This window comes from Rhamphochromis longiceps, linkage group LG18, assembly GCF_057381845.1.
Source record: "Rhamphochromis longiceps isolate RC_006_pf linkage group LG18, R_longiceps_female_GT1.1, whole genome shotgun sequence".
NCBI classification, from domain to species: domain Eukaryota; kingdom Metazoa; phylum Chordata; class Actinopteri; order Cichliformes; family Cichlidae; genus Rhamphochromis; species Rhamphochromis longiceps.
In genome coordinates this window covers 22,285,410-22,569,797 of record NC_140574.1, presented here as the reverse complement: position 1 = coordinate 22,569,797, position 284,388 = coordinate 22,285,410, and the positions used below count along the sequence as shown (strand labels likewise).

The 284,388-nt window shown below is 41.8% G+C and overlaps 17 protein-coding genes across 33 annotated transcripts; 9 read left to right on the top strand and 8 right to left on the bottom strand.

Moving 5' to 3' along the window:
- The first annotated feature begins 14,721 nt into the window (after positions 1–14,721).
- On the top strand, positions 14,722–17,634 carry LOC146648257 (uncharacterized). Of its 2 annotated transcripts, none has more exons than XM_085389717.1 (7): positions 14,722–14,848; positions 15,413–15,513; positions 16,428–16,456; positions 16,557–16,632; positions 16,705–16,839; positions 16,930–17,024; positions 17,102–17,634. In XM_085389717.1, the coding sequence occupies exons 2-7, from the start codon at positions 15,420–15,422 to the stop codon at positions 17,444–17,446; spliced, it is 774 nt and encodes a 257-aa protein (XP_085245843.1). In that variant the 5' UTR covers positions 14,722–14,848; positions 15,413–15,419; the 3' UTR covers positions 17,447–17,634. The 2 variants fall into 2 exon arrangements, with proteins under 2 accessions (XP_085245843.1, XP_085245842.1); XM_085389716.1 differs by having other exon boundaries at positions 14,769–14,844.
- Positions 17,635–17,898: 264 nt separating this feature from the next.
- Positions 17,899–22,118, bottom strand: sf3a2 (splicing factor 3a, subunit 2). Its single transcript, XM_085389715.1, has 8 exons — positions 21,984–22,118; positions 20,290–20,558; positions 20,131–20,177; positions 19,847–19,956; positions 19,673–19,722; positions 19,279–19,419; positions 19,117–19,185; positions 17,899–18,552 (listed from the first exon to the last, which is right to left on the bottom strand). Exons 2-8 carry the CDS (start codon positions 20,485–20,487, stop codon positions 18,283–18,285), a joined length of 885 nt encoding a protein of 294 aa, XP_085245841.1. The 5' UTR covers positions 20,488–20,558; positions 21,984–22,118; the 3' UTR covers positions 17,899–18,282.
- Positions 22,119–25,064: 2,946 nt separating this feature from the next.
- Positions 25,065–31,603, top strand: plekhj1 (pleckstrin homology domain containing J1). Its single transcript, XM_085389829.1, has 6 exons — positions 25,065–25,469; positions 25,644–25,711; positions 25,806–25,872; positions 27,569–27,659; positions 29,709–29,772; positions 30,381–31,603. Exons 1-6 carry the CDS (start codon positions 25,376–25,378, stop codon positions 30,471–30,473), a joined length of 477 nt encoding a protein of 158 aa, XP_085245955.1. The 5' UTR covers positions 25,065–25,375; the 3' UTR covers positions 30,474–31,603.
- A 2,005-nt stretch (positions 31,604–33,608) lies between these two features.
- Positions 33,609–40,657, top strand: LOC146648254 (fizzy-related protein homolog). 2 transcript variants are annotated; one of them, XM_085389506.1, is made up of 14 exons: positions 33,609–33,679; positions 34,453–34,525; positions 34,994–35,122; positions 35,285–35,348; positions 36,079–36,209; positions 36,310–36,395; positions 36,489–36,672; positions 36,804–36,869; positions 37,370–37,472; positions 37,607–37,791; positions 37,910–38,143; positions 38,429–38,533; positions 39,113–39,205; positions 39,324–40,657. In XM_085389506.1, the coding sequence occupies exons 1-14, from the start codon at positions 33,609–33,611 to the stop codon at positions 39,363–39,365; spliced, it is 1,566 nt and encodes a 521-aa protein (XP_085245632.1). In that variant the 3' UTR covers positions 39,366–40,657. The 2 variants fall into 2 exon arrangements, with proteins under 2 accessions (XP_085245632.1, XP_085245631.1); XM_085389505.1 differs by having other exon boundaries at positions 33,637–33,776.
- A 14,469-nt stretch (positions 40,658–55,126) lies between these two features.
- LOC146648253 (spindlin-W-like) lies at positions 55,127–59,716 on the bottom strand. Of its 3 annotated transcripts, none has more exons than XM_085389902.1 (5): positions 59,610–59,716; positions 58,945–58,986; positions 57,943–58,202; positions 55,767–56,000; positions 55,127–55,394 (listed from the first exon to the last, which is right to left on the bottom strand). In XM_085389902.1, the coding sequence occupies exons 2-5, from the start codon at positions 58,962–58,964 to the stop codon at positions 55,189–55,191; spliced, it is 720 nt and encodes a 239-aa protein (XP_085246028.1). In that variant the 5' UTR covers positions 58,965–58,986; positions 59,610–59,716; the 3' UTR covers positions 55,127–55,188. The 3 variants fall into 3 exon arrangements, with proteins under 3 accessions (XP_085246028.1, XP_085246029.1, XP_085246030.1); XM_085389903.1 differs by lacking the exon at positions 59,610–59,716 and adding an exon at positions 59,112–59,586; XM_085389904.1 differs by lacking the exon at positions 58,945–58,986 and having other exon boundaries at positions 59,610–59,687.
- A 41,831-nt stretch (positions 59,717–101,547) lies between these two features.
- On the bottom strand, positions 101,548–139,050 carry LOC146648252 (potassium/sodium hyperpolarization-activated cyclic nucleotide-gated channel 2). The gene is made up of 8 exons (XM_085389647.1): positions 137,879–139,050; positions 134,517–134,940; positions 131,465–131,626; positions 122,157–122,375; positions 104,312–104,458; positions 103,965–104,205; positions 103,722–103,886; positions 101,548–103,235 (listed from the first exon to the last, which is right to left on the bottom strand). The coding sequence occupies exons 1-8, from the start codon at positions 139,048–139,050 to the stop codon at positions 102,286–102,288; spliced, it is 3,480 nt and encodes a 1,159-aa protein (XP_085245773.1). The 3' UTR covers positions 101,548–102,285.
- A 4,172-nt stretch (positions 139,051–143,222) lies between these two features.
- On the bottom strand, positions 143,223–154,916 carry rnf126 (ring finger protein 126). 2 transcript variants are annotated; one of them, XM_085389747.1, is made up of 10 exons: positions 154,760–154,916; positions 153,924–153,982; positions 153,623–153,683; positions 152,974–153,212; positions 152,711–152,779; positions 152,560–152,629; positions 151,139–151,232; positions 150,694–150,809; positions 148,404–148,513; positions 143,223–144,371 (listed from the first exon to the last, which is right to left on the bottom strand). In XM_085389747.1, the coding sequence occupies exons 1-10, from the start codon at positions 154,832–154,834 to the stop codon at positions 144,302–144,304; spliced, it is 963 nt and encodes a 320-aa protein (XP_085245873.1). In that variant the 5' UTR covers positions 154,835–154,916; the 3' UTR covers positions 143,223–144,301. The 2 variants fall into 2 exon arrangements, with proteins under 2 accessions (XP_085245873.1, XP_085245872.1); XM_085389746.1 differs by lacking the exon at positions 143,223–144,371 and having other exon boundaries at positions 147,069–148,513; positions 154,760–154,915.
- A 968-nt stretch (positions 154,917–155,884) lies between these two features.
- On the top strand, positions 155,885–163,453 carry sugp1 (SURP and G patch domain containing 1). Its single transcript, XM_085389501.1, has 14 exons — positions 155,885–156,153; positions 156,609–156,783; positions 156,929–157,029; positions 157,193–157,441; positions 157,599–157,722; positions 157,825–157,925; positions 158,833–158,956; positions 159,048–159,376; positions 159,664–159,770; positions 159,919–160,096; positions 160,201–160,307; positions 161,271–161,416; positions 162,558–162,687; positions 162,908–163,453. The coding sequence occupies exons 1-14, from the start codon at positions 156,135–156,137 to the stop codon at positions 162,932–162,934; spliced, it is 1,917 nt and encodes a 638-aa protein (XP_085245627.1). The 5' UTR covers positions 155,885–156,134; the 3' UTR covers positions 162,935–163,453.
- A 913-nt stretch (positions 163,454–164,366) lies between these two features.
- stk11 (serine/threonine kinase 11) lies at positions 164,367–186,301 on the top strand. The gene is made up of 11 exons (XM_085389259.1): positions 164,367–164,538; positions 165,296–166,224; positions 174,754–174,837; positions 175,030–175,119; positions 175,424–175,556; positions 175,783–175,919; positions 176,015–176,142; positions 179,121–179,178; positions 179,326–179,519; positions 184,973–185,219; positions 185,995–186,301. The coding sequence occupies exons 2-10, from the start codon at positions 165,938–165,940 to the stop codon at positions 185,179–185,181; spliced, it is 1,320 nt and encodes a 439-aa protein (XP_085245385.1). The 5' UTR covers positions 164,367–164,538; positions 165,296–165,937; the 3' UTR covers positions 185,182–185,219; positions 185,995–186,301.
- A 2,195-nt stretch (positions 186,302–188,496) lies between these two features.
- cbarpa (CACN subunit beta associated regulatory protein a) lies at positions 188,497–200,711 on the bottom strand. The gene is made up of 11 exons (XM_085389855.1): positions 200,594–200,711; positions 200,142–200,331; positions 196,727–196,798; positions 193,550–193,695; positions 193,287–193,348; positions 193,013–193,175; positions 192,746–192,926; positions 192,521–192,664; positions 191,978–192,158; positions 191,358–191,562; positions 188,497–191,279 (listed from the first exon to the last, which is right to left on the bottom strand). Exons 3-11 carry the CDS (start codon positions 196,772–196,774, stop codon positions 189,389–189,391), a joined length of 3,021 nt encoding a protein of 1,006 aa, XP_085245981.1. The 5' UTR covers positions 196,775–196,798; positions 200,142–200,331; positions 200,594–200,711; the 3' UTR covers positions 188,497–189,388.
- A 4,102-nt stretch (positions 200,712–204,813) lies between these two features.
- On the top strand, positions 204,814–210,649 carry LOC146648247 (midnolin-A-like). The gene is made up of 7 exons (XM_085389799.1): positions 204,814–205,356; positions 205,500–205,587; positions 205,678–205,740; positions 208,091–208,633; positions 208,780–208,885; positions 209,061–209,294; positions 210,078–210,649. Exons 1-7 carry the CDS (start codon positions 205,127–205,129, stop codon positions 210,257–210,259), a joined length of 1,446 nt encoding a protein of 481 aa, XP_085245925.1. The 5' UTR covers positions 204,814–205,126; the 3' UTR covers positions 210,260–210,649.
- A 2,126-nt stretch (positions 210,650–212,775) lies between these two features.
- cirbpa (cold inducible RNA binding protein a) lies at positions 212,776–217,301 on the top strand. 5 transcript variants are annotated; one of them, XR_014908429.1, is made up of 8 exons: positions 212,776–212,931; positions 213,643–213,753; positions 213,857–213,963; positions 214,056–214,188; positions 214,274–214,406; positions 214,485–214,549; positions 216,909–217,000; positions 217,117–217,301. XR_014908429.1 is itself a non-coding variant. In XM_085388667.1 (7 exons), the coding sequence occupies exons 2-7, from the start codon at positions 213,654–213,656 to the stop codon at positions 215,058–215,060; spliced, it is 531 nt and encodes a 176-aa protein (XP_085244793.1). In that variant the 5' UTR covers positions 212,776–212,931; positions 213,643–213,653; the 3' UTR covers positions 215,061–215,963. The 5 variants fall into 5 exon arrangements, 4 of the variants coding, with proteins under 4 accessions (XP_085244793.1, XP_085244792.1, XP_085244790.1 ...); XM_085388667.1 differs by lacking the exons at positions 216,909–217,000; positions 217,117–217,301 and adding an exon at positions 215,047–215,963 and having other exon boundaries at positions 214,056–214,167; XM_085388666.1 differs by lacking the exons at positions 216,909–217,000; positions 217,117–217,301 and adding an exon at positions 215,660–215,963.
- A 1,265-nt stretch (positions 217,302–218,566) lies between these two features.
- On the bottom strand, positions 218,567–223,221 carry ndufa13 (NADH:ubiquinone oxidoreductase subunit A13). Its single transcript, XM_085388018.1, has 5 exons — positions 223,078–223,221; positions 220,152–220,230; positions 219,982–220,053; positions 219,427–219,496; positions 218,567–218,794 (listed from the first exon to the last, which is right to left on the bottom strand). Exons 1-5 carry the CDS (start codon positions 223,169–223,171, stop codon positions 218,675–218,677), a joined length of 435 nt encoding a protein of 144 aa, XP_085244144.1. The 5' UTR covers positions 223,172–223,221; the 3' UTR covers positions 218,567–218,674.
- A 1,510-nt stretch (positions 223,222–224,731) lies between these two features.
- Positions 224,732–245,916, bottom strand: LOC146648244 (transcriptional repressor p66-alpha). 6 transcript variants are annotated; one of them, XM_085388013.1, is made up of 11 exons: positions 245,745–245,916; positions 234,794–235,308; positions 233,055–233,187; positions 232,680–232,808; positions 230,867–230,944; positions 230,634–230,753; positions 230,216–230,395; positions 228,077–228,335; positions 226,959–227,380; positions 226,606–226,864; positions 224,732–226,100 (listed from the first exon to the last, which is right to left on the bottom strand). In XM_085388013.1, exons 2-11 carry the CDS (start codon positions 235,303–235,305, stop codon positions 225,961–225,963), a joined length of 2,232 nt encoding a protein of 743 aa, XP_085244139.1. In that variant the 5' UTR covers positions 235,306–235,308; positions 245,745–245,916; the 3' UTR covers positions 224,732–225,960. The 6 variants fall into 6 exon arrangements, with proteins under 6 accessions (XP_085244139.1, XP_085244140.1, XP_085244143.1 ...); XM_085388014.1 differs by lacking the exon at positions 245,745–245,916 and adding an exon at positions 245,452–245,722; XM_085388017.1 differs by lacking the exon at positions 245,745–245,916 and adding an exon at positions 244,482–244,796 and having other exon boundaries at positions 226,741–226,864.
- A 6,923-nt stretch (positions 245,917–252,839) lies between these two features.
- Positions 252,840–264,763, bottom strand: mau2 (MAU2 sister chromatid cohesion factor). 3 transcript variants are annotated; one of them, XM_085389328.1, is made up of 19 exons: positions 264,400–264,763; positions 264,268–264,282; positions 264,066–264,134; positions 263,493–263,588; positions 263,301–263,395; positions 263,176–263,203; positions 262,919–263,074; positions 261,483–261,629; positions 261,287–261,377; positions 261,100–261,203; positions 260,877–260,954; positions 259,688–259,753; positions 259,313–259,396; positions 259,135–259,184; positions 258,959–259,036; positions 258,772–258,883; positions 258,576–258,666; positions 255,400–255,530; positions 252,840–255,310 (listed from the first exon to the last, which is right to left on the bottom strand). In XM_085389328.1, exons 1-19 carry the CDS (start codon positions 264,631–264,633, stop codon positions 255,236–255,238), a joined length of 1,800 nt encoding a protein of 599 aa, XP_085245454.1. In that variant the 5' UTR covers positions 264,634–264,763; the 3' UTR covers positions 252,840–255,235. The 3 variants fall into 3 exon arrangements, 2 of the variants coding, with proteins under 2 accessions (XP_085245454.1, XP_085245455.1); XM_085389329.1 differs by having other exon boundaries at positions 255,400–255,527; XR_014908478.1 differs by lacking the exon at positions 252,840–255,310 and adding an exon at positions 256,851–256,949 and having other exon boundaries at positions 255,395–255,527.
- A 410-nt stretch (positions 264,764–265,173) lies between these two features.
- Positions 265,174–271,674, top strand: armc6 (armadillo repeat containing 6). The gene is made up of 8 exons (XM_085388550.1): positions 265,174–265,308; positions 265,556–265,697; positions 268,215–268,300; positions 268,387–268,948; positions 269,059–269,204; positions 269,286–269,417; positions 269,561–269,698; positions 269,788–271,674. Exons 2-8 carry the CDS (start codon positions 265,577–265,579, stop codon positions 269,998–270,000), a joined length of 1,398 nt encoding a protein of 465 aa, XP_085244676.1. The 5' UTR covers positions 265,174–265,308; positions 265,556–265,576; the 3' UTR covers positions 270,001–271,674.
- A 146-nt stretch (positions 271,675–271,820) lies between these two features.
- slc25a42 (solute carrier family 25 member 42) lies at positions 271,821–282,364 on the top strand. Its single transcript, XM_085388551.1, has 8 exons — positions 271,821–272,232; positions 274,518–274,684; positions 275,534–275,645; positions 275,951–275,976; positions 276,138–276,304; positions 276,403–276,519; positions 277,082–277,233; positions 277,347–282,364. Exons 2-8 carry the CDS (start codon positions 274,604–274,606, stop codon positions 277,670–277,672), a joined length of 981 nt encoding a protein of 326 aa, XP_085244677.1. The 5' UTR covers positions 271,821–272,232; positions 274,518–274,603; the 3' UTR covers positions 277,673–282,364.
- The last annotated feature ends 2,024 nt before the right edge of the window (positions 282,365–284,388 follow it).

Sequence of the window (284,388 nt, the reverse complement as noted above, 5' to 3'; positions counted from 1 at the left end):
GCAAGCAATTTCACTAGGGAACGTGCAGGCGGCAGTTGATACATTTCACACGCTAAACAGACGTAAAGCTGCTACAGAATTACAGAACACACCCATTTGAACCACATTTGAGGTCAAGGACAAATCAGTTAGTTTCTAACACAAGTCTGTGCACATTTAATTTTATTTAAAGCTTACTTTGGATCAAGTGTTTGGGGACTGCACCTGCAAGCATGCTTTTGTATACTAATCTTCAATATATAAATACAGTATTTATGCCTATTGCAAATATTTCATAAGCAGGCTACTTCACCTCTGATAGACTGGTGTCCTGTATATTGTGCTCCACCCGCTCACCTTATCTCTATGCCTATGACAATTGGGACGAGCGTGGATGGAAGAGCTACTTCACAATTCATAAGTATTTAATTATTTTATTTCTGCTTTCTACTACACATGAAACATGTTTCTGTGTTTTAAATGTAATACCTGTACTGATTTTCCAAATTTTTACCTCTAACGTGTGCCCTTTATTCAATAATGCTTAAAAAGATTAAAACTAAGACTGAATGTAATTTAAAACTAAAGTAAAACTAAACATTTTCAAATAATACGAAATAAGCTGAAGTCCACTCTGGAAACTAAACTGAAACTACATTATAAAAATAAAAACTAGTCATAAAAAGCAAAACTACTATAACTCTGCTGACTTTCCTTTACAAACGTGCAGGCTCAAAGTCCACGTTAAGCTACCCCTGATAATAACATCATTTATTCTTCACCCCGAGGCTTTAGAAAGCTACCCCAGAGCCACTGAAGACATTTTTTTCGAGCTAACCATGACTTGTAAACTGCCTTTGACATGTAATATTGGTCTTTAATGTGAGTTACTGTCAAGGCACCTAATGGAACTATGACAATAAACATGTTTTGTGTTGAAGCATTAGCACAGGCATTTTTTATTATCTGTGAAATTCTCACTCTGTCGTGTGAACAACGCCATGTACTCACATATAAGTGTGCCATGCCAGGTTAGCATATCTGACAGAAACAAAAAAGGCGCGCGTGCAGACACACATATCAAAAACTACAAAAGACGGGCGCCTTTTTTTCTGTGTGTGTGTGTGTGTGTGTGTGTGTGTGTGTGTGTGTGTGTGTGTGTGTGTGTGTGTGTGTGTGTGTACAAATCTTCATAAGAGTGTTTGGAAGTAGCGATAGGTGCAGTGATGCATAGCTCATTCTTTCTCTGTGCAGGACATCTGATAATAAGCCAATCACTGCGGCTGATGGAGAAAGGTAAGTGATGAGAGCACTGTCTCACAGCGGCAAATGAGACTGAGAGGAATAGATGATGTGTGTTGCTGTAGACCAGGCTGCTTTCTGCCTGGCAAGACCACCTACCACCTGAGACCAGGGCCAAAGCAGCACAGCCAGTCACAGCTGAGACAGCCCTCATTGTTACAGAGAGCACATACGCAGTAAATGATTGCCTCAACACAGGTCTCGGCAAAGCATTGGCATGAAAATATGGACAGTTTGTGTTTGTTTCATAATTCATCATATCTGAAGAAAGATGTATAGTTCTGTCACAAGTGGAGGTAATTGTGGGCTCTGTTTCACACAGGCACTAATTATCTTATGATATATTTACAAATTAACAAGTGCTCTGTCAAGCCTCGTGACATTTCATGCATACAGAAAAGAAAACACTGATAAATGAGGCTCAGGTTCGCATTAATTACTGCACTCTAACTGCACTGAGAAAAATAAATGGTAATCTTATTTTATTTTGGTACCTGCCGTGGGACTCCTACGCAGAGCTGAAATGGAAACAGTGCTGGACTACTATTACGAGGCATACATTGATCACCCGCTTATCGCCAGCTGCAGGTCCACACTGCAGAAATACACAAGCAAGCGCACGTCCCAATATACATTTGGTACAGAGCCGTCACATATCCCCCCTCCTGTATTGGTCTCGCATTACTTTTTTACTGCAACTTGAAATGCCCAGTGCACATAAACAAAGAGAACCAGAGAAGTAAAAACATCATAAGATAGGTGTGAATAATTGCAATATTTTTGGTTGGTTACTGCGTTACAAGGTCACCCTAAAGGCATAACAACACATGATCAGCTGTAAAGGCAATAAAACTTGGCATCACTAAAGCGTTGTTGGTGTGTGTGTGTGTGTGTGTGTGTGTGTGTGTGTGTGTGTGTGTGTGTGTGTGTGTGTGTGTGTGTGTTCATCTGAAACGCAAACTTGCAGGACAATACAAGCCTGAAGGAGACCAGGAGCACATTGCAGTTCACTAATCACATACTTACTGCCATCTTTCCCTCTGCAGTTCATCTATTTCCTGCTTTTTTCTTTCGGCTGCCTCATTTCACAGCCTTTAAGTATAAACCGAGACCAGTGATAGAGGAGCAAGACAGAGAAAAAGATCCTGTCAGGGTACAAAAAGTGTATGTATTCAGTATTCTTGCCATCCTGCAAGTCCTGGCTGTAAAACAACTAAATAACCAAAGAACTGGAAGTACTCAACAAGCTGTTTCAGTTGCATACATGATACTGACTTTCATGGGGTTTATGTAGAGGGAACAACATTATCGTGTCAGTGAAAGAGAAATCCTTTAATCCTTGCTTGTGTATGGATTCATATTCTTTCCAAGCATGTCTTAAAGCAGCTCTCACCTGCTCATATGAACAAAATGTTTGCAGCTGCTCTGTGCTCAATGTCCTCATTATACTGATTAGAAGAGATTTGGGATTTTGGTCTCATCACCTGCATCGGAGGCATACTAGAAACTTTTCTGCCAGAATCGACACGATGAGTGATTAAAGCAATAAGTATTTGAATTTAGTCGATGAGAACACAAGAACCAAATTAGAACAGATTTTAAAAAACACCCAAACATTTATTGGGCAGAAACCAAAATGATGTGGATATGCCAACGTTTGCTATCAAGTTCAAATACAAATCAACAGGCGAAGGAATGTCAGTAATGTGTCGTTGCTCGTTTCTGATGCCACGAATAAGCATAAGCAGCCAACATGTCAAACTAACAAACAAACTTTACCAATTTGGTGATCTATTTAAGCAGCAGAAGCTTTTTTTCCTCTGTCAGTGTCATGTCAGTGTCACTGCTGCTCTGTAATTAGAACAAGACTGAGCAAATATGGCTTGTTTGGAAATGTTGGCAGGAGAAAACCTGTTTTCTCAAAAAAGAACATGACAGCAAAAAAAAAAACCCCAAAAAACCCACAAGATCGCTGGAACAATTTCATTTGGACAGAATGAACCAAAGTGGAGATGTTGTACAACACTACATGTGGAGAAAACTAAACAAAGGATGTCAGCACAAACACCTCAAGCATGGTGTTGGAGGAGTGCTGATTTGTGCTTGTTTTGCAGGCACAGGCCCTGAGCACCTTTCAGTCACTGAGTCAACCACAAACTCCTCTTTATACCAAAGTATTCTTGAGTCAAATGTCCAACAATCTATCAGAACAATGATCCCAAGCACAGCAGGAAATCTACAACAGGGTGCCTCGAAAAGAAAAGAAAAGAAAAGAAAAGAAAAGAAAAGAAAAGAAAAGAAAAGAAAAGAAAGTGTTGTAATGGCCCAGCAACAGTCCAGACCTGAACCTCACTGAAATGCTGGAATCCTCACAAAGCTGTGCATAAACAAATGAACTGAAGCAACACTGTAAAGAAGACTGGGCCAAAATTCCTCCACAGCAAAATGAGAAGCCATACAAAAAACAATTAATTGAAGTTAATGCTGCCAAAGCTGATTCTACAAGCAGTTGAATCATGAGCTGCACTTAGTTTTACACAGAACTACATAGACTACTAAATCTAATTATAATATATTAACAAGATATAATAAGAGAAATGTTACAGAAGAGATGAATGTTTTCCTCTTGCGATTTGTTGCCATTGTAGTCAGTGACCAAAGTTACTTTATATGTACAAAAATGAGGTGAGACTGAGAAACATTTTTTTTTAATGATGAAAAGAAGAGGCATGATACTTCTCAATAACACAGTTAGTATATAAGTTCTTTTCTTTTTCTTTAACTAAGCAGTAGTCTTGATTTGGTGATGATGATTTATACCATTTGCGCTGTTTAAACACAGGAAACTCGGCTAAATGAATGTTAGAAGATACAATAATATCTAACACTGGATTTAACTGTTATCATTTTGTGACAAATCCTTTTTCCATCTCTGTTTTTCTGGTAGATTCATAGAAGAGTGTGGATGTCCTTGTACCCCTAGTGCTTTCAACCTTTTAGAGACCCTGTATCTCCTTTCATCCTTTCATCATGGGGACAATGTCTGACAGTCTAATAAATCATACATTGAATAAAATCCAAACATTAAAAGAACAAGTTTTTGCTTTGAACTTTTGGTCGCACTTTGAAACTAATGTACCTCATGTATGTCAAGTGCGAGTCAGAGAGAAGAAGTTTATGTTAGAGAGGGATGCAGAGGAGACAAAAAAAAATTGCATGGGTCTGTGTTAGCTTTTCTGCTTTGATCTCTCTTGCTATTATCTACTTTCGCCCGCGGTCAAGTGTGCAGCTGTCATTGCTCCCCATGAAACAAGGAGACAGACAGAAGGGGTGTTCCTGTTGAGTGAGGACTGTTATGAGTTCTCAAGTCTGTGCTGTCGCTGCGCACAACGGAGCTTATGTAAGCAGGAGAACGAACGAGGGAGGGAGGATGCGGAAGACAAAGAGCAAAGATGAAAAAGAACAGCAAGAGAGAAAAGTGTCAGAGAAAGAGAGGGAGAAGGAGAAAGATGAGGAGAGCTGTCATCATAAAGAGTCTGACTCATTCCTACTGCTCTGGATATAGCAGTCGAGCTGAGAGGCATGTTGCTAATGTACGACAGCTCGAGAACAATTACATTCCTTCAAACCAGGATTAGGTTCATAATGTGGAAGAGAATGGGGCAGACTCCTCAAAACTAGGCTGTGAAAGGACTCAATTTCCATTGAAGCCACCTCCAAATTATGCCTGGTTGAGAGTCTTCAATATTAAATCAAGACATTCATTTAAAGGGTGGATACCATAAAGAAGTATTTCTGTCTCAAATATGCCTGAAAAAAGGAGTATTCAATGAGTTGTAGCACTGAGCTACACACTTAATGTTCAGGAGGTAAATACTGCATTTTTTAATGTAAACCTTTGGTGTTTTAATACTGAGGTGTCCACTGGGTCCATGCTGGACAGCTTTATGTGTGAATGCCTGATAGCACCCACATAAGTCAAATATATGATTTTCATTTTGTCATATTCACTGTGCCATTGTGTCTGCAGTTATCCCCAGAGGCAGTTAAGGGTCTGATTGGCATGTTCTCCCTCTGTAAGTGCCTCCAGAAAGGACTGGCTGTGAATGCTGCAGTCAAATAGCTGTAATTATCTGCAATCAGTTGACAACCGGGGGCCGACTAAAAGGCTGCTCACACACAAACATGGTGGAGGGAGAGACGTATCAAGGAGCATGGAGGGTAAAATATCTCAAAGGAAGAAGAGAAAAATGGTGGCCATGTTAGTTTTGGGGGGGGGAGAGAAAAAAAAAGATCAAATCATGAAGCAGCAGCAGATGTGTACACAAATCAGACAAGAAAAGCGCAACAGCAAAGAATCCTGTATCTAAAGCCTTATGTTGCCTAAACATCCTCATGCTTCTCCATTCAAAAATGTCCTTTTTCCACCCGAGACATTCTGGCTCTATACATTTTATTTATAAATTATTTATAAAGTGGCTTTATGAATCATATATAGAAGGTTTGTTTTGAAGTTAAAAACTCAGTATTGACAGGCAATATGTGATATGGCTGAACGCTTTCTGCTGCCAGTTGCAATGTCGAGAATTGGCCTACTTTTCACATTTACTTGAACATACAGTACTGTGCAAAGACTTGAGTCACTCCTCATGTCTATATATTTAGCTAGGAAAATGGGAGAAAGGTGCAGTGATTGACTGAAACGTGTGGAAACATACATTGAAATAAAAAAAAAAAGTCTGTGCAAATCTGACAAGCTTGAAATCAAAATTTGGTGTGACAGCCTTTATTCTTCAACCCAGCCTGAACTCTCTTAGGTACAGTTTCTCATGATTTCTTTAAAAAGACTTCAAGAGTAGTTCTAGAGATTTCTTCTGCTGAGATCATTTCTGATGAGGCTTCAGTAAACAGTAGATGGATCGACTGAAGCGCCAGATTCATCTCTCAGCTCCTGTTGTCAGATTTTTGAAGGTTTTTTTTCCCCCGTTTCTTAGATCATGACTTACAGTTTCTGTGCTATCTATCTGTAAATTGTTTTTTAGACCTTTTAGACCTTCTGAAGGTTGAATCTGTTTTTCAATAGATTCGACACCACAGTGTCTGCTCCCACCCCCACAACCTCACCTGCAGTCAGCCTGGAATCCAGAGCCACACCACTGTGCCAGCCTCTCTCTTCACATGTTGCCTCCTGTGAGATTCCTGACACCCCTCCCCCACCCATCACCTTCACTCAATACCAGGTTGAGATGCAAATGAGGAGACTTCACTCAGGCAAGTCTGCTGGACCAGACGGAGTGAGTCCCCTTGTCCTCAAGACCTGTGCCCCCCAGCTGTGTGGAGTCTTTCATAAACTGTTTATGCTGAGTCTGAGTCTGCAGAGGGTCCCGGTGATGTGGAAGACATCATGCCTCGTCCCTGTACCAAAGACGCCTCGTCCCAGTGGCCCCCAGGATTACAGGCCCGTGGCACTGACCTCCCACATCATGAAGACCCTGGAAAGGCTCATCCTGGACCAGCTGCGACCCATAGTAAGACCACATCTGGATCCCCTTCAGTTCGCTTATCAGCCTCGTCTCGGAACAGAGGACGCCATCATCTACCTGCTCAATCGTGTCTACACCCATCTGGACCAGCCGGCGAGCACTGTGAGGGTCATGTTTTTTGACTTTTCCAGTGCTTTCAACACCATCAGGCCGAACCTCCTGGGTGATAAGTTAGCAGCGATGCAGGTGGATGCTTCTCTGGTGTCCTGGATTGTTGATTACCTGACAGGAAGACCACAATATGTACGTCTCCCACAGTGTGTGTCTGACAAGGTGACTAGCAACACAGGGGCACCACAGGGGACTGTCCTCTCCCCCTTCCTCTTCACCCTCTACACCACAGACTTCAGCCACTGCACAGAGACCTGCCATCTTCAGAAGTTTTCTGATGACTCTGCGGTGGTTGGATGCATCAGCAGGGATGATGAGACAGAGTACCGGGCTGTGGTCGACTCCTTTGTCACGTGGTGTGAGCAGAATCATCTGCAGCTCAACGTGGCAAAGACCAAGGAACTGATCGTGGACTTCAGGAAGACCAGGAAACACTTGACCCCTGTTTCAATCCAGGGGGTCAGTGTTGACATTGTGGAGGACTATAAATACCTTGGAGTACACATTGACAATAAACTGGACTGGGCTAAAAACACCACAGCACTTTACAGGAAGGGCCAGAGTCGTCTCTATTTTTTGAGGCGACTGAGGTCCTTCAACATCTGCCAGAAAATGCTGAGGATTTTCTATGAGTCTGTTGTGGCCAGTGCGATCCTCTATGCTGTTGCATGCTGGGGGAGCAGGCTGAGGGTCGCAGATGCCAACAGACTTAATAAACTGATCCGTAAGGCCAGCAATGTTGTGGGGATGGAGCTGGACTCCCTCAAGGTGGTGTCGGAGAGGCGGATGCTGTCCAAGATAAAGACAATGTTGGATAACACCTCCCACCCACTCCATGACATGCTGGTCAGTCACAGGAGCACGTTCAGTGAGAGACTGAGATTACCGAAAAGCACCACTGAACGACACAGGAAATCATTCCTGCCTGTGGCCATCTCCCTGTACAACGCATCCACTTAACACACTGTTTGCTGCTACAGCTACACATGTTTCTTTTCCAACTATTTATCTATGAGTGACTTATGTATGTATGTATGTATATATATGTATATATTGTACTATTCTTAGTTAGCGTATTGTCTGTCTTGTCTTAATGTTGGTTTAAAATGGAGCACTGTAACAAAAAATAATTTCCCCCAGGGATCAATAAAGTATTCTGATTCTGATTCTGATTCTTTTCTCTCATTTCTTAAGGAGACACTGCACACCAAGTTTTTGGCCTTTAGGAGTCACCTTGTTGGTGAAAAATAAGGATTTTTTCCCTGACAAATTGTATTATTCAACTAAAGAAATTGGAACAAATGATATGTTTTTGGAATGGGTTCTGCTAGTAACAATTGGTTGTTACTAGCATTGTTTTTTGTTTTCTGTTATGTGTAGACTCAACACTAATTCATCCCATGAGTTAGGTACCTTTGTTATGCTTGACAGATTCATAGGTCAGTGTTAAGTGGCTTAAAAAAAGAAATAATTTCTCTGAAAATGCCACAAGGAGCGGATGGAAAATAAACGGAAAAGCACCCATTGTACAGAGAAGACCCTCAAAAATCCTGGATAAGTACTGCTGAAGGCCACTTAGAAAAATTTTACAAGAAACCCTCCTTTGAAGCAAAGTATAAAGAAATAAGTGGTGGCGCAAGCTCATTGTGCAGCACTGTGTTTTAGAGGATTGAAGAAGAGCAACAAGCCTGCCTTGTTTGCAAGATATTTTGTAACCCTCGCAAGCCTGCAAAATCCAAAATCTTAGAAGGTCTCGAAGATTACATCCCTAATAGCACAGACTGAGCACTGCCACTGATGACTAAGACGGGCAGAAAGAAACCTTGATTAGAAGAAGGATGACACGTGAGTAAGAGGGGGTTTATGATGTTGTCAGGCAGCACTCATTTCTCTTAACAGCTGTAACATAAGACTGACATATGAGTGGAGGATTAAGGCCACAGTTTTTAGGAATGTGTTTGTGAGGAACCTTGAGCTTGTCTTTCATATGAAATATACACATTTCTAAGCCCTTGTGTGCATAGAGTAGACATAAGGGTAGTGGAAATCAGACAGCATATTGCTTCTCTTTCAGCATGAGCCTCAAGCAGTCTTACCCATAAGTAAATTAACACCAATCAGTCCAAACCACACCTCCTGCCTCTTTCTTCATGTGCCTGTGATTGGTTTATTATTGCCACAAAACAAAAACTCCCTGCAGTCATTTGAAATCTCCAAGTGAAATCTCCTTTGGAACTTAGTGAGACCTTCGCAAATTCATTCTAAAGTTAAAGTCATTGCCTGTATGCACAAAATTATAATTTGCCTATTCAGTTGTGAGAGATTTGGGATCTTGCAAGTTTTGTTGCGTTTTCTTCTGCCGATTTTAGCAACTGCAGAGCAGTAATAGTCAATCACACGCTTCCTCAGTGCATGAGGTTTCACATTACTCGTATCCCGTGGGCGCATGCAGCATTAGGGCTGTGACAGAAGCTGTGAAGCACTGGCCTGGAATCGCTGCTTTGGAGCATGCTCAAAGGCTAAACAGTCTCAAATGAATAGATGGTAATTAATACACAAAGCACCCGGGAGAGTGAAGTACAATCTCAGGGCAAATTAGTCCATCAATAAAATGGCCCACAGACACAATTTGAAACAGGGACTGGGGTGAGGGGTGGGGTCAGTATGATAGGCAGTGAAAAGCATCAAAGTTACATAAAAATAGACAATGAGGTCTGTAGAAAGGGGGAGGCATATTATAATCAAACATTAGTAATTAGATTTCTATCGTCTCTAAAGAAATCCAACAACTCTAACAAATTACTCTTCCATCTTCTTCACTTTTCTCTTCCCTCACAATCCATCGATCTCCGATAATGATGAAATATGGCTTTGAGATATTTGAAGAAAAGTGATCGCAAATAACCTGCACAAAATGAAAATTTCAACTGTGCTATTCTTCTTAAACCGCCCCAGTCAGAGTCATCATCTTGCATATTCCAGCGTTCCTGTGCGTCAAACTCCTTTTTCAGGCATCTCTCTCTGTGGATGTTACACCTCTGCTTCCATCTCCGAGGATGTGAAAATGATGGGCAGATTATCACATTGTCTGGACATCTGTGCATTTATCTGCCTGAGGGTGAGGTCTGAATTACAGAAAAATGCCCCCCCAAGGTGCAGAACTCACAGTCACGATCTGGGCAGCTCCTTGTTGTGGTCTCTGAAAGATCAAAGGCTGAGGAGGGCTGCATGAAGAGATACAGAGTGGCAGAGAGGCACACGAGTCCCACGGTGGCTCCAGGAGAACATGAAGGCTTTGGTTTGAGATTTAAAGTGAAAGGCAAGCAGCACCGAGACATGTGACTGAATCCTTGCTGATCCAGTGTCATTCATCTTCAAATGCTAGTTTTACACTGTCAGCACATCTAAGAAACATGATGTCTAACACACAGGCAGATATCTGCGCTGGAAGGCGGGCAGGTTGTCCTATGAGGCTGCCTGCTAAATGAGGGCTCCTCAGTCAGTGCTGTTGACTTACTCTGAGGCTGGTAACCGCTGGTACGGTATGGCTGTAACCATATAGACATTTAAGGAATTAGCAGCTATATATAAAACTGCAAATGGACACTTAAGTTAATGAGAGAATAATAAAGTGTAATTAGTAAAGAGATTGAGTTTAATAAGCGACATATTATGGATTCACTTTGTTCTGTACATATATTATTAAGTCTGTATGGAGAGCTGCATTGCTACATCAGCAACACTGCATCCACAGAGTGCCTTGTTAGTGCTTGTAAACTGAAAATGATTCAGCCTCACAGACAACACAAGGTCACCACTTATGCTCAGGTCTTTTTAAGCATGTGTATTTCAAACTTTCAACCTCCATATGTGAACAAACCCAATTAGGAGTGCTGAGACTGAGACAGAGGTTTCATTCAAAGAAGCACAAGCATTTGAATAAAACAGTCTATAAGATTTCTGGTGGATCTATGCAGGATAAATCATGCTCTGCTTCTGTTAGGAAGCCCTACCCACTAATCAAACATTGTCTTAATTCTCCATCTCCAGGATCCAGCATCATATTGTCTCAACAAACTGTAAATCGTCCACATCCCTTAAATTTAAGACCAAATCAGGTCTTTTGCAAGTTTCTTAATCTCTCTTTTTATTCCACATCTCAGTGCTTGGTATTAAAATATTTGAATATTCTTCTTTCAAATTAGTGTTAATACTTTTATTAGTACAAGTATTGGCTGTAGAGTTTCCTTCCCACCGTCGCCAAGTGCTTACTCTTAGTTTGATTGTTGGGATTTTGTCTCTATTATCGTAGGATGTTTACTTACAATATAAAGCACTATGAGGTGACTGTTGTTGTGATTTGGGACGAGATGAATTGAATTGAATTGAATTGAATTGAATTGAATTGAATTGAATTGAATTGAATTGAATTGAATTGAATTGAGGATGACACCAGCCACTGAGCTCACGTGTCAACATAACCACATGACAGGAAATTAAAATCCATTTACTGATAAGGACTAAGACTGAAAGCCCTGGTAAAGTCTATCAAGTCCACCCTGAGTTGTTCAGTGAGGCTCTGTTCAGAGTGTTGTCATTCTTTTTTACTGAATAGACACGATGCCTAAAATCCCTTCAGCTGTTATTTTTCTCCTATAATACATTTTCATTGGGAATATTATGTTTAGAATGAATTTAAGCTATTAAAAAAGAAAGGAAAACCTACTCATTGAGCGCACTACAGCGTCAGGCTCACCTTCTGGACTCGCTACAGAATTGAAACACTCTGTATGCATGGTACATAAGGCAGTCAAGCAATCATTTTACAATCCTGTACTTCACTGACTGGCACTCAGTGTGTACTCACCTAAAACACTTTTGAAGGACATGGACAGCACTGTTGTATTTATAAACTCACAGACCACTTCATATGGCAGCGACTCAGTGTATCTAGGCATTAAGACATCATTATGACAACCTACTGAAGTTGAAATTGAGCATCTGAATGGGGAAGAAAGATGATTTAAGTGACGGTGAACATGGTTGTTTGTCCCAGACATGCTGATCTAAGTATTTCAGAAACTGCTGCTTTACTGGGATTTTTCTACACAACCATCTCCAGGGTTTACAGAGGATGGTCCAAAAAACTCCAAGGAGACTGGCCAGACTACTTGAAGTTGATAGGAAAGTAACATTAACTAATATAATTACCCATTACACCCAAGGTATCTAGAAGAGCATCTCTTAATACACTGAAACTTGAAGCAGATCTGATACAGCAGGAGACTTTGCCGGTGAATTATGACCTCAGTTTCCTGAGAGTGCAGTTCACTGATGTGGTCTTCTGCTGATGAGCAATTGAACATTGTTTAAATGCCACAACCTGCCTTAGTATCAGCTTCATGTATCCTCTTTTTTGCGTGGATGCCTCGACACTACAGGCACCCACCTGTTACACGAAGAGAACACCTACAGTGGTCCCCTGTAGAAACCTGGATTCCACTTCATAGCATGAGTCTGGGATTACATGAAGACTCAGAGACAGCCTACCTACACAGAAGAAATGTGGCGTGTTCTCCACGATGCTTGGAGCCATCTGTGTACCAAGCACCTTAAAAAGTGTGCAAATGTGCTGAGAACAACATTTTAAAAAGGTCACACTAATTCCTGATTTGAATACTTATTAGTTTACTTCACTTTGCATGAAGTTTATTGAAAAAAAAAATACACGGTCAGTGATATGACCAACACATTACTGTATATGGTTATGCACAGTAAAATAATATTCCAAAATATTCCATCTGGAAAAAAATAAATGGATAAAAATACATTTGGAGTAGAGGGAAAGTTTAGATATGCAGGGGGTTTTTCAGGAGTGTGTTTGTATTTTTAATAAGCCAAGCCTTTAGGGAGTTGAGACTCTAATATATCAAGTCTCTGAGCGGTCACGTATTCTGGTTTGTGACGTCTTGAGGCTACAGCACCAGAAAAACTACTTTAATTGTAAGGTTTGCCATATCAGGTCTTTTTTTCCCCAGTGATTTCAAACTAAAGCGATGTAACAGTGTAATTAAAAGCAATTAAAATAATCAAAGACTGAAACAATATTCAAGGCGTCATAGCCTTTATGTTCCAGACAGACTACAACTAATGCTGCTTCACGCTTCTTCGTGCTACTCAGTGAGAGAGGGCACAGAGCAGCTCCCACTGTGTGCTGGACAGGCAGCTTGTTCTCTGAGCACAGTCCTCATTATGTAAGGACAAAAGGGGACAGAAAGCTTCACCCAGCTAAGATCTCTCTAGTGCCCGAATCTGGAACGTACATGTCCGTGAGCAATGTTTGCTCGTTTATATTGGATAAAATGTGTCCACAGGAGGGTTAGAGTTGCCCTTGAAACATTCTTTAAGGTTTTGTCCCAAACTTGCAAAGTTTCACTTTATTACCTTGACGTGTGCTCAATAAAGGATGAAAGGAGAACCCCAGATTACAGAGTGCTGAGAAAGAAAAAAATTTAAATCTCTATGTTCATTTTGAAACTTGGTGGAATTATTTTTATCCAGATCAAATGAGCTTTCAATCAGTGATAATAGAAAGAACTCTTCACACAGATGACGCACTCTAGCATGCGGTGAAGGAGCATCCTTGGGACTAATAAGTACCGACAAATCAGCGGGGTGAGAGTGTGCATTTGGTCAATTAAGGCCACAGACAAGCTCATTATAAGCAAGCATGCCGAGTGTTTTGAATTTAAAAAAAAAAGAATGCAATAAAAAGCTGAAAATCAGCTAAATGCTGGTCGGAGTTCTGCGGATTAGATCGACAAACAATTAACACATTTTTGGGGAATGAAGTATATGTGGAGGTCTGCTAGAGGCTGCTTGCATTACATTGGAAAACAAAGAGTATATCCCCGGTTTGTTTAGGTCAGTCTCTTCACTTCAAAGGCTACAGAGCAAACATCCAATTTTAATAACTGACAGCTAAAGCAGTGTGCGATTCAACTGGAATTGGGCACAGTACCAGCAAAGGTATGACTCATCAGCATCGCCACAAGTCTGTTTATCAACACTTCCTCTCCCCTCCCACATAAAGGTGGCCTGCAACCACCTAACCCTGATATAACCTAATCAGATTTACATCTGTTCGCGTGGCTTCTTGTTAGTGGCCTCCATATCACATAGAAGGATGAGTTTGCCTCCAGGCTTCACATCACACACAGAATGACAATACCTACTTGTCTTATTAATTTAACAAGGGGAAAAAAGAGGAAATATGCTGCAAAGCATCTGCATGAATATAATCTGCTCAGACAAAATGGCCTAATGTGTCTGAAGTGCTGGCATCGCAGATGTAGCTTCATAAAAAGAAATTTGGCAGACCCTCTGTCTGTTTGACGGCTAATATGGCTGACAGACCACAGGCCTCATCTGCAGAGCAAAGTGCCACAGACTCTATCTCCCTAATAGCGCAGCAGCGCTCTCTGCTGGTGAGTAATAATACAAAATTCAAACCCCACTCACCTCTCTTTTGCAGCATTTTTGACCATTTGCTTAAAAATATCAAAATCACTGTTTGCAGCACGTTGCTGTTCAAAAACTTTGACATTTTTCCTCCTTGACTCCTTGGACACAAAGTGATATTTATCCAAAATGGGTCAGAGTTTTTCAGAACTGGTTATTTCCACCCACCCTCATCACTCTGTGATCTAGTGGTTGCATAAAGCATGTTAATGTCAGCCCTCCCTCAGTTAGCGCCTGACACCTAATACCTTTTTGTTTTTTCATTCTCCGCCACCTGTTCTTGGCTATCAGACAGTTCAGAGTGAAACTCAGCTGCCATCTTTGTGGAGGAACAACAGCTCTGTGACAAAGGCTTCCCAGCACTGCCCAGGGGACCCCAAATGTTGAGGCAGGTAGGTATTCTTTCAATTGGGGTTTGACTTTACAGCTGAAACACAGAAAAGATTGATCAAGAATATAAGAGAAACATTAGGGCTTTAATTTTTTTGTGTATTAATATAGTGTGTATCCATTTGTCTGCTGGTACCATTGCTTTATCTATTTATAGGCCTGGAAGGGCATTACCTCAGTGTCTGTTGAGAAATGTCATGCAACACATAAGGCCCTTACTGTATTCATTTGTAAATGTTAAGGTCAGCAAACTGCTTTAATTTAATGCAAAAGTGGCAAAGTTGACCTTTTACTAGTATCGTTTTATGCAGTCAAAACTGAATCCCAATGAGACATCAGGATTTTTTTTTTTTTATGGGGGAAGGAATAGTGATAAGAACAACTGTGATAAGAGTGCGATCCAATGAATTATCTCGCATTCAGAACTTAAGAAAAAGCAAGAACATCCCTTAAAAAAGCTGAACTGGCCTCTGCAGCTTTTGTGATCTTTTTGTGATTGTCTGCTAAAACATGAAAAATTTAAATGATTTGCTACTCCCATGTTCCTTCTCCTCCATCTCTCTCAGGGAAGAAATGGAAGAAAGCTATGAAACATTTGAAGAGGAGTTATGGCCACCAAGAGCAGATCCTCCTCCACAGAAACCTGTTAGGCAGATCCGCAAACCAGGTGGCGACACACACACACACGCACTGAATTGTTAATGACTATGCATAAATGATTTCTTCCATTGCAAATACAGGATATGCGTACAACTCTATAAATACTAGGGAACAGCAGCACAAGGAGCCACCGAAATCTGACTCCTGGTGGAAAGCAACACAGTGATAATGAGCCACAGCCATGCTGGATGGATCATTTCTCAGTGCAGTGGGGTGCACTGCGCTTATTTCCACAAAAATAACATCTTCTGAAACATAAATCTAAACAAAAAAAGGAAAGTATCATATTTTCATGTCATATGTTTATGAGGCCTCTACAGCAGGAGTTTCTGGAAACTTTTTTTTTTGGAGAAACATTTTTCAGACTCATTGTCACAGTTTATTGCACAGTTTAGCTGGTTTGGTCTTGACAGTGTAGAAGTCGAATTGTTCTCTGCGCGGCTAACAAGCTAGGCTATCAAATAGCACCAATGGCTGTAGAAAACAATAGCACCAACAGCTTCATGACAGTTTTGCTTCTCACACTCATATCTGACTTTGCGCTGGGCATAAAAATCTGGGCTTTTGTTCTTTTATTGGTTAATGATCAAGTGCATCAACCTCACCCTGAACTTTGTGCTAAGTGCATGTTGAGATGGGGAAACATAGCATTTAACATTCAGCTCAAAGCCAGCCGGAGCTCCCAGCATGCCTGCAGTCTTTTCAACCAGAACAGTATTTTTCACTGATGACTTGTAGTTTATCTACAGAGGAGTTAATAAAATTGAAAAACATGTGTTCAGCCAGCACAAGTATATGAATATATGTTAATAGATGTAAACAAACCAGTTCCAGATTGAGTGCATGGCTGTTTGGGGTTTTGTTTTTTTGTTAATGGTGTATGATATCACCCTTCATTAAATCTCCATCTGTCCCTTCCAGAAATGTACGCTACCAGAAAAATCAGGGAGGTAGGTTGGAAAACAACCAGCATTAACAATTTCTCACTCAGCTGCCAGCCCTCACAGCTCACAGACGTTTTTTATTAACCTTCACATTGTTCTTAAATAGGAAATGGCTCCAGCTCCACAGCAGCCAGCACCAGAACCCAAGACTATAACCAGAGAAGTCAGTTTCCCCAAACCAAGTGAGTCCCATCTTTCTCCCCTACCCTTGTCTCCCTGATCCGTGCATCCTGTTAACTTCTTTTTTCTTTCAGCATCCTTGCACAAAACCTTGTCCATTCAGAATCCGACTCAGATCGAAACCCCGTGGGAGAACGTCACCCTGAACCGCTGTTTGCTTGTGGCCATTACCATCCTGGTGCTCACCTCAGGTTTTCAGAGGCTCAATGGCAAGTAAACCAGTGAACTAAAGTGAAAACTCAGGTATGAAAATAGCACATCTACTGTGAGTGAGTGATCCTTTCTTGTAACCAAAACAGAAACCTTACGTGGTCACAAAGCAGTTGAAGAGGAAGAAACTGGACTGACCATGAGGCGATCAGGCTCACTGCGACACAGAAGACCACTGCCGGAGGTAAATTGGCGATTAAAAATGATCGCTGATCAACATAGGTGGCGTGAACATTTTGTTTGATTGTTCTCCCCCGGCAGCCTGAAACATCTCTGTGGGAAGTCGTGTTTTGGTGGCTGCCTGACTTTGATGACGAGGAAGAAGAGGACGATGATGATGGAGAGGTTAAAAGGGGAAAATCAAAGAGAGGAGCAACAGCACGAGGATTAAGAGCTCTGAGAAACAAACCACTTCCAGATAAGAAACTCATAAAGCAAAGAGATAAGAACTTAAAGGGCAGGAGAGCCACGAAAGCCAGAAATGAAGAAATCAAAGTAAAGAAAGGTAGAGACAAAAAAGGTGATCCTGAAGATGCAGGAGATGAGGAGGCTGTTGCTCAGGAAAATAAGAGGTCAGAGGCAAAGAAAAAGAGTCCAGAAGAATAATTTCACTCTAGTAGAAGCTATTTTCTCATCAGCTGGTATGATTTATTCATTATTAAAAGGTGGCAATTTTGTCAAAATCTGAGCCTTAAAGTGTGCTTGCAATTAAATCTTCTGACATGACTTTGTGCTGTGTTATAGATTTGGATGCTTTCTGGTGGTTTGGTGTATTAAATCCTTTATTTCAAACCGAGGCATCTTGTTAACAAATTTGTTTTTCTGGTTCTGAAAGGTGGCACTGAATAAATTATGCCCATCCATTCAAATGCAGTTAAAATGTCAACAGTGTGTTGCTAGAAGTGACTTCAAGTGTCAAGTGACTTCATTTGTCCAGTTTAGCTTGTTGTAGAGCCACTAAAGAGAGCCCAGTTAAATAAAACTGTCCTCTCAGTAAATTCAGGTTTTCACACTGATAAGCAAAGCTGAGATTCAGTATTTAAAGAACACTCAAGAAATCTTTTGGTGGAATATCTTTATAAAATCAAAGACTCTTATGACACAAACATTTTCTGTTTGTCCACAGCATTTAATTACAAAACCATAATCCTAAAATACGAACTTCCAATCACACCTCCATATCCAGAATGTGGATATTATTACAAAAGAGTGTGGTCATATTTATGATGCTGCAGTAAGAGACTGCCCTGCACATTTACATAAACCAAACAAAGACTGAAAACTCCAATAAACATGAACTTTAACCCTTTGCAGAAATAATAAAACTAAACATAACTGCAGTATCTACAAGGAGATGGACATTGTAAACAGGCAGGGCAGTGCGACTACACACCATTACAGAAATCAAGGTAAATCACTAAAAACAGATCACTGGCCAGAGATCAGTTATTAGCTAATGTAAGGCCCTCCGGAGGGGGTGGCCTCATTGGCATGGGGGGCATGGGCATCTGTGGGGGCATCTGAGGGGCTCCTGGGGCACCAGGCGGAAGAGGAGGGATGGACATTCCCCCTGGAGGGGGAGGGGGCAGAGAGTCGTTTGATGGGTGATCTCCACTCATAAGGGGAGGAGGACGCTTCACAGTGGCAGCAGGTGCTGGGCCGCTCGACTGGGTAACAGGTTTCTCCATTTTGAAGTGGAACTGTAGGAAAAACTGGATAGAACAACAAAAAAGAACAATTAAAGACATGTTTCCACTATTAGAAACAATTTAGGAAAACTAATATACGAGTTCCACTAGTTCAAACTAGTGTATCACAGAAACTTTTTACAAGGATTTTTAAGATGAAGAGGTAAACATATAGAACAAATATTAAGGTCACTTTATTGACTCACTGTTCCCATCAACTGCTATTTGTGCATAACAGCTTGAAAAAATTTGAAATATAAACAAGTTCAAGCGACCGTTTTACCTTCATTCACCCACGGGCTGACATTCACCCACGTTTGTTTACTAATTAGATCAGGTTTGCATGTAAATGAGGTAAACAATGATTCAGAGCTCTCTCACTCTGCGGCACATTATTGACTTCTCATACGGAAAGACAGGGAAAATTCCCCAAGGTGCGCATCTTATCAGACAGCTAGAAGCTAAATCTACACCTCAGCTGTTCCGTTTTTGACACACAGTGTGTCCACTTTGCTTCACCCCTCCCATTGGTTCTGGCTGCTGGACCCAATAACTCTACTGGCAGACACTCTGTAACATACATGGTACCTGTTTAGTTTCTTTGTTCCAGTGGGTCCAGAAGCGGTTTTCTGCTTTATCAATTTCTCTGCTGGGTACCTAAAACAGCAAACATCTTGTTATTACACGAGTGAAGGAAAAAATGACAAAGAAAAAAAAAACATAAGGGGAAGAGAAAAGTGCAGGTCTCACCTTGAAAGCAATGGTCTCATATGGTTCAGCAGCAAAAAGCAGGTACTGCCAGCGACGATCGGGAGGCTCAATGCGCTGTTCGTAAGCAGACATGAAGCGATGCCTGGGTCCAATTCCTTCAGCGATCTCTGGATAGTCAATCTGATGGGCCAAGAAAAGAAGGTCAGTAACACATGGCCTTTACTGTTGTGGTGTTGTGAAACTTTGCAGGTTAGAGCATGAGGTTATGATTTGTTCCTGTGACCCAGTTTCAGTGTAAAGCCCCTTTACACTCACCAGATTATCCAAAGAATAAGTGAGCATTTTGCTTTGGTTTGAAGCACACAAATAATAACTTATTTACGTGGCCTCAAAAGGATACTGGATTATGTGCATTCTTTCAAAATATACAAACCTGGAAAAGTAAAGATTGCTGTCCCATCTCTGGATCCCTCTGTTTGGTCACTGTGAATAATTAAAAAAAGAAAAGAAAAAGAAAACGTTAATTTTTTTAACAATACATTTTTTAAAGAAACTAGTATTATAAACCAAACTGTGACTACCATATAAAATGCCAGAGCTTGCCTACCTTTGTATCCTGGTCGACCAATTTTGACAAACTTCTTGACCTCAACTTTCACTTTGGCTGGAGCTGGTTGAGCAGGAGCTTCTTTTGCTTCTTTGGCTGCCCTCCGTGCTCTGAAAAATGTATGTAAAAGGTTTTCCTCAAAATTACATTTCTTTAAATTTAAATTTCTCCAGAAGTTTTAAATTGGGACTCATTTGTGTTAAACAGCCACTTTAATTAAATCAGAACATAAAGTTACAGCTATTGCACTTCTGTGTTGTAGCACAGATAATGTATGGACTTACAGATTGGTCTGGTGTTTCTTTCCTTGTGTGTGAGCTAAGTAGCTTCCCTGAAATACAGAGAGACATTTTTTAATTTTTCTTTTCAAATAAGACACCCCGATGACAAGAAATAAAAGCAAATTCAGTTAACAGAGAAATGTCTCATTATGCGTCTCTCACCTCATTGTTGTGAAGTGTCAGACAAAGTTTGCACTCGTATGATCCTAAATGGTTCTTCATAAAGTAGGGGTCTTTGTTGATATCAATGGTCTCCAAGGCCAACTGACGTAACCGTTCTCGCCTGTCACGGTTACTCTCAGAGGCAGATGCCACCCCTCCGCTCCCCGTCTTCCCTCCAGCTCGATGCTGGAAATCCATTTTTGTAAGGTTTTGGACTTAAACAGTCACACGAACGTTGACAGTTACTCCAAATAGATTCCCCCGATTACCTGGTGAAAAACAAAACAATAAGTACTAGGGCTGGGCCATATCATACCATTCATAATACCGGTATAATGTTAGGCAATGATAAGAAAATGAAATATCGCAAAAGAATATGGGTAAAACGCGCATGTGCAGTGCCTTTGTTTTCATACATACATGGCGGAAAAAGCATGGTGGTGACGGAGAATGAGAAGGGCGAAAGCGAATCGTTGAATGAAACAGATGAACCAGAATTGGTTTGTAAAAATGGTGCAACTTCAGTGGTGTGGAACTGGTTTGGCTTTCATCCGTCAGATACACACCAAAGCACATTTTTTGGTAGAGAATGCAAGTGGGCCGTCGTTATTACCGTACCGATTTTATGCAGTACGCGGCGCTCAAAAATCTGTCAAAAAATTTTTTAGTACGACTTTACGAAGCCGCACCACTTGATGGATTGTCGGAGCAGGTACCGTAGTCAGGAGCCTCGCAGAGTAATATGTACTGTGCTTCAACATAATATTACCGCATTGTGTGTATAACCTCTTTTTTAAGTTTTATGGATATTATACATGGTTATGCTCAGGATATGTCGGCAAATTTCCACTGGTAATGCCTTTTGGTTAAACTGTCAGGAAGGAATTTGCATTTGCACTGTTAAATTTTTATATAGCTTTAATTAACATAAAAAACAGCTGCTTGTTTAAGTGAAAATACATTGATTTTTTTTTTTTGCACTGATAAAGTTGTGGAGTTCTAAAATATTTTGTCTCGCGTCAATTATATCGTCAGTTATATTGTTATCGCAAATTTTCAAATATATATCGTGATAAATGTTTTTGGCCATATTACATTGCCCTAACAAGTACTGCCAGTGAAGGTCCACATTAATAACCCTGCACTCCAGGGCTGTAGCACAACAACAGCATCATGTGTAGATTTGCATTATTACTTGTGTTTTAGCTAAGGCTCTAACCTGGACACATTTTTATTGCTCAAACCTATATGGGTCATATAACCTGTTTTAAAAGCAACTCGTCATTACAATCCCCTCTATACGAAGATTCCCAATGCTAACGTCCTTACAAAGAGTCAACATGAACACTGCGGAGTAAGGCCCAAACAGCGGTTTTTAGAGGACCAAGTTAAGTTATCGGTGGCAATTTACCAGCGAGCAAAAAAAGATTCTTCCCGTTATTAAAAAAGAAATCCATTCTTCTGAATGATCCCAACAACATCTAGCTAGCTGTAGCATTTTAGCATACAAAAGCCGCTAAATGCGCTAGCAATTTTAATGCTAAGCTAATGGTGCTACCAAATAAAAATGAAAAGCTTTTAACAAATACAGATGATTAAAGTGAATATTAAAAATGCAAAATGACCACATCCGTTAGCCACAAAATTAAACATTTTAGGAGACTACAAACAGATTACTTTATCAAAACACTCACCAGTTTCACAACGACAGCGACACGCTCATCTGATTTGTTGCGCGCATGCGCTTCAGTAGATTCTTTTTCCCGGGTTTTGGTGGTTTGTAAAAATCCCTCTGGTGTGTTACTGCCACCTGCTGGGCTGGATCTCCAGCCAACACGACGGCTGGACCTATGAGGGGGGCCTTCGTGTTCTTAAATTTCTGATTGTTTCACAGCAGCAGACACAGGAGGTAAAAAATAATTAATTAAAAAAGATAAACTGCTCAGTGGTTCATTTAGAAATTCTGGCCTTTTTCCTATTTCATTTTCAGTAGAAACACAATTCTAAAACACAATTTTTAAAGTTTTGCATTTTTTTTTAAGTTTTTTTTCTTAATTTCTTAATTTTTTTTCATTGTACTTGACAGTTTTTTTTAGTTTCGATTTCATTTTCAGGTAAGCTGTAGTGCTAAGAGGCCTAAAAGTTCTGCTAGCCACCACTAGCCTGAAGCATTTAAGGCAGGATGGAACAATAATTTCATGTTCTTTACCCCAAATTCTGACACTATCATTCAAATGTGGCAGCACCAATAAATATGCTTATTTAATTTTATTTAATTTATTTAATTTTCATAAGCTTGTGTGAATTGTAGCCTCAGCTTCCCTTTCGTAACTGACACGAGTGGCACCAGATGTGGTCTTCTGCTGCTATATCCTATCAGCTTCAGTGTTCAATGTGTTGCCCATTCAGAGACACTCTTCTGCATATTTTGGTAGTAATCACTGGTTATTTGAGTTACCGTTGCCTTCCTGACAGTTTGAACCAGCTTGGCCATTCTCCGCTGACCTCTAGTATTAGAAAGACATTACAAATACATTTGTATGTGGCAGGGACTAAACACGATCACAGACTTTAGAGGGAAAACCAGCACACCGCAGACCACGGCCTCTCTATGTGAGGATCTAAACGTATTCTACGCTAGATTCGACACAGCGAACACCATGAGACCGGACAGTGTGCGCACCGCGGATGACGTCAGTGCGCACACTGTGTCTGAGGAGGATGTGCGGAAGTGCTTCAGGAAGGTGAACGCACGCAAAGCTACTGGTCCGGACGGGATTCCCGGCCGCGTCCTCAGGTCATGCGCGGCTCAGCTGGCTGGAGTGTTCACGCACATCTTCAACCTTTCCCTCTCTCTGTCTGTAGTCCCAGCCTGCTTCAAAATGGCCACCATCGTCCCTGTACCCAAATCCTCCACCATCTCCTCATTGAACGACTGGCGACCTGTAGCCCTGACCCCCATCGTAAGCAAATGCTTCGAGAAGCTGGTCAGGGACTTCATCTGCTCTGCACTACCCGACTCACTGGACCCTCTACAGTTTGCATACCGCCACAACAGGTCCACTGATGATGCCATAGCCCTGACACTACACACTGCCCTGTCACACCTGGAGAAGAGAGACACGTATGTGAGGATGCTGTTTGTAGATTACAGCTCAGCATTCAATACCATCGTTCCCTCGAAGCTGGACAGGAAACTGCAGGATCTAGGACTGAGCAGCTCCCTCTGCAGCTGGATCCTTAGCTTCCTGTCTGACAGACGCCAGGTGGTCAGACTGGGCAGCATCACCTCATCCCCCATCACACTGAACACTGGTGCTCCACAGGGGTGTGTACTGAGCCCTCTCCTGTACTCACTCTACACCTACAACTGCACAGCCACTAACAGCTCCAACATCATTGTGAAGTTTGCGGACGACACTACAGTGGTGGGTCTTATCACCAACGGTGATGAGACGGCTTACAGGGAGGAGGTCAGCGCCCTGACCCACTGGTGTCAAGACAACCATCTCACCCTCAACGTCGCAAAGACAAAGGAGTTGATAGTGGACTTCCGGAGGTGCAGAGAAGTACACACCCCCATCACCATCAACGGCGCTGCTGTGGAGAGAGTGAGCAGCTTCCGGTTCCTTGGAGTACATCTGGCTGAGGATCTTACGTGGTCAGTACACACAAACAAAACAGTGAAGAAGGCGCAGCAGCGCCTCTTCTTTCTCAGGAGACTAAAAAGATTCGGCATGAGCCCCCGCATCCTCAGGACCTTCTATCACTGTGCCATTGAGAGCATCCTCACTGGATGCATCACCACCTGGTATGGCAACAGCACCGCCTACAACTGCAAAGCTCTCCAGCGAGTAGTGCGGTGCTCTGAACGGATAATTGGAGGTGAGCTTCCCTCCCTCCAAGACATCTACAGGAAGCGGTGCCTGAGGAAAGCGGGGAGGATCATCAAGGACTCCAGTCACCCCAGCCATAAACTGTTCAGACTGCTTCCATCAGGAAGGAGGTTCTGCAGCATCCGGTCCCGTACCAGCAGACTGAGAGACAGCTTTTTCCATCAGGCCATCAGACTGCTGAACAAGTCATAGACACCTCAGCTTCACTACTGGAACTTCAACATTATGCACTCCACACTGTATATAAATGCCACTTGTTTTGCACATATTCAACTCTGTATATTTTATATATTTTATTATTATTATTATTATTATTATTTTATTTTTTTTTACTATTTAATTTGTAAAAATGTGTATACACACACACACACACACACACACACGTAGGAAAATATTTAGTATACACATCCAGAAATGCATACACTATTATATATTGTACATATATTTATTAGTTTCAGGTTGGCCATTCTTGTATTTTGCTCGTTTGTGTTGTTGTGTTTGCACATCTCTGTTGCTTGTGGGGCTCGCACACAAGAATTTCACTCGCATGTGCTGTGCCAGTGTGCCTGCACATGTGATGTGACAATAAAAGTGATTTGATTTGATTTGATTTGATTTGATTTGTAATACCAGCAGAGAATCAGAATCAGAATACTTTAATAATCCTTAACGAAATTATATGGGTTTCAGTTGCTCCAAGACAATAACAGTAACAGACTAAAGTAATGAAATAATATAATACATTACAAAGTTTACAAATGTAAGAAATAGCACTAATATATACACATGTTCAATTGTAAATATCAAGAAGAAAGGGCACAGAGCAAAGGAGCCATTTTTGACCTGCAGAGGGCAGTAACGCGCCTGACGAAGAAGAGGAAGAAGACAACCTTAGCAGAGAGGAGTGTCATTACTACTAGAGGTGTGGGTGTGTGACATGAAGTCCAGAGCTGTTGTTTTCAGTTGACCCTCAGAAATGATCAAACGCAGTCCGACAGGTTTCGGGGACGTTAGATAACGAAGCAGCGACGTGGACTCAGCGGTGTATACAGTATAGTTTTTGCACCGTACTACCGTTAGCTAACTCCTGTGTTATGCTTTCGACTGGGGGTACGGGTCCTCTTTAGCATCCGTGTACCTGCGTGTGTCCGTCTGTTTGTCAAGCCTGTGAGTGTTTGTGTGTGTCCGCGATGCGTTTCAACGAGAAGGAGCTGGTGTTACTGAGCCGCCAGCCCTCGGAGAGAGCAGCTGAACTGGGGATGAGAGGTCCCAAGAAAGGAGACGGTAAGGACAATCATTCAGACGCACTTCCGTTTCGTGTATTTGGGCACAGCAGCTAATGTCAGCATCAGATATTAGACATATCTCTCTCTGTGTACTTCATGCGACAGCTGGGCTGCTTTGTGTTTGTTGTAGAGACGAGTTTGTCTGTCTAACTTCCCTTTTGTGGCCTTGCAGTTGTAAAGAAGAGGCTAGTGAAACTTGTCGTCAACTTCCTCTTTTATTTCCGGACTGATGAGGAAGAGGTCAGTATGCTTGTTGTCACAGCATTTTCTGTGATAAATTGAATACATTTTTTTCAAAAGTGGGGTCAAAATTAACTGAGTGTTTATTTGGCAGCCAATTGGAGCTTTGCTGCTGGAGCAGTGTAGGGTGGAGAGGGAGGACAGCCAGACTTTCTCTATTGGTAAGCTTCAGCATCCTTTAGAGGTACAGTTAGGAGTGACTGTAAGTCTATAAGTGACCGATTTGTTTTTGGTAGTTCTGCCTCTGTACACAACCCCAGTGGTTTTTACATCAAACAATGAACATGCCTTTGAAGCGCAGACTCCCAGCTTTTATTCAAGGGCTATAACAACAATATCACATTACCTCTTTAGGAGTTACAACCATTTTTATAAACTGTAACCCTCTGTGCTGGTCTTTGTTGCAGCCACCTTTAGTTACTAGTTTTGGGTTGAGATCGGGTGACCAACTTCAGTTGAAGACGATCCCATTTCTTTGGTTTAAAAAACTCTTGAGTTGCTTTTGCTCATATTTCTATCAGCAGTCACAGAGTGCAACTCCCGCCGAAGAGCAAGGGCTGTGCTAAAACTGTTATATTTTATGATGTCTTTATTACAACATGCTGACATCAACCTGTTAATGGCATCATTGTGACATCATCGGGTGTCGTATTGAGAAAATTGAAAGTGTGTTGTACTGGTCTCTCCATGTGCTTTCATATGATATATTACTCAATATAATTTCTTTAAAATGGTTTTCAAGGTCAACTTTGACCTTGGGTGCTAGAAATGAAGATAAAGGTCAAATGCTTAGCCAACCTAGTTTTAATTTACCCCATGGTCTAGTTTCTTGTTGTGAAATTTGAAGACAATCCATTAAAAAAATTGTGGATGATATAAAGTTTACAGCTTTATTTTTCATATTCTGTGTGACTTTAACATTGACACAATTCTCACTAAAATGAAATCACCTCGAGCTGTATTGGTATCTACCATCACACCAAATGTGAAAATTATATCATGAAAACTGTGGACACTAAGCTGCTAACAAGCAGACAGACAAATGGTACCGATTACATACTTCGTCGCTTTGGAGGGAAAATAAATATTAGTGATCCGGTTCCACTGGCAGCCATATAATGCCCATGTATGACAGATAATGTGTGATGCCTCCGATCATGAGCTGTGTCTTTCCTTCTCTGTACTTTTCTCCTTCCATCATCCTGGTACAAGTTCATCTTGGTTTGATCTGTCCAGACTCTGTTAGATGTTTTCTGAAAAAGTCTAATCTGGCCTTCCTTTTCTTGAATGTAACCAGTGGTTTGCACCTTGTTGTAAACTCTCAGCATTTCCATTCATGAAGGTGTCTCTTCATTCTAGACTTTGATGTTGTTGAGTTGGCCAGTGCATTTCTTCTTCCTTTTTAAGAATGCACCAGATTGCTCATTTGGCTGTTCCTACAGTTGTTGTTGTTGTCTCTCATTTAGGTTTATTTTGGTTATTCGGCCTCCTGCGCCTTCATCAACATCATCTGGAATCAACTCCATACTTTTTATCTGCTTATCTTGTCATTGAACAAGGAAACAGGAAACACCTGGTCATGAAACTGGCAGTCAGGTGTTTGACTGTGTAAGAAATGGTTGTAATACCTAAACAGTCAGTTCATTACTTTTGTTAACTACATTGAGTTAAAGCTAAAGTCTGCACTTCTGTAATATTGTAATAGTTTGATGCAGAATGAACCGTGGTGGTATATAGAAGCAAAACTACAAAACCATATTGAACTAACTGTATATTTCACTTTCTCACTGGTGCTCTGCTGTTTCTGCTTGTTTCCTTCATGTGTTTCTGATCTCTAATGGCCTCTGTTTGCTGTAGCATTTCTGGATGAAGCAGAGAGGAAATATGTGTTTGAATGTGATACTGAAGAGCAGTGTGCCGAGTGGATAGACTCCATTATCAAAGCAAGGTAGGACTGACTTTTCTGCTTTCTTTTTCCAGGAAGCACAGAAGCTTACAGACACTTACAGCCGTCAATAAGTGATTAATAAATGGAGAAAAACGTAACTTTTAAACCAAATGTATTTTTTTGACCGGGTATCAAATAATATCCCATAAAGGTCAGAACACACTCACTGCATACTCCAATAGTTACACCTGTTAAACTGATCTTTAAAGCAAATATTTAATCAGCCAATCACGTGATAGAAACTCATTGGAGTTAGCCAAGTAAACACAGTCATGATGATCTGCTGAAGTTCAAACTAAGCATGGTGCAGGTGGTGATGGTCAAGACAAAAAAAGTAAAACCCTTAACCCCCCACAGTGAGTAGTTTTGTTTTTTGTATTTGTTTAATTTTCTATATTACGTATTTAAAAACACAGAGCTGTACTGACTACATATGCTCATAAAGTCTAAAAGAAGAGCATTTTGTATGTGTTTTCTAACTTAATAACCAAATAATGAAAAGCTGTGTTCTGTACAGCTGAATATGCTTACACATCTATGCCATTTGAACAGTGTGGGTAGAGCAAGTGACACCTCACATAGTAACAGAGTAACAGACTCACATGGGTGAAACTGTCACAAATGAATGATTTTGCTGTTTTCAGAGGCACAGTGTTAGAAATGTGAGTGTTAAACGGCTTCAGTCTGATCCATAACAGCTCTGACATATTGTTTTAAAGCTTACTGGGAATGCATAATACTCCCAAACAGCAGAGGATATCTGAGGAGGATCATAGCGCTCTAACTTCTCCTTTGGGCTTCAGTGAGTCTGCCGGAAAAATTGTCAGACCTGGCAGCTGTGGCGTCGGGCACATTTAATATTGTGCTTGATTAATGTATCTGCTAACTGCTAATTGAGTGGTAGCTCAGACAGACCTGCTGGGCTTCATGTGAGCAGACAGGCGGAGAGAAGATGGGAGACAGAGAGACCCGCAGAGTCCATTTCTCACAAATAATAATCATCATAATAACAGTAATACACTATATTTTTATAGTGTATTGTTATTTTAATATAACACAGTTTACAAAGTGCATTGACAGCCAGGGGTACACAGCCATTAAAGTCACATAAATATACACATATATATTCAAAAAAGACTAAAAATGTGAATAAAATGAATGAACTACTGGAGCAAGGATTGACTTAGAAGCAAGTCTATAAAAAGAAAGAGGAAGTGATTCTGTAAGCCTGCTGTCTTCAAGAAGGTCATTACAGGATCTAAGGCTGTGAGCAAGCTTATACGGGGTCAGTAGTTCTGCTATGAACCCAGACAAGGATGAGCTAATCAGTAAAATCCTAAAATCAGATTTAAACCATAGAGAAAGCAAGCAGAAAGAAGCCAGGATAGGGGTCATATGATGCTGTCTGCTAAAATCAGTAAGAAGCCTAGCAAAAGAGCACCCATTCATATTTTAGCTTGTTTACATAAACCAATAAGAGATTTTATTAGTGGACAAGAAGTAGACACAGATCAGCTGAACAGGTAAATGGTATGAAACAAAAACATTTGTTCTTTATTCCACTTTTAACTTTTATTTAACTTTTTTATTTAAGCATTTTTTATAGTAACAGTAATAATAATAATAGTAACTATATTAATAAGATGAGCTATAAAAATACTACAAAATCAGCTATGAAAAACTGTGTCTCTGCAAGACAGATGTATTGAAAATAAATAGTTGTCCATCTTGGTAGCGGAGTGTAAAATTCATTGTGCTTAGAGCTGACAGGAGGTCAGCCGAGGCCAGGCAGACTGCCGGGTTTGTAACGCACTGGTGGAAACCCTGAGCTTGCGTAACGTAGCTAGCATGGCCCAGCTACCTGTCAACGAGCAACAAACAATTAAAATGTTCCTGTACAGAACATTTTAAGTCGATCCTTGCTCCAGAGGAAGTTCCTGTGACTGTGTTTAATGTTACAAGCTGAGTTGCAGCTCTGATCTTTACTGTATTTGTCTAACATTATTTCTCCCTAAATGTCAAGTTCATTTGTTGTCTAATCTCTTGCAGTTACGAGTTCATGAGGAAGAATCTTATATTCTATCGAACAGAAATCCACAGGCTCACAGGGAAGGTGAGACCCCTCGCAGCAGCACGCCAGTGCGCTAAATGCCACACAGATGGTGCTTCTAATCAGCAGCGTTCATACTGTGGGATGGTTACAGTGCGGTTTGGAGTTCATATTATCATCATCAATAGCAGACAGACTGGTAGATTAATGAAGGGGGATGGTTTTGGTTTTGCTCGGCAATGCTGAGCTCTCTCGGCTGCTAAGATTCATGTAAACAACACTGTGGAATTTCATGATGACTCTCAAAGCGCACAACGAAACATGCCAGAGAAAGCTCAATTAGCAATGTGTCTCTCTAGAAACAATTTCCTAGTTACTCGGGATGAGACAGGCTGCAAAAGCTTTTCTCCTCGTGTTGTACATTTGATTGTGCATATAATTATTCATTGCAGTGTGAGCCGCAGCTGAAATCCCACTAACCTCTGGAGATCTCAAAAATCTCTAAGTAAAAGCCAGGCTTTCTGACCTCTAGGTTTGAGTGCTTTTCTATTTGTTTGGTTCTTTGAGTCTGATTTTGCTGAAGTAAACATTTCATATAAACTCTGCTTCTGCTTCAGTAACAGCTAATTTTCCCTGTACACTGTTTTACTCACTGCCTGCTTTCTCCACAGGACCCCTTGGAGCAGTATGGTATATCCGATGAAGCTCGTTTCCAGGTCAGCAACGGTCGGCCGCTTGTGGCTAGAGATACCTCCTCCCTGTAGACCAGTGTCCTGTGTTCACATTCTATGTTTTATTTTGATTAGTTCACTCTGCCATTCCAGCATCACTCCACACTGGTTTGAAAACCACAGCGTTATCGCCCACAATCTTGCTCCTTAGAGCTCTACTGCGCTGCATTTATTATATCTCGGGTTGCCTCAGACCTATGCAGGTGTCTTAGGTAATGTAAAGCCATCCTCAGTTTAGTCCTGCTGCGTCTTTGTCAGTCATTACAAGCAACGCAATGCTTTGGTTAAGTCAACACTATCATATTTGTGATTTCGGGGCATTCTCATTTGCCTTTTCTGTGTCATTTTTAGACTTCTGGCCCAGTTAATCAGTTCCCTGTATAAACATTTTATGTTTTCTACTGTTGATGCTATACATTCAGACAATGTGATTTCAAGAGCGACTTTCATTCAGGACTATTAGTAATGTGAGTAGAACTATGTTCAAAATATCTAATTTGAGGACATATTAACACGTAAACCATTGTTTTAATGGAGCCTTTTAAAAGAAGCTTACAGTTGATAGCGTGCCTGATTTAGAAAACCTTTGGCAGTATTCCTGCTCTGATTTGAACTGTTTTTGAGTCTTTTGAGCTGCTGAGTTGAGCCACATATTTTACTTAGTGTCTGTGAAAAAGGCAAAGCTGTCCAGATGTGTATTTATCATGTTATGCCTCATTGTTAGATTCCTTTAGTGTTTGAGACAATACTTTTGCACAGTTATTGGGTGTTGAGGGTTGTTTCTTTTATTACAACTATCGTACTTGATCAGCCTACTGTACCTTTTCTGTGGCACTTTGATTCAGATCCCTTTATGTAAGCTGTTGAACCATGTGTTTAAAAACCAGGCTCTTGGCATGATTCAGGAAATAAAAATAAACAAATCACGTGAATATTTGTGAAAACGAGAGCTGACATTTTGCTCTCAACTCAAGTTTCCTGTAAGACTTTTTTGCATCTTTCAAATTAGCGAAATCTTTGTTTTTCAAGAGTCTCTCTGTAATTGCATGTCATTGAATGTATCTTCATTTTAAATGTTTTGCACATAGAACTTTTGTTTTTAGTTAACAACATCTGCTTCACTGGCATCTCTTTTTTATACTAATAAAGCCATTTGAAAGAAATTTTAAATTCATCCAGTGTGTCATCTGTCAACCAAAAGTGAAAGCATTTGATAACACACATACACGCACACACGCGCACACACACACAAAATGTAATGTGTGTCGGTGGCTACATCCAGCTCTTGTAAATAGTCTGTAGCTTAGGTTCTATAGGTTCTTAATACATTTTGGCCTGCCAGGGTGCAGCTGGAGCCCCTGTGCACACACTAAACTAAACAGACAGGCACACCTCCACTGCTACTACAAATACACAAAATGAAACAAAAAGGAAAGTTGATGCTGAAGGCAAATAATTTCAGCTAAGGCGAGAGACTGAGCTTTCGTATTTCCCTGGTGTAAAGAAGTGCCTGTGTATCAATTTTCCATAAGCCAATTTCTGTTATCAAACGACACAATTTCCTTTGTCATTTTGATGTTTGAATCCACACACCAGCAAAGGAGGAGTTGTGAACAGGGAGCTGAGGCTTCAAAAAGTCAATGAAGTGAGAAGAGGCATGCAACATCAGCACAGCAGACGGGTTGGTTTTTTTATTTTTGTTGTTGTTGTTTTTAGCAGAGTCTCAAAGCAAGTTTTCATTTTTATGTGATTTTCACTGGACTCTGCAAAACTTGTGCCAGTAATGTCCTTTGTGGGTACAAAACAACGCTAAATCATCATCAGCCCTCCACCACCATGCCTGACAGTTGTCAGGATATGGAAATATTTGAAATATTTTATTTTTAATTAAATAATAAATTACTTTAGTAATGTTTAAACAAATAAAATAATTAAAAATACATTTGTAAATAAATTTACAAATGCATAATTATCACACAACTCATTATTTAGGCACAGAATTCTTTATTTTTGATGCGCGTGACTGTTCTTGTCCTTCACAGTCAGAGGTCTGCATGAATTTATTCTTTAGTAAGAGACCACAGAGGCCACGCCTGAAAGAATGAAATCTAAAACTGTCCTTCAAGCATTACTATATTGAAATACTCATTCATAATTATAATCCTGATTGTACCATCCCTTAAATGGTGATATTGATTAGTCTGTCAACTTACACAGTCGGGATTATTAGACAGTCAAGAACTGCCAGAAAGTGATTTCTGATGTTTCTGTGTTTTGTTGTGTGTGTGTGTGTGTGTGTGTGTGTGTGTGTGTGTGTGTGTGTGTGTGTGTGTGTGTGTGTAATGGTTTATACTTGTAAACAGACAGTAGTCAACAGCATTTATGAAAGAGTTATGAATAAAAAAAGAGAATATGGTTTTTGCTGGTATCTTTATGACTGCATTATACATTGTAATTAATGCAGTCCCTTTTCAACCACTGAAAATATTTTTATACAACTGTGTTATATTTGTTTTAATTTCTGCTGCCCTCTTGGCCAGATCTCTCTTACAAAAAAGTATATTTTTAATGCCAATGGGACGTTTTATCTGGATAGATAAAGGTTATATAAGCTTCACTTTGCCAGTCTAAACTTTACAAATATATCATCTCTTTTGTTGTTAAGGTGAGTAAAAACCAGACAATGGAAAGATACTGGCTTTGTAGTACAGGCCTCTGGAAACACACACATTATATAAATAATTATTTATTGAGTATATTGAATTAAACCTTTTTGTTCACTAAATGGTGTTTGATGTTTTGTCATATTGTTTTTTTAACTATCGTGCAAATACATCACCGTTGAAAGTGGAAATAAAATAAATTTTAGTATCAACGCTGATGCTCAAACATGAATCCACAATGTAAGAAAGTAAAATGTATGTTTTTTAATCGCATTTTTGTTGCATTTGAGATTCTGTTCTCTGTGGCATGACCTGAACTGCTATTCATTTTGAAACCTGTGCTAAATCTTTGACTATAAACTGGTGAGACTATAATCTTGTTTAGCCTCGGTTGCCGGTTAAACCCAGAGGTCAGGTTTTACCGACAGCGTTCAGTCGAGTCGGACACGTTTCCTTAACAACGGAAAATGTGTTTCAAAAACAGCGACGTCACGCACTTCCCGTGATGCTTAGCGAGCCTAAATTGAATGCTCGGCAAAAGAAAACATTTGTATTCTGTGTGTGTCGATTTTACGGGTAAAAAGCACAAAACAACACATTTGAACTGAGTTAGAAAACACTACGAGAACCAAATTAACAGTGCATACGGGGGGAAGCGTTTACTGGGGGAAAGGTAGGTGCTAATACGATAAATTGTCTTACACAGCTGAGCTAGCGTTAGCATTAGCCTAGCTTTCTGTGCTGGGTCGTTGGATTATTTAGATTTTCTTTATTCGTATTTCAGCGATAATCACCAGAGATAGCAGTATTTCGCTTTGTGGGATATGCAAGTAAATGACTGCTGTTGGGTTGCGTTTCAAAGTTACAAGACTAAGGTTTTCATAAAGATAATTTAAGTGCTGTTAGCATGTCAGAGTCCACAGTCGCAGCTGATCATAGGTACTGGTATGTCATTTAATTACACGTCGGTGGTTGGTTGGTTAGTTAGTTAGTTGGAGATGGAATGAAACCAAAAAACTCTACATTTTAACTATTGATTGGTTTATCTTTGTAATTCTTCCGGAGGGTTTTAATGTAGCTTTATTGCCTCATTGATCAATACAAAGCAGTTCCTCTGGGGATTACTGCTCCATGTCGATGACTCTTAGCATTGTCGTTTGATAAACGGTAAGTTCAAAGCGTTTTAAATCAGTTGAATAACGGGTTTATTTATCTAACAACAAATACACCGTGTATGCCGATGTTTGACAGGTAGCTTATACACGGTGCCATTTCCTATATAGAATAAACACATCGTCAATGAACGCATCTTGTGAATGAACTTTATTGTGGTCTTGTCCTGTTCTCAGGATCATGGATCAGGACTATGAGTGCAGGCTCCTCAGACAGATCAATATCCAAAATGAGAATGCAAGTCCCATTGTAAGTAAAAACAAGTTTTTTTTGTCTATTCTGTCTGATTCCTTGTATGTAAAGTAATGTTCATCCTCTGAACAAAAGCTAATTCTGCTGTCTAATTAAGACTAGTCAAATCTGCAAGTAATCTTGAATAAGGTCATTGTCTTAATTTTTAAATGATGATATCCCCTCCCAGGAGGGACATGAGGGCAGTGCTTTCCATGTATTATAAGGGAAAAATGGTTTCACATGGCAGTCTATTGACACTGTCACCACTGTTGAGTAAAAACAAGACCTTACTGGCCAAAAGACTGGCTTTTGTGAATGTTGCCTCCTGTTGTTATCACCTCAAAAAAACACACCATCTGCCATCTAAATTATGTTCCTGTTCCGTTATTGAGTTTTCAAATCCACTCCGAGGCCTGTTTGTTTGCCGTAGAGTTAAAAAAAAAAAAACCCCCACAATGCTGTCTTCTCTTTTCCCTTGTGCAGAAAGCTCTAGGAGCAGTGCGATCTCTGACACCCACCAGCTCCCCCCTGTCCTCTCCTAGCAAGCATGGTGATCGCTTCATTCCCTCCCGGGCTGGAGCCAACTGGAGTGTCAACTTCCATCGCATTAATGTGAGTCTGCCACAACAGCAAATACACCAAGCACTCTTCTGCCTGTCCTACCAAAAGAACAATGCTCTCAAGATTAAAGTGTTTGCTTTGTTTTTTCTAATACTTAAGTTTACAGAATTGGTTGAGAGTGATCATTTATTGATTATGATTATTTTAACACAGGAAATTGAAAAGTCGCACAATCAAAATAGGAAAACCAAAGATGGCACCACTGACAGCAACAAAGGTAATCCATTGCTTTTCTCTTGAATGATGACAAACTGTGTTTCCACCTGCACCTCTCTTGTCACAAGCATTTAAATTGTGAATGAGACAAAATCTGTTTTTGCATTTTCTTTGTGTTCAGTTTTCTTTACTTTAGCTTCTGTCTGAATGTTTGTGTAGTTGGAATTTAGTTTCACCCCTGTGTTTGTTCATTCAGACTTTAGTATTAGAGTGAAAGCTCTTAATGGTGCTGTAAATTTGCTCAAAATAAGGTTGGTTATATGTCACACTTAGGTGTGTGTTTTTGTTTTTTGTTTTTCAAGGCTATCGTAATGGATAAAAGATGATGAAAAAAAACTTTAGCCTATATTTTATCATGATATTTAGTTACTGAATAATTATCATGATAGTCATGTATTATGAGTTACTCGCTTTCCCATCCCCAAGTGAAATATGTTTTTCTGTGTTGTAGATGTGCTTTAGGTGTGAGTTTTATCCATTTTCAGTTCATTTCCACAGGTATCTCTTTCTGCTCCAGTCAAACTTGATAATTTGACCTTCTCTTGTTTACCAAGCCTGGGCAGGCTTATGGAGACTGCAGATAAGGGCTAAACAAAGCTTAGTGGAAAATTCTCCCTGATCTTCAGAGATGTGAGCGAGAGCTGAGAAACTGCAAAGGGAGCACAGGGTTTGAAGTTAATCATTTTGACAGCCTGGTTTGATTTCCCCTCTGTCTGTTCCTTTGTCTTCAGCGGACGGTCTGGCTTACTCAGCTCTGCTGAAAAATGAGCTACTAGGAGCAGGCATTGAGAAAGTCCAGGACCCCCAGTCAGAAGATCGTCGCTTGCAGCCATCTACGCCTGCCAAGAGGAGCCTTTTTAGTGTAAAAAATAATAATAATAATGTTTTTGTAACTGGCTAAGTGTTTTTTGTTTTACGGTGGGTTTTGTCTGCGTTAGAAATAATCTGTTTGATTGTTGTAGTATTCTGTAAGTACCAAGAGAGCTCTTCCCGACGAGGATGGAAACACAGTCTCTCCCTATTCACTATCACCCGTCAGTAGTAACAGGTAATTAAATTTTCCAGCTAAACGTGAAAGTGCCATTTCTTAATATGGGGAGAAAAATTGACTGTGTTGCTTACATGTTATTGGGCTTTACAGTCAGAAACTTCTTCGATCGCCACGAAAACCAACACGCAAGATTTCTAAAATACCTTTCAAAGTTCTGGACGCTCCAGAGCTTCAAGATGATTTCTACCTTAACCTAGTGGACTGGTCCTCTCTGAATGTGCTCAGTGTGGGACTGGGTACCTGTGTCTACTTGTGGAGTGCCTGTACCAGCCAGGTGTGTGTGACATGTTAGCTGAGAAAACCTGTGATAGTGTGTCATACTTAATGAAAAAGACATAATTGAACTACCTCCTGGTACATTCGTATTAATCTGTCTCCTTTGTCTGGCACTTTTCGAAACTTTAGGTGACTCGTCTTTGTGACCTTTCTGTAGAAGGAGACTCTGTGACGTCAGTGGGCTGGTCAGAGAGGGTGTGTTTTTCTTTCATTGATTCTTGTCTTTGCAAGCTCTCGTCCAGGACTTTAAACAATGCTGTAATAAAGCCTGCACAGCTGGCCTTTTTTTACAGTTTCTGAAAGCAGAAAAACTGCCAGAAACTGAGTGTTCAGAGCACTCTACAGCCTGAGGTTTGGGCTCATAGTTATTGTTTTTTAAAAATATGACTTTAATTATCGATTCTTTGGATATGTTTATGCAAGGTTGAGAATTCACCATCACAACGGTATATATGAAATATATGACAGAAAGTAAGGAAAAGCATTATTGGTTCACTTTGAAGGTCTGCCATGAAACAAGAGTATGTCTGGATATTTCAAAGAAATTCAAGCTTATTTATGATTTCAGGCTTTTAACCTGTGCTGTAACTAAGAAAAGGCTTGAGGGTATTTGCACTTGCTCCTGTTTTTGTGCCATTGTAAGATTAGACTCCTACTTGCCAGTGTCATCTTCAAAGTGTGCTGTCTGTTTTTAGGGTAACCTGGTAGCTGTAGGCACCCACAAAGGCTATGTACAAATCTGGGATGCAGCAGCAGGGAAGAAGCTCTCTGTGCTAGAAGGACACACAGCCAGAGTGGGTAAGTTGAAAGTCTATGGAAATGAAGGCAGAGACAGTCATTCAAGCTTCACCTATTTTCAAACAGTTGTTTAGCAACATCTCTCATTCATGATCGGTGAATCATCTCCCCTGGTCGTCATTCCCTGCTTCTAGGTGCTCTAGCATGGAATGCCGACCAGCTGTCGTCTGGGAGTCGTGATCGGGTGATCCTGCAGCGGGACATCAGGGCACCGCCTCTCCAGTCAGAACGTCGGCTCCAAGGACACAGACAGGAAGTCTGCGGGCTCAAGTGGAGCACAGACCACCAGCTTCTAGCCTCGGGTGGAAATGATAACAAGGTATGCAGAGAATCTCGCCCAATGCCTTTGTCTGTGCCACATTTTTATTGGGGTCCCTTTTTTATAAAAAACGCCAAAAATTTTCTGTCCTCTTGTTATTGCAACCTGCTGTCTGCAGTTACTCGTGTGGAACCACTCAAGTGTCCTCCCAGTGCAGCAGTACACGGAGCACTTAGCTGCAGTGAAGGCCATCGCCTGGTCTCCTCACCAACACGGCCTGTTGGCCTCTGGAGGAGGCACAGCCGATCGCTGCATCCGCTTTTGGAACACTCTGACTGGCCAGCCTCTGCAGTGCACAGACACCGGCTCTCAGGTCTGCAACCTGGCCTGGTCCAAGCACACTAATGAACTGGTGAGACACCCCATGTCTTTGACTGCACTCTGCTCCTGTGAAATAGAATACATGCATCTGCTCTTAAATACGGACATACACCAAGGTTAATTTTAGGGCTGTTGGTGAGGAGTTTTTTTGCTATTCAGTAGCATTCAACTCAGTTTTTATTTATTTTTCTCTTTTGTGCGTGTGTTTTTGGCTGGAAAATACGATGGAAGCAGTGATGTGGAATTGTTGATTTTTATCCGATGGTAGACAAACCTGCCAGCTAAATAAGTGGAAAAAACTGTTCCTCCTCTGCAGGTCAGCACGCACGGTTATTCCCAGAACCAGATCCTCGTGTGGAAGTATCCGTCTCTAACTCAAGTGGCCAAGCTTACGGGGCATTCCTATAGAGTACTTTACCTGGTCAGTATATTTTTTTCCTTTATAACTAAATTAAAGATAATCTTAACTTAAAATAAAACTGTAAAGCAGAAATAAATAGTCACAGAAAAAAAAGTGTAAGGAAATGATCCTATAAAACTAGACTCACTGACTGACCCTTTAAGAAGTGTCGCTATTAGATATCCCAGGGTAAAAGGGTGACACTGACACAGAGCTTCTCAAAAATAAAAAAATGAGTCAAACTGACATTTTCTACCTCTTTCTGATGTTTTGTGTAAGTGCTGTTGTGAGTGATTTCTGTGCATCACTTTGGCTTTACACCAACAATTAATACATAGGAATGCACATGTAAACTTAAGAAGGATGTTAATTAATATTTTATGTGCTGAAAGCAAATATAGTGAACTTTAGATAGGAGTATAAAAATTATATTTTAATAAATAATTACACTTAAAGCAAACTAAAATGATAAAATCCTTCCTGTGCCCACTTCAGATTCCTGTAATTACATCAGAATCAGAATACTTTATTAATCCCAGAGCAAATGATGTAGCTGTTATAGTGGTGCATATTCAGTGTTTAATAATAACTTGCATGCAGGCTATGTCACCTGATGGGGAGGCCATCGTGACGGGGGCTGGAGATGAAACTCTGAGGTTCTGGAACGTCTTTAGCAAGATGAGATCCACCAAGGCATGTTTTCTTCCCATTTCTCACTTTCTCTGTGTTGGGCTTCCTTGAATGCAGTTTTCATCACCTGCGTGTTATTTTTGTAGTGGTCTCTGTCTAACGTCCACCTTCCTTCTTTCAGGAATCAGTCTCTGTGTTAAACCTCTTCACCAGGATCCGGTAGTCTGCACTGTACGGGGAATAAAAACAGGAAGGGAATTTGTCTTTGCATGTCTCCTGGTGTAAATGGGGCCTCTTTGAACACTCTCCTCAGTACTCTGCAGAGGTCCTCCTCGACTGGCCTTAGTTAAGTTGTAGCAGAAGATGAGATGAGAGGAGACACATAGACCGAGTATCGAGGGTAGAAGAGATGCACACAGTATTCCACTTCCTCCTGAATGATGGAGCCACTGCCGCCTCCAGTTTCGGGGCCTTTATCTCCCCGTGTCTGCAAACAGACGTTGTGCATACCTGCCAAATATTGAGTTTATCCTTGTGATCGTTTATTTATTTTCTGTTTTTGTTTAGTTTCTTTGTTGTTTGTATGTTTTTTTGCTCCTCCTTTTTTTTTTTTTTTTACATTTTTAACATATGTTATCGACGTATTTGCTGCAAAGGCTGGTTGACTTAATTTCATGTGCATAACTGCAGTTTTTTGGTCTGATCTGTGGAGCAAGTTTGATTTTGTTCAGGTTTGCAGAAAAAAATTCCAAGCTTGCGTTACCTTTTCCTGAGGGGCAATAATGTTTCGTGTACACTGATGAAAAGATTCATAATCTTGTGCCATTTTGCTAATAGTTAACAAGGATTCAGTGAAAGAGCCTGATCTCTCTTGTTTTTGTTTTTTAAGAAAAATGACATTTTTATTTTAGTTATTGAAAATAATAATCAAACATGGCAAGCATTACTTCATTATCTCCCCAAAACAATTTGTTTTTGGGAGATTATCTTTTCCTAATTGAAAAGCAAGCCAAGGAAAATTAAAAGGAAATAGCTTTGGCTTATCATTGTAGTTTACAGCAACCGCTAGCGCACAGTAAAAACATTTGTGATTAAACCAGATGGTGAAATGCTGCTGTGTAAAGAACTTCTGCTTTGTGCTATGTCTGTAACATATTCAAGCTTGGGGCGCTCATTTTTTTGCTACTTCAAACTTCTTCTGTGTCAGGCAGTCATGCTGTTGAACTTTGTTTTTTAATCTGGAGAAATATTTCATATCCTCTGCCACGTTTTCTTTGAATGTTTCAGTCACCTACCTTTGAACAAGCGCTATTTATTTGTCTTGTGAAAGTTTAGAGTACAGAGTGAAAAGGTTTGCTTAGCGAGGTTGTCTGAAGGGAGCTGACGGTCAACTCTAAATTTTAATGTCACTTAAAGACAACGCTGGCAACTTCAGTTATTGAAAGAATGTTTAAAAAAGAAAAAAATATTTCTGTACTGGAACATGAACAACAATTAAATTGCCATATCTTGTAACTTAGTGCTGTTTTATTGGACTGTAACTACTCCTCAAGTTGTTAGTAATACTTTACGTTCCTGCTTTGTGCTCCAACCAAACATTCATCTGTTTAAACTAAAGGGTGTCTTTAGTTTGCAGGTATTCTCAGTTATTACACGTTTGGTTACATTTGGAGAAGAATCCTTTATATGAATTTATTTATCATATAATTTTTAGAGAACAAAATATTTTGATTCTGGTTTCTAAACTGAGATGTGAACATTTTCAAACCGTTTTACAGTTAAAACAGATAAATTAAACCTTTTTAGTCCCACATGTGGGAAATTTTTTGGTCATGGCACAAAGTACAAGAGCAGTAAAAATAGAATAAAATACTTTCTTATATTGGGAAGGTTGCACTTGGTACTATTGCACATCGGAGAGACAGAGTGAAATTTACAATTGTGTATGGGATGTGTGTGTGTGTGGGGTCATCTGCAAAGACCATGTTGTAGAGTCCGACAGTAGCAGCAAGGAAATGCCTGCGAAATCTTTCCGTCCCACGTCGTGGGTGCCGCAGTCTGCCACTGAAGGAGCTTCTCAGTGCTATCAGAGTCTCCTGCATGGGGTGGGAGATGTTGTCCAACAGGGATGACCGCTTAGCCACCATTCTCCTGTTACTCACCACCTCCACTGGGTCCAGAGGGCATCCTAGAACAGAGTTGGCCCGTTGCTACTCCAGCAGACCACACCGTAAAAGATGGCTGAGGCCACCACAGAGTCATAGAAGGTCCGGGCCTTCACTCCAAAAGACCTCTGCAGCAGGTACAGCCTGCTCTGCCCTTTTCTGTAGAGAGCATCTGAATTGTGAGTCCAGTCCAGTTTATTGTTCAGATGAACACCAAGGTACCTGTAGCTGTCCACAGCCTCAATGTCCATACCTTGGATGTTTAGTGGTTGCAGTGGAGGATGTTTGTGCCTGTGGAAGTCTACCACCAGCTCCTTGGTTTTACTAGTGTTGATCTGGAGGTAGTTCTGCTGGCACCAGTCCACAAAGCCTTGGGCCAGCACTCTGTATTCCTTGTCGACCCCATCAGTGATGAGGCCATCTATTGCAGAGTCATCAGGGAACTTCTGCAGGAAGCACTGAGTGGAGTTGTGAGAGGAGTCTGCAGTGTAGATGGTGAAGAGGAATGGAGCCAGAACTGTTCCCTGTGGGGCCCCATACTGCAGACAACCCTGTCAGACCCCGAGTTGTCACATACTGTGGTCGATTGGTGAGGTATTCCAGTATCCATGTTTTGAGGTGATGGTCCACTCCTGTGTTCTCCAGCTTGTCCTTCAGAACTGAGGGAAGAATGGTCTTAAACGCACTGGAGAAATCAAAAAACATAATCCTCACAGTGCTTCCAGTGGTCTCCAGGTGAGAGATTAAATGATGTAGGAGGTGAATGACAGCATCATCCACTCCAGTGCCAGGCTGGTAGGCAAACTGAATTCGGTCCAGTGATGAGCTCATCAGGGGGCGAAGCTGAGCTAGGACCAGCCGCTCCAGGTTCTTCATCAGGTGGGATGTCAGAGCCTATAGCTGTTGAGGTCCTCGGGACAGTTAAAACTTTAATAGAGCTATAGCAATATAATCTCAGTTTCCTGTTCTTAGATGAGAAGAGTGCCACCACTGTGGTCTTCTCCTGCTGACCAGAAATCCCAGCAGATTAGCAGTTTCTGAAATACTCACATTAACCTGTCTGGCACCAACAACCACGCCACAGTCACTTAAATCACCTGAAATGTTGTACCTAACAAAGTGTCTGTGGATTTTGTGTTTTGATTCAGTGTTTTTCTCTCTTATTTTGGGTTTTCACTTATTTTGTCACTTATCCAAACACCTCCCAACATATTTGTCTTGTAGTTATGTCAGAACTAAAAGTGAACACCAGAGGGAGCCATCCTATGAGCTGGTCCAAACTGAGTGATTCAGTGACGCTACCATACAGCAGAATCTACCTGAACAAAGCTACCTCAAAGGTAAGGATCAGATCTTACATTCAAAAGAGGAATAATTTGATATTAACAGCATTGGTTGTTTTTATAACAAGCTTCTGGAAAGGGTAAAAATCTGACCAGACAAACCCCACGGGGCATGTGGTTTCATTTTACCCTCAGTTTAAAACCATATTTGTTCAAACGGGAGCTTTTAACAGCCAGAAAACATCCCGCGGCCTCACCTGGTTTCCAGGAAGTGTGCAAATTTTCATCATATTACCAGCCCAGCCCACACAAGCATAGTTTTGACCCAGAGCATGAAAAATAATGAATGTTCACTGCCTCCCAAAGCTCCCACACCTCTGCTTGTGCCCTGTTGCTTATCCAAACTCCCTCTTACACATTCAAACAGCAAATGGATTTTATCAGTGTAAACAACAGCTGAAGGGTCCAAATGCATGAATAATGATGGCTGATGTTGAATAATTATGTTGCTCTGGTTTTATTTTAATTTGAAAAAACTGAAATGATCCACAGCTTTGTTGGAATTTGACTATTAATAAGTAGGGCTTAACAAACAAAGATAAAAAAAAAGAAAGAAAGAAAGAAAAATATCACTGCTAATTGAGTAGCTTCAAAAATTAAAGGTCTTTTTCGTGAAGTGGTTGCTTTTTTTCTGTGATGAAAATCAAGTAGTGTAGGCCTAAGTGACTCAGCTCTATCAACACCAAAGAGCCCAAGCCTCTCTCCCTTTCAGACTCCATTAAAATGTCATCGAAATAACATGCATAGTTCATTATAGTGATCAGATAAATCATCTGAATGGAAGACTTTCAGCACAGTCTTCCAGCTCATCTGTGGCTCTTGCTCACTGTGCAGATGTTAACATTAAGCCCTGAAAGCAGAGGGGAGAACAGAGGGAGATCGCTAATATGCATAATCCTACCTCCTGATGTTTCTATCAAGAGGCACCGAGCGCGTGGTTCGTTATACAACCAAAGCCTCACAAGACAGCGAACATGATATTCCCCTAGGTTCCTCCCTAAGCTTGACTCTTGAGTTTCATTGATAAGCAGTCTTTACAGGGATATCAAAGGAACAAAGCTCGTGTGATAGCTGCAGCCACCCAGGTTTCTTCTTTGGTCATTTTGTTAGAAGGAAAAGAGCACAGAGAGTCACTCATGTGACTCATGTCCCACTGACACTCGTCAGTCACCCCAGCAGAACTTTGGTATCCATAAAATGATGGTGGATGGGTAAGGATGGTTTTCTTCAGCCTGTAAAGTGTGACCAGCTGTCAGATGGTGAGCGTCAGATAAAATGCTATTATTTCAGTATCTCACTGGGGGGGGGGGGGGAGAGCTTAATCGAGCAACCTAAAAACTTTGATGAAATGTTTTTCAGGGGACTCAGGAAACATCCTCGGACTGGCGTTCGAGATTTCTTTAATGGAAAATATTAATCAAATAATGAATGAGTGAAATTGTTTAAAATAAGCAAGTGCCAGTTTTAAACATCTTTATTTCTTAACAGTTTAAATTAGGACAATAACAGCAAGAAAGTCCTGGATTTGAAACCTTTCTGTGTGGAGTTTACATGCTCCCCCACGTGTCTGTGATGGTTCTCTCTCCGTCCTCCCACAGTCCATAGACACGCGTGGCGTTACCATAACTGGTGATTCAAAAGTGACCATGGGTGAGACGGTGAGCATGAATGTGTTTGTCCTGCAATAGACCTTATGCTATGACAGCTGGGATAGGCTTCTGCTCTGCATCAGACTGGTGACCAGCGGAGGGAGTATGACAGCTGACAGTTGGGATAGGCTCTCGCCTCATGTGGTCTTAACTTGGATAAAGGAAGTAAAAGAAAAGATGGATTGATGATAAACTGCTCCTCAGTAAGTAAAGTTTCTTCCTTTTCCCTGCATGTCACTGTAAATATCACATTTTAGGCGGGGGTTTTGGCAAAACACTGACAAGATAATTTCCAGACATCACTGTGCTTTGGGAACCTGAAATGAGAATTTGTGCTCATTTTTGGTATTTTATAGTTCATGTGAAAGTAGAGCGAGAAACTTAACTTGTCAACGTGATTTGATAACATGCAAACTTATGAGCAGGGCTCAAGATTTTTTGCAGTTTTTAAATCATTCTTGTTGCACGATAATAGTTCTCCCTTTTCTCATAAAAAGGTAATAGTGTCTAATTACAGTCAAAGCTTCTTAATAGCCTACGCTGAGGTTTACTAACAGTTATTAATTATAAAATATAATTCACAGTGGGTATAATGGAATCTTTTACGCAGATCAAAATTATGGATGCTCCAATGTATTTATTTAATAGCTTCAGTGAGGAGCGTTGCAGTTTTTCTCTGGTCCAGATAAGGTGCGCGAGGAGGCATGAAGACAAACGGGACCATTGCTGCTTGATGCTGACTCAGAGAGCTGCTCAATTTTGGAATCATTACAGCGGCAAAACCAAACAATATTACATCAAAACTTAAAAAAAGATTGCAAACTGAAATCACGTTCGACCCCTACAAGCCTATTCACTGACACTGAACTATTAAGTAGGTCAAAAACTGTGAGTAATTGGATAATTTGACTCTTATGCCATTTGCATTTACTGTTGCTCTAATGCAGAAATGACTGTCAAGCATTCTGCTGTGTCTCTAAGATGATAAACATGTTATGTTTAGGTGGGTTGGGTGTGTTTTACAGTATGGACTATGAGAGGTCTTCTGGGAACCTGTGTTTGATTTGGTTGTCCTCAAAGACGGATACAAGACTCCTTTTTTGTTTCATCCTGCTAACCTTGACATCTTCTTTTCTTTTAAGAAACTATTAGGATGCAAAGGTTGAAAAGAGCATTTCCCATAGACTACATCTTTTATTAAAAGTGTAGCTCAGGAGGTTAGCGCAGGTGATTGTAAGGTTGGTGGTTCGATCACTGGATTGTCTAGTCTGCATGCCAAATATCCTTCGGCAAGATACTAACCCCACGTTGCTCTGTGATGCATCGATTGGAGTGTGAATGTTTGTGAATGTAAGATAGAAAACAAAGTGAAACGTGCCTGTGTGAATGGGTAACTGAGGCAAGTTGCATGAAGCGCTTTGAGTGTTCAGGTAGAGTAGAAAAGCACTGTATACGAACCTGTTCATTTACCATCTACATCACCAATTCTGTAATCTTAAAACTTTTATGCATATTGTTCTCTGCGGGCATTTCTCGTTTTTGCTAATTGTTTCACATCACAGGGTTTACTTACTTTATGTTTATTAATACATACCATATGCAAAATCCCATCAGCTATTGTATGAGAATTTCAGCATTACAGAAAAACAGAGTACATTGTGGCAACACCGTTATTTTACAGTATGCCTACCATAAAGCACAACAGCACTAAAACATGCCATGGGACTGTAGCTTAATCCTAATGTTTAGTTGTTATTATACTCCTTTACTTAGTGTTTCTATTCAAATCACAACTAGCAGCTCATTACTGTAAAATCTAACTGCATGTCCTCAAACATGTACCCCGATTCCAGTTTTGTTTCTTTCTTGAACTATGACAAGATTTCAGCTTTGTTATAATTCCCCATACTCCTCACAGCACATAATTACAGGAACTGTATCAACATTTTAACAACTAGCCTGAAGGTGAACGCTGCTCATGCCCCACTGCAAGCTGAACCTTAACACCGTTGTCAGCCACACAAACACTGGAAACAACATCACACATCCACAACAATCAAAGCCGAAACACCAGTGAGTTAAAACTGCCTAACGATCACAACACTCACACATTAAGATTTGAACATTTTCATTTCCATCAGTCTTTAAGCTTGTCAACGAAAGAAAAACACTATTATACAATGAAAAACATTAGCATTTGTACAGTTGTTGAAAAAGAAAATTGCACCTAATCCAGTTTCTTTATTAAAATTAAAAAAACAAAAAACAAATCTGGTCCTTAGCAGGTCTTAAAATTAAGTAAATGCAGGACATATTGTTTCTAATATGTTTCTAAGTTTCTAATTGGCAGTATAATTAGAAAAGGACATACAAAGTATGATTTGTTTGGATGGGTTGCCAGGAGAAAGCCTTTCCTCTCTCTAAAATGAACCTGGCAGCAGACTTAGGTTTGCAAAGTTGTATCCGAACAAAGTCTATTGGACAGATAATACCAAAATGGAAGTATGTGGTCATAATGGACCACGTTTGGAGAAAACTAAACACAGCACAAACATCTCATGCCAAGTGCCAAGCACAGTGGTGGATTGCTGATGATTCGGGTTTGTTTTATAGCCACAGGACCTCTGCACCTTACAGTCACTGAATTGAGCATAAACCCTTCCGCATACCAAAGTATTCTAGAGTCAAATCAAGGAATAGAGGTGCTGCAATGGACTGAAATGTGCACAAACTTTGATTAACTGAAGCAACATTGTATTAAAAAAAAGGTCCAATATGTCATATATAGCTGTTCATTTGAAGTTGTATTAAAAAAATGTTAGAACCTCATGAGGGCTACATTTTTTTCATCATACCCCAAAATGTAAAACTTTAGAATTGAAAGCTGTATTTTCTTTATTATATTCATAAAAAAATGCCACTTAATTGGTCACAGTTTTCTGTATTTTCACATAAATTTCTCAAAATTTAAACCGGATTGAGCTTTGTTCCCCTAAGCACACCACTTGAGCTTCGAGGCATGTAATCTCCACAGCCCTCCCCACGACCACTAACTCACCTTTCCAAATTAAGTAAATGTTAATCTCGAGCTCACCGTTCAGATTTAATTTCATTACATCTGTGCTCTCCACCAAAGCCCGGCTCAGGTGAAGTTTATTGCACCGTTTGGGTTTTTAGAATTACGCGCTGACATCAGGCCACAAAATTGCACCGACTCACAGCAAATCAAGCAAAAGCGTTCCCTTAAATAAAAATAGTAGCAGCAATAATACTATTTTCCACCGACATACATCTCCACCCGCCATATGTTTTATTCATATGGTTCTCTAACCTTCACATAATGTAATTTGGCTGCTGGTTTAAGCCGCACCCTTAACAAGGTCTGAAAAAACAGAAAAGAAAAAAAAAATCACGTCAATTGGTCTCCACTCGCAGTCGTCACTCGTCATCGTCCCACCTCCCCCTTGTCTTCTCCAGGCAGCAGACGTATATAAACACACTGATCCATCTTCCTCGAGCTTACCCAGTAACATCACGATAACCATTACGTGGCGCTCAGATGGGAGGGCGCACAGGCTCCGATTGTGGCCGATTTCAATAGAAAAGCCAACAGTGAAAGAGGTGCAGCCTCGGCTACTCATCCAGAACACGCTGCACGAATGTTATGTCGGCATCACCTGTTGTTCCCGTCGATGAACGGTGAGTGGATTTCTTAAACCAATGCTTATTAGCTGGGTATTAATTAATGTGCTGTTTGCTATCGTTTATTTAAGCTGCCTGTCTTTTTTTTTTCTCTCTCTCTCCACCTTCAGTTGGAAGGATTGAAAAGCAAATGAGATGATGTGAAATCCTATAAGTCGTAGCTTACAAGGGAAACAAACAAAAGACAAAAAGAAAAAGAAAAAATAGCGACTGCGTTTAAGGGAAATTAAATGACAACCCCTTCCTCCTCTTCCTGCCTCGCCTGAGGGAAAATGTTTATCATGCCGTCATGTTGCCGTGATTTGAGAGGTGGGGGGAAGACAAGTGACCTTACTACACTTCAAAACTGGGATCGCTGGCGATTATATGAGTCAGATATCAGAGGTCTTTTGGCTTTATAACCTCCAGAGAGAAAACTTCGGTGCAGCAACAGGTGGCATGTTTTTCCCGGGCCGGAATCGAGGCGAGATGCTGAGGAAGAGATGGACGTGGGAAAAAAAGAAGAAGAAAAAAAGTAGGGCGTCATTCAGCACCGAGACACTGGACAGCTCCCACGTCGAGGGCTAATCGTTTCCATTTAGCTGCGATCTGGAAGGAAGAGCAGGTTTATTTGTGGCTTTTAGAGCTAATTTTAAACCGTGTCGGCACATTCGCTGAATATTAACGCAACCTGACGGCGTGCATTCAATTAAGTCGCTGTTTAGAAACTAAATACATGATTATTTTTTTTTTAATGGTTTGAACGCCAGGGCAACAAAGAGCAACAGCAAATGAAGTGATTTAGTGCCATGAACATTATTGACAATCTCTTCCAGGGTCTCCTCTGGGTATAAATGGAGGGCTGTCTCCGCTCAGCACTCCTCTTTTCTCTAGTTTGCACTTAAGGAGCCCCCTTTCTCTCCTCCCGTGCTTCCTTCCTCTCACTAACTGTCCCCATCTTCCCATCCCCCTCCTCCACTGACTCCCAGTCTTGTTGCATAGCTACCAGCTCAAAAACATACTGGGGATGCAGGACAATCTGTATGTCTCTCTCTCTCTCGCTCCTATTCTTCCACCCCAAATATGACCTATTAGAAAGGGGGAAAACACGCACACATACACACAAATCACTGAGTTGATGCCCTGCGTTCACATTTCCATTGAACAGCGTTTATTCTAAGTGCTGTGCTCTTCTCCTCCCTCTCTCTCTGTGCCCCCCACCCACCCTTCTCCTGTCTCCCTCTTTTGAGAGGAGCTGAAAGGTTGGCATTACAACAACAAAGGAAGGATGGAATGTCAACAGGCTTCAGAGAGAAATGGGTTGGGGGGGAAACACAGAGATGGGAAATGCATGTTGTGTTTCTATCTCCGACATCTAAAGTTCGCAACCTACCAGCACGCCACTCGCCGGTGTCCTGCAACACCTGTGACACATGCATGTCCTGAAACCTTCTTCAGCTCTGAAGCCCGTGTCACTAATGGTGCCAAATCAATACCTCATGTTAAACAATTGTAGAGTGAAGGGGAAGTTTTTTAAGCATCTAAAGGCCCCCTCTGTTTCTTTTTCTTCTTTTACAGGCGGAAGCAGGGGATGTGGATGTGACCAAAAAAAAAAAAAAGAGTCGAAGGTGCTGGTGGTGCTGAGTGGAAGACTAGTGATTTTGTTGTGACGCTGATCAAAGAACAACAAGTCCCAGTCTGCCTCTCAGCACAAGCAGTGAACTTCAGTTTCACGTCAATGTGAACCTGCTCTTCAGCTCAGGAGCCGTTCACGTTTCATTGTTGGCACTGTTGATGAAATTTCCTGTTTATTCAGCAGGCAACAATATGAAGCCTGCCCTTTAAACATCACGTAAAATGTTCTGATTCACGCTCCGTGTGAAGGAGTTTCGCTGCACAGTAATGTTAATTACCAGCAGAATTGCAATCAAAAGCATCATTTAAGCGAGTGAATCACACACTATAAAAGCCACGTAGGGAAATGCTGTAATAACAATGCTATAAAGCCCTTTGTACAAGAAACAAAATAAAAATAAAAAAAATTGCCCAGTATTATTTTTCTACGTCTATTTTCGGGCTTGCTCATTCTCGTTGTGCTTTGTTCAAACTGTTTATTGATCATTAATCTGTACACATGGGAATAAATGGCACTTCTTTTATTTACACCGCAAAATAAAACCTGTTTTTTAAAAAAAGATCCTTGTATTTCTGTATTTTGTCACATCAGCACCACTGAACAGGTTGGCTCTCACTCTTTCTCTCACACACACTAAGATCAGAGGAGATCCCTGAGGAATCACTGTGTCCAATTAACTACAGTGTCTTCAGCTGAGACAGAGGAATGAATATAAGCCAATCAATCAACAAGGAGGCTCTAAATCCTTCTGTGAACAGGCTGTTACTTCCTGTAGTTTTTTTTAGTATGTATCAAAGTTGTGAGTGACCCACTGAATAAAATACGAGCTCCTACTTAGTGACCAGACAGTGAATCCACCAGAAGAGGTCGTTACAGTCGTGTAGCCTTTTGTGTGCTTTCTAATGCACTCCAGAGGGTAAAAGCGCCACAAAACCAATTCTAATAGTTATCACACATCAAATATTATAACAAGTGTCGGTAGGCTGACTTGTGAACGTACTCGCAGTTCTTTGGGCCCAGTAGGTCCAAAATAATTATAGAATAAGATTTTTCTTTTCTTTTTTTTGTCTGCCAGTATTTGGTCTGTATATGAGGTGGACTCTGATCCTTTTCTGAGCTTGGATTAATATCAGCAAACAGACCTGAGGAAATGTAAGATATCTACAGTCACTAAGAAAACTGAGAGGCGTGTTCACACAGCACGGAAGACACCAGACCTGCTCTGTGCTCCACTGCACTTTGGTCTTTTTGTCATATTCAGACACATGGGAGAATTGAACTAATGCAGAGGGGAGAAAATAAGAGACAGAGACATAATCAAGTCACACTAATCACAATAACCAGCACACATTATGTAAAATTCTAACATGAGAAGCTGCATACAGTTGCTGAATAAAAGCAGAGAGGGGCAAGAGCAGACAAATCTATACTAAATAAATTGTAAAAACAATTAAGACAAGACAGACATGAAAACGTAGAGACAGACTTATCTTTTTTTGTTGTTGTTGTTGTTCTCTTTACCTGCACGGTTGACCTGAATAATCCCCATCTTTGCCATTCGTTGCTAACAAAGTGCTTATGACAGAAAGGTCAAGCCCACCTAAAATGAATTAAAACTCACTTTATTTGAATCAGATCAGTACAAAGTAAGGACTGCTTAAAATCCAAAGCTGACATGTAACCGTCATGCAGATTACATTCATCTTTGTCTCTGAAACTGAAATTAGTCACCATGTCACCATGCTTTGATAATCTTGACCACAGACAATGCCTTCCACCCTTTTCACTCATAAATGCTTGCAATGGTTTAATTAAAAATGCACCATGGCTGGTCTCCATCACTCTGCACCCTGTAGTCTCCAGATTGGCTGAATCCTGCTTTTTCATATATAAAATCAGGGTCTGGCTTGTGTTGCTAAGCAACACAAAAGAGTCAAGTGCATTTGTTTATTGGCCAATAAGAATGCAGACAAAGTTTCAAGGTTTTTGAGGAAGGTACTGCAATAATGATAAAAGGAAGAAAAAAATAGATCGGAGGATTCTCTCACAACAGCCTTTCATATAATTCACTGAGTGTATGGATAGTGCTATGCAACCTCATGTAGCTCATTTCAGCCTCTTAATTTTAGGCCCATGATGAAAAAGAAAAATATTTATTAATCTAATGGAAGAGGCAGCTTTCAGCAGCAACTGTGGCTATTTTAAATGCTTTTTAGCTGTATTTCTGGTGTGATCGCTATTGTAGGTTACATGAGACAGAGAAATAAAAAAGTCTGATTCCTACTGATTAAAAAATAACAACAACATTTAAAGGTCTTTCTCGTTGATTGAGCCCATGAACCCCTCAAAAACATCTCACACCTACAGCACAGACAGAAACTGGCACAGCAGCGATACCACGACACTTCATGCTTTCTCATTCTCCTGAGTTAAGACTGAAAGCACTTAGTGCACACTGTAGCAGAGAAAAGTCAGAGTCACGATCTAAGATACTTGAGAGTAATCATTATGTCTAAACAGTAAAAACTGTTGCCAACAACTAAGGCAGATGGTTTCACGAGGAAAGAAAATGGTCAAAAATAGTGATGGATGTGTAAAAGGAAGTGCACAACAGGTGACAAATTGCATTAGACACATTCTCAAGAGCACAGACCTTGCGCAATGCATGTACTCCCTCCTCGTTGTTATTACTATCTGGGCACCAAGCCTGGCGTGATGGTATGCCAACTGTTCCCCGATGTCTGTGCTGGCACCCATCACCACAGAACTGGCACCTCGGAGAGACTCCGGGGGAGGAAGAGTGAGCTACATGTGTGGTCAAGAAGATCAGGGCCCGACGACTGATCAGCAGACACAGAACAATTGTGTCTGGCAATTAAATAAGTGCAAATATTTGTGCAGGGTCTTCTCTAATGCTCTTGTTGTTGGTGGTGATGAAAAATTTACAAGCATGATATACATTTAAGTAACGAAACACAAGCAGCAAAAGATGATTAACTGATAAGTTGTAAGTAATCTTCTAGTCATGTAGTCTTAACAATGTTTGCATTTAAAACATGCAGAAGGGACTGTGTGTGAATGTCTGCTGACAGTTATTCCCAGTATATTCACAGAAAATCAGAGGAAGCTTTAAAAGTCCAATTTATGGGGAAAAAAACTAACATTTTTAAGATAAACACTAGGGATTATAATAACATTTAGCTGTAAGATAAATGAATATTTACATTCTATTCATCCTAAATGATCAGCTGTGTAGGTCAATAACTGTTCCCTGATTTCCTGACCTTTAAATAGAAGCTAATTAGGAATTTGGCTCAGGAGAACTAAACTTTATCCACAGATATTTGTTATTTCAGCCATGGTAACCACGTGACTCAATGGATAAAGTACAGCTGATTCACCAGTGTGTAGTAGCTACTGAGTCTGTTTTTCCAATAAACAGGATGGGAGTGAACTGTGGGTTAAAGAGAGGCTTCTCCTTATGAATAAAGCTAAAATCTGGCTACCTGCAAAGTCAACCGCTCCATCTATAAGCTCTGGTGTCTCGGGTTATTTAACCAGAGTTTTCATCTCTAAAATCTCAAGTCTGACTTGTTTTATGAGTGAGTAGTGAGTGTTTTCTGTTTGGCTAAACTCATGCATCATGCTCCCTGGACATAAATATTACAGTTTTTACCGAATGCCTAAACCCTAACTGTGATTCCTGTAGCACAATCTCTAAAACTATTCAGACTTATAGCAAAACCACTCACTGAGTGTGCAAAACTAAAAGCACAAAAACTGCTTTGCACTCAGTTTGCAATTTTGTAACACACACTTTGCAAAACTGTAGGCACAATTCACTGCACAACACTCAATTTCCAAATTTCCAACACACTCCTAGCAAAAGTATACACATGTATGGCTATCATTAACACTAATTTGCCAACTGTCTGGCACACTTTCACATGTGAAAACTTTCTTAGATAATTCGTTCACTTTGCAATCAGCCTAAGCACTATAATACAGGTAAGCTGTGTGTGCGGAGTACAATGGAGGGAGCAGAAAGAGTGAGAAGTAGAGGAGGCCGAGGAAGAGGACGTGGAGGTGAAGAAGTAGGATGAAGAGGACGACAAGGACAAGGAGGAGCAAGAGGAAGACGAGGAGGGGGCAGAGGAAGCATGTTCACTGCAGATCACGTAACCCATATAGTCATTATGGCGATTGCAAATAATCCTATACTTGGAAATAAACACTTGTGTTTGTTTTGATGTGTTTGACTAAACACCAGTACTTGAAGTTTGGATCCCTCCATGCTTATGGATCTATGACAGAAGTATGAGCTCAAACTGACATAGCCTACCTTGTGCACAGGGAAAGCAAACGCCAGATGTGTTTTGTATTCATACCATCGGTGTGCAGTTGGCGCATTGTGTGCTTAGTAGATGATGGCTTGTGTGTACTGTTTGATACGGAAACACCATTTTTACAAAGGTGTGAAGAGTTAATCTAGCTGTGTTTGCTTTTGCAAGAGAACTAAAATGTTTGGATAATTGGGTGACAGGTTGTTTTATTTGTGTGTAGAGTTTTGCTAAATTAGCCAATAGTTACATAACATGTGCTTAAGCAATCAGAAAAAACTGTAACAGCGCTCAAGATGAACGTGTTAATAGGAAACATCTGGAAAAGAAAATACAACCAGCTTTGTTGTACGTTCATAAAAATGTCTTTTTTATTTACAGAACAAAACATATTTAGGGTCACAATGAACAGTATTTCATTCATTTTTGGCAACTAATGAAGACTTTCAGTCCAAAATACTAAACATTGTTGGTCGCCAATTTGAACTACATAAATAGTGCGTAGCACAAACACCGTCTCAAACAACTTGACATCAACATCAGTGTTTCTGATATATTTTAATGTAGAAAAACTGACAGTTTGAATGATCAAACGGAACAGAAATATCATACATGGATTTTTCACTTATTCTGTTTTTATATTCACGTGAGACACCAGTCTCATTAATGCTTATACAAGTCAACAGAAATCTGAGTTCACTGCAATGGGAAATCAGCACACATGGTTTTCTATATTCAACAAACTGAGGCCTACCAAGTGACACACATGAAACACAGCAGACACAGTTTTCTTTGTTGTTTTTTGTTTCCTTACCAGCAGCAGAGCCAGATATTCCAGATTCAAATAAATAACACAAGCAGAAAGAGAAAAGAAAAACATTAGTTTGATGTGTTGTATGAACTTTTGTTGAGTTTGGGAGTCGCACCATACAGCAACGCCTACGATTTCACCTGCTGGGCTACACAGCTGATCTCAGATCTGCTTTATTTACACGGAAGAGGACTTTAAGTGCCATATTTTAAGTTCAACTTAAAATTCAGAATCAAAACAAAGATGTGTTGTTATCATAGAATGACGCAGGCCCATATGGGACAAGATGAGAAAAAAAATGGCCTTTTCGGCATGTTGCCTCCCACTGGAGGAAAGCTGAAACCTTTAACACTTTAACAGGTAACGACTTGTTGGGGTACAACTTGAGCCAACAGCTGAAGATGAAACCAGACAGTCAGTACTAGGTGGTCTTCACCAGGTCGTAGACGTGGATGTGAACATCGTCGTCATACTTTATGTAGTAGACGGTGGGCTTTGCCGGGACCTGGTAGATGACTAAACCCGTCCTCTTCAGACCGTTATCTGTGACGTACTCTACCTGCTTCCCGACGAGGCTCTCTGGCTCCTCACCTGGCTTCCTGTCCGCTGGCAGCAGGTGTTTGTTCTCTGGATGGCAAACAGAAAAACCACATGATGCCGTGCTGGACAGCATTTACTCAGCCACATACGTTTATTTGCAACAGGCTTCCAAGCCTGTTACCTGTCGTTTGAACATGACCTTTAACCCACCACCTGTGCTTGCCACAGTTCATTCATGAATAAATTCCTCTAAAGCAGCAGATCATACTCTCCTAACTAAGCAGAAATTCTGAACAAAATGTTCAGGAGGAGAAGAACGAGCCAGAGATGCTGGAGTGTTTTGCAATGCAGACTATGTAAATTTGTCCTGTTCTCTTCCTCCCACTTTTCCAGGAGGATCGGAAATATAAAACACTGACAGTTTTATGCACACTGACAGCGAAGCTCACATTACCATACCTGACTCCGGCAGGACGTGCAGGTCCCCGTCCTTATAGTCGTCCCACAGCTGGTACATGTAGAGCACCGGGTCCTTCTCGTAGGTGATGTAATACCAGTGGGTCATGATTGGGGCCCGGGACAACACCATGCCTCGCCACTCATTTTTCTCCCCGTCCTCCTTCTCGAACAGATGCTCCACTGCTCGACCCACCAGCTCCTCCGCCCCAGGAGGCACCTTGATCTTATTGTTCACTGTGGAAATGAGAAGACACTTCAATGAGTCCATCAATCCAAAACATTTACAGACCCAAGACGACAGGATAAATGAAAACACTAAAATCTATTTTATATGACATTATAATTCCCCCAATGCTTTATTCTGATGCTGCCAGCTTTACATTTTCAATTAGATAATAAAAGACTATTTCTTAGTAAAGGACGACAAAGATTGTCATCATGTTCAGCCGGGGTGTCAAAAATAAGGCCCCGGGTGCCCAAGATGCCAATCTGGTTCACTGGACGTATTTTTGTACGTTTTACAGGTTTTCTTGCAGATAAAGACTCCCCGGTGGGCATTCATAATACACCAAAGTAATTTATTAATGGATAAACAATGAAAAGACAGAAAAAAATGTTCACACTAACAATTGGTGAAATTTCTGTTTTCTCTATGGTCAGATTTCTGTGAATTAACAGAAAGTTTCTGTTTTATATTTATAGGACAGTCTGGGTAATGAGCAACCAGAACTTTTACACAATTATTTCTTACAATTTAAGCCCAGAGTCATGCTCGCAGACTTCTTTCAGCAGCATTTCTTATTTCATGTATAAAAACTGAGATGTACTGCAGAAATTTTACTGTTTTTTTTCTTGTGTTAAAATATCTCAGGGGTTAAATGTGCAGTTATAACATATTAACATCTCACCATGTAAAATAAGGTATCCTGATATAAACCAATAAGCCACTGAAATTTAAATCATTTTATATGCTGGTAAATTATTATGCTGTTTAATACGGTCCTCAAGTAAAAAGAGAGAGGTGTATTTTGTGTAACCAGCAGTAGTTATGTTGCTATTAAATACACAAAGTTCGTCACCACACCTGAGGGTGTGCTATGAATAGAGATTAGCGAGTCATGTAGAGCCTAAAGCCAGAGTTTTCAACATTACAAAGGTGGCTCTTTTTTTTCTTTTTTACCTGACTAGATCACCAGGCTAATTAACGGCTCCTACGCAGAGCCTATGCACAGCTTTACAGACGGTCATCTGCATGCTGTGGCTATGTAATGTCACCAGAGGGCAGTGCCACTAAAACCCACGAGTGGGCTACTCTTGCTCGTGTTCAGGCAGCAAAGAAAAGCACTAAATTATAACACATACACACGGAGCCAGCCGAGTGTTTTTTTTTTCAACCAATAAGCCTTCTACAGCTTCATAGCTATGCCCTGCTGGTTTTTTGGAAGGCTGCACACAAACAAGCCTGCATTTAGCAAGGCAAATATCGGTGCAAACAGACAAAAACGTGGCACCATAAAATGTTGAAAGCATACTCTTGGCAGGAGTGGATCATGTAGCTTTCTCCTGTCATAGCAGCACATGTTCTCAGCAACCTGTTACGTTAGAGGTGCACTGAATGATGTATCGTGTTTAAATTAATCACGTTTAATGGCTCAAATGTGCATCCGCCACATCAGAAACAAAGAGCCTCAGTAAGTGTACGACTGGCAAAATAAATACATGGATTTTAACCATTAAAGGTTTTCTTCCAGTATTCCTCTCTACTCTTTCTTGCTATTTATTTTTAAGCATTCGATGATGCCTATTTCTCTGACTGAAGCAGAAGTGGAGTCAAATGATGCGTCAATCCACACCCTTAGTGAGAATGTGCAATAAACCTCAGAGGGGAAACAAAGTTCGTGTCTACCAGCGTGATGCGCATTATCCTCGACTGGGATTTTAGGTTTAATCGAGGCGGCTAATGCACAGCTATGGCAAATTTGCTTCACAGCGTATCCCCTCAGACCTAAATGAGATAAACACCAACACGAGATTCAACAGGGAATCATACAAAAACGTGACATGCAGCGTGATGCACTGCAGACATGACAAAGTTCATTTAAATTTCAATAATTGACTATAAAACATTTAAATTCAAGCAAAGTATCAGTGATTAGAGCTTCATCATGACACTCACCAACTTTCTCTGCCAGGACCTGCAGGTTGGATACCCGGCTGTCTTTGAAGAGCTCGATTCCGTAGACGCAATCAAAGCCGTCATATTTGACCATGTAGAGGGAGGTGTTCACAGACAGGCGCTCCAAAACTGTGCCCTTCCATTTGGTTACGTTGCCCTTCTCCCTCCAGGTGTGCTGAATCCTGCGGCCCAGTAGGTTGTCAGGGTCCGGACTCAGGGTCGACGCCGAGCTCTCACTCAGCTCTCCACTGCTGCGCTTCCTGTAAACAGGAATGGAGCAAGCGCCACGTTAGCATTCATACGTTAGTGCGGGTATGATGAACTTAAGCTGTTCCATCAGTATATTGTTTGCGTTACCTCTAATGACAGAGAGTTCAGTCAACCCAAACAATGAGAACTATCAAAATGTTACATAAACAAATGAGTGTGAAACTATTTTAAATTTAATATTCAAAGCCATCACTTCAAAGTCGAGCTTCAAAGTAAAATCTGCCATGGGCTGTCGTCTTTTACACTACTGAATCTTTAAAGCCTTTAACTTCACAGATATTGTGTGAAAATAATGTAGAGGGTTGGCTGTTGTATCTATACCATAAACAGACAGCAAAAACATTTAAAAAAAAATTAAGTGGCCCATATGCTTTCTTATCAAGATTACAATATGCCAGGTTAATAGTTAAAAGCTCCTGCTATGCTGATAAACAAGCTCAAATAACAATATTTATAATTAGCATCTAAGCACTCTGGATGGACTGGTTACAGACAACTGGTCACCACTGGCCATCTTTTCCAGGTCAGTAAACGTTTAAGCTTATATTTAAGTGCTGACTGATGATCTGACCATATGTTACTACAGTGTCATTCAAAGGGAAGTATAAAGTGAAATCTGTGTGTGTGTGTGTGTGTGTGTGTGTGTGTGTGTGTGTGTGTGTGTGTGTGTACTGTGTCACATTGTAACAGCAGGGTCAAAGGTGTTAAATCTGACTTGCTTAATGAGCCTACCTGCCCCGTTTCTTTGACATGTTTCCATAAATTCACACAACCCTGTGAGAAACAAGACAAGTCATTTGATGAGTGTAACAGGACCTGATGAAATGTGATCATATAATCAGAATATTTCTGGCAAAGAGGAGCAAACTCAAGTTCCCCGGTAGGTTTACAGCCCTCACCTCAATCAACCACATCCATGCGAACAAGCATTACCGGATGTAAACAACATTACTGCGACAAGCCCGCTACTAACGCTAAGAATGCTAACACGACTACGGGTTACATATTTACAAAGCTAAGTTTTTATGGCTAATAAATGTGTAACTTCGCCGAGGCTAGCTGAATAAACGCCGCCGTTCGGAGTGCCGTCGGAAATGCCAAGCAACAGTGTGTCTAAAATTGGACCACGTAGGTGGTTAACGCCAGGAAATCCCCTCAGTCACCTTTCATTTTTTTAAACGAGAAACATTTGTAAGATTTTGGCTTCTGTATTTCTGCACGTAAGCTAGCTGAACAAAAGGAAATGCATCGCCATGTAAGCGCTGATTTCGCACCCTGTCTGCAGCTTCTGGATTACCGGAAAAAATAAGGGCTGAACATGAAAAAATAGCTTATATTACATCTGTGGTCGACTAGTTCACTAGGCGAGAGCCAGCAAAATAAGCTGTTTGCCCTACCTGATCAATAATTTCACGTGTTTGTCTTTGCAGAGCAGATTCCTCCACCTAAAGCAAGACACACGGAAACGAGACGGATTTGCTGACTACAACTACCAAGAGGAACGCATAGCGCGCAAAGGACTATGGGTTTCGTAGTAAACTGTAAATTTTTCCTTTTGATTTTATCCAACTTTACAAACATGCAAGGTTTCCATATTTTTTATGGAAGCCCCTTTCCGCCACTAAAAAAGTATCCATAACTCGAAATTTCGAGTCATATTTGTGGAAATTTCAACTTATTAACTCGAATTTTTTTTTTAAAGTAGCTCAAAATTTTGACGTTTTAAAGAAAAGAAACTCGAAATTTCGAGTTAGCACTTTTTTTTCTCAAACTTTATTAAAATTACAAAGTGAACAGCCAGTCATTCCAGTTCAGCCTGAACAGTAGACATACAAGGCAAATAAAAGTACAATATACAGTACAATGAAATAAGGACAAATAAATAAAGGGGGGGGGGGAATGTGACAGACTTCATAATTTAGTACTTGAAAGTCGTGACAGCTCATTTGTTAAACATTTCAGAATGAATTTCAATCAATGATAAACCTTTTTTATTGGAAGTTAATTTAAGAGAGTTTAAATAATATTCAATTTCAATCAAAAACAAATTAAATGATAGGATTGAGTTTTGAAATTTACATTTATGTATATGGAATTTCCCTAATAAGATATAAAGAATGACAATGGCACATTTTTTTTCTTTAGTTTCAAAATAAGTGATAATGTTCTTCCCTTCAATTTTGATTTCGTATGTTGTCTTGCACAGTATATAATTTTCAAGCTATCTCCAAAATGTAGCACTATATGAACAGCCATAAAACAAATGAGTAACACTTTCAAGTTCAGTTTTACAAAAGGTACATTTTCTATCAATGTCACAGAATCTTGAAATGTACATGTTGGATGGATATATGTTATGTAATAATTTCAAATGTAATTCTCTAACTTTGTTTGTAATACAAAATCTAAAAGGAACAAGCCACGCTTTAGCAGTTGATATTATCAAAAATACAGTAGCATTCCAAAAAAACTTCCCTCTTGGAGTTATTTTCTTCGCATTATACAAACATTCTCTAATATGTTTATTGGTGCATTTCTTGCTTAAGAAATCAATACCATTTATATAAAGAGTGTTAACGGATGCATGTGGTGTGTTCTGTTTTTTGTAACTTTTCATCAACTCAGTCAGTCCGCTGGGAACGGACTTTATTACAGAGCTAAAATCTTTAAATTTGATAGGGAATGTTTTTTCTGTAATAAAGTCATTGTAACTAAGTAGCTGGCCTTCAGAGTCAAATAAGTCTTTTAAATAGATTATATTTTTATCAATCCAATTCTGCTAATATAGTGATTTGTTCCTCTTAGTAATACATTCGTTATTCCAGATAATAGATCTATGTGGAGAAAAGTTATGTGAATAACATAATTTCCAAGCCAACAATGCCTGTTGATAAAATGCAGACATTTTAACTGGTAACTTTTATATACTGTAACTACAAGACAATAGGAACTGTAAACCTCCAACATTTCTAAAAATGTTATGTGGAATGAAATGCCATAATGATCCAGGAGATTTTAAGCATTCTTTTAGCCATTTCACCTTAAATGTATAGTTCAGGTCCATGAAGTCCAGAAGGTCAAAACCACCTTTATCTTTAGGTCCACAAAGCAATGATTTTTTTAGATGATGGTGCTTATTCTTCCATACAAAGTTAACAAATAAGTTATTAACATTTTTACATGTGGAATCATACACATTAAGGGAAAGGGCTGGATACACAAATCTGGAAACACCTTCAGCTTTAGTCAAAAGGATTCTACCAAAAATTGATAGGTCTCTTTGGAGCCATAAGTTCAGTATAGTTTTAGTTTTTTCCATCCTGGGAGAAAAGTTGAGTTGTTGACGCTCTGTGTCATTCTTACAGACATGAATACCAAGGTATCTAACACAGTTTTTGACAGGAATATTGTGTAAGGATTTGACATTTGATTGGTACAAACATAAAATTTCACATTTAGATTTATTTAGTTTTAATCCAGAGGCAATTGAGAAATCATTTATTAATGAAATAGCATTTTCAATCTGATCTTTGTTTTTTAAGAATAAAACGGTGTCATCTGCTAGTTGAGTCACTCTGATTTCTTTACCAAAAATAGATAAACCTTTAATGACTGGGCTATTTAAAATGTGTAATGAAAGTAGTTCAGCCACAATCAAAAATAAAAAGGGTGAAATTGGGCAACCCTGGCGAACAGATCTCATGACTGGCAATCTTTTAGTAGTATTTGGATATAGTATAACACAACTGTCAATATTTTTATAAAACATTTCGATAGTTGACACAAAGTTTGGACCAAAACCAAAGGTTTTGAGTGCTTTAAATAAGAAATAATGTTCTACCGTATCGAAAGCTTTATTTTAAAGCTTTAATTTCGAGTTAGCACTGACAATCAGTAATCAACGTGAATTGCGTCATTTCCTTGTTACCCGGAAGCTGAAGTCCTCAGCTACAAGCGCTAAGCTACCAGTATTACAGCCAGTCATGAATGCACAAATTGCTGAGTATTTTCAGCTTGGTTTCACAAATAATGAAATCCTTGTGTTATTAGCTGAATCACGTGGTGTTACCACCAGCAAAGGTACTCTCGAAAGCGCCAATTTGTTGCTATACATTGGTAGCTCGCCATCCGGTTTTGCGTGCGCGTTCCTCTGAGTCATATCCTTCCGGGTAACAGGAAAATTACGTCATTCACGTAGATTACTGATTGACAGAGCTAACTCGAAATTTTGAATTACTGTTCGAGTTAATAGGTCGAAATGTCGAGAAAATAAGTCGAAATCTGGAGTTATGGATACTTTTTTTTTTTTTTTTTTTACTGAATCTGGTACTCTTTTCCACACGGCTTCCAGGATGTATGACCCAAAAAACTGAATTTAAGAACTGAAATTGAATGGTGCAAAGTGAAACTGAAAGCATTCAAGAGCTAAATTTAAAGAAGGATGGAATACAATTTCAAATTCAATTAATTCATTTTCAAAATAAAAAATTCAGTTTCAATTTAGTGACAATCATTTTCAAACCAATACATTGGATTTTAAATTAGGCTAATTCAAATTCAGTTTTAGAAGCTTTTATTTAAGTTGAGCAATTCAGATTTGAATTTAACTTATTCAAATTCAGTTTCTGATGGCACAAAGGCATAGTTTTACATTCCTGTTTTGAGACACACGTCTGAGTATATCGGGTATTTTAGTGGATAAAATAAATTATTATGTATAATAGATGTAATTTTTTCATTTTTAGTTTATATTTTACCATAACAGTATTTATTTGATATTTATTGCTTTAATAATTCAACTGTTGCAACTAATGGTTTGGTAATTGATCAAAAGATATTTGTAACATTTGAGAGAAATTTCAAGCCATGTCCAAGAATTTGAAACAATCTAAAACACGTTAACTTTTAACCAAAAGAGCTGCAGTTTTTATTTGTGAATGTAGTAAGTGCTACACGAAAGGCATGATTGGTCGTTTTTGTAGGTGAAGTGTTTAATTCCACCACAAGATGTCAGACTAAACATAAACTCTCTGCCACTGTGTCTGGGCTTTTAACAGACTTCAGCGATGGACTCGTTGCTCTGCAGAGAGAACGATAGAGTACCTCTCTCTCTCCCTCTCTCTCTCACTCGCTGTGTGTGTGTGTGTGTGTGTGTGTGTGTGTGTGTGTGTGTGTGTGTGTGAGAGAGAGAGAGAGAGAGAGAGAGAGAGAGAGAGAGAGAGAGAGAGAGAGTGTGTGTGCGTGCGTGCGTACATTTTCAGGGTGAAAGCTCTTGGTTTTATCTTGTGCCAAACCACCTGTATGCGCATGACTCATGTGATCAGAAGGTGAATAAAAACAGTGCACAAACTAATGACCATTTATTATTCACAAAATGTAATACACGCTAAGGTTGTCATACTTATATTAAATTACAGAAAAACAAACGTAGCAGGGGAGAGCCAATCACATGGCAGATACAAAGGATTAAACAGCCATAATTGCCATAACTGTTATTGTGGACAGAAAATGAGTACATATGTGTAACATTGTTCTGTTTGTGTGTAGGCGGAGTACTCACCACTGCTTATTCTGGGATTATTTTAGCTTTCTTTTAAAGTATTGTTTGTCTCTATCTATTTAATAGTATTTCACACGGTTGTTCTGTTCTCTTTGTTTCTACAGTTGCTGTGAATGGCTGCCTCCGGTCAGCATGCTGGGAGTTCACTCGTTGTTTATGGTAAAATCTGCTTGTATGTATATTTAGTGTATGTCTAGTGGTGGTTGGCTGTCTCCCAGTAGCTGATGTATCGCTGTCTTCTTATCCTTCTTCGTTCTTATATCATTTCATTAAAATTCTTAATAATTAGCCAGATGTGGCACCTAACCAAATACGAACTGTTTTGGCATCTTAATTGAAGCCTCTGCATCCTTTTACTAAAACTTAAAAAAAAAAAGAAGTTTTTTTGTAAACTTACAAAAGCAATTACATTAAAAAAGGGGGAGAGAGGAGGGTGTGTGTGTAAATGTCCTCCACCTCATCACCCACAACCAGCCACAGAAATAAAGCACCTTGAGGTGACTGCCTTTGTGATTTGGATCTTTGTAATGAAAACTGAACTTAGTTTTATTCTTTAGTTTGATCAAATTTCTCACGCAGGCTACCTGATGCTTTGCTTCAAATGTGGGTGACACTGCTTTCAGTTGACTGCTATCAAAGTGTTTTTGTGGTTATATACCTGTTCTAGACCTTTAAAATCTCAAACAGAAAGAAATTTAAAATGCACACATCAACAATATAATTAACAGCACTAGCAACATTTCTTTATTTTTCCTGCATGACAAATGAAACCAAATTTAATCTGAATTGAACTGAATCTAACTTAGAGTGAGGTTTCCCCCCAACAGGACACAGAAGTAACCAACCAACTGGGAATGTTAAAAAAAAAAAAGAGGATTTGTAATGCTCACCTGTTACTGGCACTGTCAAAGCTTTACAGCATTGCCAGCATTAATGATCCTAATATTGGCAGGGTAACCTTAGTGCTTCTGCTTCTTAAAGAAATGGATAAACATATGTTTAACTTCATCTGCACTCCTTGGACTTGCACTATATGGACAAAAGCACCAGCCCACCTCCACATTACCCCTACAGGCCTGCTCTGCTGTGGAAACCCATGAAGCTCTTGGTGCACACTTTTTGTGCTGATGTTAATACTAGAGGAGGTTTGTAACTCTGCAGTAACCAAATCAGCAGAGCATTGGAGACTTCTCCGCACCCTGCTTCTCAGCACTCTCTAAATACGTGTTCTGCTGCTGCCTGGCTGAGTTGTTGTAGCTCCTAAACACTTAATAATGCCATTTACAGCTGATCATGGAGTAACTAGGAGGGAAGAAATTTTGCAAACTAAATTGTTGCAACATCCTGCATCTTATTACAGCAGCATGCACAAATTCAGTGAGAATGACCCCTTCTTTCACAAATGTTTGCAAAGGCAGACCGCATGGCTAGGTGCTTCATTTTATAAATCTGTGGGACTGGAAGCATCTGAATTTAAAGATTATGAGGTGTGGTCCAGTACTTTTGTCTATTCAGTCACCCACTCGGATGCAAACTCCACAGTGGCTTTTTAAAAACCATAAGCTCTCAACTGGATTTGCTGATTTGATGGAAGTCATTATCTATCCTCCATTAGCAGCTATTGTTGTGATCTGAGTGAGCTCCTTAATCTAATTATGAAATTCCTGTTCTAGATTAAAACACTCTGACCGCATATATTCCAGATCATTTCACCGCAGACGAGAACACTGTGCAGTCTGAGTCAGAAACGGTGAACCATAAAGCTGACAGCATTTGTGAGAAAGCCAGTGTTGTATAGACACAAAAGCTGTCCAGCATCCAAGGATGCCTCCTCTGGTCCTTGCTGTTGTCACAGCAACAGAAAATGCCCGCATGTTGGAGAAGTGGTCCGGCTTCTTTTTCAACAAGGCCTTCAGTTCATCAGTGCAACGCACACAGTTTTCTGGGCAAAATTAAGTTTGGAGTGAGTGTAAATTATTTCCAAAACCAGTTTCAGTATCTCTTCCACGTGATTTTGTTGATTTCTGCTGAAAGTTGTGTGATTACAAAGCTCCAAAATACAAATCCCCATGTTTACTTGTCTGACTGACTGACACGTTGTGCTCCTTGGAGGTTTCACCAGCGCTGCCATCACAGGAGGGGAGCCCACAGCGGCTCTCTCCCCTGGGACGCCATGAGAATACAGACTCCAAAAATAGAGGTATCCTCCTCTCCTTCCAACTTTTCAGCTCTTCTGTGTGCTCCTTTATCGGACTGAGGAGACACTCACAGATCAAGCACGCTCTCCTGAGCAGAAATTATCTGCATCCTGCTGAGAAATACTTTGGATGGTTTTTGTCAATTCTTGCAGGGAGATTGCATAGTGTAGTTACAAAGTCAGCTCAAGGTTAGTGTGTGTGTGCATTGATTAGATATCACTATTATTAGCACCATCTCTATGCAACCTGAGCTAAGGCAGAGCTAAAGGTATATCATGGCTGTGTCATGCATGTCTGAAATTAAACCTGTGTGTGTGTGTGTGTGTGTGTGTGTGTGTGTGTGTGTGTGTGTGTGTGTGTGTGTGTGTGTGTGTGTGTGTGTGTGTGTGTGTGTGTGTGTGTGTGAGAGAGAGAGAGAGAGAGAGCAGAGTATTGGGCTAAAAGAGACGTGCTGCTGATCAGCAGCTTTAATTAGATGGGCTCTCTTCCTATCTGGATCACAGTTTGCCTTTTTCTCTGAGGATAAAATTGCAAATATGCTTGGTACAACCCCGTGAGACATATCAAGACCAAACATGATGATACAGTGTCTCGAGTATTATGAACTGGATTTCAAAGGGTTTTGAGAGACTGTAAGGTCACAAGATACAGAACTACACATGGGTGTGTTTATACAGCAGGCTGCTGACTGTTCCTGTGCTTTCTTTCATGTTAAGATGAAAGCTAATTCCCCTTCAGAGAGACAGTTTCACAGGTCTGATAGAGTTTTCAAACAGCGTCTTTGGTCACATTTATCTAAGGAGAAATTTCATTCATATAGAACTGTGGAAAGAGGGTTTTTTTCAGCAGGTTCACTGCAGGCCACACCTGTCTTTAGCTTTGAGTGGCTCACTTTTAAACAAATAGTTTAGTAAATTCAAATATCAAAAGTCGAAGTTTGCACTTTTCTAGTGAGAGAAAAATTACCTTTTAAATCCATGTGTATAATTTCATCTGTTGATATAGGAGATGATCAAGAGCTGCGTCATCTTTTCTTTACTGCATTTCCTGTAATCCAGACAGAAACATGAAAAATGCCCCCCCCCATTATAGATTTTTTAAAGAAATTATTCTCTGACTTTTATCACGGTGTCACCATTCATAAATACATCCAAACTCCAATATAAAAGAAAGGAGCACACATCTGCTTTTTCTCCAACAAACTTATTTAACTGTTGTTCAAGTCTGTGGGACCCATTTTCAATAAAATTGTGTAATTAATTATTTTTATTGGCCTCGGCTAACTTTGCCTGTCTTTTCCCACACTCCCACGTATTTCAGCTTCTGTCTCACAGAAACAATTCTATATTATTTCACACTCTCAAATTGCAGAGAAATATGGCTCTCAAAAATGATCAGACTGAATTATCCTGTTGCCAAAGAATGATTGTTGTGTTGTAACCATGTCCAACACAAATGGTGGTTACTCCTGTGAAGAACTTCTTATCCCCATCCAGAAAATTATCCGGATCAGAACAGAAATGTTCGTGGTGAACAGACTTCAGTTCAGTGGGGCGTGATGTGTCGTACAGGTTACTGTAAGATAAAAAAACAACAACACATCATCCCACAGTCTAAAGAAACTGTTGAGAAACAAAGTCATCAGTCTGGAAAGCGTTACAAAGCCATTTCTAAGTCATCGGGATTTCAGTGAACCACAGTCAGAGCTATCAGCCACAAATGAAGAAAACTTGGAACAGTGATGAACCTCCCCAACAGCGTCCGGCCTACCAAAGTTACTCCAACAGCGCATTGACGACACATACAGGAGGTCACAAAAGAACCCAGAGGAGAAAGCAAAGCATTCAGTTTGTGTTCCAAAGCTCAAGCACACTCAGGTTATACAGCAGAACAATGACCTGAAACACACAAACAAGTCTACCTCTGAATGCCTAAAACAACACACAAAAAAACAAACAAAAAAACCCAAATGAAGGGTTTGGAGTGGCCTAGTAAAAGTCTTGCCTGAAATCAGACTGAGATCCTTTGGCATGACGTCAAACAGGCCGTTCATTCTTGAAAACCCTCCAGTGTGGCTGAATCAAAACAATTCTGCAAAGAAGGGCGGGCCAAAATCCATCCGCAGTGATGCGATCACAATTTCAGTTCTTGGTGCCAAAGGTGGCACAACAAGTTATTATTTTTAAGAGGCAATTACTTTTCCTCATAGACCGAGGAAGGTTTGGATAACTTGTCCATAAATAAATAAAATCATCATTTGAAAACTGCATTTCATTTCTTTCCATTTAGATTTGCTCAGGTTAGCTCTGTCTAATATTAAAATTTGATGATCTGAAACATTCAAGTTTGACAAATATGCAAAAAAACTAAGATTGGCGGCCCACTCCACCTTGTCTTTCTTTTTGCCTGTTTGTGTGTCAGGTCACTGGAAGGCTGGTGTGGTGCACGTTCAATCAGTGACACAGGCAACACCTGGCTAATTTCATTAAAAAACACTTATTTTTAAACTAACTAACAAATAAACAAAAATATCTAAGCTACTTTAAGTAATATTTAATGTCATAAATAGTGAAAAAAGTTCCACAGAAATAATCACATAATTAACAGCGGTCACTACTACGAGGTAGTCATAGCATCTGCCAAACAAAACTCACCCATAACACTAAATGTTTCAGTGTAATTATATCCAGCCTGTGTGATAGAAAGTAAATCCTCTCATTAATTGGGTCTTAGGACTTTGCAGCCTTCTGCTGTCACAGCTAATTGACCCCAAGAATGAGGTGGAACACATCTGCCTTATTTTATCCACAGCTCTAATTAACACGACCACCGGAACCAGAAAGGAATGCATGAGTGTGTGTATACTGTACATCTGCGTGTGTGAGCATATGTGCGTGTGTGAGAGAGAGAGAGAGAGAGTGAGACATGAGATCTCATGACCCCAATCAAGCCAGCCAGATCATATTATGAAACAAAGCATTCATGTACAGTTTAAAAATACTGCATATGAAGACAGACTGTATCCCTGTACAAGTCACAGTGATTATTGATATTAGGTGCCTTTTGTCCTATTAATATCTGAGGAAACAGGGTGTATGTATAAGCTTTTCTGCTCACTTGCTAATTATTTTTCTGCTCACTCTCAGTTTCATCATCTGCTATGAAAGTGTCACAACTGATTCAGGTCAGGGGGAAAACTGAGGCCTGTCATGTGCAGCCATGTGGCCTGCCTAGACTGCTTCTACAAGCATTTGTAAAAGAACAGGTCAGTCTCAGGAGCTCAGTAAATTCCACAGTGGTACCATGATAGGATGCAACCTGTGCAACAAGTCCAGTCATGATATTTCCTCACTACTAAATATTCCACAGTCAACTGTTAGCGGTATTATAAGATAATGGAAGCGATTGGGAACAACAGCCACGAAGTGGTAGGCAACTTGAAATCTGAGGCGCATAGTGCACAAAAGTTGCCAACTTTCTGCAGTTAATCGTGTCAGACCTCCAAACTTAATGTGGCCTTCAGATTAGCTGAAGAACAGTGCGTAGAGAGCTTCAGTGAATGGGTTTCTATGGTCAAGTAGCTGCATCCAAGCCCTACATCACCAAGTGCAATGCAAAGCGTTTGGCACAGTGATGTAAAGCACAACGCAAATGGACTGCAGAGCAGTGAAGACAGCAGTTGCTCTCTTGAGTGACAAATCATGCTTCTCATCAGACAATCTGATGGTCAGGTCTGGGTTTGGCAGTTGCCAGGACAATAGTGCTTGTGTTACTGCATTGTGCCAAGTGTAAAGATTGGTGGAGAGGTGATTATGATGTGGGATTGTTTTTCAAAAGTTGCGCTCGGCCCCTTAGTCCCAGTGAAAGAAACTCTTATCACTTTAGCATATCAAGACATTTTGGACAATTTCATGCTCCCAACTTTGCGCAAACTGTTCGGGATGGCCTTTTCCTGTTCCAACATGACAGTGCACCAGTGCACAAAGCACGGTTCATAAAGACATGGATTAGTTTGGTGTGGAAAAACTTGAGTGTCCTGACCTCAACCAGACAGAATAATTTGGGATGAATTGGAGCAGAGACTGCAAGCCAGGCTTTCTGAGCCAACATCACTGTCTGACATCGAAAATGCACTTCAGGAAGAATGATCAGAAATTCCCATAAACACTCCTAAACCTTGTGGAAAGTCTTCTCAGACCAGTTAAAGTTGTTATAGCTGCAATGGGTGGCCTGACATCATACAGTATTAAACCCAGTGGATTAAGAGTAGGATGTCACTCAAGTTCATATGTGAAGGCAGACTAGCGAATACTTTTATCAAAGTAGCGTACCTCTCGACACACCAGAAACCTGCTTGTTTGTCTGTTTGTTGTGAGCCAGGTAGTCAGGTGTGGGGCTTATTTGTTTTTACTGAAAACAACTTCCTGTCACACAAAAAACAACAACAGCAACAAAACAACAAGATCAGTGTGAGAGAACCAAAATGTATAATATATGTTTAAAGTCATTAAAGTGAAGTAATGACATAAAAGGACTTTTGACAGAGTGCAAATTTTCAGTGCATTCAACACTATGAGTAACATCTTCATTTACATGTATTTATGCAATCTGTTTAAAATATCAATTAAAAAGAATGCAACAATTTGCAAATCTAATAAAGCCATATTTTAATCACAACAGAACACAGTGAACATATCAAATGTTAAAAGTGACAAAATGTACAATTTTAAGACAAAACAAGGTAATTTTGAATTTGATGGCAGCAATATTTCTCAAGAAAGTTGGGCCAGAGCAATGTTTACCACTGTGTCCATAAACATCTGGCAGCTGAGCAGACCAGCTGCTGGACTTTTGTCCTTTTATTGTCTAATATAGGACTCAAGCTGCTTAACAGTCCTGGGTCTTCTTTGTTGTTTCTTTAGTGTTTTTGCTCTATCATGCTGGGTGGTCCATCTACTCTTTTGCTCAGATGACACAGCATTTGTGTTTTTCTAAAAATACATAGTTGTATTTCTTTTAGGAACAAATTTAGCTATTTTATATCATTTCAATAGCTGTCCACTTCCTATGAATGGGAAGGTTCCAGTGTCTTGCTCAAGGACGCTTTGACAAAAACTCTGTGTTAGTGGTGGTCAGTAGCTTTGGTGGAGATGCCACCTGACACTGTCTGCTTACTGGGCAGTTTGACATGTGGCAACCACCTCACACGAATGATCTGATCTGCACTTTATATCCCCTCACAGAGAAAATAAACAGCGCTGAATGTATTGATCAGACCACTTCACAGACGTACTATTGAGTCTGCAGTTTATTTTGATGAGTAACTGTTCTGTGTTACTCTCTGCAGTCTCTCCAGGAGGCTTTTGGACTCTTATGGACTCTCTGTCTGCCTGCCTACACTTTCTCTCCCTTGTTCTTCAATCCTTTAATCTCTGCATAAACCCACTTTGACTTCATAGCCCTGAGTCATACTGTATCACATCTGTCTCCTCTCCTCTCTTCCGCTCTCCTCTCCTCCTATCACTGTGACACAAACAACAGGGGGTGCTGGTCTGTCGATCGATTCCTGATGTTGCTTACCGATGCCATATAAGCTTAAATGATAGCCTATCTCTTGTCTGTGTACTTAGGGTTGTGTGTGTGTGTACAAATGTATTTTTTTCCCATTGATGAGGTAATGGATAGACAATAATGACACCAGAAAACACAGAAAACAACAAAGGAAAAAATGTTTTTCCAAGATTTCAATTAGCAGGAGCATTTATTTCAATAAGGAGAGATCATTTGGAAGAATTGAACATGATTAATTGCTACAGAATTCGATTAATAAGCTAGTTGGTGATTAGACTGCTATGATGAACCATTACAGCAGAAAATAGTCCCAGCAATGGTAGGAATTAGGACAGGGCCCCCTACCCCCTCCCACCAATCCTGGAGTCTAAGCGCTGGTGAAGATGAAGATGGAGGCTCGCATGGGGCTCTGAGAGATCAAGGTGAGGCGGAGATAGGGAGGTTGCACGAATGTCTGACTCTGAAAAGCAGAACAAAAGAGGAGCAGAGTGGGGGCTGATTGGCTCGAAGAAGGTATGCAAGAAAATGATTGGGTCGGAGTAATGATGTCGGCACTCAGTGTGACAGCGTGGGAAACAGGAAGTGATGTAAAAAAGGATGAGCGATTACAGATCTTCCTCGTTGCACTTACACATGAGCTGCATTCATATAATCAGCTGATCTCTTCTTAAGTAATTCAAAGTAGATTAAGTGTTTTTCTAAAGTATTAATTAATTAAAACAGCATTTTTATTTAATTTTATTTTTTACTATGAGCCTCATTCATCCAGTCACACAGCTACACCTACATCTACTCCTTTAAGCCCTTTCTAGCCGTCATGTACACCGGATGCACTGGGAACAATTTGGAGTTCAGCATCTTGCCTCAGGACACTATGGCCAGAGAAGCTTGTGATTGAACCACCAACCTTCCAATTAGAAGATGACGCTTTCTTTTCTAAGCTATAGTCACTTTAACAGGTGGTTTGTACGAGGAGTGTTGCTGTAACCCAGCAGGAGCTGTTGCTCTGCAGCCATGGGTGGGCATATTTGCTGTAAAAATCTGTACTGTCTAAGGAGTGGAAAACTAGAAGCATATTTCACTCATTAACTATGCCCATAATGTGGAACCATGAATGTTTTCACCAGCTGCTGATACTGCCTCTATGCCAAATGTACTACTTCTCTTCTGCCACAACATGAAAAGACAATGGGTATGTTATTTGTCAGTATGTTATTTTGCACTAGAACCGATATTGTAGAGATGATATTGAAATGTGTTGCAGCTTCCCAAATAACTTAGGGTTATTTGGGAAGCTGCAACACATTTCCCTAGAAAAACACATCAACATGGACATAATATACAGGAAAATCAAAAGAATTGAGATTTATAGTAACATTTTTCAAAAACATAAACCTTGCTAATAGCTGTATATTTAATCACTGTATGTCACACATGCTGTGATTAGTAGCCTTTATGTTTTTGAAAATTTTTATCATAAATCCCAGTTCTTTTAATGTTTGTACAAAGTTTTGTTCCAATTGGTCACCCATTAAGGAGGAGAGTACTATAATGATTATACACTATGTTCTTCATAGTAAGACTGGTATCTTTCCAGTCTCAAATGGTATTTCTGTCTTCCTGTTAGTCATTTAGCAATCAGCCTAGTGTGGATAAAATGTCCAATTCAATTCAATTTTATTTATATAGCGCCAAATCACAACAAAAGTCGCCTCAAGGCTTTGTCCTTGTAACATCATTTGTTAATACTTTCTGTTCTATTGCTGAATTTTAGACCCATAGTTTCGAGGTTTTATTTTTTCTTTCCTTTTATATTCTGATTTTTATTGAATATTTAATTTTTATTTATTAATTTTGTTATATTTTGTAATCTTTTTTTACTGGTTGTTTCCTTTGTCTGGTATTTAGCTTAATTTCCTGTGTGGATTCTGTTCACCTGTGCCTCATTTCCACCCAGCTGTTTTTACTTTCTCTCTTTCCTTTTTATGGACTTTGTTTATTATTGAATTTTCATCAGCTAATAAATGGCTCATTTAGCTTTATGTGTTCTGCATTTCTCACTAATTACCATAAAGAAAAAAAAGAGTCACAGCAGCAGTCCTCCGCTACACACTCCACCTCTTAATGTCTTCTTTTATTTTGCACTGCACAGAGTTTGGTTATTTTTATAATTTGCTGTATAAATGCATGTTTAGAATGTGACAGAATGACAATGGGATATGGCAGACACCTGACAGACAACTGGTCCTAGCTTTATTCCCCAAACAGGATGCCAGGTATAAAAGCAAGAAATAAGCAGGATGAAGTTAAGAAAACATTGTATAGATTACCCAAAAAAGAATTACCCAAAAATTACCCAAAAAATATAACACAAAAAATACACAAAAAAATGAAAAAAGGGGAGGAGGGTGTTCTTGTTTGTGATGTGTGTTAGAGTGAATTGTTAGATGTTGTCATTTTTGTGCTTACCATACATTGTTTCAAACTGTGTGATCAAAGACATTCCTTTGGTTGTGACCCCCTCCCCAGCCTGTCAAATGGTGGGGGAGGCTGTAGTGTTTTATTATAGGCACATCCTACGTGAGAGTTCTGTTTTCTTGTTTAGTGAGGATGTTTTACTTCCTGCCATTTATGACCTCACCTGTGCTTGTGTATGGTGAGACCGTTAGAGGGGTTAAGCCATATACAGGGTGGGGGAGATGATCCTTTTGTGAGCACGAGGTCACACAAACGCACCCCCAAACACAAACACACACACACATTCTCGCACATGCATACACACACATACAGTGAGTGACACCATAGGGGGGTTTACAATGGGTGTTTGTGTAAACTGTGTCACAGGATAAAAGGCTGCAGGGGAAGCTCTTTCTTCGAAGTGGTCTGAGACCGAGGGCAGAAGGGCTGCTCTGAGATCCTTCCCGTGCTAGCATGTGAAAAACCGGTTAAAGCTGTTCATCTTGCTTCGTTAACGGGAATAAGTCTCTAAACCAGCGGGACCTGTGGAAGCGCAGACCCAACAATGTGGTTCTGTTGCCTTCATCAGTTGGTGACCTCCACCTCACACTGGAGTGGTTTCCAGCCCAGTGTGAAGCAGCGGGAATGAGAATCAGCACCTCCAAGTCAGCAGGAAAAGGGTGGAGTGACAATTTGAGTCAGAGACGAGTTACTGCCCCAAGTGGAGAAGTTCAAGTTCGGGGTCTTGTTCATGAGTGAGGGTAGAGTTGAACATGAGATTGACAGATGGATTGGGGTGGTGTTTGCAGTGATATGGATGCTATACTGATTTGTTGTGGTGAAGAGAGAGTTGAGCATAAAAGTGAAGCCACCTGACAGGGATTCTTCCTCAATGCCTCCTAGGTGAAGTATTCTAGCCATGTCCGACCTGGAGGAGGCCCTGGGGCAGACCTAAGAATCACTAAGGATTTATATTTCTTGGCTTGATGAGCTTGAGGCTGGGGTGAGAGAAGTCAGGGACTCTCTGGACAGACTGCTGCCCGTGACCCAATACCGGATAAGTGTCAGAAAATGGATGGATGGATAGGTGGTGATTATAAAACAATGAGATAACAAAAGAACAAAAGACTGAGAAAAAAATAGTTTTTAAGTTTTTAAAAAATGTGTTTTTAGATTTTGCCTGGCATCTCCTCAGGCAGGTCATTCAAGAGCTGAAGGGCCCTGATGGCAAAAATCGTGGGATTTAAGCCTTGGCTTTAGAGCAGACAGGAGGGCCCCAGCTGAGGATCTGAGCTGACAAACTGGCTCATCTGGGGTCAACAGTTCTGCCATGTAGCTTGAAGCTAGTCTGCAGCATGTTTTAAAAGTCCCTATTCTTAAAAGTGCGGGGAGCCTATGCAGAGAAGCCAGGATGTGGCTGATGTGATGAAGTCTGCTAATATAAGTAAGAAGCTGCTTTCAGGGGCATTTTGAACAAGCAGAAAACAAGACAGTAATTTTTCATTTATACCAGAAAAAAGAAATTTGTTGCAATCAAAGCTTTTTTCTTTTCTTTTTTTTTAAAGGCTTCCAGATCCGATTTTGAGAGCATTGGTTTAATGCAGCATCTTATTTGGAGGAAGAATGACTGATATGTGACTCAATGGCTATGGCCCTAGATTAAAAAGATCATGATCATACACAAACACCAAGCAGGGACACACACACACACACACACACATATATATATATATATATATATATATATATATATATATATATATATATATATATATATATATATATATATATATATACACAACACACCCAGCACGCCCCTGCGGGCGGTTTATCCTTCAAGCTCGGGTCCTCTACCAGAGGCCTGGGAGCTTGAGGGTCCTGCGCAGTATCTTAGCTGTTCCCAGGACTGCGCTCTTCTGGACAGAGATCTCCGATGTTGTTCCCGGGATCTGCTGGAGCCACTCGCCTAGCTTGGGAGTCACCGCACCTAGTGCTCCGATTACCACGGGGACCACCGTTACCTTCACCCTCCACATCCTCTCGAGCTCTTCTCTGAGCCCTTGGTATTTCTCCAGCTTCTCGTGTTCCTTCTTCCTGATATTGCTGTCATTCGGAACCGCTACATCGATCACTACGGCCGTCTTCTTCTGTTTGTCTACCACCACTATGTCCGGTTGGTTAGCCACCACCATTTTGTCCGTCTGTATCTGGAAGTCCCACAGGATCTTAGCTCGGTCATTCTCCACCACCCTTGGGGGCATCTCCCATTTTGACCTCGGGACTTCCAGGTTATACTCGGCACAGATGTTCCTGTACACTATGCCGGCCACTTGGTTATGGCGTTCCATGTATGCCTTGCCTGCTAGCATCTTGCACCCTGCTGTTATGTGCTGGATTGTCTCTGGGGCATCTTTACACAGCCTGCACCTGGGGTCTTGCCTGGTGTGATAGACCCCAGCCTCTATGGATCTTGTGCTCAGAGCTTGTTCTTGTGCTGCCATGATTAGTGCCTCTGTGCTGTCTTTCAGTCCAGCTTTGTCCAGCCACTGGTAGGATTTCTGGATATCAGCCACCTCCTCTATCTGCCGGTGGTACATACCGTGCAGGGGCCTGTCCTTCCATGATGGTTCCTCGTCTCCCTCCTCTTTCTTGGGTTTCTGCTGCCTGAGGTATTCACTGAGCACTCGGTCAGTTGGGGCCATCTTCCCAATGTATTCTTGGATGTTCGTTGTCTCATCCTGGACTGTGGTGCTGACACTCACCAGTCCCCGGCCCCCTTCCTTCCGCTTAGCGTACAGCCTCAGGGTGCTGGACTTGGGGTGAAACCCTCCATGCATGGGAAGGAGCTTTCTTGTCTTTATGTCAGTGGCTTCTATCTCCTCCTTTGGCCAGCCTATTACCCCAGCAGGGTACCTGATCACGGGCAGGGCATACGTGTTGATGGCCCGGATCTTGTTCTTACCATTCAGCTGACTCCTCAGGACTTGCCTGACCCTCTGCAGGTACTTGGTGGTTGCAGCTTTTCTAGCGGCCTCTTCATGGTTCCCATTCGCCTGCGGGATCCCCAAGTACTTGTAACTGTCCTCTATGTCTGCAATGTTGCCTTCTGGTAGTTCAATCCCCTCAGTTCTGACTACCTTCCCTCTCTTTGTTACCATCCGACTACACTTCTCCAGTCCGAACGACATTCCAATGTCATTGCTGTATAGCCTGGTAGTTTGGATCAGTGAATCGATGTCTCGTTCACTCTTGGCATACAGCTTGATGTCATCCATGTACAGGAGGTGGCTGACAACTGCTCCGTTCCGTAGTCGGTATCCGTAGCCAGTCTTGTTAATGATCTCACTGAGGGGGTTCAGGCCTATGCAGAACAGCAGTGGGGACAGAGCATCTCCTTGGTAGATCCCGCACTTGATGGTGACTTGTGCTATGGGCTTGGAGTTGGCCTCTAGTGTTGTACGCCACATCCCCATTGAGTTCCTGATGAAGGCTCTTAGGGTCCCGTTGATCTTGTACAATTCTAGGCATTCCAGTATCCAGCTGTGGGGCATTGAGTCATAGGCCTTCTTGTAATCAATCCAGGCAGTGCACAGGTTGGTCAGTCTGGTCTTGCAGTCTCTGCTGACTGTTCTGTCTACCAGTAGCTGGTGTTTTGCGCCTCTGGTATTCTTGCCAATTCCTGTCTGTGTCCCGCTCATGTATTGACCCATGTGCCTGTTCATCTTAGCCGATATGATGCCTGACAGGAGCTTCCATGTAGTACTGAGGCAGGTTATTGGTCGGTAGTTGGAGGGGACCGGTCCCTTCTTGGGGTCCTTGGGGATCAGGACCGTCCGGCCTTCAGTTAGCCATTTCGGGTGTCTCTCGTTAACTAGCAGCTGGTTCATTTGTGCTGCCAGACGCTCGTGGAGTGCAGTCAGCTTCTTCAGCCAGTAGGCGTGAACCATGTCGGGCCCTGGTGCTATCCAACTCTTCATACTGGAGACCCTTTCTTGGATATCTGCCACTGTGATGGTTACTGGACCCTGTTCAGGGAGGTCGCTGTGGTCTGCCCTCAGATCCTCTAGCCACTGAGCATTGCCGTTATGGGTTGCATCCTTCTCCCATATGCTCTTCCAGTATTGCTCCGTCTCCAGCCTTGGTGGTGCTGTTCTCTTATTGTTCCCTTGCCACTGAGAGTACACCTTTGCTGGTTCTGTGGAGAACAGCTGGTTTATTCTCCTGCCTTCTATCTCTCTGGTGTACCTCCTCAAGCGGCTGGCCAAGGCTGTGAGTCTTTGCTTGGCAGTTTCCAAGGCCTCAGGTATGGACAGCTTGCTGTATTTCTTAGGCACCTTCTTTGTCGCACCTTTCTGCAATTCCGTTAGTTGGCTAACCTCCCTCCGTGCTACTTTGATCTTGCCCTCTAGCCTCCTTCTCCATGGAGGGTACTGCCCCTTGTCGCTGTTCAACTTGTAGCCAAACATCTCACTGATCACTGCTGCCGTATTGTAGATCAGCTTGTTAGTGTCGGTAATCGTGGTTGTAGGTATTGCCCGTAGTGCTGCATTAACATCATCTAGCAGACCTTCTGAGGGTACTTCACGTAATCTTGGTAACCGGCTACGGGGGATCCAGGTTTCAAGCTTGGCCATGATCCTATTTTTCAGGTCAGTTCCTCTCGCACTCAACAATCCTTCTCCTATCGCACTTGGGGCTATGTACCCAATCTCGGGTGGGGGTGATGATATCGCCCCCCTGACCTGGCGTCCTGACTCTTCCTTGCCGTAGCATTTGTGTTGTACCTCGTCAATCTCTAGCTGTGAGAGCAGTCCCTTCTTTCGAATGTTGGAACACTGAGCTACTAGTTGTTTCGCCGTCATTGTGGATGTTGGGTATCGAAGAATCCATAGGTCCCTCATCCTATTCATGTAGCCCCTTCCGCCGGGGTTACTTGCGTAGTAGCATTCCAACAACGCCCTGTTTTCGTCTCTTGCCCACCGATGCCTTCTTGTTCCAGTAGCCCACTTTTCGTCAGGGTGCCCTGGTTCCTCAACACCTGACACGGACCTTGTTGATCCGGGCGACGTCCGAGCCGGCATGCCTTCATATTTATCTGTCTCACTCATGTCTGCGGTAGGCTTGCTTAGCATAGGGGGTCTAGCCTTAGGACCCTTACTGGATACAGACGCCCCAGGCAGGAATCGAACTTGCGATCCTCTGTTCCAAAGGCGTGTAGTCTAACCACTACGCTATCCAGGGCAGGGCAAGCTAGCGAGACAGAAGTTAAGCTCTCCTGGCAACATGGCAAATTGAACCTCCCCCACCCTCATTCAGATCTGGCGTTTGGAATTATTTTGGTTTTCATGTGAGGTATGACCCTGAAGGTAAGCGCGTCAGAGACTAAAGTAAAACAGTATGTTGGATGTGCCACGCAATGCTCAATTACATGGGTGGGAACTAGTGTGTTAGCACAGTTAGCTCGTTAACGTGTTGGCCGTCTAGCCCCACGCAGGGGTAGCCGTTAACGGAGATTTGCCGTGTTGTGGCGTTAACGTCATTTCAACGAGATTAACGCTGACAGCACTAGTGGGAACACAACGAATATGACTGCACATTTACGCCGACATCATCCTAGTGCAAAGACAAGTGGAAGCAGACAAAAACAACAAGCATGCTTGCTACAAACTTTACCCGAGTCATTTAGACAGCCGTTAGCACATGATTCTCCTTATGGGGACCTGATATGTTTAATATTGTGGCAAGCTCAGACAAGGAGGAGACGGAGGTATCGTTTGGTCTCGCTTCCCGTGAGCTAGCCAGGGAGCACAGCCGTTTATTGACATCTGCAGAAGAACACTGCCGCTAGCTAACTGCTCAGCGCGGCAACCGCACAGCAACAACAACAACAACAACAACACACAGGGCGCCCTCTGACCCCGGAAGGACACACCGTCGCAGCGAGAAGGCGTCACCCGTCACTATGGCAACATAAACAAAACATAATTGTTCAAACAGAACCCCGAACAGCCCTGACCCGCTACATAGCCCCCCACCTAAGGGGTCAGTCGTCCCCGACGACCCCATTGCCCCACACAAAGTCCTGCAAATGTCCAGGTGCCTTCTTTTGGCGCACCGGCCGGTCACGACCGGCGGGGGAAAAGTCACTCGGGTCAGAACATGGGGTGCCACCATCATCCCACTTCTGACACCAATGTGACGAGCTCAGACAACGAGGAGACGGAGGTGTCGTTTGGTCTTGCTTCCCGTGAGCTAGCCAGGGAGCACAGCCGTTTATTGACATCTGCAGAAGAACACTGCCGCTAGCTAACTGCTCAGCGCGGCAACCGCACAGCAACAACAACAACACACAGGGCGCCCTCTGACCCCGGAAGGACACACCGTCGCAGCGAGAGGGCGTCACCCGTCACTATGGCAACATAAACAAAACATAACTGTACAAACAGAACCCCGAACAGCCCTGACCCGCTACAATATGCTGCTGAGAATATAGCCCAGAAGAAGCGTATAGTATAACTTTTATTTTGGAAAGAGACATTTCTCTGTAATAAACTCTCTTTTCCAAAGATGAGTGATTCCTCAATCAGATACAGGTGTTACCGCGCCAGATCCACGGCCCCGAACCGTAGTAAGGAAACCTCTGGCAGTTACTTGAAGGCTCCGTAACTGACTCGTAGCCGGCAACAGCTTACTATACAGGTCAACTCCGCTAGCAAAAAGATCGAAGGAGGCGTAGGAAACTGCTTCACCGAACTTTATTTCTTCTCTAAGGCACGAACACCGCGTACAGTGGGCTGAAACAGTTTACTCACAGCGAGCATCGCCGACACAACTCTGGCTGTCGAGGGAGTTATTATATTCCTTTTATTTATTTTCTTGTCGTCTCTTCTGTAGCTAACCGTTACTTTTTCCCCTTCTCCGCTCTCTCTCTTCACACACACACCAGGCAGTCCCGCTACACACATCCCGAATACATTTCCCATCAGGCTTCATCCTTAAAGGGCCATGCCTGTAACACAGGGCTTGCAAATTTTTCCAGTCGGGCTACCAAAATCTATCTCTGCCCTGCCCGTCGGGCTATTGTAGGAAGGAAAAATATATGTCAATGCTTTTGCATTCTTTCGGAAATGTAGCTGGGTAATTATGTCATTGGCATCGGTGAGCCACTGTCAATATGTGACATATTGAAATCGCGTTTGAATTTGCGCATGTTTTTTGCTTTCACTTTGCAATCGCGCGAACTGTGTATAGAGAGCGACAGTACTGATTGGTGAGTGATGATAATTTGCTCACCAATTTCTCTGACATCGTCTTATCAATCGTTAGCTTACTATGCAAACATGACAAGTGAAATCTCCCGCAGCAAGCTTAAACATATGAGAGGTTGATCGCGCAGAGAATCGCTGACCGTTATGTGTGTGTGTGTAAAAGCAGCAGGATTTATATTTTAGTTCTGCTGAGCCAAATAAGAGAGGTCAGGGTGAAGAAGTGACAGCCAAAGAAAAGCTTACCACAAAACGGAAAAGTTATGACAAATCAGACTATAAGGCAAAAAGAAAGTGCAGCTTTATGGTTTCATGGACAAAAGAATTTCTGTGGCTGCAATATGACGAGCTATATAACCGCGGCTGCACATAAGTGGTCCGCAGGTGTGCATTCGCTGTCAAACCCCCCCAAAAAACTGCGCACAAGATATGAAGTTGCAACGCGTGTTTGCATACATAAGATTTTCTGGAGGAGGACAGACATTTGTTTAAGACTCTTAAAGATGTCGAAGAAGCTCCTTTAAGCAATTACTTTGGTGTTCCTCTACCTCCAAAGAAATGTCAGAAGGAGTCCGAACCACAAAAGAAGCGCGTATTCTCGGAAAAGTGGTTGCAGGAGGTGAGCTGGCTTCAAACAAATGATGAACGCACAGAGATGTGGTGCGGAATGTGCCGTGAAAATCCCACTCTAGCGGACAAAAACAGTGCTTTTTATATGGACGCAAACGCGCGTTGCAACTTCTTATCTGGTGCGCGTCTTTTATTTTGACAGCGAATGCGCACATGCGGACCACTTATGTGCACCCGTGTAAATAACATAATGTTCTGCCGGGTGTGTTGTTGGTTTTCTCTCGATTTCTGAGTCGACAAGGGCCTTTGTTACTGGGACCAGTCATTTTAAGAAATGCCCCCATTAGAACCCATGAGAAATGCAAGAAATGCATTATTGCTCAGTCTGCAATATCTTTCCCAGAACAAACACCAATTGCAAATAACATACTAAAAATAAACCTGAAAAATCTGTTTAGAACAGCGTACTATGTTGCAAAGAGTGAACTACCACTGGCAAAATTTAGCAGTCTTTGCAAACTTCAAAAAGCAAATGGCCTAGATCTTGGTTCCACTTGTCTCTTACCCGTGACTTCAGTGGAAATTTCAAATTCAGGATCTGACACAGACGGATTCATGTCCTACACAGTTCTTACAAGTTCATAGAAATTTCTGTTCAATTAGAACCAAGTATTTGAGTTGATGATTGTAATTTTTATACAATGTTGTAATTTGTTTTTCAACAAATTTTTGATTAATGTTTTGTTTCCTTTACAATATTATACTTTAATGTATAATATTGTAAAGGAAACAAAACATCAATCAAAAAATTGCTCTCTTTTTTATTCGGGCTACTTACATTTATTTTGGGCTACCAAAAACTGAAGAGTCCCTGCCCGAAGGGCTACCAGGGATTTTGAAATTTTGAGAGCCCTGAGATATATTTATTTTTTTAATTACTTTTGTTTCAGCAACATTAAATTTAAAAACTGTAATTTTGAGTTAAAATATATATTTATAATTTTAATAAATGACAAATTAAAAAGGCATGAACATTTTTTTTGTATCGAAAAAATATCGAACCGTGACACCAAAGTATCGAACCGAACTGTGAATTTTGTGTATCGTTGCACCCCTAATATATATATATATATATTCCTTCTTGTATCTTTTCCAAGATTTGAATTTACTGCAGTCGTTATATTGTCACTTGGTAAGAAGTACTACTATAAATATAATCCATCCTGACCAATCAAATAAATGCACTCTGCCCACTGAACAGTGTAATAGATAGGATTATCAAGCTTTGCCAATCACAGATTTTCACACGCTCACTTCTGCTCCGGAGCTCTGAGCCTTTCCAGTAAGTGGAGCATATGACTGAATTTATGCAAAGTCAGAGGTTTTATGCCTCTCAGCACAACATATGGCAAGACATGTCAGTCAGGGCAAATGTCATAGCATCCTGCTCACAATGCAGAAACAAAATGAAAATGCATGCAATGGAAATGTGGTAAACTCAACAAAATGCCATCTATGACCAGAGGCTGTGGCTGTTTAAAATGGCATTTAATCTTCAGCATGCATTTTTATGAGTGAATACTGGAACTTGCAACAATGCAGAGCCCGTTTTCGACGTCACATCAAGCACACGTCATCTAGCCACCAGGCCCCCAATCTGTTGCTATAGTTTTTAATCAATGGATGTTTTTTTTTTGTTCTTTTTTCCACATGTACTGTGATCTGGTTTGTTGTAACAAATCTGGATGACGACAGCACCATTGATACCGGGGGGCTAGCTCTGCAGTAACAATATGCCTCATCCTCCTTCCTCTTGAGTTTTGTGCGTGTGTGTGTGACTGTTTTGCAGTGGGGTGGGGACATGCTGTGTGTCTTGGTGTGGAGCTTGTGGGTGAGGAAGAGACAGAAGGAGAAAGAGAGCTGGTCTGCAGCTTTACCCTTCCAGTGACTCAGCACTTTCAGAGACAATTTTTTTTCTTTTTTTTTTGTAAATAATCCCCTCATCCCATTTATGATTCTTCACCCCTTATCCCCTCTGCCCTTTTCACACTCCATCACCTCCCCTTGCCTCCTCGCTTCCAATAATCATTTATGTCTCATTACTTAATTGCTTTCGTACATAAAAATAACATCTCATTGTTATAATGACTCTCAATTAGGGAAAAAAGGGAGAGGAGATTTGAAAAGTCATCATCACCAGACATCCGTTGCTCTATTATTGCTCCTCTACTAGAAAAGTGAGGCTCTTGTTCTACATGATTCAGTAAAATGTAAAATATTTTTTTAAAAAGTGGTGGCGGGGGGTGGGAGGCATTACTTAAATTGTTTTGGTTTGCTGTGCGATCTTCAGCTACCCATCACTGACAGCCCTCATCTGTTTGTTGCAGAGGGAGACGTCAGAGGCACTTTGCTGAAAGCAGAGAGATGCAGGGACAGAAATAGACCATACTGGGATATCTGAGGAGTGGAGGAGAAGGGAGAGGCCCTGGGTATTCTGCCATCCTAGATAACACCGACTCTTGAGCCTGATGGGGTGGAGAATTAACGCCAGCAGAGACAATGGAGAGTATGAGCGTGTAGCGGGTCATGCTTTGAACTTGTGTGTGTGTGTGTGTGTTTCTAAGCCATGGGGTGGTCACAACACCAGCAGCAGCATCAGTGGTCTGATAGACAACAGAGGCAGGAGAAAGGAAATGAGGTTTCATGTTAACCTTATTAGTTTAGGAAGATAGTCTGCAAGGACTACGGGGATGCAGGAGGACATTTGTAATGCGAGAGCACATGTCAGGGGGTGTAAAATGTGAAGCCAGCAGTGTTCATTTTCCTAAGATGTATCAATTACAAACACATACTGTTTTTAACGATTGACCTCAGCTTATACTGCGATTTTACTTTCCTTCATTATTTGCCTGATATCATGTTCAGTTTGGCTGATTTCTGCTTGTGAATACTGTGACTGAAGTATTTGCACACTTGACCTTCAATGAATGACCAACGCATATGTTGGTCATAAATTGAAGATGGATCAGATGTTAATGGAGAAATAAAATCTAGCAGGAATCACAAATTTGGGTTTGGTGGTTGTCAGGTTGTCTGACTACACTGTACCAAGTGTAAAGTTTGGAGGGGATTATGGTGTTATTTTTCAGAAGTTGTGCTTGGCCCCTTAGTGAAAGGAACTCTAAATGTTCAGCATACCAAAACATTTTGGACAATTTCACGCTCCCAACTTTGTGGGAAAAGTTTGGGGATGGCTCCTTCCTGTTCCAACATGGCTGCGCAAGAGTGCACAAAGCAACCTCCTTAAAGACGTGGATGAGCAAGTTTGGTGTGGAAAAACTTGAGTGGCCTGCAAACTCAACCAGACAAAATCATTGGGATGAATTAAAGTTGGGACTGCAAGCCAGGCCTCCTCACCCAAGATCATCAAAAATTCCCATAAACACTTCTTAACCTTATGGAAAGCCTTCACAGAAGAGTTGAAGCTGTTATAGCTGCAAAGGTTGGGCTGGCATCATATTAAACCCATAACCCTAATCCTTTTTTCCTCTCTTTAAGGAGCCTTAACTCTGCAGACATAATATCAATTCCAAGATTATGTTTCAGTTTGGTGTGGAATCTGAGACTTTTGAATACAATCATGCAAAAACCCCTGTTTGCTGCCTCTTTAGGCTTTATCGGTCCCTACAGGAGTTTTTTCCTGAAGAAAACACAAACATAATCCATAACTACCAGTGATTAATCCAACATGGAAATTACAGACATTGATGACATTGTTGTCTTTGCTAGCAGCTGAGGTGAGCTGTTCAGGACTGGTTGATGCAACGCGATGTTGGTGTCTTCCAACATAGGATTGGATAACAGCAATGATCCAGGTTTTAAACAAATTTTCTGACCCATTAGGAGTCTATCCAGAAAGCAAACATGTTTCCAAGCACCGATCGGTAAAAGACAGCGAGCTATGGTGGCCAGTATTAGGCAAAGAATGTCTGCACCAATAAACTATTGGTTGCTAGCAGACTGTCTCATTTGCGTGTAGTTTTTCATGTTTGTCTGCAAATACTTGCTAACTACTAGCCAAGCGGTAGTACAAATTCTCCAGAAATGGAAAATGTTCACCTTCAAAACTTAAGTTGTTCTTCAGCACTGCAACCAACATCTTTCAAAGGGCCAAACGATCTGCGTTTCCAGGTTGTGTTGCACATTTCAGAGTTTCACAGCTCGGAAAGTAGCGGGACAGTGTTTGCAGACAAGTTCATTACTTCCATTCAAACTGAGACAGCAATATGTAGCTTTGAATTGGAAACCTCACTTGTATGGAGCAAGATCCACCTTGAAGGAAAAATAGTTTTAACAATTTAACTGGCTTGTTCTGTTTTTCTAAAATAATATAGTTTTCCTTATCGGACCGAGGATCTATTTTCACCTAGAGTTCATGTGTTGTATTTACCACCTTTTAGGAACCTGTGTGTTCAAGTAGTCTAAAGAAAGAAAAGTTATATCTTTAATTAAGAGGTGGCCACCCTGATGTTAGCAAAATTTTGTCATGCAAAGAATTGCACTATGAGAAAATTCACGCCCCACTAGTGGAAATTCACTCCCTCATGCAAGACCTCCTGGTCACTGCTAGAAGAAATATTCTTTTTGTATCTTAGGCAGTGTTTCTTTTTAACAAATGGACCAACGGAGTCCAGAATCACCCAGAATCAGACGCCTTTAAATAGCAGGAGGAAAAAAAGGCTAACCTTCGTAACTCTGTGGGAATTAGGTTAAGGGGGTGAAGGAACTATTTTTTACCTCAGCTGTGACCTGTGATGACAACACCAGTAAGCTGATCAGACCCACTCAGCATCCTCAGTTTTAAAAATTACATCTCTAAACATTGCAGTTCAAAGTCAGTGGGAGCCCTGCACCAGACACATTACACTGAACAAAGGTTTGTCATTGCTACTTTGACTTTTCCTCTCTAAGCTGACTGTGCCCAGAGCTCACTCCCACTCATTCCCATTACTCACATCTTATTTTTACTGGTTTATCTTGCAATGAAGGTCAGATATGATGCAGATACAATGCAAAACAACAACAACACTGAGCGTGCGTACATGATATGAGATCCCAAAAAGAGTATTAACAGTAATTTAAGCAAAGTCATTTATGGTTTTCACAGCTCTATGTCCCGTTCATAATGCTTGCCGATATGGAAAAAACAATCTAAACTGTGGTTCCTCCTGAGCACAGTAATGTTTTGTTTCTTTCTACCTAGCTATTGCACCATCTTTTGTGTTTGCAAGTCCTGGTATAGCTGCCTGGGTTGAACAGGTAACTCTTGTGCCAGAAGGCTACTGTAAAGGCCTGGGCCATTTGTTGTGTGTTTCCCTCTGCTCTCTTTCTCCCACCTTTCCTGTCCACTCTCAAACTGTCCTCTCATAACAAAGACTAAAAAGCCCCCCAAATCTCCTCAAATGTTTCACAGCCCCTGTAATCTGTTTCATAATGCGCATTTTCATATTTTCTCTAGTCAAACTCATTTTTTTGTGATCACTGGGGTGAAACAGATGACCACAGTTTTGTCTTTTTGACCTCTCTCTGTTCCCACTTTCATATGCTTCCAGATTTGCTGGAAGCTGTAGATCCAGAACTCTCAAAGTGTGAGCGACCAGTCAACTAAACATTTAAACACAGCTTGTCTGCTCGAGAAATACTGGTCAGATCAACATATTATTCTGGTGCTGCCAGTCACTCACACTGGCTGCAGTCCTGTCAGATGGCTGCACCCACTCCCACGCGCCCTCCCCTGTCTGAAAGGAACATGTTAATACATGCAGGGGAAAGTAAACAGATGACAGCCATGGTGCTGACGTTAAAAAAAACAAAAACAAGAAAAAATAGTTGCGTGTCAGCTTTGTCAGAATAAAGGTGTAGCCGCTGCACAGGGATGCAGATGGTGCATTGAAGAAATGGCTACTGCTGTTAGCACTGCTAAGGCTAGCCAAACTCTGAAAACTAACATGTGCAAACTAATACAAACTAATGTGTATTTGCAAAATTATACACAATTATACAGTTATACACAAACTGGTGATAAGAAAATCCACCTCAGCAATAAAGATTAAAGGGTGCCAGGTTGTCTCTTTGGAGTGCTCATTTCTATAAAATACCAAATGAAGTGGAAAGCTATCAAGAATTACTGAAGCTAATGTAGCGAGTAAAATGTTATACTGCGGTGCAAAGTGACTGCCTAACATCACTTTATACACACTAAGAACAGATCACCAGACTTGTAAAGTCTCACAAGAATAATAAAGAGTAGCTTAAAGTGTAGCTTAGCTACACTTTGAACATCCCCATCGTCTTCACTAAGGCTGTCGTCACAAGCCATTCAGCTCAGTTGTCAGTACAACAAAAAGCATTTCAGTTATATCATGTTACTTACAGTCTGCAGCTTTGATTTCTCAACAATGGCCTTTATAGATGGAACAGCATCGTCTGTTGGCATTAGCATTGCCAACTCCATCCTGGGCTCTGTTGATGAAAGAAACGCTCACAAAACACTGAGGTTTGCCTCTTTATGGGAAACATTTTAAAAATGCTTATCAGTAACTCTAATAGTATACTAAAGTGTATTATATACTTCAGAAAAAGGGGGGGGAATAGGATGAAAATTAGGATGTAGAAAAAGATCAATAGCTGCACTTGCATGACTGCAGCCTACATTCCTGCTGTTAGACGCCCTGCATTTATGCTTAAATTTTAGTTTTGTCACTTTGCTCTGTAATTCTGTAATTCTGCTTGGGCAATCAAACCGCTACCCTTTGCATGCCGATTGTCCCAGAAGAGCCTTTGAGATGGGGAACAAACCGAACTCTGCAGCTGCAGCTACCTCAAAGAACAGAGAGGACAGTGATCCATACACTCACTCACTACTGGCCAACTACTCTCAGTGAATCAGAATATAATGTGAACAGAAAGGATTAAATGACATAAAAAGCATTGTTTCCTTCAATCGTTGTGTAAATCTTTACACATCAACAACAAAACAGAGTATCTGAATTCCCAGAAACTGGTAGCTTGAACAAAACCAAATAGCAACGCGTCTTGAAATCTTAAGAAAACCAAACAACCTTTGGCTCATGAGATACTATCCTGAACACAGACCCTTGAATATATTTATATTGCATTAGTTTGAATCACTGAAGGTCTGTTTGTTCCCAGGTGAGAGGGAGAAACGAGGGACCCAGGGGTGTTCTGTGTGAAGGTGATGGATGCTTTAGAGTTTCTATATCCTCATGACAATTAGAGCATCGTTGTTGTTCTCCCTTTCACCCAGAAACATATGCCTGCTTGAGATGCTGCGGCACACCGTCATCATTCTTTGCTAAGGCCACTTAAAAATCACTACTAGAGATTATGTTACTGAATGCTGGATTCCACTAGAGAGTGCAAGACCCCACAACAGTTCATTAGTGATTATGGTCACATAGCCAAACGCAGTGACAGAGCAGAACAGACTGGCCCCTGAGCTAATGCTCAACAACAACAGAAAGGCCTACACAGACAGAATTAAATAGCTCTGTTAAAGGGTCACAGTGACAAATAGTTTATTGTGTTCATAGTTTTCTCAGTTTTTCTGTCACTGTCTCTCGGCCTCCAGTCACCCCCAGCATCTGAATTGGCTGCTTTTAACACACACTGTTTCAGAGCTGTATTTCGCTCAGTAAAGTAATTTTTTGCATTGTATTTCCTAAAAAAGCTGCATCAAGATCTGAGAACTGTTTACTATAGTTGAGGGGCACATATTATTTATATTCATAAGATATTTTATTTCTAAGGGAACACATATAGTATAGTATTAAAAATAAACGTAGTCATTTGACTCTATGTTTCTGTCTCTTTTTATAACTAAAGCATACAAAACATGAAATCTACAAACAGCAAAAAAGCCACGTAATTCAAAATTACACACAGCAGTACAACACATACAACATCAGCAGCAAAATGTGAACTCTGACCCCTACAATGAGTGTGATCTGTTATGCTGTGGGGGTCACGTTGCTGGTGTGTTCCGACCTAGAGGGAAAGGTCACTGCGAGTCAATACAGAGCAATTCTGAGTGATCACCTTTGTCTTATGACAAAACATTTCTGTCCCAAAGGGAGTGCTCTCTTCCAACACAGCAATGCTTCCATTTAAAGGGCCTGAGGGGGGTGGGGGTCACCGAATGAGTATGAAGATGTGTGAATCATGTGCTATGGACTTCGCAGTCACCAGTTCAACAGTCGAACGCCTATGTAAAAACCTGTCACTGATATTTGGATGCATTTGCAGAAAAAAAAGAAGCTTATGCGCAAGTTATAAGGAAGCTCTGTAGTCACACATCTGTCTGCTTCCCAGGTATTAGCAGCTAATCTAAGCTTTATATCACTTCCACTTTCCCATGCTGTCAAGCTGCTTGTGACATCAGGGGTCTAGTCCAATCATATTTCCGCCAGCCTTCTTCAGGCCAACCAGCTTCCACTCCATGTACTTTAAATCTCACTGCGCAGCTATCATTTTTTCTTGCAGACACCTTTGTCCGACCCACCTCTTCCTCACCACTGACTCTGGGGGGTCCTGCCCTAATCCCCATCACCGCTGCTTTCTGCTGTGCTGGGCCATCGGAGTCTAACCGCCAAATACCTCAAATTGAATTCTGTACATCAATAAATCGCACTCAGTTCCTTCTAAGGATCTCTCTTTATTGAAATACATGTACAAAAAGGATGCTTGGAGTAGATGGATTGCTTTTTTAGGATCAGAAAGCACTCTTTTGGCTGGAAACAGGCCTGTTGGCAAGTGTGACAATAAATCCCAGAAAAAACAGCTCTTTGTGATTACTGTATTGTAGAACATTTTCACAACATCAGACAGCGCTTTTTACCACTGTCATCAAAACAATTCTGTTTTGATGACAGTCCTTTCATCAGAGATCCAGGCTTGCAGAATCAATGGTAAGGCGTTTTGAAGTGAAGAGGCCCAAAAACCTTACTAAGTCTCTTCATGTTGGTTTCTCCTTTGATTTTTGACACTTTGCTGCATACATTAACGACAAATGCCTATTAACACAAAGAGAATTGTTAGAATCTTAATGTGCATAATCTGATCAGTCAATAGAAGCGCTGCAATCATACGGTGGATATTTTTGTCTTTCGCTCTGTGTGTGACAATGTGTGAAAGTGTGAGTGTGTCTACTCTGATGAATAGCCCACAGTGTCACTGAGTACAGACCTTGACAGAGCAGAACAGATGAGATGATTCAGAAGCAAAGCATTGTTCTGGCTCTCATCACTTCAGATGGCGGCCCAGAGCTAATATTATTGGTGGAAGTGGATGATGGAGTAAAATTACTGAGCGGGGGCCTCCTTTTCCTTTTGCAAAACAATCACAGCTGAAAGAGAGTAAAGACCTGGAGGCTTTTTCACATAACACAGATAGTAGATTAAAGTGGAATTTTCCAGGTATCCTGGCTGAATTTAGTCGTGACTCGGTTTCACGAGAGCAGTGGCACATAAATTACCATGGAGACATATTCTGTGCACCTAGCCTGCTTTAGACCACGCAAACAGCCAGACTTGATTTATCCTGAAGTATTACCTATACATCAGCAGCAGCAACATAGAATCGACAGCTACTACCTGAACAAAAGCATGCATACGCAGAAATAAATTACATTATCCAGAAGAAGCAAATCTCTAATGTAAAAATCCAGAACACTCTGCAGCCTGCCAGAAATGGATTTACTAATTTGACTTAAGATTTGCTGTGAGCAGGGGTGCCTCCAGAATTTTTTCACAGTGGTGGCCATATGGCACCCACTAAAAATATTGCAGTGGCACAACAACAACAGAACTTCCAGTTTTATTGTGCTGTTGTCACACACATGTTACAAAAAAAGAGTGAAAGAAAACAATTATATGCTTAGTTATTTCCCTGGTATTAAAATTGATATCACTGAAAACAGGTAGATATGAAAACTAAATAAAATTTTAAAACTCATAATAATCTGTTTGGATTGATTGATTGATTGATTGATTGATTGATTGATTGATTGATTGATTGATTGATTGATTGATTGATTGATTGATTGATTGATTGATTGATTGTCCCAACCATTACTTTGTAAGAGTGAGAACGGATGCCTGTGTCTATGTTGGTCCTGATATGCACCAGAGATCTGTCCAGGGATTGGCACCAGGTTTTCTGCAAGCTTATTACATTATTACCAACATAGGACAGTCCTGCCAGGGGGGGCAGCAAATGTTGCCATTGTGAAATTACCTCAAATCTGCATTATTTTTAACAGCAACAAATTGAAGGTACCTTCTTCTTCTTCTTCCTTTGGTTTCTGCTTTTAAGAGTCTCAACAGAAGATCCTCTGCCGCTAGCTCACCTAAGCTCTACCATCCTCCTCTGTCACACCAACCCTCTGCCTGTCCTCCTTCACTACGATTAATCTTCTCTGCGGTCTTCCTCTTACCTTCCTCTTTAACCTCTGCCTGGCAGCTCCATCTCTCTTCTGCACATGTCCAAATAATTTCAGCCTTGCTTTGCTAATTTTGTCTCCATAAGGGAGGAAATACCCATGGCTCCAGAAAGACCCATAGATCTAAGAACAGCCTTCTGGTCTGACCTGGTCTTAAGCATTAGTTTTAGGTCATATTTAATGAAATAGTAAGTGAATTGTTGCCACTATTGGTGTTTAAAAGGAGTATCTCAAGGCTTCAAAACCATTTTTATACTGTCTGTGAGTTACACACAACATTCACCTGGAAGATAATGTGGTCTGGTTGCATTTATAACTACTTACTGGAGGTGAGCCACCACTGACACACTTTTGGAGATTACTGTACAGACACTCATATTAATGTGTGTGGGAATTAGTAGGAGAGGGTGAGAAAGGGTGGAGCTGACTTCTATACCACACATGCATATCACCGGGAGGGCCTGTCCGTTCCTTAAACACACCGGCTTTGCAGTCATGACAAATATATTCCTCATTTTGCATATTTATATTGTTAAATATATGACATCTAATAGGAAATAATAAACTAAGTAAATTTATCAATATACAGAGCATGACCTAACACCAAAGCAGAAAGTGCGGGGGTTTGCTATTCTTATACGAACAAAAGGAAAAAGTGCTTATCAAAACTGATAGTTATTACATCTACCTAGAGAAAAAGTTTTTCATTTTCATTTCATGAATCGTGTCCTGCTCTTCCCAGTTCTAAAATGTCAGCAACAAGCTCTCCAAATCTCCCCCATTTGTAACCCCATCTGTATTTTTCTTCTGTTCTTTTAGCCAGGGGCTTCATGGATGTTCCTGTAACAGGAAGAGTTTAGCAGAGCAGATGATACTGAGTGCTGCTGAGGTCAACTGCTCCCAGCACGTACTCTTTCTGCTCTGCTTTATCTCTCTCTCTCTTTTGTTGGTTTGTTTCTATTTTGTTTGTTTGTTTTTATGCAAAACCAGACTGACTTTAAGTACTTTTGTGTCTATGTGGGGTACTATGACCACATAATTAATAAAGTATTCTGAGTCTTGAAATGTAAAATGATTATAACTACTATGGAAGCAGTTTTCAGGGACTTTAGTCTGAAAACTACAATAATAAAACCAGTACTTAATTTACATGAAAGATTATATAAAATGTTACATAAAACCTTGTATATATGTGTAGACTGTGCCCTTATGACTGCTGTTGTCCTCCTCCTCATCCTCCTTCTCTTCCCCAACAGGCACATTGCTCATTATATAATTTGCTGTTTAAAGCAAATATACACTACTTGATGGGAAACACTGTTGAATACTCAAGTGCAAAGGGCAACTTATCCAGTTGAGCTGTTTTCCTTTGTGAGCTTTTTCAATTCTGATCCCACTATTCAAATAATGCATCGTATATGTATCACATTTTAAACGTTTGTTTTCTTCACAGTTCATGCATTTATTACTTCTAGGCTGGACTGTTATAACTTATTATTATCAGGCTGGCCTAAAAACTCCCTGAAAGGCCTTCACTTGATCCAAAATGCTGCAGTGAGAGTACTGAAAGGGACTAAAAAGAGAGAGGGCATGTGTCTCCCACATTGGCTTCTCTTTATTGGCGCCCTGTTAAATACAAAATCAAATTTAAAATCCTGCTCCTCACATACAAGGTCTTGGATAATCAGGCCCCATATTATTTGAAAGGCCTCATAGTATCGCATTGACCCATTAGAGCACATTACTCTCAGAATGCAGGCTTACTTGTGGTTCCTAGAGTATTTAAAGTAGAATGGGAGGCAAACCAGGAATCTGAGGAATCCAGTTTGGATTTGGGAGACAGGCAGACTCTTTACTTTTAAGATTAGGCTTAAAACTTTCCTTTTTGATGAAGCATATAGTGAGAACTGGATCAGGTGACCCTGATTCCTCCCTTAGCTAAGCTGCATAGGTTTAGGATGCTGGGGTCTTCCCACTCAGCATTTCTGCTTCACTCACTATGTGTTTATACACCTCTTTGCATTTAATCCTTAGTTATTATTCATCTCTGGCTCTCTTCTACAACATCTTTGCCCTGTCTCACTCCCATCTCCCCAGACTGGACACAGTGGATGTCAGTCCCCCTAAGCCTGGCTCTGCCTGAGCTGTCTTCCTGTTAAAAGGTTGTTTTTCCTTCCCAGTGTCACCAAGTGCTTGCTCATGCTGATGGTCGTCTGTTGGGGTTTCTCCGTATTATTGTAGCATCTTTACCTTATAATATAAAGTGCCAACCAGTGACTGTTGTTATCATTTGGTGCTATATTAATAAAATTGAATTGATGGACTAAAATAACATTAGCATATAGCAGAATTTTGTGAGTAAATTAGCAACATTCATGTAAACAAGACATAGAAGTGTCATGGAGTCATTTCAATGGTTTCCTGAGAAGTAAAGCAAATGCTTCAAGATTTTTTAAACCAGGGGTGTCAAACTCAAATACACAGTGGGCCAAAATTCTAAACTGGAACAAAGTCGCCGGCTAACATTAATATTTACTGAAATATATTTATTCCTCCAGATATAAGAATGAATCTTTTCTTATGGACTCAAACACGTTTTGCTGAAAAACTGAATATGGAACAAGCAAAGCTTAATACTAAACAATATATATATTAGCTGTATAATACCAGTAGGCCAGCTCTAATAGTAATTTGGTATGGCTTCGCGGGCCAAATGTAATTAGGCTGCGGGCCAAATTTGGCCCACGGGCCAGAGTTTGACACCTATGTTTTAAACTATTATTTTAATGAATGGCATAGCTTGTAGAAGATCACATGATCCTTTCTTCCTGTTTCTCTCTCTGCTTTATTTTTTATTGATCATTTCAGTTTGACGCACTTCTCACTTCCAACCAACCCGCTGTCCAGCAAACTGTGATGTTACTGAAGCTGCCAGCAGCTGTAAGATGATTTACTGTATCCCCCTCTCTTTCTCTCTGCCTAGCTCACTGACTCGCTCACAGAGTCAGAGCTTGGACCAAATGCTAATCCTGGTATTCAGATTTGAGCTGTGCTCTCTAGATGTTCCCCTTAGCAGAGAGACAAGGCTGAAGCAGGTGCGGCAGCATCAGAGGATAGGGAATTTGGGGGCAGAGGGGTGCACTGTTGTGCCTGTCTGTTTGTATCTGCTTTTAATACACACACAGCTGTCTATGCATAACACTAGAACACCTGCAAATGTTTAAGCAATACCCAGCTACACCTGTTACTGCAGACTGAAAAAGCTGAAATGTAGATTTTGCTTACTTGGAAGATCCCGGGAGAGACGTGAACGAAGACGTGGGTGCGGAGCAGTAAGGCAAACTGGAAGGAGATGGATGGGAAGGGGCGAGGATACCGGTAAGGAGCTAAATAAGCAAATTGCCCTCTGGAGGTAAACGGCTAGGGTGGGTAGTGCGGGTGATGCTGATATGATTAATTGAAGTAGGACAGCCAGGGACAAAGTAGAGGACCAGCGCTGCAGAGGAAACAAAGTAGAGGACAGTCCTCGGCCATATAAGGCTGAAACTATATACTCACATAGCTTCACAACTTGGTGTAGTATCAGCCGGCAGCCACTACCAGTACATTGCTTGTTCATTGAATTACAATGAAACAGAAAGAGGGAGTGTGTGTGTGTGTGTGTGTGTGTGTGTGTGTGTGTGTGTGTGTGTGTGTGTGTGTGTGTGTGTGTGTGTGTGTGTGTGTGTGTGTGTGTGTGTGTGTGTCAACAGAGCGGAAGAGAGAGGACATTATGTCACGTCAAGGTAAAAGTGCGGACACGCAGTGCGGATGGCCTCTCCCGCATTTGTACCACCTGCATGTAGAGCTGGGGAGGCAAGATGAACAGTGTAGAGCACTGTGGTGAAATCTCACCTTGCATGTAATTTTAATCTTTCTATCTCACTGTGCCATGCATAATCACTGAGGAGACAGACAGCAGTGTGTTTGTGTGTGTGCATACATAGAAAGGAAAAGAAACAGACAGAGAGGGAATGGGTGGATGCGCTCCCAGGCTGCCAGAGGAGTGTGTCCTTGGACTGCCCTCTTCCGTGACGCACCCACCCACCCTTTCAGACACGCGCATCGAAACACGCGCGCACACTCCTAGCACCGGTTCATTTACTCTCTCTCTCTCTTTCCCTCAGACAAATACAGAACTAGGGCTTGCATGTGCATGCACACCTTCTTAGGTACCAGAGAAATTGAACTTAATGCTGTGCAATGCTGTGTGCGTGTGTTCACTCGTATACACACACACAGACAGAGCAGAAAGCTCTCAGACTGAGCGCAGACACCTCATCAGGGATGCAGCAGAGCCCCTGTCTGCAGAAAGAGGGAGAGAGAGAGATCTCATCTGATGTGGGATAGAATGAGGTGGAAAGGTCTGGTTGTCTGATTAAGGTTGAGCGTGTGTGTGTTCACATATGCGAGTGTGTGTGTGTCTGTGTGTTTGGGGTGGGGGGTGGGGCGGGTAGTAACTAGTGTAACTCCAGCAGTTTGGTTCATGCACGCACACAGAACACCAACCAACAGAGACAGATGACAAATAAAAGTCCACACCCAGAGATAAGTATGCCAATGCGCTCATCTTTTTATTGCACAACAATGTATTGTCTGTTTACGAATGCTTAAACAACATTGCCACTGACTGACAGACCAGCTTATTGAGAGACACCAGGGTGTGGCTCTGTGTTCTTGGCCAGCAGAGGTGGTGGACAAGACAGCCTTTTCAGAAACAGGTTCAAATCAGCCCCATGCCCTCGCCACCAGCATCTCGGTCCGCAAGGACTGGATGCAGGCAAATATTACAAGCATGCCAAGTATCCATCGAAATCCTTTGACACTGATTTGGTAGCACTGCAGCTTGGGCTGGGAGCTGAGTTGTCCTGGGTTGTAGACATCAACTTAGACAGAGCTGGAGTTTCAAAATACTTAAACCGTTCTGTTAAGAGCAGAAGCAGAGCACAGCCTGAGATGGTTGCAGACTGGCCTCCAGAGAGAGAGAGAACACATGCTGTGTCAGATATCTGTGCTGTCGTCTACATGGTGCTGGTAAAGTGTGTCTGGATGCCCACACTGAGCTATTCGTGCAGGCTGTGGAATGCTACTAAGTCTAGGGATGTGCTAGAGTGATTTCTTGGAGCATTACAGTGGTTTCTTTCATTTTTTTTTTTTCCTCTTCTGTAGAACAAATGTAGTTGTGACCATTTAACACACATCTCTCTCGGCTTCATGTGGGTTTTTAAAACCCCCTAAATGGCATCATATTCTCAAGTGGGACCAACATTATAGAAGGAAAGGCACAGGAACACACACACGCACACACAAACTCAAGCACACAGAGTCCTGAAGCAGAGAGAAGGCTTAGGTAAGCTAAGCAGGCTACAGTAGCTACGACACAAAAGTTTAACTGTTAGACTAAATAAAATCATTGTACAGTAGTTTGGTACACAACAATGTCTAGATTTGAAGGTCCCACTAAGAATTGTACACAGAACTCTGCTTAGATAAGAAAAATACAAACATGCACTCTGCTATTATCTGCCAAGGTATGGTAGGTCAAGCTCATGAGTCGAATTCAGCCTAAGAGAGAGCTTTTCTTAAATGGCAAAGACTTGATCAGTGTGCAACCAGCATCAGAGTGTAAATAGCTGTGCAACAATATGTTTTAAGAACGTTGTTTCCAGCACGTGCACAGCCAACTTCTGTTACTGTATTGATATTGTGCAAGCATCTCCACAGTTTGTTTATTACCAGTGTGTGAATGTGTGTGTGAATGGGTGGATGACTGGATATGTAAAGCGCTTTGGGGTCCTTAGGGACTAGTAAAGCGCTATATAAATACAGGCCATTTACCATTTCTGTCGTTTTTGGCTCTTTGCAGTGAGCGGATCATCTAAGCTAACGTCTAGACTGCCGATATCCACCAGAAGCCTGTCAGAGCTCACCCTCTCACTGTAAAAAAATGTATCTTATACAGCTGGCTGTGGTAAAAACACAACAATGTGCCCCACATCTCTGTGTATACCATATGTACAGAACATGAGAGTACAGAGTACAGCGCGCATGGTGTTGGAAGGCTCAAACCAACAAAAATGTGCAATTTTGTGTTTCCCGTATCTGGGAAAATTGTATATACTGACATTGTCATCGTAATTCAGCAATACTAATCCTCTTCTAATGTTTTTTTTTGTTTGTTTGTTTTTTACATATATTGCAAGTTGAAAATAAGAACACAGATTTGCATTTTTACAGGCACATACAAACCACAAAAATAGACTATGTGGAAACTAGATGTACTAGGCACAAGGTATATACAGTCCGTGTGCATGGGGCACATTGTAAAAACAAACTGCAAAACAACAACCGAACAAAAGAGACTGATAACTCAAAGACAGTTTTACAAATAAAAACAATACCCTGATTTGCTAACATGTCAACACCAAGGCATTCGGTACCCTTAACAACTGGTACAGCAAGAATGAGAGGTTTGAAACTTAGGGATTCTCAATAATTGTCAGTCAGTGTCAAACATGTATGAGGGCTTTCAATCCCACTAAATAGCAAGGCCCAGTAGAAGAACCATTAAACAATCACACTTTGAACCCCCCGTCATCAGGCAAATACAGCGCCACATCACACACACATACACTCACACAACATGCTGATGGTGGCTTTAAGCCAGCAGACTGAACACTAGACAGATAACTGACAGAAGTATGTGCTTGGCCGGGGCTGTAGCTGCCTCATGGCCGAGGGTTCAAACAGAGCGGTACTGATCAAAGTGTCTGGGACGCCATCCTTTGAGTGGGAGTGAGTTACACACATATCCTACCGGTTGGATGCAATGAAACAGAGACGGCGCCTGATATTGCCTGAAACGTTAGCTCTTTAACTCTCCTTCCATCTTGCTCTCACTGACTGTGGTCTCATTCAAATAATATCAGCACAGTCCTGATAGCAGCTTAATAGGGCAAACTCTGGTATTAGCACAAAGGATTGGGGAAGAGGACCAATTGATTGCACTGGAACAGTACTGAAGCGCACAACAGCCATTGACTCAAATGGACTTCATTCACAATCATATTGGCATTTTGGCATGTACCTTTCCCATAGGAAAAAAAAAGCAATACAAAAAGAGTGTTGCTGATGAAGGAGGGTCACAGCTTTGTAACCAAGGTATGACAAACAACGAGGTTTAGTGCATGTTATCAATTAAACAGATAAGAGAACATGTGGCTGCTCTACAGTAACAATGAGCCAGGATTTACAAGCCATATAATGAAGCCCTTGGATAAAAACAATCACCTACGCCTTGTTTCAAACAGCTCGCAGGATAAGTGATCACAACCAAACGGGCAGAGTGTTACGCTAATAACAATCTCAGGGTTACGACTTCAGTAGATCCTCCATATTTATCTGAGCCAATCAGATTTCAAGGGGAACCTTTCAGCACGGTTAAATCAACAAGTGGATGATGGGAGGATAGACAAGTCTACATAAATCAATGGAAAGCCACGCTGCGGCAATCAATACATCTCTCTGGAAAGGTAGCAAACCTGAGTGAAATGTCCATCGCATCGATTTTACAATTAGAGTCTGTCGATGTTCAGAGCTGAAAAAGGTGGACATGGTATTTGTCTAACACAATGAATCAGCTGCCTATTTTCTAACCCAATTGGATTCACTTTCCTTCCTTACAGTTTAACCAGATAATGGATCCGAGAGAAGTACTGCAACCATTTTAAGAGAATGGAGCATCGATTTTTCATTTTGATTACAAGGTCGTAGTGCAACACAAGGTGCTTAATTGGACGTCCTCAGTGCTCACTTTGGACCAAGGAGATCAAAGTTGTTATGACTCACTCTTGTTCACGCCCACTTCAGTAAATAAACTAATAGAAAGAAGAAGAAGAAGAAAGATCCTCTTGTGGTAGATCTGGTACAGGTTAAATATAGCAATGTTCAACCCAGAGAAGCATCATTAAACCATAAAAAAAAAAAGATCACACGGACACTCAGCAACACATACAGCAATGCCCACAACCCCCCCTTGCATCATAAAAGCCTCTTTAAATCACTGTCCCTTTATTTACATGGCAGTTTATATCTGATTAGCTGTCTTCCTTCTCGTATGGCGTACATTCAGAAAGAGAAGTATTTCAGGTTCAACAGGATCAGAGTATTTTGAGTAAATATAACCAGCTATCCAAGCCTCAACCCTAAATGTTGAGACATTCATGGGAGTTTTGGATGAAATGGGACACATAAAGATTTTGATATAGAGCAAGTATGTTTTTTTTCTCTTTTTTTCTTGTCTTTTTCTTTACATGTGAGGCATTTTATGCCCTCATATTGCCTACCCTCAACCCCCATTTATCTCACAATTGAACATTAGAGAGAATTAGTTTAGCTAAACTGATTTTTTTTCTTCTTTTTAAGGTTCTGACCCGCTGAACTCAAAGCGTGGATTCTTCCTGTGACGTGAAACCAGAATTAAACAGTTTGTTCCTCTCAAGTGTTAACAAAACAAAACAAAATAAGAGTTACACTACAAGTCCTTTCATTCTCTCAAGCATTTTTGGTTAAGGTAACAACATGGTCACTGGATTACAATACCTCAAGTGAAGCCACAATAGCTGCTGGATTCTTTAAGATTTCACATTAAAAACAAAACAATATGAAAAAGAAAGAAGTTCACTTTCCTGTACAGCATATGTATAGATATTTATATTCATATATATTTATATATATAGGCGGGGTAGAGTATTGCAGAATTATATTGCATGTGTTAATCAATAAACCTAGACAGAAACAAGCAAGTATACAGTATGGGTTGTTCACAAATGTTTCCTTCGAGTAAAGCTCAGATATTTTAACCACCTTGGCCTTCAGGGTTACAATCAGCCACCCACCAAACCGGCTTTGGTGGGTGGCTGATTGTAACCCGACCGGCATCAGAGGTGTTTGACGAAAGCAGGTCAGCACCACCATCGGCATGTCAAACCAACCGTGCAGTGTAGAGTGTGAGTCCATTCTCTGAAAGTAGAACCAAAACATATCAACAAACTCACGCACACACACTTACACCCACATGTATACATACACACAAACCAAATATATGGCTTCTAATGTTGAATCAAGGCAGTTAAATAAATGGCATTTTCGTCGATGTTTCTTTTTTTTTCTTTTTTTCTTTTTTTTTTTCTTTTTTTTTTTAGTTGATACAGACACAACCAGACTTGGTGTTCAAGCTCAACTTTGGTTTGGGTAGATACGATGAATATAATATCCTTCCGTACTTTTTTCATCAACTATTTACACATCGATGTAAGATCGACCAGCGGTCTAAAACACTATTCCCATTACTATTTGAAACAATATGAAGAGCAATGTGTTCTTTTGCTACGACAGCTTATACAGAAAAGTTACACTCAAAACACTTTTGGACGCTTAAAATGTCATTGTCATTTGACCTCAAGTCCCTGATTTTCAGTTTAAGTCCAGCTCCTGCTAGATTGCATTGCATGGATTCTACACAGTATGCAATAGTTACATCAATCATACTTTTCTTCATATCTTTACAGAAAAGACAGCGATATACAGTAGGTGTTTGGAAGCAGAGTGAAAGGGGTGATACTAAGACTAAAGGTGCTGGCACAGTAGACTAGACCAGTTCAACCTTAAGTTATACTAGCTTAATTGTATAGACTCCTCCTGGCCAAAGTGTCTCAAGACTTTGAGTAGCTCTTTTCCTTCTGCTGGCACCAGCACACAGTGCATCCAGGTCCAATAACTGGTAGCGCTGGCGGTAGCTGATTGGTCATTCAGCAAGCTGACAGATCAGCCAGACTGACCTAAACCGAATGGATTCTCCTACAAAAAAGGCCTTTTTCTCGAACTCTACCAGGGTCACAAGTTGGAAGACAGCCGGGATCTGGCAGAGTCTAGCTCTGGAAGGCTGACAATTGAATCTTTCTTGGGAGCTCCAGAGTCTGGAGGTCCTGATCCAGCAGCTGCTGCTACTGCCCCCATTCCAGCAGGTCCAGTGGGAGGAGGTGTGGAGGCAAATGCCACCCTCTGTTGGGCTCCCGATGATCTCCCCACCCCTGAGGGCCCTGGCATGCTGGAGTGAGGGGGCTGCGGAGGTCCGATGGAGGTGTTGGAGGTGCGAGTGGAGGGCGGGGGGCTAGGGGCTGCAGAGGCAGCTTGCGGTGTTCCTTCCTGGGGGAGTGAAGGCTGGGAGGCCGACAGGGCACGGGTGTCCTGACTCAAGCTCCCCATATGCAGGGAGTGGGTGCTCTTGTGTGAGGCAGGCCTCTGCTGGGTCTGTGTGGGGCTTGGTGCATGATGCTGTACTAGGGACAGCTGGGACCCAGAGGGTCCCACGCTTGCAATGTGCTGGAAAGTCCGTCCTGAAGCTGCAAGCGGGCTTTGGACTGGGGGACTTGAAATTGCCGATCCAAATGCCCCTCCGAGCGTCAGAGGGGGCTGAGACTGCAGAGGAGACATGGAGACTGGACTGGAGAGATTCTGCATCACCTGAAACCTTCGCACCATGCGTGGAGACTGCAGAGTCCCTGGACCCACCAAAGGACTTGCCATCTGAGGGCAAAAGCTCATGGCCACAGCTTGCTGGAGGGTGGCGATAGCAGAGCCCGTCTGCTGCTGACCCGGAGGGGCAAAGATGCCGCCAAGCGAAGGGGTCATAGACATGGCTCGTGGCCGCTGCAGGTCTACTAATTTTACCATCTCACGGTCATACTTGACGATCTCCTGAATCATCTCATTCTCCCGGTTGTTGAAGACACCAGAGTTGAGATCATGCTGCACCTTGTGCATCAGGATGGAGTTCTTTTTACCTGCAGAGAGAAATAAAAGCACAGGCTAATTACTAAAGATAAAAAAAAAGGCAGAAGCAGTAAAGTTTGAGGAAAGGACAAGGAGTACATAAAGGTGAATAATGCATAAATACATGGAAACAGGAGGACGTATAACGAGAGAACAATGCGATTTAGATATAGCATGCGATGCCCTTCAAATCAGGTACATCCTCTAGCAGAACAAGCCCTCAGGAAATATACGTGTCACCCTGTACTTTTATCTATTGTTACAGCATCCTATGCAATTCTGAGCAAAGAGCACAGCTCATTGTACTGCTTCTTTTAATATTCGGGAAACATTTTCTTTTGTGTTTTTTGTTCACAGCTTCATTTTCTTTCATAAAAAGAAAAGACAGCAGAAACACTTAGCAGCTGATGTTTTAGAGATTTGCATAATTTCATGCCCAACATATTATATGATAATACATTATGATACATATGAAAATGATCTAAATCATTTTTTACCTATGCGGTCTAGACGATCAATGGCAACAGTCTCAAAGGCTCTTCTCATCATGGGGTATTCTTCCAGCACTTCATTGAAGTGGTCAACAGACAGAGAGTAAAGTCGACAGTAAGTCTCCGCTCGCACGCTGGCTGTTCGACGACCCCTCGTCAATAAGCAGATCTCTGAAACGGGGAAACAGAAAATGCCACCGCTTACAAAAGGGTTAAAAAAAACAATGGCACCATAAAAAAAAATCTTACCTCCAAAATAAGAGCCATCAGAGAGTTTCATTGCAAGCGTTCCCTTGGTGATGACGCTGCAGACTCCATGCTGGATAAAATACATTTTCTTGCCAATAGTGCCCTCCCGAATGATGTAATCTTGTGGCTGGAATACCTCAAAACGTAGCTTAGTCAACATGGCGGTCACAAAGTTTGGCTCTGCGTTGGCAAACAGCGGCATCGACGCCACCAGCTTGCGACAGTTGAAGTTCACAATTTCCTAAGACAAGACGCAAAGAAGAACAGTAAAAATGTGCACAGTAAAGACTTTTTAATATAATATATGGTTCATATAATAATGGGAATAATGTGCATTATTGTCTCACTTCTCTCAGGGGCTCACTGAGTTCTCCCAGGATGCTCTCCTCATCAAACATCTTGCCCTGGTATCTGTGCTCGTAGTAATCGTGGATTTTTTGTCGGAAGTCAGCAGGCAGTTTGTGGAAGGACATGTACTGCTCCACTTGTTTGTACTAAGAGAGAAGAGAGATGATTTTTACTTCCTGTTAATGCAAACAAAAACAACAGAAAGAAAAAGGTTTTATTGACCTTGAGGCGAGCAATTGCATTTAAAAACCACAACAGTAATGGGGCTGGCAAATTAGTTTTAGCAAGTGTGCATCGTATTGCTTTTCTAGTGTTACACTGTTCAATTGTTCAACTATTATTATACATGTTTCTTAATGCCAAAAATACAGAAAGCAGCAATTAATTGAGCCATTAAAAATGTTTTTATATCTATTTCTCATCACAGACCTGTTCAAACACTGAAAAACGTCAGCGCAACATGTTTTTTTCAGTTCACAGTCAGTAAATCCCAAATATAGCAACCTGCTTCTCTAAAACGCACTGAAACACCAGCAGTGTGTATCAACCTGCCACTGATAACAGCCCCCAAAATGCACATTCACACCTGTTTGAGTAACAAGCTAAAAACTGTGAAAACTTGCAGTGCTCACTCGTTTCTGGACTTTATTATTTACTACTTCCAGTTAGGCAGGTGCACAAAGACCACATTAAATTTTGTTCAAGATCCAAGTTTGTCAACAGGCAACTGCTTGAGACTTGAGGCATTTTAATGGCCAGAGAGGGCTGAAAAACTTTACATCCTTAAAGAACTGCTCAATATTTTGCAGTTATAACTCAGTACGAAAACTCCCGACAGGTGATCGCTCAAAACGATCTGCAAAACAGCTGTTTCTGTCCAGTGTGGGCATTTCATTTTATTTTTGTTGCATTTTCTTGTGGCCTTCTAGTTTACTAGACCAATAGCATGAACTGATCATTTTCATTTCTATTACTTCATTACTTTCTCAGTCTCTGGATGAATTTTGTCCCACTTCAGCTCAGTGAGGTTTGTGGGCACTCGTTTATCCACAGCCCTCTTAAGGATAATAAAAGCCCAGGTCATCACCTCTCCACCACCATGCTTGACTGTTGGTATGAGGTATTTGTGCTGATTTGCTGTGTTTAGTTTTGTCCAAATGCTGCTGTGCATTAGGGACAAACATCCCCACTTGTGGTTTGTTCAGATGCAGCTTTGGAAAACTAAGCTGTTCTTTTAAGACTTTCTCCTCGTGACCCTTCTAAACAGGCGATACTCCTTCAGTCTTTTTCTAATTGTGCTGTCACAAACGTTTAACATGCTGACTGAGGCCTGTAGAGTCTGAGATGTAGCTCTTGAGTATTTTGCAGTTTCTTTGAACATTGCACCATCTGACCTTGGGGTGAAACTCTTCTGATCTCCTGGTAAGATTATGTCATTGTGTTAACATACACCTGAATGCTTCAGACCAGCAAATAGCCAAAACCTCTGCTTTCATACAGGCACTCAGACTTGCTGATGATCAATTAGTCAAGTAAATTTGATTAGCAGCATCTGGCAGCTACTTACCCTCCTAATTCCTAAGAAGCAGTAACCTGTCCTTAGTGTGAAAACTTGTTCACAACTGCATTTCATTCATAAATAAATACATCTAGGAGGAAGGAACTGGCTCAGGGCTCTAGTGAAAGACAGAGTTAGGAAGTGCTAAATGTTTCTAGTGAACAGGATTTTGATGATAATAAAAAACCAGAATACCACCACACTCAAAGTTTAAAATAAACTAAGACAAAGGGCAAAATAAGCAAACATCATGCTATGATTAGGCAATGTCACCTATGAATTTTAGAAAAGGCCAAAATTCACCTGTAGCATTTTACTGCCCCACTCTCATTTAGCATTTATAGAATATTTCTCATGCCTCTTCCTCTTACAAATAATTTTTATCTGCTTCAGAATCTCTCGAGCTTCTTAGAAGTCCTCTATGCTCCAACTAGTGTTTCACCCCACTTCTCCCTCTCATGGACTAAAATGCTTTACTGAATATTTACTAATTAACTAACTATTTTTTCAAGAACTTCTCAATAGAAGCATCACTTTGCGCTAGAAAGGTTTATAAATCTCTACACATCAGTGTCTGTGCAAAAGTCTGTCAAGTGTCATCAAACATATACAAACCACGCAGCTGAAATGAACACACCAAGCAGTTAATCAATGCCAAATCAATAAAAAAGTGAAAGGTTCCCTTCAACATAGCTGCAAGTCAAACAAGCAGCTTCTGTTGTTTAGATGTGCAAATTTCAGTCCTTCCAAAGTGATCACAGAGAAACTAGAAACAACGTGGCTGGGCTGCAGAGAGAGGAGTGATAGACGTGGCAGTAAACAGAGCAGACAGTGAACTGTTGGTTGAAAAAGATTTCTCCTTGTACTCTGCTGTCAGCCTCTGTGCACTTCAACCCAGCTCAATTGGAAAGCTTAAGACCACAACTCAACTCAGCCTATAAAGCTGTCCAAACCACAATTTTGAGAGGTCAGCACGCTGGCAGGTGCTGTGTACTCACAACGTTCAGGAGCTGAGGAAGTCATCATCCATACCACCCCAATCCCAGCACTCCTTAAACTCTGCTGTGCGGTGGATAAAGCCACACTCTGTAAGTATCGAGTAACGTCCCCTGAGAAGGTTTGCTCGCAAGACCACCACCCCCCACTCCCCCACCCCCACCCAAAAAAACCTGAAAGGCTTGTGGCTAACTTCTTCCACAGACAACAGTATGTCAGATGTTGTGTGTCCTGCCAGAGGCCCCGAGCAAAACAATGAGTGCCACCTGCTCAAACACTGTTGCAAGCTCTGAATCCTCCAGTGCAACGTATAAACTCCTTAACTGAAAATTGTTTGCTGTCAGGAACAGACTGCCTGGCTCTCTGTTTGCAGAAGAAAATTACAGTTAGCAAACAATGATTTTAAGATGTACACAACTGAATGCATGTGTACTGTACTAGAAGAATTATTGTCTCAGATCCAAGCTGCACAATGGAACGAAAGCTTCCCTTTTTTCATTCCCAGGCTTTATGACAGCAGTACATCCTGTGAACATCCTGGTCACACTAACACGCTAATAAGAGACGAACGACAAACAAGAAACCAAACAGACCCCACCGATGAGTACCATTTCACTCTACTAGGGTCACATTGCTTAAACATGGAGCTTTATTTCTGTTAAGACTTGTTTTGAATTATCTCCCTTGCTATTGGCTGAATATTTTACATTATTCGTGTAATGTGAATGAAACTCTCAGGGGGAAAACAGTGGACAGCGGGGGACGATCTCAGAGCTAATAAACTGAGCAGATATGCTCGTATTATTAAAACTGAATAATAAATAATGATGTGCATACACTGACACCACAGTGCAGAAGTAAATGCAACATTTTTGCTTTTTTCCCCTTTTCTGGGACATTTTTTCCTCTGACACAGTCACACTGACACACTCTTTATCTGTTCAACTGCTTATTAAAGCAAATATCTCATAAGCCAGTCACATGGCAGCAACTCAGCAGAGACATGGTCAAGATGACCTTGACCGAGCATCAGATCAGAGCATCAGATTGAGGTATGAAGCTGTTTTAAGTCACTTGAACGTGATATGGTTGTTGGTGCCAGATGGGCTGCTCAGAGTATGTAAGAGGCTGTGTGATGCCATCATGTCAATATGGACCAAAATCTTTAAGGAATTTTCAGCACATTATTGAAGAAATATGCAAAAGGAGCTACATTAGCTACTGCCAATGTAGTTCTCAGTAAGTGCATAGTGATGCAACATTCAGGATTACATCACAAGTGTGAGCAGTCAGTGAAGTGAGCATACAATACTGTGAAAAAAGTCTTAAGCAACCCCTCATTTACAGCAATTTATTGAAACATGCAAACATACCTGGATATACAGCATATAACGCAAAATCAGAGTTTGTACAGTTCTAACAAGGTCAGTATTTAGCATGACCACCTTTATTCTTAAGCACAGCCTAAACTGTCTCTGGCTTTTTTCTTGTAATTTCTTTAAGTGGTCTTCAGGAATAGTGCTCCAGGCCCTGGGGAGGTCGATCCATGAATGATAGTGTTTCATTGGGTGTTTTTCTACCTGGGTATGGTTTTAAAGCACTGGCAGTGTGTCCAGGATCATCACCATACTAGAAAATGAAGCCACTGTCAGTCTGATGGTACTTTCCATGTTCATAATTCCATCATTCTTTAGTGCAGGGGTCCCCAGTCCACAAGGGCCAGTGTCCCTGCAGGTTTTAGATGTGTCCTTGATCCATCACAGCTAATTTAAATGGATAAATTACCTTCTCAACATGTCTTGAAGTTCTCCAGAGGCCTGGTAATGAACTAATCATGTGATTCAGGTGTGTTGACCCAGGGTGAGATCTAAAACCTGCAGGGACACCGGCCCTCGTGGACTGGGATTGGGCACCCCTGCTTTAGAGGATCCCTGAAACCACCGGCTGAAAGGCAGACCCAAATCATGCCAGGGCCTCCGCAGTGCTTTACAGCTGGCTATAGACACTCACTGTTGAATCTCTGTTCTGACCTCTTCTGTGGATATTGGTGACCCGTTCACTCTTCATATATTAGAACTAGAGAAAGGGGATTTAATTTGACTCTTTGCTTCCTGTCTATTATCTGTAGACACAACAGTGGTTCATCCCTTGTGTCAGGTGCCTTTTTTTATGTTTGAACAATTCACTGGTCGGTGTTAAATGGCTTAAAGAAAAAAAAGATTGCTTTTAAAAGGTACAAGAACTGGACTGAAAAAGCAGACGATGTCCAAAGATGGCCAATGACCAGTGTCCTTCAGAAATCCTGGAAAGCTATTGCTCAAAAATTACAGGAACGCTTGGCTCCTTGTGAGCAAAATATCAAGAAATAGGTGGTGCCTCAAGACTTTTGCACAGTATTGTAAACCTTGTCCAGATGAGACGGTGCCATGGGCTTGAAAACAGTTTCGGTCTTTGGGTATGCTTTGCCAGCAAAACGGCCGTAAACTCCTCTATTTCCCTGTGCACTCTGGAGAAGAAGAATGTGTAAATATTTTAAGATTGACCTCTGTGATGAGTAACTCGTGACAAAAAACACAAAAGTCTAAAAACGGAATACGAAATTTGACTGTAAGATTTTTCTATGTACTTTCAGTACCTGCTATATTTCAAATGCACGGAGGCCAAACAATGAAACTGTGTTCTGTGTAGGTTTAATATCACCCCTCCAGATTCACACTACACAACTATTGTTCCTGCAGAGAGGAAATGGTAATGCAGTGAATGCAGATTGTTCTGTAGTGAAAATGTACTGTCACCATGCCCAGAAAAAGCAATGCGTGCTTCTGACTGATAGCGTCATCCTCGGAGCTTCCTTAAGGAAAACAAAAATAAACATAAATAAACCTAACATGCAACATCTGAATTATTCAGCATCCACATAAAGAAAAGTCTCCTGGGCCGGCGCAGCTCCACAGCAATTCTGACGGAGTTACGCAACACGAAGTCTCACCTGCATGAGTGAATCTGCTTCCTGACATCTGCAGATGGAGGGCAGCCTGAAGAAATGACCCCGTGTCACAACTCTTTACCCGGAGTGTCCATGCCAACACTGCGCTCTTGGTGAGCAGCCCACACAATAGGAAATGCTGATTGTGTGAAAAGAGTAGGTGTCGAGGGGGGGGTGGCAGTGAGGGTAAACCTCACAGAGGGAGAGGTTCAGCGACCGTGTGCGGTTACGCATGAAGCTCAGTCCCGCAGCTTGAGTCGGATAAGGCTGAACGAATAAGGCAGCTAAAGCTTATCTGATTGAACTGAGATGGTGGCCTTTAATGACTTGGCTTTGAGTGCCATGTCATAGTGCGGCGTATCGATCATCGCCGGGCAAACGTCAAATCTCTCCAGTGTCACGGAGGAGAGAAAACAAGCCTCTGACCAGTGCGTCACAGCGCCCACAGGGGACTGACAAACACCCAAATGAGAGTGAAAATGACATCCATTTTCTGTGTCACTTTGATGATGCGGCAGCAAACCGCTCCACTGACATTTTGTCATTTAAACCGCTGTTTGGGATCTATTTGCTTTTCGTGATTTGTTATTCGGAAAGACATTTAGGGAGCGCTTTGTCTGTGATTACATTTTCCCGCTTTCAAACCCATGAACTACTGAGCCAGCATCAGGTTTTTACTCCTTTCTCTCCCTTTCGCTTGAGTCACCTCCTCTCATTCATCCAAAAACTCTCCATCCTAATTCGGGTTCATCCCGAACGGACATGTGGATGTATAATACATTCACTCCATCCCCGGCTAAATCACCTCATTACATTATGAAGCACATTCACCAAAGAGAAGGAAATCAGATAACAGTAAGTAAGAACTTGACTTCTCTGTCTTCAATTCAGAGATGTGTACAGAGGGAGGAAAAACACGCTGTGGGGTCTCACACAGAACACAGTCTCATTAAACGAAACTGAGCTTCTGAAGAAATACAGGAAATCATATAATTCAGTCAAAGGCAGAGACAGCCAAGGCTTGACTCAATAGAAACTTTTATTTAAAAACCAGTAATGTAAAATAATGAATACCATCAGATAGAGCTAAAAAAGGATGGTTTTTGTTGTAAATGTGAGTGCAGGAATCTCTTTACAAAGCCCGCCTGCCTCTGGGTAATTGGGGGATGACTAAAAATTGTAGAAAAGAGTTTTTGGTACCCTAGATGAAGGAAGGGAGGTTAGTGGTGGTGGAGCACTGTTGTGTGTTTTCTGTCTCACTGACTCAGATCAGCCTCTACAATGATTACAAGGGAGAGATGATTATTTCACGTAAAACCCCTTTTTAGTGTTATAAGTAAAAAAGAGTGTATCAAGTATATATAAATATAAAATCCAGTCTGATCTTTAAAGATTCTCCACCTCTACACAGATTCACTTATTCCTGCAACTAGAAACAACTTTATTAACAAGCCACACTTAGTAAAGTGTGATGTTTAGCACTGACACAAGTATAAGGGGGAAAACAATAAAAGCTTGAGACATGTTAATCACAGGTCATGTCTACAAATTCCTTGTGCTGCATTCATACAGACCTTGACCCACTTTTCTTTACAACATTGCTTGAGTTCACTGACGTTTTGGGGCATTCATTTATGCACAGCTCTCTCAAGGTCCCACCACAGCATTTCAATCACGATGAAGTCTGGACTTTGACTGGACTATTGCAACACCTTGATTCTTTTCTTTTTTTTAACCATTATGTTGCAGATTTGCTGCTGTGCTTGGGATCATTATCCTGTTGCATGATCCAGTTTCAGCCAAGCTTTTGCTGTCAGACAGACTGCCTCACATTTGACTCTAGAATACTTTAGTATACACGGGAGTTCATGATCCACTCAGCGACTGCAAGGTGCACATGTCCAAAGCCAATAACAAGAAGATACAACTTTGCAAATCTAAGCCATGCTGCCATGTTTATATTAGAGAGAAGAAGCTTTCTCCTGGTGACTTTTGAACAAGCCATGCTTTTTCTAATTGTACTGTCCTTTAACTGTCCTGTACTTTAACATTTAATATGCTAAGGCCTGACCTCACTGAAGACTGATGGACTTCAGATTGTTTATAAATGGCCTTATATCCCTTCCCAGATTGACAAACAGCAACACTTGCTTCTCCAAGATCATTGTTGATGTCTTTTTTCCTTGGCATTGTGGTAACAATCATCTGAATGCTCCTGCAAACTCCACAAACCTCACACTTTCCAACAATCAATTCATCAACTGCAGTTGATCAACAGCGCCTGGCTGCTTTCTACCCTCTTGGTTCCTGTAACCAGTAAGGGTGTACTTCATCTTTCACACACTGCATCTGCATGTTGTTTTTGTTAAATAAATAATGACAGGGTGTAATATGTGTTGTTTTGTAATTCATCTCAGACTGTATTTACCTCATTTTAAGATCTGTTGTGGACCAGATTACTTTCATTATGTCCCAATACCCAAAACCTTAGAATTGAAGTCTACTTTCTTTTTACCATGATTATACACCTCATACAGCGCTACACAAAACGCTCAGAACCACAAAGTCAGAATCACAAAATGCTGCACCTAAGACATGATTTTCCAGATGTCCAAATGAGCAGTTATGCATGTTTTTGGTATGTCATTGTAGAACTATAGCAATATGACATATAGCATATTCACTGAGCTAGGAATCAGAGGACAGTGCAGTTATATGGTATCCCAAATCAATGGTCAAATCTAGAATCCCTGAATTCATCATTTTTATCATTTTCATTGATGTATCAGATTTGAATCTTCAAAAAAAGAGGCACAAGTAGAACTGCTGTTCTTTCTATGCCCCTCTGCTATGTGTCACTGTGCACTGTTACTATGTATAACTAACACAAAGGTCTCTGCACCAAAGCCACCAAGCCAAATTTAACCTGCATGAATTGTGACTCTGACATTTCTTCTGGGTTGAAAAGGAACCCTTCACACAATGCTAGCTCAATCCACACTGGGGCTGTAACAGACTGCCAGCAGACGTGTTTTGCTAACACTCTCCAAAATGATAAAAATGCCACTCACAGTCCTATCTGGAAGCATTGCAAATTCACCCGGCAGCATCGGCATCAGCCTCACTGGCATGCATGGCACTTTTCTGCTCTCTGAGTTTTTTTTTTTTCTTTAATAAACATGCCTGCAGCTCAAATACTAATCCTCACAGAGCAGCAGAAAAAAAATATGACAACTGGTCAGAAAAAAAGGTTTTTAAGGGAAATGCACTTCTTGGCCTCAGCAGAAAAGCTGTATATTCTGGGACAGGGTGAGGACGTATTAGAAAATGTCTAAATCTGAAAGAATAAACATAAAGAGCACAGCATTATGAAAAAATTCTAATGTCAAGGCATGTAGGTTTCGTACTCCTCGCTTCATCCTTAAACTGGATAACATACAGGCTGGTTTAGGATTAGACAACTCATCACAGCTCTTAAATTTTTAAGGTTTTAGTTTGCTGAGTTCATCCTGCTTGTGGTGCAAATTCGACAAGATTTTAAAACTGGGGGGAAAACTTAAACTTTGCACATCTGGGTGACTTGTTCCTCAGACAGAAAACTCTCATCATCCTGGGCAAACTGTGACGACAAGAGCTTCAGTCAGCACTCTGCTGGCTGAATCGTTTTCTTCTAAACCGTTTATTGGACATGATTTATACTCAAGTGTCCTGCCACATGGCAATAAAACTCTTTGCGGAGAGCCGCACAATGCTAGCCAGACACCAAACTGACAAAAAAAAAAAAAAAGAGAGAGAGAGAAAAACTCCAAACAATGTGAAATACACAGCATTCAAATATCTTGCAGTGCACCAGGACTGTCTCTCCCACAGGTTTACCCTCCCCCTCAGTTTGCTTTGTATAGCAGCCAGTTAGCAATAGCACTGCACCTTTCAAGGACACCACCACCAGAAAGGATAGAGATAGAGGAAGAGAAGGGGAAAAAAGAGAGAAATTTAGATCCGGAGGTGAGGAGAGCGAGAGATCAGGAAGGAGATACGCCAGAGAGAATCAGGTGGAGACATTTAAGCAGTGCAGGGGAAGGAAAAGGAGGGGTGGAGCTCATGTAAAGTGGATAGTTAAAGATGCATAAGAGATGATATAGAGCAGAGGCAGAGTGAGATCCAGTGAGTGAGTGACCAGGAAGTGAGAGACTCTGAGAGAGGGAGGCGGCCATGATGGCTTACGTCACCTTCAGGATGACATTGCCGGGACACACAGGTCCGCTGCCTCATCAATTCTACTGCTGCTCAAGGGGACATCATATCACACAATCACACACACACAGGCACAGCCACAGCCTCTGGCAATGTGGCTCTACCTGGCCGAACACACCCGGAGCCTCTGATTGGCTGCTGAAAGCCGGCAGCACTCCCACTGCTCCCTAGCCGGCAAGACTCTGCTTGGAAACAGAGTGACTGTGCTACCACGACAGGCCACTGCTGCAGCGCGGCTCAGCGCTGCTCTGATCCGCGCTCAGGTTCATTGTCCTTATGACAGCATATACGGGTGCTTTAATGGCGCCTGATGGTGTGCCGTTAAGGTCACAACCTGAAGTGTTTAGGAGTAGGTTGATGTCACACACTGCTGTTACACTTCCTCACACACATACAGCCTGTTGTATGATATGTATTATCTATTATTGATAACTAATTACGTGACCTTATGGTTTAATTTTCATTTAATGAGCAGTAAATATCTAAATCGGCTACAAACAAAATGAGGATTGTAAAAAAAAAAAGATCCTTTTTGACCTTCAGTTACTAAAATACTCTTCCAGATATAGTGAAACTGATCTAACTCCTCCCTTGACACTAACTACCAATCTGTCTACAGTGATCTTTACGTCAAATCATTAGCAATGTCAGCATCTGCATGTCTGACATTAACCATAAGGACCTCTCTATTTTATCCAGCTCTGTTCAACATGAACATAAAGTTGTTTTCTTCTGTAAGATCTTGGACTACATGAGATTAATCCTTGGTAACACTTGCTAGTCATGCATATTAGCAATCTTATTAGCCTACATTTTTACATTTTAGTTAACAAATAGTGTAAAAATGTAGGCTTGTTTGAACACATATTACTGCTTACTGGATTTTGTATCTTGCTGGTCATAGTTCCATTAGTACAATTGTAACGTGAGGGTTCACTAGATGGTTGGGAATCTCTCTGAATAATTAGGAACAGCAAGACGGAAACGGATAACTTTTTAGCAGCCTCTTTACTTTTAGCACACTGCAACAACAACCCACACTTCCTGTGTGCCGCCCTCATGAATACTTCACTGGCCTCTCAGAAGCCAGGAAATCTTATACTCAGATCAAAACAGGGAAAACAACCAGGTAGATATAACACATACTTATTACTGGTTTGAACATGCATGTCTAAACATTCAAACATGTAAACATGTAAATATCAAAACACGTAACCACCAAATAGCTACATAACTAGCTTTATAACCTTTGTAAACACCTCTTTGTATATCAAGGTAGATTTAGATTTACTTCTACACTTTACATTTTCCTCCCCCCCTCACATAAGAAACGTCCCCGTTTCCCTACAGAAAGGAAGAAAAAAAAAACCCAACATGCTGCGAGCAAAGGGGACAACAATAAAACAACAGCAAAACCAAAAACAAGTTCAGTTCAAAACATAGTCCTTGAGGTATCTGGGAGGCACAACTTGACGTCTCCCACATCGCCGTGAAACACCAGATACTCGATGAGGAGTTGAAGGGACAATGTCTGATTGGTGTATCACCACATGGCCAGAGGGGGAAGTCGTTACAGTCTCAGACCGAGGAGAAGGGGACAAAGGAGAGTGGGAATGGGGTCGTGACTGGTTTAGAGGTGGTGGCTGACAAACCTGAGGGTCTGATGAGGTTGCAGGGCTGCGGCCCTGAACATTCCAGCTCCCTTCAGCTGCAGATTTTGAAGCTGTGAAGGGCAACGCACCTGATAATGCAGTCAACTGTGGAATCTGGGGCTGTACAGGTATGTCACCAGCAGGTGAGTTGGTTCCACCTTTAGGGACAGGTGCTTTGTACGGCCTGAGACGATTGTAGTGAACAATTTGAGTCTTGTCTGATTGGTCCAGGAGGTAGCGAATCCTGTACGTGACACCAGGGTTTTCTCCATCTGTTCCAAGGCACTCCAATATCTCAAAGGGGCCCTTCCAATGTGGAGCAAGTTTCTGCTTTGCTGTAGTGGGGTCATTTAACCACACCAAGGAGTGTGTTTGATGCCCCTATCGTACAATTGTTTCTGCTGGTTGTGGGCACAATCTCTGTTCCATGCAGCAGTGCTGAAGGCAGACTGAAGTCTCTGAGTCAACTGGGTGACGTAGTCAGCAGGAGAAACAGAAGTAGATGATGCTGACATGTTGGTAGGCAACAGCATATTAGCAGGCATCTGTGCCTCATGTCCATGTGTGAGAAAAAATGGCGTAAACCCCGTGGTAGAGTGAGGACTGGTGTTGTAAGCCAAAGCAACTTGATTGAGGCAGTCATCCCATTCGCCAGGCTGCTGAAGGAGTAACTTAGCTAACTGGTCAATAAGTGTTCGATTGAACCTCTCAACCATCCCGTCGCATTGAGGGTGATATGGGCTGGTCCGTGTCTTCTGGATGCCTAGCAGCTGACACAGATGTTTCACCAGGTCAGATTCAAACTGACGTCCTTGGTCCGTGTGTAGCATTTCAGGGACGCCGTGCTGACAGATGAAGTTGTCAAACAGGCATTTTGCAACTGTTGTGGCACGTTGGTCTGCGATAGCATAGAGATTGACATATTTCGAGAAATAGTCTTGAACAACGAGCACGTACCTGTTGCCACGACTCGTAATGGGGAGTTCAAGTATGTCAGCTGCCACCTTTTGAAATGGCTCCGCAGCAACAATTGTTTTCATTGGAGCTCTGTGATGAGGTGTGGGATTCCGTCTGGCATCACATGGAGTGCATTGTGTGCACCATATTCTGATGTCACGTGACATGAATGGCCAGTAATATAGCTGCTGAGCACGTTTCAGGACCTTATCTGCTGATAGGTGACCGGACACTGGGTTGCCATGCAGCAGCTGTAGGACAGTGTCTGTTAAAGATTCAGGAACAACCAACTGATGCAACACTGACTTTTGGGACGGGTTGAAAGCTTTACGACAGAGTAAGCCATTGTGAAAGGTAAGTCTAGAGTACTCATGCCATAGCACTTTTTCCTGAGGTGGGCATTTTTTCATACGCCAGTAGGGTGGTTTCTGACCCTTAGCTTTCCAGCCAATGACTTCTGACAGTACAGGATCTTTTTGTTGTTCACTTTTGAGATCATCTTCAGGCAGCTCAAGCACAAATGTGGATGAAACAGATAGCGCTGCACACTGCAGTCGTGGATCAGGAAGGTCATTGCATGGAATGTGTTTTTGGTCAGTACTGCAGGGACTATGGTTGGGCGGGTCTGCAGGACCCACGCACCTCTCTTCAGGTTTCAAGGTAGCAGAAGCAGTGCAGATTGTGTCCTGCTCTACGGTTTCACCAGTGACAGGGCGACATGACAGTGCGTCCGCATTGAGGTGGCGGTGGCCATCTTTATGAATCACAGTCCACTCAAAAGGATCAAGTTCAAGAGCCCAGCGAGCACGGCGACCAGTTCTATCACTGTCAATGGGTATTTTCCGAAGACCCAGGACGGGCTTGTGATCCGTGACAATAACAAATGGCTGCTTGTAGAGGTAGTGCCGAAAATGTCTAACTGCCCAAACAATGGCCCAGAGTTCTCGATCATAAGTCGACCACTTTCTTTCTGCCTTTGTAAGCGCATGGCTAGCATAGGCAATGACTTTCTCTTGCTGTCCCTGTTTTTGAGCTAGTACACTGCCAATAGCTGTGCTAGAAGCATCAGTATACAGAGAAAATGGCAATGTGAAGTCAGGGAATGAAACCACTGGAGGGTTTGAGAGGGCATGTTTCAGATACATGAATGCATCCTGGCACTGAGAAGTCCATTGAAAAGTTGCATGCTTCTCAGTGAGAGCATGTAGGGGGACACTGTGGTGCGCAAAGTTTTGAATAAACTTGCGATAATATGAACAAAGTCCAAGGAATGACCTTACTTCTGTCGCTGTTTGTGGAATAGGCCAGGCTTGCACACTGTTCACATTTCTGGGGTCAGGCTGGATGCCATGTTTTGATACAATGTGGCCCAGAAATTGTACCTGATCTTTGGCAAAACAGCATTTTGAGGGGTTTAGCTTCAAGCCACTTGCCTGGAATCTACCGAAAATTTCTTCCAGATGCTGGAGATGTTCTGCGAAAGAGCGGCTGTAAATGAGGACATCATCCAAATACACTAAGCAGGTTTTCCAGGGAAGGCCACGAAGTACCATCTCCATTAACCGCTGACATGTGGCTGGAGCGTTTGTGAGTCCCATGGGCATAACAGTGAAGTGGTAAAGTCCACTGCCGGTTGTGAAAGCAGTTTTCTCACGATCCTTCTCTTCCAGTTCAACCTGCCAATAGCCATGTTGAAGGTCCATTGTGAAGAACCAGGCAGAACCTGACAGCGCATCCAGTGCATCATCAACCCTTGGAAGAGGATGAGAGTCTTTGATTGTCACTGCATTGAGTTTCCTATAGTCGAGACAGAAACGCCACGTACCATTTTTCTTTCGCACCAGAACAACTGGGGCGGCCCATGGGCTGTAGCTTTCTTCGATGACACCTGCCTTTAAAAGGTTGTCAACTTGAGTCTGTATTTCAGCTCTCTGTTCAGGTGTCACTCTATAGGCTCTTTGTTTAATCGGTGTAGCATCACCTGTGTGAATATGATGCTTAATTATGCCTGTGTGACCTCTGTCCTCTGAGTGCTTACTGAAGATTCCTGAATACTTCTGGAGAAGTGATTTCAGGGACTGAACCTGAGAGTGTGACAAGTTTGTTTCATCTATTTCTACCGGCAGAGTCGAATCATACACAGGTGAAGTAGCACAACATGTCTGCTCCAGTGGAATGATATCAACAGATGAGCCTGAATGAAACTCACCAAGATGCTGTCCAGGGTACAGTTCGATTTCATCACTGGAGGGATTAAGCATTCGAACCACTGTAGTACCATTCTGAACTTCACTGAGAGTGTGAGCCAGAACAATGTCACATGTTGGATTAGGGATCAAGACACCATAGTAGTCTGTTGGAACAGGAGAAGCCGGTGTGGCTGCTGACACACAGGCTGTGATCAGAGTTTCGCTCATAGCTGGAATTTTGGTTGGCGCTAACACGGAAACATTACAGCAGGCAGCCACCTCATGTCCTTTGGGCAACAGGGGAATTTTCATGTCCCACAGTTGCAGCACTTTGTTTTTGAGGTCGAGAAGAGCATGGTGCCTCTGCAGAAAATCCCAACCTAGAATGACTGGCTGGTAAGCACCTCTGAGGACTTCAAAGTCCTGCTGCCATACCTGAGTCCCAAGCCTAATACCAACGGTTAACTTGCCTAAGATTTCCAGACGTTCTCCATTGACCGAACGAGCTGGCACAGAGGATGCTACCATAGGCCGTTTTTTCAAAGCTGGATGAGCGTTTCAAAAATCTTCACTCACAAGGGAGACAAAGGAACCAGAGTCAATTAGAGCACACACTTCAATGCCCTCGACAATAGCCAAGACGTTAGAGGAGACTGATCCATCAGATTCTGAGGCCCTGATACTGTAGCTGATGTTTGCCCCTCAACAGCAGCTAATGAAAGTTTCCCTGTGGGCCGGAGGTGAAATGTGCAGGCCTTTCCGGGGACTGGAAACGAACACCGGTCCTACTGTAGGACGCAGCATCTCTAACTCTACGTGGAGCAGGACTGGGACTGCGTCGGTATCTGTTATTGTCTGGGTAATTGTACCTGGAATACTGGGGGGGGCTGTTGGGAAGGGTATGTGCGTTGATCGTGTTTCTCACATTTGTCCCACTCATTGAACCTCTGGGGAACAGGGGAAGAAGGACGTTCACGGTGAGACTCTGGATCACGATGATAACGCCTCTCAGGCGAGCAATAGTCTCTGGAATGTTGTCTGGCATGATAAGGCGACGGGGACGCACTGCGGGTGCTGTACTGAACATTGGAAGAGGAGGATCTATCACGACTGGAGTCCAAACGTTGGGCAAGGTAACTCTGTTTCTCCCGTAACTGCTGTACTTCATGTTTCAGGCTGGTTACAGTAAGCGTGAGCTCCTCAACCGCTTGAAGAAGTTTAGCATCAGTAGGCTGAGGACGTATCATAGCAACCTGTTCTGAAGACGGAATATGAGAGGGTCCTGCAGCTGTAAGTTGCAATGCTGCACGTGCTCTCTCACAACGGCTGGCAATGCGCAGGGCTCCGTCGAGATCCTCTGCACCCATCTCATGAATCTTAGATTGCAAGGTGGGGTCCAACCCAGCAACAAAACGGCGAAATTTTTCACCTTCCAAGGCATTGTAGTCATAGTTAGGGAAAGCTTCAAGCACAAGACGGGTAATATCCGCGCTGTACACATCTAAACTTTCACCTGGTTTCCGGGGGCGAGCATTCACATGTGTCTGGAAGAATGGCAGAGAATATTTTGGACCGAAAACCTCTTTCAGCTTATCCTTCACTAGATCATAGTCTTTCTGAGCTGATGAAGGCAAACTGTCCCAGTACAAAAATGCAGCATCTGCTAGACGAGTAGGCAGAACAGAGGACATCACAGTTGGCAAATCTACCTCAGGTGGAGTCATAGCTTGCACTGCCACTTCAAAGCGACGAGACCAACTAGTAAAAGATTCAGTCCCATCTCCTTTAAAAACAGGTGGAAGATCTATTGTCAGGGCACTGGAAACGGTATGGTGGGCGGGAGCAGCAACAGTCCGCACTGCATCCACTGACCTCGAATGTGGCACAGGAGAAGAGCGCAGCTCATGCACAGATTCACTCTCGTCAGCCGACATGTTCCCAACAAATATCCAGCTCAAAAAAAAATCACAAAAATCACAAAAACAGAGAGAAAAGCTGCAACAATCCTTACTATCTCCAAAAATTATTACTATTATTATTTTCAGTTCATCAGCTGTTCACAGAGAGGGATAAATCCCAGCGGGGAAAAAAAAACGATCTTATCCGCAGCTTGGGAGTAAAACTCACCAAATACACAGATCCATCAAGAAAATAAATCCCACCGCTGCCACCAGATGTAACGTGAGGGTTCACTAGATGGTTGGGAATCTCTCTGAATAATTAGGAACAGCAAGACGGAGACGGATAACTTTTTAGCAGCCTCTTTACTTTTAGCACACTGCAACAACAACCCACACTTCCTGTGTGCCGCCCTCATGAATACTTCACTGGCCTCTCAGAAGCCAGGAAATCTTATACTCAGATCAAAACAGGGAAAACAACCAGGTAGATATAACACATACTTATTACTGGTTTGAACATGCATGTCTAAACATTCAAACATGTAAACATGTAAATATCAAAACACGTAACCACCAAATAGCTACATAACTAGCTTTATAACCTTTGTAAACACCTCTTTGTATATCAAGGTAGATTTAGATTTACTTCTACACTTTACACAATGATTGTTCTGGACTATAGAGCTGGTCCTGACCGCATCAGGATGAGTCTTTGACTGTGAGGTGACTTATCAATCATAAGTTGTTAGCCAGTAAGCATATGATGGTTAATCCTCATTTTTTTAATCTAACCAGACTTAATTTTTTACTCAGTATGACTCAAAATGAGTGACTGAGTCCATGAACTCATCAGGAAAGTGTTTAAAGAGGTCAAGACAGAAAGCTGTTTTCCCATAGACTTCAACTGGAACAAAGACTTTTTCCAACCACAGCTGTCGTTATCTGGTGCGGGATGGATACATCGTGGCAATTCAGGGTTTAGTGTCTCACCCAAAGATGCTTCAGCACATAGACTGAAGGAGCCAGGGATCAAGCTGTGCTCCTTCTGATTGGCAGACAACCCCCCCAAAAACAACATAATGTTTAAGCTCAGGAGCTCCACAGAAGCTTGTGAGTAAATTTTGGTAGATGATCAGTGAGATTAGCTGCTTCTCTGTTTCATGCTAGGCTAAATTACTCAACTGATGGGCCACCACTTCAGCTTTAATGTTTCATCTCATTTTCTTATCCAACACTTTGCAAGCAGGTGAATAACTTGCTTTTAAAGGACAAATAAAGAGGAAATACTGGATCTAAAGAAAAACAGCTCGCAGAAAAGTGTTGAAATCATGGGATGGAGTTGTTTCCTCACCTTTTCCTGATATTGCCGTCTGGAGGAGTCCAGGGACTGGATGAGAGCTGTTGCATGGCCAATAAAAACAGCATAGCACGTAGCTCCTACAATCATACTCAACATAGTGAGCCAGATATCTGATAGACTCTCTGGGGCTTGGCGGCCATAACCAATGCACAGCATGTGGCTCATTGCTTTGAAAACAGCAAAGGAGTACAGCTCTGACCAGGTGTCGTTCTGTGGAAAGACAAGAAAGGAGATAAACAAGGAGTTAAACACACAAATGTTACATTCAAATATATGTTTCAGACGAGGGTGATGCCATGGAGTAGGTAACTAGAAGAAAAGCTTTGGGGACAGGGGTCATGGAGGAACAGTTATATAAATGAGAGCTCAAGGGACACAGAAGGAAAGAGGGAGGAAGGGGAAACAACACCGAGGGATTCCTTCGAGGCCTAATCAGGAAAGTAGAGACGGTTTGAAAGTTATTTCCTCAGAGAGGAATTATAATGAGAGGTCATTAAATATGCACTTGAAGAACTGTGTGAATCGGAATCTACTACAGCGGGGCAGCAGTCACCAAGCTGCTTGTGCGGCAACTCCAAACTCTTATTGTGACTTAGAAAGACATCTATGTTTCTGCCCACTTTAAATACATGTAATGAACACTTATTCAATGTTTTATTTCACTGTAACTTTGTCCCCAAACACAGCCCTTAACAGAAAAGTCAGATGAAAAAGGTCTTGATTTGGCCTTACTGTGCTTACCTGAGTCTGAACACGATGCTGATGCAATTAATTCAAAGCCAAAAGTAGGATCAGAATCCTAGATTTTTAGCTATGTTTAATCTTTTTTCTACTAAAGAAACTCATTATCTGTGTAAGCTGTGTTACTAAAGCAGCGCACAGGGAAAAAAAGTTACAAACAGCATCCTGAAAACCTCTGAGACCCTCAAGTCTTAAAGAAACACACACACTAAAAAACACACACACACACACTTAGCCTCACTAAATATGTACCAGCTACACAGAGGTCACAGGCTGCACTTAACAAAGGCAATCAGCTGCATTATATCCTCCCCATAACCTGCTGCAGAGAAGTGCATCAGCACTCTACTGCAGCATTATATTAAGAAGTGTGCAGTTCTTCTCTGTTTCTTTCCTATAACGAAACTAACCAAAGTGTAGTGTTTTTATGAAAAACCTGAACTTATTCAATGTTTTAATCTCAAAAATTAACATTATTGTTTTAAGTTCATGTAAAAAAAAACTTTTTAGTGCGATGCAAAATGTGTTGTGTGTATTCAAATATTAACAATTTGACGATACAACAAGTACTGTGTCTAGCAGATTAATGCACAAATGTTTCTCATTATGAATATTTGGCTTAATTGGGGCAAATAAATGTAGTTTCTCTAAGTGCTGGTAACTCCCAAACCTGAAAACTAAAAAAAACATATGGGGTTTTTTGTTGGGTTTTTTGCTGTTTTCTGATTTGTTTTTATCTGATTCCTCTATTAGATTAGATACGAGAACAATCACTAGGTATAAAAAAAATCACAGGTAGAGACTGACCATAGAGGTTTGTTAACATCCAAACAGCATAACTTTAAATGGCCACAAAGTGATAGAAAGAGCTCTCCATATGAGGTCAGGGAAATCAAAACTCCCAAAATAAATATAGCTCCACCAAGTGGGCTGGGGCTAAATGGTATATGTAAAAACAGAAAGAGAAACAGTGGAGTGAAGCAGATTGAATAATAGATGAACGATGAGCACTTTGATTCTGAAATAGAAACAGGCAAGAGAGAAGGAGAGACTCCATATCCTCGTAAGTCTCAATCACTCTCCTCAGAGATTTCAGTTTGGGAACTATCCGTTGCTTTGATGGTAATCACCATCTCCATTAGCCGCAGATAGTCTGTTTGAACTTGACTGATAACGCAGGGGCTTTAAATTTATCTTGCGGGACCCTAAAATGCTTCTTTAAATAGCCTGCAGCAACCTTGTTGTGCAAGATGCTTCGCAAACACAGATGTGAAACGCACCTGCCAAACAGTTTGGGCAGGTTTATGTAACTCGTGTGCTGTAAAAAAAAACCTTCACATTATCAGTATGCATCAGCACTTTATCCATGCTAGCAGCAGTGGGATGCTTTTAATTCTTTCCCCCATAAAGGCGACATTTGACAACCTCCCCTATACCATTAATGACGAGTTATGACACTTCGGTATATATCAATAAAGATGTGGTGTGACAAGAACTAGAATAGTTTCTGGGTTTTGTTCATAGGCAGAAAGCACCATCACTAACCTCTGATGCAAACTCATTAATTTTTTTCTGTAAGCAAGTCTGAAATATGACAGAAACCACCCAGTTCAGATAGGAGCTGCAAGGGTTACTCCTAGTAGGGGTAAAACAGGTCATCTACCAGTCAGAAGTTTGGTGGTTTGATCCCTGGCTGCCAGATATCCTTGGGCAAGATCCTAACCCCAAGTTGTTCTCGAGTGCATCCATCAGAGCCCGATAGAAAAAAAGTGCTTGTGTGAATGGCTGAAAGTGGTTGGGTAGAGCAGAAAAGTGCAATATGAAAACTGTTACGTTTACCGTAATTGCGGATGGTGTCAAAATACATCATATATATATATATATATATATATATATAGAGAGAGAGAGAGAGATAGATATATATAGATATAGATATAGATATAGATATATAGATATATAGATATATATATGATGTATAACAAAGTTTATAGTCTAATGAAAATTTGATAGCAATCTGTTAAATTCTGTAATCAAAGTGTTACGCAGAGCAACAGACAGACCTTCCCATTCCCTGATCCAAATCACTTACAATGTTACAAATGACACAAAGTGCATGAAAAACAACAGTAATACTGAAGTGGAAAATGGAGCAATATCATACTGAATGATCACTATGCATGCTGGATGCCCGATAAGCTGAACAAACATCTCAAAGATAATCGACAACCGTCTGAGAAAGTCGCTGCCCTGGTCCTGCCACACGCCCACCAGTTTAGTTTACAACAGCTTATCAGAGTTCATTGTACAGTCAGCTTTGTCTGGTGCTTCCTCTCCTTCTGTTTCTCCCTGTCTGCCTCAGTGTGCGTGGTGTCTTTATGATCTGCAGTTTGGGCAGTGAAATGTATTTATTTGGAAAGTGGAGGGCAAAGCATGCTCCACAGAGAGCTCATTGTAAGGTCAACAGAGAAGCTGGATTTCAGTATTCTGTCCAATATGAGCTGATGGCTGCCTGGCCCAGTGGAGCTACTTAATTTAAGCCAACTTTAGAGAAGATGAAAAGAACCGGAGACACTTTGTTATACACTGTGTTTCATGAGTTAGATATGGTGAGAAAATGCTTACTCTGTTTAGCCTTTAGCCCAGAAACTGAAGGAGGACTTTTGCTCAGCTGGTTAGTTATACCAATGACATCAATCAAATCCGAACAGCTCATGTTTACATTTGGAGGGGCTCATGCAAACAAAAATAGTACATAACACTAAAAGTTCAGTGTATCAACATTACTCTTTGGACAGAGTCAGATTAGCTGTTTCCAGCATCTTATTTCACCGTCTCCACTAGAGTTTGATCGTCATGGTACATATCTCAGACTTATACGTGTCTTCTTTTTTTAACCCTTGGTCAAGCTTTTCCTGCAAAGGTTTTGTGTTAAATTAAATGCAACTTATAAGTCATTTTTTGTACTCAGTGTGATGAAATGGTATACCTGTGAGCGACAGATTAAAGAGGATTAGGCAGATGAAGCAGAGGCCAACATGCCCTGATTTTTTTTCTTAGTACTGGTTGTGTGCTAAAATTATTAACCTGTCATTAACATCATTTATTTTTTTGGACTTGACAAAAGTCATTCAGAGAAACTGGAAAAATATTTATATATATATATATATATATATATATATATATATATATATATATATATATATATATATATATATATATATATATATAGATAGATAGATAGATAGATAGATAGATAGATAGATAGATAGATAGATAGATAGATAGATAGATATAGATATATACACGTATACTGTTTATCCATACACTCAGTAGTCACTTTTAATGTTCAACTGCTTGTTAATGCAAATATCAACCCCCCCAATCACATGGCAACAACTTAGTTCACTAAAACATGGAGACAAGCGGGATATTGTATTTGTTTTAAATGTTATGTACTTGTGTGGTACATGTATTTTTGACTTTTGCTGCCATGATGCCAGGTCTCTCTTGGGAATGAGATTTTTAATCTCAATGAGATTTTTTACCTGGATAAATAAATACTTTTTTTTTTTTAAAAAGTCAAGGTGGCCTGATAATTTCAAAGTGAACATCAGAGCACAGGTGATTTAAGAGACTTTGAATCTAGCATAGTTGTTGGGCCAGACAAGCTACACTGAGTATTTCAGAAACTGCTGATCTACTGGGATTTTCCCACACAGCCATCTCTGGTGTTTGCAGAGAATGTTCTGAAAAAGAGAAAATATCCAGTGAGCAGGAGCTCTCTGGGTGAAATGCCTTGCTGATGTAAGAGGAGAATGGCCAGACTGCTTTGAGCTGACAGGAGGGCTGCAGTAACTCAAATAACCACTCAACACAACCAAAGTTTGCAGAGGAACGACTCTGAACGCACAAGATCATTAACCTTGAAGTAGAAGTAGCAGCAGAAGACCACAGCAGGTGCCATTCATGTTAGTTAAAAACAGGAAACTGAATGTTTAAAGGGTGCAGCATACCTGAGTATTGTTGCTGCCCAGGTCCATCCCTTTATGACCACATTGTACCAATGGCTCAAACTGGTTTCTTGAGCAGGACAGTGAGTTCACTGCACTCAAATAGCCTCCACAGTCACCAGATCTCAATCCAATAGAGCAGCTTTGAAAGGTGATGGAACAGAAGATTCACATCATGAATCTGCAGCAACTGTGTGATGCTAGCATGTCAGTAACCACCAACATCTCTGAGGAATGTTTCCAGCACTTTGTTGAATCTGTGCAATGAAGAATTAAAGCCGCTGTGAGGGAAAAAGGGGGTACAAACCAATACCAGAGGGGTGGAACTAATAAAGTGTACATATATTTTTTGATGGTGGCCACGGCAACTGTCATCTTTGTGAAAAGCCTCCATGAAATTGTAGTTCTACCATACTTGTGAGGTGAGGACCGACGGTGACTTAAGCAGACAAAATGCCTGTCCCCACGAGTTTGAAGGAATTTTTGAGACTCAAAATGTGGTTTTAGTGTCAGGGTTACAATTAGGTTATGGTTAGGTTTAGGCTAAGGGTTATGGTTAGGCATTCATTTTTGATGGTTAGGGTTTGGGGAAGCCGCTAGGGGGAAGCATTATCGCAATTAGATGTCCTCACTAAGATATGAAAATGTGTTGTGTGTGTGTGTGTGTGTGTGTGTGTGTGTGTGTGTGTGTGTGTGTGTGTGTGTGTGTGTGTGTGTAAGGGAAATAAGTTGAGTCAGGAGCCCACTTTAGTCCTTTTAACAACACCACGTGAGGGAAAGTTCCTGTTACACTGGCTTCAAAATACTTCCTCTTGAGTGGCTTTCAGCATAATTAGATGTCATAGCTACTTGTTCAGTAATACAACTTCTTTTAGTAGGCTATAATATTATTGCATTCCTTGTACTCGGCTCAGTAAGGCTGTACAAAACAAAAACACCTGCGATATAATCCCATCTTTCCCTCTCCTCTCCCACGAAACAAACACCACCAACTAATTTCGAGTTAATTTAGAGCTCAGACAGCAAATTTAGCTCTTCATGTGTATATTGCTATAACTGGCTTAATGAGTACTTCAAATCAAATCTGAAATATCCCACAGCAAACCTGTGATGGTGTTTGGTCAAACTAACTGCAGTGAGTAAATCAGATGATTTCACACCAGACACAGTGATTACTGACTTACTGTCACTAAAGTAAGCAGACCACTGTACTGCAAAGCTGAAGGAAACGGAGGATAATGGGAAAGAGACGCCTCTGTGATGTGGGTACTGGAAGGGATGGGTGCACACACAGCTGTAATTACAGAGTTGAAAGTATACACCCCATTTCTGTCAGTTAGCATGACTGTCACTGTTATTACCCAGTCGCCTCTGTACTCTATAATGCAGCCGAGCTCTATAAGCACTCTTGCATGGAAATTAACTTAGTGGCTGATAAAGCAGAGTAAAGCTCACGCTAAATATAACCTGAGTTCAATACAGGGGTGGAAGTTGGGTGTACTGCTAAAACAACCTATGTTCCCTGAGGTAGTACAAGTTTGACTGAATCCAATTATTAGCTGGTGGATGTCATTCAGAGTTACAGAGTGTTCTCAACGCCCTCCATGGGTCCTGCCTGTGGGCTCCACACCACCAGAGCCACTGTAGGGTGTGAGCCATGATGGATGGCCTGGCTGCAACACAATGGCTAATGTTACAAGTTGTCAGCCACTCAATAGGGGGTGGTCTCAGGTGGCCATATGTAGCCCATGCCAGAGCGGCCCTTTCGTTTGAGAGTGACGGCTCTCTGGAGACCGGCTGTCTTTGATTATACAGCAGGAGAGAACACTGGAGGAGTCAGTGTCCTGTCAGGCCCAGACTCCATCATCATGGACTTCAAACTCTGCAGCGTGTACTGAGCACGATTGCCTTTTGTGCAGCCTATAAGTTTAGAAAAGTTGAAATACTTTTGAACTTGTGTTGCTGTTGCATCTGTGGTGCTTCTTAGTTGTCATTGTTAGATACGCGCTTTACATTTTACATAGCAGCTGCATGTTGGTGCACTAATTTGAAGGATCTCTTGGATATTCTGTTGGTGAGTTCTTTAGGCCTTTAACCTCTTTCACCCTGGAGGTCCGTGTCTTCCAAAGTACCATAGTACATTTACTGAGCAGGCCCCTGTTCCTGCTATGATTAAAATGGATGTACTATTTGTTGTGGTTCATTTGCGTTGTATCAAAGTTGGTCGAGTGCAGTCGACAACTTTTACAACAGGTCCAAAATCATCTGTGTCACTGACACAGTTTTATTGCCGTTATGTACTCTCTAATTTATGATGTTATCAATATTTGATAGACATTTTTAAATCTCACTGTGGGCCGATATGAACAAAAGTCGTTAGTTTTTTATTTTGTGAGTCCAAAACAGCATTTTCAAATTTCTTATTTTGATTTACCAGGAATGTCCAGTTATGTAAAACAAAGAGATTAGCCATAAGTCATGTGAGCAACAGAAGTAGTGAATATTTGGTACTTACAGCTAACCAAAAGATTTCATCTGTTGTCATTAAGTTGCTGATTTAATTTTCTGTGGCTCGACAAATGGAGCTAATCATTTCAGATCCAATAAATCGTCGCAATTTCAATTTGACTGTCTTATTCCTATTCTCTGCACACTGCCTTTCACCCTCTGACATGACAGCTGTTGATAGGCTCCAACCCTGAATTGGACGAGTGATTAAGAAACTAGATGGAAGGATGGATGGATAAATTCAAAGAAGCAGGGGTGTTTGTTATACTGGTACTGTGGTGTGTATTTCAGTGTAGGGCATAGAGCTGATACAGTCAAGGCAATGCATGACGGATTTTTAATCATCTATAACATCAAAGGCTTGGTTTTGATATAGTCAGCCTCGGGGGTGAGCGAACACACCTCCACTCATTACAGTCTCTAAATTTCTGCATATAAATATGTGTACCTACATTTATTTAGAGGAGCAAAATAAAAAGTAAGAGGTAATTTATTGTTCTTTTATATATATATATATATATATATATATATATATATATATATATATATATATATATATATATATATATATATATATATATATATATATATATATATATATATATATATATATATCCTTTGTCTTCGGTGACCCAGCTCTACAAAATAACATCAGTAAAACTGCAGTAGGTTTCAGTCTGACACATCAAACAAAAAGTGAATCCTTTTCATCTCAGCAATATGGCAAAGAGGATGTTTACCCTCATCATCCCATTAACTTGTTCCAACCAGAATTACTCTTGTACAGCACTAAAAACAAGAGTCCCTCCTCTCATCCAGGAAATACTTCAAATCTGAATTTACAAGCCGTCGTGGCTGACCCAGACGGTGTCTGGGAGCAGGACCCAATCTGTTTAAAACCCCATTTAGACCTGTGCCTCGTGTCTGGGTTTGGTGTGGTCTCCTCTTGCTCAGTAAAAGGCTGGTTTGACAGACAGACCTATAAACAAACAGCTTTTATCTCTCTGAGAGAGACATGGCAACAAAGAGCCCAGCTGCCTGGCCATATTTCCCCCATCCCTCTATTTTCCCCTTTTATCTTTCCTGTCATCGCCCCACCGTGCTGAAGAGGAGGCACGGAGGGATGTAGAGGTGCACTTAAATCTCACAGGTTTGTTTTTAACAGCCTCTTTGTTGGTAAGCTATAGCTGTTTTCTGCCAATGACAAGGTTGTGATATGAGTAATATCCTTGATTTTCTTGAAAGGCGAACACACTTTTCCTCCTGAATCATACACAGCAGTGATCACTAAGCTTAATAATGATTTTCTGCCCTGGTATCAGTAATATTAATTAATTTTAATATTATAAATTATTGAATCATACACGGTTATTTGTAAAGTAGTTTGGTCACGATTAAGATCTGTTTAATGTTCATGTCTTAATATTTTTTGTGCTCACATCATTTAAAAAGATTAACCAATAAAAACAAGCTACTGAGGCAGCACAACAGAGATATTGTCATTTTGCTTGCATGCCTCCTTCCTGCTGCCCATATTACCCACACTGGAGAATCAGCTGTGTTATGCTGGTGGAGCCTGATGTAGCTTTGAGCTGAGGAGTGGGCGACAGATGATATCTGGTAACTTCAAGTGCCATCACTTGACATTTATCACACTTCACACGGCTTTGTGAAGTGACAAAGGGCACTGTGCAACTTTCTTTAACATATTTAGCAAGGTCCTGTAAACACAAGTGGAAAATTGGTGGTGTTCCTCTCTAAAGTATTAAAAATCTCTGAGGCCAATTTGAGGCTTCCCTTCTCCAAATAACCTTTCTAAAGCACCGGGGTTTCCTGCGCAGTGAAAGACAAGAAAGAGCTTATCATGGTCACAAAATATTGACTGAGATTTTGCCAATATTTTCTGATGACAGCGAGACGCTTCGATCAATACCTTGTGACCACAGTTAGTTCTTGTTCACTCGGGTTACAAGAAGCAAGCCCAGTTCTGGTCTGATATGTGCAGTCCTACGTGCCTAGTCATGATTCCCTCATACGTACCTCCATCTTGTTGAGGGACACCCAGCAGTCCGATGGGAACTCCTGCAGCATGGGGACCAGGAACTGTAGGCAGCCATCCCAGTGACACAACAACAGCATCATACCGATCAGGTTAAAGATCCGCATCACCGCGCTGGCTAGGTCATAGGTCATATGAAAGATCTGGAGACAGCAAGGCAAGGAGAGGAGTTTATATGTAAGATTATATTGGAACATGAACTCAGTAATTATGGCTTTCTTGACAGTGTCGTAAGTTTTATCTGATGAGACTTCGGCGCTATGTGTTCTCCAGCTGCCTGCATTTCAACCAGTCGAAATGATTTCCCCCTACCTCCAATTCATAATTGCTTTACTCTGATCTTAATGGAAAACATCATGAGGACAAGGAAAGGGGAACTTATAAGGACTTCGTAAAAGAAAAACTTGGTAGTGCTGCACTCTTGAACAAATGACTGCAATGTTGAAACTACAATGCCCAGATGGGCTACAAAATGCCTATCGGACATCATTCCAGCGTGCTGTTTCAGGCAGTTCGTATATATGACAATTTTAATTTTTAAAATCGTGGATGTTAAAAAAAAAAAGCTGAAAACAGAAGGATACATACAGCTAATACAAAGTGAATTGTAGTAAACTTTAAACATGTTTTCGATTAAGCTTTTCCTTTATATGTAAATCTTCACACAAGGGAAAATCTCAATAAGTAGCAAATTTGATCTTTTTTCTTTTCATAAAAGATGCTTCAGTGTATCATGTGGTCTTATTATGGCTGCCGTGCGGATGCGTCCTGGTCACTTCACACATTCAGGAATGGTCCTGAGCAGATTTGATTACCTGACCCACCACCCTTTGTGCTACTTCCTTTTTATTTGTTTTCACTTTCTCCCTTTGTTTTCTGTCCACAGTTGTTAGTGTCTGATTCATCCCACTGTACCTTATTAACCTCCTCCTCGCCGTGTCTTTATTCTGTGTGTCTTCTTTCACTCTGTGTCACAGAGTCAACACAGCTTCCTTTTGTTCTGCAGCCTCTTCATTCTCCATGTTGGTATTCATAACCCCGGCCAGTTTGTCTTCTTGTGTGTGTGTTGTGTGTGTGTGTATCAGTAACCGTGTCCACTTTTGAACCTCAATCTTGACCATGTCAACTGCCCCTCTGCTAAGAATCTACTATAAATTCATTTCCTATTGGGAAGCTGCCTTCCTGCTCAGCTTCACACTCTTCTTTGGATTCCACCAAGTTTAATCAATGAGTAGGGGAGACAGCTTCCCATCAGTTTCAAACCAAACACAGCAGGAGCGAGCAGCGCATTCGTTACACCGAGATATGTGACATCAATCTGAGGCGCCAGCACGCATGGGGCCCAGCCCATATACAAAACACTCACGCAAGCCGGCGGGCACAAAAGATACACTAACAGCGGAGACAGACGTGCCATCACATGCACACAGCGTGATGGACAGGGACCATCATGAGCCTTAACAACTGATAGTCTGTGTCGTCTCGCACATCAATCATCCTCCATCACTGGACAGTCACTTAGGCCAATCATCTATCACTTGCCTGACCTCAAGAATCAAAACTGTGATGCTGCTTAGCATCTAATAGCTGCTTAAAAGCACTAATAATAGGTATGAGATCTTAATGTGCAGAAGTGACAGTACGTTTCATTATAAAACACGTAGAATGGTCTGATTAGTCTACTATGAAGGAACAGGAAATGGGTCATTTCTTACTCAGTGCAACTGAGGGAGAAGTGATACTCTATGACTGGAGTGATGAGGAATGAGACTGGACATGAATCACATGTGCTGATCTTTCTAAATGCAGCTTTAACCTTTATGAGGTTTTCACTGTCACTTTTTATCAATCAGCGACTCACAAAATAGAGCAGTTGGTCATCATTTTTGCAAGGAGGATGGATGACAGAAAGCCGACTTACACGGTCATGTTGTGCTGGCTCACTGAGGTGTTCAGAACCGCGGACAGCACCGAGAACGTTACAGGAACTAAAAACAGCTCACAGCTTCAACTCTTGGATTTTCAAAATAAACTGGAAACAGGCATTTGAAATGGGCATCTCCCGCATGTGCCAGTGTTTCGCTCTCCACTACATCGCCGCTCTTATTCTTCGCACGTGCAAGTATTACTTCCCATCATGCACCACTCTATGTGCATATCACATAATATCTTCAGAAATCCAATTATCCAAAGGTCAAGTGAGCAACCAAGCCCCACTGTGCTGCTCACTACTGCAAAATGCCAGCACCAGGCTGCCAATACTCGCATAAATAAAAAGTAGAGCGATCTTATGACACTGTTGGACCTCCTGTCTCCCAGGCTATTCCTCTTAAAGCAGAGGAGGAGAGTCTGGTGAGGGGCTGGGGCAGGGGCCCACAAAGGTGTATCCCTCTCGTGGAGTAAATAATAGCTGAGTGGCCAGGAAGTTCAGGACTGGTGCTTTGGGTTTTGTCTTCAAGAAGCATCCTAGCAACAGCACCCATCCTCACATGCAGAGTCTACCAGTCAGGTCTGTGCAGACCTGCCATCTCACCTAACTCTAATCACTTTAAATGAATAATTAGTCACATAATCACAGTCGATAGCCCCCCTAGTGCTGCTTATGATAATCGCTGTCTCTACTTCACCTGCTCTTCCTCCGGTCTCTTAATTGATTAACTATGTTTGCCCTGGTAATAGGTTGCTTATTAAGTGCCACCTGTGGGACTGCCAGGTCAGATGGAGACAGAAGGTTAGGAGGATGGTGTTACAATAACAGTAATTAGAATGCAAACTTTGTTAGCGCGCAAACATCCTGCAGACATTATATTTTTCTCACCAGGTGGCAGGTGAGAACACTGATCCTGAGCCTCCAGGTGAAGGAGAGCAGGCCAGAGAAGCAGATTGTTGGTTTGGCCATGAGCCAACATCAGCATATTGGAGGAAAATCACTGACCTTTTCTCACAGACTAAGCTAGGGGTTTCTTCTTGTGTAGCTGTGAGTTTTGAGATAATGTTTTAGCTCATGGACAGCTATGAAATGTGTGCCCTTACCTCTTCCCATTGGTGGATGTAGCGTATTAATCTGGAGAGCCTCAACAGCCTCAGGAGACTCAGGATCTTGGTAAAGCGGACGATCCTCAGGGCCCGAGCAGTCTTGTACACCTCTGAGTCGATCCCCTTCTCTACTATAAGGAATATGTAATCCACTGGGATGGAGGAGATAAAGTCTACAATGAACCAAGTTTTTAAGTACTTCTTCTTAATGGTTTTAGGGTCCAAAATGATGTCTGAGTTGTCCTCGATGATGATTCCAGTGCGAAAATTAAGCACAAGGTCCATGAGGAAGAAGGTATCGGACACCACGTTGAAGATGATCCAGGGCGTCGTGGTCTCGTCCTTGAAGAAGGTGATGCCCACGGGGATGATGATCAGATTGCCCACCATGAAAAGCAGCATTGTAAAATCCCAGTAGAACCTATCAGGCGTGTGTGTGAAGTGGAATTGGATGTGTGTGCGTGACAGTGCATTTTAGATGGGTGTGTGCACAGAGTACAGGAGGGGAAAAGAGGGGAAAGGGGAAGAAAAGACAAAAATAGAGTCAGATGAGAAGAGGGATTTGCTGTGGAAACGCAATAGGCACAAGAGACTGCCTGGCTCAAAATGGAAAAGTGTAAACAAAGTGCAGCCAAAGTGGTATTTTTTACCAGCATGAGCATGCAGAGAATAATGGGGGGGGGGGGAGATACTTACTTTTTCCGATACTGATGTGAATTATAATCAGCATTAAACCGATTTCTTTACACATTTTAGATTTTTGTAACAAAGCAAAAGGAATCTAATGATTATCACTGTTTGTGTGAGTAAGGACATGTAGCACTGCTGTTCCTGTAATAACTCAAAAATTTAAATGCAAATGTTTAAATGATGGGTTAAACCATGGAAGGCCTTTTCATCTTCGTTTCTGAACCACTGGGTTTTATTTTGGCTTTGCCTCTTAATAATAATAATAATACATTTTATTTATGAAGCACCTTTCAAGACACCCAAGGACACTGTACAATAGATAAAAACACATAATAGAACAAAGACAATGAAGAACAATAAAACAAAAGCATAAGATAAAATTAACAAACAGTGGGTTCACAGTGAATATGCAGATTTGAACAGATGGGTTTTGAGTTGAGATTTAAACTGGGGGAGAAAACCAATGTTTCTTATATCTGGGGGTAGAGAGTTCCACAGCCTGGGAGCAGAGAAGGTTAGAGAAGGTTAGCAGAAGAAGTTCCTGAAGAACAGGGGTGATGTGCTGGTAGGAGGGGGTTCTGGTGATAATGCGAGCAGCAGTTCTGAACCAGTTGAAGCTTATGGAGGGATTTTGGGGGGGAGACCATCCAAAAGAGAATTGCAGTAGTCAATACGGTAGGTAACAAGACTGTGGACAAGAAAGGACATAGACTGGGTGGAAAGAGAAGGATGTAATCTGTTAATGTTGCATTTGGCAGGACCGTCTTCATTGTTTAGGGTCCTGCCAACACTTATACATCTGCATGTTTAAAAATCAGTATTTAGGGAATATAAATGACCAGAAAATTCCTTTTTAATTTCTTTCTGTTGTTCAGACCTCATTAAAACCGGATATGTATGAATATAAGCTGAATTTGCGACCAGCAACAAACAAGGAAATGTTTCATGTTTTTGATTTACTTTAATTTAATAACACAGATGCATGCATTTAGGATTTGAGTGAGGAAATGCTGCATAGGAAGTAGCCTATTATTAAGATCAGCAAGTAGATATCGATTGTTTTCTCTCAGGTTTTACATCTGGAGTCTGAGAGACTGCAAACAGAGGGATTTTCTCACTATTTTTATTATTTTTTATTTCTGAATTCTGAATGATCTGTTTAAATCCATGATTGTATTCTCTTGTCACAAAAAGTCGCGCATAGATTGTGTTAAATGTGTTTTTGAGCCCTCCTGGGCCCCAACAACAGAAAATGAGGGCTCGTTTATACGAAACTCTCAACAATATTACGGTATTGATATCAAGAGGACGACAGTCTCGCTTACTTACTGCCAGTGCTGATGTGACAGGCTGGTAAATGGGACAGAGAGCAAAGTGTTGAGGTTTGATCCCGTCACAGGAAGCTCTGCAGGACAGGTGCAGCGCTGAGTCATTACACTGCGACTTATGCAACAGGAACTGACTCCCCCACCACACGACAACAACAATAACCGCCCCGATGATGATATTTGAAGCAACTTTGTTGCTTTAAGATGCATTGATTAGCATAAGTATCAGGGGAGGCCGCTAGCTTCTCGCGGAGTGGGAGTCTGCGAGCTAAACAAAGGTCTACAAAGTCAAATTGCATCTCTGCTGCTGAAGTTATGTCTCATGCTTGGTATCCTGACACGGTGTTACGTGATACGAAAGGGCCAAGCGTGGATGATGAGTGATGGGGGTCTAAACGTAGCGCTCACACGCGCGAGCCGACTCCAAATGAGATGGGAGCTGTCCACTCCCTGTGGTGCTGAAACCAACCCATCCAGCCCCAGAGTCAAACCTGCTGGTTTTTTGACCCAAATTCAATCAGGCGACTCATACGTTTATAATAAAACGCTGAAAGGCAAGCCTCAATCACGAGGAGCCCTCTTCTCTGGTGCTTCCTCCAAAATATTTGAATGACAAAATAGCTGCTGGATGTCCAGCTGGGTCATCGGCGTTTGAGCCGCAATACAAAAGAGCGCATCCGTCATTATAATGCACAATCCGGGGAGTCTTACAGGCGGATATGTCTCCAGTGAGCATGCTTGAGGTTTCCGCACACTTGGCTCAAGGTGACATTCCATTACTGAGTGCATCACATACACACGCAGGCACACACACTCACACACACACACTCACACACACATACATATACATCCTGTCAGCAAGCTTTTGTGGTAGAGCCTACACTGCACACCTTATCCGGATCCTCAAAGAAATAATGGCATTTTAAATGAAGGCAGCTTCAGAGCGCTGTCCCCTTTGCTAAATGAGATCGCACTGCAACGAAAAGTCGAGGTATATTAGCAGGCCTAGCTTGTTGAGCACCCCAGACATGCTATAGTGTGGACTACAATGGGTTTGTTTACAACCTTGAAAGGACACTCTTCGCTAAAGTCGGTTTGCCTGACAACAGGTTGTTTGGCGGGGGGATTACAGGCGGTCCGATGCAATGCATCGTTTTAAATCTCTGCGGGTTCAATCATAAGGGACGGCATGAAAAACCAGCAGCTGGCAGCCCCGAACAATAAATGCATGTGTTTCCAAGGAGTCCCAGTGGTTAGGCTACTCACTGCAAAGTAAGTTGTAGATGACAATGAGGACCCTTGCGAGCCCCTCATGTAACCAATCGCACCCACAGCTCTTACCTGAAATCGCTGTAAGGGTGGATAATCCAATTTCCAGCTGATTTTACCCTCTCCTGCTCTCTCTCCACTGCTTTTTGACTACCATACATGCGCAAGGAGAATTTGTTAACTCCAGGCTGCAGCATACTGCTAAACTGCCGCTGCATGAAGCTGGCTTGGCTTCCCCGAGGTTCTGCATCTTCGGCGGGCACAATTGCCGGGCCATCCTCCGGCTTCTGGAAAGTGACAGAGTTCCTCGGCTGCTGGGTCTGAGTCTGAGCCGGGCCGTGTAGCGAGGACGAGGCTTTCCGGCTTGGTGCGTTAGAGAAGGACACCTTGGAGTCCTTTTTCTCGGGGACTCCGCTGGACACGGGGTTTGCGCTTTCTCCTCCGTGCCCCCCGGTCAGGGATCCGCCTGGCGTGATCGAGCCGTCCATGCTGGCGGTGGTCGAGTTACAGGCTCCTCGCTTGGCGCTCCCCCCGTCCTCGGCTCTCCCCGATCCCCCGGTCTGCTTCTCCGTCTTGGAGATGATTGAGCGCAGGCTCCCGGTACCCGAGTCCCTCCTGCATTCTCCGTTTTTGTTGCATTTCATGCTGGAAATTGGAGCGACGCCGTTGCAACCATCACCCGCTGTCGCGTTTAAAACCTCTACCGCGACCGCTGATTCCGACGCCTCCACCCCAGAAGCTCTGCAGGTCTCGCCGCGTTGGGCAGCATCGCCCGGAGAGGGTGTCTCGGTAGCTCTGGAGGCAGCAGTGGGCCGTGGGGCGGCAGGAGCGTCCTCTGTGTGCGTAAGGCAGGGTTCCTTGTTGGAGTTTCTCCTGGAAGCCAAGGACGAGGCTCCCCCTCCTGGCGTAAAGTTCTTCATCCTGATACTGCCGCCTCCTCCTCCGCCTCCGCCGCTGCCGCTCCCCCCAGCTCGGCGCAACCGCGGATGCTGAAACTTGGACTCCTCTTCTCCGTCCTCGGTCTCGTCCATTACGACGTTGCTGGGCACACCGGACAGGTTAGCGCTCGCTGCCCCGGGAGAGCCAGGGTCCAGACAGTTCTGCCCGCTGTTGCTCCGCGTGCATTTGGATGAGACAGCCTTGGCTGCGCTGATGTGGCTGCATCCAGTGCCGCCCTCCGCCTTCTTTTTCATGGTGGCAGCAGACGCCGGCGAAACCTCATTCCTGTCCATGACATTGAGCATATCAAATTTTGCCTCCAATTATCTTTGAAGAAAGCCAATCAGAGATAGAGCGAGGAAGGAGAGGAGAAGAAGGGGGAGAGAGAGGGAGAGATGGGGGGAGAGAGAAAGGAGAGAGGGAGGGGTGGACGTGACTTATTTGCAAACTACTGCACTTATATTTTCACTAGTCATTGTGTCAGAAATGATTAAGCATCAAATTAATTGGGTTCTTTGCGTCAAATGTCATTACACCATTAGCCTGTGCTCTTCTAAATTCAGTTCAGCCTGCATCCAGCTGAGGCCTCTCAGTCATTACCTTAAACATGAATTAAGCGTCATGTTTAAATCTAAAAAAAAAAAAGAAAATACCTGACATGCTGCCAATTACTGAATGTTTTTCCCTGAACGTCAATGCAAACTGAAATTAATTCATGTGTTCTGTAAGACGTTGACAATGTCAATCTTCCTTAAAGCATGTTGGTGCCTTAGCTGGTGTTTAGCACCCTCTAGTGGTCATAATTCACTTTATGATTCTGGCAAAGCTCTCAAATGTTATCCATGGCACATGTTCAAAACCAGCAACAGATCTACAGTCTGGACTCATTTCTCTACAAAAACAAAGTGCATTGAAGATCCCGAGGGGACATGCTGAAACTCACAATATTGATTTTTGTCCTAAAAGCTTTTTCTTCTTATTCATTCAACTTATTTATTGCTACACATTTGAGTCTAGTAAAAAATATCCAAAATATGAATGGGTCCAGTATAAAGCTTCTTACATTCAAAACATACAATCCATCATTCTCTTCTGCCATAGAGCAAGAGGCAGGCTACACCCTGGACAGGTCACTAGTCTGTCACAGGGGTAACACAGAGAGAAGACAACCATTCACATTCAATTTTCACACCTATTTAGAATCACCAATTAACCTAACCCCACTAACTGATTGTCTTTGGATTGTGGGAGGAAGCCGGGGTACCCAGAGAGAACCCACGCAGACACGGGGGGAACTCCACACAGAAAGTCTCTGGATACAAGCTGGATTCCAACCCAGGACTTTTTAGCTGTGAGGTGCTAACCACTGCCAAGTATACAGCTCATGAAACAAAAACTTCTGTTCTGGTGCTGTCCACATTTGGCCCTTTTTTGTTGTTGTTGTTTTTAAATGCTTACTCTTATATGAAAAGGAAATACCAAGGAATAATCAATTATTCCTGTCCTTCTCCAACACCTGACCCACAAAAACAGAACAACTTAACACTCAGAAGTGGAGTCAGCTACTGCATAATCTGGCAGAGACTACCTGTGACAAAGGTCGGCAAGAATACACAGCAGATGTCATGTACTGCAACGACTGTGTTGTGGTTTCACCTGCAAAGTATGAGCACAACACCAGCTGCTTCCACATAGTGAACAAGTAAATATCCACTGGCATCACCACGTTCCAGACTAGCAGATAGTCTGAACCCACATGTAACACCAGCCAAAGCCACAGAGGTATAGCTTCATCTCTACAGATTTAGGCCACGATAATCGAGTGTTCTGCCACCAGAGGAGAGATAGTAGCTAGCCTCTTTTCTTTGTTCTAGTTTTGGTTGGGTGCAATTTTGGCCACATATATTTAAAAAAAATGGTTGTGGTGCTTCACAGAATCTGGCATTTACACAAGAATATACAGTAACTAATCCCACTTAGCAGATCTGATCTGCGACATCTCAGAAATTTCTTATCTTTTACTATCAGTGCTCAGAAGTCATCTCTGCCCCCCCCATGTCGTCTTTCTCTCTGTCTCCCTCTTTCTGCCGTCTTCCCCTTGCATCATTAGTCAAAAATGTGCAGCAGCACTCAGGTTCGGTTTAATTTCCTGGTAGTGGTGATGTAGTGGTCTGACATTCTCAAATGGTTTCCAGCTAATTCCAGACCAAAGGGAGGCAGGAAAATTAATGTAGGTAGCAGAAAAGAAACTCTCAACAAGTAGGTAGGTAATATGAGTGGCCCAGAAACATGTTGGTGAACACAAGAGCAGAACGCACATGCTATAAAGGTTGATCCATTAATCAAACCACATGTGTTAGCCCATATTGGGAAGACTAAGTGATGGCCTTATTTGTGTGGCCCATAAGGTAAGAACTCTAAAAACTAAAGAGGAATCACATGATCTGTAAGTCTTCCCAAAAGTTCTAAGGCTTAGTGATACAACATTTCTCCACTACAGCAGTTCTGTCGAGCTTGTGTAAATAAGTCACCAAAAGCTTTCTGTAATTGCGTTGACGTGCTGGCACCTCATTACTTTGTACCAACAACTTGGAGTCCTTTAGCAATCTTATATTCATTTACTTGAATCTGAAAACCTCACAGGGCGCTGCAGTGACTCAGACGCCACCTGATTATTAAGGGCTGCTTAATTCAATGGGAACGTCTGATGTCTTTTTCACACATTGACAGAAATCCAAGAATGGCATGTTCCTTTCAGGGAAGTAGTTCAAGGCTTGAAGGTTTTATCAGGGCAGATTTAGGTTTTATGAACACCAGGCCTCAAATGAACTTGTAATGTTGTAAATGATCTATCAGAGTCATCTTCGTGCTCTTAATTTTGCCTTCACGGTCATTCATGATATGTATAAATACACTCATCAGCTACTTCATTAGGTACTTATTTCCTTAACATAAATATCTAATCAGTCAATCACATAGCAGCAACTGAGTGCGTTTAGTCATGTAGACGTGGTCAGGACGACCTGCATCAGAAAGGAGAAAGGTGATTTAAGTATCTCTGAATGTGGCATGGTTGTTAGTGCCAGATGGACTGGTCTGAGTATTTCAGAAACTGCTGATCTGCTGAGATGTTCTCACACAAACATATCCTGGGTTTACAGAGAATGGCCCGAAAAAGAGAAAATATCCAGTGAGCATTAGTTTTCTGGGTGATGTCAGAGGAAAATAGCCAGAATGCTTTGAACTAATAGGAAGGCCACAGTAACTCAATGTAATAATAAAGATGGGTTGGTGGATGATTTCTAGTGTTCTATTAAATGCTTGCTCTTTGATGCTGTCAGCTCCCTCAGCTTGTTTTCCCAGCTACTCATACTCTGCTCTCTGGGTCCCAAGGTGCTATCCAAGGTGCTAAATGGTGGACGCACAATTAGAACATGGGCACCACCTGTGCTAGCCAGCCTTCCCTGGCACTGCCCCATCCATTCCCTGCAGCTGAACAGCAGACCACATCCTGCCACACTCAAATAACCACTTGTTAAAACCAGGGTATCACACGTCAAACCTTGAGACAGAAAGGCTACAGCCACAGAAGACCACACTGGGTGTCACTCCTGTGAGCTAAGAGGAGGAAGCTTAAATTCACATACGCGCAACAAAATTGGTAAAATGAAGATTGACAAAGTGGTTCCTGGTCTGCCAAATCTCGATTTCTGCTGCAACATCCAGATATTAGTCAGAATTTGGTGAAAACAACATGAAATCATGGATTCATTCTGCTTCAGTCTGCTGTGGGGGATATTTTCTTGGAACAATCTGGACCTCCTGTACCAAAAGGGCTTCTTTAAAAAAAAACAAAAAAAAAAAAAAAACAGAATATTGTTGCTGACCATGTCCTTTTCCTTTATCACCAGTGTACCATCTTCTGATAGCTGCTTCCAGCAGGACAACGCACCATGTCACAAAACTCATATCATCTCAAACTGGATTCTTGAACCACAAATTATTAAGGCAGCCCTAAGAAGGTGTACCTTATAAAGTGTCCTTTGGTTGTTTATCATAACTGAAAGGCTTTGACTTGTGCCGTAATACAGAGAGTGAAATATTATAGTTTAAAATTTGTTGCATCACCATATCAAGTTTTTTTTTTTAAGCCATTGATCAGTTTCTATTAAGCCACACATCATCTACACTGATTCAGTGTTGTATAACAATCACATATAAGGTCAGATATGCGACGTGGCTGAAAACGAGCATTGCTGCAGCAAACAAGACGCTGATTTACAACCATCACTTTACTACATGATCAAAAAAAAGTTTCAAGACATATGTAAGACATTGTTTTATCCAAAAGTTTCAAATCTCACATGGTGAGAAAACACATTAACATTTGTTATGACCCATTAAAGAAATCAAACCTCAAAACACTTCATCCTGAAAAAGGGAATGAGGGAATTTACATTTTTTAACATCCTTTTTCCCCTAAACCTATAGTTTAACGTATACTGTATAGTTGAACCTCAGAGTAACTTTGTCAGCTGTCATATTTCTGTACAACGTCAGCAAAAACCTTTAAATTTGTTTTCAATCACTTTATTGTGACTGTACAAAAATTCAGTAAATAAAATAATAAACACTTGTTTTCGTGAAACACATTTGGCCAGTTCCACAGAGGTAAGATGATCCCATGCCTGTTTGCCTTTTCTTTTTTTACTTTGCAGGGGTCCAATAAACACACAGTTGTGAACATTTTCACTACATATCCCCTCCTAAGTTGTAACAATGTTCAACTTACCAAGATGCACCAAATACACTGAATCAAACTCTAAAAAAATAAATTAATAAAAAGAAAAAACACATCTTCAAAGATTTATTCAATGCAAAAGGTTGAAATGTTGCTTGTTTTTGTTCAGCAGTTGACTCACATTCACATCCCAACATGAGATTTTGTGCCAAAAAAAAAGAAGAAAAAAACCTAAAAAAAACAAAACAAAAACTGTGCAAATAAATAAAAATCAGATGCACACTCTCAGTCTCCTTCCCGCAAGGTCTTAGTTTGATCCATTCGCTGTACAGTGGCTCGCAGTTCAAAAAGGAATTCTCTTTCTACACATCTACGGACTCCACTACCACAGGCAATGTTTTTAAAAAAAAAGAGCATCTTGTCTTTTAAATATAAAATGTGTCCAAGCACTGCTGCAAGGACATGTTTTCATCAAAAAGCAGTCCAATCTGGCTTCAATTCTGCTCCGGGTCTTGTAAGAATCCCACTCATAAGTGGACTGTTATTATTATCGTCATCATATTCGCCATCTTTTCTGACTCCCACCTCCTCAAACATTCTGTAACAGTAGCAGCGGGAGCTGGTCCCAATATCCGTTCAGCACAGAAGGAGGGAGAAAAACAACAAAACAAAACAAAAAAAATCCTAAAATTTGAGTTTACCTCGTCTCACTGTCCCGTTCACCTGAGACAGAAAAATGTCCTGGTTTCAGCTGCAGAGAGGAGCTGCTGGGTCTAAGAAGGGTGTGATGTTTTCTCTTGTGAAACAGTGAAAATCTAGGAGTTGCTGGCAGCATTTTCATTGCTAGGTGAGCTTGGGGAGGAAGAGGAGGAGGAAGAGGGGGAGAAGTTCATTCTCGATAACCCCGGCGGGTCTGTGGCTGTGTTTTGTCCACTAAGACTCTTCCTGCACACAGGACACGTATCATGCTGTAAGAGACGGGGCATAGGAAGTTATCACTGTGATCAGCTTTAATACATGGACACAGCAGTTTTATTCTCACCCACAATCTTAATAATTCAGTAAAATGGACAATTGAATTGAATTTAAACAACTGAAAGAAGCCTGGTTCCAGACAACAGCCTTGTGGCTACACTGTAGACATAATGCAGACTCTTCACTGGGTGTATGCTTCCACTGTAATCAATGAAAATGCCTACATTAGGCGTGACAGCAATAAGTAAACTGAGTGTGCCACAAAGAGCCACTCCAAAAACGTAAAAATAGACGACGCTGTTGGGTTGGGAAATCTTTTTTTAACTCCATAAATGACCTTTGATGCCAACATTTATTTAGCCAGTGTAGTCTGGCCATCCCACAAACTCAGTCAAACTGCCTTACTCAGAACATGCAAAAGAGAGCCTTCAGTTTTTAGGCCCCTCTTCTATGGAACCAGCTTCCAGCTTGGATGCGGGAAACAGACACTATCTCTACTTTTAAGATTAGGTTTAAAACTTTCCTTTTTGCTAAAGCATATAGTTAGGGCTGGATCAGGTGACCCTGAATCCTCCCTTAGTTATGCTGCAATAGGCTGCTGGGGAAATTTGCATGATGCACTGAGTATTTATTCTTCAGTCATCTTTCTAACTCACTATGTGTTAATAGACCTCTCTGCACTGAATCGTGCTTGTTATTAACCTCTGTCTCTCTTCCACAGCATGTCTTTATCCTGTCTTCCTTCTCTCACCCCAACCGGTCGCAGCAGATGGCCCCGCCCCTCCCTGAGCCTGATTCTGCTGGGGCTTTCTTCTTGTTAAAAAGGAGTTTTTCCTTCCCACTGTCGCCAAAGTGTTTGCTCATAGGGGGTCATATAATTGTTGGGTTTTTCTCTGTATGTATTATTGTAGGGTCTACCTTACAATATAAAGCGCCTTGAGGTGAATGTTGTTGTGATTTAGCACTGTATAAATAAAATTGAATTGAACTGAACAAGCACTGCATGTAGCCAGTAAAAAGAGAGAAAATCACCGCAAACGGTCTGAAAACCCTCTGTGTCCAGTGCAACCAAAGAGTTAGTGTTGGAATTTGTTATTGTCAATTCAATTTGACATATTTCTGTAAACAATGTAATTCAACTGCCTCTAGCCACAGCTTCAGTGACAAGGTGATTTCTTCAGGACTCACACGTCATAAGCTGCTCAAGTTAGAGCAAAATAAAACTAAATAACCCCCACCAACCAGAAAACATCTGACCTCAACACAATGGCAGGATGAATGACAGCTCTTAAATAAGACAGTGCAGCATGCATCCGACTGGTTTTGTAAGCCGTGCCCACTTATACACAGGTACTTTGGTAAACACTGCTTTTTCTGTTTTGGCCTTTTAGTAAAACAGAGCTTCTGAAAAAAAATCTTTCCAGGGTGAAGATTGGCTCACAAATGTCAGCAAATTCCTGGAAGATTGCTGAAAGTACCAGAAGAGACACATGATATGCACCAAGGGAAAAAAAATGCAACTCATTTATAATATGGCCTGCAACTAAGTGTAAGACGGGGAAATATTGTGTGTTTTTCCAAACTACCGTGTAATGATGCAGTATGTGTAAAACTGCATGGATTAGAGCGTTTTTCTTTACTCCTGGAATACAGAAAACCACTAAAGTTTCAAAGCAATGCTGTCAGCTCCCTCAGCTTGTTTTCCCAGCTACTCATACTCTGCTCTCTGGGTCCCAAGGTGCTATCCAAGGTGCTAAATGGTGGACGCACAATTAGAACATGGGCACCACCTGTGCTAGCCAGCCTTCCCTGGCACTGCCCCATCCATTCCCTGCAGCTGAACAGCAGACCACATCCTGCCACACTCAAATAACCACTTGTTAAAACCAGGGTATCACACGTCAAACCTTGAGACAGAAAGGCTACAGCCACAGAAGACCACACTGGGTGTCACTCCTGTGAGCTAAGAGGAGGAAGCTTAAATTCACATACGCGCAACAAAATTGGTAAAATGAAGATTGACAAAGTGGTTCCTGGTCTGCCAAATCTCGATTTCTGCTGCAACATCCAGATATTAGTCAGAATTTGGTGAAAACAACATGAAATCATGGATTCATTCTGCTTCAGTCTGCTGTGGGGGATATTTTCTTGGAACAATCTGGACCTCCTGTACCAAAAGGGCTTCTTTAAAAAAAAACAAAAAAAAAAAAACAGAATATTGTTGCTGACCATGTCCTTTTCCTTTATCACCAGTGTACCATCTTCTGATAGCTGCTTCCAGCAGGACAACGCACCATGTCACAAAACTCATATCATCTCAAACTGGATTCTTGAACCACAAATTATTAAGGCAGCCCTAAGAAGGTGTACCTTATAAAGTGTCCTTTGGTTGTTTATCATAACTGAAAGGCTTTGACTTGTGCCGTAATACAGAGAGTGAAATATTATAGTTTAAAATTTGTTGCATCACCATATCAAGTTTTTTTTTTTAAGCCATTGATCAGTTTCTATTAAGCCACACATCATCTACACTGATTCAGTGTTGTATAACAATCACATATAAGGTCAGATACGCGACGTGGCTGAAAATGAGCATTGCTGCAGCAAACAAGACGCTGATTTACAACCATCACTTTACTACATGATCAAAAAAAAGTTTCAAGACATATGTAAGACATTGTTTTATCCAAAAGTTTCAAATCTCACATGGTGAGAAAACACATTAACATTTGTTATGACCCATTAAAGAAATCAAACCTCAAAACACTTCATCCTGAAAAAGGGAATGAGGGAATTTACATTTTTTAACATCCTTTTTTCCCCTAAACCTATAGTTTAACGTATACTGTATAGTTGAACCTCAGAGTAACTTTGTCAGCTGTCATATTTCTGTACAACGTCAGCAAAAACCTTTAAATTGGTTTTCAATCACTTTATTGTGACTGTACAAAAATTCAGTAAATAAAATAATAAACACTTGTTTTCGTGAAACACATTTGGCCAGTTCCACAGAGGTAAGATGATCCCATGCCTGTTTGCCTTTTCTTTTTTTACTTTGCAGGGGTCCAATAAACACACAGTTGTGAACATTTTCACTACATATCCCCTCCTAAGTTGTAACAATGTTCAACTTACCAAGATGCACCAAATACACTGAATCAAACTCTAAAAAAATAAATTAATAAAAAGAAAAAACACATCTTCAAAGATTTATTCAATGCAAAAGGTTGAAATGTTGCTTGTTTTTGTTCAGCAGTTGACTCACATTCACATCCCAACATGAGATTTTGTGCCAAAAAAAAAGAAGAAAAAAACCTAAAAAAAACAAAACAAAAACTGTGCAAATAAATAAAAATCAGATGCACACTCTCAGTCTCCTTCCCGCAAGGTCTTAGTTTGATCCATTCGCTGTACAGTGGCTCGCAGTTCAAAAAGGAATTCTCTTTCTACACATCTACGGACTCCACTACCACAGGCAATGTTTTTAAAAAAAAAGAGCATCTTGTCTTTTAAATATAAAATGTGTCCAAGCACTGCTGCAAGGACATGTTTTCATCAAAAAGCAGTCCAATCTGGCTTCAATTCTGCTCCGGGTCTTGTAAGAATCCCACTCATAAGTGGACTGTTATTATTATCGTCATCATATTCTCCATCTTTTCTGACTCCCACCTCCTCAAACATTCTGTAACAGTAGCAGCGGGAGCTGGTCCCAATATCCGTTCAGCACAGAAGGAGGGAGAAAAACAACAAAACAAAACAAAAAAAATCCTAAAATTTGAGTTTACCTCGTCTCACTGTCCCGTTCACCTGAGACAGAAAAATGTCCTGGTTTCAGCTGCAGAGAGGAGCTGCTGGGTCTAAGAAGGGTGTGATGTTTTCTCTTGTGAAACAGTGAAAATCTAGGAGTTGCTGGCAGCATTTTCATTGCTAGGTGAGCTTGGGGAGGAAGAGGAGGAGGAAGAGGGGGAGAAGTTCATTCTCGATAACCCCGGCGGGTCTGTGGCTGTGTTTTGTCCACTAAGACTCTTCCTGCACACAGGACACGTATCATGCTGTAAGAGACGGGGCATAGGAAGTTATCACTGTGATCAGCTTTAATACATGGACACAGCAGTTTTATTCTCACCCACAATCTTAATAATTCAGTAAAATGGACAATTGAATTGAATTTAAACAACTGAAAGAAGCCTGGTTCCAGACAACAGCCTTGTGGCTACACTGTAGACATAATGCAGACTCTTCACTGGGTGTATGCTTCCACTGTAATCAATGAAAATGCCTACATTAGGCGTGACAGCAATAAGTAAACTGAGTGTGCCACAAAGAGCCACTCCAAAAACGTAAAAATAGACGACGCTGTTGGGTTGGGAAATCTTTTTTTAACTCCATAAATGACCTTTGATGCCAACATTTATTTAGCCAGTGTAGTCTGGCCATCCCACAAACTCAGTCAAACTGCCTTACTCAGAACATGCAAAAGAGAGCCTTCAGTTTTTAGGCCCCTCTTCTATGGAACCAGCTTCCAGCTTGGATGCGGGAAACAGACACTATCTCTACTTTTAAGATTAGGTTTAAAACTTTCCTTTTTGCTAAAGCATATAGTTAGGGCTGGATCAGGTGACCCTGAATCCTCCCTTAGTTATGCTGCAATAGGCTGCTGGGGAAATTTGCATGATGCACTGAGTATTTATTCTTCAGTCATCTTTCTAACTCACTATGTGTTAATAGACCTCTCTGCACTGAATCGTGCTTGTTATTAACCTCTGTCTCTCTTCCACAGCATGTCTTTATCCTGTCTTCCTTCTCTCACCCCAACCGGTCGCAGCAGATGGCCCCGCCCCTCCCTGAGCCTGATTCTGCTGGGGCTTTCTTCTTGTTAAAAAGGAGTTTTTCCTTCCCACTGTCGCCAAAGTGTTTGCTCATAGGGGGTCATATAATTGTTGGGTTTTTCTCTGTATGTATTATTGTAGGGTCTACCTTACAATATAAAGCGCCTTGAGGTGAATGTTGTTGTGATTTAGCACTGTATAAATAAAATTGAATTGAACTGAACAAGCACTGCATGTAGCCAGTAAAAAGAGAGAAAATCACCGCAAACGGTCTGAAAACCCTCTGTGTCCAGTGCAACCAAAGAGTTAGTGTTGGAATTTGTTATTGTCAATTCAATTTGACATATTTCTGTAAACAATGTAATTCAACTGCCTCTAGCCACAGCTTCAGTGACAAGGTGATTTCTTCAGGACTCACACGTCATAAGCTGCTCAAGTTAGAGCAAAATAAAACTAAATAACCCCCACCAACCAGAAAACATCTGACCTCAACACAATGGCAGGATGAATGACAGCTCTTAAATAAGACAGTGCAGCATGCATCCGACTGGTTTTGTAAGCCGTGCCCACTTATACACAGGTACTTTGGTAAACACTGCTTTTTCTGTTTTGGCCTTTTAGTAAAACAGAGCTTCTGAAAAAAAATCTTTCCAGGGTGAAGATTGGCTCACAAATGTCAGCAAATTCCTGGAAGATTGCTGAAAGTACCAGAAGAGACACATGATATGCACCAAGGGAAAAAAAATGCAACTCATTTATAATATGGCCTGCAACTAAGTGTAAGACGGGGAAATATTGTGTGTTTTTCCAAACTACCGTGTAATGATGCAGTATGTGTAAAACTGCATGGATTAGAGCGTTTTTCTTTACTCCTGGAATACAGAAAACCACTAAAGTTTCAAAGCAGCAAGATTTAAGAGAGCCACCAGAGAATATTGAGAATCAGTGCTGCTTTTGAAAGTCTTTATTAAAACTGTAAAGCTATGATTTAGCAGTTAACTTGTTTACGGTATCATCAGAAACATTTTAATTGTATTTATATAGCATCAATTCATAACAGCACTCACCTAAAGGCACTTTATACTTTAAGGAAAATAATCTAGAAGATTAGAAAAAAAAGCCAACTATCACACAACCCATTATGACCAAGAACTTGGCAACATTGGGAGGGAAAAACTCCCTTTTAACAGGAAGAAAACCTTTCAGCAGAACCAGATTCGGGGAGGGGCAGCCATCTGCTGCAACCACATTAGTAGTTTATGAAGTACAAAGGTTATATAAGAATCAAGTGATCCAAAACAAACCTGGCTTCATATGCAAGTGGTTGATATCAATGAAATAACACAATTAATGTTTCAATCAGCTCTATAGTTCTGTTTGCATCATCCATTAAATATACATACCTGTTCCAGCCACGGTACTATACAGTCATTGTGAAACAAATGATTGCAGGGTAGCTGCCTTACACTCTCGTCAACACTGTAGTCTTCTTTGCACACGGGACACTCTAAACCAGCACCTGTGCAAACAGCAAACGACACACCATCTGTCTGTGCTCACACACACATCAGCCCCAGGGAAAACTGAGATCATGCTGATATAGTTTATTTGAGTTTAGGTAGTGTTGAGCAATTGTGACAAAGCCAAATGTCCCAAAAAAGAGACACTTTTCAAAGGCTGTTTTCTCATTATTCAAAAAAAAACAACAAAAAAACCACATACTGTTGTTGAATCAGTAGAACTGTCTACACAGATGTTTTATTTATTTGTTTTTAAGTAGAGTGCATAGCTGAGCAGGTTGCAGTGAAATGTACAAAGAACCACACTGAAAATGAGAAGAGGACTTACTGACGTGCTCCTCTGTGATGGAAATCGTGGGTAAATTCTTTATCCTCTCTCTGTCTGCAGGAGGGGGACCCGTGTTTTCAAACTGGTTTAATAACTACAAATGAAAAACAGACATGCTCACAATGACCAGCTGTGACCAAATCAGAATGACAACAAGGCCGATCAAATCAAAGGAAACTTCTCTTCATATTTCTATATGCCTGATCACCGGTGCTTCATTAGGCAGTTGCAAACGTGCATTCTTTGACTCTAGACACACAAAAAAAGAAAAATTTTAATTTGGACCTTCTCCTTTTTTTTCGACTCCACTCCCACTGTCACTGTTATTTTTAGAGTGAACCTTGAAATTCCTGTTCTGACCAGACCCTCATGTTGAGGATCATTAATATTGATGGGAACCGGGTCAATGAAAGCTATGACCCAGGGACCAAACCACGAGTTTCAGTGAATGAGTCCACAGTGTCCAAGCCTGAAGGCAGCATATCAGGTCAGGAACGTGACCTGGACGTGAAAGTTGCAGGAAGGTTAGAAGTGATGCTGGGCTGCAGAAGATGCTCCTTTAGACTGAAGGTTTTATACAATTCCAGGGGGATACTGCTTGTGACCCTAACTTCAGGCCTGCATTGTGCTTTGCCATTTCCTTAAGCTACAACACTGATGTAATTTCTACCATTTCTGTGTTTGTTGTGGTGGCTCTTTTATTTTGCCTCCATGCGCCTCTGTGTTCTTATCCTGTCCTCAGTCACATTAAACACCATGAATTAAAAACCAAGCTGCACATTTCACTAAATTATGTTCAAGTCACAGATACATTCTGAGCCAGTTAGCCTAGAGCTTTGTCTTTGGACTTCACCTTAATAACATTACAATAATGTCTGTTTTGGACTTCTGCAAAGACATTTAGGGGCATGCTGGTGTGTTACGTGTTAACCATGCGGTTATGTCCTGATGTTTCATATCCAGTGCCAGCCGATAGAAAAAAAAAATGCTGGGAGTTTTTTTCCCTCCTAGGTCCTCGTTCTTCGTTGTAGTCAGCCCCCCCTCCCATCTCCCACAGAGTAATTTTTGTTTGTTCAAAAAATCAGCTGATGCAGATTTACATTTTAGTTAGTGATCCAAATTTGAAAGCCTTCAAGGTCAAATCTCTGAAGCCTCTCTGTGTACGTTAGTGAGACTTCCTGAAACACCAGACGGAGGTTCCAAATGTTGTGCTCAACACTTTTAGATTGTTTCAGTGTATTTTTAAGTGCTAAACTTGCTAAAATGACCCCACTCTGAAATCCAGGGCCCAGGTCTTGTATTCACTAGATCACAGTATTCCTGCAACTCTGTTGAATAGATTTGTTGGACTCGAAAGCCAAGTATAAAATTCTGTTTCAGTTTATCTCTATTTTCATGTGAAAGAAAAACATTGTACATACCTGCGTAATGATAGCATCGAGCCCATTGGCACCCCAGGCATAGTCCATTGGATTGGAATGTAGCATACCCCTGCAAATTAAGAAGGATGTTAAAGTAAAAAGTCTCCTGAAATAAGTAAGCAATGTGTCTATCATACATTCTTAAACTTACCAAGGTCCCATCCCAATATTTGGCATGGCTGTAGGTGCTATAATTCCATTTACTAGCTGCTGGATAATTCTAGTCAGGAAAAAAGAAACATCACAAAAACAAACTACTTACAACAAGCAACAGGGTTCAAACTGAGAAACAGTGGGATTAATACTGTTACCATAACATGTGACATATAATGTTTGCACATAACACAGTAACAAGCCAAGCTGTTTCCCCTGTCACTTCTTCTCAGTTACGCTCTACTGCTGAAAATGTCTCACCCCTCTAATGTGGGCACTCCTTCGTGTCGCGTACCCTGTCGCCGAGGAACATGCCGACCCCGTGGTTGCCGTGCACCGTATCTTTGCCGCGATGCCATTTCCCGCTCTCTCCTGTTTTCCGTCTCTCGGTTGTCCTCTGTGGGTAGCCGCAACCGAAGGTCAAAGTTTTCATCAAAAATCCCAAGGGCGAACGGACCATAACCCGGGGGAAATGTGAATAAGTGCTGGTGATCCACGTTCTAGTGGTAGAGACAGAGACAATGTCAAAATATAGTGTAGGGCATAGGTGTCAAACTCTGGCCCGTGGGCCAAATTTGGCCCGCAGCCTAATTACATTTGGCCCGCGAAGCCATACCAAATTACTATTAGAGCTGGCCTACTGGTATTATACAGCTAATATATATATTGTTTAGTATTAAGCTTTGCTTGTTCCATATTCAGTTTTCCAGCAAAACTTATTTGAGTCCATAAGAAAAGATTCATTTTTATATCTGGAGGAAGATTTTTTTTTCAATAAATATTAATGTTAGCCCGCCACTTTGTTCCAGTTTTGAATTTTGGCCCACTGTGTATTTGAGTTTGACACCCCTGGTGTAGGGTGTTAAAAAAAATTTTTTCAGAACCAGCTGATTTATCACGTCACACTTACCTCCAAGACTGGGCGGAACTGATCACTGGAAGAGGAAGTAGAGGCAGACCCATTTTCAGCACTGCATAAACAGAAAGTGAAACGTTAAGAGGTAGAAATGTACTGAAATATTAAACTAAGTAGCGATACACCGATTTATCATCAGAGCATCAGTACACAAGTCCCTTCTGCCTATGGTCAAGATTTACTGGTGGCTCATATTTTGCACTGATGTTCTGATTCATTGACTAAATGTTCAAAGAGAGTGTGATGAAGAGCTAAACTTTGTTTCAGTGGACTTCTTCAGATTGATCCTCCTTACCTTCTTTCTTCAGGCAGTTCCTCAATAAAACCAGATTCACAGCGTGGACACGTGTAGTCCTACAATGAAAATGTAAATTTGAATCCCTGACACAAACAAAGTTGTCTCTTTATTAGGTCGAACGCCAACATTATATACTTCTGCAACCCATATAATTTTTTTTTTTTTTTAATTGTCTTTAGGAGCGTTTATGGAGTGCAACTTTATTGAGCAGGGCTTCAGAAGTTTCCTACATTTAAAGGGCACTGTGTCACACAGCTGAGCAGCAGACTGACTAAAGAGAAACTGTTACTGCAACATTCAAGAAGCTTCATGTGAAAGGCTTTGACAACAGTGCTGGGAGGTTGGTTGATGCCACAACAGCAGAGCCGACAGAGAGTGACTTTGTAATGATTTAACAACTACAATCAGCCAACAACAGTCTTTACTGGAAAGCATTCCCCGCTAAGCGGTGTCTCCTGAGTAAAAAAAAGAACAAGTCCCCTAAATCGAAAGTGAGCCCGCGGTCTTCCGTTAGCTTGCCCGTTAATGTCAAAAGGCTACCGCGGCTGAACTTGTCAAGCCCTTAACGTCAGCTCTACCTGGTTGTCATTTAGTGACGTTCGATATAATAAGGGTAAAACATGACATCTCAACCCAAGCGTATCCGCCAGCCTGATTAGTGACACCTGACTACCACCCCGTCCTTTACTACAGGGCTAGCCGAACTAGCGCAGCTAAACAGCAGCAAATGAGTCGAGAGACTCTTTGAGTGCCAAACCCACATAAAAAAAAGACAAGGTCGGATATTACTCATCATCCTTCACGCGGACAAAAGGTGTCTCTACGGCCCTTACCGGTAAACGCGGACTAATCTCTGCTGAACACCGGTGACAAAAAAACCGGCAGGGCCGTGGGGGAGCTTCAGCCATTTCTGAGCAGGAGAGCAGTTCGCACAGTACGGACGGGTAGCAGCAAGGGACAACAGCAACGGCTCTTGCAACAGGAAACGGAAACTAACGCGCACCTGACACGACAGGCAGGAAATGATTTCCGGTGTATTTACCTCCAAATTATAATTTCTTCTATCTTACCATAAAACGAACTAAACGAATATATAATATAGAAGCAAGTCTTTAGTTTTATTTTTTGTCAGTTTTGTCAAATTTGAGGAGGCCCTATTGGTGCATTTTTGACCTACATTGGTATGGCTATAAGACAAAGTGTTTTGTCTATCTGTATATTGTACTACCTTTTCAGAACGTTTTAAACCTGATCATTTTTATAATAATACGAGGAAGAAGGCAAAGAAGAAAGAGAACTAACCCATTTTAAACAATAAAAATGAACCTGAAAAGAAGCTGAATGATAACAATTAATAAATGATTAAAGTATTGGACTATAATTACTGTATTTTTATTCTTCTTTCGACTACTGCCTACTCCTCTGTCACACGAATCCTCGGCATGTCCTCCTTCACTGCATCCATCTTCTTCCTGCCTGATAGCTCAATAGTCAGAGCTTGTGGTAACAATATATTCACTAGCCCTCCTCTTTACAAGTCCAAACAATTTCAATAGGGCAGGGAGATGTGAAGAAAAAAAATCTTACTACAGGTTGTTTTGTTGTTGTTTGTTTATTTCTTTGTTTTCCTTTAGGGGTTTGAAGATGAAGGATAATTATATACCTTGTTTAAGATTCGGAATTTAAGAAAGCATGGTTTTATTTAATTATTCTATACCTATTTATGGTAAATGGCCTGTATTTGTATAGCGCTTTACACATCCAGTCATCCACCCATTCACACACACTGGTGATGGCAAGCTATATTGTAGCCACAGCCACCCTGGGGCGCACTGACAGAGGCGAGGCTGCCGAACACTGGTGCCACCGGGCCCTCTGACCACCACCAGTAGGAAACGGGTCAAGTGTCTTGCCCAAGGACACAACAACCGATACTGTCCAAGCCGGGGCTCGAACCGGCAACCTTCCGATTACAAGGCGAACTCCCAACTCTTGAGCCACGATCGCCCGATTTACTACATAGACTTTAAAGTAAATGCGGTTAAGGCTCGAGGTAAAAATTATGCTTTTATTCTGGTGAGTGGAAACCGGAAGTTTTGTGGGGAAATTCAGCCTGAAGTCGCCCCGCTTCTACCGTAACTACTGCAGGCCTTTTGTGTCGTCCCTGCTCGTCTTCTTTAGAAGTGCATTTTTCTTCCTGCTGCGACCATGGAGTCTGGCGATTCAGGTAAACCTTTACAGTGAGATTTACGCCAAATACGTGCAAACTGCACTTTAAGGTCGATAATTTATCCGTTAAATCTCACAAGCTAATTTAGCTTGTTTGAACCAGTGTACAACGCCAGCTAAGTTAACTAGCTGTTGGGTTAGCTGGATCAGGTTTTAAATAAGAGCAATACAGTTCAATAAATACACACTTTTAACTGCAGTCTTTAACAATCATATTTAAAGACACAACTGCCTCTTTAACCCAGTTCAGAGTTCGTCACATAGCTACTGAAAATTGTTTTGTTGCTCGAATAAGTGTTTTTTTTTTTAAAAAAAGGCTAGCACTAGTCTTCGCCTGTTTATAAAATAAGTGTCAGATTTCCTGATATGCTAGTTGTTTCAGAGGGTGGCTCTATCTTTTGTTAGAGGTTTAGATTTGTTGTCACATGCATTGTATTTTGTCATGTATTTGAGGTCGAGGAGGAGGAGGGTGGAAGTCCAGACCCATCCAACCACAGAAAAGCAAAATGAACATGACTATTCTCCGTCAAGAAAAACTGATAGCTCAGAAGAAAAAAGAGATCGAAGAAAGAATGGCAGAGCAAGCAAAAATGAATGTTCAAACCACTAGCAAGCCTCTGCCTGAAAGGTAATTATACACATCCTATCATGGCCCACATTCAGTTTGAATACCAACAATCTGATACTTGTACACGTGAATGTTTTCTGTGATGCCAACCTTAGACTTGAAAACATATTTTTAAAAATACCTTTTTACACTTTTATCCCTGTAGTTCTACCAGTGTCCAAGGGGCTTCCACAAATAAGTTCGCAAATGATGGGAGCTTCTTACAGCAGTTCATGAAGATGCAGAAGGAAAAGGCGCATGTGTCTGGTTAGTACCCAATTCTGCACAGCTTACTCAAAATATTGAATGATATTTAGCAGAGCTTTAGATGGGACAGTTTGCATTAGTATGCATAACCTAATTAATTAGAATCTAAATATAATAGAATTTAGTAGAAGGGTTTTCCTGAAGTGTCTCCCTTTCTTTCTAGGTTCCATCAATGATGCCAAGACCCCATCAACCCCAACTTTATCACCAGGAGGAAATGCGCTCCAGAAAAAGAGCATTTTCGTTGGCCAGCGACCTGGCCTTGGAGTCAGCAGCATGCTAAATCAGTTCAAGAGCTTCTCACAGTCCAAGAAGAATCCCATTCTCAGCCAGAGGCCAAGTGTCTTTTGCTCTCCAGATGGTGATGATGAGGAAGAAGAGGCCGATTACTCCAAATTCTTAGAGATGAAAGGTAATTCCTGGCCTGTGTTTTTCATTGTGTCAGGGGACACCTCCATGGCTTGGACATTTCAGTGCATCCTCTGCGTACTCCAGTGGAACAGTTGCCTTGTGACTGGCATTTTGTCATTTGTGCCCTTTGAGTAAATGTACTCATAGCGTGCTTAAAGTCTCTCCCCCAGAGGATTCAGACACCAGACTCATTATCGACAAGATGGCTTCTTTTGTGGCCGAGGGGGGACCTGAGTTGGAGAAGAAGGCCAAGGAAGACTACAAGGACAATCCTGTTTTCTCGTAAGTTTGAAGGACATTGTCGCTTAACTTAGTAAGACTTATTTTACTCTGAAAGTTTTTTTCAGACATATCTGTTTTACAATTTTTGCCCTTGTCTTTTAGTTTTTTGTATGATAAGAGCAGCGTGGAATATCTCTACTACAAGAAAAAGATTGCAGAATGGAAAAAGGATTTGCAAAGACCAGAGAAACTCTCAGATAATGGTAAATGGCCTTTTTACTTCACACACTTCCTTTTCTGCTTCTTTTCTTTAATCTTTCCTCTCAAGAGTTACTGTTATTGCACAGGAATGCATGCCGATACCGCATTCTCAGATACACTTGCAATTTTCAGGTATTATAATCTGACTACTGAGATACTCAGAGCTCGATAGTGATGGCTAATATCGTGACTACAGAAGCCTGTAACTAATGTACTATTGCAACGGAGTTCATCATAACTTGATCTGTTTTGAAAACTGCATAGCAGAAGGCTCACATTTCTCAGTAGTGTTAGTGCAGCTTACCATCTACACCAATACTTTTTTATTTTAAATGTGTAACTTTTACTGTGTCTACTCCTAGCATATCTAAAACTGAGATATTTAGAAAGCAGCTGAACCATTCATGTATTTTAAAGTTCTGATCTGGATCTGCACTTTTCAACACCCACTTTCTGCTTCTGATTGGGTCTTTTTCCAACTTCATGCCAACACATCACAGCTAGCCTTTGCTTTTAACTGTGCTTAATATGTTGCAGATTTTGCTTTCAGACTCTCAATCTGTTTTCTGGCACAATGACTGTGCTATACTGATTTATTTTTGGATAAGTCTTTAATAAATACAGTATTAGACTTTGACTTGAACGGTGTAATGAATGCAGATGTAAGTTTTAAATTATAGTCATACTGTATGTTGTTGGAGTCTCTCAGGGCTTCATTCTTCATTTGTTACAGTAAACGCCTCAAATCCATACAGTTCCCCATTCACCACCCCTGTCCCCCTTGCTCCTCCTTCCCTTTTCCTTTTCTTATCCCCTATTGGCTCTAGACTGGTGGTGTATGAGGGCCAGTTGAGTACGGTACAGTAGTAGAGTGTGAATTGACTCCCAGTACTAATAGGCTGCTTAAAGTCTCCCCCCCAGTGGACGCGGAAACCCAGCAGGTGGCTGAGAAGCTGGCCAAGTTTGTGGCGGAGGGTGGCCCAGAGGTGGAAGCCATCGCTGCTGAGCGCAACCGAGACAACCCAGCCTTCAGGTAAGTGGCCATATCTGTTCCTGTGTCCTGCATGTCTCACATTTTCTTTTTTGATAGTTCGTCTGAACTGTATGAATCTTCTGTCCTTCAGTTTTTTATATGATGAACAAAGTCCAGCCCACCGTTTCTACAAAGAGAAAGTAAAGGAGTATCGTGCTGCAAACTCTCAGAACTCTGCAGATTTAACAGGAGATTCCAGGACAGCTGTTAAGCCACCAGCTGCTTTTCCAGTACCAGAAATCTCTCCACAGCAGAGCCAACCATCTGCACTTCACTTTAAGGAGTCAGAAACCCCACCTGTGAAACGAAAGAGGAAGAGCAGATGGGGGTCTGAAGAAGACAAAGTCGACCTGCCTATTCCTCTCATTGTTGTTCCTCATGAGAACAGTCTTCCAGACCCTAACGCACCATCACTTTCTGGTATTTACTTTACAAATGTGCAAGTACTGTTCATGTGTTTATTTGTAGGGGATGAATATTAATTTAACCCCAAACCTTTTTCTTGTGCAATTCTTTCGTAAGACGGTATTATGTGTTTTGCAGCTGACAACAAATATTATTAAATATTTTCCAACTTATGCATGCTAATGCTCATAGCCATATTTCATAAAGTCATCTGAACATTGAGCCCAGCAAGATAGTTTGACAATTAATGAGCAATTGAGATTGCTAGCATTATACATACTAATGGATATTCCCCGTTTTAGCCCAGGAGCTGAGAGGTCTGGGTTATAAAAAAGGGAAACCTCTTGGTCTGGTTGGAGTGACAGAATTATCTGAGGACCAGAAGAGACAATTGAAAGAACAACAAGAGGTATGGAAGTATTAAAAAAGAATACATAGTGTTGTTGCTTTAGTCTTTTAAATTTCTTTCAGATCATACAAGATTATAATTTCCTGGAAGTTCTTAACAACATATGTGTTGCTAACTGAGCAGGTGTTGTTTTTGGGGTTTTTTGCAGATGCAAGAGATGTATGACATGATCATGAAGCACAAGCGTGCAATGGCAGACATGCAAGTGATGTGGGAGAAGGCCATAAGAGAGCATCAGCACGAGTATGACAGCGATGAAGAGGTTGACCAGCAAGCGGGGACCTGGGAACATAGGCTCCGAAAGATGGAAATGGAGAAGACTCGCGGTGAGTTTTACCAGCAGCCTGGAAAATCATTCATTTACACTTTAACTCTATAGGATTTTGAAGACTTAGTTTTGTTTTGTTTTTAATGTAAATGTCTATTCCAGAATGGGCTGAATCTCTGACAGAAATGGGTAAAGGGAAGCACTTTATTGGTGACTTCCTGCCCCCAGAGGAGCTGGAGAAGTTTATGGAGACTTTCAAGGCACTAAAGGTCAGTTTTCATTTCAATTCAACACTTCCCCAAATTGGGAAGGAAATATCAGGATTTGTTTAATGCATCACGCATGTTATTTCTGGGGAAAAGAAAGGATTGCAAAAGTAGGCCCTTGTAAATCAGTTTTTTCATATATATATATATATATATATATATATATATATATATATATATATATATATAATTTTTAGTGTCTTTTCCACAACAAATGCATACATATCTTTAGTAGAGCTGAGGTTTTTCTGAAATGCCTCAGCAGTTGAACCCAGACTGCCCATTTCCCAGCACATTCCTCGTCCCTTTCTGAAAGTCCCCTAGGAACAGACTGTAATTGCTACTTTAAAAATAAATCTGTGTGATTTGACACTGTTATTATCTCATCAAAAAGTATCAAAGCTGAAAAAATGAGCACTATGAATGTAATTTGTCTCCCAGAGGCATGGGAAGTTGTTAGAAAGTCAGCTCCAGGATGTGGCTTTTTAAATGGCAAACGGCATACAGTTTGAGTCTAAGCACATATAAACACAGACAAGTGTCTTTGAGGAAAATGTAATATAACTGTTGGGTTATTATAGTACATATGTTTTTGCAGGCTGTATTTGATGAAGGCCTGAAGGCTGAGTGTTATTGAGATACATCATCTATAATGTTCTCAACATTTAAAACAACTAAAAAATAGAAGGACACCTATGACTTAACTGTACAAATCTAATAATCAACTATATACACTCCCTGTTTCTGTACATGTGCACTTCCCAAGGATGATAAACATTATTGCTTTATTTTAGCTGTTTCCATGTCCCATTGGCTCCATGTTTGTGCGATATCTTTAGGATTTTTTTGAGTGTTTCTAATAAAACTGAATTATGATTCCTCACAGTCATAAAAAATGTGTGGAATCAAAACACAATGCTGCTTCTGTTTGTTATGAATGCTCAACTTTTTTTCCTGGATTCACAGGAGGGTCGGGACCCTGACTACTCAGAATACAAAGAGTTTAAGTTGACGGTGGAGAATCTCGGTTTCCGAATGCTCATGAAGATGGGCTGGAAAGAAGGCGAAGGCCTCGGCAGTGAAGGACAAGGAATAAAGGCTCCTGTCAACAAGTGAGCATTTCTACTTATATCATCCTTCTAATATTTAAATTAAACCGAACTCAGTGCCGTAATTTTATCATGTTGGATTTCTGGTGTTTACAGTTGTGGGCAAAAGTTTGCATATACTAATCATGGGCATGAATGCCGTGGTAAATTGGGGCTTTAAATGATTTCTTTTAACTGTTAATTTTCCAGGATGGATTGATTGTAATATTTGGTTAAATGTCTCTTATCAAGTTGCACCTCAACCAGACACTTTTGGTATTGGCAAACCAGTTCATTTAAACCCAGCTTTTAAACATAGTCTACAGATTTTCAATAAGGTTGAGGTCGGGGCTTTGGGAAGGCCATTCCATCGGCTTAATGTTAACCTGCTTTGACTGAAATTTGGTTTGGATAATCTTGAAGGTGTTTTTAGAGCAGGATCGTCTTTATTGGTCAGTACCCTCTCACTCCATGTCAACGTGAAACTCGCTTCAGTGTGGACAGTGACACTCCAGCAGTTTCCAGTTCTTGAGTTTTGGCAGTTATAAAAAGATTCCAACTTGTGCACCATTTCTTGTTTTGTTTTTTTGTTTTTGTTTTTTAAGTCGATAGAGAGTAATATATGCTGTATAATCACTCCATCCTGGAAGATGAACGGTTGCAAAAATTCTAAATAACCATGAAATCCATGCCCATGATGAGTGTAAGTAAACTACACCTGATTTACTACTTCAGTACTTTGGTACATACATTGCAGGAATTATTAGTTCAACATTTAGTGCAGTAAGTATATAAAAGTGTAATTTGGTGTCGTTACATGACCCGGTAATGACAGTGTCAGGAATGTATTACTTAGCAGTCAGTTTACAGTGTGTGCTTGTAAATCTTGTGGGCGTTTATACCTAAATAGGACTTAGCAGACCTATTTAGGTATAAATAGCTGAATATAAACACAGCCATTATTACCACTGGCTCTGTTTATATTCAGCTGTCTCAGGGGGCCATGAGTTTGACAGTGAGCCAACGTGCACGGTAGCCATTCATTAATACTTTCATTATTTACACCTCTGATTTGGAAGAGCAGTTGTTTTTATTAGAGACTGTAACACTCGTATCAGAGAGACACAAAAAAGTCTTGTTTTATGATCTCTCTGTCTCACTCCAGGGGAACTACGGCTATGAATGGAGCAGGATTTGGAATTGACCGCCCAGCTGAGCTCTCGAAAGGTGATGATGAATATGACGCTTTTAGAAAGAGGATGATGCTCGCCTACCGCTTCAGGCCCAACCCACTGGTAACATATCTTTTATGTTTTCTAACATTGTAAAAGTAATCTATAAAATTTCACCAATTTATTTAAACTGTTTACATAATTTGTATTTGCATAAAGAAAGCCACACATTGTTTCCGTGTTATGATCTGTTGACTTTTTAAAGAAGATTTCTGCTGCACAGCCACACACAGTCCTTTGTTGTGCTTGAATTTAATCTGCTTTTTCTTTTGTCTTCTTACAGAATAATCCACGGAGACCATATTACTAATGTAGACAGCTGTTTATGTTTATACTTATTCTTCTTTATTGTAACTTAATAAAAAGCTCTTTTTTTTTTTTTTCCCCAGTTGCCACAGCTCTGCTTCATTACAAAATGAACACTGTTGCACAGTAGAAAGTGTGTGTGTGTGTGTGTGTGTGTGTGTGTGTGTGTGTGTGTGTGTGTGTGTGTGTGTGTGTGTGTGTGTGCCCGTGCCCAAGAGGATGACGAAGTTTGAAAATGGAATAAAGCTCTGTAGATTCTCTAGTTTGTTTGGTGTAATTACACACAGTTTTCAGTATTTGATCATCTGTGTTATATTTCAATTACAGATTGTAACAAATACTGTCCTCACCCAACTTCTATAATAAGTAAACTCATTACATCTTTTTGCTTTACCATCTAATAAACTCACTTCTGCTTTAGCACACAATTTTCTGTATAGTTTTGTTTACTGTGTTCTGTAACAATTTTGATTATTTTCACTATATGCTACGGTTTCTGCAATAAAACAGCCACCTCCTGAAATGTGCAGTTATCTTTTCACCTGCTTATACCTATTTGTTTATAATCTATTTATTAGAGGACATGCAGGGGTCAAGAGTATCTTACTTTCAGTTTATGACATACCTGTGTGCCAAGTGTAGGCAGTCGTGTAATCATATTTGATAGTTTGATCGGTAATCATTCTGCCATGGCTCTGTACAGCAGTGAGTCATTAAGCAGGCTTGACCGGGCTCAAGCAGCCAGTAGTGAGGAGTGACAAATCAGTGAAACCAGACCTTCAGTTTGCCATTCTCCAGAGAGGTTTAGACAGGATAAATATAACTCAGAAATCCCAGCTAAGCAAGAGCTGCTCCTCAGCCAAACAATCAATCAGAGGCAACTTAAGTGAAAGTAGAAAGTAAATCGAGAGTTGCTGGTTAATGGCATGAGGGTTTCTTGATGGATTAAATTTCTTAAGACAGATATTAGTGGGTGCAATTATTATAATCCATTAATCTTTTGATCTCTTAAAATTTATGAGAATTGTGATAGGGATGTAAAATAGCTTTTGACAATATACTTAAATTATTTATCTTGAAGGCAAATAAATCCTGACATTTGAGAAGATGAAACAAGTAATGATTGACATTTTTTAGTTGGAATAATTGGATATTTAATTGGTTAATTAATTGTCTCAGTTAACAATTTCTCTTTCTTGTAATCAGTGCTTGAGAAAAATGAACTACAGTTGCCGAGAATATACTCTCCTCCTGGGAAATATAAATGATCACAGATAACAATGGGGTAAAATCCCTTATTAAAAGTGAAATGAGAAAGATTACAGTTGTTGTATTAAACTCCCCTGTTGTTGACATTCCTCTACATTGTTTGGGGGGGGGGAAACTTTGATTTGACGCATTAACCTATGGGCTGTCCCTGCGAGTAGGGGGGGGTGGGTAGGTAAACAAGATGGCGACAACCTGAGAAGCAAGAGTAACACGAAGAGTCAGGGGAAAAAATATATCACTGAGATTTTGTCAGACTAAAGTTAAATAATTTATTCATTGGGGACGGACTCACAACAGAGGACAAACCTTGCAGCGAAAAGGAGGTTCATTTGGATCTAGGTGAGACCCAGTACCGGGAGTTAGTTAGCTTGTTAACCAGCTAGCTCGCTATTTACATTGGCATCCAACGCAACTCCGGTTAGCTTGCGTTAGCTGAATTTATCTGGTGCGTTTCTTCTGAGTGTAGAAGATGTTGAAGATGGTGTCTCTGTTGTCGGCTAAGCGTAATGCCTTGTCTTTAGAGAACAATGTGTGTCCCCATTATTGCCTCCGCTTCCACCGGTAAAGGAGGTGAAGTTGGCTAACGCTAAATACAAACGTCAGGCAAAGTTGGCTAGCTAGTACTGGAGGTGCACAGCCACCGTTAGCTCCAGTTGGATGACGACGTTTCGGTTACCCCCTCACCTACCAGCTGTTCTCTGTCAGTTCACTGTCAAATTAAATTGCTATTTGTTGTTTTTAAGCATGTCTCTGAAATGAAACCTACTGTGCTTGCTGAATGTGTGCTTACCGACGGACCGCAAAGTGGCATTTCAGGCTAGTTCATTCAAGCAGACTTGCTGCACTAGCTTATCAGCTAGCCAACAGTTGACACTTAAAATATTTATTCCGGCTTAAGAACTTGTAAACTACAATCCTTACATATATATGAGGTTGTTATGTTTGCATATAGAAAGAATAACCTGGTGACTTTTGTTTTGTTTTTTGACCACGGGATTTCAAGGTGGTTAGGTGTTGATGTGTTGTCGATTGTTTACCAAAGATGGCTAACTTATGCTTATGTTTTTATTAATGTTTAAATTACTCATATTTTCAGGCACCGGGCAGTAAAAACCGCGGTGACATGGAGGACACCTGAGGACAGTTCAACACATTGGACATTGGAGTCGATCTCCAGGAGCCCCACTGATAGCAGAGATTGGACTGATACTGCTGCATGCTCTGGCTGTAGATCTGTGCTTGGATCCAATCCAGCTATAAACACTTATGTACCCTGAGAAAACTCTGATATCCAGCATGGACCCTTGACAGAAATGCCATGCTGCGTGGCCTTGAATCAAGACTGGTTGCCTCTGCTTAAGACTGTATGGTATTAATTCTGAGGTGATTGGTGAAAGAGAAGAAAAACGTTGTAGTATCGCTTTTTTTTCCAGTTTTCTGTTCAACCGCACTTGTTGTAGATGTAGTTAAAATGCACAGTATAAAGCACTAACTCGGTACTGGACTCCAAGGGTTTTTTGCCCCTTTTTGCCCCTCTTGAGTGAAAAAGTTTACAAATTGGGCCTGATCACCCACCTCCTCCCCTTAACTCTCAGGCCTGATTACTCCCTCTCCAATGTTCAGTATTTTGTAACTCATCCTGCAGAATTAAAATACTCACCTCCGTGCTGAAAGGTTACCAGTGGGTTACTTCACAGCAGCAAACCGTTTCCTTCCCTGGAAGTACAAGCTGTCAATCATGAGTGCCAGCGAGTTGCCTCACCTGTCTGACTATCTAAATGAAAATGAACTGATGGAGATGGATACTTTTATTCACCGCATTGACTCTACAGAGGTGATCTACCAGCCTCGGAGGAAGAGGGCAAAGCTGATAGGAAAGTACTTGATGGGGGATCTACTCGGGGAAGGATCTTATGGCAAGGTGAAAGAAATGCTGGACTCAGAGACTCTTTGTCGTAGGGCTGTCAAGATACTGAAGAAGAAGAAGCTTAGGAGGATTCCCAATGGAGAAGCCAATGTGAAAAAGTGAGTGTTTCCCAATTTGTGTTTTATCTTGTTTCACACATGCCTCTTGAAAGGTCTTTTTAGTTGGTTGTACTAGGTAAAACTAGGTGGCATGCCTGCAGTGTATGATCAAAATATAATTAATTTTAGTCACTACACAGAAAATTAATTTAGCCTGCCAACAGTAAAATCAGTTTCTTATGAGTTTTAATGTGTGCCATAGCCTTTAAAAAAATGCAGCTCCCTTTCCGAAACGTGTACAACTCCTAATTTGTATTTTTAAAATGAAAAACCTGATACTGTACTTGAAACCTACCGATCATAACTGATAAGGGAAAAAGGCAGACACAAAGCCTTAGTTTCAATCCAAACACCAGAATACTGTAATATGTTTGAGACATTTAATTTCAATACACAGTTATTTTTCTCACTTAACAAAGCCAAACCTGTCCAGCAATTGACATAGCAAAGATAATTTTACATAGTCAGCATCACTCTTGAATCCTGAGAGTGAGGTTGTGCTTGTGCAGCCATTAAAATGTAAGAGTCGTTGATCATTGCGGTGGGTAATCCATCTGTCATTTATATGAACAAAGTCAATAATAGTAGAATTATATCGGTAATATCAATAGCATTTGTGTCGCTGCACTAATGGTACCTCCCAGTCAAAGCTGGCTCGCACACACATATGCCAAACACCATCCGTAGATGCAAGGCCAACTTGCAGATCTGGCCTAAATGATGACTTTCTACACCTAGCCATAAAAAAGAGAAGAGTGATTTATTAGCGATGCACAAATGTGTGGATCTGTTTTTATCTAATAGGGGGAAAAAAAACTGCAGGAAATGGTTGTGTATTTTTGCTAAAATGTGAAGGAGACAGCGAAAGGCTGCATGAGGATGCTGCATTCAGCGATTTTTAGATGCACATCAATAGGTCATTGTCAGCTTTTTGCAGTAGTCACATAAACATGAAACCTGATTACTTTCATCAACGTACTCTGTTAATGCTTAGTTTTTTGTTCGCAATCCCCCCTGTGATGGGGGGAAAAAAACGGTGTCTTCAGCTCAGATCTTCACTTATCCATTTGATAAAGCGGTTATTTAATTCCAGTGCATCTACACAACATGCACAGAGGAAAAAAAATATGTCATCAATAGGGGTGCAACGATATTCGTATCGATATTGAACCGTTCGATACAGTGCTTTCGGTTCGGTACGCATATGTATCGAACAATACAACATTTGTAATTTATTTTATCAATTTTCCTTCTGACGATGCTGTCTGTGTGGAGCGCTCAGTGAATCTGTGTTCGACTACTCCGCCTAGGCTGCACTGTCGAGCGCAGATCCACTGAGCGCTCCACACAGACAGCATAGTCAGAAGGAAGAGCACAGGGCAAGCTAGCGAGACAGAAGTTAAGCTCTCAGCAACATGGACCTCCCCCACTCTCATTCAGATCTGGCGTTTGGAATTATTTTGGTTTTCATGTGACGTATGACCCTGAAGGTAAGCGAGTCATGGACTAAAGTAAAACAGTATGTTGGATGTGCCATGCAATGCTCAATTACATTGGTGTGAACTAGTGTGTTAGCGCAGTTAGCTCGTTAACGTGTTGGCCGTCTAGCCCCATGCACGGAGCGATCGGCGGTAGCTCGTTAACGGAGATTTGCCGTGTTGTGGCGTTAAGGTCATTTCAACGAGATTAACCTGAAAGCACTAGTGGGAACACAACGAATATGACTGCACATTTACGCCGACATCATCCTAGTGCAAAGACAAAAACAACAAGCATGCTACTAACTTTAGCCGAGTCATTTAGACAGCTGTTAGCACATGATTCTCCTTATGCTGCTGAGAATATAGCCCAGAAGAAGCGGATAGTATAGCTTTTATTTTGGAAAGAGACATTTCTCTGTAATAAACTCTCTTTTCCAAAGATGAGTGATTCCTCAATCAGATACAGGGCTTGCAATATCGCTAGCCCGACGTCCCGGAGCTAGCGATTTTTTTCAGTCGGGCTACCAAAATCTATCTCTTCCCTGCCCGTCGGGCTATTGTAGGAAAAATATATGTCAATGCTTTTGCATTCTTTCAGAAATGTAGCTGGGTAATTATGTCATTGGCATCGGTGAGCCACTGTCAATATGTGACATATTGAAGTCGCGTTTGAATTTGCGCTTGTTTTTTTGCTTTCACTTTGCAATCGTGCGAACTGTGTATAGAGAGCGACAGTACTGATTGGTGAGTGATGATAATTTGTGCACCAATTCCTCTGACATCGTCTTATTAATCGTTAGCTTACTATGCAAACATGACAAGTGAAATCTCCCGCAGCAAGCTTAAACATGTGAGAGGTTGATCGCGCAGAGAATCGCTGAGCTTATGTGAGTGCGTGTGTAAAAGCAGCAGGAGAAGTTATGACAAATCAGACTATAAGGCAAAAAGAAAGTGCAGCTTTATGGTTTCATGGACAAAAGAATTTCTGTGGCTGCAATATGACGAGCTAAATAACCAGGGCTGCACATAAGTGGTCCGCAGGTGCGCATTCGCTGTCAAAATAAAAAACACGCACAAGGGTTAGGGTTAAATTTAAAAACTGTACTTTTGAGTTAAAATATATATTTATAATTTTAATAAATGACAAATTAAAAAGGCATGAACAATTTTTTTGTATCGAAAAAATATCGAACCGTGACACCAAAGTATCGAACCGAACCGAACCGTGAATTTTGTGTATCGTTGCACCCCTAGTCATCAAATATTACTTATACAAACCAGTAACGTGTTTTGTTTTTGTTTGTGAGTAGTAGATGGATTTCTAGTAACTGTGTAATTGTTTTCTGTTCTTGGGGCTCTGTTTCCTTTGTCTCACTGCCTCTGTGATTTAGCTGTCATGTCTGTGTGTTCTTTTTTTCTTTTCTTTCTTTTTTTGCATCCCACATTTCTTGATGAGCATCGGTAGTTTTAATCACAGCAGTATTATTAAATATCACTCCAGCCTTTCGCCTTGGGCCTGTGCTAATTATAGAGTAAGCCTTAGAAAACTGTCAGAGCAAGTTCACCCAGACAGAAAGAAGCTGCAAGATAATGTGGGGTTTTTTTGTTTGTTTGTTTGGGGGGTTTTTTAGGCCACAGTCACAACAGCAGCAGAGCAATGAAAAAGCCCGTAAGCTCAGTTAGAATCATTTTGTTGGTATTGCAATGGCGTGTTTTATCTAACTTAAACAAATTTTGTCCTAGAAAACTGTGCTTTATAATCTAAAGCTGCATTTTAGTTTGCTGGGAATAAAAGAGCCTTGCAGCAGCTGTAGTCTCAGCTGTTAGTATCTTCACTGGCTCTGTTCACCCATAGTGCTGCCTTTGCACTACGATGCAGTTTGAGAATGCAGTCGGCTCAATTCACCATTTATCACTGTTCACCTCAATGTTGTTAATACTTATTTATTTCTGCTCGATTTTTATTTATTATTTTGCACTGTTGAGTCTTCGATGATATGAGTGGGAATATTTAACAACACCACTAAGACAAAGTCTGTTTTAATGTCAGCAGAGAACCAGAAAACAATAACTTAGCATTCCCTACCCCATTACTGGCTCTGGGGTGTAGTGTTGGTAATTAGCACTTGTGACTTGTAATCAAAGTACAACAAATTAAATACACCTACAAATGCAAAGTCCAGTTACTGGTGTTGATTTTCTGGAGGAAGAAAATCATTATAAAAAAGTATTTTGTGCAAATCTTCAGTGTTACGTAAAAGTCCCGATAAGGAAAATGTTACAAGAGCGTTTTTAGAGTTTCAGTATCTCACTAGGGTAAGTCCTTGTGTAAAGGTCACTAAGTCAATGATGGCTGGGGGAAAAAACAAAACAAAACAAAACACACAAGCTGACCAGAAGTGATGGTAGAGGTTAAAATGAAAATGCAAAATTTGAAATCCTTAGAAAACCAACTGTTGGCAAAATAAATGTAACTTGTGAGACATTTATTTTCTATTAAGACACTGACTCATTTTCCTTTTTTAAGTTTTATTTTTGAGTGGTCACGTCCAGGCCTGAGTCCAGTCCCAAGTCTGTAGCCTGTCTCCCCTGATAAACTTTGAAAAGTTTGTTCAAAGCAGAATGGTGAAAACCGGTTTGTCCACATGTGCAAATCTTATAAAAATAGATACACAGTCAGTACTTTGTAACATCTTCTCAGGCTAGTATTACAACTTAAAGGGTTTTGGGGGTTTTTTGTTTGTTTTTTTGAGTGTTTAGAATGCTGTTAGAGAGAATTTTGCAAAATTTTCCTGCAAAAGGCTTCCAGTTATGTGAAATTTATGAGCTTTCTTGCATGCAGAGTTCGTTTAATATCCATGCTTGTTTTGTTTTGGGGGGTTTGTTTTTGTTTTGTTTTGTTTTGTTTTTTATATCGGGCATCTGTGAGCACCATGTCCAAACCTTAATCTTGCAGTTCCTGTTGTAATCCACGGTGTATTTTAAGGTCTCCCCTATTCATCTTCAGCTGCCTTATACATGGTGTGTTGTTTCCTTCTAGAAGTTTGGCGGTATTTCATAGAATTCATTGGGGGTTTTTTTATTGCCAGAAAAATCTTCTCCATGGCCATCGTCTGCCACCAAACTAAGCAGTGGGTGAAGGGTTCGTGCCATAAAAATGTTCAGCGCTTTTCCTCCACATGTACCTTTTGCCCTTTGCACTACAAACGGTCTGGTTTAACTTCATCAGTTCACAGGACTTGTTTCCAAAATACATCAGGCTTGTTTATTTCATTTTCAAACTTCTGCTGAGTTTCATGTTGAGGTCACAGGAAATGTTTTTCTTTTTTTTTCTTTAATTGACTCTTCCATGAAGGTCACATTTGTTCAAGTACACCACTACTTTATCTAGGTTTTCTGAAGGTCTAACGCAGCTTTTGCTAGCCTAACTAGCAATCCTACAATAAGTTGTTTTTTAGCGTTTTCTTGGTCTTTCAGATCTTTCCTCTTTCTGAGGTGTTTGTTTTGTGACCATGCAGACTTGTCAGCTGGGAATTTTCATTACAATGCACAGACTAAATGGTAAATGGCCTGTATTTGTATAGCGCTTTACTAGTCCCTAAGGACCCCAAAGCGCTTTACACATCCAGTCATCCACACACACATTCACACACTGGTGATGGCAAGCTACAGTGTAGCCACAGCCACCCTGGGGCGCACTGACAGAGGCGAGGCTGCCGGACACTGGCGGCACCGGGCCCTCTGACCACCACCAGTAGGCAACAGGTGAAGTGTCTTGCCCAAGGACACAACGACCAAGACTGTCCAAGCCGGGGCTCGAACTGGCAACCTTCCGATTACAAGGCGGACTCCCAACTCTTGAGCCACGAGCACCCCAAGCAGTGGACTTAAAGGAAACTTAAAAAGAAGAATGAGCCACCAGCCGTCAGGTCTTCAGCTGTCTGTGTCCGGAATAGAGTATATTCTGGACCTAAATGTGAACAAGTAATACCCCTGGCATGCTAATTAAGCTCATAGACCCTGGTAAAAGTTATCCAAGAGCTAAGATCTGTTAAAATGCCTAAACTCTTGCACCACATTCTTTTTTAGATAAATAGTTAGATCCTTTATTAATTATTTGCAGGAAATTACACAGCAGCTTCTACACAAACCTAAGACTATACATCCAACAGCTAAACGATGTGAATTCCTTATAAAGGGTTTGTAGTTACGCAGTTTGGTTCACACAGAATTTTTTCTGTGTGTGAAATCAAACCACAAGGAAAAGCTACAGTTTACAAGCATCAACTGTTTGAGACCAGAGTAAACAAGCTATAGGTGTGAAAACACCCTTAATGACATGTGAGGGGACCATTGCAGGTCTGTAGTCATTGTGGTTGGTGAGATGACTTTTTGGAACGGGAACCAAGCAAGGCATTTTCCGCAGCCTTGAGAGCTTCAGATTGAACAGGTGTGTTAGAATATCACACAGCTTCACGAAGCAGGTCTTCATCAGCCTCAACTGCTTTCTTTGCATGCTGGTGTATCTTTTCCTGAGTTACAATGTAGCTCATCTAAAGCCAGTTCTCACTTTCTTATTTTAGATTTCTTTGGTTATATTTATAGGCTGCAATAGTACATGGTTCTGTCACTTTGTTAATGGGGCCATAGCAGTGTCTCTTGATGTGTGAAATTGTTTTCCCTTTGCTTTTTTCCCCCTTGTACTTTTTCTTCTTGTACACCCCTCCCACTTGGTGTTTGCCTTACGTTTTCCAGCCTGAGGAAGCTGTATTCCCGAGCCTGTGAATGCCTGTCTGTGCTTGGGTGTCATAGTAGCCCCCAGCCTCTCTATTCAGCCACTGTTGAGCATTCCTGTGTGCCTAACACTTCCTGCTTTTAAAGTGTTGCTATAGGGACAAGCATGCTTATGCTTGCTTTGATTGAGCAATGCTACTTCTGTTCCTATGGTAACACGCCAAGAATGCCCTTCCCACATTTGGAATGACAGGCTCACACACACACACGGGTACGCACAGTGGAGATGCAGATTTTGATCAGCTGTTTATGTTGGTGCTGTGTGCCTGAGTCACTGCCATATCACTAAGCTCTGCGGATTGCAGGCCTCGAATGCACGAGGTCCATCGGTGCACATTTGAACTCAGACTGTGGATGGACTGCAGCAATCAGTGTGCCTTAAGCAACAGCCCTGCCTCCATTTCATGATTCACTTTTTATGGAAATGAGCTCTGTTATTAATGCACTGTGATTTCCTACAGTTCACACATCTGTACATCATTTAGTAGCCAGTTTCAGACTCGATATTTTAATGTTGCTCTGTTCTACATGTGGGTGAGCTTTTTAGTCTTTCTGCCAGTGCAGTGATGCAGCAGTAGCCGCTTGTGTGTCTGTGTGTGAAAGCGAGAGGCTGACTAGCCCCTGAATATCCATTTGTCAGTAGGGGGGGTTGTGTTTAAGACGAAGGATTGACGCAGCTCATACACTGCAGGGTGACGACGGCCAGAAAAGCTCTGAAGTGTGTATTTTGTGAGAGCACAGATGATGTCTCAGCTCTGAAGGGACTGAAGAGTGTTATTTATTTTAGGCAGCCCTCCTTTATGGCTTTGACTTGTTATTGTGTGATGTAGTATCAAGAGAAGCAGGCGGAGAATCTTATTCAACAATCAAAAAAATGTTGTTGTTGGGGTTTTTTTACCCTGTTTACCTCTACTGCATTATGTAACATAAATGGCAGTTAAACAAACCGGTCTTCACTATATATGAAAAAATATTACAGAGAAGTAAGCAGCATTTCATTCATAGTTATGCTAACTGCTTTGAATTATGACCAATACAAGTTGTCTTGTTATGAGTGCAAATAATATATCGTGATGCTCAGCGAAATGTGCAAAAATACAAAATGATACTTGATTTTAGATTCCTTCCTGTAATTGTAAAGCAAGCCCTCAATATTTCCTGTGGGAGCATCTGGATATTACCCCTGGAAAGTCTGTGGTTTGTGCTTTTTTTTTTTTTTTTTTTTTTTTTTTTTTTTTTTTTTTTTCTCCCCCCTCTTACGATCCAGATTCATTAGCGTTCCCTTTCATGGCTCGCTGATTAATGTTCAGTCTCCAGGGGTTTTGCCATGCCGGTGATTTGAACATCTCCTCTTTGGGCAGCAAAGTAAACTGTCAGGTTATCTGTCTTTATAGTAAGAATGGAGTTGCTACTGCTGCACTGTTTTTGGTGGGTGCATATTTGTTAGGGTCTCATTAACAAACAATCGAACAGTATGACACATGTCAGAATTTAACAATCCATTGTTTAGCAGGCACTAATAGTTTAGAAATTATAGAAATTTTCATTATTTTTATTATTCATTTTATTCATAATCCCAGTTACATAGTCATAGCTACAAAGAAAAATGTGCCACTGTCCAAAAAAAGCCTAACTGTATCTGCTCTGCTGCTGGTGCTTTAGCCTATACTGAGCATTGTAAATGTCAGGGCTTTAGCCGCTCTGCTGGGCAAACTGTGATGACAGCAACTCTATATTTCACCAAGTGTCCTTTTCTGCATGGTGTTCTGTTAAAGTTAGTAGCAGCAAATGTCAGACAGCACTGTTACCCATGGCCATCAGAAGCCAGTTTCAGCTGATAACATGGTGTCCTTGCAACTCTGCTCATCCTCTTCTATTAGTCGGTCTTAAATGTGTTTTCTCTTAATTCAATGTTTTTCATTAAGAACTAAATCACATGATGAATTTAAATTTGACTGTCTGTATAGAGTAAATCATAAACCTGTTACGCATTATGTAGTGAAACAACTAGATTTTTCACCAGTTCTCGCATTGTTTAGCAGGTTATTAGAAAGTAATGAAACTAATAATACAGTTGTGGCCATGCTGTACAGTCACTCACTGAAGCCAGTGTGCAGATGTACGGTACCCAGCCTTTAACCTACATTATGCAGCTAACATGGCCCAGTAGAAAATGATACTAATAGAAAATTTCTCTCATTAAGTAAGCAAGTGGATGCATTTTCATGTCTTTTCTCTGTATGTTCATTTATAGGGAGATTCAGCTGCTAAGAAGACTCCAACACAAGAATGTGATTCAGTTGGTGGACGTTCTTTACAATGAAGAGAAGCAGAAAATATATCTTTTACCTACTGAATAAGCATATGTTGATTTTTGACATTAATTATTATAGACGGTCTATTTTACAGTTGGTTATTTCTGTACCCAAGTTCTATTTATGTTCTGCACTTTTCCCGATTTTATAGTTGGTTCATAATTGTAAAAAATGTGTTTGTTTGGTTTGGTAAATTCTCTTGACTCCTGACTTACGTATATGGTGATGGAGTATTGCGTTTGTGGGATGCAAGAAATGCTGGATAGCGTCCCAGAGAAAAGGTTTCCAGTATTTCAAGCTCACGGGTAAGTCTTCCTCTTACTTCTCCTCTCTGCTTCCTCTATCCCTGAGTCTCTCTGCTATATTTAGTCTGAGCCTCTCTGCAGCCGCTGCTCCAAACCTAAGTTTAGATCGGAGACTTCAGGGCCTCTACCGTTAAAATTGCTGACCGTAGACTGTGTGAATGTCGGGTCACTGCTGGAAAGCCGCTGAAGCAAAATGTGATGCAGCTTTATCTAACCACAGAAATAATAAGTTTCTTCTACTGTGATTGACTTTGGCTGGTTTTAAATGTGTCCATAAATTCCCTCTGGTTGATGCTTCTTGTAGGTACTTTTGCCAACTCTTAGATGGCCTTGAATATTTGCACAGCCAGGGAATAGTTCACAAAGACATTAAACCAGGGAATCTGCTGCTGACCACAGATGGCTCGCTTAAAATCTCCGACCTGGGAGTAGCAGAGGTAAGCATCGCCTGCCAGAGTTCCGTAAACTCTCTGAATTCTTACTCTTGATTAGAAGAAAAGGGCTGGCATTTCTTTGTATAGACTTTGTGTATGACTTTAATTCCTTGTGCTTGTGTTTGTTCCTTATGTTGGTGCTTTAAAGGTGTTAAGTTTATAATTATTTGCATTGAAATGTATACAGGAACAAAAAATAATCTATTTCTTTCTTGCTGTTTTTCCTCAGGCCCTTCACCCATTTGCAGAGGATGACACGTGTCGTACTAGTCAGGGCTCTCCAGCCTTTCAGCCTCCAGAAATTGCCAATGGACTGGACACCTTTTCAGGGTTTAAAGTGGACATTTGGTCTGCTGGAGTAACACTGTGAGCGGCACTCTGCGTACTTGTCATGCATTTATCCACATAAAGCTCTAAATTCTGTCCTTGACTCTTTCTGACTCTTGCTTCCTTTCAATCAGATATAACATTACAACAAGTCTGTATCCATTTGAGGGGGACAACATCTATAAGCTATTTGAGAACATTGGAAAAGGAGAGTACACTATTCCTGAGGAGTGTGGACCTCTCCTGTCGGACCTGCTGCGAGGTTGGTGTTGTTCGAAGCCAAAGTGTTTATATTTTCTGCATGAATTTTGGCATTTTGTTTTGCCAATTCAGTGGTCTGTCGCCTCCTTGCAAATGCTGAACAGCACCTGAGAGTGGTGTTTCATTCCCTGTGTGCACACAGATTTAAAGTGAAAAGTCAGCATTGAGTGTTTGTTGGACTGGAAATATTACCATATTCACAGCTATTGATAGGTGTTCTTAGTATTTTAGAGGTGTCAATATACAGTGCCTATCAAAAAGAATAATTGATTTCGAGGTGCTTTAATTCTGCAGCTTTTCACCGGTAACAATCGAAACATGTACTGTTAGAAAGATTTGGGTTTGTAAGTTTCACTTGTTCACCTGCAGGTAGCATAACAGCAACAGTGGCTGCAGTGACTCCAATATGCTTGCAAAAGTATGGGACGAATTTGACCATCATATGTATATGTGCCGAGTGCACGGGAAGCTTCTATGTACATGTACTTCAAAAAAAAAATATATATATATAGATAGATATAGATAATAATAATAATAATAATGGATTGGATTTATATAGCGCTTTTCAAGGCACTCAAAGCGCTTTACAATACCACTATTCATTCACTCTCACATTCACACACTGGTGGAGGCAGCTACAGTTGTAGCCAGAGATGCCCTGGGGCAGACTGACAGAAGCGAGGCTGCCATATCGCGCCATCGGCCCCTCTGGCCAACACCAGTAGGCGGTAGGGTAAAGTGTCTTGCCCAAGGACACAACGACCAGGACAGAGAGCCCAGGGATCGAATCGGCGACCTTCCGGTTACAGATGCGGTTAGAGATATAGATATAGATATATACCGGTAGATATAATTGGAGGGAAGAAAAAAACCTTTTTGATGTACCTTGTTTACTGATTCCTATGAAGACCCTCTTATTCTCAATCTGTGGCTTTACGATGAAGTGGTTAACACATGAAAGATCCCTTATTTGAGCTCAAAAGGAGACGCAGACCAGTGTACTCTCTGTGCCAGACCCAAGCCCGGATAAATAGGATTGCTTTAGGAAGAGCATCCAGTGTAAAAACGGTGCCAAATCCAATGCATGGATCCAACCATTTTTGACCATTTGAGACATGTAGGAGGAGCTGCGAAGTAAAGATACAAAACAGGCTGTTACTTGTGACACATTAAGTTTGCTATAGATGTTTATTTAAAATCTCAGATGGTGTGCCCCCTTCTAAAATTAAAATTACTTGCAGCTGTTGAACGTCATCACAAAACTAACCACCTAGCAGTCAGGTGTTTTGCTGTAACCGCTGTCCACTGAGGACGGTACACCAGATGGTTTGCAAGATGAGGCATGCATCAGGTTTATATATTATTTTGTTTCTTAGGTTGCTTCCCTCCTTATCCAAAACTACAGTGTTTGTTTTCTATACATTATCCTAGATTTAGCTCAATTTTCATGAAATGCAAAATGAGTCACACTTAAAAAAACTGACATTTATTTTCAGTCCTTTATGCCTGTCAGTCTTTAGGTGTAGGCTGAAATAAAAGGCAGTGGATTTACAGTTTAGGGCACAATGAATCCATTAAAGATCATAGCGTTAACAGTAGATGTTTTTGTCATGCTTATTAATCATATCTGAAAACATCCTCTAGACTGCTAGGATTGGTGAACAGGAGAATATAGGATAGAAAAACCAGCAGTCTAGTGGGTAATAAATCACTCAAATGTCAAGCAGTTTCACTGTGATCTTTTCTGTGTGCACCCAGTAGGTGGTGCTGTGACACTGGAAGTCACTGTGGCTTCTCAGCATGCCAGGCTTCCACCAAACTGTAGAAATCCCTCCAGCTGTTGACGTAGTTTCCATTGATCTGGAGCCAGCAGCAGAATACTAAGCACTTCACAGTCGGGCATTGTTTTTCCCAAGTGAAATACTGCACTGCTTTTGCCCCTTGTTTAAAAAACAAAAAACAAAAAAGGCAAGAGTCCTTCAGTTAAAAACAAATAAATTTTAAAAAAAAAAGAAGAAGAAGAAACTAAGGAGGAGGAAAAAAACAAGGAACAGAAAAAGAATCTATTACAAGAGCCCAAACCCACTGCCTATAAAATCCAAGAACAATGTTGGGAAGATTATGTTTTTACTAACTAATGAAATCCTTCAATGAAGGCTGAAAGCTAAGTTGTATTTCAGCATATTATCCAGCTTTGCTCTCTTTGTCCTTTTATGGAAAAAAGCGCCGGGTATAAGTGCTGGGGCTTATACCTGTAAAATGATTCTGGGTCAAATGGAGGCGATTTAAACATTTTTTTTTTCTGTCAAAAGGAATCAAATGTTTAACAATGAAGAGAAAAAAGAACTCCCTGATTTGTTTCTTCTGAAAAACATACTGGGCTTCAGTCCCCCGTCATCGGTATGACGTCTGTGTGTGTGATGGCGCAGCACCTGAGAAATAGTCGGTCCATAATTACATCGCCTAAAATAAGCCACAAAAAGGTGTCTTTCAGCCAGCGCAGCACTACTATCAGCACCCTGCATACTCCTGTTTTCTGCCTACTAGGAAACAATTACATTAGTAGGAGAGGCACTGCATCACTTCTACCTTATCACACTGACACTGCGCTTTTCCCACAGATTCAGCCCACATTGTGATAATTGAGATACAAAATCTTCTTTACATTGTTACAGCTGTTGCTCAGTCCTTTTTCCCCCCTCTCTCTCTCTACTGTACTTAATTGACTTCTTCAGCTGTGCAGGATGCTTTGACATACAATGATTAATAAGATTATCACTTTCATTAATTGATGTTCTTGAATGAGGTTGCTGTCTGGCTGCTGTTCACCTTCCCCACATTGCTGTGGCCTCCCAGCAGTTTGTTAAATGCTCCATGGAAACAGATGTGAGTGGAGGAAATTGTTCAGGATCATCGTGATTAAATTCACCTTGACATCGTGTTTGTGTTTTGTTCTCTCCCCCCCCCCCCCTTATCTAGGCATGCTTGAGTATGATCCTGTGAAGAGGTTTTCCATACAAAACATAAGGCAACACAAGTGAGTATTTTGATTGTATTACTGTGACTAAGCATACGAATTATCAGGTGTTTGGAAAATTATACTCTACACTAAAAATAAAAGACTGATCTGTTATCTACATGCCCTTTCCCCCCCACCATCCCATCCTCCTTATAACCTTACCAGCTGGGTGCGGAAGAAACACCCTCCATCTGAGCCTCCTGTACCCATCCCTGCCAGCGCAGAGAGCAGGGACCCTTGGCGGAGTATGACGGTGGTGCCCTATCTAGAAGATCTGCATGGCTACACAGAGGAGGATGATGACGAGCTCTATGATGGGGAGGATGAGATCATATACACTCAGGACTTCACAGTGCCAGGTAAGAGTGGGCTTAGATAATTCTTATGATTTGAGTTGGGTACTCTCCATAAGCAGATATGCTATATGCGGAATCTGTCGACAAGGAAAGGTTTTTGGTTGTCTTAGTTCTGTTTACAGTCAGGTCTGAGCAGGCTTTGGTTGCATGCAGGGATACGGTCAATGTGAAGAGCAAAAAGGGGAAATGCATTTGCTGAAATCCGAGACAGTTTGCCCGAGGTTCACTGCTTTACTCCTCCATTTAGTTTTGTGTCATTGTTCTAGTTTGTTGTATTGAAGAAAATTGGACATTTCATAATTGTTACTCTGCCTCTACGAGGTGTCATTTAAACTCTGACACAAAATTACAGCTGAACTACTGAAAATTCACATGAGGACAGAGTGTCAGCCAGTACTCGGGCTTACAGATATCTGGGGTTTGTTAGCGTCTGTCTCTCTTTGGAGCACGTGTTGGGAAGCTTTTATTGCACTTGCTGTACGGTAATGAGGAGTTGTCTTCAGCCCAATTGATGCTTCTGTTCTTCCTCTGCTGCTGGGTTCTGTGTTGTGCTCCACCACTCCTTCCTCTCTCTCACTCACACAGACACACACACAGACAGAGCAGCAAAGAGAAATCAGGAAACTTCCAAATGTAATAAATACTTACATTGAACTGAAATTAAAGAAATGCACATAAATAACACAAAGTGAATGATTAATGAAAGAAAGGAGTTTTTCTTCCTTCCTTTGGCTTTGAAGGTCAGTTAATGAAAATGGAAACACTGCAGTATCAAAACCATGGGTTTTGTTTGCTTTTTTAAAATTCGTATTTCCAAACAACTGCATAACATTGGAAGTCTTAAATTTTCTGTGTAATGTCGATATCCAGGATACACAAGACATTGGATGTTTCCTCCAGAGGCTAAGTAAGCAGAGTAGCTAATGCCATATGTGGAAAATGGTATTGGGCCAGAGCTCTTATTCCTTGCATTCAGGGGTTTTCAGTCCTATAGTCACATGTGTATGAAATCGGGCACCTAGCCTTTCATTGTGCCTTTACAAACATTCAGAAAGAATGGGTTGTTTTAAAGATTTGTGTGGAAATGGTAAAATGGTATGGATAAAATATATTAGGTAATGTCCTGTGACTAAATAATTAATACTTAATCATCGCTGCTGTTTCCATCCCATTCACATAGAAATCGAAGTTCACATTAAGTACTTGCCCTTTTAAAGTATTCAGTATGTTACAGCAGTTTGCAATTATCAGATACTGTTGGTTTTGATAAAGGCCTTACTGCTAATCTTTCCGTCCCATATTGCAAAGAATAAAACAGTCACATCTTAATGTTACTAAAACTGAAGGCTTTGGGTTCAGTGTGAAGGTCAGCGCACAAATGATCAGATATGTGGTGTTTAATGTAGCTTGGTAATCACACATCATTTATTTCACTTCAATCATTCAGCCTGACATCGTGCTCATGTTTGGTGATTTCCTTTTGGGAGTGGCTGTGCAAATCAGTGAACTCAAATCGTGGAAGCTGCTGTCATTTCCTAGGATTTCCACACCGATTTAGGAATTGTGTGAGTCTCAGGGTTTTTATTTGTGTGCATTGTTTTATAACATTTTCTATCATGTCTCGTGGTTGTGGCCCTGTGCAGCTGCAGTGCAGTGTGAGTTCATGTAGTTTTAAAATGATATGAATATGAATGGGACCAGACTTGACTACAAATTACCTGACACGACCTTGATGAAGACAAAACATGTTAAATACTCGTTAAAAGTTGTTGTTGTTACTAGAGCAGGGCGATATGACCAAAAATATCTATCACGATATAAATTTTAAAATTTGCGATAACGATATAACTGACGATATAATTGACACTAGACAAAATACTTTACAACTCCACAACTTTAGTGCAAAAAAACCCATTAATGTATTTTCACTTAAACAAGCAGCTGTTTTTTTTATGTGCATTGAAGTTATATAAAAAATTTACAGTGCAAATTCCTTGCTGACATTTTAACCAAAAGGTATTTCCAGTGGAAATTGGCCGACATATCCTCAGCATAACCATGTATAATATCCACAACTTAAAAAGAGGTTACACACACACACACACACAATATGGTAATATTATGTTGAAGCACAGTACATATCATACATATCACTCCGCGAGGCTCCTGCCTAATATAGCCGTAATGCTCCGGCAATCCATCAAGCGGTGCGGGTTCGTAGCTTAGCAAAGTCGTACTAAAACATTTGACAGATTTTCGAGCGCCGTGTACATAAAATCGTTTCGAGGTCAGTAAACACAACCAGAATTCATGCATAAGGCACACGGGATTATAAGGGGCACTGTCGATTTTCAGAAAAAAAAAATATCAAAGGATTGATTTTAAGTGTGCCGTATTTTCCAAACAACACGGTAATAACGACGGCCCGCTAGCATGCTCTACCAAAAATAGTGCTTTGTTGTGTATCTGACGGACGAAAGCCAAACCAGTTCCACACCACTGAAGTTGCAGCATTTTTACAAACCAATTCTGGTTCATCCGTTTCATTTAACGATCCGTGTTCGCTCTTCTCATTCTGCGTCGCCGCCATGTGCGTACGTAAACCTAGGCACTGCGCATGCGCGTTTTACCCATATTCTATCGCGATATTTCATTTTCCTATCGTTGCCCAAAATTACACCGGTATTACCGTGAACGGTATGATATAGCCCAGCCCTAGTTGTTACTGTTATTACTGTTGTTGTTATTGATGATAATATTATTATTATTATTATTATTATTATTATTATTATTATTATTATTATTATTATTCAGAGGAACTCAGTAGACAAACTGCCTATTAAAGGATCCTGAGTAGAGTGGAGGAAGAAGTAATTCGTTGGTATCCTTTTAACTTATTTTAGTCATAAAGTTAACAAAGTTAGGAAAGCAGCAGTTTAAAAAAAAAAAATCATAAATTAATAGACTTGCAATTCTCTGATTTCCTGTAAGCCTACATCCACACTTACGCATGTAGAAATGTGTGCCAGACCTACAAATGATATCATGGTGTCCAGTTTGCCAAAAATAAAACAAATATAGGAGCACACCTTCTATGATGTAAGACAAAATGTTGATTTTACGAGCCAGTAGGAGCGAGTTTTCCCAAAGCTCTGTGTTAAGTGACCTCAAGCACCATTTTTTTTTTTTTTTTTTTTTTTTTTTTTTTTTTTTTTTAAATGTAATGTAAGCTGAGTTTACCAGAATACCTGCGTATGACAGGACCTAAATGTGAGGGTTCATTGCTCGTCTGCTAATTTACCCCCCTTTTTTCTTCTTTTCTTGTTTTTCATTGTTTGTGAAATCCCTGAATAGTAAACATTACTACATTTTGTGCTGTGAGTGATTCCCTTTTTCCTGCAGAAGTGAGACTTATGAAAAGTTCTTATAAAAGCCTTAAAATCTCTGCGTCAGACTGCTCTCATGCATTTTATACGCTGACAGCATGATGGCTCTTTGCCCTCACGGTCTTTGCGGAAATGTGGACGTCTGGATCAGGCTTGTCCCAGTATGAACCTGAGGCATCTTAAATTCCCCATTTCCTCTCCAGGCTGTGCCGAGTCATAATGATTTGCCATGAAATAAGGTTCAGAGGGCTGGAACAAGGTGCACTTAAATGATGTGTGTACAAACTTTAACCCACTGTTGACAGGCTCTGGTAAGAGCAGATATTAACTGCATCTTTTCATTTGATTTAATTTGCACCCCGACTCTTCCTTTAACCCCCCCCCCCCCCCCCCCCCCCCCCCCCGAATTAAAATCTTTTATCTGTTGCTAGGCAACAGTCGGTAATAATAAATGCAGTAGTCGGTGTCGGATATCTAGAATTGGTGCCCCACATTAAAAAACCAAATGGAGCTGCAGAATGTGAATGAAGCGATCTAAAAATAATCCTGCTGAAATGGTTTCAGTGTGGGAGTCTGAATGGGTTTCCAGGATACATACACACACACACGCTCTCTCACTCACAGGAAGCTTCACAGGAATAAAATGTTGGTGTGTTTGGTAAATTAAATCACTCGTTTGACCTCTTCTCTCGTAATCAGTAAATATATATGTCCCTGCTCTTAATGTTCTCCTCAGACTTGCAGTTTGTGCTGTGTGGGAACCTGTAAGTTTATCTTGGCGCCTGCTGCACTCACAGATACTCACACATGTCTGTACTGAAATAAACTGGTCACACTGAGGTTAATTTCTATTTTTCAGCCAGTGGATTTCCTGTTGTTGTAGTTTTCGTTTTGTCGCACACTTCTCACCATTACCTGACCTGACATTTTGATGGTGCTGTTGGTAAACTAGATTTTCAGCGTTCCCCTCTCAAAATATATACACACTTGCAGTATGATCCAGTATACGAAAAATACAGATCATTTGTGAGCTGTGAGTCATGCGAGTGTTTCAGTAGAATCTAAGAATAGAAATATTGATTAGAAATGAGCCTAAGTCCCCTTCAGTTCTCACAGCTTCAGGTTTCTTGTGTTATCATGGGGGTTTTGGTGAGGGTTTCTGATGACTGTGCAGCACGCAGTTACAGGTCATACAAATATGATGTGTTATTTGATAGAAACCTATGCATTACTTTTTTTTATTTGTGTGGGTGGGGGGCTGGTTTTGTTGGTTTGTTTTTAATGGATAAAATAAGTCATGTGTGACAAAATGCAGTAGGCTGTTTTCTATTTTTGGCATTTTTGATATCATCTAGTGAACTGGCTCTTTGCAAACTCATAAATTCTTCTGTGGGTGAACTATAATATGTTTGCAAGCTTTTCTGTTCAAAAAACAGAATTTTATATTCTACATTGTGCATCTGCAGGTCTTTCTTCCATGCTTTGTGTCCATTTTAGCTTCTTTCTCTAAGGCGGTTTGAAAACAAAGCAAGGGTAGTTCAGTATGTACTCAGCATAGCACATTCAAACCAGCAGTATATCTGCTAACAACAAGCAAGAGTGTTGATTTTACATGTGAATGCAGCCAAAATCACAAAACTGACTTCTCTGATAAACTCCTCATTCACATTCGATGCCTTCTGTTACAAAATCTTTAGGCCTAAAGAGAAGAAGAAACTAGAAACTGGTTTAAAAGTAAAGGTTGGTTTTTATTGTCCTTAATGGATAGCATTAGTGTCGCTTTTTCATACTAATTAAGAATTAAGTTAATCTTTTGACTTCCTGGTTCCTTGGACACGTGGAGTAGAAAGCCTGGACCTTGTGCTGAAATTCAGAGCCTGACGCAACACAAAGGTTTTTGTCGCACATGAGTGTCCGAGTGTTTTTGGTGCTTTGATGTTGGATAAAACAAGGTAAATGTCTACAGGGGTCTGCTCATACTACAAACTCACAGCTGCTTAGCAAAGCAGCACTCAACACTGGTGTATTGGGTTTGTTTTGAGCCTCGTATGTGTGTGTTTGTGTCTTTAGGACAAGTGGCCGAAGAAGATCAGGATCAGGGGAACGCAGACCACAGTCCAGCTGTAGCCAAGCCAGTTTGTGTGAATGGGACAGAAGGGGGGTCTCTGAACAGCAAGGCCAAAGCCGAACGCCGATCCTCATCCTCGTCCAACCCCTCACGTAAAGGAGTCTCCACAGCCAGCAAAATCCGCAAGCTCTCCACCTGCAAACAGCAATGACCCTTCTCCCCCTTTCTGCCTCAGCAGCAACCCACCTGGTGAGTGTGCAGACTGCTTCACAAAAATTGTGGCTCAATTTGTGCTTCTGAAGGACACCCTTGTTATACAGTAGAAAGTGGGAAAAGATAAAGAAGCCCTTATGGAAAGCAGGTGCTGCAGATCCAGATAAAAGGTAGGAGGAATGACAGTGCAGTGGAAGGGAGGAGGAGGGGGAGGAAATGAGTGAGTGAAGAGAGTCTGTGTTGATATTCAGCAAGCAGCACTCTGGATCACCACCATTCCCCTGGCAAACACACGGGCACTTTCCTATACAGTGACAAAAAACCACATCTGGACCTATCCCACGGTGATGCATCTCCTGTTTCTGTTCGGATCTGTTGCCTTTGAAGGGTTCATCAGTCACCCTCATTCACGTGGAGTGAGGCAGATTTTTGCTACAAGCGTACACATAAATTTAACAAGTTGTCCTCCTCTCTTTTTCCAGTTACCGCCCACAGCTGCTCTTTCTGTCTTCAGCACATACAGAACCAGTCATGGAGCGAGGCTGTTTGTCACGGGTGCAGTGCAGGAGAGATGCTGTGTATTAATTTGTTCAGGCGATGACTCATCCTTGGATGAGATAAAGTGGGCTGTGGGATGTTTGTGTCTCTCTCTTTCTCACTCTGTGGGTTGAGTCTTTTCCGCGTTAACGGCGCCAATTAGTACTTGTCTTGTAAAAAAATTCTGTCACAGCGTTTAGTTTTAAGTCGGGGGGGGGGCTTTCAATACCCTCGTCAGACTTCCGTTAATATTCTGTTGTCTGTGTCCCCTCAGGGTGATCTGTCCTCGTTCTCCTGTGTCCAGAGTCCTCACAGTTGTGAGAGAAACCTGCTGACATTAAGCCCCCCCAACACCTTCACCTGCCCCCCTCCCCAAACCTCCTTGGACCACTGGCCTCCAGAGTCGTTTGAAGATGCGGTATTAGCGACGAGGAGGAGGAGGACAGCATGAAATGTTCTTTCTGCTCTGAGACTGAGGCTGTGAAGACGGTGTTTATTTTCTCCAAAATTTTGGGCTCCTTTTCAACTAAACTCATCCAGTTCTCTCTTATCATTTTCCCCCTCCCAACCCTCCCCCCTCCTCTCCAATCTTGTCATCCTCCTCAGAGAGCCAAGTGTTGCACCGGACGTTACAGACTCCACCACCCACCTACCCACTCCTCCTCTCCACCCACCCCACCCATCCCTCCTTAACCCACCTTGTTTCTTTGACTACCTTTTGTTTTTACAGAACCCTAATGGCAGTTTTTAAAACACATTGTGATGTGTAAAAAAAAAAATTAAAGAGGAAAAAAAACCCCACACATGTTATGAATAATTCTATATTTAAACCTCTGCTGAGCATAATTATGGTAGTGCTACCACCGACATAGAAACTGCATGCTGTACAGAGCTGGAAGAAAGGGAAAGCTCTTGGTTTTATGTGGATGCACTGACGGACTGAAGCCTTGAGATTTGTATTTTTTCCCTCCCCTTTTAGGTTTTTTTTTCTTTTTTTTTCCTATGAATATTTTTTAATTATTATTTATATAAAACATGTCCCAAACAGGCTCGTTTGTTGGATGATCCTTTCTGTTTGAATTTAAGTTCAGCATATTTTCATAAACACAGCTCATTGGTTTATGACCTTTTTTTTATTTTTTCCTCCCCCTTTATTTCACGTGTCCTTTAAAGAGCGCACAGCTCTGACAGGAATATTAGACTCATCTTCCTCTCGTGTCTGCAGCAATTAGGTAGTCAGGGTGATGCTGCGGTTGCGGGCGGCATGCAGTGATGTTCTTTGCTGTGCCGATCACTTCAGCGGGTGTCCTTTTCCCCCCCAACCCCCCTCTTACGCAGGCAGGCCCATCATCAGCTCCTCACTGGGAATAGATCAGAGAGCAGGTGAGTCACCACTGTGAGGGAGGGAGAGAGAGATGAGCGCTTCCCACGTCAGCAAGGTCGACGGAGAGGCTCTCCGTACGACGAGACAAATGAAGAAGAGAGATGTCGCGCTAACAGACCGAAGACGGGAGGGTGATTTGTACGTGAGGGCACACTTAAGGTTACTGGTCTCACTCTTGTGTCAGCTGACAGATCAGCAGCAAAAATTCATTTATTAAAAAGGAAAATCTGAAAAACTTAAAGTGCAAATCGATTTTTCGCCTCACAAGGTCGAGCTTTTGTTGAGGCTGCGAGACGTTTTGAATTTTCTGCACACTAAAGCACACGCTTCACCCTGAACGAGGGTTAAAAATTTCATGAGATGCACATTTGAGCTCAAACAGAAGTTAAAAAAAAACCTGTGTACCTACCGTTTCATTTCCCAGTTGACAGTCTTCATCACGCATTAGAAAATGAAGTATTTCTCACATGAATGCAAAACAAAGAGTACAAACTGAAAGCAGGAGAGGAAAACTTGATAATTAGTTTTCCATATTAGATCAATTCCTTGGTGTAGCGTCTCTTCTGGTTCTCCTAAGGGAGGTGATGTACTCATGGACTGAACGAAACAAAATGTGATATATTGACAACGAACGTGTCCTTAAAGATGCAAATTGTAGTTTCACAGGAAATTTAAAAAATAATTCCCAGGAGTTATTTAGAACAACAACACAAAGATTATATAAACCAAACATCAGGATTGTGTGACTAGTTTAAAATCCCTTAGCTGGATGAAGAGCTCATAAAAACCAGTTATCAGCTAAGAGAGTTTGCTGTACAGTTCATCCGCGAGCATTTAATATTCTTAAAGCTTTGAGGATAATTACGCTTGTTCCCATGGACTCTCATCTTAAGATTAGCTGTTAAATTTTGCCTTAAACCACTTCCACCAGAAGACGCCTCTGAGACTCTCTGGACTGCATAATTAAGCCGCACGTCACTTTCTACCCAGCTGGATGGGTTGCTTAGATTTACGATGGTTGTGCGATGCAGGTTAAAGTCATTGGGCTGAGATTTTTCTGGCAAAGAAGCGAGTATCTCTCAAGTGTAAAAAGTGCTTTTTTTTCCCCGAGCGTTGGCAGGGCAGCGTTCAGCTGGAGAATGATGCATTTGGTGCTCGGCGTTGTATTTATGGCAGCGGGATGATGTCTGCGGGGCTCGGTAGCTGCTCTCATTGTAATGACAGAACAGTCCAACAGTGTGACTCACTGATGTTTATGTAATAATGTTTAGACAACAAATATGGAGCTCTGTGGCATAAAAGAATCTGACTTCGCCTACCCGGCCTTCATTTTTTAGTAAGATTACTTCCATTGCTGATTTTGAGAAATGCAGTAAATCACCAAACTTTTATTTGGAAGCACACACTCCCACTGCCACACTGCCTTTCTGACAGACAATGTCGCAGGAGCTATTCCAACCTCCCGTGCCTCACAGCATCGGCTCTCCCATCACCAAACCATCTGTCTAAAAGCCTGAGAGGCTACTGTGTCACTATTTAAGCATCATCTGTCAGTCTTCCCTCAGCAGCACTCACTCCACTCCTCCCGGACACAACCTGATTGATGCACAGGGGACAGATGGCTAACAAGAATAAAAACGGGTAAAATATGAGGATGGAAAAACGCCTGCTGACTGGATTGTGCTTCCCATCTGTTTTTACTTTTAAGACATGTTCATGAAAGAGAGGGCTGCAAGCACTGAAGAATTGTTACGCTGTTTCTTTTTTTTTTTCTTTTTTTCAACATGGTCAGCATTGTTCTGATACAACAGCTCACACAGACATTTAACCTCATGATGGTCGAGACAAGAAGGACACTTGAGGATATGGTTTTTAAAATGAGGGGGAACAAACGCCATCATTGTCTGTCTTCCCATCAAAGTGCTTTTTTGTAAACTGTACAGTATTCACATATGATGATGTTCGGACCTACGGTAGCATGCCAAGAATTCAGTTAAGTCTGAAAATATGTAGGTTTCCTTATGATGGGTTGAGTGCAATTCTTTATTTCTTCTTTTTTTTTTCCCATGATTACCAATGGAAGGGATTATCACGCGTCACATGGGCATCACAGTGACAGCTGAGGTGTGAATGGAAATGCTTGAGCGAGAATGTACTTCCGTCCTTTTTTTTTTTTTCTTTTTTTTTAAGACATCTGAAACACGAGGATGTTTGAACTGTTGTGGACCCGTTTATCTGGGTGTGCGCTCTATAGACAACAGACTGGAAAACAGACATTAACAAGTTACGTGGGACTGAATCCAGGTGAGGCTGTGCGAGCCACTGTGAGCACACGCTCCGGTTCCCCCTGGCTGATCTCTGTGCTGCGCAGGCCGCTGTAAAGCCTCTCTTCCACTGACACAGCTAGCTTGTCTGTCAGACTGCTCTGTGCCTGCAGGGAGACCTCTGATAGGATAGCCTGACTGCTGTTGTTGTTCTTGTTGTCAACTCTTGGGTCCATGAAGCTCTTTTGTGCAGGCACCGTGGTTACAGACTGGCAAGTTGTGCTTTCTGCTGTCTGTCTCTCTGCGGAGGCTTGGCAGCCATCGGTCTCACCAGCTGAAGCTGCACAACAAGAGCTGCTCTTTGTTGTTGCCTCGTCTCCTTCGGATGTTTTGTTGGCAGCGCTTTGTGGGGAATCCTCTGCCGCGCCTTCGTGTGATGGATCTGCGCTCTCTGCTCTTTCCTTTGCTGCCTCCTCAGAAGCCGCGACCTCGCTGGCTTCTTCATCAGCAGCACTTGCGATGCGCGAGAGGGTGCTGTGGTATCTGGTGTCCAGAGGGTAACCAGCGCTGTCCCCTCTCCTCAGCGGCGTGAACCTCTGCCTCTCCAAAGACGGGGAGTATCTTCCCCCAGAGCTCGAGCCAGGATCGCTGTATTGCTTATGTCTTTGCCACTGTTTCCGGAGGTGAACTCTGGATCGGTGCCTGGAACGTAACGGGGAGTCCTGCTGGTCGAACCGTGGGTCGTGGCGAAGGAACTCGTTAAATAGGGCGTCCGTCTTCTCATCTATGCTGTAGTCACGGCGGCGGAGACGTGTTCGGTGAGGACTGGTGGGCTGTGCGATTGTTTTCACAAGTGGAGACATCAGCTGTGTTTGCGATTCTGGAGATTTCTGAGGGTGAAGAGATTTCAGAGGTTGATGTGAATCTTGGAGGGTGAGAGTTTGGCTGCCGCTCTGTGGTTTCTCCTTTAGTTTCTCCTCTGGCTCGGTGCTGTTTGCCATCTCATCCTCCAGCTCCTCCTGAAACAGCCTGGCCTCGATGCTCTCACATACTGAACCCTTTCTACCGGAGTTGGTGAAAAACAACCTCCTCTCTGATGCCGTTTTCCCTCGTGGGGCACCGGGAGTCCCAAACAGTCGCATCTCCTCAGGGGCCCTGGATGGAGCTTCGATGGAGGCGTAACCACTGTCCATCTGAAGGAGCTTTCTGTTCCCCCCCTCACCCTCTCCCCCAGGTCCACTTCCCATCTCACTGTCTAAACCCAATGCCCCTCTGGTTCCCCCTTCCAACCCCTCTCCCTCCCCATCTCCTTCAGGCTCATCATCCAGGTCTTGGGACAAGCAACTGTCGAGGCCAGAACGAGCTCCTGCACCGCCAAGGGATGAGACGCTGTCCGCATCGCTGCGGATGGACTCCCGGTCTGTGCTGCTCTGGTCTGAGGAAGCATACAGCTCCAGAGAGGCTCGCAAGCTCCAAATTTCTCTGTACAAGGAAGGAGGCGCCTCCAGGCTCTCCTGGGGAAGCATGAAGGAAAGCGATGAGCCCAAGTCGGTCCTTTGTCTGGCTTCTGCCCCCAACACCACTTCATCTCCATCATCTGGCTCTACCTCGTTCTTTTTCCTTGCGTCTGCCATCGCACCATCTGTTTTTGCGTCTTTCCTCAACATGTCTTCAAACCTTTCCGGAATGACAGCTTCTTGTTGCATCCCAAACAACTCATCTTCGTCCGCTGACTCCAGCCCGTCTCCTCCCAATCCTGCTGCTGTTCCTACGACTGCCTCTTTCAGTGTTCCTGTTCCATTAACTGTAACCTCCTCTTGCCTCTGGGCGAGGCAGCGATCTGGTGGCAAACTGAACTCTTCTCTCCTGGTGCTGCTACCACCTACCTCCACCATGGGCTCCAGATTAAGCCTGCAATGATGGGAAAACTGTCAGACAATTCGGTAAATTGCATGGTGTTAAGTCATGGTATTATAGGCAGAGGTGTACCTGCTAAGGAAGACTGAAGATGTGGGTGCAGTTTGGGGATGAGAGAGAGACTCTGCAGAGAGTGACTGGAGGCCTCCGGTCTGGATGGGTGTATGTGGAAAAGATTCAATGGCCTCATCTCGGAGAGGAGAGGAATCGTCTTCAGTGTGATCAGTGGTTTCACTGGCTGCTCTCTGTCTCTGAAAGGGCCTTCTCTTGGGGGACCCTGTGAGAAATTCATATGATAAGAAGGTTAGCCCTTACCCACGCTTTCAGTCTTATTTCAGTCAGGGCCGCTAAAGTCAAAAGAAGCGTGATATTCCCATCAGCAGTAATACATATTTGGCAGCATGGCTCTGATCTGGGACTTTTCTGTCCATCCACATGCATACATGAGAGCACGATTCCCAGACGGAGCAGAGCATCAGTGACAACAGATCCTTATCTAAAATGATAACATTTGTAGCCACACGGGCTTCACTATCTTTGGCAAGCAGACTGGACTAACCAGGGGTCAAACCACCAACTTTAGTCATCATAACCGAGTCCAGCGTATTTGTCAGGATTGTAACTGTGACTGATTTTGTGCCCTGGCTGAACTAACCATGTCTGAGTGATCCATTTCTGTCATGCACACAAACCTTTGGCATCGAGACTTGCAGCGCGATGCGTGGTGTCAAACTTCCACCTCCTGAAGTAAGGCCCTGCCCCCTCCAGACTGGCGTGACGCCGCAGTTTGGAGAAGAAATGCAGAACTGAAGCTTGGCCCACAGTTTGACTCGTCTCGCTCTCGGCCTCTCCCCTGTCGCCAATAGCCTCCATCTGGCAGAAGAGACGAGGAGGACGGGGAGGGTGGTGGTGACACATTAAGGAGGAGCTGAAGCGGGAGAGCTAAGATGGATTGTGATGGGCAGAGGCAAAGTCCTCGGGGGACAGCAGTTTGTCATTTTGTCACTGAGTAGCAGTGATGACTGATGTCAAAGCGCATCAGCAGCTTTCAGCGCCCGTGGCAGCTGATTTTCACAGCTCTGTTAATGTTTGATGAAAGCAGATGAATCTGCACTTAATTGTATACTGTATTCCTGCCTTTTACTGAATGCAGGCTTATTTTTAAATTTTAAGACTTATTAAGACCCACCTATTTCTTTTATTCTCAGTGGGAGGTGAATAAAAGTCAAACTCACTGTCTGAGAACGTGTGTGCTGTGGTTTCATGGCTGATAAAGACTGCCTGGGCCCCTCGTCCAGGATGACGGAGTGGTGTCGGTCTCCTGGCAGACCCCCGCTGAGGCTCTGGCCCATCCAGTCAGAGACTCTCTTCTTAGCGGGCTGGAGAGAAAGAATTGAATCGCATGTTATCCTTGAGAGAGTCTGCTCCAGTGACTGAACAATGTGTGATTTCAAGCATACCTGGTAGATGGTGAGGGGTAGCTTGGGAGCTGCTGTCTCACTGATGTTTATGGTGCTGCTCTCTGTTGAGTCGCATTCCATGATGGTGAGTATTTTTAGGTCACATGGTGCCGGAGGCAGGTGAAGGTGGGTCAGCCGGGCCTTTTTCAGGTGGTGGAAGTCTCCTTCGGTCAGGGTGTACCTGAACATAAAGATTGAGCGCCTGAGCTCATGGCATCAAACAGCTTATCTAAATGATAAAAAATCCCAAGCTCAGTTGAGCTGTACCTGCGTCCTTTGTCCTGAGTCGTTTTCTCCTGTTCATAAAGTGCAGACTCATTGAAGGAGACTCTGCGGCCCGTGGACCCGGTGGAGATGAATCGTTCTGACTCTCCATCGTGACAGCTCGATGCTGAGAGGGCATCCGATTCATCGAGACGAATGGTGATTTCTGAGTGACAACGACAACAAGGACACAGCAAGGGAGAGGAATAATGGAGTTATTGACGACAGCGGACCGAAAGAAAAAAACAAGAACGTGAAACATTTACACAGCTCTGACCTTGCGTGGGCTGAGAATCCTCAGCATAAGTGGTGTTTGTCTTCTCAGGGTCATCGCTCGCTCTGAAAGAGGCAAATGAGTTTTACTCAGATCTCTCTCGTGGAAGCAAAAACACAGCGTCACCTCGCAGCTTTCCATTTCATTTTCAGCTTTAATCCACGGCGGTCATAATCACATCGGCCCCTGTAATCCCCGAGTGCCGTCGAGGCAAGCCTGACCTGCTAGTCCCCACGCAGTGTGTCACTTTGCAAGGTAGCGCTCACCTGGAGTAGCGTCTCCCACCCATGCAGCACCGGTGACAGAAGAGGAGCAGGAGGGAGAGCAGGACCAGCATCCCCCCTGCGAAAACGCTCAGCAGCACCAACAGCAGGACATAGTTCTCTACCTGACCGGCCGACACCGGCACATCCTGATGGGAGGCAATCGTGAAAAGAGGGTGGCACGTTTGGTCAAACCTTTTTTCATTTCAGAGGGGCAATCAGCCATAACATCTTGCTTATATTAATCAAATTATTAATCAAATATTAAATCAATAAATCAAGGTTTGTTTTCAAAGTTGGATAAGTTCCATAAAATAAATATAAAGAAAATTACACCTGTTCAACTGCTTGGACGACTAGATATCTGCATTATCAATCACATGGAAGCAACTCAGTGCATTTAGGCATGTGGATGTTGTCAAAACGATCTGATGAAGTTCAAACTGAACATCAGAATAAAGAAACAAGGTGATTTTAAGTGGCCGTCGTTGCTGCTGGGGCCAGACTGCTGATCTACTGATTTTTTTTCCCCACATGATCTAGAGTTTACAGAAAGTGTTTCTAAAAAGAGAAAATATCCAAGGAGAATCGCCAGACTGATTTGAACTGGTATAAAAGCAGCAGTAACTCAAATACCCCCCTCTTTACAACCAAGCTGTGCACAAGAGCATCTCTAAACACGTCGCAGAAGCAGAAGCAGGTTCCTGTCTGCTGAGAATGGGAAACTAAAGCTACAGCTCACATGGACTTCCTGATGGTAGGATCAGAATTTGGTGCAAACCACATGAAAGCTCAAGCCTTTTCTCAACAGCTCATGTTGCTGTTGATGTAATACTGTGGGGGATATTTTTGTCCAATGAGCACCTGAGTGTTGCTGATCAAGTCCGTCTCTTCATGACCACAGTGTTTCCATCTTCTGATGGCTTCTTCCAGCAGGATAACACACCATATCACAAAAGCTCAGAGGGATCTTTGACATGTGTATGGCAAATGTGTTAACATTTACACCATGGACCCACTTTATATACATCACAGTGTAATATTAATAAGGACCATTCCACATAACGAGTAGCTTTACATTTGAAAGTTTTAGTGTAACAACCAACTTATGACACCATAACGAGAGGGTCATTTTTTTGCCATTGATTTGTTAGTCTCAATCTGAACTGAAACTCATCAGTAGTGTGCATGTCTGTTACAGCTGAGGCTGAAGAAGATGACAGAGCACACAGAAAGGCTGGGGTCACTTTACCGACTCGTGGTTTAATCCAGTGACCAGTTTAATTCATCTCATTGTTTATTAACAAATATTAGAGAAAAGTGCAAATGGAAAAGCAGTGTTAATCAAATACCAATGAAACAGTAACACTAAAGCTATTTTTGCACTTCAAGAAAAAACAAGTGTTACTGCTGACAGTAACAAGTTTAAAAATCTGAATTTCTCCCTTTTTAAGAACACAAAGCGTCTCACTAAAAACCCGTCAAACTGGTACTCTCTGTACTCTTCTCCCATTTGGGTTGCGCAACATCAAATTAATCTGCACCGCTTGTATTCACATGGCATAGCTGGAGCTCATAACTCCTTCCTTCAGAAGCACAATAAGGCACAAGCTTACATGCAGTATCTCTGTTGTTACGTTGTGTTGCAGTGAACTGGTGGCTGCACAGTTCAGAGCTTCACAGCACTGAGGGATCTCTCTCTCTCTCTCTCTTTGGCATTAGGCGGTCAGCTAAGCGCTGTAATATTTAATGAGTGGAATTAACACTAAAAGACTCTCTTAAGTCCCTCACAGTGATTCTTATCCAGACGCACACTTGTGTACATCTGCGTTCGTCTGATTAATACTCTGTCTTGGCTGAGTGAGCCCGTGGATGCTAATCGAAACGTCAGCGAGACCCTTAATTCAATTTCCCAGCTCTTCTCAAAGAAGGGGAAATGAGGCCTCAGCAGGCTAAAAATGGAAATCGGAGGAGGAAGAGGAGGAGGATTCCAACGCACATGAGCAATCCACACACTGCACCGAGACTTTCCTGGCTCTTCTTCCCATGTCAGCTTCAAAAAGCAGGAAAAATAATTGGTTTCTCTCCCCCCCCGCATCACATGCAGAATATTCATCTGCTGCAAGTCTTTGTGTTTTTTAATTCAGCAGGAAAGTGTGACATACGGCCATTATGGAGCTTTAGAGTTAACTGTGAGGCGGAGAAGCTCCAACTTTTAGATGATGACCTTAATAGGAGCAGCAGCAAGGTTATTAAAGCAAACCCGAAGCCTGCTGCTGCCTATTTAAAGTTGTTGTCAGAAGAGCGAGCCAACCCCCAAATATATCCAGTTTACTCCGAACATGAGGCAAAGAAAAGCAACGGCCTGTTATAAAACGGCGTGTGCACGTTTGAAAGGAGCAAAAACAGCTGATTTTCACTGCCTCCACTATGCTCTCAGAGGCTCTTCAGTATGAGCCTCAATCAGTCTCAGTCAGCTTCAATCACAGGCTCAATCTAACGTCATTATCTGCTTATTAAACCAGAAAGGGCTGATGATTCATGTGAGTTTAGACCCTTTTAGGGTCCAAACGCCTAAAAATAACTATAGTAATAAAGTAGTAATAATAATGTATTTTAGTGATATTTTCTAATGTCTTCTAATGTTATATTTGCCAACTCGTCCACTGCAGACAGGAGAGAGTGAAAACCGTCCTTTATGTCACACAGAGGCTCGACCTGTCTGAGCCATTAGTCTGCCGGTATCTCGCTAGTTGCCAGGAAAGAACAAAAGCTACTTTATTACTTCAGTTTGTTAAAGATTTCAGTTCCTATTCTGGTCAAATTCGGCTTCAGTGTTTATTAACAATACAGCTCCAGATCCAGGTGACAGTAAGTCAAGAGGATGTTACCCATCTATGTCCAGCAGTAGCTTGTATTCAGTTCAAATATTGCTTTAAATTGATACAGATCAATGCTAGTGTTGGTATCAGATCGATACTAGCATGACATGCTTTAGTGATCCATCAAATCATGACACACTGCTCTCCCCTACATAAGCTGTCTTTATAAGTTGAAAGCACTGGTGTCAGTCATATTGGCCCTGTGTTTACTTGCTATTAGATCAATACTGAAATTTGCCGAGCACAGCACCAGTGGACGCACTGACCAGTTTGTGTCAAAGGTGTTGACAGTACTCACAGTGGAGCTCTCAGTCAGAGTTGTCAGAACAGGCAGATCATTGCTCATGGTAAAGGTCGGTGTGAGTGAACCCTGCAGAGGATGAGAAAGTGAAGAATGTCACACACTGAGCTGACGCTTCTTACTAGACAGCAACACAATTCCTGTTAAGTTATGCTGAAAAGTCTTAGGTGTAAACAGTGTGATCACTGGTAAGATGCGCAGTCGTTTTCTCATCGAATCCAGAACTAAGTCGGTGTGGAAAGATCCCACAAGACTGGGCTGAAACAATCATCTAGGCTGGGAATTTAACTCCACTGCAGGGTGCTCTGATCGCGCAACTTTTATAATACTGGTATACACCCTGAACACTGAAACGGGTTAGTTATCAAGACTGCAAAATAAAAATATTTGGGACTGGCTAGCCTGTTGGACAAAGGAGTTTTAAAGATATGCTAAGGATATGAAAATGTCAAAGCCCTCACTAATCATAACGTTTACAAATAAACAGTGCATAAAGTCTTGAGTAACGCCTTATTTCTTTACACATTGTTTGTTCCAATTTCAGCTGAAAACTTGACGTATCTCAGCATGGTCTGCAGAGTGTCATTAAAAATGTGAGGAAACTGGACAATTGGAGGACAAACGAAGAAGTTGCAGGACTGCAAAACTATCTACAGCAGATAAACAATGTCTGCAAGTCATGTCCTTAAGAAATGAGAAAGAAAATCCAGCAAACACAAGACCTCAAAGATGCATCTGATCCTTCAATTGATCCATCTACTGTTCACTGAAGCTTCATCAGAATGGAAACTGTTGTCACTTAGTGTGCAGGAGGTCGGGAGATAGGTAAAGCAAGTAGGGGTCGGATCCTACGCCAGCTACCGCTTCAGTCTGTTTCAGTATATCGCTGCACCTATTTCCCATTTTCATACCAAAACCAAAAGAAATGAAGGGTGACTCAAGACTTTTGCACGGTAGGATAAGCCTCTGAGCCACATAACTCTACTTTATAACCATCCAAAACACCTGAGAGAGCCACAGCATTGTACAGCGTGATGTGCTCTTGTTTTACAGTCAGCATATGGCAGAGTTTATTTTAAATACCACATACATCAGTGCTGTAAAATATTAATGAGAGCACCCAGAGAGTATTAATGCACAGCTGAAAATAGTACCCGACAAATGGGCCATTTAAAACCACTATTGTAATTCTGTCTCGCAGAACTCACAACTTATGCGTCATCACATCTCACTTGCACGCACAGATGTACTCGCAGCCGTATTTTTACCACAGGATGTTATCTGTTGTCATGTCCACATCAAATGAAAGACCATTTGAGAATGGCACAGCAGCAATGTGCAGCTACATCTTCATATCATTAGGGTGATGATTGTTACTCATTGCCTGGAAATAATTTGGGGATGCGTGTGCGGGCTGATGGTTTGGCAGAGAACCTGATAGTTCAGCTTTAATGTCTTTATAAGATGAAGATGCAGACCACGGCTACAGTGCATTTGTGGTGCGTCACGCCATCAGAGCTGTTTCTGAAAGCTGGCATTTTGACAATTTGAGCCGGACTTTGTGGTAATTATAGATAAATGGCACACGGTGGGGTTTTAAGGCGGCAAAGGAATCCAAAAGCGAGGTTTCTGAAGAAACTGAAAAGATGAAAAATATGGAAATCTACAGAGTTCAATATTGCTAAAAACCCTGGCTCCGGTGCTTGATGCTGCAGACTTTTAGGCTAGAAAATGCACTCCAGCAGAATCTTCTTTTGAATTCCTCCTGGAGCTCATCCACTCCCCTCAAACTTGAAATACGCTGGTTAGTAATGAAGGCTGTCTGCATACCAGCAGCCACGGATCATGGAGATAACATGAATTCATCAGACTTTAATAACCTCCAAAAACAAGTCAGCTGAGCTGGATATTGCAAAACTGGAGTAATTCCCCTTTAACATCCCCAAGAATGTAAGCCTGACAGTTGACTGGGTCGACTGCTTTGCTGAGATTAGCTGACATCCACCGAAATGGCACAAAACCCCTCACAAATGTCTCTCAGCTAAAGCTCCCAAACATCTGCTCACATCTGGTAAACTAACCTCTCCTGCAGAAAGGTGCGAGCAAAGGAAGACGAGCTGACACCCCATTAATATTTACACAGAGTTCAGCTTGTGTAACATCGGCTCAAGACCGCATTCTTCAAGCATGCTGATAACACCGCCGCACATTCCCTCACCATGTGAGAGCCATATTTTATGTAAGAGCTCATACAAACCAACAAGCTCGAGGTAACTATGATGTGAACGCAGCTCTGAATTGAGGCGAGAATACGCACAGACACACACGGCCCATTCTTCTGCTGTCGAATTATCTTCAGTGAACGCTTGGCACTTGTCAAAATGTGCTTGAGAGCAGTCGGGGTATGGTGGGGGGACCTTAATCACTGGTGAGATGTACACTGAGGGGGACACGGGTCTTCTTTATGTGGGCAAAAAAGCAGATCCCCATAACAGACATGAGGATTTCAACTCAGGAAGACACAATTTTGAGATGGAATGAGGTTAGAGTGAGCATTTAATGGTCTCTCTCTCTCTCTCTCTCTCTGTGTGTGTGTGTGTGTGTGTGTGTGTGTGTGTGTGTGTGTGTGTGTGTGTGTGTGTGTGTGTGTGTGTGTGTCTTGGAGGGTTTCCACCACGCTGGGATCATGCAAAACCAGAACAGATAATTAATTAGATTAATTATAACTCCAGATGTTTTTTTTTTTCAGAAACCATCTGTCTTCTTTCTGCTGATCACGTAACAGTCAGTCATAAACTTTGGATGATGGTTTTAAAATGTATCCTTGAAGGCACTCTTGCATTCTCTGTGTATTCAATTATTACATCCAGACAAATCCACGGGGCTCTTTTAAACTAATTTCACAAATTAAGTCAAGTCTAATTATTAACATATTTATTAAAATACTGGATTGCTTGAGTTTTAGAAGCTGGACAGACCGTGAATCTCCAGTCAGGCTTGGAAAATGTCATTATTGTCGTTATTATCATGATCTTTTAAAAAATAATTTTCGGTGCTATAGTATTAGTAATTGTAACCTAGTAGCAGTGCATCAGCTTCACCATCATTTTGTCGGTAAATACTGAAGCTGAAGTTTAAAACACTGACCCCGACTGGTGGCAAAAAATATAACCTAATCCAACGCGTGCGTGCGTGCGTGCGTGCGTGCGCGTGTTAGTCCCAGGGTCTGAAGTCATGTTAGAATGTAACATCATCTCTGACGACGTCTTGGTGTACTTTATGTCACGGTAATGGAGCGGATGGTGTCACTTTCATAAATACTGTCCGGACTAAGGAGCAAGGGGGGCGGGTAATGGATGTCAGTCTGACGTGTGACTGCACGATGATGTGCTCCAGATGTGATGCATCTTACGGTCTATACAGGCGTTGTTGACGGTGCTTCGCTCCGCTCTGTGGGGCCCGACTACAGCGATCCGCTGCAGCCGGCGGCGCTCAGCAGCCTCAGCATCAGCAGCAGCAGCAGCCTCGGCAGCATCTTCCCCTCTCCTCCGAAAACCCGCGGATCAGGACAGCCCCATATCTCTGCGACGTCTGATCTCAGCCTGCGGGGAATAAATCACGATTAGTCACCCAGGAGCCTTCATGTGCCGGACACGCTGGAGTGTGGGGGCTCAGCTGAGGACCCCCGCCCGCGCCTCAGACATGCCCCAATAAATCAGATGCTGCGATCTAGAGTCGGCTGTGTCACCTATCCCACCTATTACATAATGAAATAGTACCACATTAAACCGTGAGCACAGCTGTAGGTCCGTGTAACCTGATCAGTGTGTGTGTGTGTGTGTGAGGCGCAAGGATCGGACTCACCCGGCTGTAGACTCCGTTTGAAGCGGTCCACCGGCAGCCTGCCCCGTCTGCATACTTTAATTTGGGCTTCAAATAAAGACTGTAGTTATGAATGAAGCCACACGCGATTAGACACACCCACCGCCCGCTCCCGACGCACCACGTGACAGGCACTGACGACGACGGTGGTGGTGATGGTGGTGATGATGCGAGATGGAGGAGAAAACCCGTCCTCATTCACACCAGCTGCTCATGAATGGTATCTACTGAGAGGGAGAGGGAGGGAGGGGGGGATCAGTAATTATCTGAGCCATATATATATATCGATGCAGATGTTTAAATAAGTCACTGAAATATGCCCAAGTTTCCCTTTTTGCAGTGTTTGAGTCTGTGTCCTATAGCAGGAGCAGACGGATCCCCTTAAAACGTTTTTTTTTTTTGTAATCTCATGTTTAGCCACGTGGTGGCAGCGTTGCACTGCTGTTTTTTCAATGTTTTGTTTGACTTAATTCATTTTAATTTGTTTTGTTTGTTTCTGTCTGGGTTTTGTTGTTGTTGTTGTTGTTGTTGTTGTTGTTGTTGTTTTGGGGGGGGGGTTGCAGAAATAAAAACTGGACGATCTGCTTGCAGGTTTTGTCCAGATGGTCCAGGGAAAAAACAGCTAAATAAAGCTTCATTTCACTCTAATTCAATAGAGTTAGTCCATCTAAAAAGTGAAAGCTGCTGCACATTTGGATTCTAGTGAGGATGCTTTTCTGCAGAAAGAATTTATCTGCCCTCCTTTTCATGTTGCTCTTAATCTGTGATGTTTATTGTTTGGGTGCATTTGGCTAAATATGGCTAAGTTAACCCACCTCCGTAAGAGTGCTTGCAAATGATTTGAATCCATCTGCTAGTTTAAGGTTTTGTTGTTTACATGACCCTTTTTTTTATTGTTGTGCTTGTCTCTGTTTTCGCATCATATAGGCTACAAACTGCATATTGCATCTGCACCCACAATGGAATCCACAGTTTGCAGCTCTAACCTCTGCAGTGTGCACTCCTTGCATGATGTTTTGCACAAACAGAAAATGCCTCAGCACCAAAATGAATAGATGTGTAACCTGTGCCTCTATGAAAACAGGAAACAGGGGGGCACTTAGACATCCGAAGAGCTATTTTTGGGTTGTTGTTGGGTTTGTTTCCCCCGCCTCTCCGAAAACTTTCGAGAACTGGTTCAAAGCTGAGCGACAGAAATAACCACACGTGACAAGTGATTTAATTCAACTTGGGAAATCAGTTCAGGGTGACTGAAATCACCAAAATGTATTTATTCAGTGGCGGTACACATTAATGTGTTGGGCACAGGAAACTGTGACGGTGTCCTCTGCCACCGGTGACTAAGCTGCTACGGTCTTAAATGTGTTCTCTCTTTTCTTCCAGGTCACTTTTTTGGAATATATTAATCTCCTCAAACCCTTTTTCCATTAACAAGAACCTAATTACTCAAAAAGCCAGAGAGAGCTCTTCCCTTGAAATGTAAATACACTTTTCATTATATACAATGAGGCACAGTGGATAAGGCCAGATAACCCTAATTATATGGAGAGACTCATCATGGACATGAGTTTTTCTTATTAAAATAAGAAAAATGTATAACTTTCTCTGCCGCATATGAGAGTATCAGTATCCTGATAAATAAAGAATAAGACAGCATTCATGTTGGAACAGCATCTAAAATTATTGCAGAAAAGAGGAAATTCTACTTTTTTTTAATGTTTTCTGCATATCAAAGCTGTTAAAGTATTACTCAGCGGACGTGACAGATCTCAGAGGGAACGGCACGTGTGGAGCGCTATCTTTGTAACATGGTGATTGTTTTGGATAATAATTAATGAACAAGTTGCACGAGTAGGGAAGAAAACTGAATATAGCAAAGTGGCTCAGTGCCAGATCTGTAACACTGGCCTTTGAGTACAATGTGTTAGACATCTTTGGATTTTCTAGCTTTTTTTAGTTCTATCTCTAATCTGTACTAGGAAGACTGTATTACGCCTCCTTTCACAGGCTACACTGTCACCATTTACACATGATCACAGTACACTGGAACTGACTTGCCTCACAGTAAGCGTGGGTGTACTTAAAGGGAACTAAGGCATATGTTAATAAATGCTTTGGAAAGGTGGAGCTACAAATCAACAAAGACTCAATGGTTTTAAACGAGATCTGCTCAGTGCGTGGTGTTTTGTGATTCTACTTGTCACTTTTGTTCTTGTAGTTTTAATAGTTATTTCTTTGCATCTTAATCTCCTTGATCTTATTGTGCTGTGTCATAAAACGGCAACAACAGATGAATGAAACAAACAGTAGTGCCCTCTTTCTTTATTGCGTTCTTATTAGTGGTGTCTAAAAGCTACATTCCATCTAGATTTTCTTAGCTGATCAGTGAGGTCTTTGTTAAAATATTTCAGATAAAATTCGTCACATACGACTGTTTTATCTAAAAAAAAAAATTCCAGGAAATACAAGGGGTAAATCAGCCTGCCAGGGAACTGAAACATCTGGGAAATGATGCCAGGAGAGGCCGTGTTGGGGTGGGAGGAATGAGAAAGAGAGGATGGACGCAGTGGGTGTGTGTGCGTGTGTGTTCTTGGAGGGCTGACGTCAGAGCTGCGTCTGTGCATGCTCCGAAGAGCAGGACATCCTGTGGAATTGTTTTCTGTGAGGCCTGAAGAATGTAAAGCAGCGGCCTCTCTCATCTCACTCCTCTCAGCAAAGCGCTGGAGTGAACGGAGAGAAATACGAGGAAGAAAAAGAGGAGGAGGAGGAGAACGCAATCTCCAAAGGGAGGTCAGATCCTCCATGAAAATATCACTGGAACATGAAGTTCAGGGAGTTATTTAAAGGAGAAAAGATCAGGGAGAGGTCAGCATGGGATTCCTTCTAAATTCCAGTGAAGTCAGCAGTGGTTAAAAAACTGGTTTTCCTGTGCATAAACTTCTCGTATCAGTTATACAAGGCACAGAGAGAGCTCGGTGACTGCTGAAACAGTTATGCAAAGGAAACCAGAGGAGAACAGCAAGGGATGCCGAGGTTTTTCAGGCAGAAAAGACGTGATGAAAGAAGCTCTGCATGTCTGCGTTTGGGAGAGAGGTGAGTGAGGGTGTGAGGTGATGCAGGTCATGTGGAAGTGCAGTGACGCAGGCTGTAAAACGGGGGTGCTGTGGGTATGGTTATTTTTAGCCACCGTGAGGAGACACATATGAGCTCCATTTCTCTTCACTCCTCGGCTTCATACGTCACTTTACTCCAAGCCAGTCCACTCGGCTGTGCATCACATGACAGGTGCAGCCTCGACCAGACCAGAGATGGGCTCTCTGTGAGCGCTCATCCCACTGATTGAACGGTGAAATTCTACATCATTGCTAAATGCGAGAAACATAAGAATAAATGGTTGATTATCCCTGTATGATGTATGTTCTTACCCTGATATCAGATTCTTGGAGGCTTTTACTGACATACCTCAGGTAGAGCAGGTCATCCACTAATTGAAAGGTTGGTGGTTTGATCCCTGACTGCTCCAGACTATGTGCCAAAGTATCCCTACGCAACATACCGAACCCCAAGTAGATCTCTGATGTGCTCATCAGACTATAGATGTGTGTCAATGTCAGATAGAAAACACTTCGCTGTAGAAAAACCCCCTGCAGGAATGGGTGAATGAGGCATGTGGTATAAAATGCCTCGAGTGCATCTGCAGAGTAGAAAAGCACTATGTAAGAACCAGTCTGTTTACCATTTCTCTGAATGCTTTCTTTCCTCAGAAAAATATGTATTTTTAAAACTTTAGAAAACTTTTGATTATGCTCATGTTTTAATCAGCTCAAAGTTCTCAGGTTTTCATGAATCCACGTGTTTGACTCCACTGCATGTCGGTGAGGATTTTCTGTGCCTTTCATGCTGTAGGAGCTTCCAGCTCCTTAAAGGTTTTGCATAAAAATAGGCGACGCTGTTTTCATGCCAAGGAGTGGGTGTTTAACAAAATAGTCACCTCCTTAGAGGGATGCAGTGTCATCGCGGGGGGTCAGAACTAACCCCCCTGCCGGTACAGAAGCATCTCTGGTATAATCTTTTAATAACGTGAAGAATCCCCAGAGTTTAAATCTTAAGAATTACTACAGTCGGATGTTTTTTTGTGATTCTGTACAAAATGTGCACTGCGGATTGCGTCATTTATGAATGGCGAGTTGGGTGAAAAAAAGCCACGTGAAGCAGAGCTCCTTCAGATTGGGCAATGAAGCCTTCGTAGTCTTGTGTCCCTCTCCGATTGGTTGTGATGGGAAGTGGGCGGGCCTCGGCCTGCCAGGGGTCGGGGTGTATTTTCACGCTGGAGGAGTGGAGCTGCGCTTGTCAGAGACAGAAAGAGGAACTGGTGTGCAGTCTGCGGCTTGTCGTGGTTTCAGGGATGCTTCACATCGAGGAGCAGTGACGACCCGAGCACAGGAGCCCCGCAGCGCGTCGCTTCAGGTCATCCCAGCGACCAGAGCCCGAGTTTAAAGCAGCCAGTGTTCGTGAATGGAGCAGCAGCAGCGGGGTCTCTGTAGCGTCACCGCCTTCCAGTGTGCAAGCCGCGGGGCCGGGGTCTCCAGCGGCCAGTCCTCCATGCGTCTGTGCATCACCTCCACGGCCGGCAGCCCGGTGGAGCTGACCGTCCCCCGGGGGGAGACCGTGGAGGCCCTGAAAGCGCGCATCTCCCAGAAACTCAGACTGCACACGGACAGGATCGTACTCCTGCATAAAGACAGGTGAGTTGTTGCTTTACCCTGCATGCTGTGCACTTCCGGGAGTTTAGGTAAAGCAATTACGTTTAATCCGCGTATTTGATGCGTATGTGGGGTTTCTCCCCCCGGTTTGACCCATTAAAGCTGATTTATGTATTATAAATTAGGCACCTGACTGCAGGGACGCTCCTGGACCAGGGTGTAACAGATGGCAGCAAACTGACTCTGGTCCCAGTCATCGAAGCTGGTTTACTGGTACGTAAACTAATGCACATCTTAGACTGGCTGTTCTGTAACTTTGACGCACACATATAATCAGACTGTTTATTATATTGTGCCGCACAGTGCTCGACTACCAGGGCTGAAAGGACTGTTATGGATGTGTTGGAAAGTTTAACAGAAGTCCAGGTGAGCGTTTTAATTCTTTCTCACTGTATGCTTGAAGTAAACACTAGAAACTACCGTTTGCATGTAATAATATTGCTATTATATTATTGCATGCACCCATTTCATTAAATACAGCTTATTAGTTCTCGGTCGGACTCTATTTTGCCTTCCAACCTGTCTTGATTCTTCACGGCAGGAAACTCAGAGACTTTGGTTTATATTAACATCATAGCCCCACACAGATACATCCATGAACTGAATCTCCTGTCCACCACATCCTAAAGGTGCTCTACTGGTTCTAAAGGTGCCTGTGGAGGCCATTAGAGAGCAGTTCAAGAAACCAGAATGAGATCATTTCAGCTTTGATGTGTTATCCTGCTGGAAGCAGCCATCAGAACACGCTACACTGGTAGTTATAAAGGGATGGACATGGTCAGCAACAATACTCAGGTAGACTGTTGTGTTTTAAGGGTGCTCAGCTGATAATAAGGGGGCACAAAGTCACATCGTTGCCCCACCAGCAGCCTGAACTATTAACACAAGGCAGGATGGATCCACGTTTTCCTGTAGTTTGCACCTAATTCCTTCTGTAACTGCTGAATGTCTTCTGTTGTCCAGTCTTGGTGAGCCCGTGTGATCTGTAGCCTCAGTTTCCTGTTTTTAGCTGACAGGAGAGCCACCCAGTGTGGTTTTCTGTTACCGTAGCCCATCTACTTCAAGGTTCGACGTGTTGTGCTTTCAGAGCCTATCTTCTGCATACCTTGGTTGTAACAAGTGGTTATTTGAGTTCCTGTTGCCTTCCTATCAGCTTGACGCAGTAAACAAGGCTTCTTTTTTTTGCCTTTCCTTCCTTCCGCACTCTGATGCTCGTCTTGACCATGCCGACATGCCTAAATGTGTTAAGTCGCTGTCGAGTGATTGTCTGATTACATATTTGCATTAACAAGTCGCAGAACAGGTGTGCCTAACAAAGTGGCTGGTGGGTGTACAGTCTATGGTAGAAACCGGTTGAATGCATGAATGAGGCAGAGAAACGTATTAAAAACCCTTTAAAAAAATCAATCAATAATTACTCGTCTAAAGACCAAGTTCGGAGGTGCATAGTTTTGGCTACACACACGTCATTCAGCCTGTAATTATCAGGATTTCCATCTTACTTTTACTTTTTATTTCAGTATTACTGTACTCGTAAAATGAGGACTGACCTGTACACATATAGAGTCCTAATAATAGCACAAAAACAACTGCACTTTTCTTTTCTGTACTGAACACAAGCAGCAAACATTCACAGACAGTCAGGGTGGAGAAATGTAATCCTATCTATTTATTATTACAATATTACAGTTTAGGAAAGAAGGGGTGGGGGTGAGACTTCAGGGGGAGGAATGCTGGAGCTGTTACCTGTTCCTCTTTCTACCCCCCAGTCCCTTCTTTACTTCCCTTTTTTCTTTTATTATTTTTGTCTTTATCATCACAGCTGTTTCTCATACTTGCTGTCTTTTCTCACAATATGCTGATATCTTTGTCCATCTGTTCTCTTCCTTCTTCTTCATGACGTGTCGCTTCTTCTCTTTCTCTTTATTTATCATTTTCTCTTCCTCTTTCTCCTTTTGAACTTTCTTTTCCATCCTTTCCGGATCCTCTGCGTTGCAGCAGTATATTTTACATTCTAGTAAACTTTGAGCCACTTCCAACAAGTCTTTAATATGAAGTTTTAAAAAAAATAAATAACTTTAGACAGCGTATCTGGCCTTCATCTTGCACCCGTCCACCTCTTCAAATAATTTCTCACGCTTCTCTTTTTCCACATCCTGCGCTGTCCTGCTCTATATTTCATCTTTGTGAGACAAGAGTTCACTTACTTTTCCCAGCCTGCGCTGTGAGTGATTGTTCAATAAAGATATATATTTTTATGTATCCTTTATTCAACCAGGTTAGGCCCACTGAGGTCAAAGATCCATTTTACAAGAGAGACTTTGCAACATAGATGCATAAAAACAAACATCCGGTCCAATTAATAACATTAAAACATACATAGGTGAGATAACCTTCATCATTTTTGTAGTTACCAGAGGCAATAACCCACACAGACACACACACTACACAGTCTTTAAAGCTTTAATAAAGGTGTGGTGAAGCAAAGCGGCAGATTTGCTATTTAAATTTACATCTCTGTGTGGTAGATTCCTCTGTAATCAGAGGTTACGTCATTGAAGCCATTCAAATTGACCCACATGAGAAATTCATGGGAAACATCCATGAATTTCTCATGGTTTTCTTGGTTATCAGTGTATTGTGGTTTCAGATAACTGTGCTGTAAACTGATAGCACCGGGAGAAGAAGAGTGAAACTTTCCTGTCTGTCCCTGCAGATTAACGACTTCCTGTCTGGGCGCTCACCTCTGAACATTAACCTTGGAATCGGTGCCCACGTGATGTGTGTGGAGCTCCAGCTGTCGGCGCAGGACGTGAAGGAGCTGCTGCTGGACTCAAAGGCTCACGGCAGCAATGCGCAGACGGCCAGCAGCACGAACCACCCTCACTCTGCCTCGGCGTGGACCTCCACCACTGGACCTGCTACCACATCAGCTTCACAGGCCTCATCTGCAACTCCATTCTCTGTTGACTCTTTGTCCTCGTTTCAGTTTAACACTCAGGGAGCCAGAACTTCACTGAACTCACAAAACCCTTCGGTTCCATCCAGTAGCGTTCCTGCCACAAACTGCTGTAATCCCTCTTCTCTGCTTAATTCCCACTCTGAGCACGGATCTCCGCACGCTCCTTCTCCTCTTTTGCCCTGTGGTTCTCCACATCCGGGTTCTCCTTTGCGAGCGATTGCACCGGTCTGTTCAGCCGGTCCCATCGGCTCCAGCCCGGCACCCCTGAGCCCCACAGCAGCCTCGACCTTCACAGAGGTTAGCCACACACACTCTAACGCAGAAGTCATCCACATTAACGCGTAACCGAATTTTCACAATAGTCTTTTTGAATTTAAATTAGTGAGAAAAGAATATTTTATTACTCAGACTTATTCCTTAAGGTGGATATTTGTCCCTTACAGAGTAATGCTGATGCTTCATCCACTGCACAGCTGCCCAATCCTCCAGGAGCTGTCATAGAGAGTTTCGTGAGACACTCACCTGGCATCTTCTCTGGGACTTTCTCTGGTACGTCTGATCTGGACACTGCTCAGCAGTTTTTGTTTGGTCTGATTAACATAAACCAGTGATGTTTCCTAGTGTTGCAACTATAAGGGCACTCTTTCTAATCTAATGACCTTTTGAATAGCTGTTTTTAGGAAAAGTAGAGAAAAAAGTAGTAATGACTCCTCTATCCTCTCAGGCACCCTGGCCCCTTGCAGTCAGAGCGGTTTCAGTCATCCTCGACGTGGTGTCGCCATTATTCTCCAGATCCTCAACGACCTCCTCAGAGCCGCCTACCACCACCAGGGGGCTCCAGTTCCTCATCCTCTACACCGCTGTCCTGCTCAAGGCGCTGAAGTCAGCCCGCTGCTCACAGCAGAAGAGCCCAGACCACCAGCGATGCAGAGGACAGAGCCCCTCTGCGGCGCTCCAGGTCAGCTCAAGCTAATATTATTTTGGAAACTCGGAGAGCATGTCATCATCACACGCATGTAAATGCATGCAAATACTGGAATAGTGTGCATTTTAGAAATCAGGACAGGGAAATGGAAACAAAAACAATAAAAAAGGAGACTGTTTATGGCCCCCGGAGAATAAAACGCGCTCGTGTTTCTGTGCTGCGTCATATTTAGTCACGCAGCACTTGTGCAGCAGTTACACGGGCCTGCGTGAGTATAAAGACTATTACAGTCTTAACAGGCGGTGTTAACGACAGCGCATCCACGAGCGTTTACGCTTCCTTATTAGGCTGCGATTCTCTCGTGCTGACGGGGTTTCTCGTGGATTTGTATGTTTGCATTAGAGCTGAAAATATGAGGAAATCAAGCAGAGCAGTTGCCTCGCAGCTTGTCTGTCAATCACTTCTACATAGTTAGGTGCTTTTCTTTCACCTCATAGCTGAGGAAACTTTGAGGGTTTTGACAGGTGGTGGAACAAGACGAAGCATCTGACAGCTGCAGCTTTAGAAAATTCAACTAGTCGTGTTTTTACTGCGTCAGAGAAACAAACTGATTCTGGGTCGGAGCTTCGGGAGGTCGTCTTGACCACGTCTGCGTGTTATTGGCTGATTGGATGTTTGCATTAATGAGCAGACATATAAATTAAGCCTGACAAAGTGGCTTTTGAGTGTATTTCTTATGACCAATGCAGTAATTAATGGCGGAGAGCACACCTTAACATTCACGTGTCTGACCCATTTCTTTCTTCTTCTCTGTAGGTGACGTAGCCCACGAGGGTCCCGTCGTGCACTCGTCCACAGAGGAGAATCAAACGCTGCACTGTAAGCTAGAGCACCTCCAGCTCCTGATGCACGAGAGGCGTCTACGCAGGAGGGCTTGCAAGACCTCGCGCCTCTCACAAGGCTCTCATCCGTACCAGAAGCGCCACCATCACCCCTAGTCTCTGAATGTAAAAAGACCCGCTCACTATGATAGATACCAGAGCTGACCTTGCCGTACAGGGCTACGGAAAAAAAATGAGCCTTTGTTAGTATTTTTCTACTATCTGAAACTATACGTCTAAATGTTGTGGCTTTTTCTGTGATGTGTAATCTGAGTCTGTCCTTCAGTGACTGCAGCTCCGGCTGTTGCAGTATGTAGCACGTGTCACATAGATTTCCCTGTTGGTGTTTTACTCTACGTACTCTGATGCCTTAACTGTACATGTTTTGAATGTAAGACTGTGTTTCGTTCCATGCAAGCAATGTTTCTTGAAAATATCTTATTTATGAAATAATAGGAAGCAAAAAAAATATGCAAATAATAAAGGGAAATAATACAAAATCTGAAAGCGTTTATGAGTGGAGCCTGTTCTTTTTAAATGAAGAATATAATGTTGCCTTCGTCTGTTAAACTGGATTTTTGTTGGGTTTTTTGGGGATAAAAATGTCTCAGCCTTATTCTACTGATCGTCCTTTCTGTTTGGTTGTCACAGCTGCTCTTGTATCTGTGATCAGGAGATATGTGTGGTGAAGATGAATGATCTACTTCTAGATTAAATGCTACGTGCTTTGTCTTGATGCGTGCTCAATCATCCAGGTGAGAACAACTGAACTGAATGCCGTTTATAAAGCTGGGAACACCTGCAGTCGGCACACTGGGTCAACAGAAGCAGCCTTCCAGGTTACTCTGTGACCTCTGTGCTTTGTCGCTTTTCATTATTAATAGCCGCATGAGTTTCAGAGAGGTGATGCCATCTCTCTTCGTGGAGCAGAGGTTTCAAGAAAATCTCAGTGATGCTGTAAAGCTGAGCATTACGATTTAAAATAAAACTGAAATATTGGTTCTCCTCGACAGTAACGCAGGAAGTAGAACGTGAGCACTGATGTGCAGCCAACCAAGACTCCTTACACTTCTTCCATGACAGCAACTGAACATTTCAAACTGTTTCGAGCGGGCCGTTAAAGACAAGCATAGCGTAGGGTCTAAAACGTGATGCTTGAGATACCAGAATTTGCGTGAATAACTATGTGACTTGTTAAAGCTATGACTGGAATCTTAAGAGGCACTCCAATGAGTACTTTGTGAAAAATGCCATAAATTGAAGCGTTCGCCTCTCTGTAGCCAGCGTGTCTGATGCTGAGCTCACAGGATGCAAATCACAGCGGCAGAACATGAAGCTGTTCGAGGTGAGCTGAAACATCTGTGCCTGCCTTCGCTGCTGACGTGCAGACAAACACGAAGCCTTGCTCGGGTGTAGCCTGTGTGATCTGCAAGCTGAGAAGCGTGTGGAAGCTCACTCGTTCGGCTATCAAACGACGATCAGCACACAGCTGGGGACTGCAGCGCGAATGCTGGCGTTGTTTTCGGTGCAGCTCTGTTGATCGTGATCACGGAGTGTGCAGCTGCAGCAGCAGCACGCCCGGCGCCACATATCAGACAGCACACGGCTGCTCGTCCTGAATCCTAAAGAGCGCCTGTGCTGCAGATTCGGCGCTACAGGCACAGTCGGCCATGATAGTGTAGCCTACACACTGCCTGCCCCGATGAATTCATTTTGGCGGTATCGATCCAATGATTTACAAGAAAGAGGATGAAACCCTTTCCCTGCACGCTGATCTATTCCTTGTAGCGCTGCAAGGACGTTGCAGATCAAAGCTATGGGTTTTCGAGCCTCCTACACAGACGTTCATTTCTCTCTCTTTGCCTCCCACACACACCATTCAAACACACTGCATCGCTTAGGCGTGCATGTGCAGATAAATCTTCCTCCCACACAGACAAACAGGACTTCGGCCCCACACACCTGACCGCCATCGTGACTCACGCAAACAAAGCACTCGAGGCGTGCAAAATAAACACAGTTGAATCATTTTCTCCGTTAACTACATATGAAAGCGACTTGCAGTTATGACTGGCATTCATCTGACTGCACTCAGTGGTTTTAATTGTGCTACCACGCTGTTATTTTACGGTGCTTGAAAACAAAGCATCTCTGGAATGATTATTAATCTGGTTTCTGTTTAAGGCACAAATATACGCGGATACTTTCAGTTTAATGTGTTTGGAGGCCACTGGCAGGAGGACATTTCTACATCTATATTTTTGGTTGCGAAGTCAAATCAGATACAAATTATTATTCAAATCAGAGTACGGTAATCTGTGCTGCTAGGAAAACTACTTGGAGATGAAAAAGCCCAGAAGTGACTGATGGGTTCAAGGGCATCAGGGATCGGCTCTGAGTACCTTGTTCTTTGCAGGGGGATACAGCTGCCAGGCAGGAGGACTTCGTGGATGTAGTGGAAGAGGAAATGCAGGTGAGCTGTCTGATAATGGAGAATGCTAAAGATAGATTGAGGCGGAGGCAAATGATCCGTTGTGGCGACCCCTAAAGGCAGCAGCCGAAAAACGAAGAGGAATTAAATGCGGCCCAACCTAAGAGCACTATGCTGCGTCACCCTAACACAAGATGGCGCTGTTGGCGGCTGTTCTAATGGTCTGCCGCCCAAACAGCAGTAGAAGAAGGAGTGAGTACGCATTGCAGTGAAAAGCGGATCGCGCTCGTTCTTCTCCCTCATTCGACCTGCATCGCCGCTCCCAGTAACTTCCCTTACATCTCCGTGAGTGACAAAGGTAAACGCTTTCTCTTTGTTACGTGTTGTTTCTACACGTTGCAAGTTATAATCTTATTCATGCATCTATATTTGTAAAGTATGAAATGCATATTTTTTTTTTCCAATGTGACCTCTTTCTATTGATTGAAACTATTTTTAACCGGCGTTTGATCGCTTTTTTTATTTGATCGTTTTAGAATGTTTTTTCGATGTGTAAATGCTATGGTGCACTTTGCAGAAATAGGTTAACCTATTTTTTCCCCCCATATTAATTGGGGTAGTTAGATAAGCTGCAAAATAAGGCAGCTGGCCACCCCTTGAGATGGTGCAAAGTAGCTCATTGAAACAAAAGCGTGTAGCGCGGTGCTACAAAATGGCGCTGGAAGAAAAACCGCCAGCTAATCCGCTAACGAAACTGCGCCACGTTTTCAGGCCCCAGGCCTAGGGTGACTCCATTTTGACTTTTGTCGACGATCATCGATTAAATATGATGTAGCTTTAAGATAAATTCAGATTTCATGGTCTGTTAAACGTCGGGAGGTATGTAGGCCATTACTACGCAATCAGTGATCGCCATTTTATGAAACTGCTCCGGTGACCTACTTTCTCATTGCGGCTAACCCTAACCCGACTGTGCGTGTCGACGGTTTTTCGCCGACAAAGGGCCCCTTTTCAGTTTTAAGGATTTGTGGGGAGACTTTTTTTTTTAATTGCTTTCAATTTTTTGTAGCTATAACAAAAATGTCGGACGAGGGAAAATTATTCATCGGAGGTCTGAGCTTCGAGACCAACGAGGACTCTCTGGCTGCGGCTTTCGGCAAATACGGAACCATCGAAAAAGGTAATTAAACCTCTTTACCCCTCTTGAGTATATAGTTTAAAATTACTTCAGACATCAATATTTTACTAAATATGTGGCCTAATCGGAATTTCTCCCTGATTAGTGGACGTGATCAGAGACAAAGAAACCGGAAGATCTCGCGGGTTTGGCTTCGTGAAGTACGACAATGCAGAAGACGCTAAAGACGCACTGGACGCCATGAACGGAAAGGTAAAAATCACGCTACTCAATTTATAATCGAATTAAAAAATATTTATAGTTAATTGTATTTATACGTTTTTACATTTCCTGTTGTATTGCAGACGCTGGACGGACGTGCTATTCGGGTGGACGAAGCTGGAAAGGGAGGGCGCTCAAGAGGAGGTTTTGGCTCTGGCCCACGAGGAGGCAGATTTAGCGGCTCCAGAGGGAGAGGTGGGCGTGGTTATTCCCGAGGTGCGACGTGGGAATATTTTTAAAAAGTTGAACTTAAAGGTTTATTCTAACACTATCGAAATTAAAACTGCTTTGTTTGTAATAGGTGGATATGGTGGAGACAGAGGGTACGGAGACAGGAGTTATGGTGACAGAAGCTTTGGTGGTGGAGACAGGAGCTTTGGTGGCAGTGGATACAGGAGTGGAGGATATTCCTCAGGTGGCTACAGAGAAAACAGGTAAATAATCGGAGCTTAAAATTGTTTAATGCACTTTATTTTTACTGTATTTTAAATGCAAGTTTCTTGTTTATATAGGGGGCAGGGTGGATATGGTGAGCGTTCAGGATCTGGATCCTACCGCGATGGATACGACAGCTATGGTAAGCATCAATAATATGTATTTCAGGTATTTGGGTGCATTTATGTTGGGGCTGTCTGTACAAAATCTAAAGGAACACTGAAAGCACATCTCAGTAACTGGCATAGTCAAACTGAGCAGCACTCTAATTTTTAAATACCTGCTTTAAGTGGCGGGTTGAGATGCTGTACACTCCAACACTGTAAATTGAGATTTCACAGCCCCAACATGGGAAGCCTATCACCATGTATGCCCCTCAGTTTTGTGCTTAACTTGATGCCTCTTTCCAAACGGTTGCCAGATATCTTTTGTGCCCTTCTCTGACAAAGAGGCTGGAAACCATTTGAACCACTTAAAGCAAACCCCGAATTTCACGTGTTCTCAAATTGCGAGGAAGGCAAGGACCCCCTTATGCAAAAAGAGGGAGGGTTGTTAGGCGGGTTGAAAGGGGAATATTTGTAAAACTCCAGTGTTCGAACTTGCAGTGTCTTTACCTCTGTGCCCACTTCTTATCCTCAGCTACACATGAGTAAACATCTCCCTGATTCAAGATCTTCACTTGGCTGGCTGTTTTTCAAAGATGCGCTCCTCAAGAAAAATGTCCACGTGTTTGCTGACCTTAGTTCTGTAGTTTTGTTGTAATAGTTCAGCATCTTTAAAAAGAAGAAAAATGTAGCAATGGGTTTTGGTCATTCCTTATAAAACCTGTTACAAATTACAGTTAAAGAATCTTAACCATGCTTAATTGGACTCATTTCTCAAAGATCGTGCAACTAAAAGGCATCTGTAATCTGATACTGTAAAGTCCCATTTTTGGGGATCAAGACAGTTCTCAGTGTGGCTTTTCATTGAACAGCCACTACCATTGCTCTAAACTTTGTCCAGCACTTGAAGTGCTTCCTGATTTGATTCCTTTTCTTATATATTGCAATATCTGGGGCTTGTTTGTGTTCCTTATTTTCCCCCTCAGTCTCTGACTGACCTACCTCCTGCCAGGTTTTAAACTGAGAGGAAAGATATATGCTCATAAACAGACTTTTGGGAGACTTGATGCTAAATTCAAATTAATATTAAAAAAAGAGAAAAAAACCTTAGTTTAACTGAGGCTCCTGTTTGTTCAATTTCCCAAAAGAGTGAATTCCTTTCAGACTGGTGAACTACACATCCGAAGTGGCCGGCTGTTCATGAAGTTGCAAATTGCAGCATGCTACAGTCTGTCCAAGGTATCTTCTGTGCTCTGCTCAACATCTGCATTTTTAATGTGCTGTAAAATGGACTAATCTTGTTTAAAGTGATCGAGAAATGTAACTTTGTTTCCCTAAAGCTTATATATATCTCAAACCGGGAACAGTTTTGTACTTTTTGTTCTTTGTATGATCAACTTTATTTTGTCAGTTTGGCTTCATGGAGCCTATTAAACAAATTGTGGAAAATCATCATGATTGTTGCCTCTTAAAACAACCGCATGGGGACTAAAGCTGAGCGCTGTAGGCTCATTTTAATGTAATGCTGCGTGAGAACTAAATCATCTGCTTGATGCAATCAGATGGTGCCCATCTCTGGACTAAAGTCAACAATTTGGTAGGCTAGTCAAAGTTCTCAAAGCTTAAAAGGGAGGGGAGGGAAGGCTGTTACTGGGTATCTGTAAAGATCCACACAAGTTTAAAAGGGGGGGGGAGAGCACAGTTGAATCAAGTGAATCCTGTACATGTTAAACGATCCATGAGCCGAATGTTGTACCTACTAAGTGTGCTGATCAAACAAAGTGGCATATGGGGGAAGTTGGTGCCTGGTCATGTTCATGCTTCATTACGTTCAAGAGAGGTCAAGAGCTCCTTCAGTATCCTACAAGTCCTTGGAGAGTGAAGTGTTGCGCCTACCAACAAGTGCTCCTCAGAGATGAAAGCTGCTCTTGCCTAGTCAAATGTGAAGAAAGTAGGCCAGTGCACGTGAGGTAAAAATCTCCTTTTGCTTTGCTCACATCCTTGAAACTAAGTTCTCATTGTTGCCATGAATACCTTCAAGTTAGCTGCTGTTTAGTCCTCTGCTTCAGATGTCTCCTACAAACATCACAAGTCCTCTTACCTGATTCTAAAGTCCATTGGGAGGTGGGGTTTCTGTCTGGGATATTAGTGCTCCACCTTGAGTCCACCAAAAAAATGCATTGGTCCTTTAAGTCGGGTAGTTTTGTGCTCAGTCCACTTTGGTCACTAGTCCACAAATTTGCTCCTGTAATGTCCACAAGCCCCAATTCATGTGTAAGGTGTCTAGACTGCATTCACTTTTCCTTTGTACCTTATGTGGTGAGTCATTAATACTGCATGCAGTTTGACTTCAAGCATCAGTTGGCAGGTTTAATCCACCCATTTCTCCTCCTCTAGACTGAAAACTGACTGGATGCTTCAGTGGGTCTCGTCACAGCTGAAGTAGCTGGATTTTTAGGCTGCAAGATCTCATGCAGTTGCTGTATCAGGTAAGTTGTAAAGCATGTTGTTACTCAAAGCTTTTGGTGGTTTTCAGTTTTTTTGTTTTGTTTTTTTTGCTCAAAACTGGAATTTTGTCAGGCTAAATAAGATGTGTTTGTTTCAGGTCCAATGAGCAGTGGGGTGACTGTCAACACGAAGGAATCTCCCAAATTCCTGAAGCACATTTCCTGATGTTACAGTAAATGTCGCAAACTGGGAAAACAGCATTACAGAGCTGCAGTTGATAGACAAACCTGACTATGTAGTTTTGCTTTGGCTTGAAACGTGAATAAAATCTGACACAAAAGACCTTGCTGTGGTGTTTCTTTCTTTGTAAACACATGCCTGAGGATTTGCTTACTTTGAAACTCACATTGGCTTTTTATTTCTAAAGATATAGAGACATGTCAGAATGGTTTAAAGGTAGGAGGGGAAAGTAATGTAGTTGAGGAAATATTGTGTGCTTAAGTTTAATTGTCATCTTAAGGAAGATGCACTAGGGCCAGATATACATTTGTGTTTAAGTATGTAGGGTAATGGGTCATTGGTACAAATTTGTAAATAGCTGGATATGAATAGTGTGTAAAATACTACAATCTAATTACCCAGCTCATTGGCTTACATACACCAGACTACTGCAAAGACAATTTCAATTGGTTAACATCTCACTTGTCAAGCTGTTGTGTTTAGACACACTGATGCTACCAAGCTATTACTTGGTATTATTACATACTTGGTAGAGGTAATAACTAATACTTGGTCTTTGTAAGATTTGAAGGATTACATTAGAAGTTTAACGTGATATGAAGTTGAAATATAATCAATGCATCAGATATGGCAAAAGTGTAAGATGCAAATCTTGACTTATGACCCAATGTGTACGTGACAAATGCAGCCGACTGCGCACACTTACACACGGGCACATGAAACAAGTCCAGCAGGTTTTTTTACTATGCAAACATGAAGGCTGCTGGTTTGTCTTGTAAATTAGGACAAACAAGTTTAACAGGATGCACCGCTGTACTTTTTCTGTGGTTTCATAATGGCTTCATCTGAAAAGGTAATCGGACAACTTTGTCTTAATCTTCAGTGTAATTTGATCAGTGAAATAAAAGCTAATTACTACCTCAGTTTGGAAAGCTGATAATCAGGCAGTGGCTCACTTTTGTCAGTGTGCACTGACCTCCACACTGTAGTTCACCAAACTCATCTTCCTGTACTTGGCACACGTGTGGTGTCACATTTTACAAAGGAAGAGCTTCAGACTAGTAGATTTTGTGCTTGAGCACTGAGTTACATGTACTAAAAATACAAAATAAGGATTCATATTTAAGTATATTAATTCATTATTTAAATAAATATCAAGCATTTGGATGTCACAGCTGGTAGGTGTGTTAGTACTGTGCTAGTTCCTGTAGAAAAATAAACAGTCAACTTCATGAAATAAGAAATAAAGTACACTACATGGCTATAAAATGCAGTGGAGTAGAAGTATGACGATAAATATCTGAAACAGTACTGACATAAGTAGTTTTAGTTTCGCCCAAATTAAAGAACTGACACAGAAGCCAAGATCAGGTACAGAAAAACAGACACTTTAATTTGGAACATTTACAAGCTGAAGTGAACGACCACACAGGTCCAGGTGGAGGAGCTCGGGATGCTGGTGGTCTCGGTGGTGTTCACACGTACCACAGGAAGCCGAAACGCTTGTGCAAAAGCTCTTCGCGGGGCCTGAGGTTGAACAGCTCCTCTGACAGAGGGGTGACCCAGCGGTCTGTGTGAAAGACGCTCTCGCCAACCTGCACGGGTTAAAAAGATGCACAGTCAGCATCAACACAGGAACGCTGAAGTTCAGCGACAGACCTGAACTAAAATATAGATTCATTTGTTACCCTGTTTACTGAGTCTTATGTATTTTCACTTTGCATTTTTACCCAAACATACTTGGATTTTTGCAGTTTCCTTTATTTATTTTTTCCTTTCAGCTGCAGTAGTACGGGGTTGTTTAAATTGTGTCTCAGGTTAACCTTTGCATCTCAGCAGGCTCACAGCAAGTAAGGTAGGTGGGAAATCTAGATAAGTGTTATGCTTACAAAACAAAGCTGAAAATAATACTGTCGGTCAGTGCGTTTAAGAGGAAAAGTCAATCATCTTTTCTGTGTTGGACTGTACGCACCTATCTCAGCTAATATTTGTACGAAATGCAAATGTTTATAGTATGATTTTTCTTTGGTGTCTGAACCGTTTTAAAAATGAAAACATCAAGTATATTAAAAACTAATGAAAAGGCATCTATTAAATAATGTTGGACAGGTCATGAAAAATTCTTCTCTATAATTATATCATAAAGATGCTGTATATGAAAAAAAGTAATAAATGACTAAAAAATAATGAATAAGCAGGAGCAACTGATTTTTTTTTAACTTCTTACCTTCCAACCTGGAACGTCCTTCATGATGACTACCTCCTCTTCCAAGTTTTCCCTCAGCATCCGTAAGGTCCTAGCACAGAGACAACATTCAGCTCAGCATTTAAACAGCTGACCTGTGTTTGCAAGCTTAGGCAGTATAAAAGATGGACATAGTTCATGTGTCTGAAAAGGTCAATGGCCTTCAATCTGCATTCTTTCTAATGGACAGCAGAGGGCGACTCCTGTGCTTGAAAAAAAAAAAACCCAAAGCATTCCCAAATTCCTCTGAGACCCCAGTAAACACTTTCCTGATGTGTTTAGGGACTCAGTTTGTAGTTTGTGTTTGTACTGAACAAACCATTGAGGCCATTTTGTCAATGAAAGTCAATCTGGGAGTCAGGAAGGAGAAACACCTCAGTTTGAGGCTTCATAATAGACAATTACAGACCAACATTTAGGTGATCTAAACGTTGGTTGGCTGCCTATGTCTAACTATTATATACAGTCTATTGTTGTAAACACCATTGAAAGAAAAAAAAAAAACCATAGTAAGCATGCACAAAAGTGCTCAGTCACCTTCGGTCATGCTCTGCCTGCAGCAGAGGCATCAGAGCTATCCTGGCTTCCAGCTCTTCAATCTGCAGTCGCCTGCAACACGCAAACACGCACACACAGTTTGAGACTGAGCAGTGCACACAGGTGTGACAGTAAGCAAAACCACATCACAATTCCTTGACATTTCTTACCTCCTCTCTCTGTTCCACTTGAATAGCCTCCAGTACCCAAAGACCATGATGCCAATGCCAATGCCAAACATACTATATCCTGCAGGTTAAAGAATGAATGAAGCAACAGAACATTATTGAGTATTAATGCACATTTTTAACATCTTTAAGTAGGTTTACATATGTATTAAAGCATTTACTATAATAATAGCTGCACAGGCTTATGCTGTTCTAACGTATTATACAGGAGAACTCATTGAAATATCCATCAGAGAATTTGCTTTTTAACAACATCAGACCCTGTTGGAGGAGCTGACATTCACATACGGTGTCACCTGCGTTCGGCCACAACTTTGGAAATAAATTCCCATCATTACATGTGGAAGATGTGGAAAACCTGAGTACGCTTCATTTTAAAGCAGTTTCACTGTGATATAAAGTCATCAGACTGCTACTGCTGACTGATGCCTCTTTGAGACTCATTTCAGATCTTTCTCGATACTGTCAAGTAAATGGTGCTAAAATTCAGTGTCCTGTACTGCCCTACAACGCCTTATAAAATTACTATAAAATGGATATTACCACATACTTTTTGGTATAGGGAGGAAAAATGTGTGAAAATTTCACAAACCAACTTAATGAGGTTCCATTAAAACATTTTTCCTTCTTTTTTTTTTCAGATTAACCCATTATTCACATGACGAAACTAATCTGCTGGAGTAACAAACAGGAAATAATCTTAATTTAACACTTAACATTAATATGTATAGCATTCTTACTGCAACCACTATCTAGTCATGGAGTTTAACACAGTGTTTATATGCATTTTATACTTTTTACACTTTATATTTTTACTTACCAGCCAAAAGCCAAGCAAGTAAGGTTTTACAACTCAAACGCAGGTGGGACAGTTTAGATAAAAGCGTCTAAAAGTCACTGTTTCTGTAGCTGCTGCTCTCTGAAACTCTTTGCAGTGCTTTTCAGTTGCAGTGTATTCTGATGTGTAGTCTTGTTGGCATTAAGTCTCTTTTTGGGTTCAGATTAAAATAACTTTTATTCGTGGTCAGCTTCATTTGAAATCATCTATATAACGTTAGTGTCACTAAGAGAGTTTTGTACCAATTATTGTGCCCCAACGTAAAGAGCTGTGCAAAAGTCTTGAGGCGCGCCTGAGCTCTTTATATTTTCTTCCAAGGAGCCAGCCTTTCTCGTAATTTGCAAAGTAGTCTGACCAATCATTCTCCAGGCTTTCTGAAGGTCTATCCAAGCTTTTCTTTGGACATGGCTGCTTTTTCAATAATTTTCAGTCCTTGTACCTGACCACTGTCAAGGGAATGTTTCTTGTGTTTGTTAAGCCACTTAACACTGGCCTTTGAATAAATCAAAACACAAAAAAATGCACTTAACTCAAGGGATGCAACGGTGCTGTGTCTGCACATAACAGACAACTTACCAAAGAACACATTTTAAATTGTATCTTTATGCATTTTGTTACTAGCACCCTGTAACAAAAACCAATTGTTCATTTATATTCTTTTACTTGAATGTACAATAAAACTCCGAAAGACAACACTGTTTGATAAACATCAGATATTTTTGCACCAACAAGTTAATTGTCAAAGAGCTGAAAGCTTGGCATATTGTAGAATGTTGTGCAGTGTGCACTAAAAAACAAAAACAAAAAAATTCAGTAAACTTGATAAGTGGAGGACAACAGAGATGTCAGGTCTAAAAAAAAAATTTACAGCTCATGAACCACATCTGAAAGTCACCCCTGTAAGAAATGACACAGGATCTGAGAGATCAATCTGACCTTTCAACTAATCCATCTACTGTTTACTGAAGCCTAATCGCAAATTGTGTCAGCAGGCATTTTTAATACAGGTTAACAGAGGCACAAACGTTAGGTCTCAATGGTTGGCTGTCAAGAAGCCATTCCTAATAAAAGGAAACAGGGAGGAAAGGCTCAGGTATGTCAGATTACCCAAGAACTGGGCTGATCATCAGTGGTAACGTCTCTTGTAGAGTGATAAATCCAGATTTGAAATTTTAGCTTCAAATCAAGTCAACATGTAGAGAGGAGACCATGAAAGAGGTACATTAGAGTGTCTACAGCCATATGTAAAACAGGATATAGGCTCTGTCATGTTTTGGAGCTGCATTTCAGCCAGTGGTGTAAAGACCTTGTGAACACAGTAAAGAAGTGTGGTTGGATTCTGACCCATCGCGCAACACAATCTGGTCTTTTAGTATGTGCTGTAAATGCATGCCTGTATAAAATAAAATAAAAAACCCCACAGTAGTGGAACACTATCAGCCATGGACTGGCCTCCCAAAAGCTCAGACCTCAACATTACTGATCATGTTGACTGAGAACAGAACAAAAGGGGACAGAAACATCCAAAGAAGAGCTTTGAATGCCCTTCAAGAAGTCTGAAGAAATATTCCTGAATACCACTTCAGACTACGCTGTCCTAAGAGATCATCTTAATCAATTAACTTAAACTTAATCAAGTAGTTGATTTTACGGCTTTAACACTGTTAACCAAGCAGCAAACGATAGAACAGCTAGAACAGTTTCATCAAATAAAACCTAACCCTCCGTTTAACAGTAGGCATTATCACTTTAACTGAACCTGCAAATTAAACGACTCCCTGTGTTAGCTAGTTAGCATGTCGTTCTAAACCTGTCAATAACAATTCACATTAAAATGTTGCTCTGCTGCAAAAACACTTGTACAACTGTTGTCGTGCTGTTAGTCAAGATGTTCCTTTTAATGACAAGGATAAATGTAAGACCCCGCATACACATTTTTATCTTAGCTTGGATCTTTGTATTTATGCTAACGGGTTAGCGTAACCAGCAAATATCACCTAAACTATCCAACATTTAACAACTGCTGAATGAATCTAAATGTCTGGCTACGTGAGCGTGTGGCGTATGTACCCGAAAGTCCTCGTTTCGGTAGATTTCTCTTATAATCAAAGGGAGCATAGCCTCCCGGAGGAGGCATGTCCTGCTTCACCTTGGACCCCGCCATCTTCCTCCAACCTCCTCCAAAACACGCCAGTGACGTCCCTGAAGACACTCTTCTTCGCTGGTAGAGAAAAACTGTAGCAGCGCTCCAGCGCCCCCACATGTTCGGACATATATTATATTATATTATATTATATTATATTATATTATATTATATTATATCCAACTGTAATGTTAACATATATTTTATAAAAATGTTACATAATGTTCATTTTTTTATGTTGATGTGGTAAAGTGATAACTATAATGCAAATAACAGAATAAAAACATAAATATTCTATAACAAAGAAATGCCCTGAATCTGAGTAAAAGTACTTAAAAAGTGTATAGAAGCAAAGATGGATTTCCTAAAAACATCATGTTGCAAAAAATGCCAAAAGAAAAAAGCTTGTTGAAATATCAACAAGCATCATTGTTGCTTGTTGATATTTCCATTTCATCATGTGATTTCTTGCTGGCTTTGATTTTAGATTCACCTGTTTAATTTTGGACTGAAACACCAGAGGGGCCATTAGCTACGCCTCCCTCGTATCAAGTTTCAGAACTGCCTTAATTCTTCATGGCACAGATTCAACAAGAAGCTGGAAACATTCCTCGGAGATTTTGAGCCATATTGACATGACAGTATAAAATGGAATGTGGTGCGTTTCACCACATCCCAAAGCTGCTCTGTTGGATTGAGATCAGGTGACTGTAAGGCCATTTGAGTACAGATGACCTGAGCTTTGTGACATGATGTGTTACCCTGTTGGAAGCAGCCATCAGAAGGCGGGCACACTGTGGTTTTAAAGGTACGGATATGGTCAACAACAATACTCAGGTAGGCTGTGATGTTTAAATGATGCACAGTTGGTACATTGGAGCATAAAGAGCACAGAGAATACATCCCCCACATCAAGACACCACCATCAGCCTGATCTGCTGATACAAGGCAGTGTGGATCCATAAATTCATGTTGTTTATACCAAGTTCTGACTCCAACATCTTAAGAAATCTTGATTCATCAGCCCAGGCAATATTTTTCCAATCTTCTATTGGCCAATTTTAATGGAGTCATGCAACCTGCAGCCTTAGTTTGCTGTTCTGATCTGACAGGAATAATACCTGATGTGGTCTTCTGCTGCTGTAGCCCGTCTGCTTCAAGGTTGGAGTGGTGTGGTTCACCGATGCTCTTCTGTAGCCCTTTGTTGAAATGAGTGCTTAAAGCTGTCTGGCCATTCTTTAGACTCCATCTGATCTCTAACATCAGAGTATTTTCTTCAACAGAAATGCTGTTCACTGGATCCCAGTAGATTAGCAGTTTGTGAAATATGCCAGCCAGTTTGGCACCAACAACTGTGCTGCATTCAGTCCCTTAAAAAAAATAAAATCGCCCTTCTTCCTCATTCTAACGCTCAAATTAAACTTCAGCAGGTCATCCTGACCACATCTACATGCATAGTTGCTACCATGTGAATGAATAGATATTTGTTAACAGCATACGTATGAATTTCGATTCTAGGCCCATAAGAGCAAAAATGTCACAGAGACAGTGATATCCCAAAACAGCAAATGAAAGCAGCAGTTTAAAATGTAATATTTTTTATTATTTATTTCAGGAGCTAGGAAAAAAGTAAACCAAATAAATTTAAACATAACTTTGTACATTGCAATTAAAATGACTGGAAAGCAGAGAAATTATGCATTATGGTGAGGGGCACAAGATAACGATGGTCTTGTGTAATCCAGAGTCTTAATCTTAATTGTGTGATCACACAACTCTTTAACTGTGTAATCCAGGAAGCTGGAAGATGTTTCCTTTAAGGACTGAGTCGAGGCTACATGTAGCCCGTGTCTCACGTGGACAATGGATAAATATCGGAGGCAAGATTTCTGGCTCCAGTGTGGCGAATTCAGCTCCTTCAGAGTTTTGCATTTTCTCAGTGATGATGTAACACTCAAAATAATCTTACAATGTTGACAATATAAAATAAGCAAATTACAGATGGTAATTACAGATGAATTAAGCAATGACACCACGCTTCTTCAGCTAAGGTGCAAAATGGGCTTAAGGATAGGCATGCTGTTAAACAGGAAAAAAAAGAAAGAAAAGAAAAAACAAAGCTAGAATAATCTTCATTTGTGGAAACCACATTATACTGAGTGATCTTAACCATCAGTCCAAGAAAAAAAAAAAAAAAAAAAAAAGGAAAAACAAAAACACAAAAATAACTTACGGTAAATACAAAGTAAACTCAAACCTTTAACTACATGGGTGGTGTAATGAAAATTTTACAACTTGGTAATTTTGCTTTTACTTAAAATAAATGTGTATTTTGTCGAACGTGAACTCTTGGGTGTGATACAACTATTCAAGTGTCAAAAGGTTGGGTGCGTTTCACCCACATCATGGCAGAAAAGGGCTAACAAGCCTCAAACAGAATGCTTATTTTTATCAAAGGTACTCGCAGCAGACATAACCGTCTATCGTACATCATCATTTGAACGACCCTGTCTGGAGGACAGAGCCCAGAGGAAGCCCTTCAAGTATTTTCTTCTCTGCCCAGTCAAATCAAAATGGTTTCTGCACAATTATCAAATAACGATGAACCCCAAAAGAAGAAAAAAAAAAACATTGGAAAATAAGCAAAACTAAAACAAGAATCATACAAAGGTATTAATTAAGGAACGTTTCTTCACTTTGAGAGATTGTAATTGCTTAACAAGTCCTGCGGGGGCGCTGTGGACCGTATTATTGGAGCTGAGGAACTTGGGGAAAAAAACTAGTAAATGAGTAGCGGAGTACGGCTTCGACTATTTCCACGCGTTTGCAGTCTGCGAGATTGACGAGCGAGAGGGGATCATGTCCAGCAGGTACTCCCTCTGGCGAGCGTCCACTGTGGCTGATGTCTTGTGACCCGTCAGGCTGGGGTTCACGTAGGCCATGGTCACTCCTGTGAACATGCAGCAGAGCGGCAGGTCAGGTCAGGGCGTGGAAAAGAACTGCGGCGTTACGTCTAATGATTTCGAAAAACACTGTATGATTGTGTAACACCTGAATGTAAAGCCACCCACGGCTCCATAACGCACGGACAGACACCAAGGAAAAACGAATGAGAGTTATGCGCTAATCTAACACACAGTAGTGAGACCCAGGAAAAAGTATTAAAACCACCAAACTGAGGGATTACAGCAGGAAAACAGATTCATTTCCAGAAGGGGTGGGGGTGGGGTGGGGGGTGCCTTGTCCGAAAACATTTCCTATTCATCATTTTCTTTCTAACGTGTAAGATTACAGTGATCACAATTTTTTTCTCTTTAGAAAGAAGACAAATTAATGATAAAAATAAAAAAAAAGTTGGATTTGGGGTGTCAAAGGATTGCTTTTGGACCAGACAGGAATTTGACAGAGAGCAGATGTCAGGCGTCAGAGTTGGGCTGGTATTAATGTGAGTCTACCTGTGTTGCTGCTGCTCTGCTTCTTCCATGCAGTGGATGAGGCACTACCTCCGCTGATAATCCTGTGGCCGCGGATTCCACTGCTGCTCACCTTTGAACTCTGCACAGAGCGGTGGGAAACATGGGCGTGCTTACCTGGCCGGCTGACCAAAGCCGCGGCCGCCACTGCGCTCTGCAGCTGGGAGGTGGAGGAAAAGGAGTGGGGGATGCCTCTCACCCCCACTGATGAGACACCGTGGGACAGGTGGCCCTGTGAGCTCTGAGGGAGGAGACACAAAAAGGCTGTTTGAGCTACGGCAGCTTTGACTCTACAGGTGTTCTCTGAAAAAAAGAGAACAAAACCTAATTCCAACCTGCTTGATGGAGTGATGATGAATGAGGTTTCCTCGGCTGGCCTGGTGGTGGTGCTGGAGGGAGGACACTCTGGCCTGAACTTGCTTCAGCTGCTGAGCCACCAGATGCTCTGCCTTCAGTGATGAAGAGGCAGATGAAGCGGATGATGAGGTACTGTGGGAGACTGGTGAAGATGTCTGCTGAATTATACGCTGCTCTATTTCTTGCTCTTGCTGCAGTGCTTTGACAAAGGCGGCTTTCAGCCTATTGGTATGCTCAGCTTTCAAAGCCTTTTTCTGGTTAGATGACATGCAGTCTTCACAGAGCACCGCCCCGCCTTTCGTCTTGTCCTGCCTCCAACGGCAGGTGAAGTCAGTGTTGCACTGGCTGCAGATGAAAGGTTCTCTGATGGTGGGCTTGGGCAGGGCTACACCCGTTTTTCCTGGTTGGAAACAGAGACAGGAAGCCCAGAGGCAATGAGCAAAGACAGAGCAGTGTGGCATCAAATAAGCACTGAAGAAAAACAGACACAAGCAGACAGATATTTAAATCCTGGGTGATAGTGGAGATGTCTTCACTCGGAAGGAACAATAGAAACAAAAATAAGCAGGCCAATTAGTAACAGGGGGAGGACAGCAACTAATCGCTATTTTCATTTTCATTACTGAGGAACATGACAGTTATTTTCCTAATTAATCAGTTAATTGCTTGCCCCAAAATGTCTATCAATATTTCCCAAAGCTGATCGTGATACCACAAAATTGCTGTGTAGCCAGAGATACTCGTTTTACTACCATATAAAATAAAAAGATGTTTGTTTTCTTATTTCGGATTATGTGATTGTTTCAATTGCTTTTAGGCAGATAATATAAGCAAGAAGTATTCTTACATGATGTACATACTGTGAATGCCTGCTTTTGAAACCTTAATAAAAAATATAAATTAAAAAAAAATAAAAAAAAAATAAAAAGAACAAACTGTTAAAACCTAATTGCTGCAAAAGGAGACCGATTAGCAACCCTGATTATGAATGCCTTTAGTGATCACGTCTCATTGTTGTTCTGTAGAACCACAGCTCAGTTCACCTCTATAACAACAAAACAAAGCAAAGCACCAAAAGCTAAAAATCCACACATACCTCTGTGGATGGTATCCAGCAGATTCTGCACCACTTCTTCCAGTCCCACCAGGTAGATGAATTCATTATTGGCTGCAGAGGGCAGGAAGTTGAACTCTGGGGCAGGTGGCTTGGGTGGAGGGATCTCCAAGAGGGTCTTCTCCAGCTGCTTCCGCAGTGCGAGTTTAGCTGCAGCCTGACGGCTTGCCGGAGAGTCATTCAGACCCACCACAGACACACCGCTTCCTAGGGAAGAGCCCTTCAAACTGGATGAAGAGGCCTGCGTAAACAAGCAAAGACAGGAAGAAACACATGGTGTAAATATTCAGCCCCGACCACAATAGTGTCTCAAAGCTCTGTCACAATGTATTTCACATTTGTGCCAATGTCAAATACAACACAATACACAAAATCTGACTCATCTGATGATCTGACTACAAAAATACCTGCTACTTATCAAAGATGCTGACTTCACACACACGCACCTGGTCAGTCAACCTACTTTATTCCCCGGACTTTATCGTTACTCTTTGCCTGTTGGTTCTCCAGAAAAAGTCTGTTATGGGTGACTGTGCCATGTTCTCCTGTAGTCAGAAGTGTCCTGTTTAAGAGGCACCAGCATAACGGCCAACTGTCCTGGCCAGAGGACCCTTCTCTACGATTGGTTAGCCTGGCTCAAAATGAACTCTCCATTGCAGTAACTACACATTCTGAACAGTCTAATCTATGTTTCAAATTCATTGCTTCAGTAGCAAGGCTAAGCTGGTCAAATGAGTGATGAAGCGCATCATCTGCCTGAGCACAGTTTGTGAGCCTGAGCATCAACAGGCTTCAGAGTTTTTATTCGAACATTAATCAATTTCTTCCAAGTTTAATTGAGGACTGGGAGAACTTGCTGTCTGCCACCTAATGCAGCCCTGTGGAAAAATAAGCTGGCAGAACCTCCTTTAGCGGCAATAACATGATGTAATCATTTTCTGCATGACTTCCTCAGTCTGTCATATTGCTGTGGAGGAATTTTGTCCCACGCTTTCATTTATGCACAGCTCTCTTAAGGTCCCACCGTAGCATTTCACAGTCTGCCTGAGGTCTGGACTTTGACTGGGCCATTGCAACACCCGATTCTTTCCTTTTTCACTCATTCTGTTGTAGATTTGATCATTGTTCTGTTGCATGACACAACTTGAACCAAGCTTTATCTGTCAGATAGACGGCCTCACATTTAGCTCTAGAATACTTTAGTATACAGAAGTGTTCACGCTCCACTCAGTGACCAGGAAACCATCACCCCTCCACCAGCGTGCTTCGCAGTTGGTATGCCGATATGCTGTGTTTGGTTTTCGCTAAATATGGTGAAACATTTCCACTTTGACCTTGTCTGTCCAAAGCACATCATTGTTTTTTGAGGTTTCTGAGCATTGCACAGTCTGACCTTGAATTTGCTGGGACGACCACTCCTGAGTAGATTGTGACATTGTGTGTGTTCACACACACCTAAATGCTCCACACCAGCAAACTGCCAAAACCCGTTTTCATAAAGGTGCTCACGCTTACTGATGATCAATTAACCAAGTGCATCTGATCAGGCTGCTACATGCCTTCTGAATTCCTATTGAAATGGGCAGTGTTCATTTTCACATGACTGTACATCTACAGGCTGACGGTACATCTTAGTCAACCTGTTTCCCCTACAAGTAACAGTTTCCATTAACCGCCCGGCTTCCTATGGACTGGTAGATAAGGGTTCTTATTTGTTTTATTTTCAAAACTAAATGTGAGCTAACCAACAGTTTAGACTTCACTTTTTGTACATTCTGCATACTTGATTGCACCTCAGCGTTGTAGATAATCAATGAAAGAAGTAGTTATTGAGTGAATCATTCAAGATTTCTGACTGAATTCCCATCAGTTAAATTTAGGATTCTTTGTGATATTAAATGCTGAAGGCAACACATACACCAACGTGCAGTGGCTACAGCTTTCTCAGTTATAATCAGGAGCAATTTGAACTCTACACATATCAAATTTAGACAAAGTAACAAAACTTTAACTTCATAGTATAATACATCCTACGCTTCCAGCCTGGAAGAGTGAATCACTTCTCTGCCCACTCTTGTTTTGTTTTTGTTTTTTACATTGAGGGACCGGTGACATACTAACCAGCGTGCTGCCGACTCTGATGAGGCCTGGTTGGATCATTCCTCTCTGGCCCTGGGCGTCAGAGTTCCGGGGACCCAACAGCAGAGGAGGAGGACCAGACCCCGAGCCTCCAGAGGCAGCCAGCTGTTGCTGCTGCTGCTGGCGGAGAGCCTGAATCTGCTGTGGAGACACAGAGATGGGCTAACCACGACAATGAGACGGGCAACACAGACACAAAGGTAGCGGAGGACGAGGAAAGGACATCAAAAAGCACCAAAGCAAAGAACACACAGAAAGAGAGGGAGGCGCAAAGAGAGAACATAAGTCCTACGTTTAAATATAACCTTTTCCCTATAGTCTGTCTCTTTAAGACAGCACTACCACGAAACACCTTTAGGCTATAATTAACTTGACAAGGATGAGTTTTCCCATGACTCACCTGTGCCCCTCTAACCAGAGGTGGCATGATGATCTGGGAGCCATGTTTAGACGAAATCTGCTGCCCTCCTCTCACCAGGGGTGGAGGGATGACAGTACCCGAACTCCTCCCTGTCAAAATCTGGTTTAAAGAAGAAAAAGTAAAAAAAAAAAACACCGTGAGAAGTGGCATCAACTATAGTGCAACTGTGCTTTCAAACAAATAATGTGCATGTGTGATATTAGTGTATTAACCTGTGGAGAGCCTTTACTGCTTGCAATTGTTCCTCGAATTAGAGGAGGAGGAGCAGATGAGCCAGATAAACCTGAGGGCTGAAAAACAACGTACAGAGATATTAAACTGAAACGATGCTTCACTCTGCTGAACAGCACAAGCTTAGATAAACCAAATCGCATCGTCAATCAACATATAAACAGCGGCTGTCCCTGTCAACGACATGAACTGCATGTAACACATGGTTTATCTGCACCATCAAGGCATCACCTGCATTATTCAACAGTTATCATGGCTTTAACCTATATATTTGAATAAAACCTGACCGAGAGTCGTTATCACTTTTTAAAATCGTTTATTTATTTTGTTATGTAATAATTATGAGGCTGTTGTCATGGTTACTGTCAGTTTTACTTAATAGAAGTTGCAAATTAGTGTGGTTTGTTGTATCATCTTTCTGTAACCAACGTTTTTCATAAATGTATTTAATCACATAGTCTGTACGTAAACAACAGATTCCTACCACAGTGACTTGAGCCGTTGGACAGTGCTCTGCTGTTTCCAGCATTTTGGATTCATCCGATTTCATTTTGGATGGATTTGACACATAAATCAAAGACACTGCACGCTCATGCAGTAGCAACCCTAACGTATACATCACAAAATGAACATTGTGTTCCTCCCCCAGCCCCTCTGCTGGACATTAGAAAGAATGCAGGTTTTAGCCACTTCTGCATTGGCTTCACATTTTCGACCCATCTTTTCTCTGCCTTCTGTGCATCACCTTTGACAAGTTTGACTTTAGTCATTTACAACAAATTATCATCAAAAGAAAAAGAAAATGTGCAGACGACTCGTATAATCTGAAGCTGTAGGTGAGAGATTGTAGGAGAGGCTTTTAATGTTAAGGGCCAATTTGTAGCTGCTGCTGCTCCCTTACAAACTCACATTGTGGGTTGATGTCTTTTAGACTTGACTCCTTTTTCTAACCTGATGCGTGTAACACAATACTGAAAATTCAATAAATGAATTAAAATATTGTGAATATAATGAACTAGAGGGCTGATCTCATATGTGTTAGCCAAATGACCGTACATTAAATCAGCTCAACCTAGAAATCATCCAACACTGAACACACCTTTGACCTCCCAACTGGCTCAGTCACATGAGTGACAGGAACCCCCTTGCCTCTGCTGACTGTATTGAATTTTCACACAGGCTACCAATTGCAAGTTGGGGTTATTAAAAGTGCACACCCATGACCGCTTTTGATCGCAAAGTGATTGCACAGGTCACCTGATATGAGGCAAACCTTTCTGCAAACAGTTGCAGTCTAACTCTCAGAGAGTCGAAGGTTGGCAAATAACTGCTGTCTGATTTATACATGCATCAATCTGAACAAGTTTTGTCAATGAGCACACTCAGGGGACTCGACTCAGCTGGTTATATTCTTGTTGAACAGGAAGTCTGCTGAGCACAAATGTTAAAGAGTTAAAGTGAGCTTCTTTTTTTTTTTATGTAGAGGGCAACAAATGTGATTTTCAATGATTTATCGCTGTTAATTGCTGTATTATCAGAAACAGATATAATTGCCAACATGAACACATTCAAATGCAGTCAGATAGACTGACTGTATTATGGTAACATTTATGGGAGATTTTAGTGACAGCGTTGGGATACTTCACAATCCACAGAAAACTGTGCAGGAACTAGAAGAGAATCACTAAAGATCAATGACCTGTTGGCAGATTTGTAATATTATCCCATCAATATCTATCCCTACACGTGGAAGAGTGCAATGATGTGTTGATGTGGGCGAAAGCTGCTAGTTACCTTCTGCAGAGTGTCCCTCTGAATTTGGCTCTGCCGCAGTTTCTTCAGCAGCACGAGCTTGGCCTCCTCCAGTCTCAGCTCCTCCTTCAGCTGCTTAATGATACGCTCCCTCTCAGCTGGGCTGCTCTTCTACATTCAACAGAGCACAGCGGCACGTTACAAAAAAATAAATTAAAAAAAAAAAAAAATGAAATCCCTTCAGGTTACTGAACATCCCCTGATTCCTCTGAGTCCTCAATCCACCTCTAACCACACAGTGCAACATCTCTGAGGTCCAAACTTGCACCCCCAGTACTAAAATCTATAAAAGCTCACAGCTAAGTGAGTCTCGAGCTCTCATCTTCCAATGCACGATTTCTGACTTTGGTCTCTCACCATGAGCAAGTCCGTGTCCAGCTCTTTAAAGTGGCTGAGCCCGTTCATCGGTGGACTAGGGGAGTCATTATCTGACAAAATGATAACGTCATCATCTTCAGGGGATGGAGGGCGCTTCTCTCTTTTTATACTCCTGGACAAAAAAAAAAAAAAAAAAAAATGTTAATAACAGCATTTAAATTGATGTTTCTGTACGGATTACATCCAGTGTGTTCCTTCAGTACTTTGAGGGATGTTATAATCATCCTACTCCACAGCTTGACCATTTCACTTCTTTCTATCCTCTCTCTATTCTAGTCAAAATTCAAAAGATGCATCATTTGAATGTGTTGTGCATGAATGTGTATACTCTTGAAACATCAGCATCCCCAGTGAAAAATCACAAATGTGATTTGAGTTTAAAGACAGGATTTAGCTGCGCCGTTCGAGTTCGCAGTGGCAGATCCGGATAGGTTGAGAAGCTTCAGAACGTGTATGGCAGTTTGAAGGAAGATAAAGCACAACTCGACCGCTTCAAGTATTGGCAGCCATTACTAATGCCTGTATTTAAGGAGGTCTGCTCCTCAACCACAAATATAATTTATGACCACAGGTTTATCCTCTTCGCTGTAATCTAACAAGTCCAGACAGCGCTCCGCACAGCTTCTATTCATATCGAAGGTTTACCAGCAACAAGGGGAACAGGCTTAAATGCCAAGGAGGGGCAAGGTGTGACTGACTTAAAGCTCCGGTGAAGGTCTTTAAGTCACAATGAAACGGCTGCTTGAGAGCACGCATTTCCTGTTGAAACAGGATACTGTGGGCAGGCGTTTGAAGCATTTGGAGTTGACCTGCATTCGCGTAAACTCGTCACACAAGGCACGCTAAGCAAATCTTGGAGAATTTTGGGATCAGTCATCACTTTTATCTACAAAACCACATCGTTATGCACATTTTACTCATGGCCTCCCCTCCAAACACTTACAGCTCCTACTGCAAAGTGACTAGTTGAGCTGCAGGCTATATGTGAGAGTAGATGACCTAAATACTTTGACTAGTGGCACTCAAAGACTGAAGGGCAGGAGGAATGCTCCTGTTAAAATAAGACAGGCCTTATGATTGCACAGATTATGCATTTCTGTGAAGCATAAGAATTTGGTAAAGTCAACAAATGACGACACGCGGCCCGTCTCTTCTCCTCGCCGTCTTTTTTTTTTTGTGTCTGTCTGTGTGTTTATTCATGTGTGTATTAGTCTCTCCTGAGGGCTTAGCGCCATCATCACTTCCTGTGGATTAATCACTTCTCTTCCAAAGAAGTCACGTGACCTCAAAGTCATCATCACGTGACACGTTCACTTTTCCTCTCATCTCTCCCCCCCCTCCCCCTCCCCTCACTGTTCCTTCCACTGTGGAAACCATGGCAACAACCGGCTGGAACCAGTTTGTGACACACACGGCTTCATTTTGTGTTCGGGGAGTTTTTAGGGTTCAGGTGGTGGAGAGGGGGGAAAATGGAGGTAGAGCAAAAGTTCAGCATCACCTCTGAGCCACAAACACACACACGCAGCAGGATTACAAAAGTAACTTTGAAACATTTTTAGCCCGTTCATATTCAAACAAGGTGCCATTTGTCCTTTTCTAAAACCCCATAAGTGGGTTTTTAGAACAAAAAGTCTAGACAAGGAGCCGGCAGTGCTTCAGAAAAGCCACAAGGCACCTTCACATTATTATTTTTGTGTTTACTGTGAACCGTTTCTCACCCTTTGGTGGTGCTCATGTCCACGGGCTGCTCTCCTGTCTGAACTTCAACCTTAATAGTGGCCTTTACTTCCCCTGCGGCCAGCATGCCGCCGGACGCCTTTGGCTCCGCCTGCCGGACGCGGCTCCTTGTGTCCATTGCCCTTGCTTTGTCATTGCAGTCAGTCCGATTGTCTGAGCCGGGTTCGACCACCTCCTGTCTCTGGGACCAATTCCGATCATCCTTCACCGGCTGGGAGGTCAAGGGTAACACTAAAGATAACGGCAAAGGGCTCTGATCCTGCTCCTGCTCCTTGTCATGCTCTAATCCGGGCCTAGTCCGGCTCTGACCATCCTGTGCCAGAATAAGGTCAGGCTTAGGTTTAGTTGGGGTCTGTGTTGGCGATTCAGACGGGTCCAGTTTAGGTTTTTTGCTTTCATTGTCGGCATCGGAGGTTTCTACAGACTGTGGGGCAGCCTCCCTCTCCAGCGCCCTCTTCTGGCTGCGTGTCTGGCGGACAGCCTCCTCAGACATCCCCTGTAAATAGAAAGAAGAAGAATAACAGTGTTACGTGACGTGTTCAATAGTCAAGCAGGATCCCAAAATGACACGAAAACAAAAAAAAGTTTACATTGAAAATAGGGAGCATAAAAACTCCAGGAAAAGGAAATGTCCATTTTTATTGTATGAAGTTGGAAAAACACCACTTAGGTATATTTAAGATTCTACTCAGTCAAAAAAACAGAACTTTTAAAATCATATTTCCATTTCTAAAAGAACTGAAAGTGAAAGTCCTTGTATTTAATTTACATTACCCATTTATAGTCACATGCTTATGGCCTACATCAGGGTCAACGTAAATATATATATTTATAAAAATAAAAACTTAAAAAAAATGTGAATAAACTACCTCAAAGTGTTTTGAGTGGATATGTCTGATGTTGGGTGAGACAAAATTTAAACACCACCCCTCAGCTGCACTTTTCCAGCTCATGGCTGCGTCACATACCACCTTGTTTTCCACTGGACACTCCCTTTTTGCCTTGACTGACTATGATCGTATGATATTAGGCACAGCCGTATTGCCACCTCATTGGCAGATCTTTATGTGACTTTACACTTGCCAGCCCTTTTTAACTTCTCATTAACACTGTTATCTAATCACTCAACACGGCAGCGACTCAGTTTATTTAGGCATGTACACATGGTCAAGACAATCTGCTGAAGTTCAAACTGAGAATGAGATTGAGAAAGAAAGGGGATTTAAGTAACTTTGAATGTAACGTTGCTGTTGCTCCCACAGGGGTTGGCCTGAGTATTTCAGAAACTGCTGGGATTTTCCTACACAACCATTTCTAGTGTTTACAGAGAATGGTCCGAAAAAGAGAAAATATCCCGTGGGCAGCAGTTCTCGGAGTAAAAACGCGTTGTTAACGCCAGAGGTCAGAGGAGAATGGCCAGACTGCTTTGAGCTGACAGGAAAGCAACACTAACTTGTTACAACCAAGGTATGCAGAGGATCTCTGAATGCACAACATATCAAACCTTCGAGCAGATTTGATACAGCAGCAGAAGACCACACCGGGTGAATCTAAGAACAGTAAACTGAGACTTCACACAGGATCACTGAAAGTGCACAACAGGAGGCTGCCTGGTTCTATGAGGCTCGATTTCTGTTTCAGCAATCAGATGGTTGGGTCAGACTAAATAACATGAAAGCATTGAACCATCCTGCCTTATACCACTGATTCACAGTGGTCATAGAGTAATGGTATGGAGGATATTCTCTTGGCACGTTTTGGATCCCACAGTATTAACTGAGCATGGCTTAATTTTATGATCAGTGTACCCTTATACAAAGCTCAAATAAAAGCTCAAACTGGTTTCTGACTGGTTAAACATGACAATGAGTTCACTGAACGGGAGGGTCACATCATGGATGTGCAGCTACAAAAATCTACAGCAACTGTGTGACACATCAGTATGGCCCAAAATCTGAGGAATGTTTCCAAAAGACAGACAGACTACACTAGCAAATTGGATGTATTCTGTCAGTGACTGGTTGTTTTCCATTTCATCTACTCTGCATTTATCCTATTGAGTGTGTAGCGTTTGATGTTTTACAGTGACCCTGATGTGAGCTATAAGGTAAAATATGTCGGCCAATTAATAAAGTGCTGCCGGAACTTTAATTTCTTCTGATCGCACATCCTTAATGTGGTAATCTCAGGCACACAGCTCTGAGTGCAAGTGCAACAGCCTCACCCAGCTGCTCTTCAAACTTCCTGTTAGTGAGGGGCAGCCAATCAGAAGAAAGCTATCTTATAAGGAAAGGTGATAAACCAGCTTATTTCAGACAGTGGATGAATTGAGGGGCTGCACCGAGTAAGACAGATAAAGGTTATGATGAACTGTTAGAAGAAAAATAACAGAGCCCCTTTTATTTAGGCTCTAGCCCAAGTCACATGTCATTCTCACAAGGCTAACACGGTAGGAGAAACCTGCAGGTCTATTACCCAATAATAAATTAAGGCGTCTATTTTACCCCAACTGCATTTGCGATTGTCCTCGTGTTGTTCAATAATGACGCAGACAAGACTGACCTTGAACCAGCTGCAGGGGACATGCTCTAAAAATGGCACCCAGACAAAACATCTTGGATTATCACGGTCACATAGCCAAGATGTTGACTCAAGTATAATTCCAAAACATCCCATTCTCCAAATCTCAGTCTAGACTAAAAGCCAGGAGAAAGGGGGACACTAGGAAAAATATGGGCGTACTCAGAAAGTGCTCAAGTGTTCAGGGCAAAATAGAAAATCAAAAAATGCACTTGAGAGAAGCAGAAAGGTCTTTTGAAAGACTGCAAAGAGAAAAAAAAATGCTGCAGAGAGATAAAACATCTATGACAACATCGTAATCAAATCAGAGTTAAAGGGACTTGGGGTAGAGCGAAAATTCACTGGAGCATGAATTCTGTTCAAATATTCATAACAACTCATGAATCCACATATTTTAGAAATGTACGTATTCACGTGGAGGGATTTTTCATTGGCTGCGAGGAGCTCACGATGCGTATACAACTCTTTCTGAGTGGAGCACCATATCCATTACTGTCCAATATCCCCTGAACACCAGATTCAATCCCCACCAGATGTTGACATGGCAGCAGTAGTGGAGATGAGGACATACAGCGGCTCGCTCTGTCAGGCGGACGAGCATTACAGAGTGCACTTGTGCCCTCGCAGAAGTGCACCAGTACATGGCACATAGTGTCACACATTATCCCTACAGTAGCTGCTCTGAATCACTCAGAGTCGGGTCAGAAACGAGAGCGGACGCACGGGATGACGGCAGATACTCCACATCAGTCAATACATGCTGATGGTTTTGATAATGGCCTATCAAACTGTTTGGCTGTACATCTCTGATGCACTTTTCATATCAGTGGATATTGACCCATTTATCCATAATAGCATCCTGTGCACTAAGAAAAGACTTACAAAAGGGTCAATCATCCCACTGATGACTCTGGATTTGGGCACGTGCCTCTGAGGTGTTTTCTGCCCCATCAAGTACACATGATGCTGTAATATCTAAACACCAATATGCCTAAATATAGGTATAGTGTAGGGCTGAACGATATATCGCATTTGCGATAATATCGCGACATGATCAAGTGCAATTTTATAACCGCAAAGGCTGCGATTATACTCTGGACATGTCCAAATTCATGGGCTGCATCCTCCTGAGGCCGCATTTGTAGACCGATTACGTCACAGCGACGTGCCGAAGGCTGTCCAAATTACTACCATATCCCAGAATTCATAGCGCGGCCCAGCCAAACTCCAGTTTCCAGCAATGGCGGCCGCTACTAAGTTTTAAAATTACTCATACTAATCTTTCTGGGTCACAAAATAAACTTTTAACATATTTTCAGGCGAGAAAGTAGTTGTGTAAACATCAAATATCTGCTCGGTTTATCAAGATATCCCATATTTGCAAAAGTGCTTCGACGTTTTCAGAGGCGTCTGCTACCCACCAGCTCGACAGCTAGCCGGGACCTCGAGGGTTACTGATGCGGCCGAGAGCGGCACAACTCCCGGCACATCATTTTCAGATCACCGCGGAGTTTCGCTGCTCGGGTTAAACGTAATATATAAGTCACTTAGACAACCTAAAAATGTTATTGTTGGGTTTTTTTCAGTGTTTTGTTTGTTCGTGAGTAAATCGGTTTGGCTGAGATTAAAGTTATTAGATTAGATAAAATAAAACTTTATTAATCCCCCGGGTGGGTTCCTCCTTGGTTTTCACACAGCTGACTAAACGTCAAACAGAAAACTTATTAAACAGAAGTATGAGACAGTCGAGAATTTACACCAGTGTCTGGTTATATTTTAGATAGCAAGAAGCAGACGGCCGAGTTTATTAAACTCCACCGAGACAGCGGTGACGCTAATCAGAACTAGTAGACCGTCCAATTTCACGCCTTTAAACTTTAAAGGCGTGTTTGTGTGTGTGTTTATACAATTGCTATTATGTTTGCACTTTATGTGTAATGTTACTGACTGCAGAGATCAGTAAGATGTGTGTATTTTTTATTTATTAGTTTTATTTATTTAATATTATTTTTTAATTGAATGACTGTCTAGTAGTTCACAGATGTCGAAAAACTGAGTGTGGTAAAGCCACTGATTTTTTTTATGTATATTTCTGCAATCTGCACATTGTACTGACTTTCATTTTAATGTTTACACCAGGGTTCCTTGTCAGCACTTTATGCTCAGATGTTTGTAAGCTAAAAATAAACTATTGTGTATGTTCAAATATACTGTTGTGATTGAAGAAGTTAAATAAAAATGTCAGTCATCAATTCATGCATCACCTCATGTCATCATAACAGAGGTCTGTCTTCCAGGAAAGAACAGTTTAAAATTAATGTAATATAGTATTGGCCATACTATATGATGTATTGCTTGTCTTTGTTTAATAATACAGAAGACAAAGACCTTAAAAAATAATCGCATATCGCATCGCAATCGCAATATTGGGGCAAAAAAATCGCAATTAGATTATTTTCCATAATCGTTCAGCCCTAGTATAGTGTGAGATTATAAAGACAGAATATGACTCATAATTTCCATTACTAGTGGTGCTGATTATGCCGCGTACTTACATACTGTAGTTTGGTACAAGAATGATGCTGGTGATATGATCACAAAGGATTTACTCAGAAATTTTTATATCCAGAGCAATAGCAAAAAGCCAGGTAAGGCTCGCTATTGTTCACTGTGTACACACTCATTGAATTGGTTATTATTGAATGTGTAAAAAGGCAAATGTTGATCCATATGGCATGCTACACACAGAGAGTAGACAACCTGTGCTCAAAGTTCACAGGATCTCAAACAGACAGCACATTCAGAGATGCACAAAGGATCTTGCTCTCTGCTGGAAGAGCATGAAGAAGCAGCAGTGCACCGCAGTTATGTACTTATGCATATTTATGTCTTTATGTTACAGAATCAAGAGCCAGTCCTCCCAGGACTGTGGAGGCCCTCAGTCTGCCCAGCGACGCGCCACAGGAAGCTACGTTCCTTTTTTTGTTTTGTTTTTTTGGAAGGGTGTGGGAAGGAGGAGGGGGGGGGGGGGGGGGGGGGGTTCGCTACAATTAACCCTTACAACCTGGAGTACTTCTCCGTAACACACACACCGTATGCGCTTCCAACCCCTCCTCCCCTTCCTGTTCTCAGAACGGCTATGGCGGCGAGCAATGAGCGCACTTAATGTATCCATCATGCACACATACAAAATGCACGCAGGGTGACAATGCAGCATGCAGAGCAATCACCTGATAGCAGAGAGCTGACTAAGTTTTTATAATACTCTGACATCACTGAGACACACATGACATGACCCTTCCCAGGATTCAGTGGGACACACAAAGCACTTTTCCTGAGAACCGGTTTAAACCGGTTAGCTTGTGTGTGTGTGTGTGTGTGTGTGTGTATGACAGAGAGAAGCTAAAGCTGGTTTTAACCCTTCAGGTGCTGGAGCAGGCGCAGGGCTTCCACACTGACGGCCATTATACAGTGTGTGCGTATGTGTGTTAGTGTGTGTGGTGTGGCGGGGGTGGGGTGTTGTGATGACATTATTAATTTCTGGCGCATATAGCTGTGAAATGATGCTGCTGGAAGGAATTAGACATGGGGAACGCCACCCATCCCCGCACCAACCTTACACGGGCACTGACCCCATCTTTGTAATGGGGGATCTTTAATGGCTGGCAGGTTTCACATTTCATCTTCATGGCAGTTTACACACACAATTCCTTCAAACCCTCTTCGCGCGCGCACACACACACACACACACACACACACACACACACACACACACCCCCCCAAGAACTTGACATCACATGCAACCAGTGCAAAACCTCTGAAAGCAACCGAAAGCAAAACTGAACTTTACATGTCTCACAAATTCAGGCTATATAGCCAAACTTAACTGCTCACTTTTCACACACACACACACACACACACACTAAGAGGAAAAGCTACACTGTCCACTTCAATATTACACTTGTTACAGCAGCAGGCGGAGTGATTAGTGTCATGGTATGATCTGAATCACATTGTATACAACATTATCCTGTTAAATATTCAAATCAGATGGAAATCCTCAAACAGCATTAAACGACACTGCAAAGACTTGACAGCACAGCGAGAGATCGCGCTCATAATTCTCACGGCGGCTGGGCTGACTGGTTGATTGTCACTTCTTTAGTACAGTTTCACCAGACCAAAGGTTTACCATCTGCATTTCTTCCCAAAGTAGAAACATTCACTTGATTTCGACCAGAAGCTGCACTGTCCCTTTGGTGTCTGGTGAAAAGAAGTTACATTTTTCTGTCCTTGAATGATAACGCCATTTTTTCCCCCACTAGTACCTACTCGACTCAACTCTACTCGACACTTAGGTGGTAGTACCTGGTACTTTGCTAGTATCTACTTAGCCGGGGTTCTAAGCGAGCTGAAAATGTAATGTCAACAGACTGCATGCCACTGACTGGCCAGAAAATTATGTCATTGGATGAGTCATGAGAGAGACTCCTTTGCAAGAATCAAACTCGTCATTTTTGAACCCCGGATACAAGGAAAAAGACTCGACACTAACCGACACTGTCCACCAACGACGAGGTGCAGACGATGTCCTCCATTGTTGTGTTGTTTTGTGCCGCATACTCACAGTGTGATGGCATTCAATTGCAATGGAAAACGACTGAAACCGATTCGAGTCGAGCAGAGTAGGTGCTAATCTAAAAGAGCCACATGAGCCACCCAACTGAAGCCCATTAGATATTAGACAAAAACATCTGAATGCACACTGTCGTTGCATTACTAAAACTCTTTATCAGTGTTTTTAAAAAAGGGTAACATAAACAGCTGTAATTTAATGACATTGAAGAACAAAGTTAATCCAAGATTCTGCAGGTTTTGCAAAATGTAATGTCTTGCAGTTTCGTCCTAAAGCCACAAGTCTGTACTTGTAAAACTAGACTTCAGTTGGTCTTCCAGTTTTACAGGGACACAACAATGTAGGAAAACACGGCATCACTGCTGCTTTCAGAGACACATTTTCCAAAATGATGGCAATTTTGATTTTTTTTCTAATAAAGTTGCCGTGTGCACACTGTGCTTTCCAACATTTAGTTGTGTTTTGGAGGTTTCCATGTGCACACTACAAGAATGCCCACAAGACTGGTCCTCTAACAAGTCCTGCCCATGTCACTATATTGTTTAAGAAGTGACCATTAATGAGAATTGACGTGGCCCATACATCCGTGTAAGACGCCTGACCAACAGTAATACAAACGGCACATATGCAAGTTGACTCAGTGTCCAGAAAGTTGCCAATCCAACTCTGGTCAGCTGTCTCAAATGCCTGATATACATTTGAATCCTTTTTGTGACATTTCTCCAATCAAACCCAATCATCTCATTAACAACTGGAGTGTATTTAAATCACAGTGATCACTGCCACATTATCAAGGTGCAAAGTGCTACTTTAATCTAGCATCAGGTTCCTACCACTATCAGGGTTTTGTCTTCTCTGTCTTTTTCTCCTGCTATGAGGCAGTTATTTATCACATTGATCCTGTCAGCTATCAGTCAATCATCTTCACTCACACCAGCAGCCTCGCTCTCAATTATCACTGATGTCCACCTTTACATGCAGTATGTGTTCAGCACTTTATTTACCCACGAGAGACCTTTTACCCTGTGAACACATATTTCTACATCACACGGGGGCTTCAGGAAACCGTGCAACTATGCGGCCACTCTACCTTGGAAAACTGCTGAACCAGCAAAGTATTCGTTTCCATTACCTGGTTGCATCTGTCAGAATAACAAATGATAGCAATGATAGTGTCCGTGCACTAACTAAAAAGCAAAACCTTCGCGGCCCCACTCACAATAGAAGAATGTCATCGGAGGTGTATGCTTAAATAAGATGTTGCTTTGGAGCTAGTTATGGCCAAAGCTCACTTTTGTGGGTCACTGACTTGCTCAGTTAAATAACTTCAGATCTTGAGAGCTCAGAGCTTCACACAGCAGCATCTACACGAAACGAACTGAAAAGGCAATTAGGGAGCAACTTGCTCCACACGTATTTGATGACGTCTCTGATGTTTGACCAAACAGGTCGCCCTGTGACCCCCAGTAGTTATGTGGAGCAGCTCAAAATGTGGCTAGCAGATGACCCTTTACAGAACAGTAGCTGACTGCACAACAGCCCTGAACCAGCCTTGTGTGTCTGTGTGTGTGTGAGAGACATCGCTGGAACAGTGCTTTCTGGAATGGCTGAAAATTCATGCGCTGTTTCTGACTCACTCAGTCTTGTCATTTGAATACAAACAACACAATCACTCTGGGGTGGATAGTACTACTACTGCATCACGCTGCAGATGCACAGTTTCTACACAGGAAGGACAGGTAGCTCAACAGCCAAAGCGCTCCCCTCTCCTCTGACCCCCCCCTTCCCTTCACTAAAGGCAACCTGCACACTGTTGACATGTAAATAATGCTTTACAGGGCCTTTGTTCACACAAACAAGCGAGGGTTCATTCCAGATCACCACAAAGAGGCAATAAAAGTCTCCTAAAAGCAGCAGCTCGCTTTTGCAACAATGCCATCCCCAGCTTACATGGCATGCATGGGACTTTTAAGTGGCTGCATTGTGTTGCAATGAGAACTAACAGAAACTGATAGGAATCGGACAGAAAACCTAGATTTGTTTTTATTTTATTTTTTATAGCTGTCTTAGTCTTACAATAGTAAGACTTTTAACCACATATTTGTAGATTTTTGGATCATTTTCACAAGCAGTCTTAATTTTATAATAATTATTTTTTAATGAATAAAAGACGATTATGTAGCTTAACAAGAAGAACTTCACTGCAGTAACTCTGATTGTGGCTCACACTTTCAGGCATTAATGCTACTTGGAAAGCAAGTTGATACAAGTCAGCAGACATTAGTCAGCTATGTCCTCTGCAGGTGACGGTATGCAATAAGACGCTGAAAATCAATCAACTGCAAAACTAATTAAGTAATTAACCAATTAAAGGCTACACGATCACGACTCAGCAAGAGTAACCAGTGCCGTCACAACACGGCGTCAGTCCGCGTGTGGCTCGCTGCACACACCATGAGCAACGCCGGCTTCCGTCACGTTCAGCCATTAGATATCCCCACGTTTTAAATCCACCTCAGCGCGTCCGCATGAACGGACGGCACAAATTTAGCGGCGAACTGGTGTGACGGCAGAAATCCTGAGCCCACAGCTTTGTCCCGAAGCGCTGCAAAAACTCGTGCTGTGGAAATGTGTGCACGCGCCTGTGTGTGTGCGTGCGTGCTCCTGTCTGGCTGAGAGGAAGAGACAGAGAGGGGAGTGTGTGCGGTGTGTGTGAGAGTGTGTGTGTGTTCAGCTTTAAGAGGAGGAAGACTACGGTTGTCACAGAGAGAAGTAGGAAGATTAGCTACCAGATAGCAGAACCAATACTGGTGCCACGGGGCTTAAAGCGGGCAGCGGCGTCCACCATTAACGTTTCCAGCCGCCAGTACACAGTCCAAAAAACCAAACTCAGCCCTTTAAAAACTAAACCCAGCCCACACTTACATGTGCAACTAGCCGGCTTTTTTATTATTGACACCGCCTCGGAGGAGGTGTGCGTGTTATTAGTTAGCGAGCTAACATTAGCTACATCGCACAAACAAAAACACGAAGCCACTTTTAGCTCGGATAAAGGCACTCGGTGTGTGTGACCACCAGCGGCTGCCGGACACTTTAAGCCAAACTACTGAAAGTCCTCCGAGCCGGGGAAAGCCGCTCGTCAACATGACCCCCACACACAACCAGAACCGAACCCGAATCGTTGACCTGGCTCGCACCCCCGATGCGGGACAGCCGTCGAGCTCAAAAAGGACCCCCAAACTTTCGCGATACTGCCCTAAAAGTGCGGCTTCAGGAGGCTCACCGGGACGGTTTACCTGTCTGTCCCCTCCCGAGGAAAAACCTCCGAGTCGGAACTCATAAATTTCATCGACCGGCCCACGGACTGAGCCGCCGCCGCCGACGACCGTCGAGCCGCTGGCGATGTAACGTTGTAATCCTTACCTCGTTAAACGACTTCTACCGCACCAAATCAAGTCCAGCCATCACATTTACTCGCCGGTGCTCCTGAGGAAACATTAAATAAAAGAAATTTTGGCTGAGCGAGCCCCCCCTCTTCTCCTCCCCAGTGCTCAACCTTTGGCTCTGCGGAGAAGTGTTACTTTTCAACAGCCCATCAGCTTCTTTATCGTCACAGATAGGTGGAGGAAAACCTGGCTCCTCTCGACGAGTCCGAATAAAAGGCTCCTCTCGATCCCCTCACTAAAAAAACTTCAGCTTCACATAAGTCAACTTACTCGGTAGCTTTGTCTCCCGTTCTTCGCCGATGGTCTACCAAGGAATGTTTAATCTGCAGTTAACCTCGATAAATCGTTGCTTTTTTTTGAAATCCAGGGGATATCCTCTTTTTTCGGCCCTCCCCGCTGCCGCGTCTGTTGCCAAATAATGCGCCTCAACACACATGGAGCCGCTGCGTCCTCTTAGTGGGCATGCGCACCTCGCCATACCAGGGCGACCGGATCACATCATGTAAGTCACTGACCACGGAGGGCCAAAGCAGGACGACAATGTCAGGGCCCCCCGGGGTCCCCGGAGTGACCCGTGAGTGTACCAGCAAGTGTACAGATCCCCTCCAATACACACTCACACACGCACACACAGTTACAGTACTGACCCATGAATATGTAAAACACCACATATTTCATCCCAAACACTCACTAGCATCCTCTTTGAATCACCACAGCTTCTACGGTGGCTCTAACTCCAAGTCAGGACTCAACTCACAGATGCCAGAGTGGCTTTATTGCCAGCCTTATGAGCACGGTGACACAAGTAATGCTTCAAACTTAGCATGTGGACAAATAATCAATTTGCACACAAAACAAAGCGGACAGCAGCTGCAAGAGCGAGGAGACAATCCGCTCAACTGCACCCGAGCCCGGACCCTTAAAGGTCTCCAAAGTGCAAGCAAATGCTGATTTATTTCTACTTAAAGTACATTATGAGCTTAATGGGGGTGGTCCTGTTTTATTTCATAATGTTGAATCTGTGCCTGGCAGAGGCGAATGTGACTAAATTGATTTATCAAACCCTTATTTATTAATTTTTTATTTTTTCTTTGCTATGTTGTGCTGATGTAGTCCATATAGACACGTATTTAATCACGTTAGTGGTTCATGTTGTCTTTACATGCCTGATTAAAGCTCAGATTGTTCACATTCATACAGTCAATGAGTGATGCATAGTAAACATGCAACCCAGCAGTTTAATGTTTGCATTGTACATGATGGTTTGCAGGGTTTAATGGCGGCGAGGGCAGCTGCAACCCCCCCCCCCCCCCCCCCCCCCAGACTTAGATAAGATAAGATAAGATAAGATAAGATAAGATAGAACTTTATTAATCCCTCGGGTGGGTTCCTCTGGGAAATTCGACTTCCAAAAAAAACCACAGCAACGACCAAAGTTACAGTTACAGAACTGTTATATATATATATACACACACACACACACACACACACACACACACACACACACACACACACACACACACACACACATATATATAAATACAGAGACAAATATAAATAAAATATACAAAGGGGATAAATAGAATAAATAGGAATAAAAAATAAAAATACAAGTGAATTGCACATTTCAAGTATTGAGTCTATTGCACTGTTGACTATTTACAAAAAGTATTGCACAAGGTATTGTACAGTGAGGTGCAGAGGCACTACAGCTTAGTTGTTCCCCCCTCCTTTGTCCTCCTGTCTCCCCTCCCTCTCCCCTCCAGAGAGGAGTTAAACAGTCTGATGGCGTGTGGGACGAAGGAGTTTTTAAGTCTGTTAGTTCTTGTCTTGGGGAGAAGCAACCTGTCACTGAACAGACTCTTCTGATTGTTTATGGCCGTGTGCAGAGGATGCCCAGCATTGTCCATAATGTCCATCAGTTTCTTTAATGTCCTTTTCTCTGCCACTGTCACCAGAGTGTCCAGCTTCATGCCGACCACAGAGCTAGCCCTCCTGATCAGTTTCTCCAGCCTGGATGAGTCCCTCTTTGCTGTGCTGCTCCCCCAGCACACCACAGCATAGAAAAGTACTCCAGCAACCACTGACTGGTAAAACATCCTCAGGAGCTTCCTGCAGATGTTAAAAGACCTCAGCCTCCTGAGGAAGTACAGTCGGCTTTGGGCTTTTTTATACAGGTGCTCTGTGTTGCATGACCAGTCCAGTTTATTGTCCACCCACAGCCCGAGGTACTTGTACTTGTTGACCACCTCCACCTCCTCCCCCTCTATCTGAACTGGCAGTGGACCTGCTCTAGACCTCCCGAAGTCCACAACCAGTTCCTTAGTCTTTGAGGTGTTGAGTTGCAGGTGGTTTGTGTGACTCCATGCGACAAAGTTCCTCACCAGACTTCTGTACTCCTCTTCTTGATCATCCCAGATACACCCCATGATGGCCGTGTCATCTGCAAACTTCTGAATATGGCATAATTCAGAGTTGTAGCAGAAGTCAGAGGTGTACAGGGTGAAGAGAAGAGGGGACAGCACAGTTCCCTGTGGTGCTCCTGTGCTGCTGACCACTGTGTCAGACGTGATGTCCTTCAGCCTGACGTACTGTGGTCTGTCGGTGAGGTAGTCGGAGATCCAAGCCACCAGGCAGGGGTCCACCTCCATCCTGTTCAGTTTTTCCTGAAGCATACAGGGCCGGATGGTATTAATAGATAGATGTCATGTGGGGAGTAAATATACATATAAATACTCCATAAACACATTGTCTGCTGAGCGCAGTCTGTGATCTTCCACAAGCAAAGTCAGCGCCATGTTTACCTTCAGTGTCTCTACAGCAGTAGTGCATCAGCGTCACATCCTCAGCATCGTGTAATTATCCGGCCTCACATTTGTCTCCCTGACCTCAAATTATGATCTAAGGTAACCATCCTCACTTATCTCCTGATTCAGAGTCACTGTGTGCAGCAGCATGTGATGCAACTCAGAATAGATCCAAGTCCTGAACCCAAACATTAAGGCTATTTGTGTCTCTCTTTACAGTGAAGAAGGTGTGTGTGTGGTGGGGGGGGGGGGGGGGGGGGGGGGCACAGAGGAGGTTTGCTTTAAAGAGCGGTCAGCCAGCCCTGCAGTTAGAATCAGATCCAAACATGCAAGTCCAGAGCACTCTCAGCTGGGTTATACTATGCCAGTGACAGAGTCCCTTCTGTAAAAGCTCCAGCTGGCGTGCTCTTTCATGACAAGACCTGCATCGCTTCAAAGCATCCCTGTGAACTGAACTCATCCTCATTCGTCCACTACCGTGCATATAAATGGACATCCATATGTAAACGTGTGTGTGCCTGGAATACAGCGATCTAAGTACGACAGAAGTCCATAAAGACTGAGCGGGAGCGGGAGTGCTAGCCTCCAGGTGGGTGCAGAGGGGGGTGGTTAGAAGTGCTTTGTCAGCCTCACCCTCCCATTCTTTAAATGACAACAAAAAGAGCTCTCTCTCTAGATGTTGCTGTGTCATCGGGTCTGATTGTTTCTGTCCCCTCATCCCACTGTTCCATCTCCTGAGGCTACAGATTGTCTCGTGTAAAGCAATCACATCTGTAGCAAGGGAGCCATCTTCACATAATCACCCAGCACAAAGAAAAAAAAAAATCAAATTAAGATGAAGGGGGGGGGGGGGGGGGGGGGGGGAGGCGGTCTTGAGTTTACAGGTTGTGATGAATCTTTCTGTAAATATTGCTCCTCCTCCTCCAGCAGACCCATAGAGAAGAACTGCGTTATCCCAGCTCTATTAAAAAACAATCAGGGCTGTGAGTTGCACTTGAGAACACTGAAGTCATCTCTTCTGTGTTATTTCTGGTCACTTTCTGCAACCCCTGGGGGAAGTTTTTCCAAGCCACAAGTCAAAGCACTTTGAATGAAAAGACTTCAAAGCGGAGCGGTCCACCTCTGGAAGAGGTCTACAAGGTGGAAGCCTTGCCAGACTTTTTTTTTGTTTTTTTAGGATACAGAAACTGAAGATATTAGATGTCTGCTATTGACATTTAGTGAACATTTGCTTTTAGGATATAAAATACAGAAAATACAGTTCACTTGGGACAGGCTTGGACTGACTGACTGATTTCATCAAACAAATCAGTACATTTATGTTAATGACAACGTTGTATCCCGGTAGATATATGAGTGATTCACTACCCCTCCAACAGGAGGGCGTTATGACAATAAATGAGTGAAATCTTGGAGACTTTGGGTGTCTTTGGGTTTTATTCTCACATTGTGTGGACAGTGTTACACACACACACACACTAATTGGCTGATTCATCATTTAATCAAAGTGGATAATTAACCAAACGAACAACCTTGAAGTGAGTACTATTGACAAAGTGTGAAGCCAGAGACTTAATAAGGCTTATTGGGTTACATACATGCTTGTCATGTGATCTATGTTAGAAGTGTAAATAGCTTGTTTAAATAGGCTGGACCTGTTAAGTAACAAAGTAGCTCATAAAGATTATTAAACCAAGCAGATTTTATTCTCACACACACACACACACACACACACACACACACACACACACACACACACACACACACACACACACACACATATTTATATATATATATATAATTGATATGCTAGTAGGAATGGTGTTTATTAAGGTCAGGATTGTACACTCTGCAAGGTTTTACAGGTCCAGTCCAGGTGGAAAGGGTTCAGCTCAGAAATCATAGTGAGGCGAGGCCAGCCTGCAGCTCCTCTCTCCGTGTGGAGCAAGCCTAATGGCCGCCCGTTACGACATGACAGCTTCAACTTAATCCTCATTAAGCACTGTAACAATGCAGGAAGTAGCAGCAGCAGTCACGATTAGGCGGGCTCACTATTTGGCAGGAAATGGCTCCTTTCAGCAGCTACGTCCAAGACACCTAGAGCGTCCCAAAAGTTTTCACTTCTCACTGTAACCTCCTCCTCCTTCGGTGGAGACAGTCACCCGGCGGCATCGGTGCACGAAGGAATAAAGGAGGAGAGAGGGGGTGGGTGTAGGTGTACTGGGATCAGATTGACTAGAAATCAGGTATTGAGAAAAGATGAGCTTTTGTAAGGGGGTCTCCGATGAATGCCGGTATCTGCGTCAGGCTGCCTAACCTCATGTTCGTGGGTGGAAATTTCGTGCTTTTTCTGAACGCGGACAAAGGCAACTGCGCATCAAGTTAACACGCATGCACACATTTAGCGAACAGAAGGAGTTATTTGATCATTTTCACATTAAACAAGTTATAAATTTGAAGTCAGGGCGCAGATGTTTGCTGTTCCTGTGAATTCATTTGTAAAAGCTTTGAAGGATTCATGATTCCCACCCTGCTGGCCTTTCTCCAACTTGCGTAAAAATCAATTTAAGCGTCTTTAAAGAGGAAAATGAGTCTACGGGCGTGCCGATCTGACATAACCACTTATAAGAAAGGGATCTATTAAACCAACTCAGCCTGACACCAATTAAGTGTTCATTCAATGTTTTAGGGGTTTCATTGGTGCTATAGGGTCCTCACCAGTTTACATTGTAAACTGCGCTGATGTTGCACCATCTTTCTAACGTGTGAATGATTACTGTCTGTTCTCTAATCAGATTACGCAGATGAAGTTTGGCGTAATCACGGTGATAAAAATGTAATGGAGTCTCCACCGCGCGAGCGCATGTGTGTGTCTGTCTCCCTCTGTGGCAGGACTCTGCAGGCTGGCTGCTCACTGAACAGTGAAACCTTGTCTCCCTCTGCCCCCGGTGTGCCTTCATGTCCTACCTCACATGCATGCCTTACCTCAGCAGAGAAGACAGATGGCTGATTTTCAAAATAACTGCTCCAAATTCATCATCCAGAGTGAATGATGGGCTGTAGGTGTAAAGTGGTGGACGTGTAGCTTTTTAATTTTGTGTACTGAGGTCTGAGAATATGTTGTGGCACACATTTTCACTTTTCACATCTTCTGCAACTCATTCACCAAAATGAAGAGGTTTTAAAAGTGGACCCAGCTTTCACCACACCTGAAACACGAGACCTTTGTTGGCTTTTTGTCTGAGCAGGTGATGGTCTTCACTTCCCTTGTGGTCCTGATGTCATTCACACTTTTCATGCGCTGCAAAGATATTATTAACACATACAGCGGTTATGTACAGCAGTAGGCTTAATGTGAAATTACTATTTTCTATTCACTGTTCTCACTCCTACATAAGGATGCATATACTGTAGTTTTTCACACCATAACCTTTTCTCCTTAAATTAATCAAATGTAAGATTCATGTCTGTCTTTTAAGCATGTCTTAACCTCCAGGTCACCTGTCACCCATCATGGTTAGGTTTATTGAACCTACTAAAGAAGCAAACTAGAAGATAGTACCTATTAAATTTATCTTCATACAGTGGGGTTGCAATTTTTCTATTAAAAGTTTTTCAGTTTGGGTGATTAAAACAGATAAATTCTATTAAAAAATAAAACTATCCCAGTCTTTAGATGGTCAACCGGCTCCAGAAGATGGAAAAACTTGTCATTTCCACACACACAAGTAAAAAAAAAAAGAAGAACAAATCCAAGTTGAATCATAGAGAAATAAACTCCAGCATGGTGGCTTTAACAAACTCTTCTGGTTGATTTTCACTCATCCCCCCCGGCCCCTGCCCCATGGTTGTCCATGCTTCCCCAGGACTGGCCGTTAGGCCCACACCACAGCTCGGAATCCGCTGCATTAATCAAACATCATCTCAGGCGTTCATAAAACGTCAAACCCTTTTAGAAGACAGGCTGTATAATTAAAATCAGGTCTTGTGGTTGAACTTAACTTCTGTGTGGACTTGGAGAATTCTTTGCAAAACAGCTCTTTGACTTTACGTCACGCACAAAGTTTTGGGTTTCACATTTTTTGGTGCATTTTCCTCCACTACGATCCATCTGTACGCCAGGAAATTAAAAGGCGGACAGACATCACCGTGCGGCAACGCAAGTGCAAGTGAAGACTGCTCTTAACACATTCAAGCGACTCGCATAAATCGATGCAGACTTCAAACTGACAAAACAACAATGTTTTTTGGACATTTTTTGAAATAATGTACAAGAATTATGAAACACAGTGGACGCACTGAACATGTGGACAAAATAATTCAATTACAGCACATCAGCCTGGTTTCCCACACAGTTCAATGTGATGTAATGCAGAGTGTGTGCTTCTACTGGAGAAGCTAAAACAGCTAAATCTTTGGTATGGCTCTGCAGGCATTATTTCACTCAATCATATGTGCTGAACACACAGTTATCAGGCTTTCTCCTCGCTGCAGCGCCGCACGTTGTTTCAGAGTGAATCCAAGTGTAGAAGCATATTCAGTGAAAACAAACAAATGATTCAACTTTAGAATCTTTATTCATAAAAAAATTTATACAAGTGTTAAAGTTAAGTCATGAAAATGACAACATGGCGAACAGAAATTAAACATTCCCTTTCATCACATGCTGTAAAATGGCAATAAAATAAATGGCAACCACACCGTACCAACCGAACGTCTTTGCTTTATCGCAATAATCACTATGCAGCTGACGAAACTCAGTAGTTGATTTTTAAAATACATTTGTAAAACTGTCTTAACTAATTAAATCTTTTCCTACTTTAGCATGAATTCAAAAATCATATCCTACATGCTATATAATAATAATAATAATAATAATATATCAAAACTATTATAAACTGTGTCGGCAAAAAACAAAAAAAACCTTAAATAAATAAGTTATTTAAATATAGATACATAAAGACATCGTCTGGAAGAGATAAGTGAAACGGAAAACAGTATAACTCTGAAAACGTTTACAGGTTTCATTGTGAAACGGCACATGTGCAAAGAGGTAACAGTCGGTTCTATTTTAGTAGAAATGCTATTCTTATTACTGGTTTGTTGACCCGGGGAAAATGTGCACAGCATAGAGATATACACAGTGAGAGTGAAATGACAAAAATCTAAAGGGAAGCACAGTCAGGCTGCAAGACTGTAGTGTCAAAAGATGTCAGATTAGTCTTTTTTTGTGACATCGCAGTCACATTTTACACTTTACATACAACTGGACGTTCAAGAAGTTCTTATGATGTTTCCAAAATGCTCCGCTGGTTTGGCCGTTTCATACAACTTTAAACATTTGATCCTTTTCAGCGAGTAAGCCATATCAAACATATCATTGCATAACATTAACATAATTACACATAGTATGCTTTGTAATGCGTATCCAAATATATCCTGACAAATACTCTATCAAAGTCTGTCGGCCTGTGCTTTTAAAGAGACAAATACTGAACTCGTGCACAACGAAACGACAAGCTAAACGCATCTGTCTGGCCACTGGTTCGACTTTAAAACAAACTCTTCAAAACCAAAAGCTTTATTTGACTTAATATAAGAACACATTCATGGTGGTTTGGAACAAAGGTTAAGAGACGAACTGCGTCTGTCACGTTCGTGGAACAACGCGGGTGAATTTAAAAGAAAAGTTCAACAAAACTGCAGATCTTTTGTTTTTTGTTTCATGCAGAAAGAAGCAGGTCAGGTAGTGGGCATCACAGGTGTGCTCAGTGGAGTCTGTTGCTCAGAAAAAAGCCACACACAGTTTTTATACTAGCCTATGTTAGCAGCAACACACAGTACTCACTCACTTCCATTATTATTTGAGGTATTTAAAAGAACCCAGTGTTTTCTGAAAACATTCAAAGTGACTCTGTTATGCTTTAATGGAGTTAAAAGCCTCGCAAAGTTACAAAGACCAACGTTAGTGTCAAACTGGAGTTATTCTCAATAACAGAACTTCCTGAAACGCCAGTTTACAGTCCAGGCTTTCTACCTCACTGTGTATAACACAATGCATGCATGCATGATGACTAGTGTGACACACCCACAGACAAAGATTAAAGAGCTGATTAAATCCAGATGCAGTCAGCTGTTATTCTGCATCCACTTCTGCCAACTTAAAAATGTATCAGGTGGTCTTCATACACTCTGAGAGTTACTGCAATGTCCCCACAACATGAGGAAAATCTCTATAAGCTTAGTGTTTGTATGCTGTGTGGCTAATGTGGCTAACAGTACTGTTGTTCTCTCCAACTCTCTTCATTCACATGTACTGCCTGTTCTAACACCCCAAACAAAACTCATTTACAGATCTTCACACAAACCCACCTCAGTACGACTAAAGCAAACTAGCCATCACTTTGAAACCATCTTTCCTCCCGTTGCTCTCTGCTGCTAAAATCGCTGTTCGATAAAAGTCACTGTTCACATTGGCTAAAAGCACGTCAGTGTTGTGGTTTCAGGTAAATTTCAGAAAGAAGGTAAAAGGCAGGCAAAGTCGGTATGCAAAGGGCTTTTAAAACCGAGTGCTTCAGACAGTGGGTGAAAAGTGGCACCGCTGCAGTGTACAGTGTAAAAAATATGAATGTGTGAAAAACTATTCTAGTGAGTATGAGCCTATAAAGAACCACAACAGGGGCACTTTAACCCAGTCAAACCCAGCTGTGATGCCCCAGTGCCCCAAAAACGATGAAGGAAAGCACCAAATGGAAGTCTGCCAAATGACACAGTGCAGTGTGCCTCACTTTTTCCCTTAAATTCATTACTTCTCCTTTCTCTCTCTCGCTCTTTTTTTTTTTTTTACCCTTTTATCAGCTGCTTCTACTTTCAGACACCTCAGTTTTCTTTAACCGTTTTGTCTGCAGCAGCTGCTCTGTCTCTCATTTTCTCCGTCACTGTGGCATCGAGTTCTCAGAGTAGGCTGCCCAGGCTGGTCGTGGGTCCATTCTGAGGCTGGAACTGCACAGGAGGGAGGCCGTCTGTCCACTGAAACACAAAACAGAGGTTCCTTTGAAAACCCAACCAGGGTGGAGTGACTCACTGTTTATAGTGTGACTGATTGATGATGTGCTCACACTGATGAGGTTGTGTTCAGGGAGGCTGCAGGCTGCGATGTGGTCCTGCAGGAGCTGCTGGGAGAAGTTCTGATGCATCTGCGCGGCCTCGTGGGCGTCCATGGTGTTTCCACAAGCCTTGTTCAAATCTGCTGGGAAAAGATTAATTGTGTATGCTGATGATTGTTAAATTATTTTGGATCCAAACACCATTTCCAAACCTAGAATGCGCCGTATATGTGCGTGTGTGTACTGTGATTAAATGATTTTTCACCCACTTGTTTTTCCCCAAGCTTCGTTCAGTTCTAATTCAGTTGTGGCTTCATTACTCTGTGATTTATTGATGCTATAACTGGCTGAGAAATGCATATCACTGCCCTTTCTGCAAGGGATCTTTCACCGTGAACCGAATACTGGTGCAAAATGATCAGCTGGAAATCAAAAAGCGCTTTTGTTATTCGAAGGGAGCGACAACTGTGCCAGGAAGGCGATGGTGCGTTCTTAGTATGTTCACTTGGCCAAAAATAACAATGTAGTTCAAAGAAACGTAATGGGCATTGTGTACTGTGCTGTAGCCGTGGAGCCATGGAGTTTATTTATCATGATCACATCATGAATTTTGACTAAAATAAACAAATTACTGTTAATTATCAACCACTGGGTTATCCATTACACCAAGCTAAAGCTGTCAAATAAGAGAATCCACAAATAAATACCATATTCATCAAAGTTACAATGTTCTGTTTTTTTCTTTTTGTTGTTACTGAAAATAAGCTAACTAACTGTTAACTATTATGGTGCTATAAGGGGGATGGGCTAGATAACAGGTGGCCCACCAACAGAGTACCGTGAAAAGTCTCGAGTCACCTCTCATTGCTTTATGTTTTCTTCTAAGGAGCCAGACGTTCTTGTAGTTTCATAAAGTGCTCTTGAGCAATAGTTGTTCAAGCTTTCTGAAGGTCTTTCAGAGCTCTTCTTTGGTCTTTGGCTGCTTTTTCACTCACTTTTTAGGCCATTCCTTGTATCCGACCATTTTCAGGCTAATGTGTTTGTTTTCTTTGTTATGCCACTTAACACTGACCTTTGAATCACTCAAGGATAAAAAAAAAACAAAAACTTGGGATGAAGGGGATGGGGATGAACCAGTGTTGTGTATACACATAACAGAAAACTGCACAAAGAACCAATTTTAAACCGTATCTCTATGCACCAAAGTGCCTTAAGACAAAACAAAACAAACAAAAAAACTCCGGTTCGACAGGCATAAGATATTTTTGCAATAACAAGGTGATTCTGAAAAAGCTGTTAGATAAAAACTTGGCATATCTCAACTTGGTGTGCAGTGTGTTCTTAAAAAAGTTGAGGACACTGGACAAGTGGAGGAACAAGTTGCAAGACTAAAACTATCCACAGCAGATGAACAGAATCTGAAAGTAATATCCTTAAGAAGTAGGAAAGAATTCAGTAAAGACCTGAGAGATGCATCTGGATCTTCAGCTGATCCATCTACTGTTCAGTGAAGCCTCATCAGAAATGGTCTCAGTAGAAGGGGTGGCTGTCAAAAAGTCATTCTTAAGGAAGGGAAACAAGGAGGAAAGGCTGAGGCATGCCAAACTACACAAGAGCTGGACTGACAATCAGTGGCGAAGATTTTATGGAGAGATTTAAATTTTTATCGATTTGTGTGGATGAGGTGAGGAGAGAGGTACAACAGTGAGCGTTTACAGCCAGCTGTAAAACACGGTGGAGGCTCTGTCATGTTTGAGCTTCCTTTTCAGCCACTGGCATTGGGGATATAGTCAAAATTGATGGAATTATAAATTCACCTGTACCATCAGATTCAGATACACCATGAAATAAAAGCACTAAACTGCCAAAGGCTTCATTTTTCAGCATGACGACGATCCCAAACACACTGCCGATAAAATAAAAGCATGCCTGGATATCAGTGGATATGGACTGGCTTCCCAAAAACCCAGACATCAACAATATTGAAGCAGTGTGGGATCATCTTCACAGAGAACAGAACAAAAAGGCAGAAACATCCAAAGAAGAGCTTTGAATGTCCTTCAAGGAAGTGTAAAGAAATATTCCTGCAGACTACTTAAATAAATTACAAGAAAGCTGCCTAGACAGTTCAGCCTGTGTTAATGATTAAAGATTGTCAAACCAGATGTGGACTTTTAAGCTTGTTAGAAGTGTACAAACTCTGTTTTTGCCTTATATACTGTATTCCCATGTATATTTGTACATGTTTCAATAAACCACTGCATTTGTTTCCTATTTTCAGAGCAAAATATAATGAAATAAGAGGTGGCTTGAGAGTTTTGCGCAGTCACATAGTAGCTCATGCTCAAACACTACTCACAGGACTGTGAAGTGTTCAAAAACAAAGTGATACATTTACACTGCTTGGCTGTACTGCACCGACTAATGAGAATAAAACCCCACTGCAGGTGGAGGAGGCTCGCAAACAGAAATGTTTGAGTTCACAAAGTTTATGGCTACATAGTCAGAAGTAACTATGGTGATAAAAATCATGAAAATATGTGAAGATATGAGCTTGTCACTGATGTCAGCATAATGGTGACAAAAGCTCCATACCACACCTTTCTAATCTGGGAGTCGACCAATAGGATCCCTCCATGATCATGACTAAAATGATGAAACATGTGACAAAGCTATCACATCATTTCATGGAGTCCTTTCCTCATTTTGTGCGTACACAATTTATCAGCACAGAGAATCTCTGACTGTGTGACCCTGTGACTAATGTGCATGACAGTTATGCTCTGAAAATGGAAAGGGGCCCTCAAAATGACCATGACCTTTAGGGCAGTTTGGGTGAAGACCCATTGGGTAATCACTGTGTCGTGACACTAGCTCATTGGTCCTTCAGTCCGATGAGCTAAACTTAATAATTAAGTTGAAACATCATCTCTCGTAATAACTTCTTTAAGGTTCACAACTGAATGTATTCTTCAGGTTGAACTACTCCAAACACAGCGCTTGTCCATTGCGACCCCTTCAGGCCAAATATTGTCACAATTTTGTTGTTTGTAATCTTAAGAGGGATTTTAGCTCATAAAACTCCTCTCGAGATTACAAACTATTTGGACCCATCTTAGGTAAATTAATTTTATCCCATAAACTGACCATAACACAAAAATTGAAGAAAGGCTCTGTGACAGCTGTACCTTTAAGAAGTGCCGAAGACCAGAGCTGCACAGACATGTCTGGGATCTTGCTTGCCAGCTGCATGGCAGGAACCACCATGTTGTTGCTTTCCTGGAAAAAAGAAATGAAGTCGCGATCACATCCGCAGTCCTAAAATAACTGTGCCACAGCGTGCGTGGTCTAACGTGCAGAACATGCGGTGGTTTGCAGTCTCACCCTGTGGTTGCCTAGAACAAAGAAGATGTGGCCCAGTAGGACGAGCGAGCACGCCATCAGCCTGTTTAGATCCTCTGCATTAGACATCTTCAGAGTCTCCCTTAGAAATCTCCTGTTGATATAAATTTTCACGATAATCTCCCTCATCCCAAACAACAAGAACAGAATATTAAAAAAAGTAACTTACTTTGCCTCGTTGTAACGTCCCTGAAAGAAAGACAGGAGCCCTCTGATGTAAAACGCTGCAGCTCGAAGGCAATGAGAGCTGAAAAAGTCAGTTATTTTATTTTAAAACAATAAAAAAAATGCCAAAAAAGTAACAAATCTGCACGATGTGTTTGTCTATGCAGCCTCTATAGTTACCTGACAGGAAAGTTGTGATCAGGGTTAATCCTCTCTAAAAGGCTATATAGCTGTTAATAAAAAAAAACACAAACACACACACAGAAAAGGGAATTTAAACCAAAGGAGGCAAACATTTATTTAAAAAAAAAGAAAAAAAAAAGGAATTTAAATACTACTAAAGCAGCAACTTTCAAACCTCTTGATGTCTGTTCCCTTCCCGAATGTAGACGCTTGCCAGGTTTGTCACAATGAACGTCCACAGTTCCTGATGTGTCGTCATCTAACAGAGGAAAGAGACACAGGGACTCACTGACAGCACAGAGCTATCTGAACACCACAGAGCCAAAAAATAATAATAAAATTACAGTCATTGCTGACAGACGGTCACTTTGTGTAAAAAAGTTAGCCGTGCATGAACTGATACAAACAGATGTTTGGTATCCTACCGGGTTTCCAGTATCTGGATAACCCGAAGAGTTCATGGCGAGTTCACAATGCACCTGGGACTTGGGATCTAAAAAGAAATGAAAGGACAAACAAATCCGGAGCTGATGGCGATGACGAAACTCACCTGCAGAGCTGCAGTGAACTGGGCTTCAGCATTGTCCATGCAGTTCACTGAGATACAGTACAGGCCCTGAGACACAAGAAGAGAAAACAGGTGTTAATGCTTCATATTAAATGAGACAGTTGTAGTTTGTAAACAGTAAGCGAGCAGTTAGAGAGGCACTTGAACAGAACCATAAGCTATAGAACATCAACCACAAGTGCACACTTATGTGACACATTTCATTGGGATTTAACTGAAACCTTGAAAAAGCACAGATCGTAAATGGGAAGGTTGTACATGCATCAGGGACCAATGTAGATACTTCTGCTGAACTTCTTTTTATAGCATCAGTCTTCTGAAATGCACTGAATGTCCTATTTTCCATAAAGCTTTGTATCATCAGTCATGTAAAAAAGAACGTACGCAGTTTCAAAGCTGACATTTTACATATCAGACGTAAAAAAAATAAAACCATCTGGTCCTTAATCAGGTTCGTGATCAACAGCAAAGATGATGGAGTCAAAATCCAGAACCAGTGTGTGAAAAACTAAGTACACCTAATGATTCAATAGCTTGTAGAAGCACTTCTAGCAGTAATAACTTGAAGTGAACATTTTCTGTATGACTTCAATCTCTCGTGTTGCTTTGGAGGAATTTTAACCCACTCTTCTTCACAACGTTGCTTCATCTCGTGGAGGTTTGTGAGCATTCACTTATGCACAGCTCTCTTAAGGTCCCAGCACAGACTTTCAGTCGGGTTAAAGTCTGGACTTTGACTCGGCCACTGTTGTAGGTTTCCTTGGGATCATTTTCCCACTGCATGACTCACTGTCAGCCAACCTTTATCTGTGTGGCAGATGGCTTCACATCTGACTCTATAATACTTTGGTATATAGTTTTCTAATGTGCCAACTGAGGTCTGCAGTCTGAGATGTAGCTCTTGAGTGTTTCTGCAGTTTCTCTGAGCAGTACACGCGCTGACCTTGGGGTGAATAATCATCCTCAGTGTAGAATGAACTTCAGTGACTCACTTCCCAGACTGATGGGCAGCAAAAATTGTTCCTTTAATGTCACTGCTGATGTCCTTCCTTCTTCGTGCTGTGTTAAAACACACCTGAATGCTCCAGACCACGAAGCTACCAAAACCTCTGCTTTCATAGAAGTGCTCACAGCTGCTGCTCATGTGCATTTTCTTTAACTGCAGACTTACCAGGAGTGTATGAAGCTGGGCTGCGTGGTTGGTAAACAGCCTGGGTGACTGCTGGCACAGCTGGCAAACCTGAGAAATCTGAACACAAACCATTGCAATCTTAAGCTACAACTGCAAACTGCTGAGAATCTCCAAAGTACGTTAATGTCACAGAATCTATGCTTTTATCCAGAATCATTCATCTGACAACGTAAGGATAAAATCTCTACAGCTGGTGACTCACTTCTTGTAAAGCTGTGGCCTTGTGTCCAGTGACCAGCCGGCACATGATGATATGCTCCAGCAGGATGACTTGAAACGTGGACAGGATGGGACTGCTGTCCAGCACTTTGAGCACACAAATCGGAGGTGATTGATTAACACCGTCATCAAGTAGGAAATAATAAGCGAGTGTACGCCATCAAACTTACTCTTCAGCTTCTCCAGCTGCATGAGCGCCTTGTCTGTGTACTTCTGTGCTTTCTCCAAGTATCCCGCCTGCATGGAGTGCATCACAGTCACCTTTTCAGACAAAAACAAACAAGCGATATTACACAAAACGTTATCTGCTTTTGCACTATACTTTCAGAGTCTTTCGCAAGCTGTGTGTCAGTAACAGCATCTCACCAGATACACAAGCACACACATGTGCTCCTTGGGCAGCCAGTGGAAAAGGGCTGCTGGATTAGTGGGAAGGATCTCATCGTCGTGGAGAGTGGAGATGGTCTGGATGCACTGCTGCAGCTGCTTCAGACAGGGCTTCACGCTCTTTACCTGAATCCGACACGTGCACAGACACTTTGAAGGTTACAGTCGGTCATTTAAAAGAAAAAATAAAATTGAATACTCTTTTTATACAGTGATTAGTGTGTAAATATGCCTTCCAACAAATGTATGCATTCTCATAACTTGAGAATTAATCCATTAAAAATAAGTAGGAGCAGGCACCAGTGAGTAGAAGCTGACATGTTACCCTTTAATCTTAAATACAGTGGACCTTTCACCAAATCCAGTTTTATGTATGTGGCTAGAGACCAGCCGCATAAGTAGGACACCAAAGGTCAGGGAGAAGAGAAGTCGTAGCCGTTCCTGTGACGTGGAAGCAAATCGTGCCTGCACTTCCAGACTCCAGATATGAAGAATCATAAATGTGTTTTCTTGTCAGAGAAGGGGCCCCGTCACCGAAGAAGTGAAAGCGTGAAGGAAAGAGATAACCCACCGACATCTAGATAAAACCTCCTCAACACCTGAAGCCTCATCTATGAACTGAAGTCAGGGCTCTAACACACAAAAAACGCACACAAGCATCTTATCTCCAGGTAGCTGACAATAAGATGGCTAAACAACATCAGCAGCTGGTTATAAGCTAACATTATTGCCAGGCTCGAGTGTCCTGAAAATTCCACTTTTCCTGCGATAAACTGATTACACTCTCTCACCACATGAGGGTTTATTCACCAAACATCAGAGCCCAGCAATGTTAGACCCACTTTAACGAAAGTTTCACCAATGCTGGCTAACAACAGCAAATAGAGCAGCGTTTACTGGCAGAAAAGTTCAGCATATCCTCAACAACTCATCACAGTAATGCTGTTATCGAACAGAACTGAGCTTCACTGACTCAACAGCCAATATCCTTTTACAAAGCTTCACAGCCTCCAATACACTAAATAGATGTGGACACATATTGATATCTGAGGTAAACAGCGGACAGACAGCCTACACTGATTACAGATGAGCGGAGGTGAGAGTTGTTTGCCCTACAGAGGCCACCGTCGCTGGAATTATGCATTTGAATTGGGATGGATAAGAAGACAGAACTTAGTTATCCGCAATCTGCAATCTACTGACATCTAGTGGTGAGATTTTACACACTGCAGCTTTAACTTTGCTCTGAGCATCATTTTAGCATAATGTAAAAGCATACAGATTTATATTTGATATCTGGCACAAGTTATGGGGTTAAAAAAAACAACTTGATTTAAAATAGATGTTTCTTACATTTTTGTGAAACTTCAACAATAATGTATCTATTTAGAGCCGGTAATGAACCACGGGAATACCTGTCCAGCATCCAAGTAGTGTGTAACCTGCAATACCAGGAAGAAAACTCTCAGCGACTCCTTCTGAATGGGGTTTCCCTGCCAGTTCTCCACAATGGTCCCACATAGTGTCAGCAGCGGGTGGACCTCGCTCAGCTTCCTCTCCATCAGCAGTAGCTACAGAGCCACAAACACACATTAAGAAGCTGCATAATCAGAAAACAACACAAGTTAACACATCGAGCGCTTTTAGTTAGAGGAGAATGATTTAAGCTTACCATTCCTTTGCTTAACAAGAAGAGGGCTCTGTGGGAAAATGAAAGAACAAACTTAACGTGAGTAAATGCATGACCACGGATGAATCACTTATCTCACTCGGAAAACAGAAATCTGACCCGTTTACCTCGTGTATTCTGATCCCATGACTCTTGCGTACTCTGCTCCAACTCCTAATAGGTCACAGGCGGACACCAAATCTTTCTCCAGTGCGTGCAGTTGCTGAAGGAGACAGAACAACATTGCGCTCATACATCAGCCGCGCTTCAAATTAACATAACGGGCACGAGTAGGTTTGTAATGTTGAGAGGTTTCTTACTGCCAGCTGAAAAAGCAGCCTGCAGTGCCAGTAGGGAGTTTGCTGGGAGATCTGGATGGCCTTCCGCAGCACCGGCTTTGCAGAGTCCACCAAGTTCTTGGAGAAAGAAGCAAATAAGTAATTGAAAGAATCTGAATTCATTTTCTCTTGACTTTAAGTCACAATCTAATTGGAATCAGAATCAGCTTTATTGATCAACTATGTGTACACGCACAAAGAATTAAGCTCCAGTTACTTCTTTGCTCTCAGTGTACAGAATAGAGTAGACAAGAGAGGATGCTAACATGACATCAACATGGCACATAGACAGTTATATATACACAAACACACATGCATGAGAGCATGCATTTTATTCATTCAGATTATTGGCCAGAGGTTTTTCAGGTTGTTATCTCTGAGTTCTGAACACAAGGCTTGCACGTGACTCAGGTGTGCTCAGCGGTACAGCAGTGAGTATGCCGTCACTGCGAGCAAAACCCAATAAAATAAACAAATGCACCTCTGCAAAAGTTTGTCCAAGCATTGTTTTTTTTTTACAAACAGGGAAGATGATGATAACATGGATGTACATACCTGTTGACAGTAAAACTCGGAGAGAATACTCGCTGCCTCAAACTTGACATCTTCAAACTGAGAGATCTGATAGGTGTTGTTAAAGATGCAACCTACAATGTGAAAACTCACCTGGTTTTAAGGAGATGCTTAAGTGGCACAACTTAAAAAAACAAAAACGGGTTGCATGGGTTTTAATACTGCACATGAAAAAGGATATCTGCTGTGATATGAACCACTAAGGAAGAAAAAAAGGAAACAGATCATCAGTGAGAGCACGGTGGACCCTGGGTGGTGCAGTGATCATAAAACGGTGGTGGTGGTGTTTCTAGTACTGATCATCAGTGCTGCTCACCGCTTTCTCCAGGTGACTCTGGGCCAGCTCGCTGTTCTTTGTGTGGCGGTACAGCACCGAGCCCAGCTGGAGGTGAGTCCGGGCCTCGACCCTCGGGGGCGGCTTGAACTGAAACACTGCTTGCAGACAGTGGACGCAGAGTCGGATCTTTGGAGGACTCGACGTGCGGAAATGTTCCGCAAAGCCCAGCAGAGCCAGATACCAAGGCTCCGGGGCCTCTGTGCTCGCTGCCATCCCAAGTCGTCCGGGGATAAAAACAACAATTTACCGTTGGGACAACGTCCCCAGCTTCAGCTTGCCCCAGCTGCGCGTTCCACCTCTGTCATTTGCATGAATCGGAGTAATAGCGCCAGGGAGCTAGTCCGAAGAAAAATAACTTCCGGTTATAGCTTTTCAAATATGGACACACCAAACAAGAACATATTTAGTATGTTGTAAACCTATCTGTTAAACTTGCCTGACGTGGATACAATATTCAAACAGAAAGAACAATTTTCCATCATTTAGTTTTTTGACAAGTTACTTTTATAAATAATTGAAATCCCCTCCTTTATTTTGAAAGGGTATTCGTCAAAGTAAAAATATCATTTCAAATCCTTTTTATCATCCACTAAAAAATACATGTTACGTTAAATAATCACATATAAATAATATGAATAATTTACTGCCATCTTCTCAAGATATAATGTAGTAATTGTAAAATTTGTGAGAGGAACCTATGCTTTTCAGACTATGTTCGAGAAGAGCAAAAATTTGTGTGGGACATTTGGAGAAATTTGCTATTCACGTACATTTTTCCGCAGAACTTCTCTTCTCTGTGAATAGTACCAAACAGTCGACAGCGAAAACTGCGTTACTGTGATCGCTTCATTCATAATACCGGAGAAATCATCCTCTTTCAGGGCGGAGGTAATATCCAAAGCATTTGACTGAATTACTTTTAATCGGCTGATATAAAATAACAATGAAAACAACGAGAAATACCACAGTAAGGGTCTTATTTAACGATTGCCCTGGAAACTTCACCGGCTACAGTAACAGGGAATGGAGCTCATGTGCTTTAGCCAACAATAGCTGTCGGTATTAGCTACCTTAGTGGAGACTGAATCCGCCCAACACTGCTGAGGTTTCACTTCGTTGTTGCATTTAATTTCAGAGTTGAAGATAACGAGGCAAAATGGCCAAACGGAGAATCACACAGGAGACCTTTGATGCTGCTGTCAGGGAAAACATGGAGGAGTTTGAGATGGACCCAGACGAGGCTTTGAGGGAGGCTGTGGAGCAGTTTGAGTCTCAAGGTAAATGTCACAGTTGGTTAATGTACACTGACTGTTACACACTTTGTCAGGGTGACACCGTGTCGGTTAAGATTGATATAAACTTCAGGCCGAATGACAAGGTAAGAGTTGCATGTCTATTGAAATTAAGTCACTGATGGTCAAGCTGCAGAAGACTGGAGCCATGAGCATGTGCAGTGCTCAGGAGGAAGACCACAGAGAAGGTTGTAGTGTAGATGAATGTAGTGAACGAGGATACACAGAAGGTTGGTGTGACGGAGAAGGATGCCAGTGATAGGGTGAGATGGAGGCAGACAATGCCCTGTGGCAACGGCTAAAGAGAGCAGCCAAAAGAAGAGGAGGAGGAGGAGGAGGAAGAAGATGTAAAGTGCTCATGAAACATGTGTCCTTTATTTTTTTGGTTCTGTCACATTTTATTTTGTTTTATGTTAAAATTTCTTTACTTTAAAGTTTTGCCTTATATTCTAACATCTGTAACATGTCATGTTATCTGTATGCATGCAGATGTTAGCCAAGATCAGGAATGTCAAACTCATTGTACATTGCAGGCCGCATACAGCCCACTTTGATCTTAAGTGTGCTGGACCATTGATACAGCTTTTTCTATTATTTTCACTACACATTTGATTCTGGGCCCTGGACTTAATGTTTGACAACTCTAGCCTTGATCCTTCATTTAATGGGAAGGTGAACTTACTATGCTGATAGACAGATTCCCTGTTTACTGCACTGTGCACTGCGAAATTTTAGTCTGTTTGAAAAAAGTAAAAATGTTTCAGTTTTTCCACATCAGCAGCATTAGAAACGGTCCAGATCATAAAACTCTGATTTTTGATCGGCCAAATCTAGATTAATCTCTGTTTTTGATTTGTGTAACCATTCTTTTACCTCTTTCACTGTGGTTTTATGATTAGTTCAGTTTGTCTGTTTGGTCACTGTATTACTCAAAACTTATGAAAGGATTGGCATGAAACTTTTTAGGAGAGGTGGAGCTTGGCCTAAAATTAAAGTGATTAAATTTTGGATTCGATTTGCATTGTGAGAGCAAAACTGAACATTTTGCAACATGTCTGTACAAGTACACTGTTACATCCCCACAAATAAGGTCTAGGGGTAGGTGTGGGGGAGCAGTAACAAATAGAACTGAAAGGCAGAAAAGGAAGCCAGTTCATGCATGGTGTGTAGGGGCTTTTCAGCAAAGGTATGCAGTCTTAAACTGGTCTTGCTTTATTTGTGTGCTTGTAAAAAAGAAGCAACATCCCTTTGTCTTTTTCCTTTTCAGTCTGTTCAAGTTTCATTCTCATGAATATGTCTTTGTAGCTGGTTCTCCTCAGTAACAGAGAGGGAAAACTGTACACAGACACACAGAGCACACACACAGACTTCTTTATTATCAAGCACAAAAGAAAAACGTTTGCTCAACCAGCTGCCCAGATTCAGAGCATTATTGTTTCTGTGCTTTGCTCTGTTCTCTCGTCCTCTAGCACCCCTGCACTTACCATGTAGGGAAAGAGAGTATTTAGCAAATGCAAGTGTGCCATGCATTCAACCATCCCATCCCTTTCCCTCTTACAGCCAAGCTACAAACTATATCCCACTGCCACAATCCTCAATAAAGTAGCAAACTCTTCATAACTGGATCAGTTGGCTTCTTTTCTCTTCAGACTTTAATCAGCTATAATTTACTTTTACTGCTGCTGTCCCTCCTGTCCCCACAGTGACCCTCTCCATTTGCTTCTGCCATCTATCTGTCCGTTGCTCCATCCATCTATCTGTCCCCCTGGGCTGGAACCTATCCCAGCTTACCATAGTGCGGGAGGTAGGGTACACGCTGGACAGGTCGCCAGTCTGTTTCAGGAGTAACACAGAGAGAGAGACAACTATTCATCCTCACATTAACACATATGACACATTTAGAATCACCAATTAATCCAACCCCACTAACTCCACGCCTTTGGACTGTGGGAGGAAGTTGGAGCACACACAGAGTTTAACTTTCCTTATTTTTTTAAAGATAATGACAGATTAACTTTATGAATTCACTTATTTCTCAATCAAATGTGCACAAAGCACTGATACAAAGCTTCTTTTCTTTTTCTTTTTTTTTACAAACAAATCTTCATATATAGATCCCGTGGCTGAGGTTTGCTGCTTCTAACAGAAGCTACAGTAAAGACATTTTGGGAATGTTGGGAAAGCAATAAGTACTAAAAAGTAATTTATTCCTTGTCCTTACTTTAATCAGCTTGAAGCCTCTGTCTTGAATAACAATTAACACATAAGGTTAGTCCACTTCTCGCCCAGCGAGACCTGTGAAAGGCTCCAGGCCCGTCAAATATGAAGAAGAGAGTGCACTGACACTCTGATAATTACAATAGCTTTTTTTTGTTGTTACTGCCACTTCTGAGATGTTAAAATGGTCAATAAAGAAGTTATGTTGCCCTTTGGAGCTTTTTTTTGTGAACTTCATGTTGTGCTGTGAGTCAGCATTAAATCTAATCGTATGTGTTCATGCAGGTGTGGACCTCAGTTGCATAGTGAAAGCTGTCCCAACATTATCATCGGCTGACAGTCAAGAAGAGCAGACACACGAGGTCCTACAGGTGAGTCTTGATCTGTTTTACTGAAAAGAGAATGCTTATTCCAAAGTTTTATCTATATTAAAAATGTTTTTTTTTAATCATTTCAGGCGTTGGAGTCCCTCCGAATTGGAAGAGACTCTGCTGGTGTGACAGCAGACCTAAAAAACTTCACTGAGCAGTGCTCACTGGGATTCGCCCAGCGGTACCTCGCTGCCCAGAAAGACGCCTACCCCGTCATCCTGTCCTACTGCAAAAAGAGCACGGAGGAGCAGGGAGCAGCATTAGCTGCGCTGTCTGCTCTGGCCGCGCTGACGGATGGACAGCCAGACTTGCTGGATGCAGAGGGCCGGCAGTTCCTATTGGATGTCCTTAAGAAGTACCAGGCAGAGTCTTCTGTTACACGGGTCGCCATCAGTGCCGTGCGGCACTGCTGTTTAAAGCACGAACAGAACAGGCAGGATTTTGTTAAAGGCGGCGTCCTGCCGCTGCTCACTGTTGCCATCACACAGCACGGTGAATGTGCGGAGATGGTTAAGGAGGCCTGCGCAACTCTCCGAGTCATGACCTTTGATGATGACGTGCGGGTTACGTTTGGGCACGCTCATGAACACGCCAAGAGTATTGTTCTTGAACACAGCGGACTGAAGGTGTTGATTGAGGCTGCCAAAGGTAAGGCCAGCTGATCATATCAATATAGATTTAGCTTCTGCGCTTTCTAGTCGCTTTGTATTTGCTGGTACACTTAAATAATTTTGATTTCTTGGATATCTTCCATGCAGCTCACCTTGGCAACACTTCTGTTTTGAGTGAGCTGTGTGCGACTTTATCCCGTCTGGCTGTACGGAATGAGTTCTGTCAAGACATCTGTGATATGGGTGGATTAAAACTCATGATGACTTTGCTCGCAGACAGCTATGAGTCAGCGGTAACGTACAAGAAGCAAAGATCGTGATGAGGATAGAGTCCAGGTTTGTTTTTTTTCGCTGAAGTGTTTGTCTTCCCGCAGGAGCTGGTTCGGCAGGTTCTTAGCGCGATCCGAGCCATAGCAGGAAATGATGACGTGAAAGACGCTGTTGTTAATGCCGGTGGAGTTCAGCTCATTGTCATCGCCATGAACAGGCACATGAGCAACTCTGCTGTGAGTGTCACTGTTGTACCTACATGTTAAATCATGCTAAATTGGTCTCTGTGCATTGAAACAAACAAACACACAAATGAGGGATACACTGACTGAAAGAATCCTCTAAGATGTTCTAAGATTGTGCTCACTTTCTGCCATAGGTGTGCGAGCAGGCTTGTGCATGCCTCTCTGTCCTTGCTCTACGTAAACCCAACAACTGCACGGCCATCATGGAGAATGGAGGTGCCTTGGCTGCCCTGCAGGCTATGAAGACTCATACCGATGTGGTGAACGTGCAGGTAAGATCATGTCGTCAGTGAACAATATGCTCCCTGGGATCTGGAGTCTTTGTGACTGTGATTCACGTTTGGTGTTCTGCTCTTTACAGAAACAAGGGTGTATGGTGCTCAGAAATCTGGTCGCACGAATGCGTAACTTCAGCCAGCCAATCTTGGAGATGGGAGCAGAAGCGCTGATAGCCCAGGCGCTGCAGAACCATCAAGACTGCGGTGATGTAGGCAAAGCGGCCCTGAGAGATCTGGGATGTCAGGTGGAGCTTCGGGAGCTGTGGACCGGCAAACATGGCAGCCTTACCAACTGAAAGTGGAGCACAGCACCACTGCAGAAGGTTCGCAAGGAATGTTCAACACACCTTGCAGGGATGGGGTGGGGGTTTAATAGCAGACATTCAGTCCCGCCCACTGTGATTTCATTTCCCGGCAGAGGTTTAGGTGAGGCTTTACCATCAACTGCCATTGCATGCAGCCACATGATGAAGGAGAGACGCTGGTGATGTCAGTCTTCCTTCCATATTCGTATGAAAAAATAAAATAGCTTGTTAGTTAGCCACTTAACCACTAAAGTACAACAATCAATAGCCATAGACAGTATAAAAGATGGCTGTCGCTACCGTGATGTCACTCAGTGATTTGTGAAGCCCTGTTTTGATGCCTCAAGCTGAGAGTTTTTGCCATCACCATCTTGATGTTTTGAAATCAGACGTGATGAGTGAGGGAGGGAACTGTGACAGCACGTGCTTACTGGCAATCAATCACAGTTGTTTAGCTAATGAGATTATCTTGAATAATCTTCGTTTCTGACACTTAAGATGACCAAAATTTACAAAATAGACTGAGTTTTTATTCAGTATGTCCTAAAATATGTGACAGAGCCCATAAAATCATCAGTTTATGGTTTACAAAAGTCAAGATTGTTGTTCTTTTTCCCTTTTCGACTTCTATAGGACTATGGGATAGTATTTTTGTAGGCACAGATGATGCCTTATGGTGTCCATTAAAATTAATCCAGGTTTAAGATACCATGTTTGATACTTTGTTAGTAGTACTGATAGCCAGTAGCCTAGCTAGCTGAAGTAAGACAAAAAACATTTGAAAGCATATGAAGAAAAGCTTTCAGCTTTAGTTTCACATCTGGTTGAAAACATGTGGTCATTAAATGCATGAAGAGGGACAAAGAAGGGTGTGCTTTAGGGTGTGGCAGGCTTGTAAATGAGAAAGTGCCCTGACCCTTGTTATCTCGGTGAGTCCACCCCTCTCTTGTCTTGTCAGGTTTGAAAATACAAAGATAGTGAGACTCGAGGCTTCAAGATGATTTTTTTTAACCAGCAATTTAATTTGCTGTATTTCAACAAAAAGTTACAACAACCTGTGGCCCTAGGGTTTTCTTTGAGGTCTGTAAACACAGCAGATGTAAATGGGTTTAATCTTACCCACAATCTATCCCTGTTTTAGTGGTAGCCCAGCTAAAATCTGCCCACATTTCACATTTGAACCAACAACATTGGCCCTGTTCTACTTGCCACAAACACTTAAATATGTCTCCCTGAGTGCAATTTTGGCTAAAATGTAATCCTGTCATGTTTATATCTAACATATAAACATAGTGGAAGCAAATACTCTCTTAGTGAGGCATATTTGCACAGTACATTTGCTGAAAAGCATTTCAGCCAGTGTGAATCAACACACGACCAGTCACGATGCTTTTGCAAGAATCGAAAGTGTTTTCCAGTATAAATAAGTACAAAAAGGCCTTTGTAGTGCTGTTGTATGCGTTTTTATTATTTATGTAAAACTTTTTTTTTTAAGTGTTTTTGTAAAATGTTGTATGAGTGCATTTGCTGCTATGCAACTGCTCTGTAAGTGGTGACTTATTTCCTGTGTTGGCAGGGCCAAATTGTACATGTTTTGAATGCCTTACACATGCTTTACTTTTAGCTTGTAAATTTGTCATTAAAGTTTAACACAGTATGATATCATCTTCTGTTATCTAGCTGTGTGTGATAGTAACAGACCCTGTATCTCTAGCAAGAAACTGCAGGAGGCCCACTGCCTGCTAAGTGGCTCTCCTACTCACGCCCCTCTAACTGACCTATCCAAGCGTGCCGCACCTCACTGAGACTTCATTTCCCACAATGCACCTGCGCTCGTCCTTGTCAAACCTCACTGTGGTCATTGCGAACCGCCTCGCCTGGCTGACAGGAGTAGTAACGGCAGAGCCCACAATGGAGGAAGCCTGTCACTTAGAGTCACTGCAGCTCTAGAGCATGTGAGAAACGTATTTTAAAAGGCACCTTCAACATTAGGACACATTTCCAGTCAAGACATTAGCTCATGGTTAACATTTGCAGTACGCTGTTACCGAGAAAATAGACGCGAATTAAACGGCGGGCTAACGGCTAGCTTACCTTACTTAACCTGGTATTTGGCTAACTTAGAAATAACTCCTGAAGAAACTGCTAACGGCTGGAAATAACGCGCCAGTAGAGGGGATATCAAAACGTGACAGCTCTTGATGCCGGTGTCGGCTTTATAAGGTAAGCAATGTGTTTGTGTAAGCAGTGACAGGTTGCTGCTTCAGAGGGTGGCTGTGTTTTGTTTGCGGGCATGTGTCGACAGGTTTGGAGCAGCGGGCAGAAACAGAAAGGCGAGGCATGGTGATCGTTTAATGAATAAGTGTCCACTTCTACTGCAGTAATGTTGACTTGTAACCATGCTTTGGTTTACAGTTTAATAAATGCCGAGGCAAATGGCAACATATGGGACACGGCGCTGTTACAAAACTGATGTATTAAGGAGGCAGGCAACATGAGCAGCTCATGATGTTGATGATCCACTTCTCTCCAGCAACACTACACTCTTACATTTGCTGATTATTCAGATAATCCGCAGATAATTGTGATGCCTTTTGAGTATTTATGCTTATGTATTTTCTGTTTCCCACAGCTAGCATGTGGTCATATTTTGCTCTCAACTTTTTCCACTTAGACTTCCAATAATTTTCATGGACTTATTCTTGATAAATACAGCACAAAATTAAACCCACGCTTTACCCATAAGTATTAAGTTGCCTTTTTTGACTCCCTTATTCTTGATAATACACTTTCTATAAAATCTCCACTGCTGCATGTGTATAGCATGGGAATGCTGTCCTGTATTACAGAGTAATGAAGCCTAAGGCACACAAATTAGACATAGCAGGACAGAAACAAGTGAGGAATAAGGAACTGTAAGATGATATGCATGGGGAAAGAAGCTTTAGGGAGGGGTGTGAGATGGCCTGAGATTTGGGATGGTGGCTGCTGTGAAAAGGTGGGTACAAGGCCTGTTGCACTGCTGCCAGTATTTGCTGCCTCTGACCCAACTTTTGAGCCAACCCTCCGTTTACAGTTTCACTGTTGTCTCTCGCCAGCCTCTCACTGCTTCTTCTTGAACTCTGGTGTTTCTAAGGGCTGTTTTGTTAATGTTTTAACAAATATTCAGCATCCACAAATCCTGTACTGAGCCTGTATGTATATCAAAAACTAAGTGACCCATATTCTCTGTAATAATATAAATCTGAAAGGGCAGATCATCACTTAATCATATCAGTGCCAGTATTAGTTTGTTGGCAAAACTGTAAACAAGAAAAACTTTTAGGGCAAGTCAGCTGTTCATCATGCTTGAAGAATTATACAGCAGAAAATGAATGTTACACAACAGATAAACATTAGTCATAGTCATAAGCAGATTTGATCTTATACTGATGAAGTATCCGTGTGTCCCATGATGACAAAAAACAAACAAAAAACACAAATAAGTAAAATTCTTCACATGAAAACCCAAAGAAAAAGAGTTGCTGATCATTTTCATTCTTTCTTCTGAATGTGTGAAACTTGTAGATCTTGTGTAGACTGGATGTGAATTACTAATTTGCATCTTGTTGTTGGTGTTCCTTCAGCTCAGGTTTAGATATTTGATAGCTTTGGACTTGATAAAGCAGAGTGGATGGGTTGAACATTACATGAATATGTGATCTATGTGGTGAAGTGATTAGTTCTTTAAAGCCATGCAAATACCTCTATTGTTAAAATCAGTGAGTTCACTCTAAATAATGTTTGTCTTCTAAAGGTCAACTTGTCTTTATCGATGAGATCTGGAGGATTGTCCTGAATGTTCAAAGTTGTGGTTACACTGCAAACTTGTTTCCAGCAAGGGAGAGGATTCAGGAGTGCTTGTGTCACTCAGACACCTTTCACCTACAAGTCCTCTGTCCTTCAGGAGTGATCTATTGTGCCTCCACTTAGCTGCAGTTTTCATGAGGGCAGGTGGTTCAGAGTAAGTGGGCTATTCTTGAGGTAGTTATTCACATCGGTGTGTATTGTATTTCTAGTTTATTGTGTACAGATAAACATCTTGTTTCTCAACTCATGTTATAAGCATATAAGAAAGAGGGCGGTTAAGTAGAATAGATTTGAGACCAGACTTTGATTCTGTGGTACTTGTTATGATTCATTGAGGCCATAAATAATCATGCAGTCTAATTAGAGCACTGGTTATCAAACTGTGGCGGGTGGACAATCAGGTAAAAGGACATAAGAATATTTTAGAGAAAATAAACAAAGAGTGGATGACAGTGCTGACGTCATATTCTTTTTGTTCTGATTCATTAAAAGTTGTGTAATGTGGAGTATGAACATTTTTTTCTGAGGTGAGGCATACCAGGAAAAAGGGTTTTCAAACAACTTCCTTGCTGTAACAGGAAAATCTGTTTAAAAATACTTAGACTGACATGAAACTTAACTGTGTTTGTTTTTCCTCTTTTTTTCCTTCTTCCCTGTAGCTTCTAGCCTCCTGTACTCCCCACCAGCATCACCGCTGCCACCAGCGGTTCAATTCATGAGCGTGCTTGGTTCATAATCCTCGGGGATGGGGAGTGGAGTCCAGGAACAACGGGCATCACTCACACAGGGTGAAGTGCTCCCACTGGCTTCCTCCAGTCAGTCAGAGGTGAGCACATTTATACAGGATCAGGGTAATCATACAGCTCAGGTTTGTTAATAAATTTTATTTAATTGTGACTAATTGTGTTTAGAGGAAAAAAAGTCATTATTGTGTTAATGTTGACATTCCAGGGGGTTGTACAATTATTTCTGGAGTCAGCCATTTTTGTCACCCCCAACGGATTCTGGCAGATAGCTGCCCCTTCCTGAGTCCAGTTCTGCCGGAGGTTTCTTCCTGTTAAAATGAAGTTTTTCCTTCACACTGTTACCAGGTTTTTGCAGTTAGGGGGTCGTTTAATTGTTGGGGTTTTATCTGCGTTATTGTAGGGACTTTATCTTACTAACTGAACTATTAAATTGAATAGTTAGACAGTTTAGCTAGATATATTTATTTGCATGCATGCATTTCTAAAATTGTGTATGTGTGTAATGGATATATAAATATGCCTTATGTTATCATACAGTTATGTTTAAATGGGTTTACTCACATGATTATTCATTCCCCCACAGTTGTCCCATCACTTCTGTGATTGCATCCTATCAAGTCATATGTTATTTGCAGAATATAGTGGCATTGTAACACTATTTTAGTACTGTACTGTGCACTAGAGACCCCTCATTCTGTTAGCTGAAAATGAAATTCATGAACTGAGCAGGTCTTTGGAGCTTCATGACCCCTCTGTTTCATTTAACCACATCTGCTTCTATTTGGGAGGTTTTGTTAGCTGGTTAGTTATTTGTCAACTGTTATCCTGATGTAACCCCTGCTTACTGATCAACACTATAGCAAACACAACAATTTGCAAATGTACAGTGTCTCTGTTTGAACCTAAAATGTGATTATTTGTCTTTGCAGGGGATGAAACAGACTCGGTCTGTTATCAACTCGCTCTTTTCGGGGGCTTTAGCAGGAGCTGTAGCCAAGACAGCTGTCGCCCCATTGGACAGAACTAAAATCATCTTCCAAGGCAAGCTGGCTGCTCTGCTAATTTACAACAGTGACCTGAATAAAGGACATATGTGATTACATCTTGTTGGGACTAGTGTGGAAATACCTAAAAAATCATATTATTGATATTACTTAAAAAGTGACTGGACTTGTGAGAAACACTGCAGATTTTTTAAAGAATCTCTATTTTTAACATCTTTGATTTTATTTTCTGTTTATGCCATTTGTATGTGTACAGCACTTTGTGAACCCTGGTTTATTTTAAAGTGCTGTACAAATAAGGGTGGTATGGTTTTTATATTGTTTATGTATTTTGTTTTTCAGTGTCTTCTGCAAGATTCTCTGCCAAGGTATGTTTGAGCATGCTTCCTATTTATAAGCGTTTTTTTTGTTGTTTGTTTGTTTTTTTAGTTTTTATTTAGCAGAAATAAAACTGGGTACACATATTTGTGCATCATGTTAATTTCGTGTTAATGTGAGCAAGTATATCTTTGTGCACACTGAATTAAAGGAAGCTTACAGGTTGATCTACCGCACCTACCTGATGGAGGGCTTCTTCAGTTTGTGGAGGGGAAACTCTGCCACCATGGTGCGAGTCATCCCGTACGCTGCCATCCAGTTTTGCGCACACGAGCAGTACAAGGGCCTGCTGGGAGGCTACTATGGCTTTCAGGGAAAGTACGTATTTGTGTTTTGCTTGTTTATGAAATGTTTTCTTATGTAAAGACATAAAAGGGCTGAAGTGCTGACGGGTTTTTTCCTTTTTTTGGTTGCAGTGCCCTACCTCCAGTCCCAAGGTTGCTGGCTGGGTCCATGGCTGGTACCACTGCCGCCATGATGACATATCCTCTTGATATGGTGCGTGCGAGGATGGCTGTAACGCCAAAGGAAATGTAAGCCAACTTTGAAGTTATTATAAATTGTCTTCTGGGCATAGTTGGGGAGTTTGTTAATAGCATCAGCAAAACAATCCAAGGGTCATGAAACATGGTTAATGTTTAGGGTAGTTATACATACACTCACTTTGCCACTACATTAGGTACACCTTGCTTGTACTGGGCTAGACCTCCTTTTGTCTTCAGAGCTGTGTAATTGTGTTTTAAATCAATTTCTTGAGTCATTTATAGATTTTTATGTGTCACTATGTCACTTTAGACAAATTCATCACTAAAAACCTGAAATGTTGTTCATTTGTTTTGAGAATAAACATAGTTGGTTGTGCAACCATAATGCAGAAGATATTACTACAGCACATTTTCACATCTTCACTGTATAGTCAGCTGGGGTATTGTGTGATCCTATTTAGCCTCTAATGGACTTTAACTGCACACTTGTGCAGACTGAGTCAACTTCTATGATCTAAGATGTAAAGTACAATTTTTTTTCTTTTCTTCTGAATTTCTCATCCATCTTTTACTAAAACACATTTATATTTTTAATATTTTTCTGTTTTAGGTACAGTAACATTCTGCATGTGTTTGTGCGGATCTCTCGAGAAGAGGGCATGAAAACACTGTATCGAGGCTTTACTCCCACCATACTGGGTGTTGCCCCCTATGCTGGCCTCAGCTTCTTTACCTATGAGACACTGAAGAAGTTGCATGCAGGTATTCAACAGCCACATGTTTATCTGTATTGATCTAGCCCTGTTCCTTTCCTTCTGTGCACAGCTGCTGTTCATGTACAGTACTTAAACCTCACACGTTTCTCTTCCACGCAGAGCACAGCGGCCGCCAGCAGCCCTACTCATACGAACGCCTGGCTTTTGGAGCCTGTGCAGGTCTCATCGGCCAGTCTGCGTCTTACCCTCTGGATGTAGTACGGCGGCGGATGCAGACTGCGGGTGTCACAGGTCACACGTACCGCACCATCCTGGGGACCATGAGGGAGATTGTGTCCGAGGAAGGGGTTATCCGCGGACTCTACAAAGGTCTCAGTATGAACTGGGTTAAAGGACCTATTGCAGTGGGGATTAGCTTCACCACCTTTGACCTCACTCAGATTCTCTTGAAGAAGCTTCATCAAATGGGTTATACTACTCCATAATAATGACAAAGAGAGTTGAAAATGGGGGTAGAGGGTTGAGTAGATCCCTGTAAGCCCACTCTGGTGAGACAGAAGAGGAAGCAAGAGTGAAAAATGGGTATTGCTGGTTAAAAGCAAATAGCACAGTGGCTCAGGATGCGTGGGTAATAAAAATTTATTCTCTCGCTTTGTCTGTGTGTAACAGAGGTAAGTTGGATAGTACGCCTTGTTATCATGTACATCTAAGTGCAATATCATCAATACGTTTGTGTGTACACATGAATTGTAATGTTCCTACCCTCTCAGTACATTTGTAATCCAGAGAGTTAAAAGGTACACACACACAGCTGCCATGTGTATCATTTTAAATCTTTTACTTTCCAGTGCCATGCTGGTTTCCACTCATTTCCCATGAGTTTTAAAAAATGCATTCATTTAATAAGAGTAAGATATGCCCTTGTTGAGATTTGTTTTGAGGAAATTTATTTTAAGAAAATGTACCAAAGGTTATGACGTTAGTTAATGCAAATTATATGCCATAAATGGTGTTGTAGTATGTTTAAGTGTGATAGCAGCTTTGTAACTGCTATCAAATGGTTTGATTTAGTTTGAGCTGAAATATTAAAAGCTCACAGTCTAGTGTTTTTTTTCAGTGGCACTCCTGAAGATTGAATTCACAGTTTTATTAGTTGTTTAGTTGTGTTTTATGGTGGTGCCAACAAAAAAGAATTACCAGTGCCCATAGTGTTTTTTAGAAAGTTTTCATCACATATCGATTGTTTTTCACTTTAATCATGTCATAGGCTTTAGATTCATATCTGAAGTATAAATACAGATACTACAGTTACTCCAGCTAAACTATTGGGGCCTTTTCACTGCTGGAACCACTTCCCCTAAGAACTAGGAACATTTGGGAGGCTGTTTTGGATGTTTGTTTTTTTCTTTCTAATAAGCTCTGAAACATCAATGGAAAAGAGAGTATTGTAGAAACACAGACAAGTAACAATATGAAGGAACCTTGTAGTTCTTTGGGAAAAAGTTCCTGGGACTCCAGCGTCTCAGTTTTAGTGGAAATATGCTTATTGGTTCTCAGCCCTAAGTAACGCACATCAAGTAGTTAGGTCATCCCCCAAATGTGAGATGTTACACACTGATATTTAGAAAGAACAGCTAAACATGTACACAGCCCTCTTTGTGACGTTTACAGTGTCTCATTGTTGCTGACACAGTCTGAGAGGTGTTGCTTTTACATATGTCATTTATCTGTGGTGGTGTTTTTAAAAAGTACAGTATATCAAGAGGCATTTTTATATCTTCACCCTCATATGTGTCGCTGATGTTGGACACACACAAAGTACACACATTACACAAATGTGTCTTCCATTTGCTGCCAGCGTGACAGCTGTGCAGTCTGTCTCTTCGCTGCCATTCCCGGCTGTTTTGTTTTTGAAAACATGACTTGACACTAGACTGTGACATGTCACTGGAATGACTTTAAATCTCCTGGTTAGGGAGGAGGACTCAGTGTAGAGCTTTTAGCAGTATTTGCTAACTTGACTGGAAATATGCAAACACATAGTGAAGAGATCATTTGAGTTCTGTTACAAAGATAATTTAGTTCTCAGTATTGTACTTTACCTCAGCACACAATCACGTGTTTTTCTAATCGTCACATATCAATTAGAAGTGTTAATGTAGAGTTGTGGCAGCAGATGGGACTTGGAGCTTGTTTGAATGATGCAGATGAACATTTTGACAGTACTGATGCAGGCTCATAGAAACTGAGCAGTGTCAATAGTTTCTATACTTGGACCTTACATACCAAGGCAGAACGGCTGAGCTGGGTGAGCAGATGAGTAGAGCCAAGCGGAGCAGAGGGCATGAGGTGTCATCTGTAACAGGAATAAGAAGCAAGGCTTGTGACTGAAACTCAGCAGTGAATTTGAAAGATTTATATTTTTAAATATGTACAATTGTTTAATTGATGGGCAGCACGGTGGTTAGCACTGTTGCCGCACAGCAAGAAGGTCCTGAGTTCAATTCCACCATCAGGCCTGGGGTCTTTCTGTGTGGAGTTTGCATGTTCTCCCCGTGTTTGCGTGGGTTCCCTCCGGGTTCCAGCTTCCTCCCACCGTCCAAAGACATGCAGCTTGTGGGGATAGGTTAATTGGATAATCCAAATTACCACTAGGTGTGAATGTGTGAGTGAATGTGAGTGCGACTGGTTGTCTGTCCCTGTGTGTTGGCCCTGCGACAGACTGGCGACCTGTCCAGGGTGTACCCCGCCTTGCGCCCTATGACAGCTGGGATAGGCTCCAGTGCCCCCCGCGACCCTGAAAAGGATAAGCGGAAGCGAATGGATGGATGGATGTTTAATTGATGATTAAAAAATGGGAAGATTAATCACCAAAACGAGAAAACCTAATCTGACTGATGACAGTGCCCAAAGTAATATTCTGATCTTAGACCAGCAGATAACCTCACCAAATAATAATTAACAACATGAGAAATACTAATAGTTTAGAAAATAGCTTTTGAGATTTGGAAAATGTTTCAGTTTATTAAAATGCAATCACTTAATTTTTTTTTAAATCTACTTGTTGGTTTATCCAGGGACAGATTCACTGCTAAAGCATAATGATAATTGTTCCATTGTTAGTGCCTACAAGACATCAGCGTACTCAGTGTGATATAGGTATTATTCTTTTTGGATAGTTTTAAACATGTTTTTCCAAAATAAAAGTAAAAGTAATGAGCACAGCTGGGATTGAAACCACAAACTTCTTTTTAAATAAATAAACACGTCAGAGGTGAAGTCTAAGTAAAGTAAGATCCACTTCTTCTTTTTTTTCTATTTTCCCATTTTGTGCAGATTTGTAATGCATGTCGTGATGTGATTACTGAATTTAGTACAGTAACTCGTTACATTACTGTGTTGCTGAACAATGTAACACACTGACAAATAGCTAAGCATAACAAATGTTAATGAAATCTGTTTATGTTTTTTATGTCTGAAAGAAAAAGAAAATATCAGCCTATATATCAAATTTTTAAATCAACAAATATCGGCATCGCTCTTAAAAATATCTGGGAGGGGAGGTTTTACAGGGAGTTTTACAATCCCTACACTCCTGTATCCTGCCTTCTCTGGAAATCATTTTCTCATTTTCTTTGTCTGCTCGTGGAAATTGTTTGTTGGAATTAATGTAGCGTTCAGGTGATCTCCTGAACATAACACAATATTTTGACTTTAGTTGACCTCTGTAAATGAGGAAGATTTGTGACATACAGCATCTCCAGTCCATATATCTGCTCCATCAGCTGTGGGCAGATGCATGTAAAGTGTTTTAATATCAGTTGTCTTTACTCCTTGCCTTAGGTAGCAGAAGAAAAGCTTAGATCAATGAGAATTTGGTCTGTAATTAGCACATATGAAAGTGTGCTTGGTTAAAAGAATACATTAAGTCAGTGGTTCTTAACCTGGGTTTGATCGAACCCTAGGGGTTCGGTGAGTCGGTCTCAGGGGTTCGGCAGAGCCTCCACCATGACATGCACGGCTCATTTTGTGCACCAATAAAAACATATCTGTCTTGAATTTGAAATTTATTTTTTTTTCACTAAAGAGGGGTTCAGTGAATGCGCATATGAAACTGGTGGGGTTCGGTACCTCCAACAAGGTTAAGAACCACTGCATTAAGTGAAACCTGAACGAAGGGTATTTCCTCACTCTAAGTGCCTAGCAAAGGATAGTAATATTTTTACTACGACTGAGCTGCTTCTACTAACCTTTCTGGAGGTTTCTTCCATTTTCTAGCCTTGCTTCAGTCTGGATGTTCTCAGTAAGAAGAAGCAGATGCTCTGAAGTTTAGAAATTGTTAGTCCTCAGTGGCTGAATGTATTTCTTCAGGTTCAGTTTTGTATGTGAATTTTGTAAAGCTTAAACTGCCTTGGAGAGTAAATCACCATGAAAGGTGATTCTCAGTTCCCAGTTCATTCCAACACATTTAGGACTTATTTAAAGCCATGAAGGCAGAATTTAAAAAAAGCAAAGTTACTGGTTTGGTTTTGCCCCTTCTCCAACACGCCATACTCTGATTTAAATTGGAATAACCGTGATTGTTGCATTGTTATGATCTTTTCTCTGATCTACCAGCAGATGAGTATAACACGAAGAGCCTGTTTGATTTCCATTTCCAGACAATCATTGAATGCCAAAAAGTTGTGTTTTTTTGTTTTTTGTCTAACACAAAATGATCTTTAGATGGGAACACAACAGGCGTGTAACAAGAACAAATACTGACACACTACAACGACTTACTCTGGTGCGAGTGTTTTTTGTTTCCTCTTGTAAAATCAAATGTTAATTGTTTTAACCCGTACATGTAGACTTATAACTCTACTTTGTGTGTCACAGCCGATTATCTTGTGGTGTTTTTTGTTGTTGTTGTTTTTCCAGTTTGGGTGCAGATGTGACTCAACAGCTGGTTGTTAAATTCTAGTGATTTGTGCCAACTGAATGTCAACATAGCTACTGATAACCACAACCTGTGTCTGGCCTGTAGTGACGATGATGATGCGTCTGTAACATCAGAGTCTACAATGTTGATAACACATTGATTTGTGATCATTAGTTTTGGTTTAATGTCCCAGACTGATGTATTTTTGTGCTTGGAGTGTTGTTTGGATTGATATTAAAGAATTTTCCCCCTCAAACTGAGTTTTTTTTTTTTTTTTGTTTTTTTTTTTAGGGGGATATTTAACATTTGCTGGTCAGCATGATGTCGGTGCAGAGTTATAAAAACCTAAACAGTGAATTGAAGAGCTATACCTGCTTATGAAAAGCTAATTTTGGTCTCAAACACGTGTGATGTGCAAACCTGATGAAAACGGACTCAAATCTAAACTATTTACATATTCATAGATTCTGGTCTCCTAACCTGTTAAGCTACTTGCATATTTAAATTTCTTACGAAACCAATGAATCACTTGAATCATTTGTATAATGATAAACTATAAGTATAATCTGACCTTCATATTCTTGAGTGTAACCAGTGGTTTTTACCTGTTGTATTTACATTCATGATTCACGAAGGTGTCTCATGATTGGATGTTGTTGTTTTTCCTTAACATTCAATAATTCTGTCTTCATGCACTTTAGTTGTCTTCCCTGGTCTTTGGGGCACTTTGGTGTTGATGAGCTGATGAGTGCATTTCTTCTTTTTTCAGCACAAACCAGGTTAATGATTTGGTTGATCCTACATTTTTTACTGTCTCTCGGATAGACTTAAGTTTTTAGCCTAATGATGACCTTCACTTGCACTGCCATCTCATTAGGGTTAGACTTACTTATAGTTACAGTAAAAACATATACAAATTCAGCACTAACATCTGCGTGTTTCTTTGTCAAGAAAAGGTGCCTCAAACGATCTGGAGGGCTGTTTTTGTCCAAGCTGTGGTTGTTGCACTTCAGCATCTAGCTAGCTGTTGGTACAGAAGAAGAGCTAGCTTAAGTGGGGTAACATTTTCAAGTTTCCGGTAATTTCAAATGCAACATTTCTAACAGCTCATCAAATATCAGATAACAAAAACAGTTTCTGTGCAGTTTACCACGCTAGCTAAAGAGATGACTCCTTTGTTTCACAGAGTGAACGAAGTAAGAAAGACAGTACTGGAGAGGAAGAAGAAAGATTATATTTAAAGGTAAGACTGCTCAGTTTCATTTGATAAACTGGAAATGTAAAACATGTAATGTTATCATTCTTAAATCAGATATTGGAACTCCACATGATTTGATATATTTTTTTTCTTATTGTGAAACGTCCTGTAAAACAAACTGGGCTGTATTAACTATGTATTATTAAAATACTGGCAGTTTGGAGCAGGATAAACAGGCTAGCTTGCTGTGGTGTGGTGAATTAACAGTATAGCACTGTGTTGGACTGTTTTCTGTAGTGTTCATGGTCAGAGTGAGGACATATTAAGAACTTGAATTGAAGTTGATGATACTCAGATTCATTTACTGAATTCAGCCTTTTTACCAACAAAGATAGTATAAACAGTGTTGGGGAAAGATGGCTCGTGAAACGTCTCCTTACATTTTGTTGAATTCAGTGGTGTAAAGTCACAAAGAACAGTAAATCTCAGAGCAGCAGCTCAGCTGACCACAGCCTGTGCATAAAGAAAAACTATTGTCTGACTCCAGCTTAGCCGTTTGGTAACACTGATGCAGCGGATTCAAACAGCCTGGCCTCCACACAGTCTTTATTCATAAAAAATAGAGTGATAGTGGAACGTATATCCTTGTTTTTCAAAAGTGATCTCCCTAGGATGCTATTTAGTTTTATTGTCCTTGTTTAACACTGAGTTAGCTAATTAGTGACAAATCCAATAACTCAAACTAATGTTAGTCTGTCCAAATATTTATGGATCTTCTCACGCCTGTTTATCGTGTAATGACATTTAATCACCACTCGAGGGCGCTGCTTCCCTATGAATGGTTGAGCGCCTTCTGCTGCAGGAATACACGTCGGTCAGCAGGTGGCGGTGTAGCCCGGCTCTTGGGGCTAAAGATAGCAGGTGTACTGGGTCAGATGGAGCTGCTGCTCCGCCCGAGGCCGCTCTGCCGCTTTGAACTTGACCGTGAACGCAGCAACATATGAAAGAAGGGGAAACCCCCCCCCCCCCCGCAATACTGAGAACAGACCCAACAAATTGAAAAAAGGGGGACAATTATTATA

Excerpts from the sequence above, each read along its gene's own strand:
- LOC146648252 (XM_085389647.1), bottom strand. The coding sequence starts at position 139,050 with ATGCTCAATGTCATGGACAGGAATGAGGTTTCGCCGGCGTCTGCTGCC. Across the intron at positions 104,206-104,311 it reads TCAGTGAGCCCCTGAGAGAA|GAAATTGTGAACTTCAACTG; the intron begins GTGAGACAATAA and ends GTCTTGTCTTAG. Across the intron at positions 103,887-103,964 it reads TGATGGCTCTTATTTTGGAG|AGATCTGCTTATTGACGAGG; the intron begins GTAAGATTTTTT and ends TCCCCGTTTCAG.
- stk11 (XM_085389259.1), top strand. The coding sequence starts at position 165,938 with ATGAGTGCCAGCGAGTTGCCTCACCTGTCTGACTATCTAAATGAAAAT. Across the intron at positions 166,225-174,753 it reads GGAGAAGCCAATGTGAAAAA|GGAGATTCAGCTGCTAAGAA; the intron begins GTGAGTGTTTCC and ends GTTCATTTATAG. Across the intron at positions 179,520-184,972 it reads TCAGGACTTCACAGTGCCAG|GACAAGTGGCCGAAGAAGAT; the intron begins GTAAGAGTGGGC and ends TTGTGTCTTTAG.
- sf3a2 (XM_085389715.1), bottom strand. The coding sequence starts at position 20,487 with ATGGATTTCCAGCATCGAGCTGGAGGGAAGACGGGGAGCGGAGGGGTG. Across the intron at positions 19,723-19,846 it reads TGGTCGACCAGGATACAAAG|TGACCAAACAGAGGGATCCA; the intron begins GTAGGCAAGCTC and ends AATTATTCACAG. Across the intron at positions 19,420-19,672 it reads AGCAATCTTTACTTTTCCAG|ATTGACTATCCAGAGATCGC; the intron begins GTTTGTATATTT and ends TTGGCCCATCAG.
- slc25a42 (XM_085388551.1), top strand. The coding sequence starts at position 274,604 with ATGGGGAGTGGAGTCCAGGAACAACGGGCATCACTCACACAGGGTGAA. Across the intron at positions 274,685-275,533 it reads CTTCCTCCAGTCAGTCAGAG|GGGATGAAACAGACTCGGTC; the intron begins GTGAGCACATTT and ends TTGTCTTTGCAG. Across the intron at positions 275,977-276,137 it reads CTGCAAGATTCTCTGCCAAG|GAAGCTTACAGGTTGATCTA; the intron begins GTATGTTTGAGC and ends ACTGAATTAAAG.
- plekhj1 (XM_085389829.1), top strand. The coding sequence starts at position 25,376 with ATGCGTTTCAACGAGAAGGAGCTGGTGTTACTGAGCCGCCAGCCCTCG. Across the intron at positions 25,873-27,568 it reads CAGCCAGACTTTCTCTATTG|CATTTCTGGATGAAGCAGAG; the intron begins GTAAGCTTCAGC and ends TGTTTGCTGTAG. Across the intron at positions 27,660-29,708 it reads GACTCCATTATCAAAGCAAG|TTACGAGTTCATGAGGAAGA; the intron begins GTAGGACTGACT and ends AATCTCTTGCAG.
- cbarpa (XM_085389855.1), bottom strand. The coding sequence starts at position 196,774 with ATGAGCAATGATCTGCCTGTTCTGACAACTCTGACTGAGAGCTCCACT. Across the intron at positions 193,349-193,549 it reads GGTGGGAGACGCTACTCCAG|AGCGAGCGATGACCCTGAGA; the intron begins GTGAGCGCTACC and ends TGCCTCTTTCAG. Across the intron at positions 192,927-193,012 it reads ACTCAGGACAAAGGACGCAG|GTACACCCTGACCGAAGGAG; the intron begins GTACAGCTCAAC and ends CTTTATGTTCAG.
- armc6 (XM_085388550.1), top strand. The coding sequence starts at position 265,577 with ATGGCCAAACGGAGAATCACACAGGAGACCTTTGATGCTGCTGTCAGG. Across the intron at positions 268,949-269,058 it reads GTTGATTGAGGCTGCCAAAG|CTCACCTTGGCAACACTTCT; the intron begins GTAAGGCCAGCT and ends TCTTCCATGCAG. Across the intron at positions 269,699-269,787 it reads CCGATGTGGTGAACGTGCAG|AAACAAGGGTGTATGGTGCT; the intron begins GTAAGATCATGT and ends TGCTCTTTACAG.
- LOC146648257 (XM_085389716.1), top strand. Across the intron at positions 16,457-16,556 it reads CTACCAGAAAAATCAGGGAG|GAAATGGCTCCAGCTCCACA; the intron begins GTAGGTTGGAAA and ends GTTCTTAAATAG. Across the intron at positions 16,633-16,704 it reads AGTCAGTTTCCCCAAACCAA|CATCCTTGCACAAAACCTTG; the intron begins GTGAGTCCCATC and ends TTTTTCTTTCAG.
- cirbpa (XM_085388664.1), top strand. The coding sequence starts at position 213,654 with ATGTCGGACGAGGGAAAATTATTCATCGGAGGTCTGAGCTTCGAGACC. Across the intron at positions 213,754-213,856 it reads ATACGGAACCATCGAAAAAG|TGGACGTGATCAGAGACAAA; the intron begins GTAATTAAACCT and ends CTCCCTGATTAG. Across the intron at positions 214,407-214,484 it reads GGTGGCTACAGAGAAAACAG|GGGGCAGGGTGGATATGGTG; the intron begins GTAAATAATCGG and ends TTGTTTATATAG.
- mau2 (XM_085389328.1), bottom strand. The coding sequence starts at position 264,633 with ATGGCAGCGAGCACAGAGGCCCCGGAGCCTTGGTATCTGGCTCTGCTG. Across the intron at positions 261,204-261,286 it reads GCAGCTGGAGAAGCTGAAGA|TGCTGGACAGCAGTCCCATC; the intron begins GTAAGTTTGATG and ends GTGTGCTCAAAG. Across the intron at positions 258,667-258,771 it reads TTGTTCTAGGCAACCACAGG|GAAAGCAACAACATGGTGGT; the intron begins GTGAGACTGCAA and ends TCTTTTTTCCAG.
- sugp1 (XM_085389501.1), top strand. Across the intron at positions 156,784-156,928 it reads AGCAAGCCTCTGCCTGAAAG|TTCTACCAGTGTCCAAGGGG; the intron begins GTAATTATACAC and ends TTATCCCTGTAG. Across the intron at positions 160,308-161,270 it reads AGACTTTCAAGGCACTAAAG|GAGGGTCGGGACCCTGACTA; the intron begins GTCAGTTTTCAT and ends CTGGATTCACAG.
- LOC146648254 (XM_085389506.1), top strand. The coding sequence starts at position 33,609 with ATGCTTAGCGAGCCTAAATTGAATGCTCGGCAAAAGAAAACATTTGTA. Across the intron at positions 36,210-36,309 it reads CCAAGAGGAGCCTTTTTAGT|TATTCTGTAAGTACCAAGAG; the intron begins GTAAAAAATAAT and ends TGATTGTTGTAG. Across the intron at positions 36,396-36,488 it reads TCACCCGTCAGTAGTAACAG|TCAGAAACTTCTTCGATCGC; the intron begins GTAATTAAATTT and ends TGGGCTTTACAG.
- LOC146648247 (XM_085389799.1), top strand. The coding sequence starts at position 205,127 with ATGGAGCAGCAGCAGCGGGGTCTCTGTAGCGTCACCGCCTTCCAGTGT. Across the intron at positions 208,634-208,779 it reads CAGCCTCGACCTTCACAGAG|AGTAATGCTGATGCTTCATC; the intron begins GTTAGCCACACA and ends TGTCCCTTACAG. Across the intron at positions 209,295-210,077 it reads GCCCCTCTGCGGCGCTCCAG|GTGACGTAGCCCACGAGGGT; the intron begins GTCAGCTCAAGC and ends TCTTCTCTGTAG.
- LOC146648244 (XM_085388012.1), bottom strand. Across the intron at positions 228,336-230,215 it reads TCAGAGTCGGCAGCACGCTG|GCCTCTTCATCCAGTTTGAA; the intron begins GTTAGTATGTCA and ends TTGTTTACGCAG. Across the intron at positions 226,101-226,605 it reads GCAGAGCAGCAGCAACACAG|GAGTGACCATGGCCTACGTG; the intron begins GTAGACTCACAT and ends GCATGTTCACAG.
- LOC146648253 (XM_085389902.1), bottom strand. The coding sequence starts at position 58,964 with ATGTCAAAGAAACGGGGCAG. Across the intron at positions 56,001-57,942 it reads GGTCCTGGCAGAGAAAGTTG|TGAACAATAAGATCAAGGTG; the intron begins GTGAGTGTCATG and ends TCATTTCCACAG. Across the intron at positions 55,395-55,766 it reads GCACGTCCTGCCGGAGTCAG|AGAACAAACACCTGCTGCCA; the intron begins GTATGGTAATGT and ends TTTGCCATCCAG.
- ndufa13 (XM_085388018.1), bottom strand. The coding sequence starts at position 223,171 with ATGGCGGGGTCCAAGGTGAAGCAGGACATGCCTCCTCCGGGAGGCTAT. Across the intron at positions 219,497-219,981 it reads CAGGCAGAGCATGACCGAAG|GACCTTACGGATGCTGAGGG; the intron begins GTGACTGAGCAC and ends TCTCTGTGCTAG. Across the intron at positions 218,795-219,426 it reads AGGACGTTCCAGGTTGGAAG|GTTGGCGAGAGCGTCTTTCA; the intron begins GTAAGAAGTTAA and ends TAACCCGTGCAG.
- rnf126 (XM_085389747.1), bottom strand. The coding sequence starts at position 154,834 with ATGGCTGAAGCTCCCCCACGGCCCTGCCGGTTTTTTTGTCACCGGTGT. Across the intron at positions 152,780-152,973 it reads GGAGTGCCCACATTAGAGGG|AATTATCCAGCAGCTAGTAA; the intron begins GTGAGACATTTT and ends TTTCCTGACTAG. Across the intron at positions 151,233-152,559 it reads TCGATGCTATCATTACGCAG|TTATTAAACCAGTTTGAAAA; the intron begins GTATGTACAATG and ends TTTCATTTGTAG.